The 230,648-nt window shown below is 42.0% G+C and overlaps 8 protein-coding genes and 2 long non-coding RNA genes across 19 annotated transcripts in view; 5 read left to right on the plus strand and 5 right to left on the minus strand.

Annotated features, from left to right (window-relative positions):
* Window positions 1-1,057: 1,057 nt before the first annotated feature.
* RBM23 (RNA binding motif protein 23) lies at window positions 1,058-30,058 on the minus strand. 5 transcript variants are annotated; one of them, XM_086870834.1, is made up of 16 exons: window positions 29,976-30,058; window positions 29,395-29,490; window positions 29,188-29,262; window positions 28,053-28,100; window positions 26,804-26,853; window positions 26,164-26,211; window positions 23,643-23,777; window positions 22,274-22,324; window positions 19,960-20,077; window positions 17,436-17,588; window positions 13,233-13,370; window positions 10,676-10,741; window positions 6,901-7,141; window positions 3,838-3,936; window positions 2,230-2,303; window positions 1,058-1,358 (listed from the first exon to the last, which is right to left on the minus strand). In XM_086870834.1, the coding sequence occupies exons 2-15, from the start codon at window positions 29,428-29,430 to the stop codon at window positions 2,230-2,232; spliced, it is 1,332 nt and encodes a 443-aa protein (XP_086726960.1). In that variant the 5' UTR covers window positions 29,431-29,490; window positions 29,976-30,058; the 3' UTR covers window positions 1,058-1,358. The 5 variants fall into 5 exon arrangements, with proteins under 5 accessions (XP_086726960.1, XP_086726958.1, XP_086726956.1 ...); XM_086870832.1 differs by lacking the exons at window positions 1,058-1,358; window positions 2,230-2,303; window positions 3,838-3,936 and having other exon boundaries at window positions 6,637-7,141; window positions 26,164-26,208; window positions 26,804-26,850; XM_086870830.1 differs by lacking the exons at window positions 1,058-1,358; window positions 2,230-2,303; window positions 3,838-3,936 and having other exon boundaries at window positions 6,637-7,141; window positions 26,804-26,850.
* LOC147647811 (uncharacterized) lies at window positions 4,891-6,388 on the plus strand. The gene is made up of 3 exons (XR_015281361.1): window positions 4,891-4,960; window positions 5,908-5,960; window positions 6,365-6,388. It is a non-coding gene; the product is annotated as an uncharacterized LOC147647811 (long non-coding RNA).
* Window positions 30,059-33,133: 3,075 nt separating the features above from the next.
* On the minus strand, window positions 33,134-72,403 carry PRMT5 (protein arginine methyltransferase 5). Of its 2 annotated transcripts, none has more exons than XM_086870844.1 (17): window positions 72,254-72,403; window positions 69,328-69,446; window positions 66,307-66,392; window positions 65,021-65,155; window positions 63,834-63,937; window positions 61,358-61,407; window positions 58,428-58,591; window positions 56,101-56,262; window positions 53,642-53,719; window positions 51,254-51,312; window positions 46,711-46,833; window positions 42,663-42,838; window positions 40,229-40,338; window positions 38,923-39,016; window positions 37,916-38,032; window positions 35,357-35,421; window positions 33,134-33,364 (listed from the first exon to the last, which is right to left on the minus strand). In XM_086870844.1, the coding sequence occupies exons 1-17, from the start codon at window positions 72,358-72,360 to the stop codon at window positions 33,212-33,214; spliced, it is 1,902 nt and encodes a 633-aa protein (XP_086726970.1). In that variant the 5' UTR covers window positions 72,361-72,403; the 3' UTR covers window positions 33,134-33,211. The 2 variants fall into 2 exon arrangements, with proteins under 2 accessions (XP_086726970.1, XP_086726971.1); XM_086870845.1 differs by having other exon boundaries at window positions 33,134-33,361; window positions 72,254-72,396.
* Window positions 72,404-72,881: 478 nt separating this feature from the next.
* On the minus strand, window positions 72,882-85,982 carry HAUS4 (HAUS augmin like complex subunit 4). 3 transcript variants are annotated; one of them, XM_086870847.1, is made up of 9 exons: window positions 85,922-85,982; window positions 84,782-84,865; window positions 84,518-84,651; window positions 81,326-81,430; window positions 79,294-79,399; window positions 76,465-77,142; window positions 74,214-74,338; window positions 74,044-74,112; window positions 72,882-73,104 (listed from the first exon to the last, which is right to left on the minus strand). In XM_086870847.1, the coding sequence occupies exons 5-9, from the start codon at window positions 79,318-79,320 to the stop codon at window positions 72,921-72,923; spliced, it is 1,083 nt and encodes a 360-aa protein (XP_086726973.1). In that variant the 5' UTR covers window positions 79,321-79,399; window positions 81,326-81,430; window positions 84,518-84,651; window positions 84,782-84,865; window positions 85,922-85,982; the 3' UTR covers window positions 72,882-72,920. The 3 variants fall into 3 exon arrangements, with proteins under 3 accessions (XP_086726973.1, XP_086726972.1, XP_086726974.1); XM_086870846.1 differs by having other exon boundaries at window positions 79,294-79,380; window positions 85,922-85,978; XM_086870848.1 differs by lacking the exon at window positions 76,465-77,142 and having other exon boundaries at window positions 79,294-79,380; window positions 85,922-85,966.
* Window positions 85,983-87,122: 1,140 nt separating this feature from the next.
* Window positions 87,123-122,967, plus strand: MMP14 (matrix metallopeptidase 14). Its single transcript, XM_086870850.1, has 10 exons — window positions 87,123-87,406; window positions 99,126-99,274; window positions 100,436-100,558; window positions 101,498-101,808; window positions 106,262-106,423; window positions 109,281-109,423; window positions 115,121-115,259; window positions 116,580-116,730; window positions 119,011-119,123; window positions 120,915-122,967. Exons 1-10 carry the CDS (start codon window positions 87,332-87,334, stop codon window positions 121,235-121,237), a joined length of 1,689 nt encoding a protein of 562 aa, XP_086726976.1. The 5' UTR covers window positions 87,123-87,331; the 3' UTR covers window positions 121,238-122,967.
* LOC147647814 (uncharacterized) lies at window positions 104,646-105,788 on the plus strand. Its single transcript, XR_015281362.1, has 2 exons — window positions 104,646-104,679; window positions 105,644-105,788. It is a non-coding gene; the product is annotated as an uncharacterized LOC147647814 (long non-coding RNA).
* Window positions 122,968-123,857: 890 nt separating the features above from the next.
* Window positions 123,858-128,598, minus strand: MRPL52 (mitochondrial ribosomal protein L52). Of its 2 annotated transcripts, none has more exons than XM_086870852.1 (6): window positions 128,543-128,598; window positions 128,254-128,323; window positions 126,956-127,023; window positions 126,121-126,185; window positions 124,932-125,012; window positions 123,858-123,954 (listed from the first exon to the last, which is right to left on the minus strand). In XM_086870852.1, the coding sequence occupies exons 1-5, from the start codon at window positions 128,568-128,570 to the stop codon at window positions 124,938-124,940; spliced, it is 306 nt and encodes a 101-aa protein (XP_086726978.1). In that variant the 5' UTR covers window positions 128,571-128,598; the 3' UTR covers window positions 123,858-123,954; window positions 124,932-124,937. The 2 variants fall into 2 exon arrangements, with proteins under 2 accessions (XP_086726978.1, XP_086726977.1); XM_086870851.1 differs by having other exon boundaries at window positions 126,956-127,036.
* Window positions 128,599-129,164: 566 nt separating this feature from the next.
* On the minus strand, window positions 129,165-147,498 carry OXA1L (OXA1L mitochondrial inner membrane insertase). Of its 2 annotated transcripts, none has more exons than XR_015281343.1 (10): window positions 147,393-147,498; window positions 147,219-147,302; window positions 145,103-145,301; window positions 141,127-141,270; window positions 139,595-139,680; window positions 136,713-136,877; window positions 134,483-134,587; window positions 133,576-133,753; window positions 129,433-129,543; window positions 129,165-129,334 (listed from the first exon to the last, which is right to left on the minus strand). XR_015281343.1 is itself a non-coding variant. In XM_086870699.1 (10 exons), the coding sequence occupies exons 1-10, from the start codon at window positions 147,447-147,449 to the stop codon at window positions 129,228-129,230; spliced, it is 1,206 nt and encodes a 401-aa protein (XP_086726825.1). In that variant the 5' UTR covers window positions 147,450-147,498; the 3' UTR covers window positions 129,165-129,227. The 2 variants fall into 2 exon arrangements, 1 of the variants encoding a protein (XP_086726825.1); XM_086870699.1 differs by having other exon boundaries at window positions 129,433-129,513.
* A 263-nt stretch (window positions 147,499-147,761) lies between these two features.
* RNF31 (ring finger protein 31) lies at window positions 147,762-208,556 on the plus strand. Its single transcript, XM_086870853.1, has 21 exons — window positions 147,762-147,807; window positions 148,459-148,506; window positions 150,643-150,795; window positions 162,493-162,651; window positions 167,520-167,675; window positions 169,116-169,169; window positions 170,189-170,240; window positions 173,515-173,621; window positions 175,950-176,384; window positions 180,809-181,081; window positions 182,754-182,936; window positions 185,200-185,430; window positions 186,856-187,029; window positions 188,458-188,556; window positions 189,807-189,896; window positions 192,667-192,775; window positions 195,920-196,038; window positions 198,202-198,315; window positions 199,396-199,453; window positions 202,502-202,598; window positions 207,038-208,556. The coding sequence occupies exons 2-21, from the start codon at window positions 148,462-148,464 to the stop codon at window positions 207,273-207,275; spliced, it is 2,946 nt and encodes a 981-aa protein (XP_086726979.1). The 5' UTR covers window positions 147,762-147,807; window positions 148,459-148,461; the 3' UTR covers window positions 207,276-208,556.
* A 3,741-nt stretch (window positions 208,557-212,297) lies between these two features.
* The window catches only part of REC8 (REC8 meiotic recombination protein), a 47,387-nt gene continuing 29,036 nt past the window's right edge, over window positions 212,298-230,648 (plus strand). The window contains exons 1-4 of the mRNA XM_086870672.1: window positions 212,298-213,039; window positions 217,516-217,584; window positions 223,809-223,963; window positions 225,513-225,591. Coding sequence (XP_086726798.1) covers window positions 212,984-213,039; window positions 217,516-217,584; window positions 223,809-223,963; window positions 225,513-225,591 — 359 coding nt within the window. The 5' untranslated portion in view covers window positions 212,298-212,983. The remainder of the gene's footprint in view (window positions 213,040-217,515; window positions 217,585-223,808; window positions 223,964-225,512; window positions 225,592-230,648) is intronic.

Below are 230,648 nucleotides of genomic sequence, written 5' to 3' on the forward strand. Positions count from 1 at the left end.
AGTTCAATCCCAGTCCATCCCAGTCCATCCCAGTTCAATCCCAGTCCATCCCAGTTCATCCCAGTCCATCCCAGTTCATCCCAGTTCAATCCCAGTTCAATCCCAGTTCATCCCAGTTCAATCCCAGTTCAATCCCAGTTCAATCCCAGTTCAATCCCAGTTCAGCCCAGTTCAATCCCAGTCCATCCCAGTTCATCCCAGTTCATCCCAGTTCATCCCAGTCCATCCCAGTTCCATCCCAGTCCATCCCAGTTCATCCCAGTTCAATCCCAGTCCATCCCAGTCCATCCCAGTTCATCCCAGTTCAATCCCAGTCCATCCCAGTCCATCCCAGTTCAATCCCAGTCCATCCCAGTTCATCCCAGTTCAATCCCAGTCCATCCCAGTTCAATCCCAGTTCAATCCCAGTTCAATCCCAGTCCATCCCAGTTCAATCCCAGTTCAATCCCAGTTCAATCCCAGTTCATCCCAGTCCATCCCAGTCCATCCCAGTTCAATCCCAGTTCAATCCCAGTTCAATCCCAGTTCATCCCAGTTCAATCCCAGTTCAATCCCAGTTCAATCCCAGTTCATCCCAGTTCATCCCAGTTCAATCCCAGTTCATCCCAGTTCAATCCCAGTCCATCCCAGTCCATCCCAGTTCATCCCAGTTCAATCCCAGTCCATCCCAGTTCAATCCCAGTCCATCCCAGTCCATCCCAGTTCATCCCAGTCCATCCCAGTTCAATCCCAGTTCATCCCAGTTCATCCCAGTTCAATCCCAGTTCATCCCAGTTCAGCCCAGTTCATCCCAGTTCAATCCCAGTCCATCCCAGTTCATCCCAGTTCATCCCAGTTCAATCCCAGTCCATCCCAGTTCAATCCCAGTTCAATCCCAGTTCAATCCCAGTCCATCCCAGTCCATCCCAGTTCAATCCCAGTTCATCCCAGTTCAATCCCAGTTCATCCCAGTCCATCCCAGTTCAATCCCAGTTCATCCCAGTTCAATCCCAGTCCATCCCAGTCCATCCCAGTCCCTCCCAGTCCAAACCAGTACAAACCAGTCCCGACGCCGAAATTTGTGAATTTTTATTTTTTTTATTTTTTTTTTTTATTTTTTATTTTTCCGATTCCCAAAAAAAAAAAAAAAAAAAAAAAAAAAATTCCCAAAAAATCCAAAAAATTCCCAAAAATTCCCCAAAATTCCAACCCCGGGAGGGGGCGGGGCCGAGGACAGGGGGGGGGCGGAGCCGAGGATGATGAGGCCACGCCCCCTTTTCCCGCCCAAAAAAACCGGGGGGGAGGAGCCTGGAGAAGGGGAAAAGGGGGCGTGGCTTGAAAAAGGGCGGGAAAAGGAAAAGGGGGCGGAGCCAAAAAATCTCACCTGGAAAAGAGAAAAGGGGGAGGGGTTAGAGAGGAACTGGCCTGAACTGGTTTATACTGGTTTATACTGGTTTATACTGGTCTGAACTGGTTTATACTGGTTTAGACTGGTTTAGACTGGTTTATACTGGTTTAAACTGGGTTATACTGGTTTAGACTGGTTTATACTGGTTTATACTGGTTTAGACTGGTTTAGACTGGTTTATACTGGTTTATACTGGTTTAGACTGGTTTAGACTGGTTTATACTGGTTTAAACTGGTTTATACTGGTTTGAACTGGTTTATACTGGTTTAGACTGGTTTATACTGGTTTAGACTGGTTTATACTGGTTTAAACTGGTCCATACTGGTCTGAACTGGTCTGAACTGGTTTAAACTGGTTTATACTGGTCCATACTGGTTTATACTGGTCTGAACTGTTTTTTACTGGCCTGAACTGGTTTATACTGGTCTAAACTGGTTTTTTCTGGTCTGAACTGGTTTAGACTGGTCTATACTGGTTTATACTGGTTTAGACTGGTTTATACTGGTCTAAACTGGTTTGTCCTGGTCTGAACTGGTTTGAACTGGTTTATACTGGTCCATACTGGTCCATACTGGTTTGTACTGGTTTATACTGGTCTGAACTGGTCCATACTGGTCTATACCGGTTTATACTGGTTTGTACCGGTTTATACTGGTTTTTACTGGTTTATACTGGTTTAGACTGGTTTAAACTGGTCTATACTGGTCCATACTGGTCTATACTGGTCCATACTGGTTTAAACTGGTTTATACTGGTTTGAACTGGTTTATACTGGTTCATACTGGTCCATACTGGTTTAAACTGGTTTATACTGGTTTATACTGGTCCGTACTGGTGTCACTCACATGGTTTGGGGCGAGAACAGCCCGGACAGGCTCAGACACTGCGACGCCAAATTGAGGGCGGGGCTCAGGGCTGGGGGAGGGGCGAGAGAGAGAGGGGGGAGGGGTCAGGGGGGGGAGGGGTCAGGGGGGGATCCCGGAATTGCCAGAAATTCCCGGAATTCCCCCCAAAAATTCCCACCAAAAAATTCCCAGAAATTCCAAAAAAATTCCCAAAAAATTCCCAGAAAATTCCCCAAAAATTCCCAGAAAATTCCCCCAAAATTCCCAAAAAATTCCACCCCAAATTCCCCCAAATATCCCAAAAATTTCCTCAAATTTCCACAAAATTTCCCCAAATTTCCCCCCAAAATTCCCCCAAAATTCCCAAATTCCCCCCAAAATTCCCAAATTTCTCCCAAAATCCCCCAAATTCCCCCAAAATTCCCCAAATTTCCACAAATTTCCCCTAAAATTCCCAAATTTCCCCCAAAATTCCCAAATTCCCCCCAAAATTCCCAAATATCTCCCAAAATCCCCCAAATTTCCCCCAAAATTCCCGCAAATTTCCCCCAGAATTCCCAAATTTCCCCCAAATTCCCCCAATTTTAACCAATTCCTCCCAAATTCCCCCCAAAATTCCCCAAATTTCCCCCAAATTCCCCCAATTTTAACCAATTCCTCCCAAATTCCCCCCAAAATTCCCCAAATTTCCCCCAAATTCCCCCAATTTTAACCAATTCCTCCCAAATTCCCCCCAAAATTCCCCAAATTCCCCAAAATTCCCCCAATTTTAACAAATTCCTCCCAAAATTCTCCCAAAGTTCCCCCAAAATTCCCCCATTTTTTCCCCAAAATTCCCAATTTTACCCCCAAATTTCCTCCAAAATTCCCAAATTTACCCCCCAATTTTTCCCCAAAATTCCCGAATTTCCCCAGAATCCCAAATTTTTCCCAAAATTCCAATTTTTTCCCCCAAAATTCCGATTTTTTCCCCCAAAATCCCCCAATTTTAACCAATTCCTCCCAAATTCCCCCCAAAATTCCCCAAATTTTCCCCAAAATTCCCATAATTCCCCCCAAAATTCCCCAAAATTCTCTGAAATTCCCCCAAATTCCCTCAAAATCCCCTCCAAAATTCCCAAAATTCCCAGATTTCCCCCAAAATTCCCCAAATTTCCCCCAATTCCCCCCAAAACTCCCAAAATTCCTCCAAAATCCCCAGAATTTCCCCCAAAATTTTCCCAATTTTAACAAATTCCCCACAAAATTCCCCCCAAAATTTTCCCCAAAATTCCCCGAATTTCCCCCAAAATTCCCCGAAATTCCCGGATTTCCCCTCGAAATTCCCAAATTTCCCCCCAAAATTCCCAAATTTTCCCCAAAATTCCCCGAAATTCCCGGATTTCCCCCCCAAATCCCCAAATTTCCCAAATTTCCCCCAAATTCCCCCCAAAATCCCCAAATTTCCCCAAAATTCCCCCCAGAATTCCCAGATTTCCCACCCAAAATTCCCAAATTCCCCCAAATTTCCCCCCAGAATTCCCGGATTTTCCCCAAATTCCCAGATTTTCCCGAAAATCCCCGGATTTTCCCGGAATTCCCGGATTTCCCCCCAATTCCGGTACCGGTCAGCGCCGCCGGGTTCAGCCCCCCCAGGGGGGTCAGGGCCCCGTTCAGCTGCTGCAGCGCGGCCTGGGCGGGGGCGGGGAGCTGCAGCCCCGAACCTGACCCAAAAACACCCAAAATTAACCCAAAATCACCCCAAAATCGAAATCAGCGACGTCAGAAACCCCAAAAACCCCAAAATCCCCCAAATTGAGCCCAAAATTGGCCCCGTTCAGCTGCTGCAGCGCGGCCTGGGCGGGGGCGGGGAGCTGCAGCCCCGAACCTGACCCAAAAACACCCAAAATTAACCCAAAAACACCCAAAATCAACCCAAAATCAACCCAAAAACACCCAAAATCAGCCCGAAATCGGAATCAGCGAGGTCAGAAACCCCAAAAACACGAAAATTAACCCAAAAACCCCAAAATTAACCCAAAACCACCCAAAATCAACCCAAAATCGGAATCAGAGACCCCAAAAACACCAAAATTCCCCAAAATCCCACAAATTGAGCCCAAAATTGGAGTCAGAGACATCAAAAATCCCAAAATTGCCCCAAAAATCAGAATCAGAGACCCCAAAAACACCAAAATTCCCCAAATTGAGCCCAAAATTGGAATCAGAGACCCCAAAAACACCAAAATTCCCAAATTGAGCCCAAAATTGGCTCAAAATCGACCCAAAATCGGAATCAGAAACCCCAAAAAACCCAAAAAAGCCCCAAAACACCCAAAATTAACCCAAAATTAACCCTGAATTAACCCAAAAACACCCAAAATCACCCCAAAATCGGAATCAGTGACGTCAGAAACCCCAAAAACACCAAAATCCCCCAAACTGAGCCCAAAATTGGCTCAAAATCGACCCAAAATCGGAATCAGACACCAAAAACTATCAAAAACCCCCGAAAAAGCCCCAAAAACACCAAATTAACCCAAAATCACCCCAAAATCTGAATCAGCGACGTCAGAAACCCCAAAAACACCAAAATCCCCCAAACTGAGCCCAAAATTGGGGTCGGAGACACCAAAAACACCCAAAAACTTCACCTGGGAGCTCCAAAACCCTCCAGGTGTCCCCAGGTGTCCCCAGGTGTGTCCCAGCTGTGTCACCTGTCCCCAGGTGTGTCCAAAACCCCTCCAGGTGTGTCCACACCTATCTCAGGTGTCCCCAGGTGTCACTCAAACCCCTCCAAATCCTCTCCAGGTGTCCCCAGGTGTCCCCAGGTGTCCCAGGTGTGTCCCCAGGTCAGGTTTTGGTGTCCCCAGGTGTCCCCAGGTGAGCTCAGGTGAGCCCCAGGTGTCACTCAAACCCCTCCAGGTGTGTCCCAGGTATCCCCAGGTGTGTCCTCAGGTGTGTCAGCTGTCCCCAGGTGTGTCTCAGGTGAGGTTTTGGTGTCCCCAGGTGTGTCTCAGGTAACCCCAGGTGTGTCCCAGGTGTCACTCAAACCCCTCCAGGTGTCCCCAGGTGTGTCCAGGTGTGTCCCCAGGTGTGTCACCTGTCCCCAGGTGTCCCCAGGTGAACTCAGGTGAGCCCCAGGTGTCACTCAAACCCCTCCAGGTGTGTCCCCAGGTGTCCCCAGGTGTCCCCAGGTGTGTCCCAGGTGAACTCAGGTGAGCTCAGGTGTATCTCAGGTGTGCCCAGGTGTGTCCAGGTGTGTCCCAGGTGTGTCACCTGTCCCCAGGTGTCCCCAGGTGCGCCCCGCCCTCACCTTCCGCCAGCTTGGCCATCAGCTGCAGCCTCCCCGCGGCCGTGCCCAGCTCGGGCTCCTCCCCGCAGGTGAGGGCGTGGCCGGGCGTGGCTCAAACCCCTCCAGGTGTCCCCAGGTGTGTCCCAGGTGTGTCCCAGGTGTCACTCAAACCCCTCCAGGTGTGTCCCAGGTGTGTCTCAGGTGTGCCCAGGTGTATCCAAGTGTCACTCAAACCCCTCCAGGTGTGCCCAGGTGTGTCCCAGGTGTCCCCAGGTGTGTCCCAGGTGTATCTCAGGTGTGTCCCAGGTGTCCCCAGGTGTGTCCCAGGTGAGGTTTTGGTGTCCCCAGGTGTCCCCAGGTGTCCCCAGGTGTGTCCCCAGACCCCCCAGGTGTGTCCCAGGTGTCCCCAGGTGAGCTCAGGTGTATCTCAGGTGTGTCCCCAGGTGTCCCCAGGTGTCCCCAGGTGTGTCCCCAAACCCCCCCAGGTGTCCCCAGGTGCGCCCCGCCCTCACCTTCCGCCAGCTTGGCCATCAGCTGCAGCCTCCCCGCGGCCGTGCCCAGCTCGGGCTCCTCCCCGCAGGTGAGGGCGTGGCCGGGCGTGGCTCAAACCCCTCCAGGTGTGCCCAGGTGTGTCCCAGGTGTCACTCAAACCCCTCCAGGTGTCCCCAGGTGTGTCCCCAGGTGTCCCCACGTGTCCCCAGGTGTATCCAGGTGTCACTCAATCCCCTCCAGGTGTGTCCAGGTGAGCTCAGGTGACCTCCGGTGTCACTCAAACCCCTCCAAATCCTCTCCAGGTGTCCCCAGGTGTGTCCCACACCTATCTCAGGTGTCCCCAGGTGTCCCCAGGTGTGTCCCAGGTGTATCTCAGGTGTCCCCAGGTGTCCCCAGGTGAGCTCAGGTGAGTCCCAGGTGTCACTCAAACCCCTCCAGGTGTCCCCAGGTGTCCCCAGGTGTCCCCAGGTGTGTCCCAGGTGAGGTTTTGGTGTCCCCAGGTGTCCCCAGGTGTCCCCAGCTGTATCTCAGGTGTATCTCAGGTGTCCCCAGGTGTGTCTCAGGTGAGGTTTTGGTGTCCCCAGGTGTGTCCCAGGTGTCCCCAGGTGTGTCCCAGGTGAGCTCAGGTGAGCTCAGGTGTGTCCCCAGGTGTGTCCAGGTGTGTCTCAGGTGAGGTTTTGGTGTCCCCAGGTGTCCCCAGGTGTCCCCAGGTGTCCCCAGGTGAGCTCAGGTGAGCTCAGGTGTATCTCAGGTGTGTCTCAGGTGTCCCCAGGTGTCCCCAGGTGTGTCCCAGGTGAACTCAGGTGAGCTCAGGTGTATCTCAGGTGTGCCCAGGTGTGTCCAGGTGTGTCCCAGGTGTGTCACCTGTCCCCAGGTGTCCCCAGGTGCGCCCCGCCCTCACCTTCCGCCAGCTTGGCCATCAGCTGCAGCCTCCCCGCGGCCGTGCCCAGCTCGGGCTCCTCCCCGCAGGTGAGGGCGTGGCCGGGCGTGGCCGCGGGGGCGGGGCCGGGCCCCTCGGGGAAGGCGACGTCGGCGGAGCCGTCGGGGCGCTCGCTCACCTGGCCCACGCGCATCGGCCGCCCGGCCAGCTCGAAGCCGTTCAGCTGCTCCAGGGCGCGCCGGGCGCACTCCGCCTCCGAGAACTGGGGAGAAAAAATGGGAAATTGGGAAAAAACGGGAATTTTTAAAAAAAAAATGGGAAAAAACGGGGAAAAAATGGATTTTTTATGAATTTTTTTTGATTTTTTTTGGATTTTTTTGGGTTTTTAAATGGTTTTGTGTCATGTAAATACAAGGAAACATGATTTTTGGGGAAAAAAAGAGAAAAAATGGCGATTTTTGGGGAAAAAATGGATTTTTTATGATTTTTTTTCGATTTTTTTTGGATTTTTTATGAATTTTTTTGGGTTTTTTACAAAATTTTTTGGGGTTTTTAAATGGTTTTGTGTCATGTAAATACAAGAAAAGATGGTTTTGGGGAAAAAATGGGAGATTTTGGGAAAAAATGTTAAAAAATGGATTTTTTATGTATTTTTTATGATTTTTTTTTGGATTTTTTGTGATTTTTTTTGGGTTTTTTAGGGGATTTTTGGGGTTTTTAAATGGTTTTGTGTCATGTGAGAATGAGAGAAGATGGTTTTGGGGAAAAAATCGACGATCTTGGGAAAAACCAAAAAAAAATGGATTTTTTATGAATTTTTTTGGGATTTTTTTTGATTTTTTAGGAATTTTTTATGATTTTTTTTTGATTTTTTAGAAGATTTTTTGGGGTTTTTAAATGGTTTTGGGTCATGTGAGAACAAGAAAAGATGGTTTTGGGGAAAAATGGGAAAAAATGGGGATTTTTGGGGAAAAAACGGATTTTTTATGATTTTTTTACGATTTTTTTTCGATTTTTTTTCGATTTTTTTTGGATTTTTTATGAATTTTTTTGGGTTTTTTACAAAATTTTTTGGGGTTTTTAAATGGTTTTGGGTCATGTGAGGAAGAGAGAAGATGATTTCGGGGAGATAATCGACGATTTTGGGAAAAAATGGAATTTTTGAGGAAAAAACGGATTTTTGATGATTTTTTTTGGATTTTTTTTGGATTTTTTATGAATTTTTTATGATTTTTTTGGGTTTTTTTTATGAATTTTTTTGGGGTTTTTTGCAGAATTTTTTGGAGTTTTTAAATGGTTTTGTGTCATGTAAGTAAAAGAAAAGATGATTTTGGGGAGAAAATCGACGATTTTGGGAAAAAATGGGAAAAAAAATGGAATTTTTAGCGAAAAACCGAGATTTTTTGGTGAAAAATGAGATTTTTTTAGGGGAAAAAATGGGAAAAAATGGGGATTATTTTAAGGAAAAATTGAGGATTTTTTGGCAAAAAATGAGGATTTTTTTAAGAAAAATTGGGGTTTTTTTCGTGAAAAATGTGAATTTTTGAGAATAAAATGGAATTTTTTTACTTAAAAAATGGGGATTTTTAGCAAAAAAACCCAGGATTTTTTAGTCAAAAAATGTTGATTTTTTTGAGGTTAAAAATGAGGATTTTGGAATGAAAAATGGGGATTTTTTTAGTGCTAAAATTGGTGTTTTTGGGGGTTTGTTTTTGGGGTGTTTTTGGGGTTTTTGGGAAGGCAATGGGGTCCCATCGGCCCCCCCGGGCAGCTCGAAGCCGTTCAGCTGCTCCAGGGCGCGCCGGGCGCGCTCCGCCTCCGAGAACTGGGGGGAAAAACACCAAATTTGGGATTTTTTTAAAAAAAAATGGGGATTTTTGGTGAAAAAATGGATTTTTTATGGATTTTTTTTGATTTTTTTTGGATTTTTTTTGGATTTTTTTTGGACTTTTTTTGGATTTTTTTGGGTTTTTAAATGCTTTTGTGTCATGTAAATACAAGGAAAGATGATTTTTGGGGAAAAGAAGAGAAAAATGGTGATTTTTGGGGAAAAACGGATTTTTTATGATTTTTTTATGATTTTTTGGGATTTTTTGTGATTTTTTTTGGGTTTTTTATGAATTTTTATGGGGTTTTTAGGAATTTTTGTGGTTTTTTTAAATGGTTTCGTGTCATGTGAGAATGAGAGAAAATGGTTTTGGGGAAAAACGGGAGAAAATGGGGATTTTGGGGAAAAAACGGATTTTTTATGATTTTTTTATGATTTTTTTTGGATTTTTTTTCGATTTTTTTTGGATTTTTTATGATTTTTTTGGGGTTTTTTACAAAATTTTTTGGGGTTTTTAAATGGTTTTGGGTCATGTAAATACAAGAGAAGATGGTTTTGGGGAAAAAATCGGAGATTTTGGGAAAAAATGTTAAAAAATGGATTTTTTATGTATTTTTTATGATTTTTTTTGGATTTTTTTGGATTTTTTTCGGATTTTTTTTGGATTTTTTGCGATTTTTTAGGGGATTTTTTGGGGCTTTTAAATGGTTTTGTGTCATGTGAGAATGAGAGAAGATGGTTTTGGGGAAAAAATCGACGATCTTGGGAAAAACCAAAAAAAAATGGATTTTTTATGAATTTTTTTGGGATTTTTTTTGATTTTTTAGGAATTTTTTATGATTTTTTTTTGATTTTTTAGGGGATTTTTTGGGGTTTTTAAATGGTTTTGGGTCATGTGAGAACAAGAAAAGATGGTTTTGGGGAAAAATGGGAAAAAATGGGGATTTTTGGGGAAAAAATGGATTTCTTAGGAATTTTTTTTGATTTTTTTTTTATTTTTTTTGGATTTTTTTTGATTTTTTTTGGATTTTTTGTGATTTTTTTGGGGTTTTTTACAGAATTTTTTGGGGTTTTTAAATGGTTTTGTGTCATGTGAGTAAAAGAAAATATGATTTTGGGGAGAAAATCGACGATTTTGGGAAAAAATGGGAAAAAAATGGAATTTTTAGCGAAAAACCGAGATTTTTTGGTGAAAAATGAGATTTTTTTAGGGGAAAAAATGGGAAAAAATGGGGATTATTTTAAGGAAAAATTGAGGATTTTTTAAGAAAAAATTGAGATTTTTTTAAAGAAAAATTGGGGTTTTTTGAGGGAAAAATGTGAATTTTTGAGAATAAAATGGAATTTTTTTACTTAAAAAATGAGGATTTTTTGCGAAAAACCCAGGATTTTTTAGTCAAAAAATGTTGATTTTTTTGAGGTTAAAAATGAGGATTTTGGAACGAAAAAATTGGGATTTTTTCCTGATAAAATTGGGATTTTTTACGGTTTTTATGGATTTTTTTTTTTGGTGAAAAAACAGAATTTTTGTGGGATTTTTTTTGGGAAGAAATGGAATTATTTGGGGAAAAAAAGTGATTTTTTTTGGGAAAAAATCCAATTTTTTTGAGGGAAAAATGGACTTTTAGAGAAAAAATGGATTTTTCCCATTTTCCCCCTTTTTTTTCTCATTTTTTTTCCTTTTTTTTTTCATTTTTTTTCCCTTTTTTTTCCTGTTTTTTCCCCCATTTATTCCCTTTTTTCCATTTTTCCCATTTTTTGTGTTTTTCACCCCATTTTCCCCCCCTTGATGACGTCACTCACATCAATAATTCAAATTTTTTCCTGTTTTTTCCCCATTTTTTGCCCGTTTTTCCTCGTTTTTTCCCCGTTTTTTTGGGGATTTTTTCCCCTTTTTTTCCCTTTTTTGATTTTTCCCGTTTTTTGCGTTTTTCACCCCGTTTTTCCCCCCCCGATGACGTCACTCACGGTGATGAAGCCGTAGCCCTTGGACTGCCCGGTCTCGGGGTCGCGCATCAGGACGATGCTGTCAATCTGGAAATCACCCAAAATCACCCAAAATCACCCCAAAATCACCCAAAATCACCCAAAAACAACCAAAATCACCACAAAATCACCCAAAAACACCCAAAATCAACCCAAAAACACCAAAAATCATCAAAATTCACCCAAAATCACCCAAAATCATCCAAAAACACCCAAAATGACCCAAAATCACCAAAAATCAACAAAAATCACCCAAATTCATCAAAAATCACCCAGAATGCCCCAAAACCACCCAAAATGACCCAAAACCACCAAAAATCCCCCCAAAATCACCCCAAATCACCAAAAATCACCCAAAACCACCCAAATTCACCCAGAATCACCCAAATTCACCCGAAAATGACCAAAAATGACCAAAAATCAACAAAAATCACCCCAAATTCACCCAAAAGGACCCAAAATCACCCGAAATCACCCAGAATGACCCAAATCCACCCAAAATTCATCAAAATGACCCAAAATGACCCAAGTAGACCCAAAATTGACCCCAAATCCCCCAAATTTGACCAAAATCCACCAAAATCCGCCCGAAATTCCCATTTTTAACCCCAAAATTCCCATTTTTAACCCCAAAATCCCCAAATCTCCCTTTTTTCTCCCGTTTTTTCCCAAAATCCCCGTTTTTAACCCCAAAAATCCCCATTTTTAACCCTTTCTTTTCCCCATGTTCTTCTATAATTTCCCCATTTTTTCACGGATTTTCCCCAAATTTCCACCGATTTTCCCCAAATTTTCACTGATTTTCACCAAATTTCACCATTTTTAACCAAAATCCCCATTTTTCCCCCCAAAATCCCCATTTTTAACCCCAAAATCCCCACTTTTATATCAAAAATCCCCATTTCTACCCTTAACTCCGCCATTTATCCACTGATTTTCCCCAAATTTTCACCCCCATTTTCCCCAAAATCCCCATTTTTTGCCCCAAAACCCCAAAATTTACCCCAAAATTTCCACTTTTATACCAAAAATCCCCACTCTTATATCAAAAATCCCCATTTTTGCCCTTAACTCCGCCATTTTTCCACCGATTTTCCCCAAATTTTCACTGATTTTCCCCAAATTTCACCTTTTTTAACCCAAATCCCCATTTTTCCCCCCAAAATCCCCATTTTTAACCCCAAAATTCCCACTTTTATATCAAAAATCCCCATTTTTAACCCTTTCTTCCCCATTTTTGCCCTTAACTCCGCCATTTTTCCACCGATTTTCCCCATTTTTTCACCGATTTTCCCCAAATTTTCACCGATTTTCCCCAAATTTTCACTGATTTTCCCCAAATTTCACTATTTTTAACCAAAATCCCCATTTTTAACCTCAAAACCCCCACTTTTATATCAAAAATCCCCATTTTTCCCCTTAACTCCGCCATTTTTTCACCGATTTTCCCCAAATTTTCACCGTTCCCCCCCAAATTTTCACCATTTTCCCAAAATCCCCCTTTTTCACCCCAAAATCCCCATTTTTCACCCCAAAACCCCAAATTTCACCCCAAAAATCCCCATTTTTACATCAAAAATCCCCATTTTTAACCCTTTCTTCCCCATTTTTAACCCTTTGTTATCCATTTTTGCCCTTAACTCCGCCATTTTTTGCTCGATTTTCCCCAAATTTTCACCGATTTTCCCCAAATTTTCACTGATTTTCCCCAAATTTCACCATTTGTAACCAAAATCCCTCTTTTTCCCCCCAAAATTCCCATTTTTAACCCCAAAATCCCCACTCTTATATCAAAAAATCCCCATTTTTGCCCTTAACTCCGCCACTTTTTGCTCGATTTTCCCCATTTTTTCACCGTTCTCCCCCCAATTTTCACTGATTTTCACCAAATTTCACCATTTTTAACCAAAATCCCCATTTTTCCCCCCAAAATCCCCATTTTTAACCCCAAAAATCCCCATTTTTAACCCTTTCTTCCCCATTTTTAACCCTTTCTTCCCCATTTTTGCCCCTAACTCCGCCATTTTTCCACCGATTTTCCCCATTTTTTCACCGTTCTCCCCATTTTTTCACCGTTCCCCCCCAAATCTTCACCCCCATTTTCCCAAAATCCCCCTTTTTCGCCCCAAAATCCCAAATTTCCCCCAAAATTTTCATTTTTAACCCCAAAATCCCCACTCTTATATCAAAAATCCCCATTTTTAACCCTTTCTTCCCCATTTTTGTCCCTAACTCCGCCATTTTTTCACCGATTTTCCCCAAATTTTCACCCCCATTTTCCCCAAAATCCCCATTTTTTGCCCCAAAACCCCAAATTTCCCCCCAAAATCCCCATTTTTAACCCCAAAATCCCCATTTTTAACCCCAAAATTCCCACTCTTATATCAAAAATCCCCATTTTTGCCCTTAACTCCGCCATTTTTCCACCGATTTTCCCCATTTTTTCACCGATTTTCCCCATTTTTTCACCGTTCCCCCCCAAATTTTCCCCCCCATTTTCCCAAAATCCCCATTTTTCGCCCCGAAACGCCCTCCCCACCTTCCCGAAGGGCTCGAAGATGCCCCTGAGCATCTCCTTGGTGATGTTGCAGTGCAGGGAGCCGACGTAGAGCCGCAAGGGGCCTCCCGAGCCCTTCTGCAGGGGCGCCGCCATGGCCGCCAGGCGGTTCTTCTCCGCCTGCGGGGGAGGGGACAGGTGGGCGCAGGTGAGGGGGGGGGAGGGGACAGGTGAGGGGGGAGGGGAGGGGAAAGGGGGAAAAAAAAACGGGGAGAAACGGTGAAGAAATGGTGAAAATCGGGCGAAAAATGGCTGAAATATGCAGGAAAATGGTGAAAATTGACCCAAAAATGGCTGAAATTGACCCAAAAGTGGGCAAAATTTGACCCAAAATTGACCCAGAATTGACCCAGAATTGACCCAAAAACTACCTGAAATTGAACCAAAATTCACCCAAAAATGACCAAAATCGGCCCAAAAATGACCAAAATTGACCCAAAAATGATCGAAATTGACTCAAAAATGACCAAAATTGACCCAAAATTTGACCCAAAATTGACCCAAAAACTACCCAAAATTGAACTAAAATCGACCCAAAAATGAGCAAAATCGACCCAAAAATGACCGAAATTGGCCCAAAAATGACCAAAATTGACCCAAAATCGACCCAAAAATGGCCAAAATTTGACCCAAAATTGACTCAAAAATTACCCAAAATTGACCTAAAATTTGACCCAAAAATGGCCAAAATCCACCCAAAAATGACCAAAATTGACTCAAAAATGACCAAAATTGACCCAAAATCCAGCCCAGGTGAGCTCAGGTGGGCGCAGGTGAGGGGGGGGGGGAGGGGACAGGTGAGGGGGGAGGGGAGGAAAAGGGGGAAAAAAAAATGGGGAGAAACGGTGAAGAAATGGTGAAAATCGGGCGAAAAATGGCTGAGTTAGACCCAAAAATGGCTGAAATTGACCCAAAATTTGACCCAAAATTCACCCAAAATTGACCCAGAACTGACCCAAAAACTACCCAAAATTGAACTAAAATCGACGCAAAAATGACCAAAATCGACCCAAAAATGATCGAAATCGGCCCAAAAATGACCAAAATTGACCCAAAATCGACCCAAAAATGGCCAAAATTTGACCCAAAATTGAGCCAAAATCGACCCAAAAATTACCCAAAATTGACTCAAAATCAACCCAAAAATGACCAAAATTTGAGCCAAAAATGACCAAAAATGACCCAAAAATGACCAAAATTGACCCAAAAATGGCCAAAATCCACCCAAAAATGACCAAAATTGACTCAAAAATGACCAAAAATGGCCCAAAAATGACCAGAATTGACTCAAAAATGACCAAAATTGACCCAAAATTTGATCCAGAATTCACCCAAAATTGACCCGAAAATGACCCAAAATTGACCCAAAAATTAACGAAATTGACTCAGAAATGGCTGAAATCAACCCAAAAACGACCAAAATCGACCCAAAAATGGCCAGAATTGACCTAAAATGGCTCAAAGTGACCCCAAAATGGCTGAAATTGACCCAAAATGCAGCCCAGGTGAGCTCAGGTGGGCGCAGGTGAGGGGGGGGGGAGGGGACAGGTGAGGGGGGAGGGGAGGGAAAGGGGGAAAAAAAAATGGGGAGAAACGGTGAAGAAATGGTGAAAATCGGGTGAAAAATGGCTGAAATATGCAGGAAAATGGTAAAAAATGACCCGAAAATGGCTGAAATTGACCCAAAATTTGACCCAAAATCGACCCAAAATTGACCCAAAAATGACCAAAATTTGAGCCAAAAATGACCAAAATTGACCCAAAATTTGACCCAAAATTCACCCAAAATTGACCCAAAAATTACCTGAAATTGAACCAAAATTCACCCAAAAATGACCAAAATTGGCCCAAAAATGACCAAAATTGACCCAAAAATGATCGAAATTGACTCAAAAATGACCAAAATTGACCCAAAATTTGACCCAAAATTGACCCAAAATTGACCCAAAATTGACCCAAAAATGGCCAAAATTTGACCCAAAAATGACCCAAAATCGACCCAAAAATTACCCAAAATTGACTCAAAATCAACCCAAAAATGACCAAAATTTGAGCCAAAAATGACCAAAATCAGCCCAAAAATGACCAAAATTGACCCAAAATTTGACCCAAAAATGACCCAAAATCGACCCAAAAATGATCGAAATTGACCAAGAAATGACCAAAATCGACCCAAAAATGGCCAGAATTGACCTAAAATGGCTCAAAGTGACTCAAAAATGACCAAAATTGACCCAAAATGCAGCCCAGGTGAGCTCAGGTGGGCGCAGGTGAGGGGGGGGGGGAGGGGACAGGTGAGGGGGGAGGGGAGGAAAAGGGGGAAAAAAAAACGGGGAGAAACGGTGAAGAAATGGTGAAAATCGGGCGAAAAATGGCTGAGTTAGACCCAAAAATGGTGAAAATTGACCCAAAAGTGGCTGAAATTGACCAAAATTTGACTCAGAATAGACAAAAAAATTACCCAAAATTCACCCAAAATTTGACCCAAAAATGACCAAAATCGGCCCAAAAATGACCAAAATTGACCCAAAAATGACCAAAATTGACCCAAAATTTGACCCAAAATTCACCCAAAATCGACCCAGAACTGACCCAAAAACTACCCAAAATTGAACTAAAATCGACGCAAAAATGACCAAAATCGACCCAAAAATGATCGAAATCGGCCCAAAAATGACCAAAATTTGACCCAAAATTGACCCAAAAACTACTCGAAATTGAACTAAAATCGACCCAAAAATGAGCAAAATCGACCCAAAAATGACCGAAATTGGCCCAAAAATGACCAAAATTGACCCAAAATCGACCCAAAAATGGCCAAAATTTGACCCAAAATTGAGCCAAAATCGACCCAAAAATTACCCAAAATTGACTCAAAATCAACCCAAAAATGACCAAAATTTGAGCCAAAAATGACCCAAAAATGACCAAAATCGGCCCAAAAATGACCAAAATTGACCCAAAATTGACCCAGAAATTACCTGAAATTGACCCAAAATTTTACCCAAAAATGACCAAAATCAACCCGAAAATGATCAAAATTTGATCCAAAAATGACCAAAAATGACCCAAAAATGACCAGAATTGACCCAAAAATGACCCAAAATCGACCCAAAAATGGCCAAAATTGACCCAAAGTTTGACCCAAAATCGACCCAAAATTGACCCAAAATTTGACCCAAAAATGTTAAAAAACGCTCGGGAAGGTCCTGGAAGCTCCATAAAAATTCCTAAAAAATTCCCCCAAAAAATTGAAAAAAATTCCAAAAAATTCCTAAAAAATTCCCAAAAAATTCCCAAAAATTCCCCAAAATCCCAGAAAATTCCCCAAAATCCCAGAAAATTCCCAAAAATTCCGTGGAATCTTTTAAAGGTCCTGAAAGGTCACAAAAACACCCAAAAAGCAACGGAAAGGTCCTGAAAGCTGCATAAAAAAACCTCTGAAACACCCCGAAAAAATTTAAAAAAAATCAGAAAAATTCCCAAAAATCCCCAAAATTCCCTGGAATCTTTTAAAGGTCTTGAAAGGTCACAAAAACACCCAAAAACCAACTAAAAGGTCCTGAAAGCTGCAAAAAAAAAACGCTTTAAAAAATGATAAAAATCCCCAAATTATCAGAAAAAAATCGGGAAAATTCCCAAAAAATTCCCCAAAATTCCCAGGAATCCTCTAAAAGTCCCGAAAGGTCAGAAAAACACCTCAGAAACACTTGGAAAGGTCCTCAAAGCTGCATAATAAAAAGCTAAAAAACCCCCCAAAAATCAAAAAAAATTCCGAAAAAAATGGGGAAAATTCCCAGAAAATTCCCAAAAATTCCCCAAAATCCCAAATCATCCCTGGAATCTTTTAAAGGTCCTGAAAGATCAAAAAAAGGCCTCAAAATAATTACAGCAGTCCTGGAAGATGCATAAAAAAAATGCTAAAAAACCTCCGAAAAAAACGCAAAAAAAATCTGAAAAAAATCGGGAAAATTCCCAAAAAATTCCCAAAAATTCCCAGGAATTCTCTAAAGGTCCTGAAAGGTCAGAGAAACACCCAAAAAGCAATGAAAAGGTCCTGAAAGCTGCAAAAAAAAATCTAAAAAAATCCCAAAAAAATCCAAAAAAAATCCAAAAAAAATCAGAAAAAAATGGGGAAAATTCCAGGAAAATTCCCGGAATTCCCAGAAGGTTCCAGAAGCTCACCTGGGACGCCTGGACGATGATGGGCACCCCCAGGAGGCGCTGGCCCGTCAGGCCGATGGCCAAGGGCACCGATTGGATCTCGCAGAATTCCACGTAGGCGATGCCTTTGGAACGTCGGGAATTCCGGTCCGAGATGATCCGGACGTCCCGGACCTGGGAAAAGGGGAAAAAACAGGGATGGGAAAAGGTGGGGATTTTTTGGGATTTTTTTGGGGTTTTTTTGGGGGTTTTTGGGATTTTTTGGGGATTTTTTGGGATTTTTTTTTGATTTTTTGGGGATTATTTGGGATTTTTTGGGGATTTTTTGGGGATTTTTTAAGGAAATTTTTGGGATTTTTTTTTGAGATTTTTTAGGGAATTTTTTGGGGAATTTTTGGGGATTTTTGGGGATTTTTTGGGGATTTTTTTGGATTTTTTGGGGATTTTTTTTGGATTTTTTGGGGAGTTTTTGGGATTTTTTAAGGAATTTTTTGGGGTTTTTTTGTTTTTTGGGAATTTTTTGTCATTTTTTGGGATTTTTTGGGGGGATTTTTTGGGGATTTTTTTGGATTCTTTTGGATTTTTGGGGGGATTTTTTGGGGACTTTTTGGGATTTTTTAAGGAATTTTTTGGGATTTTTTGGGATTTTTTTTTGATTTTTTGGGGATTTTTTGGGGATTTTTTGGGATTTTTTTAGGGAATTTTTTTTGGATTTTTTGGGATTTTTTTGGGATTTTTTTGGGATTTTTTGGGGATTTTTTGGGATTTTTTGGGATTTTTTGGGAATTTTTGAGGGATTTTTTGGGGATTTTTTGGGGAATTTTTAAGGAATTTTTTGGGATTTTTTTGGGATTTTTTTGGATTTTTGGGAATTTTTTGGGATTTTTGGGGGTTTTTTTTGGATTTTTTGGGATTTTTTTAGGGAATTTTTTTGGGAATTTTTTGGGATTGTTTGGGGATTTTTTTGGATTTTTTGGGGATTTTTTTGGGATTTTTTAAGGAATTTTTTGGGATTTTTTTGGGATTTTTTGGGATTTTTTTAGGGAATTTTTTGGGGAATTTTTTGGGAATTTTTGGGGATTTTTTGGGGATTTTTTTGGGAATTTTTGGGGATTTTTTGGGGATTTTTTGGGAATTTTTGGGGATTTTTGGGGGATTTTTTGGGGATTTTTGGGGGATTTTTTGGGGATTTTTGGGGATTTTTTTGGGGATTTTTGGGGATTTTTTGGGGATTTTTTGGGATTTTTTTTTATTTTTTTAGGGAATTTTTTTGGGAATTTTTGGGGATTTTTGGGGATTTTTTTGGGAATTTTTGGGGATTTTTTTGGGAATTTTTGGGGATATTTTTGATTTTTTAAGGAATTTTTTTGGATTTTTTTTGGATTATTATGGGGATTATTTTTGGATTTTTTTGGGATTTTTTTCAGAATTTTTGGGGATTTTTGGGGGATTTTTGGGGGGTTTTGGGGGGTTTTTGGGGAGTTTTTTGGGATTTTTTGGGGGGTTTTTTGGGATTTTTTTGGGGTGTTTTGGGAATTTTTAGGAATTTTCGGGGAATTTTTTTAGGGATTTTTTGGGGGTTTTTAGGGATTTCTGCGGGATTTTTAAAGGGATTTTTGGGAATTTTTTTTGGGATTTTTTGGCAATTTTTAGGAACTTTTTTGGGGATTTTTTAAGGATTTTTGGGGGTTTTTTTTGATTTTTGGGGTTTTTTTTGATTTTTCCTGAATTTTCCCTGAATTTTTCTGGAATTTCCTGGGGATTTTTCCAGAATTTTCCCTGAATTTTCCCGGGATTTTCCCAGAATTTTCCCAGGATTTTCCCAGAATTTTCCCGGGATATTTTCCAGAATTTCCTGGGGATTTTTTCCAGAATTTTCCCTGAATTTTCCCGGGATTTTCCCTGAATTTTTCCAGAATTTCCTGGGGATTTTTCCAGAATTTTCCCTGAATTTTCCCGGGATTTTCCCAGAATTTTCCCAGGATTTTCCCAGAATTTTCCCGGGATATTTTCCAGAATTTCCTGGGGATTTTTTCCAGAATTTTCCCTGATTTTTCCGGGGATTTTTCCCTGAATTTTCCTTGAATTTTCTGGGGATTTTTCTGGAACTTTCCCTGAATTTTCCCGGGATTTTCCCTGAATTTTCCCAGAACTTTCCCTGAATTTTCCCTGAATTTTTCCGGAATTTCCTGGGGATTTTCCGAGAATTTTCCCGGAATTTTTCTGGAATTTTCTGGGGACTTTTCCTGGGGACTTTCCCAGGATTTTTCCCAGAATTTTCCCTGAATTTTCCCTGAATTTTTCCGGAATTTCCTGGGGATTTTCCGAGAATTTTCCCGGAATTTTTCTGGAATTTTCTGGGGACTTTTCCTGGGGACTTTCCCAGGATTTTTCCCAGAATTTTCCCTGAATTTTCCCTGAATTTTTCCGGAATTTTCTGGGGACTTTTCCCGGATTTTTCCCGGAATTTTCCCGGAATTTTCCCGGAATTTTCCCGCTGTTTCCCGCTGTTTTCCCGGGGATTTTCCGGAACGTTCCGCCGCACCTTTCCGACGGCGGAGAAGAAATCCTCGAGGTCGCGGGGCCGGATGCGGGCGGCCAGCTGCATGCAGAAAACCGTCCTGGCGTCCCTCTCCTCGGGGCTCAGCGACCCCAGCGGCTCCCTGGGAAACGGGGAGGGGCGGAATTCCCAAAAATTCCCGAAATTCCCGGAATTCCCAAAAAAAATCCCGCGAGAAAAGGCCCAAAAACGACAAAAATGGACCCAAAATTGACCCGAAATTGACTAAAATTGAGCAAAATGGACCCAAAATGAATCAAAAAATTCCCTGGGGAAGGGGGGGAGAGGAATTCCCAAAAATTCCCGAAATTTCCGGAATTCCCAAAAAAATCCCGCGAGAAAAGGCCCAAAATTGACAAAAATAGCCCCAAAATTGACCCCAAATTGACTAAAATTGAGCAAAATGGACCCAAAATGAATCAAAAAATTCCCTGGGGAAGGGGGGGAGAGGAATTCCCAAAAATTCCCGAAATTTCCGGAATTCCCAAAAAAATCCCGCGAGAAAAGGCCCAAAATTGACAAAAATAGCCCCAAAATTGACCCCAAATTGACTAAAATTGAGCAAAATGGACCCAAAATGAATCCAAAAGTTCCCTGGGAAAGGTGGAAGAGGCTCCTGGGACGGAATTCCCAAAAAATCCCAAAATTCCCGGAATTCCCCAAAAAAATCCCGCGAGAAAAGACCCAAAAATGACAAAAATAGCACCAAAAATGACCAAAATTGACCAAAATTGAGCAAAATGGACCCAAAATGAATCCAAAAGTTCCCTGGGAAAGGTGGAAGAGGCTCCTGGGACGGAATTCCCAAAAATTCCCAAAATTCCCACGGAATTCCCAAAAAATCCCGCAGGAAAAGGCCCAAAAACGACAAAAATGGACCCAAAAATGACCAAAATTGACTCGAAATTGACCAGAATTGAGCAAAATGGACCCAAAATGAATCCAAAAATTCCCTGGGAAAAAGGGGGAGAGGAATTCCCAAGAATTCCCAAAATTCCCGGAATTCCCAAAAAAAATCCCGCGAGAAAAGGCCCAAAAATGACAAAAATAGCACCAAAAATGACCAAAATTGACCAAAATTGAGCAAAATGGACCCAAAATGAGCCCAAAAATTCCCTGGGAAACGGGGGGGGAGAGGAATTCCCAAAAATTCCCGGAATTCCCAAAAAAAATCCCGCGAGAAAAGACCCAAAATCGACAAAAATGGCCCCAAAAATGACCCGAAATTGACTCGAAATTGACCTGAAATTGACTAAAATGGACCCAAAATGAACCCAAAAATTCCCTGGGAAAAGGGGGGGGGGCGGAATTCCCAAAAATTCCCAAAATTCCCGGAATTCCCAAAAAAAATCCCGCGAGAAAAGACCCAAAATCGACAAAAACAGTCCCAAAATCGCAGTTTTTCCTCCCAAAAAATCCCCATTTTTTCCCCTTCTTTTTCACCTAAAATTCCCATTTTTTTCCCAGAATTCCCCGTTTTTCCCCATTTTTTCCCAAAATTCCCATTTTTCCCCATTTTCCCCCAAAATTCCCGATTTTTTTCCCAATTTTCCCTCAATTTTTCCCATTTCTTTCCCCATTTTTCCCCCAAAATTCCCATTTTTCCCCCAAAAAACCTCAATTTTTCCAATTTTTCCTGTTTTTTTTCCCAGAATTCCCATTTTTTCCCATTTTTTCTCAAAATTCCCATTTTTTCCCTAAAATCCCCATTTTTTCCCGATTTTTTCCCCTTTTTTGTCCCATTTTCCCCGTTTTCCACCCCATATTTCTCCTGTTTTTTTCCTGGAATTCTCATTTTTTCCCATTTTCCCCACTTTTCCCCATTTTTTTCCCAATTTTTTCCCCTAAAATCCCCATTTTTTCCCCCAGAATTCCCATTTTTTCTCATTTTCCCCATTTTTTCCCTATTTTTTTCCCCAGAATTCCCGGGTTTTCCCCCTTTTTTTCCCAAAATTCCCATTTTTTCCCCATTTTTCCCCAGAATTCACGGTTTTTTCCCCATTTTTTTCCCGTTTTTTTCCCCAAAATTCCCATTTTTTCCCATTTTCCCTGTTTTCCACCGCATTTTTCCCCCGTTTTTTCCCAGAATTCCCGGTTTTTCCCCCGTTTTTTCCCCGTTTTTTCCCAAACTTCCCATTTTTTCCCTGTTTTTTCCCAGAATTCACTGTTTTTTCCCCATTTTTTTCCCATTTTTTCCCAGAATTCCCGGTTTTTTCCCCATTTTTTCCCATTTTCCCCGTTTTTTCCCCCGTTTTTTCCCGTTTTCCCGGTTTTTCCCCCCGTTTCTCTGCCCCCTCACCTCCCGGGGCTCTCCCGGTACAGGGGGCTCTTGCTGTGCCCGAAACGGCGCCTGCGGAACCGGAATCCCCCGTTACCATCCCCAACCCGGAAATTCCCGCCAAAACACACGGAAATTCCCGCCAAAACCCACCCGGAGTTCCCGCCAAAACCCACGGAAATTCCCGCCAAAACCAGCCCCCGGAGTTCCCGCCAAAACCCCCGGAAATTCCCGCCAAAACCCACGGAAATTCCCGCCAAAACCCACGGAAATTCCCGCCAAAACCCACGGAAATTCCCGCCAAAACCCACGGAAATTCCCGCCAAAACCCACGGAAATTCCCGCCAAAACCAACCCCCGGAGTTCCCGCCAGAATCCCCGGAGTTCCCGCCAAAATCCCAGGAGTTCCCGCCAAAACCAACCCCCGTAATTCCCGCCAAAACCCCCAGAGTTCCCGCCAAAATTCCTGGAATTCCCGCGAAAACCAACCTCCGGAATTCCCGCCAAAACCGACGGAATTCCCGCCAAAACAAACCCCCGGATTTCCCGCCAAAACCCCCGGAGTTCCCGCCAAAACCAAGCCCCGGAATTTCCCGCCAAAACCCACCCTGGGGATTCCCGCCAGAATCCCCGGAGTTCCCGCCAAAACCCACAGAATTCCCGCCAAAACAAACCCCTGGAGTTCCCGCCAAAATCGCCGGATTTCCTGCCAGGAATGAGGGCCGGCATTTCGGGGTCAGAATTCCAGGATTTTGGGTCGGAATCCGGGGATTTTGGGCAATTCCGTGCTGGAACTCCGGGATTTTGAGCAGAAATTCCCAAATTTGGGGCTGGAATTCCCGGATTTGGGCCGAAATTCCGGGATTTTGGTCAATTTCGCAGCAGAATTCCCAAATTTGGGCCGGAATCCGGGGATTTTGGCGGGAAATCTGGGGATTTTGGCGGGAAATCCTGGATCTTGGCGGGAAATCCTGGATCTTGGCGGGAGATCCTGGATTTTGGCGGGAATCCCGGGATTTTGGCGGGAATCCCGGGATTTTCAGCCGAAATTCCGGGATTTTGGTGGAAAATCCCGGATTTGGGATGGAATTCCGGGATTTTGAGCCAGAATCCCAGGATTTTGGCGTGTAATCCAGAGATTTTGGCGGGAAATCCTGGATTTTGGCGGGAAATTCTGGGATTTTGGCGGGAAATTCCGGGAATTTTGGCGGGAAATCCGCGGATTTTGAGCGGGAATGCCGGGATTTGGGGCCGTTCCCGCCGGGAATCCCGTGTTGTTTTTCCCGGGAATCCCGTGGTGTTTTTCCCGGGAATCCCGTGGTGTTTTTCCCGGGAATCCCGTGTTGTTTTTCCCGGGAATCCCGTGGTGTTTTCCCCCCCCCTCCCCCACCTGGCCCTCTCCTCGCGGCTCCGCCGTTCCCGGCTCCGGCTCCTCCGGCGCTCCCGGCTCCGGCTCCGGTGGCGGCTCCGGCGCTCCCGGCTGCGGCTCCGGCGGCGCCGATCCCGCTCCCGGTCCCGGCTCCGGCTGCAGGGAAATCCACGGGGAATTCCCAGGAAATTCCCCCCAAAATTCCCAGGAAATTCCCAAAAAATTCCCAAAAAATTCCCAAAAAATTAAAAAAAAAATTCCCAAAAAATTCCCAGGAAATTCCCCCAAAATTCCCAAAAAATTCCCCCCAAAAAATCCCCCAAAGTTCCCAGAAAATTCCCAGAAAATTCCCAGAAAATTCCCCCAAAATTCCCAAAAAATCTCCCCAAAATTCCCAGAAAATTCCAAAAAAATTCCCAAAAAATTCCTCCAAAATTCCCACAAAATTCCAAAAAAATTCCCTGAAAATTCCCAGAAAATCCCCATGAAATTCCCAAAAACTCCCCAGGAAATTCCCCCAAAATTCCCAAAAAATTTCCACAAAATTCCAAGAAAATTTAAAAAAAAATCCCAGGAAATTCCCCCCAAAATTCCCCCAAAATTGCCAGAAAATTCCCCCAAAATTCCTAAAAAATTCCCAGCAAATTCCCAAGAAATTCCCTGAAAATTCAAAAAATATCCCAGAAAATTCCCAAAAAACTCCCCCAAAATTCCCAGAAAATTCCTAAAAAACGTCCAGGAAAATTAAAAAAAAATACCTAAAAAATTCCTAAAAGATTCCCAGAAAGTTCCAAAAATTCCCTGAAAATTCCCAGAAAAATTTCCCCAAAATTAAAAAAAAAAAACAACCCGAAAATTCCCCCCAAAATTCCCAGAAAATTCCTGAAAAAAAATTCCTAAAAAATTCCAGAAAAATTCACAGAAAATTCCTGGAAAATCCCCCCAAAATTCCCAGAGAATTTCCCCAAAAAAATTCCTAATAAATTTCCAGGAGAAAAAATTTCCCCCAAAATTCCCAAATTTCCCCCCAAAATCCCCAAATTTCCCCAGAATTCCCAAATTTCCCCCAAAATTTCCCAGATTTTCCCCCAAAATTCCCAAATTTTCTCCCAAAATTCCCAGATTTCCCCCGAATTTCCCCCAAATTTCCCCCAGAATTCCCGAATTTCCCCCCAAAATCCCCAAATTTCCCCCAGAATTCCCAAATTTCCCCCAAAATTCCCAAAATTTCCCCCAAAATTCCCAAAATTTCCCCCAAAATTCCCAAATTTCCCCCAAAATTCCCGAATTTCCCCCAAAATTCCCAAATTTTCCCCCAAAATTCCCCCAAAATTCCCGAATTTCCCCCAAAATTCCCAAATTTCCCCCCAAAATTCCCCCAGAATTCCCAAAATTCCCCCAGAATTCCCGAATTTCCCCCAGAATTCCCAAATTTCCCCAGAATTCCCCCCAAAAATCCCCAAATTTCCCCCAAAAATTCCCAAAATTCCCCCAAAAATCCCCAAATTTCCCCCAAAAATTCCCAAAATTCCCCCAAAAATCCCCAAATTTCCCCCAAAATTCCCAAATTTTCCCCAAAAATTCCCGAATTTCCCCCAAAATTCCCAAAATTTCCCCCAAAATCCCCAAATTTCCCCCCAAAATCCCCTAATTTCCCCCAAAATTCCCAAATTTCCCCCCAGAATTCCCAAATTTTCTCCCAAAATTCCCAGATTTCCCCCGAATTTCCCCCAAATTTCCCCCAGAATTCCCAAATTTCCCCCAGAATTCCCAAATTTCCCCCAGAATTCCCGAATTTCCTCCCAAAATTCCCAAATTTCCCCCCCAAATTCCCAAATTTCCCCCAAAATTCCCAAATTTCCCCCCAAAATTCCCAAAATTTCCCCCAAAATTCCCGAATTTCCCCCAAATTCCCCAAATTTCCCCCCAAAATTCCCAAATTTTCCCCAAAAATTCCCGAATTTCCCCCAAAATTCCCAAATTTCCCCCAAAATTCCCAAATTTCCCCCAAAATTCCCAAATTTCCCCCCAAAATTTCCCAGATTTTCCCCCAAAATTCCCAAATTTCCCCCCAAAATTCCCGAATTTCCCCCAAAATTCCCAAATTTCCCCCCCAAATTCCCAGATTTCCCCCAGAATTCCCGAATTTCCCCCCAAAACTCCCAAAATTTCCCCCAAAATCCCCAAATTCCCTCCAAAATTCCCAAATTTCCCCCAAAATTCCCAAATTTCCCCCAGAATTCCCAAATTTCCCCAGAATTCCCGAATTTCCTCCCAAAATTCCAAAATTTCCCCCAAAATTCCCCCAGAATTCCCAAATTTCCCCCAGAATTCCCAATTTTCCCCCAAAATTCCCAAATTTCCCAAAAAATTTCCCAAATTTCCCCCAAAATTCCCGAATTTCCCCCAAAATCCCACGAATTTCCCCCAAAATTCCCAAATTTCCCCCAAAAATCCCCAAATTTTCCCCAAAATTCCCCCAGAATTCCCGAATTTCCCCCAGAATTCCCAGATTTCCCCCAGAATTCCCGAATTTCCCCACCTGTGTCTGTGCTCGCGGCTCCGGCTCCGGCTCCGCTTCTTCCGGCTGCTGAAACCCCGGAAAATTCCGGAAAATTCCGGGAAAATTCCGGGAAAAATCCCTCGAAATCCCCAAATTCCCACCCCAGATTCCCAAAATCTGGGAATTCCCACCCGAAATCCGGGAATTGTGAATCAGAATCCCAAAATTCCGACCCAAATTCCCAAAAAATCCCGGAATTCTGAGCCAAAATCCCGGAATTTTCACCCAAAATCCCCCAAAAACTTGGAATTCCGACCCAAATTCCAAAAAATCCCGGAATTCCGTCCCAAAATCCAGGGATTTTCACCCCAAATCTGGGAATTTTCACCCAAAATCCCCCAAAATCCAGGGATTTTCACCCAAAATCTGGGAACTTTTACCCAAAATCTTGGAATTCTGAGCCAAATTCCCAAAAAAACCCGAAATTCTGACCCGAAATCTTGGAATTCCCACCCAAAATCCCCCAAAATCCCGGAATTCTGACCCAAAATCCGGGAACTTTCACCCAAAATCCGGGAATTTTCACCCAAAATCTGGGAATTCTGAGCCAAAATGCCCCAAAATCCTGGAATTCCGGCCCAGAATTCCCCGAATTCCCGGAATTCCGGGATTTCCTCACCTGCTCCCGCTCTCCTTCTTGGGCTCCTTCGGCTCCTCCGGCGGCGCCTGCTGCAAAATTCCCGGGAAATTCCCAAAAACATTCCCGGAAAATTCCCAAAAATTCCTCCAAAATTCCCAAAAATTCCCTAAAAATTCCCAAAGAATTCCCCAAAAAATTCCAAAAAAATTCCCTAAAAATTTCCCCAAAATTCCCAAAAATTCCCCCAAAAATTCCCCAAAAAGTCCCAAAAAATCAAAAAAAAATTCCCCCCAAATTCAAAAAAAATTCCCAGAAATTTCCCCAAAAATTCCCAAAATTTCCCTAAAAAATCCCCAAAAAATTCCCCCCAAAATTCCCTAAAAATTGCCCAAAAATCCCCCCAAAATTCCTCTCAAATTCCCAAAATTTCCCCCCAAAAATCCCAAAAATTCCCCCAAAATTTCCCAAAGAATTCCCAAAAAAATTCCCAGAAAATTCCAAAAAAATCCCCCCAAAATTTCCCCCAAAAAATCCCAAAAATTCCCTAAAAATTCCCCCAAAAATACCAAAAATTCCCCAAAAATTCCCCCCAAAAATCCCCCCAAAATGCCCAGTATTCCCAAAATTCCCAAGAATTTCCCAGAATTCCTCAAAATTCTCTCCCAGAAATCCCAAAAAATTCCCGAGAAATTCCCAAAATTCCCCCAAAATCCCAAAATTCCCACCCCAAATTCCCAGAATTCCCCAAATTCCCCGGAAATCCCCGAAATTCCTCGAAATTCCCACCCAGAAATTCCCAAAAAATTCCCAAAATCCCCCCAAAATAATCCCAAAAAATTCCCCCCAAATTCCCAAGAAATTCCAAAAAAAATCCACAAAAAATTCCCCAAAAATTCCAAAAAAATTCCCAGAAATTTCCCCCCAAAATTCCCGAAAATTCCCAGAATCCCCCAAATTCCCACCCAGAAATCCCAAAAAATCCCCAAGAAATTCCCAAAATTCCCCAAAAATCCCAAAATTCCCCCAAAATTCCCAGAATCCCCCAGAATTCCCAGGAATTTCCCAGAATTCCCCAAATTCCCACCCAGAATTCCCAGAATTCCCAGGAAATTCCAAAAAATTCCTAAAAAATTCCAAAAAAATCCCAAAATTCCCCCCAAAAATCCAAAAAAAAATCCCAAAAAATTCCCAAAATTCCCAGAATTCCCAAAACTCCCCAAATTCCCAGAATTCCCCAAATTCCCACCCAGAATTCCCAGAATTCCCAGGAAATTCCCGGAATTCCCACCTGGGCCGGGGCCGGCTCCGCTGGGGCCTTGGAAGGGCCGGGCTGGGCCTGGAAAAATGGGGAAAAAACGGGGAAATTTGGGAAAATTGGGGAAAAAATGGGGAAATTTGGGGAAAAACGGGAAAATTTGGGAAAATTGGGGAAAAAATGGGAAAAATGGGGGAAAAACGGGAAAATTTGGGAAAATTGGAGGCAAAAATGGGGAAAAATGGGGAAAAAATGGGGAAATTTGGGGGAAATTGGGGAAAATAATGGGGAAAAATGGGGAAATTTTAGGGAAAAATGGGGAAATTTGAGAAAATTGGAGGCAAAAATGGGGAAATTTGGGAAAATTGGGAAAAAAAATGGGAAAAATGGGGAAATTTTAGAGGAAAATGGAGGAAAATTGAGAAAATTTGGGAAAATTGGAACAAAAAATGGACAAAATTGGGAAAAACGAAGCCAAAAATTGGTGAAAAAAATGGGAAAATTGGGAAAAATGGAACAAAAATTGGGGAAAAATGGGAAAATTGGGAAAAATGGAGCCAAAAATGGGGAAAAAATGGGAAAAATTGGGAAAAATGGAACAAAAATTGGGAAAATTGGGAAAAACTGAGTCAAAAATTGGGAAAAAATGGGAAAAATTGGGAAAAAACGGAACAAAAATGAGGAAAATTGGGAAAAATGGAACAAAAAATGGGGAAAATTGGGGAAAATGGAACAAAAAATGGGAAAAATTGGGAAAAATGGAACAAAAAATGGGAAAATTGGGAAAAATTGAGTCAAAAATTGGGGAAAAATGGGAAAAATTGGGAAAAAACAGAAGAAAAATGAGGAAAATTGGGAAAAATGGAGCCAAAAATTGGGAAAAAATGGGAAAAATTTGGAATAATGGAGCTAAAAATTGGGAAAACTGGAAAACTTTGGGGGAAAATGGAACAAAAATGAGGAAAATTGGGAAAAATTGAGTCAAAAATTGGGAAAAAAATGGGAAAAAATTGGGAAAATTGGGTGAAATTGACCCAAAATTGTGAATTTTGGGTGGAAACGGAGCCAAACCGAGGGGAAAAAAGGGAAAAAAGGGGAAAAGCCATTCCCAGAATTCCCAGAATTCCCGGAATTCCCGGAATTCCCGGAATTCCCGGAATTCCCTCACCTCCTCCTTCTTGTAGGGCGCCTCCAGCATGGCCTCGATGACGATGTCGAAGTCGTCTGACGTCATCGCGTCGGCCTGGCGGGAAATTGATTTTGGAGGGAAAAAAAAGGGCGGGAAAAGTTTAAAATTCCGGGATTTTATTTTATTTTATTTTATTTTGTTTTATTTTATTTTATTTTATTGGGAATTTTTTTGGCGCTCGCTCACCGGGTCCGGCAGAGTTTTGGATCCCCCCGATTCCATCCCGGGGATTTTTTTTTGGGGGGGGGGGAAAACCCCCGGAATCCGGGAATTCCTTTTTTCCTGCGGTGGTGACGTCACAATGTGGGGGAAAAAAACACAAAGGTGACGTCATCGAAATGACGTCACTACCCCACTGAACCCTTTTAGCCACGCCCCCTCCTATTGCCGGCAATGGCGCACAAACCACGCCCCCTCCCCGCTGCCGTCAACGACGTGCAGGCCACGCCCCCTCAGCGAAGCCACGCCCCCTCCCATTGCCGGCAATGTTACTCAAGCCACGCCCCCTCAGCGAAGCGACGCCCCTTCCTATTGTGGGCAGCGGCGCCTAAGCCACGCCCCCTCCCCTAAGCCACGCCCCCTCTCCCCCCCTCCCCTCACGGCTTTGGCGCCCCCTGGCGGCGCCGCCCTCACGGCTCCGTTTCCCGCCCTTCCCCCCCCCCCCCGTTAAATCCCCACCCCTCCCCCTTCTCCGCTTCTCCGCCGCTCCCCCCGCCCGGAGTGACGTCACGCCTGACGTCATATCGCGACAGCGCTGCCGATCTTACCGGCCCCCCCTGAACCCCGAAGCGGCGGCGGCGGCGGCGGCGGCGGCGGCCCCGGACGCGGCGGCAAAGATGGCGGCGGCCTCCAGAACCTTCCCCCCCCCTCCTCCTTCGCCCTGCCCGCGGCGCTCGCCCCGCCCACTTCGCGCTCCTATTGGCTGCGGCGCGGCGTTGCCGCCTCGCTATTGGTCGGGGGTTTTGTCCGTCAAAGCTCGGCGGCGCTGATTGGTCGCTGAGCCTCCAAGTGTCGGAGCGGCTGATTGGTGGATGAGACGCGCGTTGTGATTGGCTGAGAGAGGCGAAAGGGGCGAGCCCCGCCCCTTCCCGCTGCGCCGTCGTCATGGCAACGCGGCCTAGCGCGGCCTGCGGAGCCTGAGCTCGAGTAAGGAGGAACCGCGGCGTCCAAAAACTCGGGAATAAAATGGGAATTTTGGGAATAAAATCCTGGAAATGGGATTAAAAAGCGCTGAGGGAAGCGCGGGGGGCGGCGAGGGGCGGCAGGGAGGGATTTGAAACGCTTAAAACGACGCGGTTTAAAAAGAGAGGGACAACAAAGCTAAAATAAATCCAAATATTCCCTAAATTCTGCCCTCGGTCAAAATTCCCAAAGTTTTATCGGATATTCCTCATTTCTCCCGATTTTTCTGCTTTGGAGGCAAAGGGGGCTCAGTTTGAGGGGATTTGGGTTTAAAATCCTCAATATTGGAGCCAATTCGCCTCAAATTGATCAAAAAATTGGAACAAATTCCTTCAAATTCACCTCAAATTGGGATTTTTGGGGATTTTTCCAGAGTTTTTTTTGGGATTTCTTTGTTTTTTTGGGTTTTTTTGTGATTTGGGGGTTTTTTTCTGAGTTTTTTTAATTTTAATTTTGATTTTTGGGGGTTTTTTTTACTGAATTTTTTATAGTTTTGATTTTTGAGTTTTTTTTCCTGAATTTTTTATAATTTTAATTTTAATTTTTGAAGGTTTTTTTTTAAAGGATTTTTTTTGGAGATTTTTCCGGGAATTTTTTGGGAATTTTTATGGGAATTTAGGGAGGTTTTAAAGAGGTTTTTTGTGTGATTTTTTTCTATTTTCTTTTTTAAGTTTAAAAAGTTTTTTTAGCAGATTTTACTTTTATTTCCAAAGATTTATTTGGAATTTTTTAAATTTTTTTTTTTTCGATTTTCCTTGGAGATTTTTTGGGAATTTTTCCCGATTTTTCTCTGATTTTTAAATTAATTTTCCCGGATATTTTCCGACATTTCCCCGTTTTTATTTCATTTTTTTATTCCATTTTTAAATTTTTTAAGAATTTTCCTGGATCTGCCCAAATTTTCCCAGAATTTTCCCCGTTTTTCTCCAAAATTCCTTAAACTCACCCCAAATTTTCCCAGATTTTATTCCAAAATTCCCATTTTTCTTTAATTTAACCCAAAAATTCCAATTTTTATCCTCATAAATTCCAAAAAAATTCCCATTTTTGGGAAAATTTTTCCGTTTTCCCCCCAAAACTTCTCCCTTTTACCCCCAAAAATTCCATTTTCTCCCCAAAATTCCCCAAATTTTTCCCGTTTTCCCCAAAAATTTTCCCCATTTTTCCCCTTTTTTTCCAATTTTCCTCCCAAAATTCCATTTTTTTCCACTAAAATTCTACTTTTTCCCCCCAAAATTCCACTTTTTACCTCCAAATTCCCCTCAAAATTCCCAGATTTTCTCTGAAATCCCCGGATTTTCCCCCAAAATGCCATTTTTTCCCTCAAAATTCACCTTTTTTTCCCCCCAAAATTCCGTTTCCCCCCCAAAATTCCCAAATTTTCCCCCAAAATCCCCAAATTTCTCCCCAAAATTCCCAATTTTTCCCCAAAATCCCATTTTTCCCCCCCAAAAAATTCCCAATTTTCCCCAAAATTCCCAATTTTTCCCCAAATTCCCAAGTTTTTCCCCAAAACCCATTTTTTTCCCCAAAAAATTCCCATTTTTTCATCCAAAATCTCAAATTTTTCCTCCAAAATTCCCGATTTTTTCCAAAATCCCCGTTTTTGTTCCCCAAAATTCCCAAATTTCCCCCCAAATTCCCAAATTTTCCCCCAATTTTTCCCCCAAAATTCCCAAATTCCCCCCAAAATTCCCAATTTTCCCCAGCTTTCCCCCCAAAATCCCAAATTTCTCCCAAAATTCCCAAATTCCCCCCAAAATCCCCAAATTTCCCCCCCAAATTCCCATTTTTCCCCCAAAATCCCAAATTTTTCCCCAAAATTCCCATTTTCCCCCGATTTTTCCCCAAAATTCTTTTTTTTCCGCCCAAATTTCTAAATTTTTCCCCCAAAAATTTCCAAATTTCCCCCAAAAGTCCCAAATTTTCCCCCCAAAATCCCCAAATTCCCCCCAAAATCCCCTTTTTTCCCCCCAAAATCTCAAATTTTTCCTTTCAAATTCCCAATTTTTCCCAAAATCCCTGTTTTTCTCCCCAAAATCCAAATTTTTCGCCCAAAATCACCAAATTCCCCCCAAAATTCCCAAATTCGCCCCATAATCCCAAATTTCCCCCCAAAATTCCCAATTTTTCACCAAAATTCCCATTTTTCCCCCCCAAAATCCCCAAATTTCCCCCCAAAATCCCCAAATTTCCCCCAAAATCCCCAAATTCCTCCCAAAATCCCCAAATTTTCCCCCAAAATCCCCAAATTTCTCACAAAATCCCCAAATTTCCCCCCCAAATTCCCATTTTTCCCCAAAATCCCCAAATTCCTCCCAAAATCCCCAAATTTCCCCCCCAAATTCCCATTTTTCCCCAAAAATCCAAAATTTCCCCCCAAAATTCCCATTTTCCCCCATTTTTCCCCAAAATCCCCATTTTTCCCCCCAAAATCCCCAAATTTTCCCCTAAAATTCCCAAATTTTCCCCCAAAATTCCCAAATTTCCCCCCAAAATTCCCATTTTTCTCCAAAAATCCCAAATTTTTCCCCAGTTTTTCCCCAAAATCCCCTTTTTTCACCCCAAAATCCCCATTTTTTTCCCAAAATCCCCAAATTTTTCTCCCAAAATTCCCATTTTTTCCCAAAATCCCCATTTTTTTCACCAAAATTCCCAAATTCCCCCCAAAATTTCCATTTTCCCCCATTTTCCCCAAAATCCCCCTTTTTCCCCCCAAAATAAACCACTCCGGACTCTCCGCGGGGGTGGGGGGCGGGGCCGTGCTTTATTCCGTCGCGTGTGACGTCACGGGGGGGGAGGGGTCACGTGACCTCCCCGCTCACAGCCCGATGGTGTAGGAGCGGCCGCTGGGGTTGTGGAGGGCGGAGCAAGCCGGTGACGTCACCGCCCACTCGTACCAGACCTTGCTGGGCGTGGCCACGCGCCAGAACGCCACCGACACTTCCTGCCCCGCCCGCACCGGCACCGGCTGCTGTTGGGGGGAGGGGAGAAAGGGGCGTGGTCAGCGCGGACACGCCCACCGAGACGGCCGACGATGGGCGAGGGCGTGGCCACGCCCACCAAGATGGCGGCTGGTGGTCATAGGTTTGGCCATGCCCACCAAGATGGCTGACGATGGTTGAGGGTGTGGCCACGCCCACCAAGATGGCCACCAGGGGAAATTAACATGGCCACGCCCACCAAGACGGCTGACGATGGTTAAGGGCGTGGCCACGCCCACCAAGATGGCGGCTGGTGGTCACAGGTTTGGCCACGCCCACCAAGATGGCTGACAGTGGTTAAGGGAGTGGCCACGCCCACCAAGATGGCGGCTGGTGGTCATAGGTTTGGCCACGCCCACCAAGGTGGCTGACGATGGTTGAGTGGCCACGCCCACCAAAATGGCCGATGATGGTTGAGGGTGTGGCCACGCCCACCAAGATGGCCACCAGGGGAAATTAATATGGTCACGCCCATCAAGATGGCCGCCTGGGGAAATTAACATGGCCACGCCCACCAAGATGGCTGACGATGGTTAAGGGCGTGGCCACGCCCACCAAGATGACGGCTGGTGGTCATAGGTTTGGTCACGCCTACCAAGATGGCTGACGATGGTTGAGGGAGTGGCCACGCCCACCAAGATGGCCACCAGGGGAAATTAACATGGCCACGCCCACCAAGATGGCCACCAGGGGAAATTAACATGGCCACGCCCACCAAGATGGCCACCAGGGGAAATTAATATGGCCACGCCCACCAAAATGGCTGATGACGGCTGAGGGCGTAGCCATGCCCAGCAAGATGGCCGACGATGGTTAAGGGTGTGGCCACGCCCACCAAGATGGCCACCAGGGGAAATTAATATGGTCACGCCCATCAAGATGGCCGCCTGGGGAAATTAACATGGCCACGCCCACCAAGATAGCCACCAAGGGAAATTAACATGGCCACACCCACCAAGATGGCTGACGATGGTTAAGGGCGTGGCCACACCCACCAAGATGACGGCTGGTGGTCATAGGTTTGGTCACGCCCACCAAGATGGCTGACGATGGTTAAGGGAGTGGCCACGCCCACCAAGATGGCGGCTGGTGGTCATAGGTTTGGCCACGCCCACCAAGGTGGCATACGATGGTAAAAAAAGTGGCCACGCCCACCAAGATGGCAACCAGGGGAAATTAACATGGCCACGCCCACCAAAATGGCCGACGATGGCTGACGGTGTGGCCACGCCCACAAAGATGGCTGACGATGTTTAAGGTTGTGGCCACGCCCACCAAGATGGCCACCAATGGTTTGTGAGGGTGGCCACGCCCACCAAGATGGACAACAATGGTTAAGGGCGTGGCCACACCCACCAAGATCGCCGCCAGGGGAAATTAACATGGCCACGCCCACCAAAGATGGCGGCCAGGGTAGATTTGCATAGCCACACCCCCAAAATGGCCGCCAACGCTTCGCGTAGGTGGCCACGCCCACCCGTAACCCCTGCGGGTTAATTTGCATAAACCACACCCACCAAGGGTTAATTTGCATGGCCACGCCCACCGCCCCGCCCACCATTTTCCAAGATGGCCGCCGATGACGTCATCAATTCGGTTTTTTCCCCTTTTCTCCCCCAAATTTTGGCGGATTTTTCCCGAATTTTTTTTGTTTTTCCCGGGAATTTTTGGTCTTTTTCCCCCTCTGGAATTTTTTTGGGATTTTTGGTTCGGTTCCATCCCAAAATTTTTTTTTTGGGAATTTTTTTTTTTATATTTTTGCCCCAAATCCTTTAAAATTCCCCCAATTTTTCCCCAATTTTCCAGGAATTTTTTTTTTTGGGAATTCCATCAAAACTCCCCTTTTTTATTCTTAAAAAAAACCCCAAAATTCCCAAAAAAACTCCCAAAAACCCCAAAAATTCCCAATTTTTTTTCATTTCCTCCTCAAATTTTCCCCTTTTTTCCCAAAATTCCCATTTTTCCGCGCCTTCCCGACTCACCTTGATCGGGAAAAAAATGGGAAACCAGGAGAACAATCCCGGCGAATGCGTCTCGGGTCGGATGCCTGGAAATTCCCAGAAAAACTCCCAAAAAATTCCCAAAAAAATTCCCAAAAAAATTCCCAAAATTCCCAAGGTTATCCCGAATTTTTCACGATTTTTTCCCCAATTTTCCCCATTTTTTCCCATTTTTTTTCACATTTTTAATAATTTTTTCCTAGTTTTTCTCCACATTTTTCTCCGATTTTTTCTCCAATTTTTCCCTATTTTTTTCCCCATTTTTCCTCAATTTCCCCCAATTTTTCCCGATTTTTTCCCATTTTTTTCCCCATTTTTTCCCCAATTTTCCCGATTTTTTTCCCATTTTTTTCCCCATTTTTAGTAATTTTTTCCTATTTTTTTCCACTTTTTTCCCTGATTTTTCTCCAATTTTTCCCCATTTTTTTCCCTATTTTTTTCCCCATTTTTCCCCAATTTTCCCCCATTTTTCCCCCATTTTTTCCCCAATTTTTCCCCCCATTTTCCCCATTATTTTTTCCCCATTATTTCCCCACATTTTCCCCTCATTTTTCCCCAAAATTTCCCCAATTTTCCCCCAATTTTTCCCCATTTTTTGCCCATTATTTCCCCCCATTTTTCCCCATTTTTTCCCAATTTTCCCCCATTTTTATTCAAATTTTTCCCCATTTTATTCCATTTTTTCCCCCCATTTTTTGCCCAATTTTTCCCCATTTTTCCCCTTTTTTTTGCTCATTTTTTCCCCAATTTTTCCCCAATTTTTCCCCCCATTTTTCCCATTATTTTCCCCCATTTTCCCCAATTTTTCCCCATTTTTCCCCCATTTTTTCCCCAATTTTCACCCAATTTTCCCCCAATTTTCACCAATTTTCCCCATTTTTTCCCCAATTTTTCCCAATTTCCCCCCGTTTTCCCCCATTTTTCCCCATTTTTCCCCCAATTTTTCCCCATTTTTCCCCAATTTCCCCCAATTTTTCCCCATTTTTACCCTTTTTTTTCCCCATTTTTCCCTCCAATTTTCCCCCATTTTTCCCCCAATTTTTCCCCAATTTTCCCCCATTTTTCCCCATTTTTCCCCCATTTTCCCCCAATATTCCCCCCATTTTTCCCCCAATTTTTCCCCATTTTTCCCCCCTGTTTTCCCCCATTTTTTCCCAATTTTCCCCCGTTTTTCCCGCACTCAGGGTGAATTTTTCCCCAATTTCCCCCTGTTTTTCCCAATTTCCCCCCATTTTTCCCCAATTTTCCCCATTTTTCCCCAATTTTCCCCATTTTTCCCCATTTTTTACCCAATTTCACCCATTTTTCCCCCAATTTTCCCCCAGTTTTCCCCATTTTTCCCCAATTTTCCCCATTTTTTTCCAATATCCCCCCGTTTCCCCCCGTTTTTCCCAATTTCCCCCATTTTTCCCCATTTTTCCCCATTTTTTCCCAATTTCCCCATTTTTCCCCCCGTTTTTCCCGCACTCAGGGTGAATTTTCCCCCATTTTTTCCCAATTTCCCCATTTTTCCCCAATTTCCCCATTTTTTCCCCGTTTTCCCGCACTCAGGGTGAATTTTTCCCCAATTTCCCCCATTTTTTCCCCATTTTTCCCCCATTTTTTCCCAATTTCCCCCATTTTTTCCCAATTTCCCCATTTTCCCCCCGTTTTCCCGCACTCAGGGTGAATTTTCCCCCATTTTTTCCCAATTTTCCCCCGTTTTTCCCAATTTTTCCCCCATTTTTTCCCCATTTTTCCCCCAATTTTTCCCCATTTTTCCACTTTTTTTTCTCATTTTTTCCCCATTTTTTCCCCAATTTTTCCCCCAATTTTTCCCATTATTTCCCCCAATTTTTCCCAATTTACCCACATTTTTCCCCCCCAATTTTCCACATTTTCCCCCCCATTTTCCCCCCAATTTCCCCCAGTTTTTCCCCATTTTTCCCCCCGTTTTTCCCGCACTCAGGGTGAAGTTTTCCCCAATTTCCCCCATTTTTCCCAATTTTCCCATTTTTCCCCCGTTTTCCCCGCACTCAGGGTGAATTTTTCCCCAATTTTTCCCAATTTCCCCATTTTTCCCCCAATTTTTCTCCATTTTTCCCCCATTTTTTCCCCAATTTTCCTCCAATTTTTCCCCATTTTTCCCCTTTTTTTTGCTCATTTTTTCCCCAATTTTCCCCCAATTTTTCCCCCAATTTTTCCCATTATTTCCCCCAATTTTTCCCAATTTCCCCCCATTTTTCCCCCCCAATTTTCCCAATTTCCCCCCATTTTTCCCCCCCAATTTTCCCCGTTTTTTCCCATTTTTCCCCCCATTTTCCCGCACTCAGGGTGAATTTTTCCCCAATTTTCCCCATTTTTTCCCAATTTTCCCCATTTTTCCCCCCGTTTTTCCCGCACTCAGGGTGAATTTCCCCCATTTTTTCCCAATTTTCCCCATTTTTTCCCCATTTTTCCCCCCGTTTTTCCCGCACTCAGGGTGAATTTTTCCCCAATTTTTTCCCCAATTTTCCCCATTTTTTCCCAATTTCCCCATTTTTCCCCCCGTTTTTCCCGCACTCAGCGTGACGTCGCCGTAGAGCCGCGTCTCGAAGTATCCGGCGAATCCGTGCAGCACCGTCCCCACCTCCACCCGCCAGCTCAGCTCCGTGTAGCGGCTGTTATCCGGAGAAACTTCTGGAAAAAACCCCCAAAAAAACCCCAAAACACCCTCAAAAAAAATCCCCCTTTTTTTCCACCCAAATTCGGATTTTTCCGCATTTTTTCCCATTTTTTTGTGGTTTTTAATTTGAATTTTATCGGTAAATTTATCTCGATTTTCAGCCAAATTCCTGATATTTTTCACGGATTTTTTTTCCCCGTTTTTTTCCCATTTTTTCCCAAATTTTCCCCCTTTTTTTCCCAATTTTCCCCGGATTTTTCCCAATTTTTTCCCAAATTTTTCCCCATTTTTCCTCCAATTTTTCCCAGATTTTTCCCCAATTTTACCCCCAATTTTTCCCCAATTTTTCCCAGATTTTTCCCAGATTTTTCCCCAATTTTTACAGGATTTTTTCCCAAATTTTTCCCCATTTTTTCCCAATTTTTCTCAAATTTTCCCCGGATTTTTCCCCAACTTTCCCCCATTTTTCCCCGTTTTTCCCCTTTTTTTCTCAAATTTTCCCCCATTTTTTCCCAATTTTTCCTGATTTTTTTTCCATTTTTTCCTGGATTTTTCCCACTTTTTTTCCCAAATTCATCCCAATTTTTCCCCAGGTTTTTTTCACATTTTTTCCCAAATTTTTTCGGGATTTTTCCCCCATTTTTTCCCAATTTTCCCTGGATTTTTCCCCAATTTTTCCCAATTTTCCCCCCATTTTTCCCAGATTTTCCCCCCATTTTTCCTGGATTTTTCCCCAATTTTTCCCCAATTTTTCCCAGATTTTTCCCCCAATTTTTCCCAGATTTTTCCCAGATTTTTCCCCCATTTTTCCGGGATTTTTCCCCAATTTTTTCCCCAATTTTCCCCCAATTTTTCCCCATTTTTCCCCATTTATTTCCCGCCGTTTTTCCGGAACTTTCCTCACCGGGATTGGGATGCCGGAAGCTGAAGCAGGGAAGGGGCGGAGCCACCTGATGGAAATTGTGGAGCCTCACCACGTAGGGGGTCTCAAACTGAGCCTGCAAAATCCCCAAAATCCCCCAAAATTCCCAAAAATTCCTCCACTCCCAATCCCAAATTCCCCATTTCCCATTTTCCCAGCAATTTTCCCATTTTTCCCTGATTTTTTCCCATTTTTTTCCCTGATTTTTCCCCATATTTCCCATCGATTTTCCCATTTTTCCCTGATTTTTCCCATTTTCCCCTGATTTTTCCCATCATTTTTCCCATTTTTCCCATCATTTTTCCCATTTTTCCCTGATTTTTCCCCATTTTTCCCTCATTTTTCCCATTTTTCCCTCATTTTTCCCTTTTTTCCATCAATTTTCCCATTTTCCCTGATTTTTTCCCATTTTTCCCTGATTTTTTCCCATTTTTCCGATTTTTCCCATTTTTCCCTCCAAATTCCCACCAAAAAATTCCCCAAAATTGCAATTTTTTTCCCCAATTTTTTCCCCATTTTTTCCCCCAAAATTCCCAAATTTTCCCCCCAAAATTTCCCAAAATTCTCTTCTTTTTCCCTCATTTTCCCCAAAAAAATTTTAAAAAATTCCCCAAAAAATCCAAAAAAATTCCAAAAAATCCCAGAAATTCCCAAAATCCAAAAAAATCCCCAAAAATCCCCCAAAAATGCAAAAAAGTTCCAAAAAAATTCTCCAAAAAAATCCCCAAAAAATTTCAAAAAAATCCCAAAAAATCTCAAAAAATCCCAAAAAAATCCCAAAAAAATCCCCAAAAAATCCCCCAAAAATCCCCAAAAAATCCCCCCAAAATCCCCCAAAAAATCCCCCAAAAAATCCCCCAAAAATCCAAAAAAATCCCCAAAAAAATCCCCAAAAAAATCCCCAAAAAATCCCCCAAAAATTCCCAAAAATCCCAAAAAAATCCCCCCAAAAAATCCCAAAAAGTCCCCAAAAAATCCCAAAAAATCCCCAAAAAATCCCAAAAAATCCCCCAAAAATTCCCCAAAAAATCCCAAAAAAACCCAAAAAAAATCCCCAAAAAAATCCAAAAAAAATCCCCAAAAAATCCCCAAAAAATTCCCAAAAAACCCCAAAAAAAACCCCAAAAAACCCCCAAAAAATCCCCAAAAAACCCCAAAAAAACCCCAAAAAATCCCAAAAAAATCCCAAAAAAATCCCCCAAAAAATTCCCCAACCTCCCCCCATCCCCCCCCCGCATTTTTCCCGCCCGGAATTCCCGGAATTCCCGTTCTTTTTCCCGGGATTCACCTCGGGGTGCCGGTCGTGCTCGCGGCAGCCTCGCACTTCGTTGTAGAGCTTGGAGGAGGAGACGGGAGCCAGGAAGGAGGTGTAGGATTGGGGGATGGAAACTCCGTCCTCTGCCATTCCCAGAGGGAAAAATTCCCAAAATTCCACAGAATTCCACAAAATTCCCAAAATTCCACAAAATTCCCGCGGTTTCCCAACCAAAATCCACTTTTTTTCCCCCAAAAATCCCATTTTTTACCCCCAAAATTCCGTTTTTTCCCCAAAAATTCCCATTTTTTTCCCCCAAAAATTTCGTTTTTACCCCCCAAAATTCCCATTTTTTTCCCACCCAAAATCCCAGAAAATTCCCCCCAAAATTTCGGTTTTCCCACCCAAAATCCCCTTTTTTTTCCCCAAAAATTCCCATTTTTTCCACACCCAAAATCCCAGATTTTCCCCACAAAATTCCCATTTTTCCCACCCAAAATTCCCATTTTTCCCACCAAAATTCCCATTTTTTTCTCCCAAAAATTCCCATTTTTCTTCACCCAAAATTCCCATTTTTTTCCCGTCCAAAATTCCCATTTTTCACACCCCAAAATCCCAGATTTTCCCCCCAAAAATCCCATTTTTTTACCCTCAAAATTCCCATTTTTCCCACCCCAAATCCCCTTTTTTCCCCAAAAAATTCCATTTTTCCCACCCAAAATCCGCGTTTTTTCCCCCAAAATTCCCATTTTTTTCCCCAAAAATTCCCATTTTTACCCCCAAAATTCCCATTTTTTCCCTCAAAAATTCCCATTTTTTTCCCCAAAAATTCCCATTTTTTTCCCCCAAAAATTTCGTTTTTACGCCCCAAAAATTCCCATTTTTTTCCCATCCAAAATTCCCATTTTTCCCACCCCGAAATCCCATTTTTTTCCGCAAAAAATTCCATTTTTCCCACCCAAAATTCCCGTTTTTCCCCCCAAAATTCCCATTTTTTTACCATCCAAAATTCCCATTTTTCCCCCCAAAAATTCCCCTTTTTCCCCCCCAAAATTCCCATTTTTTCCACTCCCAAAATCCCTGGTTTTCCCCCCAAAATTCCAATTTTTTTCCCACCCAAAATTCCCATTTTTCTCACCCTGAAATTCCCAGTTGTTTCCCCCAAAAATTCCCATTTTTCCCACCCAAAATCCCAATTTTTTTCCCCCAAAATTCCCATTTTTTTCCCCCCAAAATTCCCATTTTTTTCCCCCAAAATTCCCATTTTTCTCACCCCAAAATCCCAGGTTTTTTCCCCAAAAATTCCCATTTTTTCCCCATTTTTTCTCCAATTTCCTCCGGATTTTTTTCCCCAGAATCCCCAAATTTTTCCCCATTTTTCCCCAATTTTTCCCCATTTTTTCCCAATTTTTCCCCATTTTATTCCCAATTTATTCCCATTTTTTCCCCAATTTTTATCCAATTTTTCCCCATTTTTTCTCCGATTTTCCCTGGGTTTTTTCCCCCAAAATCCCCAAATTTTTCCCCATTTTTCCCCACTTTATTCCCATTTTATTTCCATTTTTCCCCCATTTTTCCCCATTTTTTCCCCATTTTTTCCCCGATTTTCCCCGGGTTTTTTTCCCCCGAATCCCCAATTTTTTCCCCCAGAATTCCCAGATTTTCCCGGATTTTTCCGGAATTTTCTCCCACCTTTCAGGCACCCCCGTGCCCCATCCAGGCACTCTGGGGACAGCTCCTGATCCCATTATTCCCCATTTTTCCCCAATTTTTCCCCAATTTCTCCCCATTTTTTCCCCATTTTTTCCCCAATTTTTTCCCCATTTTTCCCCATTTTTTCCCCATTTTATTTCCATTTTTTCCCCATTTTTTCCCAATTTTTCCCCAATTTTTCCCCATTTTTCCCCAATTTTTTCCCCCATTTTTCCCCCATTTTTTCCCCATTTTTCCCCCATTTTTTCCCCATTTTTTCCCCATTTTATTCCCATTTTTACCCATTTTTTCCCCAATTTTTCCCCATTTTTCCCCCATTTTTTCCCCATTTTTTCCCCAATTTTCCCCCCATTTTTACCCAATTTTTTTCCCGTTTTTCCCAATTTTTTTCCTCATTTTTCCCCAATTTTTCCCCAATTTTCCCCCATTTTCCCCCATTTTTTCCCCATTTTATTTCCATTTTTTCCCCATTTTTCCCCATTTTTTCCCCCATTTTTTCTCCGATTTTCCCCGGGTTTTTTTCCCCAAAATCCCCAAATTTTCCCCCAGATTTCCAAAATTTTTCCCCATTTTTCCCCATTTTATTCCCATTTTTTCCCCATTTTATTCCCATTTTTCCCCCATTTTTCCCATTTTTTCCCCATTTTTTCCCCGATTTTCCCCGGGTTTTTTTCCCCACAATTCCCAAGAATTCCTGGATTTTTCCCAGATTTTTTCCAGATTTTCCCGGATTTTTTCCGGAACTTTCTCCCACCTTTCAGGCACCCCCGGGCCCCATCCAGGCACTCCGGGCTCAGCTCGTTGTCCCCGAAGGATCCCAGCAGCTCCGACACCACCAGATCCGCCGGCTCCGGCGCCGCCCAGCCCCGCATGTCCCGCGCCACCACCGACACCTGCGAGCCCCACTCCTCCCACTGGCAGTTCTCCAGCCTGCAATTAGCGCTAATTAGCGCTAATTAGCTCATTAATAATCATTAATAACCCCCAGAGCAATCGCGGGTTAAATCCGATAAGGGATCAATGAGTTATCGGTGATCAATAACACTCCCCGCTCCCTCCAGTGCCATTTTCCTGCTCTTAAAAAGTCTTAATTTGTTCATTAATGGCACTAATTAGCCGTAATTAGCATTAATTAGCTCCTTAGTAATCATTAATAACCCCCCGGAGCGATCGCGGGTTCAATCCGATAAGGGATCGATAAATTATCGGTGATCAATAACCCTCCCTGATCCCCCCAGTGCCATTTTCCTGCTCTTAAACAGCCTTAATTGGCCTTAATTAGGCCATTAATGGCCCTAATTAGCCGTAATTAGCATTAATTAACTCGTTAATAATCATTAATAACCCCCAGAGCAATCGCGGGTTCATTCTGATAAGGGATCGATAAATTATTGGTGATCAATAACCCTCCCTGATCCCCCCAATGTCATTTTCCTGCTCTTAATTAGCCTTAATTAGCCTTGATTGGTTCATTAATGGCCCTAATTAGCCGTAATTAGCATTAATTAACTCGTTAATAATCATTAATAACCCCCAGAGCAATCGCGGGTTCATTCTGATAAGGGATCAATGAGTTATTGGTGATCAATAACCCTCCCTGATCCCCCCAGTGCCATTTTTCTGCTCTTAATTAGCCTTAATTACCCTTACTTAGTTCATTAATGGCCCTAATTAGCCGTAATTAGCGCTAATTAGCTCCTTAATAATCATTAATAACCCCCCGGAGCGATCGCGGGTTCAATCCGATAAGGGATCGATAAATTATCGGTGATCAATAACCCTCCCTGATCCCCCCAGTGGGAATTTCCACTCTTAATTAGCCTTAATTAGCCTTGATTAGGCCATTAATGGCCCTAATTAGCATTAATTAGCTCGTTAATAATCATTAATAATCCCCAGAGCAATCGCGGGTTAAATCCGATAAGGGATCGATGAGTTATCGGTGATCAATAACCCTCCCCGCTCCCTCCAGTGGGAATTTCCACTCTTAATTAGCCTTAATTAGCCTTGATTAGGTCATTAGTGGCCCTAATTAGCCGTAATTAGCTCCTTAATAATGATTAATAACCCCCCGGAGTAATCGCGGGTTCAATCCGATAAGGGATCGATAAATTATTGGTGATCAATAACCCTCCCTGATCCCCCCAGTGTCATTTTTCTGCTCTTAATTAGCCTTAATTAGCCTTGATTAGGTCATTAATGGCCCTAATTAGACGTAATTAGCACTGATTAGCTCCTTAATAATCATTAATTACCCCCCGGAGCAATCGCGGGTTCAATCCGATAAGGGATCGATAAATTATCGGTGATCAATAACCATCCCTGATCCCCCCAGTGCCATTTTTCTGCTCTTAATTAGCCTTAATTAGCCTTGATTAGGTCATTAATAGCCGTAATTAGCACTGATTAGCTCATTAATAAACCTTAATAAGCCCCCGATCGATTAATAACTCTCTAATCAATAGCGGGTTAAATCCGATAAGGGATCGATAAATTATCGGTGATCAATAACCCTCCCTGGTGATCAATAACCCTCCCTGATCCCCCCAGTGCCATTTTCCTGCTCTTAAAAAGCCTTAATTAGTTCATTAATGGCCCTAATTAGCATTAATTAGCATTAATTAGCTCCTTAATAATCATTAATAACCCCCTGGAGCGATCGCGGGTTAAATCCGATAAGGGATCAATGAGTTATTGGTGATCAATAACCCTCCCTGATCCCCCCAGTGCCATTTTCCTGCTCTTAATAAGCCTTAATTCCTTCATTAATGGCCCTAATTAGCCATAATTAGCATTAATTAGCTCCTTAATAATCATTAATAACTCCCGGAGCCATCGCGGGTTCAATCCGATAAGGGATCGATAAATTATCGGTGATCAATAACCCTCCCCGCTCCCCCCAATGCCATTTTCCTGTCCTTAATAAGCCTTAATTACCCTTAATTAGTTCATTAATGGCCCTAATTAGCATTAATTAGCATTAATTAGCTCCTTAATAATGATTAATAACCCCCCGGAGCCATCGCGGGTTCAATCCGATAAGGGATCAATAAATTATTGGTGATCAATAACCCTCCCCACTCCCCCCAATGCCATTTTCCTGTCCTTAATAAGCCTTAATTACCCTTAATTAGTTCATTAATGGCCCTAATTAGCCATAATTAGCATTAATTAGCTCATTAATAATCATTAATAACCCCCCGGAGCGATCGCGGGTTAAATCCGATAAGGGATCAATGAGTTATCGGTGATCAATAACCCTCCCTGATCCCCCCAGTGGGAATTTCCACTCTTAATTAACCTTAATTAGGCCATTAATTAGCCTTAATTAGCCTTAATTAGTTCATTAATGGCCCTAATTAGCCGTAATTAGGTCATTAATGGCCTTAATTAGCCTTAATTAGCCTTGATTAGCTGTAATTAGCTCATTAATGGCCTTAATTAGCCGTAGTTAAATGGATTATTGATGGGTTATTGTTCAGTTATTGATCAGTTATTGATGGGTTATTGATGGGTTATTGATTGGTTATTGAAGGGTTATTGATCGGTTATCAATGGGTTATTGATCGGTTATTGATGGGCTATTGATCGGTTATTGATCGGTTATTGATCGGTTATTGATCGGTTATTGATTGGTTATTGGTGGGTTATTGATGGGTTATTGATTGGTTATCGATCAATTGCTATGGATGGGTTATTGATCAGTTATTGATCGGTTATTGATCGGTTATTGATGGGTTATCAATGGGTTATCAATCAATCGCTATGGATGGGTTATTGATGGGTTATTGATGGGTTATTGATTGGTTATTGATGGGTTGTTGATGGGTTATCGATCAATCGCTATGGATGGCTTATTGATCGGTTATTGATCGGCTATTGATGGGTTATTGATGGGTTATTGGTGGGTTATTGATGGGTTATCAATGGGTTATCGATCAATCGCTATGGATGGGTTATTGATCGGTTATTGATCGGTTATTGATCGGTTATTGATGGGTTATCAATGGGTTACCGATCAATTGCTATGGATGGGTTATGGATGGGTTATTGATCACCACGGATGGGTTATCGATGGGTTATTGATGGGTTATTGATCACCACCGATGGGTTATCGATGGGTTATTGATCAATCGCTATGGATGGGTTATGGATGGGTTATTGATCACCACCGATGGGTTATCGATGGGTTATCGATCGCTATCGATGGGTTATCGATTGGTTATGGATGGGTTATGGATGGGTTATTGATCAATCGCTATGGATGGGTTATGGATGGGTTATCGATGGGTTATGGATGGGTTATTGATCACCACCGATGGATTATCGATGGGTTATTGATCGCTATCGATGGGTTATCGATGGGTTATCGATCGGCACTCACGTGACGACGGCGTTGGGGTTTGATGGGTTATGGATGGGTTATGGATGAGTTATTGATCACTATTGATGTGTTATCGATGGGTTATCGATGGGTTATCGATGGGTTATTGATCGGCACTCACGTGACGACGGCGTTGGGGTTTGATGGGTTATGGATGGGTTATTGATCATTATTGATGGGTTATGGATGGGTTATTGATCAATCGCTATGGATGGGTTATGGATGGGTTATTGATCACCACCGATGGGTTATCGATGGGTTATCGATCGGCACTCACGTGACGACGGCGTTGGGGTTTGATGGGTTATGGATGGGTTATGGATGGGTTATTGATCACTATGGACGGGTTATCGAAGGGTTATTGATGCTATCGATGGGTTATCGATGGGTTATCGATGGGTTATCGATCGGCACTCACGTGACGACGGCGTTGGGGTTTTTCTCCACGGCGTACAGACGCAGCCGCGCCCCGGCCTGGCGAGCGGCTCGGAGCGCCGCGGCCACCAGCGGCCCCCGGCCCGCGCCCAGCACCATCACCACCCTGAGAACAGCCAAAAACACCCTCAAAACACCCAAAAACACCCGAAAACACCCCAAAAACACCCCGAAATCACCCAAAATCACCCCAATTCACCCCAAAATCACCATCACCACCCTGAGAACAGCTGGAAACAGCCGAAATCACCCCAAAATCACCCCAAAACAGCCCGAAAACACCCCAAAACAGCCCAAAACAGTCCAAAAACACCCGAAAACACCCCAAAATCACCCCAAAACACCCCAAAACACCCCAAAAGCACCATCACCACCCTGAGAACAGCCGGAAACAGCCGAAATCACCCCAAAAACACCCAAAAACAGCCCAAAACAGCCCAAAAACAGCAAAAAACACCCAAAAACACCCCAAAACAGCCCAAAAACACCCCAAATCACCCCAAAATCACCCAAAACCAGCCAGAAACACCCCAAAAACACCCTCAAAACACCCAAAAACACCCGAAAACACCCGAAAAACACCCCAAAACAGCCCAAAAACACCATCACCACCCTGAGAACAGCCGGAAACAGCCGAAATCACCCCAAAAACACCCGAAAACACCCAAAAACACCCGAAAACACCCAAAATCACCCCAAAAACACCATCACCACCCTGAGAACAGCCGGAAACAGCCGAAATCACCCCAAAATCACCCAAAAACACCCAAAACAGCCCAAAAACACCCAAAAACACCACAAAACAGCCCAAAAACACCCGAAAACACCCCAAAAACAACCCAAAACCAGCCCAAAAACAGCCAAAAACACCCCAAAAACACCCAAAAACACCCCAAAACAGCCAAAACAGCCAAAACAGCCCAAAAACACCCTCAAAACACCCAAAAACCACTCAGAAATCACCCCAAAATCACCCAAAAACAGCCCAAAACCACCCAAAACCAGCCAGAAACACCCCAAAAACACCCTCAAAACACCAAAGAACACCCGAAAACACCCCAAAAACACCCCGAAAGCACCCAGAAACACCCCAAAACACCCCAAAAACACCCAAAAACACCCGAAATCACCCCAAATCACCCCAAAATCACCCGAAAACACCCCAAAATCACCCAAAAACACCCAAAATCACCCAAAATCACCCAGAATGACCCAAAATCACCCCGAAATCCGCTCCGGGAACCCCAAAAAACCCCAAAATCAACCCAAAATAACCCAAAATCACCCAAAAACACCCGAAATTACCCAAATCACCCCAAAACCAGCCCAAATTCACCCAAAACCACCCCGAAATCCGCTCTGGGAACCCCAAAAATCACCCAAAAACACCCAAAAACACCCAAATTCACCCCAAAATCACCCAAATGTCCCCCCCCAAAACAAGGATTTTTGGGGACTTTGGGCTGTTTTGGGTGGGATTTTCTGGGAATTCTGGAACGTTCCAGGCGGATTTTTGGGGATTCCGGGATATTTGGGATGGCTTTTTGGGAATTCCGGGGGTTTCGAGCTGTTTTTGGGTCGAATTCCTGGAATTTTGGGGCAAATATTTGGGATTTGGGGTCAATTTCGAGGTGATTTTTGGGGACTTTGGGCTGTTTTGGGTGGGATTTTCTGGGAATTCTGGAACGTTCCAGGCGGATTTTTGGGAATTCCGGGATATTTGGGATGGGTTTTTGGGAATTCCGGGGGTTTCGAGCTGATTTTGGGTCGAATTCCCGGGATTTTGGGGCGAATTTTTTGGATTTTGGGTCAATTTTTGAGGTGATTTTTGGGGACTTTGGGCTGTTTTGGGTGGGATTTTCTGGGAATTCTGGAACGTTCCAGGCGGATTTTTGGGAATTCCGGGATATTTGGGATGGGTTTTCGGGAATTCCGGGGGTTTCGAGCTGATTTTGGGTCGAATTCCCGGGATTTTGGGGCGAGTATTTGGGATTTTGGGTCAATTTTGAGGGGATTTTTGGGGACTTTGGGCTGTTTTGGGTGGGATTTTCTGGGAATTCTGGAACGTTCCAGGCGGATTTTGGGGAATTCTGGGATATTTGGGATGGGTTTTTGGGAATTCCGGGGGTTTCGAGCTGTTTTTGGGTCGAATTCCCGGGATTTTGGGCCCGTTTTGGGGCGAATTTTTGGGATTTTGGGTCAATTTTGAGGGGATTTTTGGGGAGTTTGGGCTGTTTTGGGTGGGATTTTCTGGGAATTCTGGAACGTTCCGGGCGGATTTTTGAGAATTCCGGGATATTTGGGATGGGTTTTTGGGAATTCCGGGGGTTTCCAGGCGATTTTGGGTCAAATTCCTGGGATTTTGGGCCCGTTGTGGGGCGAATTTGAGGGATTTTGAGTCAATTTTCGAGGGGATTTTTGGGGAGTTTGGGCTGTTTTGGGTGGGATTTTCTGGGAATTCTGGAACGTTCCGGGCGGATTTTTGGGAATTCCGGGATATTTGGGATGGGTTTTTGGGAATTCCGGGGGTTTCGAGCTGATTTTGGGTCGAATTCCTGGGATTTTGGGGCCGTTTTGGGGCGAATTTGAGGGATTTTGGGTCAATTTTTGAGGGGATTTTTGGGGACTTTGGGCTGTTTTGGGTGGGATTTTCTGGGAATTCTGGAACGTTCCAGGCGGATTTTTGGGGATTCCGGGATATTTGGGATGGCTTTTTGGGAATTCCGGGGGTTTCGAGGCGATTTTGGGTCGAATTCCTGGAATTTTGGGGCAAATATTTGGGATTTGGGGTCAATTTCGAGGTGATTTTTGGGGACTTTGGGCTGTTTTGGGTGGGATTTTCTGGGAATTCTGGAACGTTCCAGGCGGATTTTTGGGAATTCCGGGATATTTGGGATGGGTTTTTGGGAATTCCGGGGGTTTCGAGCTGATTTTGGGTCGAATTCCCGGGATTTTGGGGCGAATTTTTTGGATTTTGGGTCAATTTTTGAGGTGATTTTTGGGGACTTTGGGCTGTTTTGGGTGGGATTTTCTGGGAATTCTGGAACGTTCCAGGCGGATTTTTGGGAATTCCGGGATATTTGGGATGGGTTTTCGGGAATTCCGGGGGTTTCGAGCTGATTTTGGGTCGAATTCCCGGGATTTTGGGGCGAGTATTTGGGATTTTGGGTCAATTTTGAGGGGATTTTTGGGGACTTTGGGCTGTTTTGGGTGGGATTTTCTGGGAATTCTGGAACGTTCCAGGCGGATTTTGGGGAATTCTGGGATATTTGGGATGGGTTTTTGGGAATTCCGGGGGTTTCGAGCTGTTTTTGGGTCGAATTCCCGGGATTTTGGGCCCGTTTTGGGGCGAATTTTTGGGATTTTGGGTCAATTTTGAGGGGATTTTTGGGGAGTTTGGGCTGTTTTGGGTGGGATTTTCTGGGAATTCTGGAACGTTCCGGGCGGATTTTTGAGAATTCCGGGATATTTGGGATGGGTTTTTGGGAATTCCGGGGGTTTCCAGGCGATTTTGGGTCAAATTCCTGGGATTTTGGGCCCGTTGTGGGGCGAATTTGAGGGATTTTGAGTCAATTTTCGAGGGGATTTTTGGGGAGTTTGGGCTGTTTTGGGTGGGATTTTCTGGGAATTCTGGAACGTTCCGGGCGGATTTTTGGGAATTCCGGGATATTTGGGATGGGTTTTTGGGAATTCCGGGGGTTTCGAGCTGATTTTGGGTCGAATTCCTGGGATTTTGGGGCCGTTTTGGGGCGAATTTGAGGGATTTTGGGTCAATTTTTGAGGGGATTTTTGGGGACTTTGGGCTGTTTTGGGTGGGATTTTCTGGGAATTCTGGAACGTTCCAGGCGGATTTTTGGGGATTCCGGGATATTTGGGATGGCTTTTTGGGAATTCCGGGGGTTTCGAGGCGATTTTGGGTCGAATTCCTGGAATTTTGGGGCAAATATTTGGGATTTGGGGTCAATTTCGAGGTGATTTTTGGGGACTTTGGGCTGTTTTGGGTGGGATTTTCTGGGAATTCTGGAACGTTCCAGGCGGATTTTTGGGAATTCCGGGATATTTGGGATGGGTTTTTGGGAATTCCGGGGGTTTCGAGCTGATTTTGGGTCGAATTCCCGGGATTTTGGGGCGAATTTTTTGGATTTTGGGTCAATTTTTGAGGTGATTTTTGGGGACTTTGGGCTGTTTTGGGTGGGATTTTCTGGGAATTCTGGAACGTTCCAGGCGGATTTTTGGGAATTCCGGGATATTTGGGATGGGTTTTCGGGAATTCCGGGGGTTTCGAGCTGATTTTGGGTCGAATTCCCGGGATTTTGGGGCGAGTATTTGGGATTTTGGGTCAATTTTGAGGTGATTTTTGGGGACTTTGGGCGGTTTTGGGTGGGATTTTCTGGGAATTCTGGAACGTTCCGGGCGGATTTTTGGGAATTCCGGGATATTTGGGATGGGTTTTTGGGAATTCCGGGGGTTTCCAGGCGATTTTGGGTGGATTTTGGGGTGAATTCCGGGGATTTTGGGGCACTCACTGCACGTTCGTCTCTCGCTCCCCTTCAGGGACCCGGTCCTGGAGACACTTGTAAATGGCCTGGAGAATATGCAAATTTATGCAAATTTATGCAAATTAGAGACAAACCACACCCACCATACCCTTTAATCAACCTGTCAGCCTTAATTACCGGAGCGGCCATGCAAATTAAGGCTCAAATCACTCTGGAAACATGCAAATTAAGGGGCTGAATATGCAAAATGCAGTGTGGTATGCAAAGGAGGGCGTGGATATGCAAATTAGGCTGGTTTTTAATTGGGTTGTGTTAATTTTCATGCAAATCGCATCGATTCTGATGCCCAATCAACAGTTAATTAATAAGCTCCTAATTAAGTATTACATGCAAAAGTAATTAATTAATAGCCACAATTAAATGTTTACATAATTCTTAATTTTATGCAAATTAGGTGATGCTGAAAGAAAGTTGATTTATGCAAATGAAGCTGCTAGTACAGCTCAATACTGTAAATTAATTAAGCTAATTAACATGCAAATCTGACAATAAAAATAATTTGCATAAAGCGCCCAACAATGCTAATTATACAAATCCCAGAATAACTCCGTGTATGCAAATTAGGAAACAATTTATGCAAATCACAGCATGATTTGCCTAATTTAATAATGTATTCACGATGCAATCGTACTTATGCAAATCACTGATTTAATTAATGCACATGCTATGCAAATTTGCAAATAACTTACGCATATCATTGGGCACTTTATGCAAATTACCGAGAATTCCATGCAAATTAATGCAAATTACTAGATACTATTTTATTGACCACATTATGCAAATCAGCTGCTGATTCATGCAAATTCCCCATCGCTTTATGCAAATCTATGCAGATTAGGGCGCCAGCCGATAACCCACAGGGGTGGTGTTTGTATGCAAATGAGATGCAAATTGCAAACCCTTTTGACTGATATATGTGGGCGTGTAAATAAACAGGAAATTGGATGCAAATGAGATGCAAATGAGGAAAAGCTTCTGAGCGGCATGTGGGCGTGCCAATGGATGGTAATTGTATGTAAATGAGATGCAAATGAGATGTAAATGTAAAACCGCTTCTGCGCGGCTTGTGGGCGTGCCAATGGGATAAGAATTGTATGTAAATGAGATGCAAATGAGATGTAAATGTCAAAACACTTTTGAGCGGCATGTGGGCGGGCTAATGAGATGGGAGTTACATGCAAATGATATGCAAATGAGATATAAATGAGAAAAAGCTTCTGAGCGGTGTGTGGGTGTGTCCATAGGATGAAAATTTGGATTTAAATGAGATTCAAATGAGATGTAAATGTGGAAACGCTTTTGAGCAGCGTGTGGGCGTGCCAATGGGATGGGAATTACATGTAAATGATATGCAAATGAGATATAAATGAGAAAACGCTTCTGAGCGGCGTGTGGGCGTGACAAAGGGATGGAAATTTAGATTTAAATGAGATGCAAATGAGATGCAAACGTGGAAACACTTTTGAGCGTCACGTGGGCGGGCTAATGGATTGGTAATTATATGTAAATGATATGCAAATGAGACATAAATGAGAAAACGCTTCTGAGTAGAGTGTGGGCGTGCCAAAGGGATGGGAAATTTGATGCAAATGAGATGCAAATGAGATGCAAACATGGAAACACATCTGAGCAGTGTGTGGGCGTGACAAAGGGATGAAAATTTGGATTTAAATGAGATGCAAATGAGATGTAAATGTGGAAACGCTTTTGAGCAGCGTGTGGGCGTGCCAATGGGATGGGAATTACATGTAAATGATATGCAAATGAGATATAAATGAGAAAACGCTTCTGAGCGGCGTGTGGGCGTGACAAAGGGATGGAAATTTAGATTTAAATGAGATGCAAATGAGATGCAAACTTGGAAACACTTTTGAGCGTCACGTGGGCGGGCTAATGGATTGGTAATTATATGTAAATGATATGCAAATGAGACATAAATGAGAAAACGCTTCTGAGTAGAGTGTGGGCGTGCCAAAGGGATGGGAAATTTGATGCAAATGAGATGCAAATGAGATGCAAACATGGAAACACATCTGAGCAGTGTGTGGGCGTGACAAAGGGATGAAAATTTGGATTTAAATGAGATGCAAATGAGATGTAAATGTGGAAACGCTTTTGAGCGGCGTGTGGGCGTGCCAATGGGATGGGAATTACATGTAAATGATATGCAAATGAGATATAAATGAAAAAACGCTTCTGAGCGGTGTGTGGGTGTGTCCATAGGATGAAAATTTGGATTTAAATGAGATGCAAATGAGATGTAAATGTGAAAACACTTCTGAGCAGTGTGTGGGCGGGCTAATGGAATGGGAATTGGATGCAGATGAGATGCAAATGAGATGCAAATGAGCTGACCTGCTGGTACTGGCAGTACTTGATGGGATCCTTCTCGAAGACCTCGTAGGTTTGGGATTCCAGGTTGTCCATCAGGGGCTGCGGAATTCCCGGGAAAAAATCCGGGATTTTCACCCAAAATTCCCGGGATTTTCACCCAAAATTCCAGGAAAATTTCTGGGATTTTCACCCAAAATTCCACAAAAAATTCCCGGGATTTTCACCCAAAATTCCATGAAAATTCCTGGGATTTTCACCCAAAATTCCCGGGATTTTCACCCAAAATTCCCGGGATTTTCACCCAAAATTCCCGGGATTTTCACCCAAAATTCCACAAAAAATTCCTGGGATTTTCACCCAAAATTCCCGGGATTTTCACCCAAAATTCCCGGGATTTTCACCCAAAATTCCCGGGATTTTCACCCAAAATTCCACAAAAAATTCCCGGGATTTTCACCCAAAATTCCACAAAAAATTCCCGGGATTTTCACCCAAAATTCCCGGGATTTTCACCCAAAATTCCCGGGATTTTCACCCGAAATTCCCGGGATTTTCACCCAAAATTCCCCAAAATTCCCGGGATTTTCACCCAAAATTCCACAAAAAATTCCCGGGATTTTCACCCAAAATTCCATGAAAAATTCCCGGGATTTTCACCCAAAATTCCCGGGATTTTCACCCAAAATTCCCCAGAAATTCCCGGGATTTTCACCCAAAATTCCACAGAAATTCTGGGGATTTTCACCCAAAATTCCACCAAAATTCCCGGGATTTTCACCCAAAATTCCCCAAAATTCCCGGGATTTTCACCCAAAATTCCACAGAAATTCACAGGATTTTCACCCAAAATTCCCGGGATTTTCACCCAAAATTCCCGGGATTTTCACCCAAAATTCCACCAAAATTCCCGGGATTTTCACCCAAAATTCCCGGGATTTTCACCCAAAATTCCAGGAAAATTCCCGGGATTTTCACCCAAAATTCCACAAAAATTCCCGGGATTTTCACCCGAAATTCCCGGGATTTTCACCCAAAATTCCCCAAAATCCCCGGGATTTTCACCCAAAATTCCCGGAATTTTCACCCAAAATTCCACCAAAATTCCTGGGATTTTCACCCAAAATTCCACAAAAATTCCCGGGATTTTCACCCAAAATTCCACGAAAATCTCCGGGATTTTCACCCAAAATTCCCGGGATTTTCACCCAAAATTCCAGGAAAATTCCCGGGATTTTCACCCGAAATTCCACAAAAATTCCCATTTTTTTTGTCAGAATTCAGCCAAAAATTCCCGATTTTTACATAAAAATTCCCAATTTTTCCCTCAAAATTCCTGAACTGGGATTGAACTGGGATGAACTGGGATTGAACTGGGATTGAACTGGGATGAACTGGGATTGAACTGGGATGGACTGGGATGAACTGGGATGGACTGGGATTGAACTGGGATTGAACTGGGATTGAACTGGGATTGAACTGGGATGAACTGGGATTGAACTGGGATTGAACTGGGATTGAACTGGGATTGAACTGGGATTGAACTGGGAGGTCACTGGGCTGAACTGGGCTGAACTGGGCTGAACTGGGCTGAACTGGGAGCCCACCTGCAGCGGGCTCTGCAGGTAATCCTCGTAGCCACACTGGGATTGAACTGGGATTGAACTGGGATTGAACTGGGATTGAACTGGGAGGTCACTGGGCTGAACTGGGCTGAACTGGGCCGAACTGGGCTGAACTGGGAGCCCACCTGCAGCGGGCTCTGCAGGTAATCCTCGTAGCCGCACTGGGATTGAACTGGGATGAACTGGGATTGAACTGGGATTGAACTGGGATTGAACTGGGCTGAACTGGGATTGAACTGGGATTGAACTGGGAGGTCACTGGGCTGAACTGGGATTGAACTGGGATTGAACTGGGATTGAACTGGGCTGAACTGGGCTGAACTGGGCTGAACTGGGCTGAACTGGGAGCCCACCTGCAGCGGGCTCTGCAGGTAATCCTCGTAGCCACACTGGGATTGAACTGGGATTGAACTGGGATTGAACTGGGATTGAACTGGGATTGAACTGGGATTGAACTGGGCTGAACTGGGCTGAACTGGGCCGAACTGGGCCGAACTGGGCTGAACTGGGAGCCCACCTGCAGCGGGCTCTGCAGGTAATCCTCGTAGCCACACTGGGCTGAACTGGGATGAACTGGGATTGAACTGGGATTGAACTGGGATTGAACTGGGATTGAACTGGGATTGAACTGGGATTGAACTGGGATTGAACTGGGATGGAACTGGGCTGAACTGGGATGGACTAGGCTGAACTGGGAGCCCACCTGCAACGGGCTCTGCAGGTAATCCTCGTAGCCACACTGGGATTGAACTGGGATTGAACTGGGATTGAACTGGGATTGAACTGGGATTGAACTGGGATTGAACTGGGAGGTCACTGGGCTGAACTGGGCCAAACTGGGCTGAACTGGGAGCCCACCTGCAGCGGGCTCTGCAGGTAATCCTCGTAGCCGCGGGCGTACAGCTCGTAGGCCGAGGGCGGGGGCCGGTGCTGGCCCAGGTGCTCCAGGTACTGCAGGTACGCGGCCAGGGGGCGTCCGCCGTGCCGGGGGGCTCCCTGCACGATGATCTGCACGTCCAGCTGTGGGGGAAACCAGTATGAACCAGTATGAACCAGTATGAACCAGTATAAACCAGTATAAACCAGTATGGGATTTTTTTCCCTGTTTTTTTCCCCTTTTTTTCCCCATTTTTTGCTGGTTTTGGTGCTCCCAGTTTGGTCTCCTACAGAGTTCAGGGAGGGAATCCCAGTATAAACCAGTATAAACCAGTATAAACCAGTATAAACCAGTATGAACCAGTATAAACCAGTATGGGATTTTTTTCCCTTTTTTTTCCCATTTTTTTCCCCATTTTTTTCCCATTTTTTTGTGATTTTTCCCCATTTTTTGCTGGTTTTGGTGCTCCCAGTTTGGTTTCCTGACAGAATTCGGAGAGGAAATCCCAGTATAAACCAGTATAAACCAGTATAAACCAGTATAAACCAGTATGGGCTTTTTTTCCTCTTTTTTTCCCATTTTTTTCCCATTTTTTTGTGATTTTTTCCCCATTTTTTGCTGGTTTTGGTGCTCCCAGTTTGGTCTCCTTCAGAGTTCAGGGAGGGAATCCCAGTATAACCCAGTATAACCCAGTATAAACCAGTATAAACCAGTATAAACCAGTATGGGCTTTTTTCCCTGTTTTTTTCCCGTTTTTTTTTCCATTTTTTCCCATTTTTTCCCATTTTTTTGTGATTTTTCCCCATTTTTTGATGGTTTTGGTGCTCCCAGTTTGGTCTCCCGACAGAATTCAGGGAGGGAATCCCAGTATAAACCAGTATAAACCAGTATAAACCAGTATAAACCAGTATGGAATTTTTTTCCCCATTTTTTTCCCTTTTTTTTGTGATTTTTCCCCATTTTTTGCTGGTTTTGGTGCTCCCAGTTTGGTCTCCTGGCAGAATTCGGAGAGGAAATCCCAGTATAAACCAGTATAAACCAGTACAAACCAGTATAAACCAGTATGGGCTTTTTATCCCCTTTTTTTCCCCTTTTTTTCCCATTTTTTCCCATTTTTTCCAATTTTTTTCCCATTTTTTGTGATTTTTCCCCATTTTTTGATGGTTTTGGTGCTCCCAGTTTGGTCTCCTGACAGAATTCAGGGAGAGAATCCCAGTATAAACCAGTATAAACCAGTATAAACCAGTATAAACCAGTATAAACCAGTATAAACCAGTATGGGATTTTTTTCCCCTTTTTTTCCCATTTTTTCCCATTTTTTTGTGATTTTTCCCCATTTTTTGATGGTTTTGGTGCTCCCAGTTTGGTCTCCTGACAGAGTTCAGGGATGGAATCCCAGTATAAACCAGTATAAACCAGTACAAACCAGTTTAAACCAGTCTAAACCAGTATAAACCAGTATAAACCAGTATGGGATTTTTTTCCCCTTTTTTTCCCCATTTTTTTCCCATTTTTTTGTGATTTTTCCCCATTTTTTGCTGGTTTTGGTGGTCCCACTTTTGTTTCCTTCAGAGTTCAGGGAGAGAATCCCAGTATAAACCAGTATAAACCAGTATAAACCAGTATAAACCAGTATAAACCAGTATACACCAGTATGGGATTTTTTTCCCCTTTTTATCCCCTTTTTTTCCCATTTTTTCCAATTTTTTCCCCATTTTTTTGTGATTTTTCCCCATTTTTTGATGGTTTTGGTGCTCCCAGTTTGGTTTCCCGGCAGAGTTCAGGGAGACAATCCCAGTATAAACCAGTATAAACCAGTATAAACCAGTACAAACCAGTATAAACCAGTATGGGATTTTTTCCCCTTTTTTTCCCATTTTTTTCCCCATTTTTTCCCATTTTTTTGTGATTTTTCCCATTTTTTGATGGTTTTGATGGTCCCAGTTTGGTCTCCTTCAGAGTTCAGGGAGGGGAATCCCAGTATAAACCAGTATAAACCAGTACAAACCAGTATAAACCAGTATAAACCAGTATAAACCAGTATAAACCAGTCTAAACCAGTATAAACCAGTATAAACCAGTCCAAACCAGTCTAAACCAGTATAAACCAGTATAAACCAGTATAAACCAGTATAAACCAGTACAAACCAGTAACCCCAACCCCCACATTAAATCACTTTTAACCCTTTCTGTGCTGTTTTGAACCCCATTTTTGCCATTTTTCACTCGTTTTTCCCCGTTTTTTCGCCCTCCCGCCCCTCCCAGTATAAACCAGTCCAAACCAGTATAAACCAGTCCAAACCAGTACCTTGAGCAGCTGTCCCAGCAGGCGCTGGTGGCCCCGGCCCAGCACTGGGAATCCTTTCTTGTTGGTGAGGAAGAGGCGGGTGGGGAGCAGCACGGCCCGCACCGGCTCCCCCAGCCAGCGCGCCAGGGCGGGGCCAGACGGCAGGTCCGGGCCCAGTTCCAGGGCTGGAAAACCAGTATAAACCAGTATAAACCAGTATAAACCAGTATGGACCAGTATAAACCAGTATAGCCCCATATAACCCATTATAGACCAGTATAAACCAGTATAAACCAGCCAGGGCGGGGCCAGACGGCAGATCCGGGCCCAGTTCCAGGGCTGGAAAACCAGTATGGACCAGTATAAACCAGTATAAACCAGTATGGACCAGTATAAACCAGTATGGACCAGTACAAACCAGTACAAACCAGTATAAACCAGTATAGCCCCATATAACCCATTATAGACCAGTATAAACCAGTATAAACCAGTATAGACCAGCCAGGGCGGGGCCAGACGGCAGGTCCGGGCCCAGTTCCAGGGCTGGAAAACCAGTATGGACCAGTATGGACCAGTATGGACCAGTATGGACCAGTATAAACCAGTATGGACCAGTATAGCCCCATATAACCCATTATAGACCAGTATAAACCAGTATAAACCAGTATAAACCAGTATAAACCAGCCAGGGCGGGGCCCGACGGCAAATCCGGGCCCAGTTCCAGAGCTGGAAAACCAGTATGGACCAGTATAAACCAGTATAAACCAGTATGGACCAGTATAAACCAGTATAGCCCCATATAACCCATTATAGACCAGTATAAACCAGTATAAACCAGTATAAACCAGTATAAACCAGTATAAACCAGTATAAACCAGTATAAACCAGCCAGGGCGGGGCCAGACGGCAAATCCGGGCCCAGTTCCAGGGCTGGAAAACCAGTACGGACAAGTATAAACCAGTATAAACCAGTATGGACCAGTATAAACCAGTATGGACCAGTACAAACCAGTACAAACCAGTATAAACCAGTATAGCCCCATATAACCCATTATAGACCAGTATAAACCAGTATAAACCAGTATAAACCAGCCAGGGCGGGGCCAGACGGCAAATCCGGGCCCAGTTCCAGGGCTGGAAAACCAGTATAAACCAGTATAAACCAGTATAAACCAGTATAACCCAGTATAACCCAGTATAAACCAGTTCAAACCAGTATGGACCAGTATGGACCAGTATGGACCACCCAGGGTGGGGTCAGATGCCCCGCCCTATCTCCCTTGGCCCCACCCCTTCCCCCTTTAACCCCGCCCCTTTCCCCTTTAGCCCCACCCCTTTTTCTTTAACCCCACCCATTTCCCTTTAACCCCACCCCTTTCCCCTTTAGCCCCACCCCTTTCCCTTTAACCCCGCCCCTTTCCCTTTAACCCCACCCATTTCAAATTAGCCCCACCCCTTTCCCCTTTAGCCCTGCCCATTTCCCTTTAACCCCGCCCCTTTCCCTTTAACGCCACTTCTTTGTCTTTAACCCCACCCCTTTCCCTTTAGCCACACCCCTTTCCTTTTAACCCCACCCCTTCCCCTTTAACCCCGCCCCTTTCCCTTTAACCCCGCCCCTTTCCCTTTAGCCACGCCCATTTCCCTTTAATCCCACCCCTTTCCTTTTAACCCCGCCCCTTTCCCTTTAACCCCGCCCCTTCTCTTTAACCCCACCCCTTTCCCCTTTAGCCCCGCCCATTTCCCTCTAGATCCGCCCCTTTCCCTTTAACCCCGCCCCTTTCTCTTTAACCCCACCCCTTTCCCCTTTAACCCAGCCACTTTCCCTTTAACTCAGCCCATTTTCCTTTAAACCCGCCCCTTTCTCTTTAATCCCACCCCTTTCCCTTTAACCCCGCCCCTTTCCCTTTAACCCCACCCCTTTCCTTTTAACCCCGCCCCTTTCCCTTTAACCCCGCCCCTTCTCTTTAACCCCACCCCTTTCCCCTTTAGCCCCGCCCATTTCCCTTTAGATCCGCCCCTTTCCCTTTAACCCCGCCCCTTTCTCTTTAACCCCGCCCCTTTCCCCTTTAGCCCCACCCATTTCCCTTTAACCCGGCCCCTTTCCCTTTAACTCCGCCCATTTTACTTTAACCCCGCCCCTTTCCTTTAACCCCGCCCCTTTCCCTTTAACCCCACCCCTTTCCCTTTAACCCCGCCCATTTCTCTTTAATCCTGCTCATTTCCCTTTAACCCCACCCCTTTCCCCTGGCCCCGCCCCTTTTTCTTTACCCCACCCATTTCCCTTTAACCACGCCCCTTTCCCCTTTAGCCCCACCCCTTTCCCTTTAACCCCACCCATTTCCCTTTAACCCAGCCCCTTTCCCTTTAACCCCACCCCTTTCCCTTTAACCCTGCCCCTTTCTCTGGCCCCACCCCTTTCCCCTGGCCCCACCCATTTTTCTTTAATCCCGCCCCTTTCCCTGGCCCCACCCCTTTCCCCTGGCCCCGCCCCTTTCCCTTTAACCCCACCCATTTCCCTTTAACCCCGCCCCTTTCTCCTTTAGCCCCACCCCTTTCCTTTTAACCCCGCCCCTTTCCCTTTAACCCCGCCCCTTCTCTTTAACCCCACCCCTTTCCCCTTTAGCCCCACCCATTTCCCTTTAACCCCACCCCTTTCCTTTTAACCCTGCCCCTTTCCCTTTAACCCCGCCCCTTCTCTTTAACCCCACCCCTTTCCTTTTAGCCCCACCCCTTTCCCCTTAAACTCCGCCCCTTTCCCCTCTGGCCCCGCCCCTTTCCCTGGCCCCGCCCCTTTCCCTTTAACGCCACTTTCTCTTTAACCCCACCCCTTTCCCCTTTAACCCCACCCTTTTCCCTTTGGCCCCACCCCTTTTCCCTGGCCCCGCCCCTTTTCCCTTTGGCCCCGCCCTTTCCCCTGGCCCCGCCCCTTTCCCCTGGCCCCGCCCCTCACCGAGCGCCAGCCTCTTGTTGTAATCCAGGAGAGTGCGGAAGTTGTGCCACCTGCAAAAGGGGGAGGGGCTATGCAAATTAACACACAAATCCCGGGAAAAATTCCAAAAATTCCCCAAACCCCGCACGGGGACGGCCCCGCCCCCAAATCCCCGAAATTTCCCTTTTTTACCCCAAAAAAAAATCCCAAAATTCCCCAAAAATTCCCAAAATTCCCCCCAAAAATTCCCCATTTTTTACCCCAAAAATAAATTCCCCAAATTCCCCAAAAATTCCCAAAATTCCTCCCAAAAATTCCCATTTTTTACCCCAAAAAAAATCCCAAAATTCCCCAAAAATTCCCGAAATTCCCCGAACCCCGCACGGGGACGGCCCCGCCCCCAAATCCCCGAAATTTCCCTTTTTTACCCAAAAAAAAAATCCCAAAATTCCCCAAAAATTCCCAAAATTCCCCCCTAAAAATTCCCATTTTTTACCCCTAAAAAAATCCCAAAATTCCCAAAAAATTCCCAAATTCCCCCCAAAAATTCCCCATTTTTACCCCCCAAAAAAATTCCCAAAATTCCCCAAAAATTCCCCCCAAAAATTCCCCAATTTTTACCCCAAAAAAATAAATCCCAAAATTCCCCAAAAATTCCCAAAATTCCCCAAACCCCGCACGGGGACGGCCCCGCCCCCAAATCCCCGAAAATTCCCTTTTTAACCCCCAAAAAAATCCAAAAATTCCCCAAAAATTCCCAAATTCCCCCCAAAAATTCCAATTTTTCCCCAAAAATTCCCAAATTTCCCCCCAAAAAATCCCATTTTTTTACCTCAAAATTCCAATTTTTTCCCCAAAAATTCCCAAATTTCCCCCCAAAAATTCCCAAGTTTCCCCCAAAAATTCCATTTTTTTCCCAAAATTCCCAAACTTCCCCCCAAAAATTCCAATTTTTTACCCCACAATTCCAATTTTTTCCCAAAATTCCCAAATTTCCTCCTAAAAATTCCCAAATTTCCCCCAAAAATTCCATTTTTTACCCCAAAATTCCAATTTTTTCCCAAAATTCCCGAACTTCCCCCCAAAAATTCCCATTTTTTACCCCAGAACTCCTGGATTTTTCCCAGAATTCCCATTTTTTCCCAAAATTCCCCTAAAATTCCAATTTCTTCCCCAAAATTCCCAAATTTTCACCAAAATTTCCCCGAAACTCCCCATTTTTCCCCCAGAATTCCCAGATTTTTCCCAGAATTCCCCATTTTTCCCGCCAAAACTTCCATTTTTTTCCCCAAAATTCCCATTTTTCCCCAAAAAATCCCCCAAAAATCCCAAATTTTCCCCCAAAATTCCCAAATTTTCCCCCAAAATCCCCATTTATCCCCCAAATTTCACCTAAAATTCCCATATTTTTCCCCAAAAATTCCCATTTTTCCCAAAATTTGACCTAAAATTCCCAATTCTTTTCCCAAAATCCCCAATTTTTCCCCAAAATTCCCATTTTAACCCCAAAAATCCCCAATTTTCCCCCAAAATTCCCAATTTTTTCCCCAAAAATTCCCATTTTTCCCCAAAAACTCCCAGATTTTTCCCACAATTCCCCACTTTTCCCCCAAATCCCCATTTTTTTTCCCAAAATTCCCATTTTTCACCCCAAATTCCCAAAATTTTCCCCCAAAATTTGACCAAAACTCCCATTTTTAACCTGAAAATTCCCAGATTTTTCCCAAAACTCCCAATTTTAACCCTAAAAATTCGCTGATTTTCCCCCAAAATTCCCATTTTTCCCCCAAAATTTCACCAAAATTCCCATTTTTTCCCCCAAAATTCCCAAATTTCCCCCCAAAAATTCCCATTTTTCCCCAGAATTCCCCATTTTTTTTCCCCACAATTCCCGGTTTTTCCGCCGGCTGTTCCGGAAGGTTCCACCCCTCCCCCCCCCCGGCTGTTCCAGAAGGTTCCGCCCCTCCCCTCCCCTCCCGGCTGTTCCGGAAGGTTCCGCCCCTCCCCCAGTCCCTCCCCCCCCGGCTGTTCCGGAAGGTTCCACCCCTCCCCCCCCGGCTGTTCCAGAAGGTTCCGCCCCTCCCCTCCCCCCCCGGCTGTTCCAGAAGGTTCCGCCCCTCCCCTCCCCTCCCGGCTGTTCCGGAAGGCTCCGCCCCTCCCCCAGCCCCTCCCCCTGCCCCTCCCCTCCCCGGCTGTTCCGGAAGGTTCCGCCCCTCCCCCCTCCCCCCCGGCTGTTCCGGAAGGTTCCGCCCCTCCCCCAGCCCCTCCCCCCGGGCTGTTCCGGAAGGTTCCACCCCTCCCCCCCTCGGCTGTTCCGGAAGGTTCCGCCCCTCCCCCTCCCCTCCCCCCCCGGGCTGTTCCGGAAGGTTCCGCCCCTCCCCTCCCCCCCGGCTGTTCCGGAAGGTTCCGCCCCTCCCCCAGCCCCTCCCCCAGCCCCTCCCCCAGCCCCTCCCCCCCCGGCTGTTCCGGAAGGTTCCGCCCCTCCCCCCTCTCTCACCATTCCCAGGTGTTCCCCTCGTCCCCTCCCCCCGGCGCCTCCTCGTTCCCGATGACGTCATCGCGGGAATCTTCCGGAGCCACCAGCGGCACCTGCACCCAGAACTGAGCCCGGGACACCAGTAAGGACCAGTATAGACCAGTATAAACCAGTATGGACCAGTATAAACCAGTATAAACCAGTATGGACCAGTATAAACCAGTATAAACCAGTACGGACCAGTATGGACCAGTATAAACCAGTATAAACCAGTATGGACCAGTATGGACCAGTACAAACCAGTATGGACCAGTATGGACCGGTATAAACCAGTATGGACCAGTACGGACCAGTATAAACCAGTAACTGCATTTCCCGCCATTTTCCTTCCATTTTTTCACCGATTTTCACTGTTTTTCCCCCATTTTTCCCCATTTCTCCCCCTCCCACTCCCCTCCCAGTATAAACCAGTACAAACCAGTAACCCCAACACTATTTCCCCCCATTTTTAACCCTTTATTTACCATTTTTAACCCTTTCTTTCCCATTTTTCCCCCTATTTTCCCCATTTTTCCCCCTATTTCCCTCATTTTTTCCCCGTTTTTTCCCCGTTTCTCCCCATTTCTCCCCCTCCCAGTACAAACCAGTACAAACCAGTAACCCCAACCCCCATTTCCCGCCATTTTTAACCCTTTCTTCCCCATTTTTCCCCTATTTTCCCCATTTTTTCACCGATTTTCCCCATTTTTTCCCCATTTTTCCCCGTTTTTCCCCCATTTCTCCCCCTCCCAGTCCAAACCAGTACAAACCAGTATAAACCAGTAACCCCAAACCCCATTTTCCCCCTTTTTTAACCCTTTATTCCCCATTTTTAACCCTTTATTTACCATATTTCCCCATTTTTCCCCCTATTTTCCCCATTTTTTCACCGATTTCCCCCGTTTTTTCGCCGTTTCTCCCCATTTCTCCCCTTCCCAGTCCCTCCCAGTCCCTCCCACTATAAACCAGTACAAACCAGTAACCCCAACCCCCATTTCCCCCCATTTTTAACCCTTTATTCCCCATTTTTCCCCCTATTTTCCCCATTTTCCCCCCTATTTTCCCCATTTTTTCACCGATTTTCACCATTTTTTCACCGTTTTTCCCCGTTTTTTCCCCATTTCTCCCCCTCCCAGCCCCTCCCAGTCCCTCCCAGTCCGTCCCAGCACCTGTGTGGCGTGGTGGCCGCTGTGCAGGTGGGCGCTCAGCCCCCGGGCCAGGTTGGGGTTGTGCCCCCCCCGCAGCGGCACCAGGTGAGCGGCCAGGCCCAGGTAAGCGCCGAAATCCAGCTCCTGACGCAGGGCCTGGAAGGGTTAAAAATGTCCCCAAATTGTCCCAGATTTATCCCAAAAAATTCCTGAGATTCCCAAAAAAATCCCAAAAAAAATTCCCCAAAAATCGGGGGAAATTTGGGGGAAAAATGGGGAAAAATGGGGAAAAAATTGGAGTAAAATATTAAAAAAAATGCGGGTTTTGAAGACCAAAATTGTCACAAATTTATCCCAAATTTATCCCAAATTTATCACAAAATTGTCACAAATTTTCCCCAAATTTATCCCAAAAAATTCCCAAAATCCCAAAAAAAATCGGGGGAAATTTGGGGGAAAAATGGGAAAAAAATGGGGAAAAAATGGGAAAAAATGGGGAAAAAATGGGGATTTTGGAGAGCAAAATTGTCACAAATTTATCCCAAATTTATCCCAAATTTATCCCAAAAAATTCCTGAAATTAAAAAAAAAAATCCAAAAAAAAATTGTGGGAAATTTGGGGGAAAAAGGGGGAAAAATGGGGAAAAAATGGGAAAAAAATGGGGAAAAATGGGAAAAAATTGGGAAAAAAATGGGAAAAAAAAGGGGATTTTGGAGAGCAAAACTGTCACAAATTTATCCCAAAATTATCCCAAATTAATCCCAAAAAAATCCTGAAATTCCCAAAAAAAATTCCCCCAAAAAATCGGGGGAAATTTGGGGGAAAAAGGGGGAAAAAATGGGAAAAAAATGGGAAAAAAATGGGGATTTTGGAGAGCAAAATTGTCACAAATTTATCTCAAATTTATCCCAAATTTATCCCAAAAAATTCCTGAAATTCCCAAAAAAAATCCCCCAAAAAATCGGGGGAAATTTGGGGGAAAAACAGCAAAAAATGGGAAAAAAATTGGTGTAAAATATTCAAAAAATGAAAGTTTTGGAGACCAAAATTCCCCCAAAATCATCCCAAAATCCCTGAGAAAAAAAAAATTCATCCAATTCTGACCCCAAATCCTTTAAAATTCACCCCAAAATTCCAGGAGGAGAAATTCCGGAATTTTCACGAAAATTCCCAAAAAAAACCCAAAAACCCCAAAATTCAACGAAATCGCCCCAAAATTCCCAAATTTCCTTGGAATCTTTGAGGATTCCCCCCCAGAATTCCTGAAAATTCCGGATTTTTCCATGAATTTTCCCGTTTTTTTTACTTTTTGGGAGTTTTTCCGGACGTGTTCCAGCGGCGAATCCGGGCGGATCCAGGGCGAGAGTTTCCCCACGATCAGGGTGTTCCAGTCTGAGCCAAAATCCCGGGGTTTGCACCCAAAATTCGGAGAATTCACCCCGAAATTCGGGAAGTTCGGCCCCGAATTCATCAAAATCGACCCCAAATTCATCAAAATCGCCCAAATTTACCCCAAAAAACCCAAATTTTGACCCAAAATTCATCAAATTCACCCCAAAATTGACAAAAATCGCCCAAATTTACCCCAAAAACCCCAAAATTCACCAAAATCCCAAAAATTTCACCCAAAATTCACCAAAATCCACCCAAAATTCATCAAAATCGCCCAAATTTACCCCAAAAACCCCAAATTTTGACCCAAAATTCATCAAATTCAATCCAAAATTGACAAAAATCACCCAAATTTACCCCAAAATTCCCCAAAATCCCAAAAAATTCACCCAAAATTCGCCAAAATCCACCCAAAATTCACCAAAATCGACCCAAATTCATCAAAATCGCCCAAATTTACCCCAAAATCCCCAAAATTGAACTCAAAATTAACAAAAATCAGCAAATTCACCCCAAAATTCACCAAAATCCCACAAATTCACCCCAAAACTCAGAAAGTTTGACCCCAAATTCATCAAAATCGCCCAAATTTACCCCAAAATCCCCAAAATTCAACCCAAAATTAATGAAAATCACCAAATTCACCCCAAAATTGACAAAAATTGCCCGAATTTACCCCAAAAACCCCAAATTTAACCCAGAATTCATCAAATTCAACCCAAAATTGACAAAAAAAACCAAATTTACCCCAAAATTCCCCAAAATCCCAAAAATTTCACCCAAAATTCGCCAAATTCACCCCAAATTCATCAAAATCACCCCAAAATCCCCTCCCAGTCCAAACCAGTCCAAACCAGTATAAACCAGTATAAACCAGTATAAACCAGTACAAAGCAGTACAAACCAGTAACCCCAAATCCAAACTTTTCCCTATTTTTCCCCAATTTTTCCCCCATTTTTCCCATTTTTAACCCATTTTTCCCCATTTCTCCCCCTCCCAGTCCCTCCCAGTATAAACCAGTACAAACCAGTATAAACCAGCCCTATTTTCCCCATTTTTTCCCCAATTTTAACCCTTTTTTCCCTATTTTTTAACCTATTTTTCCCCCTTTTTCCCCCATTTTTTCCCTTTTTGTCCCCATTTTCCCCCTCCCAGTACAAACCAGTATAAACCAGTATAAACCAGTGACCCCAAACCCCATTTTCCCCCTTTTTTCCCCCATTTTTCCCATTTTTCACCCATTTTTCCCCATTTTTTCCCATTTTTAACCCTTTCTTCCCCGTTTTTACCCCATTTTTCCCCCTCCCAGTCCCTCCCAATATAAACCAGTATAACCCAGTATAAACCAGTACAAACCAGTAACCCCAACCCCCATTTCCCGCCATTTTTAACCCTTTCTTCCCCATTTTTTCCCATTTTTTCCCATTTTTCCCCCATTTTTCCCCCTCCCAGTCCCTTCCCAGTCCCCTCCCAGTCCCTTCCCAGTCCCCTCCCAGTATAAACCAGTATAACCCAGTAACCCCAAACCCCATTTCCCCCATTTTTCCCCCATTTTTCCCATTTTTAACCCTTTTTTCCCCAATTTTTTCCCCATTTTTCCCCCATTTTTCCCCCTCCCAGTCCCTCCCAGTATAAACCAGTACAAACCAGTATAAACCAGTAACCCCAACCCCATTTCCCGCCATTTTTAACCCTTTATTCCCCATTTTTAACCCTTTCTTTACCACTTTTTCCCCATTTTCCCCCTTTTTTCCCCCATTTTTTCCCATTTTTCCCATTTTTCCCCATTTCTCCCCCTCCCAGTCCCCTCCCAGTCCCTCCCAATCCAAACCAGTATAAACCAGTAACCCCAACCCCCATTTCCCGGCATTTTTAACCCTTTCTTCCCCATTTTTTTCCCCATTTTTTCCCATTTTTTCCCATTTTTCCCCCATTTTTCCCCCTCCCAGTCCCCTCCCAGTCCCTCCCAGTCCCTCCCAGTACAAACCAGTATAAACCAGTACAAACCAGTAACCCCAAATCCCCTTTTTCCCCCATTTCCCCCCATTTTCCCCCTTTTTTCCCCCATTTTTCCCATTTTTAACCCTTTTTTAACTATTTTTTCCCTTTTTTTCCCCATTTTTCACCCATTTTTCCCCATTTTTCCCCCTCCCAGTCCCTCCCAGTACAAACCAGTACAAACCAGTAACCCCAACCCCCATTTCCCGCCATTTTTAACCCTTTATTCCCCATTTTTAACCCTTTATTTACCATTTTTAACCCTTTATTTACCATTTTTTCCCCATTTTTTCCCCATTTTTCCCCCTCCCAGTCCCTCCCAGTCCCTCCCAGTCCAAACCAGTATAAACCAGTATAAACCAGTATAAACCAGTAACCCCAAACCCCATTTCCCCCATTTTTAACCCTTTCCTCCCCATTTTTAACTCTTTATTCCCCATTTTCCCCATTTTTTCCATTTTTTCCCATTTTTTCCCCATTTTTCCCCCTCCCAGTCCCTTCCCAGTTCCTCCCAGTCCAAACCAGTATAAACCAGTATAAACCAGTATAAACCAGTAACCCCAACCCCCATTTCCCGCCATTTTTAACCCTTTCCTCCCCATTTTTAACCCATTATTTACCATTTTTAACCCTTTCTTCCCCATTTTTTTCCCCATTTTTTCCCATTTTTCCCCATTTTTTCCCCATTTTTTCCCCTCCCAGTCCCTCCCAGTATAAACCAGTACAAACCAGTAACCCCAACCCCCATTTCTGCCATTTTTAACCCTTTATTCCCCATTTTTAACCCTTTATTTACCATTTTTAACCCTTTATTTACCATTTTTAACCCTTTCTTCCCCATTTTTTCCCCCATTTTTTCCCGTTTTTCCCCATTTTTCCCCCATTTTTCCCCCTCCCAGTATAAACCAGTATAAACCAGTATAAACCAGTCCAGACCTCGTCCTGCCAGCACCAGGTCCGAGCGGGTTTGGGGCCCGGGCCGGTCCCGCGCCGGAGCCGCCGAGAATTCCCGGCGGTGCCGAGGGTGGAACAGCGGGATGCACAGGAAATCGAACCTGGGGGACACCGGTTCGGACTGGTTTGGACTGGGAAGGACTGGTTTATACTGGGAGGGGCTGGGAGGGGGAGAAATGGGGGAAAAATGGGGAAAATCGGTGAAAAAAATGGGGAAAAATGGGAAAAAATGGGGAAGAAAGGGTTAAAAATGGTAAATAAAGGGTTAAAAATGGGAAAGAAAGGGTTAAAAATGGCGGAAATGGGGGCTGGGGTTACTGGTTTATACTGGTTTGGACTGGTTTATACTGGGATGGACTGGGAGGGAACTGGTTTGTACTGGGAGGGACTGGGAGGGGGAGAAATGGGGGAAAAATGGGGAAAATGGTGAAAAAATGGGGAAAAATGGGGGGAAAATGGGGAAAATAGGGGGAAAAATGGGGGAAATATGGGAAAGAAAGGGTTAAAAATGGCAGAAATGGGGGCTGGGGTTACTGGTTTGTACTGGTTTGTACTGGGAGGGACTGGGAGGGGGAGAAATGGGGGAAAAACGGTGAAAAAATGGGGAAAATGGTGAAAAAATGGGGAAAATAGGGGGAAAAATGGGAAAAATATGGGGAAAAATGGGGAGGAAAGGGTTAAAAATGGGGAAAAATGGCGGGAAATGAGGGTAGGGGTTACTGGTTTGTACTGGTTTGTACTGGGAGGGACTGGGAGGGGAAAAATGGGGAGAAACGGGGAAAAAATGGTTAAAATAGGTCAAAAAATGGGAAAAAATGGGATTAAATGGTAAATAAAGGGTTAAAAATGGGGAGGAAAGGGTTAAAAATGGCGGGAAATGGGGTCTGGGGTTACTGGTTTGTACTGGGAGGGACTGGGATCAAACTGGGAGGGGCTGGGAGGGGGAAAAATGGGGGAAAAACGGGTTAAAAATGGGGAAAAATGGGGGTTGGGGTTACTGGTTTGTACTGGTTTATACTGGGATGAACTGGGATTGAACTGGGAATGAACTGGGAGGGAACTGGGAAGGGAAATTTGGGAATTCTGAAGAAATTTTGGGGATCCTGAGGGGAATTTGGGATCCCTGAGAGGAATTTGGGGATCCTGAGGGGAATTTGGGGATCCCTGAGGGGAATTTGGGGATCCTGAGAGGAATTTGGGGATCCCTGAGGGAATTTGGGGTCCCTGAGTGGAAATTTGGGGATCCTGAGGGGAATTTGGGGATCCCTGAGGGGAATTTGGGGATCCTGAGGGAATTTGGGGATCCCTGAGGGGAATTTTGGGGATCCTGATGGGAATTTGGGGATCCCTGAGGGGAATTTGGGGATCCTGAGGGGAATTTGGGGATCCCTGAGGGGAATTTGGGATCCCTGAGGGGAATTTGGGGATCCTGAGGGAATTTGGGGATCCCTGAGGGGAATTTGGGGATCCCTGAGGGGAATTTTGGGGATCCTGAGGGGAATTTGGGGATCCCTGAGGGGAATTTGGGGATCCTGAGGGGAATTTGGGGATCCTGAGGGGGAATTTGGGGTCCCTGAGGGGAATTTGGGGATCCCTGAGGGGAATTTGGGAATCCCTGAGGGGAATTTGGGGATCCCAGAGGGGAATTTGGGGTCCCTGAGGGGAATTTTGGGATCCCTGAGGGGAATTTGGGGATCCCTGAGGGGAATTTGGGGATCCTGAGGGGAATTTTGGGGATCCTGAGGGGAATTTGGGGATCCCTGAGGGGAATTTGGGATCCCTGAGGGGAATTTGGGATCCCTGAAGGAGTTTGGGGATCCCTGAGGGGAATTTGGGGATCCTGAGGGGAATTTGGGATCCCTGAGGGGAATTTGGGGATCCCTGAGGGGAATTTTGGGGATCCTGAGGGAATTTGGGGATCCCTGAGGGGAATTTGGGGATCCTGATGGGAATTTGGGGATCCCTGAGGGGAATTTGGGGATCCTGAGGGAATTTGGGATCCCTGAGGGGAATTTGGGGATCCTGAGGGGAATTTGGGGATCCCTGAGGGGAATTTGGGGATCCTGAGGGGAATTTGGGGTCCCTGAGGGGAATTTGGGGATCCCTGAGGGGAATTTTGGGGATCCTGAGGGAATTTGGGGATCCCTGAGGGGAATTTGGGGATCCTGAGGGGAATTTGGGGATCCCTGAGGGGAATTTGGGGATCCTGAGGGAATTTGGGATCCCTGAGGGGAATTTGGGAATCCTGAGGGGAATTTGGGGATCCTGAGGGAATTTGGGGATCCCTGAGGGGAATTTGGGATCCCTGAGGGAATTTGGGGATCCCTGAGGGGAATTTGGGGATCCTGAGGGGAATTTGGGGATCCCTGAGGGGAATTTGGGAATCCTGAGGGGAATTTGGGGATCCTGAGGGAATTTGGGGATCCCTGAGGGGAATTTGGGGATCCCTGAGGGGAATTTGGGAATCCTGAGGGGAATTTGGGAATTCTGGAAGGAATCTGGGAATTCCTGAAGGGATTTGGGGGTTCCCGAGGGGAATTTTGGGGTCCCTGAGTGGAAATTTGGGGATCCTGAGGAGATTTGGGGATCCCTGAGGGGATTTAAGGGTTCCTGAGGGGAATCTGGGAATCCTGAGGGGAATCTGGGGATCCCTGAGGGGAATTTGGGAATCCCGGAAGGAATTCGGGAATCCCTGAGAGGAATTTTGGGAATCCCTGAGGGAATTTGGGATCCCAGAGAGGAATTTGGGAATCCCTGAGGGGAATTTGGGAATCCCTGAGGGAGCCCCGCGATTCCCGCCGGAGCTCCGATCCCTCCCCAGCGCCACGCGGGGGATCCCGGGGAGGATTTTCGGGGCCTTTCCCGAGGGTTTTTTTTTTTGGGGAACGTCGGGAATTCCCGCTCTCACCCCTGCCTGGCCACGGCTCCCAGCGCTCCCGCCACCTCCGGGACGCAGCTCAGGTCGCGGCCTGAGGAGACCCGAGCGGCGCCCGCCGCTCCCGGCCCCGCCGCCATCGCTGCTCCTCTGCTCCCGCCCCCTCCGTGAGGCGCCGGCCAATCCGCGCGGAGCCCGCCCTCCATTAAGCCAATGGGGAGCCGAGAAACAGCTGTCAATCAAACCGGAGGAGCCGCGAGCCAATGGGAGAGCGCGGAGAGGCGTCAATCACGGAAAGGGGAGCCAATGAGAGCGCGGGGGTGGCTGCCAATCAAAGCGGCGGCGGGAAGATTAAACCCACCCCCTCTCAGGAGCGAGAGCCAATAGGAGGGCGGGATCGGCTGTCAATCAACGCGGAGAGCGATGAGCACGCCCACCAGCGCCGCTGAGCCAATCACAGCGCTCAGCCGGCTGTCATTCACCCCCAGAGGGGCGTGGCCTGCCTCAGACCGCCAACCAATAGGAGCTCGCTGTCATTTACCCCCCCCAAGGCCCCGCCCACTTTTCCACCTGTCAATCATTTCCCAGCATTCCCAGGCGGATTTTGGCGGGAATTTCGGGAGCTGTCAATCATCCCATATAAGGAAAGAGGAGACGGAAGTGGGCGGTGCCGGCAATATTTTAATGAGCGGCGGTGACGTCACGGGGGCGGGGGGCGGAGCTGGCGCAGGGCCCAGCGCTTCCGGTCGCTTTCCCGCCGGATCCGCCCCAATTCCAGCGCCAGATCCCGGAATTCCGGGCCCAGCCCCCGCAGCGCCGCAAGCTCCGCCCCCAAGATGGCGGCCTGCGCCTCGGCCGCGCGGCGCCGCTCCGAGAGACCCGCCCTGCAAAAGGGGAGAGGGGGCGGGGTTATGCTAATGAGGGGTGGGGGTGGGGTCATGGCAATCAGGGGCGGGGTTATGCTAATGAGGTGCATTGCTGAGGTGGGGTTATCGCAATCAGGGGCGGGGTTATGCTAATGAGGTGGATGGGTGAGGCAGGGTTATGCTAATGAAGACTACTGATGGGGTGGGGTTATGGTAATTAGGGGTGGAGTTATGCTAATGAGGCAGGAGTGGGCGGGGCAGGGTTATGGTAATCAGTTGAGTGTTTATGCTAATGAGGCATTACTTATGCTAATTAGGGGCGTGGCTACAGTGATGAGACCGTGGCTATGCTAATGAGGGGGCGTGGCTATCACTCATGTTATGCTAATGAGGGCACAGCTATGGCGGTGGCGGTTCATTATGCTAATGAGGGGGTGTGGCTATGGCTGAGGGTGGGTTATGCTAATGATGGCATTATGCTAATGAGTCATGAATAGTGTGATGAGCTGTGATATGCTAATGAGTCGTGTGGCTATGCTAATGAGGGGGCATTCCCTCAGCGCTATGCTAATGAGAGGGGTGTGCTATCTCTATGCTAATGAGGATGGGCGTGCCCTCATCTCTATGCAAATGAGGATGGGCATGCCCTCTTTGCTATGCAAATGAGGATGGGCGTGCCCTCATCTCTATGCTAATGAGGGTGGGCGTGCCCTCTTTGCTATGCTAATGAGGATGGGCGTGCCCTCCTTGCTATGCTAATGAGGATGGGCACGCCCTCATCGCTATGCTAATGAGGGGGCTGCCATCGCTCTATGCTAATTAGAGGGGCATGCCCCCTCGCTATGCTAATGAGGGGGCCGCAATCGCTATATGCTAATTAGAGGGGCGTGCCCCCTCGCTCTGCTAATGAGTGGGCGTGTCCCCGCTATGCTAATGAGGGCGGGCGTGTCCTCTCACCTGATTCGCCGGTGCGCCTCGATGGTGGGGGCGGGGTAACTGTCCAATAGGATGCGCAGCTCCTCCAGCCTGATGAATATTAATGAGCGGGTTCGGTACGTAAACGCTACGTACGGTTGGGCATGTAGATATGTAGATTAGATGCAAATGAGGCCACGCCCCCTCCTGACCTGCTCTTGAGCAGCACGGCCCCGCCCTTGGCCAGCAGGTAAAGGCCACGCCCCCGGTCCAGGTGAGCCTGGAGGGAGCCCAGGGAGCTCAGGTGGGACAGGTGAGCCAGGGAGCGGCCCAGCACCTGGGGAGGAGACCAGAACAGACCAGTATGGACCAGTATGGACCAGTATAAACCAGTACGGACCAGTATGGACCAGTATAAACCAGTATGGACCAGTATGGACCAGTATGGACCAGTATGGACCAGTATGGACCAGTATGGACCGGTATGGACCAGAACAAACCAGAATAAACCAGTATAAACCAGTATGGACCAGTATGGACCAGTATGGACCAGTATGGACCAGTATGGACCAGAACAAACCAGAATAAACCAGTATAAACCAGTATGGACCAGTATGGACCAGTATAAACTGGTAACCCCAAATCCCCATTTTTAACCCTTTATTTTCCCCTTTTCACTGCCCCAAAATCCCCCAAAACCACCCCAAAATCCCCTCCCAGTACAAACCAGTACAAACCAGTCCAAACCAGTAACCCCAACCCCCATTTCCCCCCATTTTTAACCCTTTCTTCCCCATTTTTAACCCTTTATTTACCATTTTTTCACCGACTTTTCTCATTTTTCCCCCATTTTTTCCCGTTTTTCCCCCAATTTCCCCCTCCCAGCCCCTCCCAGTCCCTCCCAGTCCCTCCCAGTACAAACCAGTAACCCCAACCCCATTTCCTGCCATTTTTAACCCTTTATTCCCCATTTTTAACCCTTTATTTACCATTTTTAACCCTTTCTTCCCCATTTTCCCACCATTTTTTCCCATTTTTTCACCAATTTTCCCCATTTTTTCCCCGTTTTTTCCCGTTTTCCCCCGGTTTTCCCCCAATTTCCCCCTCACCAGTCCCTCCCAGTACAAACCAGTACAAACCAGTAACCCCAACCCCCATTTCCCCCCATTTTTAACCCTTTCTTTGCCATTTTCCCGCCGTTTTTTCCCATTTTTTCCCTGATTTTCCCCATTTTTTCCCCATTTTTTCACCGTTTTTTCCCGTTTTTCCCCCAATTTCACCTCCCAGTCCCTCCCAGTATAAACCAGTACAAACCAGTAACCCCAAACCCCATTTCCCGCCATTTTTAACCCTTTCCTCCCCATTTTTAACCCTTTCTTTCCCATTTTTAACCATTTTTTCCTGTTTTTTCCCCATTTTTTTCCCGTTTTCCCCCGTTTTTCCCCCAATTTCCCCCTCCCAGTCCAAACCAGTATAAACCAGTCCAAGCCAGTAACCCCAACCCCCATTTCCCCCCATTTTTAACCCTTTATTTACCATTTTTAACCCTTTATTTGCCATTTTCCCACCATTTTTTCCCATTTTTTCACCGATTTTCCCCATTTTTTCCCCATTTTTTCACCGTTTTTTCCCGTTTTTCCCCCATTTTTCCCCCTCCCAGTCCAAACCAGTACAAACCAGTACAAACCAGTAACCCCAAACCCCACTTCCCCCATTTTTAACCCTTTAGTCCCTGTTTTTAACCCTTTATTTACCATTTTTTCCCCATTTTTAACCCTTTCTTCCCCATTTTTTCACTGATTTTCCCCATTTTTTTCCCGTTTTCCCCCGTTTTTCCCCCAAATTTCCCCCTCCCAGCCCCTCCCAGTCCCTCCCAGTACAAACCAGTACAAACCAGTAACCCCAACCCCCATTTCCCCCATTTTTAACCCTTTCTTCCCCATTTTTAACCCTTTATTCCCCATTTTTAACCCTTTCTTCCCCATTTTTAACCCTTTATTCCCCATTTTTCCCCCATTTTTTCCCGTTTTCCCCCGTTTTTCCCCCAATTTCCCCCTCCCAGTCCCTCCCAGTACAAACCAGTATAAACCAGTAACCCCAGCCCCCATTTCCCGCCATTTTTAACCCTTTATTCCCCATTTTTAACCCTTTCTTTGCCATTTTTTCCCAGATTTTTCACAAATTTTCCCATTTTTTTCCCAAATTTCTCTGGTTTTCCCCCATTTTTCCCCTCCCAGTCCAAACCAGTCCAAACCAGTACAAACCAGTAACCCCAACCCCCATTTCCCCCCATTTTTAACCTTTTATTCCCCATTTTTAACCCTTTCTTCGCCATTTTTTCCCCCTTTTTTCCCCATTTTTTCACCGATTTTTTCCCATTTTTTTCCCGTTTCCCCCCGTTTTTCCCCCAAATTTCCCCCTCCCAGCCCCTCCCAGTATAAACCAGTATAAACCAGTCCAAACCTGGGGGTATTCCCAGCCCGTCCTCTCCAGCTTTTCCCGCAGCCGCCGCTGCCGGAGCCGCTCCCGCTCCAGGAGCCGCCCCAGATTGGGGAGAATTCCGGGGATTTCGGGAAAAATTCCAAGAATTTCGGGGTTTTCGGGAATTCCGGGGGAAATTCCGGGAATTTCGGGAATTTTGGGGGGAATTTGGGTGATTTCGGGTGGATTTTGGGTGATTTTGGGTGGAATTTGTTGAATTTTGGGCGGATTTTGGGTGATTTTGGGTGGATTTTGGTTGATTTCGGGTGGATTTTGGGTGATTTTGGGCGGATTTTGGGTGATTTTGGGCGGATTTTGGGTGATTTTGGGTGCATTTTGGGCGATTTTGGGTGGATTTTGTTGAATTTCGGGTGGATTTTGGTTGATTTTGGGCGGAATTTGGGTAATTTCAGGTCGATTTTGGGTGATTTTGGGCGGATTTTGGGTGATTTTGGGTGGATTTTGGGTGATTTTGGGTGGATTTTGGGTGATTTCAGGATGATTTTGGGTGATTTTGGGCGGATTTTGGGTGATTTTGGGGTTTTTTGGGGGGATTTTGGGGGTTTTGGGGGGTCCCAGCAGGAAATTCCGGAGCTCTTCCCGTTTTTCCCGCAGGCGCCGCTGGAGCTCCGGGAGGAGGCGGGGGAGGAGCCGGGGGGGCTGCGGGAAATGAGGGAAAAAACGGGGATTTTGGGAAAAAAAGGGAATTTTGGGGGAAATTTGGGGATTTTGGGAAAAATTTGGGGATTTTGGGGGAAAATTTGGGAATTTTGGGGGGATTTGGGGAAAATTTGGGGGAAATTTGGGGAAATTTGGGGATTTTGGGGGGAGATTTTGGGAATTTTGGGGGAATTTTGTGAAAAATTTGGGAATTTTGGGGGAAATTTGGGGATTTTGGGGGAAATTTGGGGATTTTGGGGGGATTTGGGGGGAAATTTGGGGATTTTGGGGAGAAATTCAGGGATTTTGGGGGGAAAGTTTGGGAATTTTGGGGAAAATTTGGGGATTTTTGGGGAAAATTTGGGGGAATTTTGGGGAAAATTTGGGGGAATTTTGGGGAAATTTGGGGAAATTTGGGGAAAATTTGGGGGAATTTTGGGGAAATTTGGGAATTCTGGGGGGATTATGGGCTGAATTTTGGGGTGAATTCAGGAGATTTTGGGGCGCATTTTGAGGTGAATTTTGGGTGCATTTTGGGGTGAATTCAGGGAATTTTGGGGTGAATTTTGGGGTGAATTCAGGGGATTTTGGGGTGAATTCAGGGGATTTTGGGGTGAATTTTGGGGTGAATTCAGGAGATTTTGGGGTGAATTTTGGGGTGAATTTTTTGGATTTTGGGGTGAATTTTGGGGCGCATTTTGGGGTGAATTCAGGAGATTTTGGGGCGCATTTTGGGGTGAATTTTGGGTGAATTTTGGGGTGAATTCAGGGGATTTTGGGGCGCATTTTGGGGTGAATTCAGGGGATTTTGGGGCGCATTTTGGGGTGAATTCAGGGGATTTTGGGGTGAATTTTGGGGTGAATTCAGGAGATTTTGGGGCGCATTTTGGGGTGAATTCAGGAGATTTTGGGGTGAATTTTGGGCTGAATTTTGGGGTGAATTCAGGGGATTTTGGGGTGAATTTTGGGGTGAATTTTTGGAAATTTTGGGGTGAATTTTGGGGTGAATTCAGGGGATTTTGGAGTGAATTTGGGATGAATTTTGGGGTGAATTCAGGGGATTTTGGGGCAAATTTTGGGGTGAATTCAGGGGATTTTGGGATGAATTTTGGGTGAATTTTGGGGTGAATTCAGGGGATTTTGGGGTGAATTTTGGGGTGAATTTTGGGGTGAATTCAGGGGATTTTGGGGTGAATTTTGGGGTGAATTCAGGGGATTTTGGGGTGAATTCAGGAGATTTTGGGGTGCATTTTGGGATGAATTTGGGGTGCATTTTGGGGTGAATTCAGGGGATTTTGGGGTAAATTTTGGGGTGAATTTTGGGGTGAATTTTGGGGTGAATTTGGGGCACATTTTGGGGTGAATTCGGGGGATTTTGGGATGAATTTGGGGTGAATTTTGGGGTGAATTCAGGAGATTTTGGGATGAATTTGGGGTGAATTTTGGGGTGAATTCAGGGGATTTCGGGGCACATTTTGGGGTGAATTCAGGAGATTTTGGGGCACATTTTGGGGTGAATTGGGGGGATTTTGGGGCACATTTTGGGGTGAATTCAGGGGATTTTGGGGTGAATTCAGGAGATTTTGGGTGAATTTTGGGCTGAATTTTGGGGTGAATCCAGGGGATTTTGGGCTGAATTTAGGGGTGAATTTTGGGGTGAGTTCAGGGGATTTTGGGGCGCATTTTGGGGTGAATTTTTTGGATTTTGGGGTGAATTTTGGGGTGCATTTTGGGGTGAATTCAGGGAATTTTGGGGTGCATTTTGGGGTGAATTCAGGGAATTTTGGGGTGAATTTTGGGGTGAATTCAGGGGATTTTGGGTGAATTTTGGGGTGAATTCGGGGGATTTTGGGGTGAATTTTGGGGTGAATTCGGGGGATTTTGGGGTGAATTTTGGGCTGAATTTTGGGGTGAATTCAGGGGATTTTGGGGCACATTTTGGGATGAATTGGGGGGATTTTGGGGTGAATTTTGGGGTGAATTCAGGGGATTTTGGGCTGAATTTGGGATGAATTTTGGGTGAATTCAGGGGTGAATTCAGGGGATTTTGGGGTGAATTTGGGGCACATTTTGGGGTGAATTCAGGGGACTTTGGGATGAATTTTGGGGCACATTTTGGGGTGAATTGGGGGGATTTCGGGGCTGTCTCACCTGAGGGGGGGGCAGCAGCCCGGCCATCTCGGGGGGGCCCCGGCGCACCTGGGCCCAGGTGAGCTCCTGCTCCACGGCCCGCAGCAGCTGGAAAACATTCCGGAACCTTCCGGGAATTCCGGGCACTTGGGGCAGTTCGGGGAGGGGATTTCCAGGGAAAACTGAGGGGGATCTTTGGGGAATTTTTGGGAATTTTTTTGGGAATTTTTGGGAATTTTTGGGGATTTTTTGGGATTTTTTTGGGAATTTTGAGGGATTTTTTTGGGAATTTTTGGGAATTTTTTGGGGATTTTTTGGGGAATTTTTGGGAATTTTTTTGGGATATTTGTAGAGGATTTTGGGGAATTTTTTGGGAATTTTTTTGGGATTTTTTGAGGGAATTTAGAGGGAATTTTTAGGGAATTTTTGAGGAAATTTTGGGAATTTTTGGGAATTTTTTGGGAATTTTTTGTGAATTTTTGAGAGAATTTTTAGAGGATTTTGGGGAATTTTTTGGGAATTTTTTGGGAATTTTTGGGAATTTTTGAGGGAATTTTGGGGGAATTTTTGGGAATTTTTGGGGGAATTTTTGGGAATTTTTGGGAATTTTTTGGGGAATTTTGGGGGAATTTTTGGGAATTTTTGAGGGAATTTTTAGAGGATTTTGGGGAATTTTTTAGGAATTTTTTAGGAATTTTTGGGGAATTTTTGGGAATTTTTTGGGGAATTTTTGGGAATTTTTGAGGGAATTTTGGGGGAATTTTTTGGGAATTTTTGAGAGAATTTTTAGAGGATTTTGGGGAATTTTTTGGGATTTTTTTGGGAATCTTTTGGGGAATTTTTGGGAATTTTTGAGGGAATTTTTAGAGGATTTTAGGGAATTTTTTGGGAATTTTTGGGGGATTTTTTGGGAATTTTTAAGGGAATTTTTGAGGGAATTTTTGGGTATTTTTGAGATAATTTTGTGGGGAATTTTTGGGAATTTTTGAGGGAATTTTTGAGGGAATTTTGAGAGAATTTTGAGGGAATTTTGGGGGAATTTTTGGGAATTTTTGAGGGAATTTTTAGAGGAATTTTTGGGAATTTGGGAGGAATTTTGGGGGGAATTTTGGGGAATTTTTGAGGGATTTTTTAAAGGATTTTGGGAGGATTTTTTGGGAATTTTTTGGGGAATTTTTTGGGAATTTTTGTGGGAATTTTTGAGGGAATTTTGAGGGAATTTTGGGAGGATTTTTTGGGGGATTTTGGGAGGATTTTTTAGGGAATTTTGGGGGGATTTTGGGGGGATTTTTGGGGGGATTTTTTAGGGATTTTGGGAGGATTTTTTAAGGATTTTGGGGGGATTTTGAGAGGATTTTTTGGGGGATTTTGGGAGGATTTTTTGGGGATTTTGAGGGAATTTTGGGAGGATTTTTTGGGGGATTTTTTAGGGAATTTTGGGGGGATTTTGGGGGATTTTTTGGGGGATTTTGGGGGGATTTTTTGGGGGATTTTGGGGGGATTTTGGGGGGATTTTGGGAGGATTTTTTGGGGGATCTGGGGGGATTTTTTGGGAACTTTTGAGGGAATTTTTGAGGGAATTTTGGGAGGCTTTTTAAGGATTTTGGGGGGATTTTTGGAGGATTTTTTAGGGATTTTGAGGGAATTTTGGGAGATTTTTTGGGGGATTTTGAGGGAATTTTGGGGGAATTTTTTGGGAACTTTTGGGGGGATTTTGGGGGGATTTTTTTGGGGATTTTGGGGGGATTTTTTGGGGGAATTTTGAGAGGATTTTTTAGGGGATTTTGGGAGGATTTTTTTGGGATTTTGAGGGAATTTTGGGAGGATTTTTTGGGAATTTTTGAGGGAATTTTGGGAGGATTTTTTGGGAATTTTTGAGGGAATTTTGGGGGGATTTTGGGAGGATTTTTTGGGGATTTTGAGGGAATTTTGGGAGGATTTTTTGGGGATTTTGGGGGGATTTTTTTGGGGATTTTGGGAGGATTTTTTTGGGGATTTTGAGGGAATTTTGGGAGGATTTTTTGGGGGATTTTTGGGGGATTTTGGGACTCACAGAAGGCTCCAAATCTCGGGGGTCCCGGATCAGCTCCCCCAAAATCCTCCAGAGCAGCTCCAGGCGCAGCCAAAGCGCCCGGGCCCGGCACAGGGACACCTCGGCCTGGGGGGACCCAAAAAACACAAAATTCACCCCAAAATCCGACCCAGGGACCCCAAAAACCCCAAAATCCAACCCAAAAACCCAAACCAGGGACCCCAAAAACCCCAAAAATCCAACCCAGGAACCCCAAAAACCCCAAAATCCAACCCAAAATCCAAACCAGGGACCCAAAAACCCCAAAAATCCCAAAATTCAGCCCAGAAACCCCAAAATCCAACCCAAAAACCCCAAAATCCAAACCAGGGACCCAAAAACCCAGAAATCCAACCCAGAAATCCCCAAAAACCCCAAAATCCAACCCAAAAACCCCAAAATCCAACCCAGGGAACCCAAAAGCCCCAAAATCCAACCCCAAAACCCCAAAAATCCAATCCAGGGACCCAAAAACCCCAAAAATCCCAAAATTCACCCCAAAAACCCCAAAATCCAACCCAAAAACTCCAAACATCACCCCAAAACCACCAAAATCCGACCCAGGAACCCAAAAACCCCAAAAATCCAACCCAAAAAAACCCAAAATTCACCCCAAAACCACCAAAATCCAACCCAGGGACCCCAAAAACCCCAAAAATCCCAAAATTCACCCTAAAAACCCCAAAAACCAAACCAAAAACCCCAAAATTCACCCCAAAACCACCAAAATCCAACCCAGGGAACCCAAAAACCCCAAAAATCCCAAAATTCACCCCAGAAACCCCGAAAATCCAAACCAGGAACGCCAAAAACCCCAAAATCCAACCCAAAAACCCCAAAATTCACCCCAAAACCACCAAAATCCAACCCAGGGACCCCAAAAACCCCAAAAATCCAAACCAGGAACCCCAACAACCCCAAAATCCAACCCAAAAAACCCCAAAAATCACCCCAAAACCACCAAAATCTGACCCAGGAACCCAAAAACCCCAAAAATGACCAAAAAAAACCCCAAAACCCCCAAAATCCAACCCAAAAACCCCAAAATCCAACCCAGGGACCCCAAAATCCAACCCAAAATCCAACCCAGGGACCCCAAAAACCCCAAAAATCCAACCCAGGGACCCCAAAAACCCCAAAATCCAACCCAAAAACCCCAAAAATCCAAACCAGGAACCCAAAAACCCCAAAATCCAACCCAAAAACCCCAAAATCCAACCCAAAAACCCCAAAATCCAACCCAGGGACCCCAAAAACCCCAAAAATCCAAACCAGGGACCCCAAAAACCCCAAAATCCAACCCAAAAAACCCCAAAATCCAACCCAAAATCCAACCCAGGAACCCAAAATCCCCAAAAATCCAAACCAGGAACCCCAAAAACCCCAAAATCCAACCCAAAAAACCCCAAAAATCACCCCAAAACCACCAAAATCTGACCCAGGAACCCAAAAACCCCAAAAATGACCAAAAAAAAACCCCAAAACCCCCAAAATCCAACCCAAAAACCCCAAAATCCAACCCAGGGACCCCAAAACCCCCAAAATCCAACCCAAAATCCAACCCAGGGACCCCAAAAACCCCAAAAATCCAACCCAGGGACCCCAAAAACCCCAAAATCCAACCCAAAAACTCCAAAAATCAACCCAAAAACCCCAAAAATCCAAAAATCCAAACCAGGGACCCAAAAACCCCAAAATCCAACCCAAAAACTCCAAAAATCAACCCAAAAACCCCAAAAATCCAACCCAGGGACCCCAAAAAACCCAGAAATCCAAACCAGGGACCCCAAAGACCCCAAAAACCCCAAAATTCACCCCAAAAACCCCGAAAATCCAAACCAGGAACCCCCAAAACCCCAAAAATCCAAAGCAGGAACCCAAAAACCCCAAAAATCCCAAAATTCACCCCAGAAACCCCAAAAATCCAACCCAGGAACCCCAAAAACCCCAAAAATCCAACCCAGGAGCCCCAAAAACCCCAAAATTCACCCCAAAAACCCCAAAAATCCAACTCAGGGACCCCAAAATTCACCCCAAACCCCAAAATCCAACCCAAAATCCCCAAAATCCCCAAAATCCAACCCAAAAAACCCAAAATCTTGGAAATTTAAAGGAATTTTGGGCTGAAATTTGGGGAAAAAAGGGAAATTTGAGAGGAATTTTGGAAGAATTTGGGGAAAAATTGGGAATTTTGGGGTAAAATCCAAGAAAATTGGGAATTTTGGGGTAAAATCCAGGAAAATTGGGAATTTTTGGGGTAAAATCCAGGAAAATTGGGAATTTTGGGGTAAAATCCAGGAAAATTGGGAATTTTGGGGTAAAATCCAGGAAAATTGGGAATTTTGGGGGTAAAATTTGGGAAAATTGGGAATTTTGGGGTAAAATCCTGGAAAATTGGGAATTTTGGGGTAAAATCCTGGAAAATTGGGAATTTTGGGGTAAAATCCTGGAAAATTGGGAATTTTGGGGGTAAAATCCAGGAAAATTGGGAATTTTGGGGTAAAATCCTGGAAAATTGGGAATTTTTGGGGTAAAATCCGGGAAAATTGGGAATTTTGGGGGTAAAATTCAGGAAAATTGGGGATTTTGGGGGTAAAATCCGGGAAAATTGGGAATTTTGGGGTAAAATCCGGGAAAATTGGGAATTTTGGGGTAAAATCCAGGAAAATTGGGAATTTTGGGGGTAAAATCCAGGAAAATTGGGAATTTTGGGGGGAAATTCCGGGAAAATTGGGAATTTTGGGGGTAAAATCCAGGAAAATTGGGAATTTTGGGGTAAAATCCGGGAAAATTGGGAATTTTGGGGTAAAATCCGGGAAAATTGGGAATTTTGGGGGTAAAATTTGGGAAAACTGGGAGTTTTGGGGGTAAAATCTGGGAAAATTGGGAATTTTGGGGGTAAAACTGGGAAAATTGGGGATTTTGGGGGTAAAATCCATGAAAATTTGGAACATTTTGGGGAATTTTGGAATAATTTGGGCCTAAAACCCCTGAAAAAAGTGAATTTTTTGGGGAAAAAACCCCAAAAATCCCGAGTTAAAAATCAGGGGGAAAAAAAAAAATTAAAATTTTTAAAAAATGGGAATTTTTGTAGAATTCCTCACCCGGGTCTGGTCCCAAAATTCCCAAAATTCCCAGATTTTTTTTTTTTTTTGGGGAATTTTCTTCCCTCACCTGGCGCAGCTCCTTCTGTAGCGGGGGGCTCAGCCCATCCCCCCCCAGCAGCCCCCCCAAATCCCGGAGCAGCCGGGCCAGCCCCGGGTTGGCTCCCAGCTCCTGGGGGGTGGCGGAATTTGGGGCTTCTTCCTCTGTTTTAATTAACAAAAAAACCAAAAATATTAATTAATTAAAATTTTGGGGGTTTTAAAGGTTTTTTTTTAATTTTTTTAGGGGTTTTTTTGGTGTTTATTTTAATTTTTTGGGGTTTTTTTTTCTTACCTGGAGGCAGAGGGAGGTTCAAGGGAAGCCCCAGAGACATCGGGGGAATTTTTTGGGGACACCCCAAAAAAAATAAAAGGGTACCTGGGGAGGTCAAAATTTTATTGAGGAACCCCGAAATTAAATCGGGGAACCCCAAAATTAAATCGGGGAACCCCAAAATTAAATCAAGGAAGACCAAAATTAAATCAAGGAAGACCAAAATTAAATCAAGGAAGGACAAAATTAAATCAGGGATGGACAAAATTAAACCAGGGAAACCCAAATCCCCACCAGGACCCCCCAAAAATCCCTCAGGACTCCCTAAAATCTCCTCAGGACCCCTCAAATCCCCCTCAGGGACCCCAAATCCTCCTCATGACCCCCAAAAACCCCACAGGACCCCCCCAAAACTCCACAGGGACCTCAAAATCTCCACCAGGACCCCCTAAGTCCCTCAGGACCCCCCCGAATTCCCCTCAAGGATCTCCCCAAACCCCCTCAAGACCCCCCAAAACCCCACAGGGATCCCCCAAAATCCCTCAGGACCCCCTAAGTCCCTCAGGACCCCCCCGAATTCCCCTCAAGGATCTCCCCAAACCCCCTCAGGGCCCCCAAAAACCCCACAGGGACTCCAAAATCCCCACCGGGACCCCCCAATCCCCCTCAAGGACCCCCCTAAAACCCCTCAGAACCCCAAAATCCCAACCAGGACCCCCCAAATCCCCCTCAATGACCCCCCTAAAACCCCTCAGAACCCCAAAATCCCCACCAGGACTCCCCAAATCCCCCTCAAGGACCCCCCTAAAACCCCTCAGAACCCCAAAATCCCCACCGGGACCCCCCAAATCCCCCTCAATGACCCCCCTAAAACCCCTCAGAACCCCAAAATCCCCACCGGGACCCCCCCAAATCCCCCTCAAGGACCCCCCTAAAACCCCTCAGAACCCCTAAAACCCCTCAGGCACCGCGGAGCCCCCCCCCACCTCCCGGCCCTCCCTCAGAACCGCCCCCCGAGCCCCCCTAAACCCGTGGATTTCCCCCCAAAAAACCCGCCCAAAAAAAGCGCCCAAAAATCCGCCAGAAGCTCTCGGGAGCCTTTTCCGGCTCTTTTCCAGCATTCCCGGCCCCGTTTTCCCCATTTTTTCCCCCAAAATTCACCCGCGCCCCCCCGGGAGCCGCTTTCCCCCTCACGGCTTTCCCGCCGCGCCCGGCCACGCCCCCCCGCCGCGCCAGCCAATGGCAGCACGGGGCGGGAAAAGGACTGACCAATGGGAGCGCTGGGCGGGAAAACGCGGCTGCCAATCATAGCGCGAAGAGGTGGGGACAACGCGGTGAGTGACAGCGGAAATAACCAATGGAATGGCGGGAACGGGATAAGGCGACCAATGGGAAGTGAGTGGGCGGGACAAAGTATGCCCAGTTCCTCCCAGGGCCGCGTCCCGACCCCTAAAGGCTCCCAGTACAAACCAGTACGGAGAAGCGGCGACTTGGACGGGACTGGGAGGGAGTTTGGGTCTCACTGGGATGAACTGGGATGAACTGGGATGAACTGGGACGAACTGGGAAGGGGCGGAGCCTTCTAGCCGCGGGTGGGCACCATCGGGAGCGGCCTTAAAGCGGCAACGGCGCCTCTTAAAGGGGCAACGCCTTCTTAAAGGGGCAACAGCCTCTTAAAGGGGCAACGGCCTCTTAAAGGGGCAACGCCTTCTTAAAGGGGCAACGGCTTCTTAAAGGGGCAACGGCCCCTTAAAACGGCAACGTCCCCTTAAAACGGCAACGGCGCCTTAAAAGGGCAACGAGGCCCCTCCCCTTTAAGCCCCGCCCAACTTCTGGGTTCAATTAGCGTGGCCACGCCCCCTCCCGGTCTTTAATTAGCGCCACAAACGAATTCCCAAAAATACCCCGGGAGGGCCCCTCCCCCCCTCCCCCGACCATTTCCTTCCCGGGGAATCCCAAAAGTTTGGGGTTTTTTTTCCCGCCATTTCCCCCCAAAAAAATGAACAAATCTCCCCTCCCCCGCTCCTCAAAATAGCGGGAAAAATAATTCCCAACGTTTTGGCGGGACACCCGTTAAAAATTCCCTAAATTTTGGCTTTTTTCCCGCTTTTTTGGGGGGGGGGGTGGATGGATGACGTCACCGGCGGGTGACTCCGCTGAGTCAGCTGATCCGAGGGAAAAACGGGGGTGGGGGGAGGGGCTGACCACATCCTGCCCCTCCCCCCAGCCTCCCAGACCATCCCAAAAAAATCCTCCAAACCTCAAAAAAAAATAATAAAAAAAAAAATTGGGTTATAATAAATAAAGTCATTAATTAAAGGGGGTTTCCCGCCTTTTTTCCGGGGTCCTCCCGCCCGCCAGGGGGCGCCAACACCCGCGGCCTCCCCTCAGCGGATCCGCCTCAGGAAAAAAACCCCAAAAAACCCCGAAAAAAACCCAAAAATTCCCGTTTTTTTTTAACTTTTTCCACTCCCCCTCAAGCCCCTCCTCTCCCCCCGCCTCTTCCCGAGGTTTTTTTTTGGTTTTTTTTTTGGGAATTGTTATTTTTCCAAGCCCGAAGGATCCCCGGAGATGCTCCCGGCGCTGTTGATTTTTTGGGGGGTCCTGACCCCACCCTGCGCCCCCCAGCCTCGATTCTCGCCCGAGGTGAGACCCCCCCGACCCCTCCCCGAATTTGGGGACCCCTCCCAAAAGATTCGGCGTGGTCGAAAACCCCAGAAAAAGCGAAAATTCGGGGTTTTTAACCCAAAAAATGCGGGGTTTCCGGGGGGTTTAACCCCCAAAAATGGCGGATTTTCAAGGGGTTTAACGCTAAAAAAAAACAAATTTCGGGGGTTTTGACCCAAAAAAAGCGGGATTTCGGGGGGTTTATTCCAGAAAAAGTGTAAATTCGGGGGGTTTAAGTATAAAAAACCAAAAATTCGGGGGTTTTAACCCCAAAAAAACCCCGAAATTCCGGGGTTTTAACCCAAAAAAAGCGGAATTTCGGGGGGTTTAAACCCAAAAAACCCCGAATTTCGGGCGTTTTAACCCAAAAAAACCCGAAATTCGGGGGTTTTAACCCCAAAAAACCCCAAAATTCGGGCGTTTTAACCCAAAAAAACCCGAAATTCGGGGATTTTAACCCAAAAAATCCCGGGATTCCAGCGGTTTATCCCCCAAAAAAAGTGGAATTTTGGAGGTTTTAACCCAAAAAACCCCCAAATTTCGGGGGTTTTAAACCCAAAAAACCCAAATCTCGGAGGTTTTAACCCAAAAAATCCCCAAATTCCAGCGGTTTATCCCCAAAAAAAGCGGAATTTTTGCGGTTTTAACCCAAAAAAAGCGGAATTTTTGCGGTTTTAACCCAAATAAAGCGGAATTTCTGTGGTTTTAACCCAAAAAAAGCGGAATTTCTGCGGTTTTAACCCAAAAAAAGCGGGATTTTTGCGGTTTTAACCCAAAAAAAGCGGAATTTCGGGTTCTTTTATCCCAAAAATCCCCAAAATTCTGGCGGTTTTTAACCCAAAAATCCCCAAATTTCGGGTTTTTAACCCAAAAATCCCCAAATTTCGGGTTTTTAACCCAAAAATCCCCAAATTTTACCTCAGGTTTGGGGCAGAAAACTCCAAATTTTGGGTTGAAATCTTCAAATTTTGGCTCAAAACCCCTGAATTTTGGCTCCAAATCCCCAAATTCTGACCCGGAACCCCCAAAATTGCTCAGAAATCCCCAAATTTTGGGTTGAAATCTCCAAATTTTGGCTCAAAACCCCCAAATTTCCACGCGGGACCCCCCAAAATCCCCAAATTTTGGGTTGAAATTCCCAAATTTTTGCCCAAAACCCCCAAATTTGGGCTGAAATCTTCAAATTTTGACCCCAAACCTCCAAATTTTGACCCAAAATCCCCAAATTTTGGCTCAAAATCCCCAAATTTCCACCCGGCACTCCCCAAAATGTCCAAATTTTGGGCTGAAATCCCCAAATTTTGACTCAAAACCCCAAAATTTTGGCTCAAAACCCCCAAATTTTAACTCAAAATCCCCAAATTTTGACTCAAAACCCCCAAATTTTGACCCAAAACCCCCAAATTTCGACCCAAAATCCCCAAATTTTGACCCAAAATTCCCAAATTTTGACCCAAAACCCCCAAATTTTGACCCAAAATCCCCAAATTTCCACTCAGGACCCCCCAAAATGCCCAAATTTTGGGCTGAAATCCCCAAATTTTGGGCTGAAACCCCCAAAAATCCCCAAATTTTGAGTCAAAATCCCCAATTTTCGACCCAAAACCCCCAAATTTTGACCCAAAACCCCCAAATTTTAACTCAAAATCCCCAAATTTCGACCCAAAACCCCCAAATTTTGACCCAAAACCCCCAAATTTTGACCCAAAATCCCCAAATTTCCACTCAGGACCCCCCAAAATCCCCAAATTTTGGCTTCAAACCCCAAAATTTTGGCTCAAAACCCCCAAATTTTAACTCAAAATCCCCAAATTTTGGCTCAAAATCCCCAAATTTCCACCCAGGATCCCCCAAAATCCCCAATTTTCGACACAAAACCCCCAAATTTTGACCCAAAACCCCCAAATTTTGGGCTGAAATCCTCCAATTTTGGCTCAAAACCCCCAAATTTTCCCTCGGAACCCCCAAAAATCCCCAAATTTTGACCCAAAATCCCCAAATTTCCACTCAAAATCCCCAAATTTCCACCCGGGACCCCCCCAAATCCCCAAATTTTGGGCTGAAATCCCCAAATTTTGGGCTGAAACCCCCAAAAATCCCCAAATTTTGGCTCAAAACCCCCAAAAATCCCCAAATTTTGAGTCAAAATCCCCAAATTTTGACCCAAAACCCCCAATTTTTGACCCAAAACCCCCAAATTTTGACCCAAAATCCCCAAATTTTCCCTCGGAACCCCCCAAAATCCCCAAATTTTGGGCTGAAATCCCCAAATTTTGGGCTGAAACCCCCAAAAATCCCCAAATTTTGAGTCAAAATCCCCAATTTTCGACCCAAAACCCCCAAATTTTGACCCAAAACCCCCAAATTTTAACTCAAAATCCCCAAATTTCGATCCAAAACCCCCAAATTTTGACCCAAAACCCCCAAATTTTGACCCAAAATCCCCAAATTTCCACTCAGGACCCCCCAAAATCCCCAAATTTTGGCTTCAAACCCCAAAATTTTGGCTCAAAACCCCCAAATTTTAACTCAAAATCCCCAAATTTTGGCTCAAAATCCCCAAATTTCCACCCAGGATCCCCCAAAATCCCCAATTTTCGACACAAAACCCCCAAATTTTGACCCAAAATCCCCAAATTTTGGGTTGAAATCCTCCAATTTTGGCTCAAAACCCCCAAATTTTCCCTCGGAACCCCCAAAAATCCCCAAATTTTGGGCTGAAATCCCCAAAATTTGACTCAAAACCCCAAAATTTTGACCCAAAACCCCCAAATTTCGACCCCAAACCCCCAAATTTCCACCCAGGACCCCCCAAAATCCCCAATTTTCGACACAAAACCCCCAAATTTTGACCCAAAATCCCCAAATTTTGGGCTGAAATCCTCCAATTTTGGCTCAAAACCCCCAAATTTTCCCTCGGAACCCCCAAAAATCCCCAAATTTTGACCCAAAATCCCCAAATTTCCACTCAAAATCCCCAAATTTCCACCCGGGACCCCCCCAAATCCCCAAATTTTGGGCTGAAATCCCCAAATTTTGGGCTGAAACCCCCAAAAATCCCCAAATTTTGGCTCAAAACCCCCAAATTTCGACCCAAAATCCCCAAATTTTGACCCAAAATCCCCAAATTTTGACCCAAAACCCCCTAATTTTGACCCAAAATCCCCAAATTTCCACTCAGGACCCCCCAAAATCCCCAAATTTCGACCCAAAATCCCCAAATTTTGACCCAAAACCCCCAAATTTTGACCCAAAACCCCCAAATTTCGCCTCCAAACCCCCAAATTTCGACCCAAAACCCCCAAATTTTGGCTCAAAACCCCCAAATTTTGACCCAAAATCCCCAAATTTCCACCCAAAATCCCCGATCCCAAAAAACTTTTCCGGGATTTCCCCTCCCCCCCCGCCACGTCTCCCTCCCGCCCCTCCCCCACCCTTTTTATTTTAATTTTCCCTTTTTTCCTCTTTTTTTCCTCATTTTTTTTGGAGTTTTTTTTTAAAAAACTTTTCGGGAATTTCCGCTTTTTTTCCCCCAAAAAAAATTCCCAAAAAAAAAACCCCGGGGTGGGGGAGGGGCGAGACGTGGCCGTTCCTTCCCCTCCCCCACCCCCCTTTTTTTCCCCGTTTTTTTATCAATTTTACCGAAATTCTCGGGTTTTTCCCCAAATTTTTTAGCGGGAAAAATTCAAAATAAAAAATGGGGGGGAAGGGAGGGTGGGGGAGGGGCGGGCCAGGCGGAAATTTGAGGGAAAAAAGAGGGAAAAAATTGAAATTTTTTTGATTTTAAAAAATGTAAAAAGGGGGAAATGATGGGGGAGGGGGGGAGGGGAAATTCCAGCGGGGAGGGTCCCGAAAACACCGGAATTCAACCCCAAAAAATCCCCAAATTTACCTAAAATTTACCCAAAATTAACCCCAAAATTCACCCTAAAAAACCCGGAATTCAACCCAAAAAAATCCTTAAATTTACCCCAAAAAAATCCCAAAATTCACCCCAAAATTCACCCAAAATTTACCCAAAATTAACCCAAAAATAACCCCAAAAAATCCCAAAATTCACCCTAAAAAAAATCCCAAAATTCACCCTAAAAAACCCAAAAATAACCCCAAAAAATCCCAAAATTCACCCAAAAAAACCCCAAAATTTAACGAAAAAAATCCCAAAATTCACCCAAAATTCACCCAAAATTAACCCAAAATTTACCCCAAAAAACCCCAAAATTCACCCAAAATTCACCCAAAATTAACCCAAAATTTACCCCAAAAAACCCCGAAATTCACCCAAAAAAATCCCCAAATTCACCCCCAAAAATCCCAAAATTCACCAAAAAAAATCCCAAAATTAACCCAAAATTCACCAAAAAAACCCCAAAATTCACCCCAAAAAATCCCCGAATTTACCCAAAATTAACCCCAAAATTAACCCAAAATTCACCCAAAATTAACCCCAAAATTCACCCTAAAAAACCCCAAAATTCACCCCAAAAAACCCCAAAGTTTACGAAAAAAGTCCCAAAATTAACCCAAAATTAACCCAAAATTAACCCAAAATTCACCCCAAAAAATCCCCAAATTTACCCAAAATTTACCCAAAATTAACCCAAAGTTCACCCAAAAATCACTCAAAATTCACCCCAAAAAACCCCAAAATTTAACCAAAAAAATCCCAAAATTCACCCAAAATTCACCCAAAATTTACCCCAAAAAACCCCGAAATTCACCCAAAAAAACCCCAAAATTCACCCCCAAAAATCCCAAAATTTACCCAAAAAAATCCCAAAATTAACCCAAAATTAACCCCAAAATTAACCCTAAAAAACCCCGGAATTCATCCCGAAAAAATCCCAAAATTAACCCAAAATTCACCCAAAAAAATCCCAAAATTCACCCCAAAATTCACCCTAAAAAACCCCGGAATTCATCCCGAAAAAACCCCAAAATTCACCCCAAAAAAAACCGAAATTCACCCCAAATTCACCCAAAATTCACTCAAAAAAACCCCAAAATTCACCCAAAATTCACCAAAAAAAACCCCCAAAATTCACCCCAAAAAATCCCAAAATTAACCAAAAAAATCCCAAAATTCACCCAAAATTCACCCAAAATTAACCCTAAAAAACCCTGGGATTCATCCCGAAAAAATCCCAAAATTTACCCCAAATTCACCCAAAATTCACTCAAAAAAACCCCAAAATTCACCCCAAAAAACACCTAAAAAAACCCCCCAAAAAACTAAAAAAAGCCTAAAATCACCCGAAAAACAGCCAAAAAACACCCAAAAAACATCCAAAAAACAACCAAAAAATCTGCCTAAAAACACCCAAAAAGCTGCCAAAAAACAGCCAAAAAAAGCCGAAAAAACAACCAAAAAATACCCGAAAAACACAAAAAAAAGTGCTAAAAAACAGCCTAAAAACAGCCAAAAAACAGGCAAAAAACACCTAAAAAACACCCAAAAAAAAGGTAAAAAAAAGCCTAAAAACACCTGAAAATAGCCCAAAAAACACCCAAAAAACAGCCCAAAAAATACCCAAAATACAGCCAAAAAAACACCTAAAAAACACCAAAAAAAAGGTAAAAAAAAGCCTAAAAACACCCGAAAAACAGCCAAAAAACAGCCAAAAAAACACCTGAAAAATGCACAAAAAACACCCGAAAAACAGCCAAAAAACACCCCAAAAAACACATAAAAAAATGCACAAAAAACAGCCCAAAACAGCCAAAAAACAGCCCAAAAAACACCCCAAAAAATTCCAAAAAAACACCCCAAAACAGCCTAAAAACAGCCAAAAAACACCTGAAAAATACCAAAAAACCACCCCAAAAAACACCTAAAAAATGCACTAAAAACACCCTAAAAACAGCCAAAAAACACCCCAAAAAATAGCTAAAAAATGCACAAAAACAGCTAAAAAACACCCCCAAAAATATCTAAAAAAATGCACAAAAAACACCCCAAAACACCCAAAAAACTCCCAAAAAACACCCCAAAAAACACCCAAAAAGCACCTAAAAAACAGCCAAAAAACACCCAAAAACACCCTAAAAACACCCAAAAAACTCCCAAAAAACGGCCAAAAAACACCCAAAAACACCCTAAAAAACAGCCAAAAACCACCCCAAAAAATCCAAAAAAATTCGTAAAAAATCCCCAAAAAAACCCCAAAAAAATTCCCAAAAAATGGAAAAAATCCCCAAAAAATTCCCCCAAAATCCCAAAAAAATCCCCAAAAAAATCCTCCAAAAATTCCAAAAAAATCCAAAAAAAATCCCCAAAAATCCCCAAGAAATCTCCAAAAAAAATTCCAAAAAAAATCCCCAAAAAATCCCAAAAAAAATCCCCCAAAAATTCGTAAAAAATCCCCAAAAAATCCCCAAAAATCCTAAAAAATTCCAAAAAAATCCCCAAAAAATCCCATAAAATTCCAAAAAAAATCCCCAAAAAATCACAAAAAAATCAGAAAAAAATCCCAAAAAAATCCCAAAAAATCCAAAAAAAATCCCAAAAAATCCCAAAAAAATCCCAAAAAATTCCAAAAAAATTCGTAAAAAATCCCAAAAAAATCCCCAAAAAATCCCAAAAATTTCCCAAAAAAATCCCCAAAATTCCCCAATATCCCAATTTCCAGGCGTGGCTGCAGCAGTTCGGGTACCTGCCCCCCGGGGACCTGCGGGCGGGGACAGGGGACAAAAAACACCCCAAAAATCCCCAAAAAAATCCAAAAAAATCCCAAAAAAATTCCAAAAAAATCACAAAAAAATCACAAAAAATCACAAAAAAATCTCAAAAAAATCCCAAAAAAATCTCAAAAAAATCACAAAAAATCACAAAAAAATCTCAAAAAAATCACAAAAAAATCCCCAAAAAAATCCCAAAAATTCCCAAAAAAATCCAAAAAAATCCCCAAAAAATCCCCAAAAAATTTCAAAAAAATCCCCAAAAAATCCCAAAAAAATCCCAAAAAATCCCAAAAAAATCCCAAAAAATCCCCAAAAAATCCCCAAAAAAATCCCAAAAAAATCCCAAAAATTCCCCAATGTCCCAATTTTTAGGCGTGGCTGCAGCAGTACGGGTACCTGCCCCCCGGGGACCTGCCCCAAAAAACACCCCAAAAATCACCAAAAAAATCCCCAAAAATCACCAAAAAATCACCAAAAAATCCCCAAAAATCTCAAAAAAATTCGTAAAAAATCCCAAAAAAATCCCAAAAAAGTCCCAAAAAAATTCCCCAAAAAATCCCCAAAACATCCCCAAAAAATCCCAAAAAAATCCCAAAAAAATCCAAAAAATTCCCAAAAAATCCCCCAAAAATTCGTAAAAAATCCCAAAAAAATCCCCAAAAAAATCCAAAAAAATCCCAAAACTCTACATAAAACACCAAAAAAATCCCGAAAAATCCAAAAACAATCCCCAAAAAATCCCCAAAAAATCCTCAAAAAATCCCCAAAAAATCCCCAACAAATCCCAAAAAAATTCCCATAAAAATCCCCAAAAATCCCCAAAAAATCCCAAAAAAATCCTAAAAAATTCCAAAAAAAATCCCAAAAAATCCCCAAAAAATTCACAAAAAATCCCCCCAAAAATCCCAAAAATTCCAAAAAAAATCCCCCAAAAATCCCCAAAAATTCCAAAAAAAATCCCAAAAAAATCCAAAAAAATTCACAAAAAAATCACAAAAAAATCCCAAAAAATCCCAAAAAAATCCCCAAAAAATCCCAAAAAATTCCCCAATATCCCAATTTTTAGGCGTGGCTGCAGCAGTTCGGGTACCTGCCCCCCGGGGACCTGCGGGCGGGGACAGGGGACAAAAAACACCCCAAAAATCCCCAAAAAAATCCCCAAAAATCTCCAAAAAATCCCCAAAAATCCCCAAAAAAATCCAAAAAAAAATCCAAAAAAAATCCCCAAAAAATCACAAAAAAATCCAAAAAAATTCACCAAAAAATCCCCAAAAAATTTCAAAAAAATCCCCAAAATATCCCAAAAAAATCCCAAAAAAATCCCAAAAAAATCGCAAAAAAATCCCAAAAAATCCCAAAAAATCCCAAAAAAATCAAAAAAAAATCAAAAAAAATCCCCAAAAAATCCCCAAAAAATTTCAAAAAAATCCCCAAAAAATCGCAAAAAAATCCCAAAAAATCCAAAAAAAATCACCAAAAAATCCCAAAAAATCCCAAAAAATCCCAAAAAAATCCCAAAAAAATCCAAAAAAATCCCCAAAAAATCCCCAAAATTCCCCAAAAAATCCCCAAAAAATCCAAAAAAAATCCCAAAAAATTCCCAAAAAAATCCCAAAAAATCCCCAAAAAATCCCCAAAAAATCCCAAAAAAATCCCAAAAAATTCGTAAAAAAATTCCCAAAAAAATCTCAAAAAAATCCCAAAAAAATCCCAAAAAAATCCCAAAAAATCCCCAAAAAATCCCAAAAAAATCCCCAAAAAATCCCAAAAAAATCCCAAAAATTCCCAAAAAATCCCCAAAAAATCCCCAAAAATTCCCCAATATCCCAATTTCCAGGCGTGGCTGCAGCAGTTCGGGTACCTGCCCCCCGGGGACCTGCGGGCGGGGACAGGGGACAAAAAACACCCCAAAAATCCCTAATAAAATCCCCCAAAAAATCCCAAAAAAAATCCCAAAAAAATCCCCAAAAAATCCCAAAAAATCCCAAAAAAATCCCCAAAAAATCCCAAAAAATCCCCCAAAAATCCCAAAAAAATCCCAAAAAATTCCAAAAAAATCCCCAAAAAATCCCCCAAAAAATCCAAAAAAAATCCCAAAAAATCCCAAAAAAATCCCAAAAAATCCCCAAAAAAATCCCCAAAAAATCCCAAAAAATCCCCAAAAAATCTCAAAAAAATCCCCAAAAAATCCCAAAAAAATCTCAAAAAAATCCCAAAAAAATCCCAAAAAAATCACAAAAAAATCACAAAAAAATCCCCAAAAAATCACAAAAAATTCGTAAAAAATCCAAAAAAAATCCTAAAAAATTCAAAAAAAAATCCCCAAAAAATCCCCCAAAAATCCCAAAAAAATTCCCTAAAATTCCCCAATATCCCAATTTTCAGGCGTGGCTGCAGCAGTTCGGGTACCTGCCCCCCGGGGACCTGCGGGCGGGGACAGGGGACAAAAAACACCCCAAAAATCCCCAAAAATTCCAAAAAAAACCCCCAAAAAAATCCCAAAAAAAATCCCCAAAAAATCCCGAAAAATCCCCCAAAAAATTCGTAAAAAATCCCCAAAAAAATCCCCAAAAAATCCCCAAAAAATCCAAAAAAAATCCCGAAAAATTCCCAAAAAAATCCCAAAAAAATCCAAAAAAAATCCCGAAAAATTCCCAAAAAAATCCCCAAAAATCCCCAAAAAATCCCAAAAAAATCCCCAAAAAATAAAAAAAAATCCCCAAAAATCCCCCAAAAATCCCCAAAAACTCCCCAAAAATCTCCAAAAAATTCGTAAAAAATCCCCAAAAAATCCAAAAAAAGTCCCAAAAAAATTCCCCAAAAAATCCCCAAAACATCCCCAAAAAATCCCAAAAAATTCCAAAAAAATCCAAAAAAAATCCCCAAAAAATTCACAAAAAATCCCCAAAAAATCCCAAAAAATCCCCAAAAAATCCAAAAAAATCCCCAAAAAATCCAAATAAATCCCAAAAAAATTCCCATAAAAATCCCCAAAAATCCCCAAAAAATCCCAAAAAATCCTAAAAAATTCCAAAAAAAATCCCCAAAATATCCAAAAAAATTCCAAAAAAATCCCCAAAAAATCCCAAAAAATTCCAAAAAAATCCCCAAAATATCCCAAAAAATTCCAAAAAAATCACAAAAAAATCCCAAAAAAATCCCAAAAAATTCCAAAAAAATCCAAAAAAAATCCCAAAAAAATCCCAAAAAAATCCCAAAAAAATAAAAAAAAAATCCCCAAAAATCCCCCAAAAATCCCCAAAAAATCCCCAAAAATCTCCAAAAAATTCGTAAAAAATCCCCCAAAAATCCCAAAAAAATCCCAAAAAAATCCAAAAAAATCCCCAAAAAATCCCCAAAATTCCTCAAAAAATCGCAAAAAAATCCAAAAAAAATCCCAAAAAATCCCCAAAAAATCCCAAAAAATCCCCAAAAAATCCCCAAAAAATCCCAAAAAAATCCCAAAAAATTCGTTAAAAAATTCCCAAAAAAATCCCAAAAAATCCCAAAAAAATCCCAAAAAAATCCCAAAAAAATCCCAAAAAATTCGTAAAAAAATCCCCAAAAAATCCCAAAAAAATCCCAAAAAAATCCCCAAAATTCCAAAAAATTCCCCAAATGTCCCCAATTTTCAGGCGTGGCTGCAGCAGTTCGGGTACCTGCCCCCCGGGGACCTGCGGGCGGGGACAGGGGACAAAAAACACCCCAAAAATCACCAAAAAAATCCAAAAAAAATCCCAAAAAAATCACAAAAAAATCACCAAAAAATCACAAAAAAAACCACAAAAAATCCAAAAAAATCCAAAAAAAATCCAAAAAAAATCCAAAAAAATTCCAAAAAAATCCCCAAAAAATCCCAAAAAATTCCAAAAAAATCCCCAAAATATCCCAAAAAATTCCAAAAAAATCACAAAAAAATCCCCCAAAAATTCACAAAAAATCCCCCAAAAATCCCAACAAATCCCAAAAAAATTCCCATAAAAATCCCCAAAAATCCCCAAAAAATCCCAAAAAAATCCTAAAAAATTCCAAAAAAAATCCCAAAAAATCCCCAAAAAATTCACAAAAAATCCCCCCAAAAATCCCAAAAATTCCAAAAAAAATCCCCCAAAAATCCCCAAAAATTCCAAAAAAAATCCCCAAAAAATCCAAAAAAATTCACAAAAAAATCACAAAAAAATCCCAAAAAATCCCAAAAAAATCCCCAAAAAATCCCAAAAAATTCCCCAATATCCCAATTTTTAGGCGTGGCTGCAGCAGTTCGGGTACCTGCCCCCCGGGGACCTGCGGGCGGGGACAGGGGACAAAAAACACCCCAAAAATCCCCAAAAAAATCCAAAAAAATCCCAAAAAAATTCCAAAAAAATCACAAAAAAATCACAAAAAATCACAAAAAAATCTCAAAAAAATCACAAAAAAATCCCCAAAAATCCCCAAAAAAATCCCAAAAAAATCCCAAAAAATCACAAAAAAATCCAAAAAAATTCACCAAAAAATACCCAAAAAATTTCAAAAAAATCCCCAAAAAATCCCCCAAAAATTTCAAAAAAATCCCCAAAAAATCGCAAAAAAATCCAAAAAAATCCAAAAAAAATCCAAAAAAAATCCAAAAAAAATCCCCAAAAAATCGCAAAAAAATCCCAAAAAAATCCCCAAAATATCCCAAAAAATTCCAAAAAAATCACAAAAAAATCCCCCAAAAATTCACAAAAAATCCCCCAAAAATCCCAAAAAATCCCCAAAAAATTCCCATAAAAATCCCCAAAAATCCCCAAAAAATCCCAAAAAATCCTAAAAAATTCCAAAAAAAATCCCAAAAAATCCCAAAAAAATTCACAAAAAATCCCCCCAAAAATCCCAAAAATTCCAAAAAAAATCCCCCAAAAATCCCCAAAAATTCCAAAAAAAATCCCAAAAAATTCCAAAAAAATTCGTAAAAAATCCCAAAAAAATCCCAAAAAATCCCCAAAAAATCCCAAAAAAATCCCAAAAATTCCCCAATGTCCCCAATTTTCAGGCGTGGCTGCAGCAGTACGGGTACCTGCCCCCCGGGGACCTGCGGGCGGGCGCCCGTCCGGCTCCGGCGTCGCTGGCGGCGGCGTTGGCGGCCATGCAGCGATTCTACGGATTGCGCGTCACCGGCACCGCCGACCCCGACACCGTGCGGTGAGACAAAGCACTGGGGGGATTTTGGGGGGTTTAGGGGGTTTGGGGGGGTTTGGAGATTTTTGGGGATTTTTGGGAATTTTTGGGATTTTTTTGGGATTTTTGGGGATTTTTTGGGGATTTTTTGGGGATTTTTTGGGGATTTTTGGGGATTTTTTTGGGATTTTTTTTGGGAATTTTTGGGGGATTTTTGGGGGATTTTTGGGGGATTTTTTTGGGATTTTTTGGGGATTTTTTTGGGATTTTTTGGGGATTTTTGGGAATTTTTTTGGGATTTTTTAGGGATTTTTTGGGAATTTTTGGGATTTTTTTGGGAATTTTTGGGCATTTTTTTGGGAATTTTTGGGGGATTTTTTGGGGATTTTTGGGGATTTTTTGGGGATTTTTTGGGAATTTTTGGGGAATTTTTGGGGGATTTTGGAGATTTTTTGGGGGATTTTTTGGGGGGATTTTTGGGAATTTTTTGGGATTTTTGGGAATTTTTGTGGAATTTTGGGGGGATTTTTTGGGGATTTTTTGGGGGGATTTTTGGGGAATTTTTGGGGATTTTTTGGGAATTTTTTGGGGAATTTTTTTGGGATTTTTTGGGATTTTGGGGCATTTTTGGGGGACTTTTGGGGAATTTTCTTTTTATTTTTTGGGGATTTTTCGGGGAATTTTGGGGAATTTTTTTGGGGAATTTTTTGGGATTTTTGGGGATTTTTGGGGGATTTTTTATACTGGTCCATACTGGTTTATAGTGGTTTAAACTGGTTTATACTGGTTTATACTGGTTTAGACTGGTTTATACTGGTTTATACTGGTTTATACTGGTTTATACTGGTCCATACTGGTCCATACTGGTTTATACCGGTCCGTACCGGTCCATACTGGTTTATACTGGTCCATACTGGTTTATACTGGTTTAAACTGGTTTATACTGGTCCATACTGGTCCATACTGGTCCATACTGGTTTATACTGGTTTATACCGGTCCATACTGGTTTATACTGGTTTATACTGGTTTAAACTGGTTTATACTGGTTTATACTGGTTTATACTGGTTTATACTGGTCTGAACTGGTTTATACCGGTCCATACTGGTTTATACTGGTTTATACCGGTCCATACTGGTTTAAACTGGTTTATACTGGTTTATACTGGTCTGTACCGGTCCCACAGGGCCATGCTGAGGCCCCGCTGCGGGGTCCCCGATAAGTTCGGGGCGCAGGTGAAGGCTCAGGTGCGGCGGCGCCGATTCGCCCTGCAGGGCCTGCGCTGGGAGCAGCCCGAGATCACCTACAGGTGAGGGGGGGACACACCTGGGGACACACCTGGGACAGGTGAGACACACCTGAGGACACCTGAGACACACCTGGGGACACCTGGGGACACCAAAACCACACCTGAGACACACCTGGGGACACCTGGGGACACCTGGGGACACCAGAACCTCACCTGAGACACACCTGGGGACACCTGGGGGTTACCTGAGGACACCTGGAGGGGTTTGGGGTCACACCTGGGGACACACCTGGGGTCACACCTGAGCTCACCTGTCCCCACCTGTCCCCTCCCCCCTGCAGCATCCAGAACTACACCCCCAAGGTGGGCGAGGCCGCCACCTGGGCCGCCATCCGCCGCGCCTTCCAGGTGTGGTCCTGGGGACACCTGGGGACACCTGGGACACACCTGGGGACACCTGAGACACACCTGGGGACACCAAAACCATACCTGGGACACACCTGGGGGTTATTGTGACACACCTGGGGACACCTGGGGACACCTGAGACACACCTGAGACACACCTGGGGACACCTGGGGGTTATTGAGACACACCTGGGGACACCTGAGACACACCTGGGGTTACCTGAGACACACCTGGGGTCACACCTGGGGACAGGTGAGGGGACAGGTGACACACCTGTCCCCTCCCCCCCCCCCGCAGCATCCAGAACTACACCCCCAAGGTGGGCGAGGCCGCCACCTGGGCCGCCATCCGCCGCGCCTTCCAGGTGTGGTCCTGGGGACACCTGGGGACACCTGGGGACACCTGGGGACACCTGAGACACCTGGGGACACCTGAGACACACCTGGGGACACCTGGGACACACCTGGACACACCTGGGGACACCTGGGGGTTATTGAGACACACCTGGGGGTTACCTGAGGACACCTGGAGGGGTTTGGGGTCACACCTGGGGTCACACCTGAGCTCACCTGTCCCCTCCCCCCCCCCCGCAGCATCCAGAACTACACCCCCAAGGTGGGCGAGGCCGCCACCTGGGCCGCCATCCGCCGCGCCTTCCAGGTGTGGTCGTCGGCGGCGCCCGCCCTGCGCTTCCGGGAGGTTCCGTACGGGCAGATCCGCGCCGGGGCGGCGCCGGGCGCCGACATCATGGTGCTGTTCGCCGAGGGCTTCCACGGCGACTCGGCGCCCTTCGACGGCCCCGGCGGCTTCCTGGCCCACGCCTTCTTCCCCGGGCCACACATCGGAGGGGACACGCACTTCGACGGCGCCGAGCCATGGACGCACCGCGGCGACGACCTGAGCGGTGAGCTGACAGGACCTGGGGGTGCTCTGAGCTGACAGGACCTGGATATGGGGCTGACAGGACCTGGATATGGGGCTGACAGGACCTGGGGGTGCTCTGAGCTGACAGGACCTGGGGGGAGCTGACAGGACCTGGGAACTGAGGTTTAAGCTGACAGGACCTGGGGGCAAGGATTGAGCTGCCAGGACCTGGTTCTGGTCATTTGGGTTGAGTTTGGAGCTGCCAGGACCTGGGAACTGAGGTTTGAGCTGCCAGGACCTGGGGGTGCTCTGAGCTGCCAGGACCTGGATATGGGGCTGACAGGACCTGGGAGCAAGGATTGAGCTGACAGGACCTGGGGGCAAGGATTGAGCTGACAGGACCTGGGTATGGAGCTGACAGGACCTGGGAGTGCTCTGAGCTGCCAGGACCTGGATATGGGGCTGACAGGACCTGGGAACTGAGGTTTGAGCTGACAGGACCTGGGAACTGAGGTTTGAGCTGACAGGACCTGGATATGGGGCTGACAGGACCTGGGGGGAGCTGACAGGACCTGCCGAGAGCTGACAGGACCTGGGGGCAAGGATTGAGCTGACAGGACCTGGTTCTGGTCATTTGGGTCGAGTTTGGAACTGACAGGACCTGGGGGTGCTCTGAGCTGCCAGGACCTGGATATGGGGCTGACAGGACCTGGGAACTGAGGTTTGAGCTGCCAGGACCTGGGAGCAGGGTTTGAGCTGACAGGACCTGGTTCTGGTCATTTGGATTGAGTTTGGAGCTGCCAGGACCTGGATATGGGAATTGGGGATTGGGAATGGAGGTTTGAGCTGCCAGGACCTTCTTCCCCGGGCCACACATCGGAGGGGACACGCACTGCGAGGGGGCGGAGCCATGGACGCACCGCGGCGACGACCTGAGCGGTGAGCTGACAGGACCTGGGGGCAAGGATTGAGCTGACAGGACCTGGATTTGGGGCTGACAGGACCTGGGGGGAGCTGACAGGACCTGGGGGTGCTCTGAGCTGACAGGACCTGGGGACAAGGATTGAGCTGACAGGACCTGGTTCTGGTCATTTGGGTTGAGTTTGGAACTGACAGGACCTGGGGGTGCTCTGAGCTGACAGGACCTGGATATGGGGCTGACAGGACCTGGGAACTGAGGTTTGAGCTGCCAGGACCTGGATATGGGGCTGACAGGACCTGGGGGCAAGGATTGAGCTGACAGGACCTGGATATGGAGCTGACAGGACCTGGGGGTGCTCTGAGCTGACAGGACCTGGGGGGTGCTCTGGGCTGACAGGACCTGGGAACTGAGGTTTGAGCTGCCAGGACCTGGGAACTGAGGTTTGAGCTGACAGGACCTGGGAACTGAGGTTTGAGCTGACAGGACCTGGGAACTGAGGTTTGAGCTGACAGGACGTGGTTCTGGTCATTTGGGTTGAGTTTGGAGCTGACAGGACCTGGGGGCAAGGATTGAGCTGACAGGACCTGGATATGGGGCTGACAGGACCTGGGAGTGCTCTGAGCTGACAGGACCTGGGAACTGAGGTTTGAGCTGCCAGGACCTGGGAACTGAGGTTTGAGCTGACAGGACCTGGGGGGAGCTGACAGGATCTGGGAACTGAGGTTTGAGCTGACAGGACCTGGGAACTGAGGTTTGAGCTGACAGGACCTGGATATGGGGCTGACAGGACCTGCCGGGAGCTGACAGGACCTGGGGGTGCTCTGAGCTGACAGGACCTGGGAACTGAGGTTTGAGCTGCCAGGACCTGGGGGTGCTCTGAGCTGACAGGACCTGTCTGGGAGCTGACAGGACCTGGGGGTGCTCTGAGCTGACAGGACCTGGATATGGGGCTGACAGGACCTGGGGGTGCTCTGAGCTGCCAGGACCTGGATATGGGGCTGACAGGACCTGGGAACTGAGGTTTGAGCTGACAGGACCTGGGAACTGAGGTTTGAGCTGACAGGACCTGGATATGGGGCTGACAGGACCTGGGGGCAAGGATTGAGCTGACAGGACCTGGGAGTGCTCTGCGCTGTCAGGACCTGGATATGGGGCTGACAGGACCTGGGGGTGCTCTGAGCTGACAGGACCTGCCGAGAGCTGACAGGACCTGGGGGCAAGGATTGAGCTGACAGGACCTGGATTTGGGGCTGACAGGACCTGCCAAGAGCTGACAGGACCTGGGGGTGCTCTGAGCTGACAGGACCTGCCAAGAGCTGACAGGACCTGGGGGTGCTCTGAGCTGACAGGACCTGGGAACTGAGGTTTGAGCTGACAGGACCTGGATATGGGGCTGACAGGACCTGGGAACTGAGGTTTGAGCTGACAGGACCTGGGAACTGAGGATTGAGCTGACAGGACCTGGTTCTGGTCATTTGAGTTGAGTTTGGAGGTGACAGGACCTGGGAACTGAGGTTTGAGCTGCCAGGACCTGGGGGTGCTCTGAGCTGCCAGGACCTGGATATGGGGCTGACAGGACCTGGGAGCAAGGATTGAGCTGACAGGACCTGGGGGCAAGGATTGAGCTGACAGGACCTGGGAGCAGGGTTTGAGCTGACAGGACCTGGGAGCAGGGTTTGAGCTGACAGGACCTGGTTCTGGTCATTTGGATTGAGTTTGGAGCTGCCAGGACCTGGATATGGGAATTGGGATTGGGGATTGAGGTTTGAGCTGCCAGGACCTGGGAACTGAGGTTTGAGCTGCCAGGACCTGGATATGGGAATTGGGATTGGGAATGGGGGTTTGAGCTGCCAGGACCTGGATATGGGAATTGGGGATTGGGAATGGAGGTTTGAGCTGACAGGACCTTCTTCCCCGGGCCACACATCGGAGGGGACACGCACTGCGAGGGGGCGGAGCCATGGACGCACCGCGGCGACGACCTGAGCGGTGAGCTGACAGGACCTGGGGGCAAGGATTGAGCTGACAGGACCTGGGGGTGCTCTGAGCTGACAGGACCTGGGGGTGCTCTGAGCTGACAGGACCTGGGAACTGAGGTTTGAGCTGCCAGGACCTGGATATGGGGCTGACAGGACCTGGGAACTGAGGTTTGAGCTGACAGGACCTGGGGGTGCTCTGAGCTGACAGGACCTGGGAGCAAGGATTGAGCTGACAGGACCTGGTTCTGGTCATTTGGGTTGAGTTTGGAGCTGCCAGGACCTGGGAACTGAGGTTTGAGCTGCCAGGACCTGGGGGCAAGGTTTGAGGTGCCAGGACCTTGAAAGCTTTCCTTTGATCTTCCATGACCTGCCATGACCTTCCATGACCTTCCACGCCCTTCCATTGACCTTCCATGACCTTCCATTGACCTTCCATGACCTTCCATGACCTTCCATGGCCTTCCATGACCTTCCATGACCTTCCATGACCTTCCATTGACCTTCCATGACCTTCCATGACCTTCCACGCCCTTCCATGACCTTCCATGACTTTCCATGACTTTCCAGGACCTTCCATGACCTTCTGTGACCTTCCATTGATCTCAAAGACTTTCCACGCCCTTCCAGGACCTTCCATTGACCTTCCATGACCTTCCATGACCTTCCATGATCTTCCATGACCTTCCACGCCCTTCCATGGCCTTCCATGACCTTCCATTGACCTTTCATTGATCTTCCATGACCTTCCATGGCCTTCCATGACCTTCCATGACCTTCCGTGACCTTCCGTGACCTTCCGTGACCTTCCATGACCTTCCACGCCCTTCCATGACCTTCCATTGAATTTCCATGACCTTCCATGACCTTCCATGACCTTCCACGCCCTTCCAGGACCTTCCATGACCTTCCATGACCTTCCATTGACCTTCCATGACCTTCCATGACCTTCCATGACCTTCCATTGAAAACAAAAGCATTTCCATTGACCTTCCATGACCTTCCATGACCTTCCATGACCTTCCATGACCTTCCATTGAATTTCCATGACCTTCCACGCCCTTCCATGGCCTTCCATGACCTTCCATGACCTTCCATGACCTTCCATTGACCTTTCATTGACCTTCCATGACCTTCCATGACCTTCCATTGACCTTCCATGACCTTCCACGCCCTTCCATGACCTCCCATTGACCTTCCAGGACCTTCCATTGATCTCAAAGCATTTCCATTGACCTTCCATGACCTTCCATGACCTTCTATGACCTTCCATTGACTTTCCACGCCCTTCCAGGACCTTCCATGACCTTCCATTGACTTTCATTGACCTTCCATGACTTTCCATGACCTTCCATGACCTTCCATTGAAGACAAAAGCATTTCCATTGACCTTCCATGACCTTCCATGACCTTCCATGACCTTCCATGACCTTCCATTGACCTTCCATGACCTTCCATTGATCTCAAAGCATTTCCATTGACCTTCCATGACCTTCCATGACCTTCCATGACCTTCCACGCCCTCCCCCGCCCTCCCCCGCCCCGCCCCGCCCCCCGTCCCCGCCCCCGCTGACCTTCCAGGACCCGTTTCCCAGGCAACGACCTGTTCCTGGTGGCGGTTCACGAGCTGGGCCACGCCCTGGGCCTGGAACATTCCAGCGACCCCTCGGCCATCATGGCGCCCTTCTACCAATGGATGGACACCGAGGACTTCCGGCTGCCCGACGACGACCGGCGCGGCATCCAGCAGCTCTACGGTCAGACGGAACCTTCCGGAAAATTCCGGGAAATTCCGGGAATCCCGGGAATTGTGGGAATTGGGTGAAAATTGGGCGAAAATTGGGCGAAAATTGGACAAAAATTGGCCCAAAATTGGACCAAATTTGGCTCAAATTCCCCATCCAGCAGCTCTACGGTGCGACGGAACCTTCCAAAAAATTCCGGGAAATTCTGGGAATTGTGGGAATTGGGTGAAAATTGGGTGAAAATTGGGTGAAAATTGGGTGAAAATTGGACAAAAATTGATCAAAAATTGATCAAAATTGGCTCAAAATTGCCTCCAAATTGGACAAAAATTGGCCCAAAATTGGACAAAAATTGACCCAAAATTGATCAAAAATTGACCAAAAATTGACCCAAAATTGGCTCAAATTTGGCCCAATTTGGACAAAAATTGACCCAGAATTGGCCCAAAATTGGCCCAAAATTGATGAAAAATTGACCCAAAATTGACCCAAATTGGACAAAAATTGACCCAAAATTGACCCAAAATTGACCCAAATTGGACTAAATTTTGACAAAAATTGACCCAAATTTGGTCAAAAATTGATCCAAAATTGGACAAAAATTGGCTCAAATTGGACAAAAATTGGCCCAAAATTGGCTCAAATTGGACCAAAATTGGACAAAAAGTGACGCAAAATTGACCGAAAATTGTCTCAAATTGACCCAAAATTGGCCTAAAATTGATCAAAAATTGGCCCAAAATTGGCTCCAAATTGGACAAAAATTGACGCAAAATTGACCCAAAATTGGCTCAAATTGGACAAAAATTGGCTCAAAATTGATCAAAAATTGACCCAAAATTGGCCCAAAATTGGCTCAAATTGGACCAAATTTGGACAAAAATTGATCAAAAATTGACCCAAAATTGGCTCAAATTGGCCCAAAATTGACCCAAAATTGGCTCAAAATTGGACAAAAATTGACACAAAATTGACCCTAAATTTGGACCAAAATTGACCCGAATTTGGCCCAAAATTGGACAAAAATTGGCTCAAATTGGACCAAATTTGGACAAAAATTGACCCAAAATTGGCTCAAAATTGCCTCCAAATTGGACAAAAATTGGCCCAGAATTGGACAAAAATTGACCCAAAATTGATCAAAAATTGACCAAAAATTGACCCAAAATTGGCTCAAATTGGACCAAATTTGGACAAAAATTGACCCAAAATTGATCAAAAATTGACCCAAAATTGACCCAAATTGGACAAAAATTGGCCCAAAATTGGCCCAAAATTGATCAAAAATTGACCCAAATTTGGCTCAAATTCCCCATGCAGCAGCTCTACGGTCAGACGGAACCTTCCGGAAAATTCCGGGAATCCCGGGAATTGGGTGAAAATTAAGTGAAAATTGGGCGAAAATTGGGCGAAAATTGGGTGAAAATTGGACAAAAATTGGACAAAAATTGGCCCAAAATTGATAAAAAATTGACCAAAAATTGGCCCAAAATTGGCCCAGAATTGACCCAAAATTGGCTCCAAATTGGACAAAAATTGGCCCAAAATTGGACAAAAATTGACCCAAAATTGCACAAAAAAATTCCCCCAAAATTCCCCCAAAAATCCCCAAAAATTCCCCAAAAATTCCCCAAAAATCCACCAAAATTCCCAAAAAATTCCCAAAAAATTCCCAAAAAATTCCCCAAAAATTCCCAAAAAATTCCCCAAAAATTCCCAAAAAATTCCCCAAAAATTCCCAAAAAATTCCCCAAAAATTCCCAAAAAATTCCCCAAAAATTCCCCCCAAAATTGCCCAAAATCCCAAAAAAATTCCCCCAAAATTCCCAAAAAATTCCCAAAATTCCCAAAAAATTCCCAAAAAATTCCCTCAAAATCACCCCAAAATCCCCAAAAAATCCCCCAAAATTCCCTCAAAATTCCCAAAAATTCCCCAAAAATTCCTAAAAAAATCCCCAAAAATTCCCAAAAAAATCCCAAAAAATTCCCCAAAAATTTCCCCAAAATTCCCAAAAAATCCCCCCAAAAATTCCCCAAAAATTCCTCAAAAATTCCCAAAAAATTCCTAAAAAAATCCCTAAAAATTCCCAAAAATTCCCCAAAAAATCCCCAAAAACCCCCCAAAAATTCCCCAAAAATCCCCCAAAAATCCACCAAAATTCCCAAAAAATTCCCAAAAAATTCCCTAAAATCCCAAAAAAATTCCCCCAAAATTCCCCAAAAATTCCTCAGAAATTCCCTAAAATCCCCAAAAAATTCCCCAAAAATTCCTCAAAAATTCCTAAAAAATTCCCAAAAAATTCCCAAAAAATCCCCCCAAAATTCCCCAAAAATTCCCCAAAAATTCCCTCAAAATCCCCCCAAAAATTGCCCCAAAAATTCCCCAAAAATTCCCCAAAAATTCCCAAAAAATCCCCCAAAAATTCCCCAAAAATTCCTCAAAAATTCCCAAAAAATTCCTAAAAAAATCCCAAAAAATTCCTAAAAAAATCCCAAAAAATTCCTAAAAAAATCCCAAAAAATTCCCTCAAAATCCCCTCAAAATCCCCCAAAAATTCCCCAAAAATTCCCTAAAATCCCCAAAAAATTCCCCAAAAAATCCCCCAAAAATTCCCCAAAAATTCCTAAAAAATCCCCCAAAAATCCACCAAAATTCCCAAAAAATCCCCCAAAAATTCCCCAAAAATTCCTCAAAAATTCCCAAAAAATTCCTAAAAAAATCCCAAAAAATTCCTAAAAAAATTCCCAAAAAATCCCTCAAAACCCCCCCAAAAATTGCCCCAAAATCCCCCTAAAATCCCCCCCAAAAATCCCCATTTTTTTCCCGCTTTTCCTGATTTTTTTTTTCCCCTCCCTCCTTTTTCCCCAGGCTCCTCCTCCGGCCCCACCCGCCCCTCCCCCACCCCTCGGACCCCTCCCCTCCCCCCCCCGGGCCCCCCCTACGGCCCCCGGATCTGCGACGGCGACTTCGACACGGTGGCCATGCTCCGGGGGGAGATGTTCGTCTTCAAGGTGGGAATTCCAGGAGATCCATCCCAAAAAAAATCCGGGAATTTTCCGGAATTTTCCGGAATTTTTTTCCCAATTTTCCCCCAATTTTTTCCCAATTTTTCCCCATTTTTCCCCAATTTTCCCCCATTTTATTTCAATTTTTCCCCAATTTTCCCCCAATTTTTCCCCATTTTATTTCAATATTTCCCCATTTTTTCCCCATTTTTTCCCCATTTTTTCCCCAAATTTTCCCCATTTTTTCCCCATTTTATTTCAATTTTTTCCCCAATTTTCCCCCAATTTCCCCCAATTTTTCCCCAATTTTTTCCCAATTTTCCCCCAATTTTTCCCCAATTTTCCCCAATTTTTCCCCAATTTTTCCCCAATTTTCCCCCATTTTTTCCCAATTTTCCCCCAATTTTTCCCCATTTTTTCCCCATTTTTTCCCCATTTTTTCCCCAAATTTTCCCCATTTTTTCCCCATTTTATTTCCATTTTTCCCCATTTTTTCCCCATTTTTTCCCCATTTTTTACCCATTTTTTCCCCATTTTTCCCCCAATTTTCCCCCAAATTTTCCCCATTTTATTTAAATTTTTTCCCCATTTTTTCCCCAATTTTCCCCCAATTTTTCCCCAATTTTTCCCCATTTTTTCCTTATTTTTCCCCATTTTTTCCCCATTTTTTCCCCAAATTTTCCCCAATTTTCCCCCAATTTTCCCCCCATTTTTCCCAAATTTTTCCCCAATTTTTCCCCATTTTTTCCCCAATTTTTCCCCATTTTTTCCCCAATTTTCCCCCAAATTTCCCCAAATTTTTCCCCAATTTTTTCCCATTTTATTTCAATTTTTTCCCCAATTTTCCCCCAATTTCCCCCAATTTTTCCCCAATTTTTTCCCAATTTTCCCCCAATTTTTCCCCAATTTTCCCCAATTTTTCCCCAATTTTTCCCCAATTTTCCCCCATTTTTTCCCAATTTTCCCCCAATTTTTCCCCATTTTTTCCCAATTTTTTCCCCATTTTTTCCCCAAATTTTCCCCATTTTTCCCCCATTTTATTTCCATTTTTTCCCCATTTTTTCCCCATTTTTTCCCCATTTTTCCCCCAATTTTCCCCCAATTTTTTCCCATTTTATTTCAATTTTTCCCCCATTTTTTCCCCAATTTTCCCCATTTTTCCCCCATTTTTTCCCCGTTTTTCCCCATTTTTTCCCCAATTTTCCCCCAATTTTTTCCCATTTTATTTCATTTTTTCCCCGTTTTTTCCCCATTTTTCCCCAATCTTTCCCGTTTTTCCCGTTGCCAGGAGCGCTGGTTCTGGCGGCTCCGGGGGGGCCGGCTCATGCCGGGGTCCCCCCTCCCCATCGGTCACTTCACTTTTTACCCATTTCCCCCTTTTTTAACCCATTTTTATTCCCCAGTTTTATTTCCCATTTTTCCCCATTTTTCCCCCATTTTTTCCCCATTTTTCCCCCATTTTTTCCCCAATTTTTCCCCATTTTTTCCCATTTTTTCCCCAATTTTCCCCCAAATTTTCCCCTTTTTTCCCCAATTTTTCCCCATTTTATTTCCATTTTTCCCCCAATTTTCCCCCAATTTTTCCCTATTTTATTTCAATTTTTCCCCCAATTTTTCCCCATTTTTCCCCCAATTTTTCCCCAATTTTCCCCCACTTTTTCCCCATTTTATTTCCATTTTTCCCCCAATTTTTCCCCGTTTTTTCCCCATTTTTCCCCAATTTTTCCCCATTTTTTCCCCATTTTATTTCAATTTTTCCCCCAAATTTTCCCCAATTTTTCCCCAATTTTCCCCATTTTATTTCAATTTTTTCCCCAAATTTTCCCCCATTTTTTCCCCGTTTTTTCCCCATTTTTCCCCCAATTTTTCCCCATTTTTTCCCCATTTTTCCCCCAATTTTCCCCCAATTTTTCCCCAATTTTCCCCCAAATTTTCCCCATTTTATTTCAATTTTTCCCCATTTTTCCCCCATTTTTCCCCAATTTTTCCCCAATTTTCCCCCAATTTTTCCCCATTTTATTTCAATTTTTTCCACATTTTTCCCCCATTTTTTCCCCATTTTTTTCCCCATTTTTTCCCCAATTTTTCCCCAATTTTTCCCCATTTTCCCCCAATTTTTCCCCAATTTTTCCCCATTTTTTCCCCAATTTTCCCCCAATTTTCCCCCAATTTTCCCCAATTTTCCCCCAATTTTTCCCCAATTTTCCCCCATTTTTCTCCCAATTTTCCCCCATTTTTTCCCCATTTTATTTCAATTTTTCCCCCAATTTTTCCCCAATTTTTCCCCAATTTTCCCCCATTTTTTCCCCATTTTTTCCCCGTTTTTCCCCCAATTTTCCCCCAATTTTTTCCCATTTTATTTCAATTTTTTTCCCCATTTTTCCCCAATCTTTCCCGTTTTTCCCGTTGCCAGGAGCGCTGGTTCTGGCGGCTCCGGGGGGGCCGGCTCATGCCGGGGTCCCCCCTCCCCATCGGTCACTTCACTTTTTACCCATTTCCCCCTTTTTTAACCCATTCTTATTCCCCATTTTATTCCCCAATTTTCCCCCAATTTTTCCCCTTTTTTCCCCATTTTTCCCCATTTTTTCCCCATTTTTCCCCAATTTTTCCCCATTTTTCCCCAATTTTTCCCCAATTTTTCCCCAATTTTTCCCCATTTTATTTCAATTTTTTCCCCATTTTTTCCCCAATTTTCCCCCATTTTTTCCCCAATTTTCCCCAATTTCCCCCAATTTTTCCCCAATTTTTCCCCATTTTTTCCCCATTTTATTTCAATTTTTTCCCCATTTTTTCCCCAATTTTTTCCCCATTTTATTTCAATTTTTTCCCCAATTTTTCCCCAATTTTCCCCCAATTTTTCCCCAATTTTCCCCCAATTTTTCCCCAATTTTTCCCCATTTTTGCCCAATTTTTCCCCATTTTTGCCCAATTTTTCCCCATTTTATTTCAATTTTTTCCCCAATTTTTCCCCAATTTTTTCCCCAATTTTTCCCCAATTTTCCCCCAATTTTTCCCCAATTTTTTCCCCATTTTCCCCCCATTTTTCCCCCAATTTTCCCCCATTTTTCTCCCAATTTTCCCCCATTTTTTCCCCATTTTATTTCAATTTTTTCCCCAATTTTCCCCATTTTTCCCCCAATTTTCCCCCAAATTTTCCCCATTTTTTCCCCCAATTTTTCCCCAATTTTCCCCCAATTTTTCCCCAATTTTCCCCCAATTTTTTCCCCATTTTCCCCCATTTTTTCCCCATTTTTCCCCTGTCTCATCCCGGATTTTTCCCGTTTTTCCCGTTGCCAGGAGCGCTGGTTCTGGCGGCTCCGGGGGGGCCGGCTCATGCCGGGGTCCCCCCTCCCCATCGGTCACTTCACTTTTTACCCATTTCCCCCTTTTTTAACCCATTTTTATTCCCCAGTTTTATTCCCCATTTTTCCCCCAATTTTTCCCCAATTTTTCCCCATTTTATTTCAATTTTTTCCACATTTTTCCCCCATTTTTTCCCCATTTTTTTCCCCATTTTTTCCCCAATTTTTCCCCATTTTTTCCCCATTTTTTCCCCAATTTTTCCCCATTTTTTCCCCAATTTTTCCCCATTTTTCCCTATTTTTCCCCCAATTTTTCCCCAATTTTCCCCCAATTTTTCCCCAATTTTATTTCCATTTTTTCCCCAATTTTCCCCCAATTTTTCCCCAATTTTATTTCCATTTTTTCCCCAATTTTCCCCCCATTTTCCCCAATTTTTCCCCAATTTTTCCCCATTTTATTTCAATTTTTTCCCCAAATTTTCCCCATTATTTCCCCATTTTTCCCCAATTTTCCCCCATTTTATTTCAATTTTTTCCTCATTTTCTCCCCATGTTTTCCCCATTTTTCCCCATTTTATTTCAATTTTTCCCCAATTTTTCCCCATTTTCCCCCATTTTTCCCCCAATTTTTCCCCAATTTTTCACCATTTTTTCCCCAATTTTTCCCCAATTTTCCCCATTTTTCCCCAATTTTTCCCCATTTTTTCCCCAAATTTTCCCCCAATTTTATTTCAATTTTTTCCCCATTTTTCCCCAATTTTTCCCCATTTTATTTCAATTTTTTCCCCAAATTTTCCCCATTTTTTCCCCAATTTTCCCCCAATTTTTCCCCATTATTTCCCCATTATTTCTCCATTTTTTCCCCATTTTATTTCAATTTTTCCCCCAATTTTTCCCCATTTTTCCCCATTTTTTCCCCGTTTTTTCCCCATTTTTCCCCATTTTTCCCCCAATTTTCCCCCAATTTTTCCCCAATTTTATTTCCATTTTTTCTCCAATTTTCCCCCCATTTTTCCCAATTTTTCCCCAATTTTTTCCCTAATTTTTCCCCAATTTTCCCCCAATTTTTCCCCATTTTATTTCAATATTTCCCCATTTTTCCCCAATTTTCCCCCATTTTTTCCCAATTTTTTCCCCAATTTTTCCCCATTTTCCCCCAATTTTTCCCCATTTTATTTCAATTTTTTCCCCAAATTTTCCCATTTCTTCCCCAATTTTTCCCCAATTTCCCCCCGTTTTTTCCCCAATTTTTCCCCAATTTTCCCCCAATTTTCCCCCAATTTTCCCCCATTTTTTCCCCATTATTTCCCCATTTTTTCCCCATTTTATTTCAATTTTTCCCCCAATTTTTCCTCGTTTTTTCCCCATTTTTCCCCAATTTTTCCCCAATTTTTTTTCCTTTTTTCCCCATTTTTTCCCCAATTTTTCCCCATTTTTTCCCCAATTTTCCCCCAAATTTTCCCCCATTTTTCCCCATTTTATTTCAATTTTTTCCCCAAATTTTCCCCATTTTTTCCCCAATTTTCCCCCATTTTTTCCCCATTTTTCCCCCAATTTTTCCCCAAATTTTCCCCATTTTTTCCCCGATTTTTCCCCAATCTTTCCCGTTTTTCCCGTTGCCAGGAGCGCTGGTTCTGGCGGCTCCGGGGGGGCCGGCTCATGCCGGGGTCCCCCCTCCCCATCGGTCACTTCACTTTTTACCCATTTCCCCCTTTCTTAACCCATTTTTATTCCCCATTTTTATTCCCCATTTTTATTCCCCATTTTTCCCCAATTTTTCCCCATTTAATTTCAATTTTTTCCATATTTTTTCCCCATTTTTTCCCCATTTTTCCCCATTTTTCCCCCAATTTTTCCTCCGTTTTTTCCCCAATTTTTCCCCAATTTTTCCCCAATTTTTCCCCAAATTTTCCCCAATTTTTCCCCAATTTTCCCCCAATTTTTTCCCCAATTTTCCCCCATTTTTTCCCCATTTTATTTCAATTTTTTCCCCAATTTTCCCCATTTTTCCCCCAATTTTTCCCCAATTTTTTCCCATTTTATTTCAATTTTTCCCCCAATTTTTCCCCATTTTTTCCCCATTTTTCCCCATTTTTTCCCCATTTTTTTCCCCAATTTTCCCCAATTTCACCCCAATTTTTCCCCATTTTTTTCCCCATTTTTTCCCCATTTTTCCCCATTTTTCCCCAATTTTTCCCCAATTTTTCCCCAATTTCACCCCAATTTTTCCCCATTTTTTTCCCCATTTTTTCCCCATTTTTTCCCCATTTTTCCCCAATTTTCCCCCAATTTTTCCCCATTTTTTCCCCATTTTTCCCCAATTTTCCCCCAATTTTTCCCCATTTTTTCCCCATTTTTCCCCTGTCTCATCCCGGATTTTTCCCGTTTTTCCCGTTGCCAGGAGCGCTGGTTCTGGCGGCTCCGGGGGGGCCGGCTCATGCCGGGGTCCCCCCTCCCCATCGGTCACTTCTGGCCGGGGCTCCCCCCCAGCATCGACGCCGCCTACGAGAGGAGCGACGGCAAATTCGTCTTCTTCAAAGGTGGGGGGACAAATTCCGGAACATTCCGGGCAATTCCCGGGGCTTTCTTGGCTTTTATTGGGGTTTTATTGGGATTTTATTGGGATTTATTGGCTTTTATTGGGATTTTATTGGGATTTATAGGGATTTTATTGGATTTTATTGGCTTTTATTGGGATTTATTGGGATTTTATTGGGATTTATTGGGATTTATTGGCATTTTATTGGCTTTTATTGGGATTTTATTGGAATTTATTGGGATTTATTGGGATTTATTGGGGTTTAATTGGATTTTATTGCGATTTTCTTGGATTTTATTGGGATTTATTGGCTTTTATTCGGATTTTATTGGCTTTTATTGGGATTTTATTTGGGTTTAATTGGATTTTATTGGGTTTTATTGGATTTTATTGGGATTTATTGGGATTTTATTGGGTTTTATTGGGATTTATTGGGATTTATTGGGATTTATTGGGATTTTATTGGGATTTATTGGGGTTTTATTGGGGTTTATTGGGATTTTATTGGGTTTTATTGGGGTTTATTGGGATTTTATTGAGATTTTATTGGGTTCTATTGGCTTTTATTGGGATTTATTTGGATTTATTGGGATTTATTGGGGTTTATTTGGATTTTATTGAGATTTATTGGGATTTATTGAGGTTTTATTTGGTTTATTGGGTTTTATTGGGATTTATTGGGTTTTTATTGGCTTTTATTGGGATTTTATTGGGTTGTATTGGGATTTATTGGGATTTTGGGTCAATTTTGGGTCAATTTCGGTTGAATTTTGGGCCAATTTTGTGCCAATTTTGGGTAAATTTTGGGTAAAATTCGGTTGAATTTTGGGCCAATTTTGGGCGAATTTTGGGTGAATTTCTTGTGAATTTTGGGTGAATTTCGGGTGAATTTTGGGTGAATTTCGGGCCAATTTTGAGTGAATTTTGGGTGAAATTTGGGTGAAATTTGGTTGAATTTTGGGCCAATTTTGGGCCAATTTCGGGTGAATTTCAGGTGAATTCTGGGTGAATTTTGGGTGAATTTTGGGTGAATGTTGGGCCAATTTTGGGTGAATTTCGGTTGAATTTTGGGCCAATTTCAGGCAAATTTTGGGTGAATTTTGGCACATTTCGGGTGAATTTCTTGTGAATTTTGGGCCAATTTTGGGTGAATTTTGGGCCAATTTCAGGCAAATTTTGGGTGAATTTTGGTTGAATTTTGCGCCAATTCCGCGCGAATTTCCTGTCAATTTCCCATCAATCCCCATCAATTTCCCCTGACATTTTCCCCCCTTTCCCCTCTGTTTTTTGCCCGATTCCGCCTCTTTTCGCCCCAATCCAGGCTCCCGGCACTGGCTCTTCCAGGAGGGGCTCCTGGCCCCCGGCTACCCCCGGCCCCTGGCCGAGCTCGGCCGCGGCGTCCCCGGCGACCGGCTGGACGCCGCGCTGCTCTGGCTGCCCAGCGGACACACCTACCTCTTCCGGGGGGACAAGTGCGTCCTCGGGAACCTTCCGGAACCTTCCGAGACCTTCCGGGACCTTCTGGGAATTTTTGGGAATTTTTGGGAATTTTTCTCCTTCATTTTTGGGGTTTTCTATGCATCTGCCAGGACCTGTCTGGGCTCTTTTGGTATTTTCTGGGCTTGTTTGCGACTTTCTGTGGCTTTTCTTTGACCTTCCAGGACCTTCTCTGAACCTTCCGGGACCTTCTAGGAATTTCTGGGAATTTCTGGGAATTTTTCTCCCTCGTTTTTGGGGTTTTCTATGCATCTGCCAGGACCTGTCTTGCATTTTTTTGGGCTTTCTGGGCCTTTTTGGGACTTTCTGTGGCTTTTTTCTGACCTTCCAGGACCTTCTCTGAACCTTCCGGGACCTTCTGGAACCTTCTGGGAATTTCTGGGAATTTTTGGGAATTTTTCTCCCTCGTTTTTGGGGTTTTCTATGCATCTGCCAGGACCTGTCTGGGCTCTATTGGGATTTTCTGGGCTTTTTCTTCACCTTCTAGAAGCTTCTCTGAACCTTCCAGGACCTTCCGGGACCTTCTGGGAATTTTTGGGAATTTTTCTCCCTCGTTTTTGGGGTTTTCTATGCATCTGCCAGGACCTGTCATGCATTTTTTTGGGTTTTCTGGGCCTTTCTGTGGCTTTTTTCTGACCTTCCAGGACTTTCTCTGAACCTTCCGGAACCTTTTGGGACCTTCCGGGACCTTCTATGAATTTCTGGGAATTTTTGGGAATTTTTGGGAATTTTTCTCCCTCGTTTTTGGGGTTTTCTATGCATCTGCCAGGACCTGTCTGGGCTCTATTGGGATTTTCTGGGCTTTTTCTTCACCTTCTAGAAGCTTCACTGAACCTTCCAGGACCTTCTATGAACCATCTGGGACCTTCCATCAATTTCTGGGAATTTCTGGGAATTTTTGGGAATTTTTCTCCCTCATTTTTGGGGTTTTCTATGCATCTGCCAGGACCTGTCTGGGCTCTATTGGGATTTTCTGGGACCTTCTGTGGCTTTTCTTTGACTTTCCAGTACCTTCTCTGAACCTTCCAGGACCTTCTAGGACCTTCCAGGACCTTCTGGGAATTTCTGGGAATTTTTGGGAATTTTTCTCCCTCGTTTTTGGGGTTTTCTATGCATCTGCCAGGACCTGTCTGGACTTCTATGGGATTTTCTGGGCTTTTTCTTCACCTTCTAGAAGCTTCTCTGAACCTTCCAGGACCTTCCGGGACCTTCTGGGAATTTTTGGGAATTTTTCTCCCTCGTTTTTGGGGTTTTCTATGCATCTGCCAGGACCTGTCATGCATTTTTTTGGGTTTTCTGGGCCTTTCTTGGCTTTTTTCTGACCTTCCAGGACTTTCTCTGAACCTTCCGGAACCTTTTGGGACCTTCCGGGACCTTCTATGAATTTCTGGGAATTTTTGGGAATTTTTGGGAATTTTTCTCCCTCGTTTTTGGGGTTTTCTATGCATCTGCCAGGACCTGTCTTACCTTATTGGAGACTTCTCTGGGTTTTTTTGGGACTTTCTGGCTCTTTCTTCACCTTCTAGAAGCTTCTCTGAACCTTCCAGGACCTTCTGGGACCTTCTGGCAATTTCTGGGAATTTCTGGGAATTTCTGGGAATTTCTGGGAATTTTTGGGAATTTTTCTCCCTTGTTTTTGGGGTTTTCTATGCATCTGCCAGGACCTGTCTGGGCTCTTTTTGGGACTTTCTGGGCTTTTTTGGGACCTTCCAGAACCTTCTCTGAACCTTTCAGGACCCCAAAATGCCCCCAAATCCCCCAAAATCCACAAATTTCTTCCCCAAATCCCCCAAAATCCCCAATTTTCCCCCCAAATTCCCCCAAAATTCCCAAATTTCACCCAAATCCCCCAAATTTCCCCCAAAATCCCCAAATTCCCCCCAAAATCCCCAAATTTCCCCCCCAAAATCCCCAAATTTCCTCCAAAATCCCCAAAATTTCCTCCCAAATTCCCCAAATCTCCCCCCAAATCCCCAAATTTCCCCCAAATCCCCCAAATTTCCCCCCCAAATCCCCCAAATTCCTCCCAAAATCCCCAAATTTCCCCCCCAAATCTCCAAATTCCCCCCAAATTCCCCAAATTTCCTCCAAATCCCCCAAATTTCCCCCCAAAATTCCCAATTTTCCTCCAAAATCCCCGAATTTCCCCCCAAAATCCCCAAAACTTTCTCCAAATTTTCTCCAAAACCCCCAAATTTTCCCCCCCAAACCCCCCCAACCCCCCCCTCGTTTTCCCCTCCCCTCCCCCCCCCCAGGTATTACCGCTTCAACGAGGCCCTGGGGGCCGTGGACCCCGAGTACCCCAAGAGCATCGAGGTCTGGGGGGTCCCCCCCGGCCCCCGCGGCGCCTTCATGGGCCCCGACGAAGGTGAGAGCTGCCGGGATCCATTCCCCCGCCCCCTTCCACCCCGGGATTCCCGCCGAAACCGCCGCGTTTCCCGCCAAAACCGCCGCGTTTCCCGCCAAAATCGAAATTCCCGCCGAAATCGGAGAAGTTCCCGCCGAAATCGGCGCGTTTCCCGCCAAAATCGAAATTCCCGCCGAAATCGGAGAAGTTCCCGGCAAAATCGGCGGATTTCCCGCCCAAATCAGAGAAATTCCCGCCAAAATCGGCGGATTTCCCGCCAAAATCGAAATTCCCGCCAAAATCGGAGAAGTTCCCGCCATAATCGGCGGGGTTTCCCGCTGAAATCGGGCGCGTTTCCCGGCAAAATTGAAATTCCCGCCGAAATCGGCCGAACTCCCGCCGGAATGGGAATAAGCGCCGAAATCTGCGGCTTTTTCCCGCCAAAATAGGGATTCCCGCCAAAATCGGCTGGATTCCCCGCCAAAATTGAAATTCCCGGCAAAATCGGCGGATTTTCCCGCCAAAATCGGTGGAATTCCCACCCAAATCGACATTCCCGCCAAAATCGGCGGATTTCCCGCCCAAATCAGAGAATTTCCCGCCAAAATTGGTGGATTTCTCACCAAAATCGGTGAATTTCCCACCAAAATCGGCAGGTTTCCCGCCGAAATTGAAATTCCCACCAAAATCGGCGGATTTCCCGCCAAAATTGAAATTCCCGCCAAAATCGGCGGATTTCCCGCCAAAACTGAAATTCCCGCCAAAATCGGGTCCCCCCGGGGCAGCAGGGGGCGCTGTGGGGGGGTTGGGATGGGGGAGGGGAAGGGGGCGGGGCCCTCCCAGTTTGTCCCAGTCTAAACCAGTCCAAACCAGTCTAAACCAGTCTAAACCAGTATAAAGCAGTCTAAACCAGTCTAAACCAGTATAACCCAGTCTAAACCAGTATAAACCAGTATAAACCAGTCTAACCCAGTATAAACCAGTCTAAACCAGTCTAAACCAGTATAAACCAGTATAAACCAGTCCAAACCATTCCAAACCAGTATAAACCAGTCTAAACCAGTCCAAACCAGTCTAAACCAGTCTAAACCAGTATAAACCAGTATAAACCAGTTCAAACCAGTCTAAACCAGTATAAACCAGTATAAACCAGTATAAACCATTATAAACCAGTATAAACCAGTATAAACCAGTCCCTCCCAGTTTAACCCAGTCCAAACCAGTCTGAACCAGTCTAAACCAGTATAAACCAGTATAAACCAGTCCAAACCAGTCTAAACCAGTCTAAACCAGTATAAACCAGTCTAAACCAGTATAAACCAGTATAAACCAGTATAAACCAGTCTAAACCAGTATAAACCAGTATAAACCAGTATAAACCAGTATAAACCAGTCCAAACCAGTATAAACCAGTCTAAACCAGTATAAACCAGTACAAACCAGTTTAAACCAGTATAAACCAGTATAAACCGGTATAAACCAGTCTAAACCAGTCTAAACCAGTATAAACCAGTATAAACCAGTCCAAACCAGTATAAACCAGTATAAACCAGTATAAACCAGTCCAAACCAGTATAAACCAGTATAAACCAGTCTAAACCAGTCTAAACCAGTATAACCCAGTATAAACCAGTATAAACCAGTATAAACCAGTTCAAAATAGTCCAAACCAGTATAAACCAGTATAAACCAGTATAAACCAGTATAAACCAGTATAAACCAGTTCAAACCAGTATAAACCAGTATAAACCAGTGTAAACCAGTATAAACCAGTCTAAACCAGTCTAACCCAGTCTCCCCTCCCCCCCCCAGCCTACACCTATTTTTACCGCTCCCACCTCTACTGGAAATTCGATAACTCCGCCCTCCGGCCCCTCCCCGGATACCCCAAATCCGCCCTCCGCGATTGGCTGGGCTGCCCCGCCCAGGCCCCGCCCACCGCCCCGCCCCCGGGCGGCGACGGCGACGTCATCGTCATCGCGGTGGGGGCGGGGCCGGGGGCGGTGGCGGCGCCGCTGGCGCTGCTGGGCGTGGCCGGGGCGGCGCTGGGCGTGGCGGCGGCGCTGTGCCGCCGAGGGGGCGGGGCCAACGCTCACCTGCGCAGGTGCCAGCGCTCGCTGCTGCCCAGGGTGTAGGGGGGCGGGGCCTCATTTGCATGGGCACGCCCGCTCGGCGTGGACGCGCGAGGTTTTGCGTGGACACGCCCCCCTCTGATTCCCTTGGGCACGCCCACTTGGGGTGGACACGCCCCCCTCTGACTCCATTGGACACGCCCCCCTCTGACTCCATTGGACACGCCCACTTTGCATGGACACACCCACTTGGCGTGGACACGCCCCCTGCTGACTACATTGGACACGCCCACTTTCGACTGGATGCCTAATTTGCATGGACACGCCCCCCTCTGACTCCCTTGGGCACGCCCACTTGGGGTGGACACGCCCCCTTCTGACTCCATTGGACACGCCCACTTTCGACTGGATTCCTAATTTGCATGGACACGCCCCCATCTGACTCCATTGGACACGCCCACTTTGCATGGACACGCCTACTTCCGACTGGATGCCTGATTTGCGTGGACACGCCCCCTCTGCCATCGGACACGCCCACTTGGTGTGGACACGCCCACTTGGTGTGGACACGCCCCCTCTGACTCCATTGGACACGCCCACTTTGCATGGACACGCCCACTTTGACTTGCCTGGACGCACCTCATTTGCATGGACACGCCCACCTGACTCCATTGGACACGCCCACTTTGCATGGACACACCCACTTTCGACTGTCTGGACGCCTAATTTGCATGGACACGCCCCCTGTAACTCGTTTGGATACACCCACTCTGACGTGAGTGGTCACACCTCATTTGCATGGACACGCCCACTTCGATCTGCCTGGACATGCCTAATTTGCATGGACACGCCCTCTGACTTAATTGGACGCACCTCATTTGCATGGACACGCCCACTTCGACCTGCCTGGACGCACCTCATTTGCATGGACACGCCCGCCAGACTCCATTGGACACGCCCACTTTGCATGGACACGCCCACTTTGACCTGTCTTGGCACCTAATTTGCATGGACACGCCCACCTTCCATGGACGTGCCCCCTGACTCCATTGGACACGCCCACTTTGCTTGGACACGCCCCATTGGCCTGTGTGGACACACCCAATTTGCATAGACACACCCCTGACTCGATTGGATACTCCTAATTTGCATAAACACGCCCATTTTCACCTGCCTGGACACACCTAATTTGCATGGACACACCCACTTTGCATGGGGACATCTAATTTGCATGGACACGCCCCTATACTATTGGACACACCCACTCTGCATAGACACGCCCCTTTGACCTGACTGTACACACCTAATTTGCATAGACACGCCCCACAGACTAGACTGGGCAGCCCTAATTTGCATGGCCACGCCCCCGCCTTTAACCCCGCCCCCTCCTCCGCCAGCTGAGCCAGTCTCGCCTGGCCCCGCCCCCTCCCCACCTGACCACGCCCACTGCAGGCCACGCCCCCTCCTCCCCCATTGATGGTGCTGCGGGCCGGGCCCCGCCCCCAATCGGGTTATGCAAATGAGGGGGGGCGTGGTCGGGATTTTTTTTTTATTATTATTATTTTGATTTTTTTTCCGGGAATTTTTTTTTTTTTTTTTAATTTTAATTTTTTTTTTAATTGTTTTTTTTTTTTATTTTTTTTTTGGGAATTCCGGGGGGCGGTCCCGGGGGTGGGGGAGGGGCGGGATCCCCTCCCCCTTTTCCCAAAAAAAATTCCCAAATTTTTTTTTTAATTTTTTTTTAATTTTTTTTTTAATTTCTTTTTTTTTTTTTTTTTTCCCGCGGGACGGGGGAGGGGCAAAGCGGGTGGGGGGGGGGAGGGGCCGAGCTTGGCCCCGCCCCCCCTCAAACGGGGAGGAGGGAGGGGGCGGGGCTTAATAATTAATTAATTGTGATTAATAAAGGAGAAAGAAACGGATTGGGCTGGGCTCATTTGCATATCGCTGCGGTCGCGCCCCCCTCATTAGCATATTGAAATAGAGGGCTTTGATTAGGAGAATCCATAGGCCACGCCCCTCATTAGCATAATGAGACCAACATTGCTATGGCCACGCAGATCTCATTAGCATAACGATAATTACCGTGGACACGCCCCCTCATTAGCATAGCGATATTTTAATTAGCGTGGCCATGCTCATTAGCATAACGCCACCCTATCTCCATAGCCACGCCCCTCATTAGCATAATTAGACTATCATCATTATGGCCACACCCCTCATTAGCATAGCGTGTCATAGCCCCACCCCCTCATTAGCATATTAGGGAGTCATCACTGTGGTTACGCCCCTCATTAGCATAACACACCCACTGTGAATATAGCCACGCCCCTCATTAGCATAATGCAACCAGCATCACCATGGCGACGCACATCTCATTAGCATAAACAGTAAATTATGTGGCCACGCCCCCTCATTTGCATAGCGATACCCTCATCAGCATGGCCGCACTCATTAGCATAACCCCTCCCTGTTTCTATAGCCACGCCCCTCATTAGCATAGTTGGACTCTCCTCACTATGGTCACTCCCCCTCATTAGCATAACGCGAGGCATTCCTGTGGCCACGCCCCTCATTAGCATAACACTGAGCCCCGCCATGGCCACGCCCCCTCATTTGCATTGCAGGGACCCCCCCTCACCGTGGCCACGCCCCTAATTAGCATAATGAATTCTTATGGAACCAGTCCAAACCACCCCAACCTTTATTGGCCTTTCCTTATAAGGGAAAAGGGGCGGGGCCAGCGCTGGGCGGAGCCTCCGGAGGGGGCGGGGCCGGATCGCCTGTGGGAAAAACCAGTAAAAACCAGTGTAAACCAGTTTAAACCAGTAAAAACCAGTCCAAACCAGTTTAAACGAGTTCAAACCAGTTTAAACCAGTCCAAACCGGTTAAAACCAGTTCAAACCAGTTCAAACCAGTTCAAACCAGTAACCGCCGTTTCCCGCCATTTTTAACCCTTTTTTTTGCCATTTTTAACCCAAATTTCGCCGTTTTTTCACCAATTTTCCCCATTTTTCCCCTCCCAGTATAAACCAGTACAAACCAGTAACCCCAACCCCCATTTCCCGCCATTTTTAACCCTTTATTCCCCATTTTTAACCCCTTATTTACCATTTTTAACCCTTTATTTACCATTTTTAACCCATTTTTTGCCTTTTTTTCACCGTTTTTTCCCCATTTTTTCCCCTCCCAGTATAAACCAGTACAAACCAGTGACCCCAGCCCCCATTTCCCGCCATTTTTAACCCTTTCTTCCCCATTTTTAACCCTTTATTTACCATTTTTAACCCTTTCCTTGCCATTTTTAACCCGTTTTTTGCCCTTTTTTCACCGTTTTAACCCGATTTCCCTCTCCCAGTCCCTCCCAGTCCTTCCCAGTCCCTCCCAGTACAAACCAGCAACCCCAGACCCCATTTCCCGCCATTTTTAACCCTTTCCTCCCCATTTTTAACCCTTTATTTACCATTTTTAACCCTTTATTTACCATTTTTAACCCTTTCTTTCCCATTTTTTCCCATTTTTCCCCCATTTTTCCCCCTCCCAGTCCCTCCCAGTACAAACCAGTATAAACCAGTAACCCCAGACCCCATTTCCCGCCATTTTTAACCCTTTATTTACCATTTTTAGCCCTTTATTTACCATTTTTAACCCTTTTTTTGCCGTTTTTTCACCGATTTTCCCCGTTTTTTCCCCCTCCCAGTCCCTCCCAGTCCAAACCAGTGACTCCACCCCCCCCCCGGCCCCTCCCACTGGGCTCACCTCTCCTTACTGGTTTGTACTGGGAGCCTTCGGGGTTCCCTTGGCGGCCTCCAGGGAGCGGCTGAGAGCCAGGGCCCGGCACTGGTGGGAACTGGGAGTTACTGGTTTGGACTGGTTTGGACTGGTTTATACTGGTTTAGACTGGTTTGGACTGGGAGGGGATTTTTTTTTTAGCGGGAGTTTTTTTTGGGGAATTTTTTTGGGTTTTTTTGAGATTTTTTGGGGATTTTTTGGGGGATTTTTTGGGAATTTTTGGGGATTTTTTCTTTAATTTTTGGGGATTTTTTTTTGATTTTTTGGGAATTTTTTGGGGCATTTTCGGGAATTTTTTGGGGGATTTTTTTTGGATTTTTTGGGGATTTTTTAGGATTTTTTTGTCATTTTTTTTTATTTTTTAGGGGATTTTTTGGGGATTTTTGGGGATTTTTTTTGTGATTTTTTTGGGGATTTTTGAGGAATTTTTTTGGGGCATTTTTGTGAAATTTTTGGGATTTGTTCTTGGGGATTTTTTTTAGGGATTTTTTTGGGGGATTTTTTGAGAATTTTTCTGGGATTTTTTTGAGACTTTTTTGGGAAATTTTTGGGGTTTTTTTTTTAATTTTTTGGGGCATTTTCGGGAAATTTGTTGGGGATTTTTTTTGATTTTTTTGGGGTTTTTTTTTGGATTTTTTTTAATTTTTTGGGAATTTTTTGGGGCATTTTCGGGAATTTTTTGGGGGATTTTTTTTTTATTTTTGGGGAATTTTTTGGGAATTTTTGGGGATTTTTTTTGAATTTTTTGGGAATTTTTGGGGATATTTAGAGAATTTTTTGGGGATATTTTGGGGGATTTTTTGGGAATTTTTGGGGATTTTTTTTTAATTTTTTGGGGATTTTTTTTTAATTTTTTGGGAATTTTTTGGGGCATTTTCGGGAATTTTTTTAGAATTTCTGGGAACTTTTTAGGGAATTTTTTGGGAACTTTTTTGGGAATTTTCTGGGAATTTTTTTGGGGAGAATTTTTTGGGGATTTTTTTTTTTTTGAGGAATTTTTAGGAATTTTCGGGATATTTTTTTGGGGGGGAATTTTTTTTTTTTTTTTTTTTTTTTTATTATTTTTTTCAGGCAATTTTGGGTCCAAACCACCCCAAACCGCCCCGAACCGCCCCGAACCGCCCCGATCCGGTCCGATCCGGTTTTGGTCACTCACCGCCAGCTCTCGCTGCTCCCGGAGCCGCCGCAGCTGCCCCCGCCAGGGGGGGGAGGGGCGCCCGTCTGCAGACGTGGGGAAGGGGGAGGGGCCGGATCCGCATCCCAGAATTCCCCAAAATCCCCAAAATCCCCCTTTTTATCCCCAAAAATTCCCGGTTTTCCCCGCCAAATTCCCCCTTTTTCCCGCCAAAATTCCTTCTTTTTCCCGCCAAAATTCCCGTTTTCCCGCCAAAATCCCCGTTTTCCCGCCAAATTCACCCTTTTTCCCGCCAAATTCCCCCCTTTTCCCGCCAAAATTCCCCGCTTCATTCCCCAAAAATTCCCCAATTCCCCCCCGCCACCCAAAATTCCCAAATTTCCCCCCAAAAATTTCCCCCCCAAAATTCCAGGATTTCTCCCCAAATTCCTGATTTTTTTTTCCCCCGCCCCCAAAATCCCCAAATTTCCCCCAAAATTCCCGATTTTCCCTCAAAACTCCCCCAAATTTTCCCAAAATCCCCCAAATTTCACCCAAAATTCTCGAATTTTCCCCCAAATTTTCCAAATTTCCCCCAAATTCCCCCAAAATCCCAATTTTTCACCCAAATCTCCCGAAAATCCCCCAAAATTCCCATTTTTCCCCCCAAATTCCCCAAATTTTCCCAAAACTCCCCAAATTTCCCCCAAAATTCTCGAATTTTCCCCCAAATTCTCCCAATTTTTCCAAGAATCCCCCAAATTTCCCCCAAAATTCCCATGTTTTCCCCCAAAAATCCCCAAATTTTCCCCAAACTCCCCAAATTTTCCCAAAATCCCCCGAATTTCCCCCAAAATTCCCGTTTTTTTCCCGTTACCTGCGAAGCTCCAATCCGGGAGGTCCCGGAGGGGGCCGGGCCCAGAGGGGCTCGGGGAGAGCCCAAAACTGCCAAAAAAACCTTAAAATTTGGGAATTTCACCCCAAAATCCAGCTGGGAATCCAAAATTCCCAAAAAACCACAAAATTTCCCCAAAAAAACCCCAAAATTTGGGAAAAAAATCCCAAAATTTTGAGGAATAAACCCCAAAATTTGGGGGAAAAAAAGGGGGAAAATCTGAATTAATTTGACTCAAAATTCCCCGATTTTGACCCAAATTTGAGCCAAATTTTCCCGGGAATCCCGAATTTTAGGGAAAATCCCCCAAAGTTTTGGGAATTTTCACGATTTGGGGGGAAAAAGAATTAAAATTTAAGGGGAAATCCCAAAATTTTCACGAAAATCCAGGAAATTCCACCCAAAATGCGTTCAGGATTTCAAAATTCAGGGAAAAATCACAAATTTTGGGGAAAATCCTGGAATTTTGGGGAAAACCTCAAAATTCCGCCCCAAATTCCCAAAATCCCGGGAAAATCTCCCCAAATTCACCCAAAAATGTCAAAATTTTTCCCAAAATTCCGGGGAAAATCCCAAATTTTGGGAAAAAAGCCGAAATCCTGGGAAAACCCCGAAATTTCACCCAATATTCAAAAATTCAGGGAAAAAAGCCCAAAATTTCAGGAAAATCCCACAAAATTCTCTCAGAATTTATCCAGGGTTTCCCAAATCCAGGGAAAAATCGCAAATTTTGGGAAAAAAACCCAAAATCCTGGGAAAAGCCCCAAAATTCCACCCAAAATCCAGGGAAAAATCACAAAATTTAAGGAAAAAACACAAAATTTTAGGAAAAAACCTCAAAATTTAAGGAAAAACCTCAAAATCTGAAGAAAATCCCCCGAAATTCCCTCAAAATCCATCCAGGATCCCCCAAATCCAGGGAAAACTCCCAAATTTTGGGAAAAAACCCAAAATCCTGGGAAAAACCCCAAAATTTGCACCGAAATCCAGAAATTTCCACCAAAATCCAGGGAAAAATCCCAAATTTAAGGGAAAACCCCAAAATTTCAGGGAAAAGCCCCAAAATTCCCTCAAAATCACAAAATTCCACCCAAAATTCAGGAAAATCCCCAAAATTGAAGGAAAAAATCCCAAAATCCAAGAAAAAGCCCGGAATTTCCCGCCAAATCCCTTCAGATTTCCCGCCAAAATGCAAAGAAAAAGCCCCCTCTTCTTTAATTTCCCGCCAATTCCCCTCAGGAGGCCCCGCCCTTCAGCGAGGCCACGCCCCCTTCACTGACCTCTCACGCCATTGGCCAATGCGCTGCGGGGGGCGGGGCAAGGGGCGGAGCGATCGCGCCTGAGATTCGGCTGGAGGGGGAGGGGCGGAAACGTCAATCAAACCCCGTCCCCTCAGCGAGGCCACGCCCGCTTTTCCCGCAAACCACGCCGTTTCTCGCGGCTTATCGCGATAAAACCGCGCCGAACCGCGATAGAACCGCCGAGGCCGCGCCCACAGACCCCTCCCCCCCTTTAATCAGCGCCCCCCGCCCCTCCCCCACCCTCCGGAGAACCCCCCCGAGGCCGCACCGAGCCGGAGAGCCCTGCGCGCCGCCATCTTGGAGGCGGACGGAAGTGACGTCAGCGCGCACGGCTGAGGGGGGGAGGCGGAAGTACCGCGGTGGCCGCCATGTTGTACGGAAAGAGCCGGGGGAACGCGCGGCGCCATTTTGGAGGTGATGTGGTGCGGAGGGTGAGGGGCGCCGCCATCTTGTACGGAAGGCGGGAAAACCGGGGATGAAAAGGGAATTTTACGCGACTTTAACTCGATTTTAACTCGATTTTAACTCGAATTTATCGCGAATTTGGGATTATTTTGAAGCCGGGACGCAGCGATCGCTGCCCTCCGCCATCTTGTACGGCAAAACCACCCCAATTTCATCGCTGCGCATGCGCGGCCGCCATTCTGTACGGCAAAGCGCGCGCCGCCATCTTGTACGGTAAAACCACCCCGAGTTCATCTCTGCGCATGCGCGGCCGCCATTTTGTACGGCATAACGCACGCCGCCATCTTGTACGGCAAAAACAGCGCGGTTTCTTCTTTGCGCATGCGCGGTCGCCTCAGCGCCCGCCGCCATTTTGTTACAGCAACCCCCATCGGCCACACCGCCCCAAACCCCGCCGAATTTCGCCGTTTTTTCCCCAAAAAAAGTCAGGTTTTTTATTTTTTTATTTTCCGCGCGGTTTTTATTTTTATTTTTATTGCCTCCCTCCGTCATCCCAAAGTGTTTTTCCAGGGTCTTTTCGGGGTTTCTGAGGGCGCGGCCGGGGCGGTGGAGGGCGGGGGGAGGGGGTTTTTGGCGAAGGTTTGTCGGAGCGGGCCTGGAAAATGAATGAAAAAATTAAAAATGAAGGAATTAAGTTCGGGGTGGGGTCCGGGGTGGTTTTTGGGGTGTTTTTTTTGGGGGGTTTTTGGTCACCTTTGGCGGCGAGGTCGAGGTGGTTCTTGAGGCGCCAACGGCGCTGCTCGGCCTCGTGCGTGGCCTGGGCCTCGCGCCACTCTGGGGAGTCGGGGAGACCCGAAAATCAGTCTGGGACCCCCAAAATCGGGTCAGGGACCCCCAAAATCGGGTCCGGGGACCCCGAAAATGGGTTGGGGGAGCCCGGAAATGGGTTGGGGGGTGTTGAAATGAGGCAAAAGGAGGCAAATTTAGGCCAAAGTGAGAGAAAATCGGCCCAGAATGAGCCAAATTCAGCCCAAATTGAAATAAAATGACCCGAAAATGACCCAAATTCAGCCCAAAATGACCCAAATTCAGCCCCAAGTGATGCAAAATAGCCCAAAATGAGAAAAAATAGTCCCAAAATGACCCAAAATGACCCAAAGTAACCAAAATCCTGCACAAAATGAGCTGAAAATGTCCCAAAAATGACCCAAATTAACCCAAATTCAACCCAAATTCAGCCCAAAATTAAATAAAATGACCCAAAATAACCCAAATTCAACCCAAATTACCCCAAATTCAGCCCAAAATGGGATAAAATAGCCCCAAAATGACCCAAAATGACCCAAATTTAACCCAAAATGAGATAAAATGACCCCAAAATGACCCAAAATGACCCAAATTCAGCCCAAAATGAGATAAAATAGCCCCAAAATGACCCAAATTCAACCCAAAAGGAGCCAAATTACCCAAAATTATCCAAAATGACCCAAATTCAGCCCAAAATGGGATAAAACAGCCCCAAAATGACCCAGAATGACCCAAATTCAGCTCAAAATGAGATAAAATAGCCCCAAAATGACCCAAATTAAGCCCAAAAATGACCCAAAATGTCCCAAAATGACCCAAAAAGCTCCAAACTTAACCCAAAATGAGATAAAATAGCCCCAAAATGACCCAGAATGACCCAAATTCATCCCAAATTACCCAAAATGTCCGAAATTCAACCCAAAATGAGATAAAGTAGACACAAAATGTCCCAAAATAGCCCAAATTCGACCAAAAATGAGCTGAAAACGTCCCAAAATGACCCAAATTCTGCCCAAAATGACCAAAAAGCTCCAAAATAGCCCAAAATGAGATAAAATAACCCCAAAATGACCCAAAATTACCCGAATTCAACCCAAATTACCCAAAATGACCCAAATTCAGCCCAAAATGAGATAAAATAGCCCCAAAATGTCTCAAAATAGCCCAAATTCAACCCAAAATGAGCTGAAAACGTCCCAAAATGACCCAAATTCAACCCAAATTACCCCAAATTCAGCCCAAAATGAGACAAATGGCCCCAAAATGACCCAAAATGACCCAAATTCAGCCCAAAATGACCCAAAATGACCCAAAAAGCTCCAAATTTAACCCAAAATGAGATAAAATAGCCCCAAAATCACCCAAAATGACCCAAATTTGACCCAAAATGAGCTGGAAAAGTCCCAAAATGACCCAAATTCAACCCAAAATGAGATAAAATAGCCCCAAAATGACACAAAAACGCCCAAATTTAACCCAAAATGAAATAAAATAACCCCAAAATGACCCAAAATGACCCAAATTCAGCCCAAAATGACCCAAAATTGCTCCAAAATGACCCAAAAAGCTCCAAATTTAACCCAAAATGAGATAAAATAGCCCCAAAATGACCCAGAATGACCCAAATTCAACCCAAAATGACCCAAATTACCCAAAAATATCCAAAATAACCCAAAATCAGCCCAAAATGAGATAAAATGGCCCCAAAATGTCCCAAAATTACCCAAATTCAGCCCAAAATGACCCAAAATTGCTCCGAAATGACCCAAAAAGCTCCAAATTTAACCCAAAATGAGATAAAATAACCCCAAAATCACCCAAAAATGACCCAAAATATCCCAAATTTGACTCAAAATGACCCAAATTCTGCCCAAATTGAAATAAAACTGCCCCAAAATGACCCAAAATGACCCAAATTCAACCCAAAAGGACCCAAATTACCCAAAATTATCCAAAATGACCCAAATTCAGCCCAAAATGACCCAAAATGTCCCAAAATCCACCAAAAATTCCCCCAGAAAATTCCCAAAAAATCCCAAAAATTCCACAAAATTTTTTTCCCAATTTTCCCCCCAAAATTCCTCCAAAAAATTCCCCAAAATTTCCCCAAAATTTTCCCCCAAATTTTCCCAAAAATCCCCGAATTTCCCCCAAATTTCCCCCCCAAAATTGCAGAAAATTCCCAAAAAAATTCCCAAAAAAATCCCCAAAAAATCCCAAAAAAATCCCAAAAAATTCCAGAAAATTCCCCCCAAAAATTCCCAAAAATTCCCAAAATTCCCTGAAATTTTCTCCCAAATTTTCCCTCCCAAAATTCCCAAATTTTCCCCCCAAATTTTCACAAAAATCCCCGAATTTCCCCCAAAATTCCCCCCGAAAAATCCCAAAAGAAATCCCCCCAAAAATTCCAGAAAATTCCCAAGAAATTCCCCCCAAAAAATCCCAAAAAAATCCCAAAAATCCCCAAAATTTTTTCCCAAATTTCCCTCCCAAAATTCCCAAATTTTCCCCCAAATTTTCCCAAAAATCCCCGAATTTCCCCCAAAATTCCCCCAAAAAATTCCCAAAAAAATCCCCAAAAAATTCCCAAAAAATCCCCAAAAAATCCCAAAAAAATCCCAAAATTCCCTGAAATTTTCTCCCAAATTTTCCCTCCCAAAATTCCCAAATTTTCCCCCCAAATTTTCCCAAAAATCCCCGAATTTCCCCCCAAATTCCCCCAAAAAATTCCCAAAAAAATTCCCAAAAAATTCCCAAAAAATCCCCCAAAAATTCCAGAAAATTCCCAAAAAATCCCCAAAATTTTCTCCCAAATTTTCCCGCAAAATTCCCAAATTTTCCCCCAAAATTCCCAATTTTTCCCCCCAAATTTTCCCAAAAATCCCCGAATTTCCCCCAAAATCCCCCCAAAAATTCCCAAAAAAATCCCCAAAAATTCCAGAAAATTCCCCAAAATTCCCCCAAATTTTCTCCCAAATTTTCCCCCCCAAATTCCCGAATTTTCCCCCCAAATTTTCCCCAAAATCCCCCAAAAAATTCCCAAAAAAATCCCCAAAAATTCCAGAAAATTCCCCATAAACTCCCCAAAAAAAACCCCAAAAAATCCCAAAATCCCCCCAAAAATTCCCAAAAAAATCCAAAAAAATCCCCAAAAATTCCCCGAAATTTTCTCCCAAATTTTCCTCCCAAAATTCCCAAATTTTTCCCCCAAATTTTCCCAAAAATCCCCGAATTTCCCCCAAAATTCCCCCAAAAAATTCCCAAAAAAATCCCCCAAAAATTCCCAAAAAATTCCCAAAAAATTCCCAAAATTCCCCAAAATTTTCTCCCAAATTTTCCCCCCAAAATTCTCAAATTTTCCCCCAAATTTTCCCAAAAATCCCCGAATTTCCCCCAAATTTCCCCCCAAAATTCCAGAAAATTCCCCCCAAAATTCCCAAAAAATTCCCCAAAAAATCCCAAAATCCGCCAAAAAATTCCCCAAAAAATTCCCCAAAAAATTCCACAAAAAATCCCAAAAATTCCCAAAATTCCCCGAAATTTTCTCCTAAATTTTCCCAAAAATCCCCGAATTTCCCCCAAAATTCCCCCAAAAAATCCCAAAAGAAATCCCCCAAAATTCCAGAAAATTCCCAAAAAATTCCCAAAATTCCCTGAAATTTTCTCCCAAATTTTCCCTCCCAAAATTCCCAAATTTTCCCCCAAATTTTCCCAAAAATCCCCGAATTTCCCCCAAAATTCCCCCCAAAAAATTCCCAAAAAAATCCCCCAAAAATTCCCAAAAAATCCCCCAAAATTCCCCAAAAAATCCCAAAAAATTCCCAAAATTCCCTGAAATTTTCTCCCAAATTTTCCCTCCCAAAATTCCCAAATTTTCCCCCAAATTTTCCCAAAAATCCCCGAATTTCCCCCAAAATTCCCCCAAAAAATCCCCAAAAAAATCCCCAAAAATTCCCCAAAAAATCCCAAAAAATTCCCAAAATTCCCCAAAATTTTCTCCCAAATTTTTCCCCCAAAATTCCCAAATTTTCCCCCAAATTTTCCCAAAAACCCCCGAATTTCCCCCATTTTTTTCTGCTTTTTCCCCACCTTTCTTCAGCTGCTGCAGAATTCCCGCCTTGGCCCGGGGGGCGGGGCCGGTGGGCGGAGCCGGGGGCGTGGCCAGGGGCGGGGCCACACCCAATTTGGCCCGGAGGGCGGGGACTCGCAGCAGCCCCGTCTGCAATAGGCTGAAGCCGTTGGACGTCAGCCAATAGGTGAAGACGGCCTGGGAAGAGCAGCCAATCAGAAGCGAGGACACGCCCACGGGGGGGCGGGGCCTCGCGGCGAACCCGGAATTATCGAACCAGGAAGTGGCAAACCCGGAAGTGACCCCGGAAGTGTCAAACCAGGAAGTGTCGAACCAGGAAGTGATGAACCCGGAAGTGTAAAACCAGGAAGTGAGACCGGAAGTCATAAACCCGGAAGTGGCAAACCCGGAAGTGGATTTCGGGGGGAATTCCCGGGATTTTGGGGGTGGAAGACAAGGGCGGGAATACCAAGAGCAGAGGCCACGCCCATTTTCAGAGGCCACGCCCACTTGGGGGATATTAACGGATGTTTAAAGTTGCCACGCCCTTTAAGGTTTGACCACGCCCCTCTTAAAAAGACCACAACCCACTTGAAAGTGGCCACGCCCCCTTTAAAGTGGCCACGCCCCTTTTTAAACGGACCACAGGCTCATTTAGAATGGCCACGCCCCCTTTAAGGGAAGACACGCCCCTCTTAAAGTGACCATGCCAACATTTAATGTGGCCACGCCCCCTTTTAAAGTGGCCACACCCCTTTTAAAGTGGCCACGCCCCATTTTGAAATGGCCACGCCCTTTTAAAGCGACCACGCCCACGCTTAAAGGGACAGAACCCCATTTAAAGAGGCCACACCCCCTTTTAAAGCGACCACGCCCCATTTTTCAATGGCCACGCCCCCTTTTGAAGAGGCCCCGCCCCCGACTCACGGTGGGGAAGTGGATGATGAAGGGCAGGAAGACGAGGGGGAGGAACCTCAGGATTTGACGGACAGGCCCCGCCCCCGGCGCGGCCACGCCCGTCTCGGCCCCCAGCTGCGGAGAAATGCAAATCAGCCGCGCCCCTCATTTGCATAAAGGGGCCCCGCCCCCTTTTGGCTGTTTAATTTCTATTAAAACCAAAAAAAGCGCCAAATTTCAAACCGAAATTTGCATTTTTTACGCAAATTCTTAATTTTGATGCTGAAGGACTTGGCCACGCCCACTTTAAGCCACGCCCACCCCCTCCAAAATCCCAATTTTCCATCAAAATTCCCATTTTTTGGGACAAAATTCCCATTTTTTATCAAAATCCTCATTTTTTTAATCTCAAAATTCCTCTTCCCACCCCAAAATTCCCATTTTTTACCCCAAAATTCCCATTTTTCCCTGAAAAGTTTCAGTTTTTCCCCAAAATTCCCATTTTTTTCCCAAAATTCCCATTTTCCCTGAAAAATTTCAGTTTTTCCCCATAATTCCCATTTTTTTCCCAAAAACCTGGCATTTTTCCCCAAAAAAATCCCATTTCTTTTATCAGAAACTACTGATTTTACCCCCAAAACTCCCGGTTTTAACCAAAAAAATCCCATTTTCTACCAAAATCTCAATTTTTTTGGACAAAAATCAGATTTTTTTATCAAAATCCTCATTTTTTACCTCTCAAAATTCCCTTTCCCGACCCAAAATTCCCATTTTTTATCCAAAAATCATCATTTTTACCCAAAAATTTCTCATTTTCCCTACCCAAAACTCTATTTTTTGCCAGAAAAATCCCATTTTTTCCCCCCAAAAATCCCATTTTTTCCCCAAAAAATCCATTTTTTCACCTAAAATCTTCTTTTCCCAAATCCCCATTTTTCCCCTAAAAAAACCCCAAATTTTTCCCTTTAAAATCCAAATTTTCACTCGAAAATCCCCATTTTTTGCCATAAAAATCCCATTTTTTCACCAAAAAATTCCAATTTTTATCCAAAAATTTCCATTTTTTCCCCCAAAAAATTCCGTTTTTTCTCCAATCTCATTTTCCCTAAAAATTCAATTTTTCCCTCTAAAATCCCCATTTTTCCCCCATAAAATCCCCATTTTTTGCCATAAAAACTCCATTTTTTCACCTAAAAATTCCATTTTTTCACCTAAAAAAATCCCATTCTTTTCCCCAAAATTCCATTTTTTTCCCCTAAAAACTTTTTTCCCCAATGCAAATATTTTCCTTCTCCAGAATCCCCATTTTTCCCCCTAAAATCCCCATTTTTTGGCCATAAAAATTCCAATTTTTTTGCGTAAAAACCTCATTTTTTTCACCCAAATATTCCATTTTTTTCACCTAAAAACTTAAATTTTTCCCCCCAAAAATCCATTTTTTTCCCCTAAAATCTCTTTCTACTAAATCCCAATTTTTCCCTTTAAAAATCCAAATTTTTCCCTCTAAAATCCCCATTTTTTGCCATAAAAACTTCATTTTTTCACCTAAAAACTCCGTTTTTACACCTAAAAATCCCAATTTTTCCCCAATTTTATTTTCCTCTAAAATCCCCATTTTTCCCCCATAAAAATCCCCATTTTTTGCCATAAAAACCCCATTTTTTCACCTAAAAACTCCTTTTTTTCACCTAAAAACTCCATTTTTCCTCCTAAAATCTCTTTTTACCAATTCCCGTTTTTCCCACCTAAAAAATCCAATTTTTCCCTCTAAAATCCCCATTTTTTGCCATAAAAACTTAATTTTTTTGTCATAAAAACCCCATTTTTTCACCTAAAACTCCATTTTTTCACCTAAAAATTCCATTTTTCCCCCCAAATTTCTTTTTTACCAATTCCCCATTTTTCCTCCTAAAAAATCCAATTTTTCCCTCTAAAATTCTCATTTTTCCCCCCTAAAATTAACATTTTTTGCCATAAAAACTCCATTTTTTCACCTAAAAACCCCATTTTTTCGCCTAAAAACTCCATTTTTTCACCTAAAAATCCCATTTTTTCCCCAAATTTTTTTTTACCAATTCCCCATTTTTCCTCCTAAAAAATCCCCATTTTTCCCCAATAAAATCCCCATTTTTTGCCATAAAATCCCCATTTTTTCACCTAAAAACTCCATTTTTTCACCTAAAAACTCCATTTTTTCACCTAAAAATTCCATTTTTTTTCCCAAAATCCTCGTTTTTTCCCCCAAATCCTCTCCTCTCACCTCCAGGACGAGCCAGGTGGAGGCAGTGACCAGCACGGGCAGCACGTACAGGGGGTCGGGGGCCGCCAAATTGGGGAACCAAGCCATCCCCCCCTGCAGGAACCACGGCACCGGCGCCGCCGCCATCCCCTGCAGGGCCAGGAAAAAAGAGACAAAAAGGGGGGTCTGGGAGACCCCCCAAAATTTAGGGAAAAATCCCCAAAATTTGGGGAATTTTGGGGGATTTTTTACGATTTTTTTAAAATTTTTTCTGATTTTTTTCTGATTTTTTTTTGATTTTTTTCTGATTTTTTTGGCTTTTTTTTTTGATTTTTAAGGGATTTTATTTGGATTTTCGAGGGATTTATTGAGTCTGGGGGACCCCCCAAAATTAGGGAAAAATCCCCAAAATTTGGGGAATTTTGGGGGATTTTTTACGATTTTTTTTAGATTTTTTTTCTGATTTTTTTCGGATTTTTTTCTGATTTTTTTGGCCATTTTTTTTGATTTTTAAGGGATTTTATTTGGATTTTTGAGGGATTTATTGGGTCTGGAATCCCCCAAATTTAGGGAAAAATCCCCAAAATTTGGGGAATTTTGGGGGATTTTTCCCATTTTTTTTAGATTTTTTTACTGATTTTTTTTCCGATTTTTTTCTGATTTTTTTTGCCGTTTTTCCTTGATTTTTAAGGGATTTTATTCGGATTTTTGAGGGATTTATTGGGTCTGGAATCCCCCAAATTTAGGGAAAAATCCACAAAAATTTGGGAATTTTTGGGAATTTTTCCCAATTTTTTTGGAATTTTTCTTATTTTTTTTCTGATTTTTTTGGGGGGTTTTTCCTGATTTTTTTGCCGTTTTTTCCTTGATTTTTAAGGGATTTTATTTGAATTTTCGAGGGATTTATTGGGGTCTGGAATCCCCAAAAAATCAGGGGAAAATCCACATAAATTTGGGAATTTTTGGGAATTTTTCCCAATTTTTTTGGAATTTTTCTTATTTTTTTTCTGATTTTTTTGGGGGGTTTTTCCTGATTTTTTTGCCGTTTTTTCCTTAATTTTTAAGGGATTTTATTTGGATTTCCGAGGGATTTATTGGGTCTGGAATCCCCCAAATTTAGGGAAAAATCCCCAAAATTTGGGGAATTTTGGGGAATTTTTCACAATTTTTTTTGATTTTTTTTCTGATTTTTTTCTGATTTTTTTCTGATTTTTTTCTGATTTTTTTGGCCGTTTTTTTTATTTTTAAGGGATTTTATTTGGATTTTCGAGGGATTTATTGGGTCTGGAATCCCCCAAATTTAGGGAAAAATCCCCAAAATTTGGGGAATTTTTGGGGATTTTTCACAATTTTTTTGGATTTTTTTTCTGATTTTTTTCTGATTTTTTTCTGATTTTTTTGGCCGTTTTTCCTTGATTTTTAAGGGATTTTATTTGGATTTTTGAGGGATTTATTGGGTCTGGAATCCCCCAAATTTAGGGAAAATTCGCCAAAATTTTGGGAATTTTTGGGGATTTTTCACAATTTTTTTAAATTTTTTTCTGATTTTTTTCTGATTTTTTTGGCCGTTTTTCCTTGATTTTTAAGGGATTTTATTCGAATTTTTGAGGGATTTATGGGGTCTGGAATCCCCCAAATTTAGGGAAAAATCCCCAAAATTTTGGGAATTTTGGGGAATTTTTCACAATTTTTTTGGATTTTTTTTTTATTTTTTTCTGATTTTTTTGGCCTTTTTTTTTGACTTTTTAAGGGATTTTATTTGAATTTTTGAGGGATTTCTTGGGTCTAGAATCCCCCAAATTTAGGGAAAAATCCCCAAAATTTTGGGGAATTTTGGGGAATTTTTCACAATTTTTTTTGATTTTTTTTCTGATTTTTTTCTGATTTTTTTGCCGTTTTTTCCTTGATTTTTAAGGGATTTTATTTGGATTTTCGAAGGATTTATGGGGTCTGGAATCCCCCAAAAATGAGGGAAGAATCCACAAAAACTTGGGAATTTTTAGGAATTTTTCCCAATTTTTTTGGATTTTTTTTCTGATTTTTTTCTGATATTTTTGGCCTTTTTTTTTGATTTTTAAGGGATTTTATTTGAATTTTCGAGGGATTTATTGGGTCTGGAATCCCCCAAAAATCAGGGAAGAATCCACAAAAATTTGGGAATTTTTGGGGATTTTTGTTTGTTTTTTGCGACAATTCCCAGATTTTTTTGGGTTAATTCCCAGATTTTTTGGGTTAATTCCCAGATTTTTTTGGTTAATTCCCAATTTTTTGGGGGGTTAATTCCCAGATTTTTTGGTTTAATTCCCAGATTTTTTGGGTTAATTCCCAGATTTTTTTTGGTTAATTCCCAGATTTTTTTGGGGAAAATTCCCAGATTTTTTTGAGATTATTCCCGAATTTTTTCTCCCTAAATTCCCCGGTTTTTTGGGTTAATTCCCAAATTTTTTTGCGTTAATTCCCAGATTTTTTTTGGGTTAATTCTCAGATTTTTTGGGGACAATTCCCAGATTTTTTCAGGATTATTCCCGAATTTTTTCTCCCTAAATTCCCAAATTTTTTTTGGGTTAATTCCCAGATTTTTTAGGTTAAATCCCAAATTTTTTTGGGGTTAATTCCCAAATTTTTTTGCGTTAAATCCCAGATTTTTTGGGTTAATTCCCAGAATTTTTTGGGGACAATTCCCAGATTTTTTCGGGACAATTCCGAGATTTTTTCTCCCTAAATTCCCCAATTTTTTGGGTTAATTCCCAGATTTTTTTTATTTAATTCCCACATTTTTCAGGTAAATTCCCCAATATTTTCGGGGTTAATTTTCAGGACAATTCCCTGATTTTTTGTAGCAATTCCCGAATTTTTTGGGACGATTCCCGAAATATTTTTGGGGGTTTTTTTTTGATCCAAACCTGCACGAGGGGCACCAGGAAACCCCGGAGCGGATTCACGTCGTGGCGCCGCTGGTACGACACCAGCTCCGAGTAAGCCACGGCCACTGAGGGGTTAAAAAAAGGGGCGTGGTCAGCCGGGAGGGGCGTGGCCAGCAAGCCACGCCCACCCCGGACCGGCCACGCCCACAAAAAAAATTGGGGGGAAAAGTCAAAAAGGGTAAAAAAAACAACGGAAGTTAAAATGGGGTGAGGTCCCTTTAAGAAGAAGCCACGCCCACCCCGCTCCATATATGGAATAAATCAAGAGGTGAGGCCACGCCCCTTCTGGGCCAAGCCACGCCCACTAAAGTTGATTTTAAAAACACCAAAAATGGTAAAAAATGAACAGAAATTAAAATGGGGTGAGGTCCCTTTAAGAAGAAGCCACGCCCACCCCGTTCCATAGATGGAATAAATCAATAGGCGAGGCCACGCCCCTTCTGGGCCAAGCCACGCCCACTAAAGTTGATTTAAAAAACACCAAAAATGGTAAAAAAATAACAGAAATTAAAATGGGGTGAGGTCCCTTTAAGAAGAAGCCACGCCCACCCCGTTCCATATATGGAATAAATCAATAGGTGAGGCCACGCCCCTTTTCTGGCCAAGCCACGCCCACAAAAAATGTCTAAAAAACCTTAAAAATTATTTAAAAATAACAAAAATTAAAATGAGGTGAGGTCCCTTTAAGAAGAAACCACGCCCACCCCATTCCATATATGGAATAAATCAATAGCTGAGGCCACGCCCCTTCTTATGGAGCCACGCCCACAAAAAATGGGGGGAAAAAACCTCAAAAAAGGTTAAAAAAGCAACAAAAATTAAAATGGGGTGCGGTCCCTTTAAGAACAAGCCACGCCCACTCCATGCCCATATATGGAACAGGCAAAGCCCCTCCCACTCTGAGTTAAGCCACGCCCCCAAACCGCACCCAGTTTTAAAGCCACGCCCCCTTTCCCACCTTTTCATCCAGTTTTTGGGGCCTTTTTCCCGCCAAATTTGGAGCCACGCCCACAAACCTTTAAACCACGCCCACAACTTTAAGCCACGCCCACATACAGCTAAGCCACGCCCACTTATTGCCATTTTTAGCCATTTTAACTCCGTTTTTTGGCCTTTTTTCACCCAAATTTCGCCCTAAAGCCCCAAAACTTCCCAGAATTGACCCAAATCCATGGCCACGCCCCCTTAGGCCACACCCACTCAGGCCACGCCCACGTCCCTTAAGCCACGCCCCCTATTTTCTATTTTCAGCCAATTTAACCCCATTTTTTTGCCTTTTTTCACCCAAATTTCGCCCCCAAGGTCCCAAAACTTTAAGGAATAGACCCAAGTGTAAATCCACGCCCCCTTAGGCCACACCCACTCAGACCACGCCCACATCCCTTAAGCCACGCCCACTGAATCTCATTTTTAGCCATTTTAACCCCGTTTTTTCGCCTTTTTTCACCCAAATTTCGCCCCCAAGGTCCCAAAACTTGGCGGAATTGACCCAAATTGAAAGCCACGCCCACCCTGGTTGGCGTCGGCGCCGCGGCGCGCCTCGGCCAGGCGCTGGGAGAGGCGCTGGAGCTGGGGGAGGTGGCGGGAGAGACGGGCGGCCTCGCGCTGGCCCCGCAGCACCAGGGGCAGCAGGAGGAGGCGGGCCCCCACCGTGCCTGGAAGAGAAAACAAAAAGAGAAGGAAATTTGGGGTGAAATCGTGGGATTTTGGGGAAAAAAGGAAAAAAAACGGTGAAAAACGGTGAAAAAACGGCGAAATTCGGGTGAAAAGTGCGGGAATTATGGCCAAAATTAAAGTTTTTTGCTCAAATTTAGACCAAAAATCGGCATTTTTAGCCCCAGAATTAAATTTTAGGATGGAATTGTGAAATTTTGACTAAAAAAGAAAAAAAATTTGACAAAAAATGGTGAAAAAACGGAGGAATTTGGGTAAAAAATGTAACAGCTACTCTGAAAATTCACTTTTTTTTTCAGATTAGGTCCAAAAATTGTCATTTTTAACCCAAAATCCTACTTTAGGATGAAATTGTGGGATTTTGGGTAAAATAGAAAAAAAATCGGACAAAAAATGGTGAAAAAATGGCGAAATTCGGGTGAAAAATGCAGGAATTATGGCCAAAATTAAGGTTTTTTGCTCAATTTTAGACCAAAAATCGGCATTTTTTACCTAAAATTAAATTTAAGGATGAAATTCTGGGATTTTGGGTAAAAAGGAAAAAATCCGGTGAAAAAACGGCGGAATTTCCGTAAAAAATGAAAGAATTATGGCCGGAATTAAAGTTTTTTGCTCAATTTTGGACGAAAAATTGGCAATTTTTTACCCAAAATTAAATTTTACAATAAAATTCTGGGATTTTGGGTAAAAAACTAAAAAATCCGGTGAAAAACGGTGAAAAAAAGACAAAATTTGGGTTAAAAATGTGGGAGTTACGGTAAAAATTACATTTTTTTGCTCAATTTTAGACCAAATATCGGCATTTTTGACCCAAAATTAAATTTTAGGATGAAATTCTGGGATTTTGGGGAAAAAGGAAAAAATCCGGTGAAAAAACGGCGGAATTTGGGTAAAAAATGAAAGGATTATGGCCAAAATTAAAGTTTTTTGCTCAATTTTAGACCAAAAATCGGCATTTTTTGACCCGAAATTAAATTTTAGGATGAAATTCTGGGATTTTGGGGAAAAAGGAAAAAATCCGGTGAAAAACGGAGAAAAAAAAGCAAAATTTGGGTAAAAAATGTGGGAGTTATGGTAAAAATTACATTTTTTTGCTCAAATTTAGACCAAAAATCGGCATTTTTTGACCCAAAATTAAATTTTGGGATGAAATTCTGGGATTTTGGGTAAATAGGAAAAAATCCGGTGAAAAAACGGCGGAATTTGGGTAAAAAATGTGGCAATTATGGCCAAAATTAAAGTTTTTTGCTCAATTTTAGACCAAAAATCAGCATTTTTTGACCTAAAATTAAATTTTAAAATAAAATTCTGGGATTTTGGGTAAAAAACTAAAAAATCTGGTGAAAAGCGGAGAAAAAAAGGCAAAATTTGGGTAAAAAATGTGGGAATTATGGTAAAAATTACATTTTTTTGCTCAAATTTAGACCAAAAATCGGCATTTTTAGCCCCAGAATTAAATTTTCAGATGAAATTCTGGGATTTTGGGGAAAAAGGAAAAAATCCGGTGAAAAAACAGCGGAATTTGGGTAAAAAATGAGAGGATTAAGGACAAAATTAAATTTTTTGCTCAAATTCAGACCAAAAATCGGCATTTTTAGCCCCAGAATTAAATTTTAGGATGAAATTCTGGGATTTTGGGGAAAAAGGAAAAAAATCTGACAAAAAAACGGAGAAAAAACGAAGGAATTTGAGTAAAAAATATAAGAGCTACCCTCAAAATTTTTCCCAAAAAAATCCCAATTTTTTCCCAAAAAATCCCAAATTTTCTCCCAAAAATCCAAATTTTCTCCCGACAATCCAAATTTTTTCCCCAAAATCCCATTTTTCCCCCCAAAATCCCAATTTTCCTCCAAAAACCCCATTTTTTTCCCCCAAAATCCCAATTTTCCTCCAAAAACCCCATTTTTTCCCCCCAAAAATCCCAATTTTTCCCCAAAAAATCCCATTTTTCCCCCAAAATCCCCATTTTTCCCGCAAAAATCCCATTTTTTCCCCAAAAATCCCAATTTTTTCTCCCAAAATCCCAATTTTTCCCCAAAAAAATCCAGATTTCTTCTCAAAAAACCCCATTTTTTCCCCAAAAATCCCAATTTTTCTCCCAAAAATCCCATTTTTTCCCCAAAAAATCCCATTTTTTTCCCCAAAAAACCCCATTTTTCCCCGCAAAACCCCAATTTTTCCCCAAAAATCCCCATTTTTTCCCCAAAAATCCCAATTTTTCCCCAAAAAATCCCATTTTTTCCCCAAAAAATCCCAATTTTTCCCCCAAAAAATCCCAAATTTTCACCCAAAAACCCCAATTTTTTCCCCAAAAATCCCATTTTTTTCCCAAAAACCCCATATTTTCTCCCAAAAAATCCCAATTTTTCTCCCAAAAATCCCAATTTTCCCCCCAAAAATCCCCATTTTCCCCCCAAAAATCCCCATTTTTCCCCCAAAATCCCATTTTCCCCCCAAAGCCCATTTTTTCCCCAAATGCCCGTTTCTGGCCCCAAAAGCCCCCGTTTCCCCCCACCTGCGGCGATGGCCCCCCAGCAGGGCAGCCCCAGCTCCAGGTGCAGCCATTCCAGAAGGTTCTGGATCATTCCCACGGGCGTGGCCCCGCCCAGCCCCAGCTCCTCCCAAATTCCCCCCAAAACCTCCCCAAACCCCTCCCGACTGCAGCCAAAAAATCCCCATTTCACCCCAAAAACGCTGCCCGACAAAAATCCCCCCTTGGCACCAAAAAACCCCCGTTTGCCCCCAAAAACCCCGCCTTTCACCCCAAAATCCAAAGCTTTGCCCCAAAAATCCCCCTTTTTTCAGCAAAAAATCCACATTTTCTACCCAAAATTCACATTTTTTCACCAAAATTTCCATTTTTTCATCAAAAATTTCCATTTTTTCCCCAAAATTTCCATTTTTTCCCCAAAATTCCCACTTTTTCCCCAAAAATCCCCATTTTTTCATCAAAATTTCCATTTTTTCCCCAAAAATCCCAATTTTCTACCCAAAATTCCCATTTTTTCATCAAAAAATCCCAATTTTCTACCCAAAATTTCCATTTTTTCACCAAAAAATCCCATTTTTTCCCCAAAATTCCCATTTTTTCCCCAAAAATCCCATTTTTTCACCAAAATTCCCATTTTTTCACCAAAATTTCCATTTTTTTCCCAAAAAATTTCAATTTTTCCCCAAAAACCCTCAAATGAGCAGTAAAAAATCTCAATTTTTTCCCAAAAATCCCCATTTTTTCCCCAAAAAAAAAAAATCCCATTTTTTTCCCAAAAATCCCCAATTTTTCCCAAAAAAAATCCCAATTTTCTCCCCAAAAAATCCAATTTTTTCCCCCAAAAATCCCGTTTTTACCCCAAAAATTTAATTTTTCCCCCAAATAATCACTAAAAAATCTCAATTTTTTTTCCCAAAAATCCCCATTTTTTTCCCAAAAAAATCCAAATTTTTTCTCAAAAAACCCCAATATTCTCCCCAAAAATCCCAATTTTTTTCTCCCAAAAAATCACAAATTTTCACCCAAAAACCCCAATTTTTCCCCCAAAAATCCCAAATTTTTCCCCCAAAAATCCCAATTTTTTCCCCCAAAAATCCCATTTTTCTTTTCTAAAAAAAATACCATTTTTTCTACCAAAAAATCCCAATTTTTTCCCCCAAAAAATCCCAATTTTTTCCCCAAAAATCCCAATTTTTTTCCCCAAAAATCCCAATTTTCCCCCAAAAATCCCAATTTTCCCCCCAAAATCCCATTTTCCCCCCAAAGCCCATTTTTTCCCCAAATGCCCGTTTCTGGCCCCAAAAGCCCCCGTTTCCCCCCACCTGCGGCGATGGCCCCCCAGCAGGGCAGCCCCAGCTCCAGGTGCAGCCATTCCAGAAGGTTCTGGATCATTCCCACGGCCGTGGCCCCTCCCAGCCCCAGATCCTCCAAATTCGGGGTTTTTCCCCCAAATTCCGGCGTTTCTGGGAGGGCGGGGGGGGGAGGGGAAGGGGAGGGGGGAGGGGAAGGGAGGGGGAGGGGCTGGGGGGAAAAAAAACGGGGTTAAAACGAGGAAATTTGGGAATTTTATCGAGTTTTGTTATCAAAATTATTAAATTAAAATTATTTTTTATTTATATATATATATTATGATTTTATTATTTACATAAATGCATAGATTTATAAAATTTGTATATATTTATACAAATAAATATAAATATATTTAATAAAAAAAGAAATAAATTTATATTATAAATTAATTAATTAATTTATAAATTAAATATTTATATTTTATAAAAATATAAAGATTTTTATATATTTATAATATATAAATTTAAAATATAAATACAAAAAGTCACATATAAACCATATTAAAATAACATTTAAATAAAGTATTATAATAATTATAATAAATTGTAATAATATAATTCTTAAAACAATTATTTTTTATAAATTAATTATTATTATTTAAGTATTGAATTATTTAAATATTAAATTATTATAATTAACTACTATATAAATAATATATTATTATAAAATTATATATTCATATATTTTATATTTATTTTATATTTATTTTGTATTTACTCACAATAAAAACTATTATTAATAAAATTACCACCTTTTTTAAAAAATTTGAGTTTTCAGGGTGGAAAAATCAAACTGGAGCCAGGAACTCCTCGATTTTACCAAAATCCCCAAAGTTTGGCCCAAAAAAACCCCAAATTTGGGATTAAAAATCAAATTTGAGACCAAAATCCCCAAATTTCGCCCAAAAAAAACCCAAATTTGAGGCAAAAAATCAAATTTCACCCCAAAATTTTACCAAAATCCTGAAAATTTGACCCAAAAAGCTCCAAAAATTGAGTTTAATTCCAAAATTGAACCAAAATCCCAAAAGTTTGACCCAAAAAAACCAAAATATGACCCCAAAACCCCAAAATTTGACCCAAAAACCCCAAATTTTGAACCCCAGAACCCCAAATTTAACCAAAACCCCCAAAAATTGATCCCAAAATCCCAAATTTTGACCTCAAAACCCCAAATTTTGACCCCAAACTCCCCAAATTTCACCAAAACTACCAAAATTTGACCCAAAAATTCCAATGTGACCCCAAAACCCCCGGATTTTCCCTCAAATTTCCACAAAAAAACCCAAATTTTTGACTCCAAAATCCCAAATTTTGACCCCAAACCCCGAAATTTTGACCCCAAAACCCCAAATTTTGACCCAAAACCCCCCAAATTTAACCAAAACCACCAAAATTTGACCCAAAAATTCCAACGTGACCCCAAAACCGCCCGATTTTCCCTCAAATTTCCACAAAAAAACCCAAATTTTTGACTCCAAAATCCCAAATTTTGACCAAAACCTGAACAATTTTAACCCCCAAAACGCCAAATTTTGACCCCAAACCCCCCAAATTTCACCAAAACCCCCAAAATTTGACCCAAAAATTCCGATGTGACCCCAAAACCGCCCGATTTTCCCTCAAATTTCCACAAAAAAACCAAAAATAGCCAAAATTTAACCCCAGACGCCAAATTTCCCCTCAGGACCTCAAAACCCGCCCAAAACCCGCCCAATTTTAACCCCCAAAACCCCAAATTTTGACCCCAAACCTCCAAATTTAACCAAAACCCCGAAAATTTGACCCAAAAATTCCAACGTGACCCCAAAACCCCCGGATTTTCCCTCAAATTTCCACAAAAAAAACAAAAAGAGCCAAAATTTAACTCCAGACCCCAAATTTCCCCTCAGGACCTCAAAACCCGCCCAAAACCCGCCCAATTTTAACCCCCAAAACGCCAAATTTTGACCCCAAACCCCCCAAATTTAACCAAAACCCCTAAAATTTGACCCAAAAATTCCAACGTGACCCCAAAACCGCCCGATTTTCCCTCAAATTTCCACAAAAAACCAAAAAATACCCCAAAATTTCCCCTTTAAATCCTCACCTGCTCTCCCGCGCTCGCCACTCCCCTCACGGCCGGGCCCAACCCGGGGGCGCCTCCGCAGCTCCAAAGGGGACCCCGAAACCTCTTCCCAAAAAAAACACCGGGATACGCGATGACGTCAAAACCGTTTTGACGTCATAACATTCCCGAAAAATTTTCCCGCTCCCGGTTTACCTGAATTGTGAGGGCGCGGAGCAGCGGCCGCAGCCGCGGGGTCGCCGCCGCCATCATGGCGGCCTGAGGGATGAGGGGAAGATGGGCGGGGCTTAGGCGGCGATGAGGGGGCGCGGCCCGCCGAAAGCGACGCATCTGATTGGTCGGTTTGGAAAGGCGGGAAGCGCCATTTTGCTGAAGGGCTGCCCTTAGAAGGGCGTGACCAACGGGGAGAGAGGCGGGAAAAGAATCAGCCAATAGGAGCCCGGATTGAGCTGGCGCATGCGCACTATAAAAGAAAGAGGGCGGACGCCATCTTAAGTGAGGGCGGGAGTGAGGGAATGACGTCACAGAGCGGGAAGCCACGCCCAGTTTCTTCCCCCCCTCGCTCCCCTCAGGACGCGCCGCCATTTTGGATCCGCCGCCGCTCCCTGAGGTAAAAACGGGGGGGGGCGACCCCGCCTCAAATTTGGGAGGGTTGTAAAAACTCCAAAATCCTCTAAAACACCCCAAAAATCCTCCCGAACTTTGTGGGGGGTGAAGGGGCGCCTCACCCTCGAATTCACCTGAAGACCATCCCCACCCCCCCTCAAAAATCTCTTTAATTTGGGCCCCCCCCAGGTCCTTAAAACAGCTCCGGATTCCCCTAAAAACGCCCCAAAAGTTCTCGGAAAACTTCACAAATTTTGCGGTTAACGGGGTGGAAACCCGTCCTAAATTTGGGGGGGATAAAGAGGTTTTAAGACACCCCCAAACATCGCCGAAATCGCCTCAAATTTTGGGGGGATTCAGGGGCTTCAGAGCGTGGAAATATCCTTCAAATTTGGTCTCAAAATCCCTTCAAATTTGGGGTTTTTAAAAGGTTCCGAAGTCTGCAAAAAACTTTAAAATTAGGGGTTCAAAGAAGCTTAAAAAAACCAAACTGAAATCAAACAAATTTGGCTGAAATCGCCCCAAAAATCTTCCTAAATCGCTCTAAATCCAATTTTGGGCGAGTCTCAGACTTTCGGATCCTTCCTAAAATCCTTAAAATTCTCTGTAAAGTCAGAAAATTTCCCCCAGTTTTGGTTTTTTTTCTCCTCCTCAGGTGATGTCAGACCCACCCAAAACCCCCCCAGATTTGGGGTCTCTTAAGGTGAGCTCTCCTCAAACCCCCCAAATCCCACAAATTTCACCTAAAAAACTTTAAATCTCCCATCCTAAAAATATTTGAAGTTTCCCAGATCCCAAAATTCCCCCGAATTTCACCCTCAAAGTTCGTCAAACCCTCAAAATTTGCACAAAATTCCCCCAAATCCACCCAAAATTCGCCCAAATTCCCCAAAATTCTCCCTCAAATCCCCCCAAATTCCCTAAATTTCCACAGATTTCCCCAAATTAACCCTAAAATCCCCAAATTTTCCCAAATTTCTCCCTCAAATCCTCCCAGATTCCCTAAATCCCCCAATTTCCCCAAATTTCACCCTCAAAGTTCATCAAACTCTCAAAATTCCCCAAAATTCACCCAAAATTCCCCCCAAATCCCCCCAAATTCCCTTAAATTCCCCCTAATTTCCCCTAAAATTCCCAAATTTATCCCAAATTTTCCCAATTTCTCAAATCTCCCCAAAATTCCCCCGAAATTCCCCTAAATCCCCCAATCTTTTCCCAAACCCTCCTAGAATCCCCAAATTTCCCCCAAATTCCCAATTTCCTCAAAAATTCCCAAATTTCTCCCAAAATCCCCAGATTTCCCCCAAAATTTCCCAATTTTCCCCAAAAATTCCCAGATTTTTCCCTAAAATCCCCAATTTTTCCCCCTAAAATCCCCAATTTTCCCCCAAATTTCTCCAAAATCCCCATTTTCCCCCCAAAATTCCCCAATTTTCACCCAGAATTCCCCAGATTTCCCCCAAATTTCCCAATTTTCCCCAAAAATTCCCAGATTTTTCCCCAAATTCCCCAATTTTTCCCCTAAAATCCCCAATTTTCCCCCAAATTTCTCCAAAACTGCGAGATTTTTCCCCAAAATCCCCAATTTTCCCCCAAAAATCCCCAATTTTCCTCCAAAATTCCCAGATTTTTCCCCAAAATCTCCAATTTTTTTCAAAATTCCCCAATTTTTCCTCCTAAAATCCCCAATTTTCCCCCAAATTTCTCCAAAATCGCCAGATTTTTCCCCAAAATCCCCAATTTTCCCCAAAAATTCCAGATTTTTCCACAAAATTTCCCAATTTTTCCCCCTAAAATCCCCAATTTCCCTCCAAAATTTCCCCAAAATCCCCAATTTTCCCCAAAATCCCCAAATTTCCCCAGAAATTCTCCAATTTTCCCCCCAAAATCCCCGAATTTCCCCAAATCCCCAAATTTTCCCCCTAAAATCCCCAATTTTCCCCCAAATTTCCCCAAAATCCCCAATTTTCCCCCCAAAATTCCCAGATTTTTCCCCAAAATCCCCAAATTTCCCCAAAAATTCCCCAATTTACCCCAAAAATTCCCAGATTTTCCCCCAAAATCCCCAAATTTCCCCAAAAATTCCCCAATTTACCCCAAAAATTCCCAAATTTTCCCCCTAAATCCCCAAATTTTCCCCTAAAATCCCCAGATTTTCCCCCAAATTTCTCCAAAATTCCCCAAATTTCCCCCCAAAATTCCCCAAATTTCTCCAAAATTCCCCAGATTTTCCCCAAAAATCCCAATTTTCCCCCCAAAATTCCCCAATTTCCCCCAAAATCCCCAAATTTCCCCAAAAATTCCCCAATTTCCTCCAAAAAATCCCAGATTTTTCCCCAAAAATCCCCAATTTTTTCTCAAAATTCCCCAAATTTCCCCCAAATTCCCCAATTTTTCCCCCTAAAATCCCCAATTTTCCCCCAAATTTCCCCAAAATCCCCAATTTTCCCCCAAAAATTCCCAGATTTTTCCCCAAAATCCCCAAATTTCCCCAAAAATTCCCCAATTTACCCCAAAAAATCCCAAATTTTCCCCCAAAATCCCCAAATTTCCCCCCTAAATCCCCAAATTTCCCCCTAAAATCCCAAATTTTCCCCCAAATTTCTCCAAAATTCCCCAAATTTCCCCCTAAAATCCCAAATTTTCCCCCAAAATCCCCAAATTTCCCCCCAAAATTCCCAAATTTCCCCCAAAATTCCCCAATTTTTTCTCAAAATTCCCCAATTTTTCCCCCTAAAATCCCCATTTTTCCCCCAAATTTCTCCAAAATTCCCCAAATTTCCCCCAAAATCCCCAATTTTCCCCACCCCCATTCCCATTTCCCCCCTGTCCCCCCCAGGAGCTGCGGAAGGTTCTGGAAGCTTCCCTGAGGCTGCGGCCGGCGCCGGCCGAGCCCCCGGAGCTGCTCCGGCTGCTGCGGCTGCCGCTGCCCCCCCACAGGAAACTCGCCCTCATCCCGGGGACACAAATCCTCAGGGAAAACCTGGCCTGGGTGAGTCGGGAAATTGGGGACATTTGGGGCATTTTGGGGATTTTTTGGGAATTTTTGGGATTTTTTTTGGATTTTTTTGGGATTTTTTTTTATTTTTTTTCGATTTTTTTTCGATTTTTTTCGAATTTTTTTTCGATTTTTTTTCGAATTTTTTTGAGATTTTTTGTGGATTTTTTTGTGATTTTTTTGAGATTTTATTCTGATTTTTTGGTGATTTTTTAGGAATTTTTTAGGAATTTTTTGGGATTTTTTGAGGATTTTTTGTGATTTTTTTGTGATTTTTTAGAGATTTTTTAGGGATTTTTTAGAGATTTTTTTAGGGATTTTTTGGTGATTTTTTGGTGATTTTTTGGTGATTTTTTGGTGATTTTTTGGGGTTTTTTGTGAATTTTTTAGGAATTTTTTGGGATTTTTTTAGGAATTTTTTGGGATTTTTTGAGGATTTTTTGTGATTTTTTTGTGATTTTTTAGAGATTTTTTTAGGGATTTTTTGGGTTTTTTTGTGAATTTTTTGTGAATTTTTTGTGAATTTTTTGGGGATTTTTTTCAGATTTTTTTTAGGGTTTTTTTGGATTTTTTGGGGATTTTTTGGGGAACTTTTTGGGATTTTTTGGGATTTTTTTAGGAATTTTTTAGGGATTTTTTGGGATTATTTTGGGATTATTTTGGGGTTATTTTGGGATTATTTTGGGATTATTTTGGGGTTATTTTGGGTTTATTTTGGGTTTATTTTGGGATTATTTTGGGGTTATTTTGGGGTTATTTTGGGATTATTTTGGGGTTATTTTGGGGTTATTTTGGGGTTATTTTGGGGCTATTTTGGGGTTATTTTGGGGTTATTTTGGGGTTATTTTGGGATTATTTTGGGATTATTTTGGGGTTATTTTGGGGTTATTTTGGGGGGTTTTGGAGCCCCCGGAGCTGCTCCGGCTGCTGCGGCTGCCGCTGCCCCCCCACAGGAAACTCGCCCTCATCCCGGGGACACAAATCCTCAGGGAAAACCTGGCCTGGGTGAGTCGGGATCCTTGGGAATTCCGGGAATTTGGGGCAATTTTGGGGGATTTTTTGGGGATTTTTTTCGATTTTTTTTTGATTTTTTTCGGATTTTTTTTCGATTTTTTTCGATTTTTTTTCGATTTTTTTTGGATTTTTTTGTGATTTTTTTTCGAATTTTTTGGGATTTTTTGGTGATATTTTTGTGATTTTATTCTGATTTTTTGGTGATTTTTTAGGAATTTTTTGGGATTTTTTGGTGATTTTTTGGTGATTTTTTGGTGATTTTTTGGTGATTTTTTGTGAACTTTTTAGGAATTTTTTGGGATTTTTTGAGGATTTTTTTGTGATTTTTTGGTGATTTTTTGGTGATTTTTTGTGAATTTTTTAGGAATTTTTTGGGATTTTTTGAGGATTTTTTGTGATTTTTTTTGTGATTTTTTAGAGATTTTCTTAGGGATTTTTTGTGATTTTTTTGTGAATTTTTTGGGGTTTTCTGTGAATTTTTTTGGATTTTTTGGGATTTTTTTCAGATTTTTTTTAGGTTTTTTTTGGATTTTTTGGGGAACTTTTTGTGATTTTTTGGGAATTTTTTTAGGAATTTTTTAGGAATTTTTTTGTGATTTTTTGGGGTTATTTTGGGGTTATTTTGGGGTTATTTTGGGGTTATTTTGGGATTATTTTGGGATTTTTTGGGGTTATTTTGGGGTTATTTTGGGGTTATTTTGGGGTTATTTTGGGATTATTTTGGGATTATTTTGGGGTTATTTTGGGGTTATTTTGGGGTTATTTTGGGGTTATTTTGGGATTATTTTGGGGTTATTTTGGGATTATTTTGGGGTTATTTTGGGATTATTTTGGGGTTATTTTGGGATTATTTTGGGGTTATTTTGGGGTTATTTTGGGGTTATTTTGGGGTTATTTTGGGGTTATTTTGGGATTATTTTGGGATTATTTTGGGGTTATTTTGGGGCTATTTTGGGGGGTTTTGGAGCCCCCGGAGCTGCTCCGGCTGCTGCGGCTGCCGCTGCCCCCCCACAGGAAACTCGCCCTCATCCCGGGGACACAAATCCTCAGGGAAAACCTGGCCTGGGTGAGTCGGGAAATTGGGGACATTTGGGGCTTTTGGGGGATTTTGGGGGATTTTTTTGGGATTTTTTTTGGAATTTTTTGGGGATTTTTTTCGATTTTTTTTGGATTTTTTTTGGATTTTTTGTGGATTTTTTTGTGATTTTTTTTGTGATTTTATTCTGATTTTTTGGTGTTTTTTTAGGAATTTTTTGGGATTTTTTGGGATTTTTTGGTGATTTTTTGGTGATTTTTTTGTGAATTTTTTAGGAATTTTTTGGGATTTTTTGAGGATTTTTTGTGATTTTTTTGTGATTTTTTAGAGATTTTTTAGGGATTTTTTAGAGATTTTTTTAGGGATTTTTTGGGATTTTTTGAGGATTTTTTGTGATTTTTTTGGGGATTTTTTAGAGATTTTTTGTGATTTTTTTGTGATTTTTTGGTGATTTTTTGGTGATTTTTTGGTGATTTTTTGTGAATTTTTTAGGAAATTTTTGGGATTTTTTTAGGAATTTTTTGGGATTTTTTTGAGGATTTTTTGTGATTTTGTTGTGATTTTTTAGAGATTTTTTTAGGGATTTTTTGGGGTTTTTTGTGAAATTTTTGTGAATTTTTTGTGAATTTTTTGGGATTTTTTTAGGGATTTTTTTGTGATTTTTTTAGGTTTTTTTTTGATTTTTTGGGAATTTTTTTGTGATTTTTTGTGATTTTTTGGGGTTATTTTGGGGTTATTTTGGGGTTATTTTGGGATTATTTTGGGGTTATTTTGGGGTTATTTTGGGGTTATTTTGGGGTTATTTTGGGGTTATTTTGGGGTTATTTTGGGGTTATTTTGGGATTATTTTGGGGTTATTTTGGGGTTATTTTGGGGTTATTTTGGGGTTATTTTGGGATTATTTTGGGATTATTTTGGGGTTATTTTGGGGTTATTTTGGGGCTATTTTGGGGTTATTTTGGGGTTATTTTGGGATTATTTTGGGATTATTTTGGGGTTATTTTGGGGTTATTTTGGGGTTATTTTGGGGCTATTTTGGGGTTATTTTGGGATTATTTTGGGGTTATTTTGGGATTATTTTGGGATTATTTTGGGATTATTTTGGGGTTATTTTGGGGTTATTTTGGGGTTATTTTGGGGCTATTTTGGGGTTATTTTGGGGGGTTTTGGAGCCCCCGGAGCTGCTCCGGCTGCTGCGGCTGCCGCTGCCCCCCCACAGGAAACTCGCCCTCATCCCGGGGACACAAATCCTCAGGGAAAACCTGGCCTGGGTGAGTCGGGAAATTGGGGACATTTGGGGCTTTTGGGGGATTTTGGGGGAATTTTTTGGAATTTTTTTGGGATTTTTTTCGAATTTTTTTCGATTTTTTTTCGATTTTTTTCGGATTTTTTTTCGATTTTTTTCGAATTTTTTTTCGGATTTTTTTCGATTTTTTTTTTTATATTTTTTGGATTTTTTTTCGATTTTTTTTCTGATTTTTTGTGGATTTTTTTGTGATTTTTTTGAGATTTTATTCTGATTTTTTGGTGATTTTTTAGGAATTTTTTGGGATTTTTTGGTGATTTTTTGGTGATTTTTTTGTGAATTTTTTAGGAATTTTTTGGGATTTTTTGAGGATTTTTTGTGATTTTTTTGGGGATTTTTTGGTGATTTTTTTGTGAATTTTTTAGGAATTTTTTGGGATTTTTTGAGGATTTTTTGTGATTTTTTTGTGATTTTTTTTCAGATTTTTTTAGGGATTTTTTGGGGTTTTTTGGTGATTTTTTTGTGAATTTTTTAGGAATTTTTTGGGATTTTTTGAGGATTTTTTGTGATTTTTTTGTGATTTTTTAGAGATTTTTTAGGGATTTTTTAGAGATTTTTTTAGGGATTTTTCGGGATTTTTTGAGGATTTTTTGTGATTTTTTTGGGGATTTTTTAGAGATTTTTTGGGATTTTTTTGTGATTTTTTGGTGATTTTTTGGTGATTTTTTGGTGATTTTTTGGTGATTTTTTGTGAATTTTTTAGGAATTTTTTGTGAATTTTTTAGGAATTTTTTGGGATTTTTTGAGGATTTTTTGTGATTTTTTTGTGATTTTTTAGAGATTTTTTTAGGGATTTTTTGGGTTTTTTTGTGAATTTTTTGTGAATTTTTTGGGGTTTTTTGGGATTTTTTTCAGATTTTTTTTAGGGTTTTTTTGGATTTTTTGGGGATTTTTTGTGATTTTTTGGGATTATTTTGGGGTTATTTTGGGATTATTTTGGGGTTATTTTGGGATTATTTTGGGGTTATTTTGGGGTTATTTTGGGGCTATTTTGGGATTATTTTGGGATTATTTTGGGGTTATTTTGGGGCTATTTTGGGGTTATTTTGGGGTTATTTTGGGGTTATTTTGGGATTATTTTGGGGTTATTTTGGGGTTATTTTGGGGTTATTTTGGGGTTATTTTGGGGTTATTTTGGGGTTATTTTGGGGTTATTTTGGGGTTATTTTGGGGTTATTTTGGGATTATTTTGGGGTTATTTTGGGGTTATTTTGGGATTATTTTGGGGTTATTTTGGGGTTATTTTGGGGTTATTTTGGGGTTATTTTGGGGGGTTTTGGAGCCCCCGGAGCTGCTCCGGCTGCTGCGGCTGCCGCTGCCCCCCCACAGGAAACTCGCCCTCATCCCGGGGACACAAATCCTCAGGGAAAACCTGGCCTGGGTGAGTCGGGATCCTTGGGAATTCCGGGAATTTGGGGCAATTTTGGGGGATTTTTTGGGGATTTTTTTCGATTTTTTTTTTATTTTTTTCGGATTTTTTTTCGATTTTTTTCGATTTTTTTTCGATTTTTTTTGGATTTTTTTGTGATTTTTTTTCGAATTTTTTGGGATTTTTTTGTGATTTTTTTGTGATTTTATTCTGATTTTTTGGTGATTTTTTGTGAATTTTTTAGGAATTTTTCGGGATTTTTTGAGGATTTTTTGTGATTTTTTTGTGATTTTTTGGTGATTTTTTGGTGATTTTTTTCTGAATTTTTTAGGAATTTTTTGGGATGTTTTGAGGATTTTTTGTGATTTTTTTGGGGATTTTCGGTGATTTTTTGGTGATTTTTTAGGAATTTTTTAGGAATTTTTTGAGATTTTTTGAGGATTTTTTGTGATTTTTTAGAGATTTTTTAGGTTTTTTTTGGGAATTTTTTGGGAAATTTTGGGGATTTTTTGTGATTTTTTGAGATTTTTTGGTGATTTTTTGGGGGGATTTTTTGGGGCTTTTTGGGAATTTTTGGGGATTTTTTGGGATTTTTTGAGGATTGATGAAAAAAAAACAGTTTGGATCTATGGGGCAGAACAGGATCTATAGGGCAGGATTTGGGATCTATGGGGCAGGATCTATGGGGCAGGATCAGATCTATGGGGCAGGGACAGGATCTATAGGGCAGGACTCATCTATAGGGCAGGATCAGATCTATGGGGCAGGATCTATGGGGCAGAGCTCAGATCTATGGGGCAGGGACAGGATCTATGGGGCAGGATCAGATCTGTGGGGCAGGATTCAGATCTATGGGGCAGGGTTGAGATCTATAGGACAGAACCAGATCTATGGGGCAGAGCTGGATCTATAGAGTAGGATTTGGGATCTATGGGGCAGGATCTATGGGGCAGAACTCAGATCTATGGGGCAGGAACTGGGATCAATGGGGCCAAACCAAATCTATGGGGCAGATCTGGATCAATGGGGCAGAATTCTGATCTATAGGGCAGAGTTTCAAGATCTATGGGGCAGGAATTCAGGATCTATGGGGCAGAGTTTGGGATCTATGGGGCAGAGTTTCCGGATCTATGGGGCAGGATTTGGGATCTATGGGGCAGGGTTGAGATCTATAGGACAGAACCAGATCTATGGGGCAGAGCTGGATCTATGGGGCAGGATTTGGTTTCTCTGGGGCAGGATCTATGGGGCAGGAATTCAGGATCTATGGGGCAGAGTTCAAATCTATGGGGCAGGATTTGGGATCTATGGGGCAGGATCTATGGGGCAGAGCTCAGATCTATGGGGCAGGGACAGGATCTATGGGGCATACTTCAGATCTATGGGGCAGGATCAGGATCTATGGGGCACAGTTTGGATCTGTGGGGCAGGAATGCAGGATCTATGGGGCAGAGTTCAAATCTATGGGGCAGAGTTTGGGACCTATGGGGCAGGATCAGATCTATGGGGCAAAGCTGGATCTATGGGGCAAGGATGAAATCTGTGGGGCAGGAATTTAGGATCTATGGGGCAGAGTTTCAGGATCGATGGGGCAGGATTTGGGATCTATGGGGCAGGGTTGAGATCTATAGGACAGAACCAGATCTATGGGGCAGAGCTGGATCTATGGGGCAGGACTTGGTTTGTCTGGGGCAGGATCTATGGGGCAGGAATTCAGGATCTATGGGGCAGAGTTCAAATCTATGGGGCAGGATTTGGGATCTATGGGGCAGGATTTGGAATCTATGGGGCAGGGGTGGGATCTATGGGGTGGGATTCAGATCTATGGGGCAGGGACAGGATCTATGGGGCACAGTTCAGATCTATGGGGCAGGATCAGATCTGTGGGGCAGGATCAGATCTATGGGTCACGGTTTCCGATCGATGGGGCAGATTGAGATCTTTGGGGCAGGATTTGGGATCTATGGGGCAGAGTTCTGATCTATGGGGCAGGACTTGGGATCTATGGGGCAGGATCAGATCTATGGGGCAGGGACAGGATCTATGGGTCAGGATTGGGGATCTATGGGGTAGAACAGGATCTATGGGGCAGTGTTGAGATCTATGAGCAGGATCAGATCTATGGGGCAGGATTTGGGATCTGTGGGGCAGGATCAGATCTATGGGGCACAGTTCGGATCTATGGGGCAGGATTTGGGATCTATGGGGCAGGGATGGGATTTATGGGTCACGGTCTCAGATCTATGGGGCAGGATCAGATCTATGGGGCAGGATTTGGGATCTATGGGGCAGAACGCCAATCTATGGGGCAGGATCAGATCTATGGGGCAGGGACAGGATCTATGGGGCAGGATTTGGGATCTATGGGGCAGCCCCACCTCCACCTCGCTGGGCGGCTCCGGGGGCGGCTCCGTGGGGCGGGGGAGGGGCCGGACCAGACGAGTCCAAAGGCGCCGAAGCTCCGGGGCCTGCAGAGCTGGGGGGAAACTGAGGCACGTGTGGGGCTGGGGGAAACTGAGGCACGTGTGGGGCTGGGGGGAAACTGAGGCACGTGTGGGGCTGGGGGAAACTGAGGCACATGTGGGGCTGGCAGGGAAACTGAGGCACGTGTGGGGCAGGGGGAAACTGAGGCACGTGTGGGGCTGGGGGGAAACTGAGGCACATCTGGGGCTGGGGGGAGCTGAGGCACGTGAGGGGCTGGGATCTATAGGGCAGAAAAGGAAACTGAGGCACGTGTGGGGCCGGGAATGTGTGGGGCTGGAAGGGAAACTGAGGCACGTGTGGGGCAGGGGATGTGTGGGGCAGGATCTATGGAGCAGGATCTATGGGACAAGGAATGTGTGGGGCTGGGAGGGAAACTGAGGCACCTATGGGGCAGGATCTGTAGGGCAGGTTCTGTGGGGCTGGGAATGTGTGGGGCAGGATCTGTGGGGCTGGGAGGGAAACTGAGGCACGTGTGGGGCAGGAATGTGTGGGGCGGGATTTCAGGATCTATGGGGCAGCCCCCGATCTATGGGGCAGGATTGGGGACCCGTGGGGCTCTCACGGTGACAGGGCGTCCCCAGCAGCTCGTTCGGGGTCCGGCGCAGGGTGTGGGGCAGAGGCACCGGCTCCTGTGGGGCAGAAACAAATCTATGGGGCAGAGCTGGATCTATGGGGCAGGATCAGATCTATGGGGCAGAGCTCAGATCTATGGGGCAGAGCTCAGATCTATGGGGCAGGATCAGATCTATGGGGCAGAACAGGATCTATGGGGCAGAGCTCAGATCTATGGGGCAGGAGTTCAGATCTATGGGCCAGAGCTCAGATCTATGGGGCAGAGCTCAGATCTATGGGGCAGGAGTTCAGATCTATGGGGCAGAGCTCAGATCTATGGGGCAGAGCTGGATGTATGGGGCAGGATCAGATCTATGGGGCAGAGCTCGGATCTATGGGGCAGAGCTCGGATCTATGGGGCAGGAATTCAGGATCTATGGGTCAGAACCGGATCTATGGGGCAGGATCAGATCCATGGGGCAGGAACTGAATCTATGGGGCAGAGCTCAAATCTATGGGGCAGAGATGGGATCTATGGGGCAGAAATTCAGGATCTACGGGGCAACCCCAAATCTATGGGGCAGGAATTTGGGATTTATTGGACTAAATTGGATCTATGGGGCAGGATTCAGGATCTATGGAGTGAAACTGAATTTATGGGGCAGAGCTGAATCCATGGGGCAGAGTTCAAATCTATGGGGCAGAAACTCAGATCTATGGGGCAGGACTGAATCTATGGGGCAGCAATTTGGGATCTATGGGGCAGGATCAGATCTATGGGGCAGGGATTCAGGATCTATGGGGCAGGGACAGGATCTATGGGGCAAAACTCCGATCTATGGGGCAAGATCAGGATCTATGGGGCAGAGCTGGATCTATAGGGCAGGAATTGGGACCTATGGGGCAAAACCGAATCTATGGGGCAGAATTAGGAATCTATGGGGCAGGAATTCAGGATCTATGGGGCAGAGATGGGATCTATGGGGCAGGGATGGGATCTATGGGGCAGGGATGAGATCTATGGGGCAGAAACTTGGGATCTATGGGGCAGGGACAGGATCTATGGGGCAGGAATTCAAGATCTATGGGGCAGGAATTCAGGATCTATGGGGCAGAGCCTGATCTATGGGGCAGGAAATTCCCGGAACCCCCCAGAACATTCCAGAACCCCCCCGGAAGTTTCCAGAATTCCCAGAACCCCCTGGAAGTTCCCGGAAGTTTCCAGACCCCCCCGGAAGTTTCCAGACCCCCCCCCGGAAGTTTCCAGACCCCCCCCCAGAAGTTTCCAGACCCCCCCCAGAAGTTTCCAGGCCCCCCCCGGAAGTTTCCAGACCCCCCCAGAAGTTTCCAGGCCCCCCCCCGGAAGTTTCCAGACCCCCCACAGAAGTTTCCAGACCTCCCCCAGAAGTTTCCAGACCCCCCCCGGAAGTTTCCAGACCCCCCCGGAAGTTTCCAGACCCCCCCCGGAAGTTTCCAGACCCCCCCGGAAGTTTCCAGACCCCCCCCCGGAAGTTTCCAGAACCCCCCGGAAGTTTCCAGAACCCCCCAGAAGTTTCCAGACCCCCCCCAGAAGTTTCCAGGCCCCCCCCTGGAAGTTTCTAGGCCCCCCCCCCCGGAAGTTTCCAGAACCCCCCGGAAGTTCCCAGAATTCCCGGCAATTCCCGGCAGTTTCCGGCAGTTTCCGGCAGTTGTGATTATTTTGGATTTTTTTTGGATTTTTTTTGGGATTATTTGGGATTTTCAGGGTCAAATTTTTTGGGGATTTTTTGGGAATGTTTTGGGATTATTTTGTGATTATTTTGTGAATTTTTGGGATTTTTTTTTGATTATTTTGTGATTATTTTAGGATTATTTTGGGATTTTTTTGTGAATTTTTTTTGATTTTTTTCTGATTTTTTTGGGGATTTTTTTGGTGAATTTTTTGATATTTTTTTGTGATTTTTTTGTGAATTTTTTTAGGATCTTTTCTGAATTTTTTGTGAATTTTTTGTGATTTTTTTGTGAATTTTTTGTGATTTTTTTGCGAATTTTTTGGGGATTTTTTTTGTGATTTTTTTGTGAATTTTTTCTGATTTTTTTGTGATTATTTTGTGAATTTTTTGGGATTATTTTGGGATTATTTTGGGATTATTTGGGTTTATTTTGCGTTTATTTTGTGATTATTTTGTGATTTTTTTGTGAATTTTTTGCAAATTTTTTGCGAATTTTTTGCGAATTTTTTTGGGATTTTTTGTGAATTTTTTTGGGATTTTTTGTGAATTTTTCCTGATTATTTTGTGGATTTTTTGGGATTATTTTGTGATTTTTTTGTGATTTTTTCGTGAATTTTTTGTGAATTTTTTGTGAATTTTTTGCGAATTTTTTGCGAATTTTTTGTGAATTTTTTGCGATTTTTTTGTGATTATTCTGGGATTTTTTTGTGATTTTTTTTGAGTTTTTTTGTGATTTTTTTGTGATTTTTTTGCGATTTTTTTTGTGAATTTTTTGCGAATTTTTTTGGGATTTTCTGTGAATTTTTTGTTATTATTTTTGGTGTCTAATTCCCATTTTTCCCATTGTTTTCCTGTTATTCCATAGGATCCCCATGGTCCCCCGCGGGGCCTGGCCTCTCTCCGCAGGGCTCTGGGGCATTGCAGGGATTATTGGGAAATTATTTTTGGGATTATTTTGGGATTATTTTGGGATTTTTTGGGGATTTTTTTGGGATTATTTTGGGATTTTTTTGGGATTTTTTTGTGATTTTTTTGGGATTTTTTTATGATTTTTTTGGGATTTTTTGGGGATTTTTTTTGATTATTTTTGTGAATTTTTTGGGGATTTTTTGTGAATTTTTTTGATTATTTTGGGATTTTTTGGGATTATTTTGGGATTATTTTGGGATTATTTTGGGATTATTTGGGGATTATTTTGGGTTTATTTTGGCATTTTTTGTGATTATTTTGGGATTATTTTGTGATTATTTTGTGAATTTTTGGGATTTTTTTGTGATTATTTTGGGATTATTTTGGGATTTTTTTGTGAATTTTTTGTGATTTTTTCTGATTTTTTTGGGATTATTTTGTGATTTTTTTGTGAATTTTTTGTGATTTTTTGTGAATTTTTTTAGGATCTTTTGTGAATTTTTTGTGATTTTTATGATTTTTTTGTGAATTTTTTGTGATTTTTTTTGTGAATTTTTTGTGAATTTTTTGCGAATTTTTTGCGAATTTTTCCTGATTATTTTGTGATTATTTTGTGATTATTCTGGGATTTTTTTGAGATTTTTTTTGGAGTTTTTTGTGATTTTTTTGGGATTTTTTTGTGACTTTTTTGGGGATTTTTTGTGAATTTTTTGTGAATTTTCTGAGATTTTTTTGCGAATTTTTTGTGAATTTTTTGTGATTGTTTTGTGAATTTTTCGTGATTATTTTGGGATTATTTTGGGATTATTTTGGGATTATTTGGGTTTATTTTGGGTTTATTTTGTGATTATTTTGTGATTATTTTGTGATTTTTTTGTGAATTTTTTGTGAATTTTTTGTGAATTTTTTGCGAGTTTTTTTTTGATTTTTTGTGAATTTTTTGTGATTATTTTGGGATTATTTGGGTTTATTTTGGGTTTATTTTGTGATTATTTTGTGATTATTTTGTGATTTTTTTGTGAATTTTTTGTGAATTTTTTGCGAATTTTTTGCGAATTTTTTTGGGATTTTTTGTGAATTTTTCCTGATTATTTTGTGATTATTTGGGATTATTTTGTGATTATTTTGGGGTTATTTTGTGATTATTTTGGCATTATTTTGGCATTATTTTCTGAATTTTTTGCCAATTTTTTGCGAATTTTTTGGGGTTTTTTTTGCGAATTTTTTGCGAATTTTTTTGGGATTTTTTGTGAATTTTTTGGGATTATTTTCCCCCTCTAATTCCCATTTTTTCTCTCATTTTCCCCAGGATCCCCATGGTCCCCCGCGGGGCCTGGCCTCTCTCCGCCGGGCTCTGCACATCCTGGAGAAATACGCCCGGAACCTTCTAGGCCCCCGCAGACCCCCCCACTGGAGAGAGGTTCGCTTCGGGAACCCGGTCTACAGATCCGCCCTCGCCCACATCCAGGTCACAATTCCCAAAATTCCCAACATTCCCAACATTCCCAGAAAAAATCCCGGTTTTCCAGAATAAAACCCATTTTTTTTAGTGAAAAAACGGCGTTTTTCGGGTAAAAATCGCATTTTTTTTAACAAAAATCGCATTTTTTCACCCCAAAAAATCGACTTTTTCCCCCCCAAACTCCTATTTTTTCTCCCCAAAAATTCCAATTTTTTTCCCCAAAAATTCCCGTTTTTTTCCCCAAAAATTCCAATTTTTTCCCCAAAAATTCCCATTTTTTTACCCCAAAATTTCCAATTTTTTCCCCCAAAATTTCCAATTTTTTTCCCCAAAAATTCCATTTTTTCTCCCCAAAAATTCCCATTTTTTCCCCAAAAATGCCATTTTTCTTCCAAAAAAACCCATTTTTTTCCCCCAAAAAATCCCCATTTTTCCCCCAAAAATCCCCATTTTTTCCTTGAAAAATTCCAATTTTTTCCCCCAAAACTTCCCAAATTTTTTCCCCAAAATCCCCATTTTTTTCCCAAAAAATTCCAATTTTTTTCCCCCAAAATTCCCAATTTTTTCCCCAAAAATCCCCAATTTTTCCTTGAAAAATCCCCATTTTTTACCCCAAAAATCCCCATTTTTTGCTCCAAAAATTTCCCATTTTCCCCCCAAAATTCTAATTTTTCTCCCCAAAATTTCCCATTTTTTCTCCCAAAATCCCATTTTTTTCCCCAAAATTCACCTTTTTTCCCCAGAAAATCCCCATTTTTTCCCCAAAATTTCCCATTTTTTCTCCGTAAAATTCTCTTTTTTTTCCCCAAAAAATCCCCATTTTTTCTCCCTAAAATCCCATTTTTTTCCCCAAAAATCCCCATTTCATCCCCAAAAATCCCCATTTTTTCCCTTAAAAATCCCAATTTTTTCCCCAAAACCCAAATTTTTTTCCCCAAAAATTCCCATTTTTCCCCTCCTATCCCCGGTCTCTTCGGGACCCCGGTCTGCAGATCCGCCCTCGCCCACATCCAGGTCACAATTCCCAAAATTCCCAAAATTCCCCAAATTCCAAACATTCCCAGGAAAAATCCCGGTTTTTTTAGCGAAAAAACGGCGTTTTTCGGGTAAAAATCGCATTTTTTTTACCAAAAATCGCGTTTTTTTCAGCAAAAAAATCGAGTTTTTTCTCCCCCAAACTCCTATTTTTTCTCCCCAAAGAATCCCATCTTTTGCCCCCAAAATTCCCACTTTTTCCCCAAAAATCCCCATTTTGTTCCCAAATTTTCCCAAATTTTTTCCCCAAAATCCCCATTTTTTCCCCAAAATTTCCCATTTTTTACCCCAAAATTCACCTTTTTTTCCCCCCAAAAAATTCCCAATTTTTTCCCCAAAAATCCCCATTTTATTCCCAAATTTTCCCATTTTTTTCCCCAAAAATTCCAAATTTTTCCCCTTAAAAATTCCATTTTTTCCCCAAAAAATCCCATTTTTTTCCCCAAAAATTCCCGTTTTTTTCCCAAAATTCCTGTTTTTTCCCCCAAAATTTCCAATTTTTTTCCCCAAAAATTCCATTTTTTCTCCCCAAAAATTCCCATTTTTTCCCTTAAAAATCCCATTTTTCTTCCAAAAAAATCCCAATTTTTTTCCCCAAAATTTCTCAAATTTTTCCCCAAAATCCCCATTTTTTCCCCTAAAAATTCCCAATTTTTTCCCCCAAAAATTCCCAACTTTTTCCCCAAAATTCCCATTTTTCCCCCCAAAAATCCCATTTTTCCCCTCCTATCCCCGGTCTCTTCGGGACCCCGGTCTGCAGATCCGCCCTCGCCCACATCCAGGTCACAATTCCCAAAATTCCCAAAATTCCCCAAAATTCCCCAAAATTCCCAACATTCCCACATTCCCAGGAAAAATCCCCATTTTTTTTGGTGAAAAAACGGCGTTTTTCGGGTAAAAATCGCATTTTTTTTACCAAAAATCCCAGTTTTTTCACCCTAAAAAATCGAGTTTTTTCCCCCCAAAAATTCCCATGTTTTCTCCCCAAAATTTCCCCATTTTTTTCCCCAAAAATCCCCATTTTTTTCCCCAAAATTCCAATTTTTACGTGACAAAATTCCCATTTTTTCCCCCCCAAAAATCCCAATTTCATCCCCAAAAATTCCAATTTTTTTCCCCCAAAAATTCCCAATTTTTTCCCCCAAATTTCCCATTTTTTCCCCCAAAATTTCCCATTTTTCTCCCAAAAATTCACATTTTTTCCCCCAAAAATCCCAATTTTTTCCCAAAAAATCCCCAATTTTTTCCCAAAACCCAAATTTTTCTCCCAAAAATCCCCTTTTTTCCCCTTAAAAATCCCCATTTTTTTCCCCTTAAAAATCCCAATTTTTTTCCCCAAAAATTCCCAATTTTTTCCCCAAAATCCAAATTTTTTTACCGCAAAAATTCACATTTTTTTCCCCCAAAATTCCAATTTTTTCCCCAAAAATTTCCCATTTTTTTACCAAAAATCCCCATTTTTTGCCCCAAAAAATTCCCATTTTTTCCCCAAAATTTCCCCAATTTTTCTCCCAAAAATTTCCCATTTTTTCCTTGAAAATTTCCCATTTTTTTCCCCAAAAATCCCCATTTTTTCTCCCTAAAATACCATTTTTTGCCCCAAAAAATTCCCATTTTTTCTCCCCAAAATCCCCATTTTTTTCCCCAAAAATCCCCATTTTTTCCAAAAAATTCCCCGTTTTTTCCCCAAAAATCCCCATTTTTTTCCCCAAAAATCCCCATTTTTTCCCTTAAAAATCCCAATTTTTCTCCCCAAAAAATCCCATTTTTTTCCCCCAAAATTCCAATTTTTTCCCCAAAAATTTCCCATTTTTTCCCCAAAAATTCCCCATATTTTTCCCCAAAATTCCCATTTTTTCTCCCAAAAAATCCCCATTTTTTCCCCAAAAATTCCAATTTTTCTCCCCAAAATTCACATTTTTTCCCCAAAAAATCCCCAATTTCATCTCCAAAAATTCCCATTTTTTCCCCCCAAAATTCCAGTTTTTCTTCCCAAAAAATCCCATTTTTTTCCCCTTAAAAATTCCCACTTTTTTTCCAAAAATCCCCATTTTTCTTCCAAAAAAATCCCCTTTTTTTCCCCAACATTTCCCATTTTTTCCCCAAAAATTCCCAATTTTTTCCCCAAAACCCAAATTTTTTTACCCCAAAAAATCCCATTTTTTGCCCCAAAAATTCCCATTTTTTTCCCCAAAATCCCCATTTTTTTCCCAAAAAAATCCAATTTTTTTCCCCAAAATTCACCTTCTTTTCCCCCCAATTTTCCCATTTTTTCTCCCAAAAATCCCAATTTTTTTTCCCTTAAAAATCCCCATTTTCTTACCTAAAACCCCCATTTTTTCACCGATTTTCCCCATTTTTCCCCATTTTTCCCCCTCCCAGTCCCTCCCAGTATAAACCAGTCCAAACCAGTGACCCCAGCCCCCATTTCCCGCCATTTTTAACCCTTTATTTGCCATTTTTTCCCCATTTTTTCCCATTTTTTCCCGTTTTTCCCCCATTTTTCCCCCTCCCAGTCCCTCCCAGTCCCTCCCAGTATAAACCAGTGACCCCAACCCCCATTTCCCCACGTTTTTAACCCTTTCCTCCCCATTTTTAACCCTTTATTTACCATTTTTTCCCCATTTTTTGCCCTATTTTCCCCCGTTTTTCCCCCATTTCTCCCCCTCCCAGTCCCTCCCAGTCCAAACCAGTACAAACCAGTAACCCCAACCCCCATTTCCCGCCATTTTTAACCCTTTATTCCCCATTTTAACCCTTTATTCACCATTTTTACCATTTTTTGCCCGATTTTTCCCATTTTTTCACCGTTTTCCCCCGTTTTCCCCCATTTCTCCCCCTCCCAGTCCAAACCAGTACAAACCAGTAACCCCAACCCCATTTTCCCCCTTTTTTAACCCATTTTTAACCCCTTTTTTGCCTTTTTTAACCCTTTATTCCCCATTTTTAACCCTTTATTTACCCTATTTTCCCCATTTTTTCACCGATTTTCCCATTTTTCCCCTCCCAGTCCCTCCCAGTACAAACCAGTATAAACCAGTAACCCCAACCCCCATTTCCCGCCATTTTTAACCCTTTCCTCCCCAGTTTTAACCCATTTTTAACCCTTTCTTTGCCATATTTTCCCCATTTTTTCCCATATTTTCCCCATTTTTTCACCGATTTCCCCCATTTTTCCCCATTTCCCCCGTTTTTCCCCCATTTCTCCCCCTCCCAGTCCCTCCCAGTCCAAACCAGTCCAAACCAGTAACCCCAACCCCATTTTCCCCCTTTTTTAACCCATTTTTAACCCTTTATTCCCCATTTTTAACCCTTTATTTACCATATTTTCCCCATTTTTTGCCCTATTTTCCTCGTTTTTTCACCGATTTTCCCCATTTTTTCCCGTTTTTCCCCCATTTCTCCCCCTCCCAGCCCCTCCCAGTATAAACCAGTACAAACCAGTAACCCCAACCCCCATTTCCCGCCATTTTTAACCCTTTATTTACCATTTTTAACCCTTTATTTACCATTTTTAACCCTTTATTTACCATTTTTTCCCCATTTTTTCCCATATTTTCCCCATTTTTTCCCTGTTTTTCCCCATTTCTCCCCCTCCCAGTCCCTCCCAGTCCCTCCCAGTCCAAACCAGTAACCCCAGATCCCATTTCCCGCCATTTTTAACCCTTTCTTCCCCACTTTTAACCCTTTATTTACCATTTTTAACCCTTTATTTACCATATTTTCCCCATTTTTTGCCCTATTTTCCCCATTTTTTCCCCGTTTTTCCCCCATTTCTCCCCCTCCCAGCCCCTCCCAGTATAAACCAGTAACTCCCAGTACCCCCCCCACCCCCGCAGGGAGGCCGGGCCGTGCTGAAGCTGCTGGGCTACACCCAGGAGTCGGGGGAGGGGCTTAGCTTCCCGGCCCCGCCCACCGAGCCCCGCCCCCAGCTCGTGGCCGCCGTCACCGCCGACGTCATGCTGCTGCGGGCCGAGCTGGAGCTGCTGGAGCTGGTGCGGACTGGTTTGGACTGGTTTATACTGGGAGGGACTGGGAGGGACTGGGAGGGGGAAAACGGGGAAAAAATGGGAAAAAACGGGGAAAAACGGTGAAAAAATGAGGAAAATCGGTGAAAAAATGGGGAAAAAAGGGTAAATAAAGGGTTAAAAATGGGGAGGAAAGGGTTAAAAATGGCGGGAAATGGGGGTTGGGGTTACTGGTTTGTACTGGTTTGGACTGGGAGGGGCTGGGAGGGGGAGAAATGGGGAAAAAACGGTGAAAAAATGGGAAAAATCGGTCAAAAAATGGGGAAATAATGGTAAATAAAGGGTTAAAAATGGTAAATAAAGGGTTAAAAATGGGGGAAATGGGGGTTGGAGTTACTGGTTTGTACTGGTTTGGACTGGTTTGGACTGGGACGGACTGGGAGGGACTGGGAGGGGAATAATGGGGAAAAAACGGGGAAAATCGGTGAAAAAATGGGGGAAAATCGGTCAAAAAATGGGGAAATAATGGTAAATAAAGGGTTAAAAATGGTAAATAAAGGGTTAAAATGGGGAATAAAGGGTTAAAAATGGCGGGAAATGGGGGTTGGAGTTACTGGTTTGTACTGGGAGGGACTGGGAGGGGGAGAAATGGGGAAAAAATGGGGAAAATGGGTGAAAAAATGGGGAAAATAGGGGGAAAAATGGGGAAAAAATGGTAAATAAAGGGTTAAAAATGGTAAATAAAGGGTTAAAAATGGGGGAAAATGGGTTAAAAATGGGGAGGAAAGGGTTAAAAATGGGGGAAATGGGGGTTGGGGTTACTGGTTTGTACTGGTTTGGACTGGGAGGGACTGGGAAGGGGAAAAATGGGGAGAAATGGGGAAAAAACGGGGAAAATTGGTGAAAAAATGGGAAAAATAGATCAAAAAATGATAAAAAAGGGGTTAAAAATGGTAAATAAAGGGTTAAAAAAGGTAAATAAAGGGTTAAAAATGGCGGGAAATGGGGTCTGGGGTTACTGGTTTGTACTGGGTTATACTGGTTTATACTGGGAGGGACTGGGAGGGACTGGGAGGGGGAGAAATGGGGAAAAAATGGGGGAAAATGGTGAAAATTGGTGAAAAAATGGGAAAAATAGGGGGAAAAATGGCAAAAAAAGGGTTAAAAATGGCAAAGAAAGGGTTAAAAATGGTGAATAAAGGGTTAAAAATGGCGGAAATGAGGTCTGGGGTTACTGGTTTATACTGGTTTGTACTGGGAGGGACTGGGAGGGGAAAAATGGGGAGAAATGGGGAAAAAACGGGAAAAATCGGTGAAAAAATGGGAAAAATAGGGGGAAAAATGGCAAAAAAAGGGTTAAAAATGGTAAATAAAGGGTTAAAACTGGTTTAAACTGGTTCATACTGGTTTGAACTGGTTTATACTGGTTTATACTGGTGAGCTCTGACCTCTCCCCTCCCCCCACAGAACCAGCACCCCAACCCCCATTTCTTCACCCAGATCTTACTGGGAGAGGAGGAGGTGAGACTGGTTTATACTGGTTTATACTGGTTTATACTGGTTTATACTGGTTTGGACTGGTTTATACTGGTTTATACTGGTTTATACTGGTTTGGACTGGTTTATACTGGTTTATACTGGTTTGGACTGGTTTATACTGGTTTATACTGGTTTATACTGGTTTATACTGGTTTGGACTGGTTTATACTGGTTTATACTGGTTTATACTGGTTTGGACTGGTTTATACTGGTTTATACTGGTTTATACTGGTTTATACTGGTTTGGACTGGTTTGGACTGGTTTATACTGGTTTATACTGGTTTATACTGGTTTATACTGGTTTATACTGGTTTATACTGGTTTGGACTGGTTTGGACTGGTTTATACTGGTTTATACTGGTTTATACTGGTTTATACTGGTTTGGACTGGTTTATACTGGTTTATACTGGTTTATACTGGTTTGGACTGGTTTATACTGGTTTATACTGGTTTATACTGGTTTATACTGGTTTGGACTGGTTTGGACTGGTTTATACTGGTTTATACTGGTTTATACTGGTTTATACTGGTTTGGACTGGTTTATACTGGTTTATACTGGTTTATACTGGTTTATACTGGTTTATACTGGTTTATACTGGTTTGGACTGGTTTGGACTGGTTTATACTGGTTTATACTGGTTTATACTGGTTTATACTGGTTTGGACTGGTTTGAACTCGTTTATACTGGTTTATACTGGTTTATACTGGGTTATACTGGTTTGGACTGGTTTATACTGGTTTGAACTGGTTTGAACTGGTTTATACTGGTTTATACTGGTTTATACTGGTCCATACTGGTTTATACTGGTTTGAACTCGTTTATACTGGTTTATACTGGTTTATACTGGTTTGGACTGGTTTGGACTGGTTTATACTGGTTTATACTGGTTTATACTGGTTTATACTGGTTTGGACTGGTTTATACTGGTTTATACTGGTTTATACTGCTTTGGACTGGTTTATACTGGTTTATACTGGTCCATACTGGTTTGTTCAGTGCCCGCTGGTGTCCGATGCTCTCCCCGCCCCCTCCGAGGAGCCCCCGGCCGGTAAAAAATGGGAATTTTGGGGAAAAAATGGGAATTTTGGGGGAATTTTGAGGAATTTTGGGGTGAATTTTTGGGAATTTTAAGGGGAATTTGGGGAATTTGTGAATTTTGTGAATTTTGGGGATTTTGGGGGGAATTTTGGGGAATTTTGGGGGGAAATTTGTGAATTTTGGGGAATTTTGGGGGAATTTTGGGATTTTGGGGGTGAATTTTTTGGGGAATTTTGGGGAATTTTGGGAATTTTGGGTGGAAATTTGTGTATTTTGGGGATTTCGGGAATTTTGTGGGAATTTTGAGGAATTTTGGGGGGAATTTTGGGAATTTTGAGGGGAATTTGGGGAATTTGGGGATTTTGGGGGGAATTTTGTGAATTTTGGGGATTTTGGGGATTTTGGGCTTTTTTTTGGGAATTTTGGGGTGAATTTTGGGGATTTTGGGAATTTTGGGGGGAATTTGGGGGAATTTTGTGAATTTTGGGTGGAAATTTTTGAATTTCGAGAATTTTGAGGGGAATTTGGGGAATTTTGGGTGGAAATTTGTGAATTTTGTGGGGAATTTTGAGGTGGAAATTTGTGAATTTTGTGAATTTTGGGGATTTTGAGGGGTGAATTTTTTTGGGGGGGAATTTTGTGGGAATTTTGGGGATTTTGGGAACTCTTGGCAATTTTTTCGGGAATTTTGGGAATTTTGTGGGGAATTTTGTGAATTTTGGGATTTTGGGGGGAAATTTGTGAATTTTGGGGAATTTTGGGGGGAATTTGGGGAATTTTGAGGGGAATTCTGGGAATTTTGGGGGGAATTTTGGGGATTTTGTGAATTTTGGGGGAAACTTCTGAATTTTGGGGATTTTGGCTGGAATTTTGTGAATTTCGGGAATTTTGAGGTGAATTTGGGGGAATTTTGGGGTGAATTTTGGGGTGAATTTTGGGTGGAAATTTGTGAATTTTGGGTGGAAATTTGTGAATTTTGTGAATTTTGGGGGGAATTTTGTGGAATTTTGTGAATTTTGGGGATTTTGGGGGGAAATTTGTGAATTTTGGGGAATTTTGGGGGGAATTTGGGAATTTCGAGGTGAATTTTGTGGAACTTTGTGAATTTGGGGAATTTTGGGGTGAATTTTGGGGGGAATTTTGGGTGGAAATTTGTGAATTTTGGGTGGAAATTTGTGAATTTTGTGAATTTTGGGGGGAATTTTGTGGAATTTTGTGAATTTTGGGGATTTTGGGGTGAATTTTGTGGATTTTGGGGGGAATTTTGGGGTGGAAATTTGTGAATTTTGTGGGGAATTTTGAGGTGGAAATTTGTGAATTTTGTGGAATTTTGGGAATTTTGGGGATTTTGGGGTGAATTTTGTGGATTTTGGGGGGAATTTGGGGAATTTTGGGGTGAATTTTGTGGAATTTTGTGAATTTTGGGGATTTTGGGGGGAAATTTGTGAATTTTGGGGAATTTTGGGGGGAATTTGGGAATTTTGAGGTGGAAATTTGTGAATTTTGTGGATTTTGGGGTGAATTTTGTGGAATTTTGTGAATTTTGGGAATTTTGGGGTGAATTTTGTGGATTTTGGGGGGAATTTTGGGGTGAATTTTGTGAATTTTGTGGGGAATTTTGAGGTGGAAATTTGTGAATTTTGTGGAATTTTGGGAATTTTGTGGATTTTGGGGGGAATTTTGGGGTGAATTTTGTGAATTTTGTTGTGAATTTGGGGAAATTTGTGAATTTTGTGAATTTTGGGGTGAATTTTGTGGAATTTTGTGAATTTTGGGGATTTTGGGGTGAATTTTGTGGATTTTGGGGGGAATTTTGGGTGGAAATTTGTGAATTTTGGGTGGAAATTTGTGAATTTTGTGAATTTTGGGGTGAATTTTGGGGTGAATTTTGTGAATTTTGGGGATTTTGGGGTGAATTTTGTGGATTTTGGGGGGAATTTGGGGAAATTTGTGAATTTTGTGGAACTTTGGGAATTTTGGGGGGAATTTTGGGGTGAATTTTGTGAATTTTGTGGGGAATTTTGAGGTGGAAATTTGTGAATTTTGTGGAATTTTGGGAATTTTGGGGATTTTGGGGGGAAATTTGTGAATTTTGGGGAATTTTGGGGGGAATTTTGGGGGGAATTTTGGGTGGAAATTTGTGAATTTTGGGTGGAAATTTGTGAATTTTGTGAATTTTGGGGTGAATTTTGTGGAATTTTGTGAATTTTGGGGATTTTGGGGTGAATTTTGTGGATTTTGGGGGGAATTTTGGGGTGGAAATTTGTGAATTTTGTGGGGAATTTTGAGGTGGAAATTTGTGAATTTTGTGGAATTTTGGGAATTTTGGGGATTTTGGGGTGAATTTTGTGGATTTTGGGAATTTTGGGGTGAATTTTGTGAATTTTGTGGGGAATTTGGGGAAATTTGTGAATTTTGTGGGATTTTGTGAATTTTGGGGGGAATTTTGGGGTGAATTTTGTGAATTTTGAGGGGAATTTTGAGGTGGAAATTTGTGAATTTTGTGGAATTTTGGGAATTTTGGGAATTTTGTGGGGAATTTTGAGGTGGAAATTTGTGAATTTTGTGGAATTTTGTGAATTTTGGGGTGAATTTCGGGAATTTCGAGGTGAATTTTGTGGAAATTTGTGAATTTCGGGAATTTTGGGGTGAATTTTGGGGGGAATTTTGGGTGGAAATTTGTGAATTTTGGGTGGAATTTTGTGAATTTTGGGAATTTTGGGGTGAATTTTGTGAATTTTGTGGGGAATTTTGGGGTGAATTTTGTGGATTTTGGGGGGAATTTTGGGGTGAATTTTGTGAATTTTGGGGGGAATTTTGAGGTGGAAATTTGTGAATTTTGTGGAATTTTGTGAATTTTGGGGATTTTGGGGGGAAATTTGTGAATTTTGGGGAATTTTGGGGGGAAATTTGTGAATTTTGGGTGGAAATTTGTGAATTTTGTGAATTTTGGGGTGAATTTTGTGGAATTTTGTGAATTTTGGGGATTTTGGGGTGAATTTTGTGGATTTTGGGGGGAATTTTGGGGTGAATTTTGTGAATTTTGAGGGGAATTTGGGGAAATTTGTGAATTTTGTGGGAATTTTGTGGATTTTGGGGGGAATTTTGGGGTGAATTTTGTGAATTTTGTGGGGAATTTTGAGGTGGAAATTTGTGAATTTTGTGGAATTTTGGGAATTTTGGGGGGAATTTTGGGGTGAATTTTGTGAATTTTGAGGGGAATTTGGGGAAATTTGTGAATTTTGTGGAACTTTGGGAATTTTGGGGATCCCCCTCCCCCGCAGGCGCCGGCGGGGATTTTTGGGAATGCCGGAGCTGCACCTTCCGGAACCCCTCCCCCCACGTTCTGTGCCAGGCCTGCGAGAGACCCCGGCTGGCACGGAGACCCGCGGTGGGGAAAAAACGGGGAGAAAAACGGGGATTTTGGGAAAAAACGGGGAAAAAATGGGAATTTCGGGGGAAAAATGGAAATTCTGGGGGAAAAAATGGGGATTTGGGAAAAAAAATGGGAATTTTGGGGGAAAAAATCTGAATTTTAGGGGGAAAAATGGGATTTTTTTGGGAAAAAATGGGAATTCTGGGAAAAAATTGGGAATTTTTGGGGTAAAAATGGGGATTTTGGGAAAAAAACCGGGGATTTTGGGAAATAAAATGGGAATTCTGGGGGGAAAAATGGGGATTTTTGGAGAAAAAATGGGGATTTTTGTGGATAAATGGGGATTTTTGGGGGGAAAACGGGGATTTTTTGAAAAAAAATGGGAATTCTGGGGGAAAAATGGGAATTCTGGGGGAAAAAATGGGGATTTTGGAAAAAAAAATGGGGCTTTTTAGGGAAAAATGGGGATTTTTGGGGAAAAAAATGGGAATTTTGGGAAAAAAACCCTGAATTTTAAGGGGAAAAATGGGATTTTTTTGGGAAAAAATGGGATTTTTGGGGAAAAACGGGGATTCTGGAAAAAAAACGGGGAAAAACGAGAATTCTGGGGGAAAAATTGGGGATTTTTGGAAAAAAAATGGGAATTTTGGGGAAAAAAATCTGAATTTTAGGGGGAAAAATGGGATTTTTTTGGGAAAAAATGGGGATTTTTGGGAAAAAATTGGGGTTTTTTGGGAAAAAATTGGGGATTTTAGGGGGAAAAATGGGAATTTTGGGGGAAAAAATGGGGATTTTGGAAAAAAAACAGGGATTTTTGGGGGAAAAATGGAGATTTTAGGGGGAAAATAATGGGGATTTTTGGGGAAAAAAACGGGGATTTTTGGAAAAAAAATGGGAGATTTTGGGAAAAAAAATCTGAATTTTAGGGGGAAAAATGGGATTTTTTTGGAAAAAATGGGGATTTTTGGGGGAAAAATGGGGATTTTTGTGGAAAAATGGGGTTTTTGCGGAAAAAATGGGAATTTTTTGGGGAAAAATTGGGATTTTTGGAAAAAAAATGGGGATTTTTGGGAAAAAAATGGGGATTTTTTGGGGGAAAAATGGAAATTTTTGGGAAAAAATGGGAATTCTGGGGGAAAAATTCTGAATTTTAGGGGGAAAAATTGGGATTTTTGGAAGAAAAATGGTGATTCTGGGGGGAAAATTGGGAATTCTGGGGAAAAAAATGGGAATTCTGGGAAAAAAACTGGGAAAAATGAGAATTTTGGGTGAAAAAATGGGGACTTTTGGGAAAAAAATGGGGATTTTTGGGGAAAAATGGGGTTCTGGGGGAAAAAATGGGAATTTTTGGAAAAAAAACGGGGATTTTTGGGGAAAAATGGGGATTTTGGGAAAAAAAATGGAAATTCTGGGGGGAAAAATGGGAATTCTGGGAATAAAAACGGGGAAAAAACGGGAATTTGGGGAAAAAACGGGGAAAAACGGGAATTTTGGGGGAAAAAATGGGGATTTTTGGAAGAAAAATGGGAATTTTGGGAAAAAAAATCTGAATTTTAGGGGGAAAAATGGGATTTTTTTGGAAAAAATGGGAATTCTGGGAAAAAATTGGGAATTTTGGGGGGAAAAATGGGGATTTTTGGGGAAAAACGGGATTTTTAGAGAAAAAATGGGAATTTTTTGGACAAAAATGAGGTTTTTGGGAAAAAAATGGGGATTTTTTTGGGAAAAATGGGAATTTTAGGGGAAAATGGGGATTTGAGGGGGAAAAATCTGAGTTTTTGGGGAAAAAATGGAAATTTTGGGAAAAAACAGGAATTGGGGGAAAAAACCGGGAGTTTTGAAAAAAAAATTGGGAATTTTTGGCAAAAAATCTGAATTTTAGAGGGAAAAATCTGAGGTTTTGCGGAAAAATGGGAATTTTGGGGAGAAAATGGGAATTTTGGGGGAAAAAATCGGAATTTTGGTGGAAAAAATGGGAATTTTACGGTGGAAAAATCAGTTTTGGGGGAAAAATGGGAATTCTGAGGGGAAAAAATGGAGATTTTGGGAAAAAAATGGTGAGTTTTAGGAAAAACGGGGAATTTTGGGGGAAAAAATGGGGAATTTGGGATAAAATGGAGAATTTTAGGGGGAAAAACGGGAATTTGGGATAAAATCCGGGAATTTTACGGGAAAATTTGGGAGTTTTGGGGTAAAATTGGGAATTTTAAAGGAAAAAACGGGGATTTTAGGGGGAAAAATGGGAATTTTGAGAAAAAATTGGGAATTTTGGGGGAAAATGGGGAATTTTGGGGGAAAATTGGGAATTTTTGGGATCTGACTTTGGTTTATTTTGGGATCCAGGAGAGCCCCTCCCCCCCCCAGGCCTGGCCCTGCCCCCGCTGCACTTTCCTCAACCCAGGCCCCGCCCCCCGCTGTGACGTCTGCGGCTCTGACCCCGCCCACGCCGCTGACGTCATCGCCGGGACGGCCACGCCCACTCCCGGCGAAAATCCCGTCACTTCCGGGTCTGAAAACGCCACTTCCGGTTGTGGCCCCGCCCCTTCCGGTGAGGCCGCGATCGCTTCCGGGTGTGGCTCCGCCCCTTCTGATGCAGATCAAGGCACTTCCGGGTCTGGCTCCGCCTCTTCCGGTGTGGTCGCGACAACTTCCGGGTGTGGCTCCGCCTCTTCCGGTGTGGATCGAGGCGCTTCCTGTTTAGGCCCCGCCCCCTCCCGTGATGCTTTGCGGCAGCGGAAGTTGCTGGAAGACGGGCGGCGCCTGGTGGAGCTCGTGAGGGTGAGGAGGGAGGCGGGAATTGCCGGAACGTTCCGGAATTTTCCGGGAATTTCGGGAATTTCGGGAGGAATTTGAGGGAAAATTGGGGAATTTTGGGGAATTCCGGAATTTTCCGGGAATTTTTGGGGTAAAAATTGGGAAATTTGGGGATTTTGGGGGAATTTTGAGGATTTTTGAGGGAATTTTGGGGAATTCCAGGATTTTTATTGGAATTTCTGGGGGATTTTTTGGGATTTTTTGGGAATTTTTTTGGGAATTTTTTGGAAATTTTTGGGGAAATTTTTTGGGGGATTTTTGGGAATTTTTTGGGAATTTTTGGGATTTTTTTGGGAATTTTTGGGGGGGATTTTTGGGAATTTTTGGGAATTTTTGGGGAATTTTTTGGATTTTTTTTTGTGGGAAATTTTGGGGATTTTTATTGGAATTTCTGGGGAATTTCGAAGAATTTCAGAATTTTGTGGGAATTTTCCGGGAATTTTTGGGTAAAAATTGGGAAATTTGGGGATTTTGGAGAATTTTGGGGGTTTTTGAGGGAATTTTGGTGAATTCCAGGATTTTTATTGGAATTTTTGGGGGATTTTTGGGAATTTTTGGGGAAATTTTTTGGGGATTTTTTTTTGGATTTTGGGAGAATTTTTGGGTTTTTTTGGGGATTTTGGGGATTTTTGGGGGATTTTTTGGGATTTTTTGGGAATTTTTTGGGAATTTTTTGGGAATTTTGGGGGATTTTTTGGGGAATTTTTTGGGGATTTTTTGGGAGGATTTTGGGAGAATTTTTGGAAATTTTTTTTGTGGAAATTTTTGGTGAATTCCAGGATTTTTATTGGAATTTTTTTGGCAATTTTTGGGAATTTTATTGGAATTTTTGTGGAATTTGAGGGTTTTTTTGGGGGGAATTTTGGAGGATTCCAGGGATTTTAACGAATTCCGGGTTTTCTTTCGGAATTTCTGTGGAATTCTGATGAATTTGGAGAATTTTTGGGGGATTTTTTGTGGAATTTGGGGATTTTTGTGGGAATTTCAGTGAATTTTAAGGGAATATTTGGGAAATTTTTGGGAATTTTTGGGAAAAATCGCGGAATTTTGGGATTTTTTTCTGGAACTTTGAGGATTTCGGGAATTTTTTATCCCAAAAAATTCTCAAAATTTTGATTATTCACCCCAAAATCCAAAAATTCCCATTTTTTTATCCCAAAAATTCCCAAAATTTTAATTTTTATACCAAAAAAATTCCCCAAATTCCGATTTTTCATCCCAAAAAATTCCCAAAATTCCCATTTTTAAACCAAAAAATTCCCAAAATTTCATTTTTTATCTCTAAAAATTCCCAAAATTATGATTTTTCACCCCAAAATGCAAAAATTCTCGTTTTTCAACCCAAAAATTTCCAAAATTTTGATTTTCACCAAGAAATTCCCAAAATTCCCATTTTTTCATCCCAAAAATTCCCAAAATTCCAATTTTTATACCAAAAAAATTCCCGAATTCTCATTTTTATCCCATAAAATTCCCCAAATTTTGATTTTTATCCCAAAAAATCCCAAAATTTTGATTATTCATCCGAAATTCCCCAAATTCTCATTTTTCATCCCAAAAATTTCCAAAAATTCTGATTTTTATCCCCAAAAATTCCCAACATTCCCGTTTTAATCCCAAAAAATTCCAAAATTCACATTTTTAATCCAAAAAAATCCCCAAAATTTCAATTTTTATCCCAAAAAGTCCAAAATTCACATTTTTAATCAAAAAAATCCTCAAAATTTCAATTTTTATCCCAAAAAATTCCAAAACTCACATTTTTAAGCTCAAAAAATCCCCAAAATTTCCATTTTTATCTGAAAAAATCCAAAATTCACATTTTTAAGCTAAAAAAATCCCCAAAATTTCAATTTTAATCCCAAAAAAATCCAAAATTCACATTTTTAATCAAAAAAAATCCCCAAAATTTCAATTTTTATCCCAAAAAAATCCAAAATCCTCATTTTTAATCCAAAAAAATCCTCAAAATTTCAATTTTTATCCCAAAAAAATCCAAAATTCACATTTTTAAGCTCAAAAAATCCCCAAAATTTCCATTTTTATCCCAAAAAGTCCAAAATTCACATTTTTAATCTCAAAAAATCCTAAAAATTTCAATTTTTATCTCAAAAAATTCCAGAATTCACATTTTTAATCCAAAAAATTCTTAAAATTCCCGATTTTCATCCCAAAAAATTCCCAAAATTCCGATTTTCTTCCCGAAAATTCCCAAAATTCTGATTTTTCATCCGAAATTCCCCAAATTCTCATTTTTCATCCCAAAAATTTCCAAAAATTCTGATTTTTATCCCAAAAAATTCCCAATATTCCCGTTTTAATCCCAAAAAATTCCAAAATTCACATTTTTAATCAAAAAAAATCCCCAAAATTTCAATTTTTATCCCAAAAATTCCAAAACTCACATTTTTAATTCAAAAAAATCCCCAAAATTTCAATTTTTATCCCCAAAAAATTCCAAAATTCAAATTTTTAATCCAAAAAATTCTTAAAATTTCAATTTTTATCTCAGAAAATTCCAAAACTCACATTTTTAATTCAAAAAAATCCCCAAAATTTCAATTTTTATCCCAAAAAAATCCAAAATTCACATTTTTAATCTGAAAAAATCCCCGAAATTTCAATTTTTATCCCAAAAAATTCCAAAATTCACATTTTTAATCAAAAAAAAATCCTCAAAATTTCAGTTTTTATCCCAAAAAAATCCAAAATTCACATTTTTAATCCAAAAAATTCCCAGAATTTCAATTTTTATCCCAAAAAATTCCAAAATTCACATTTTTAATCCCAAAAAATCCCCAAAATTTCAATTTTTATCCCAAAAAATTCCAAAATTCACATTTTTAATCCGAAAAAATCCTCAAGATTTCAATTTTTATCCCAAAAATTCCAAAACTCACGTTTTTAATCCCAAAAAATCCCCAGGATTTCAATTTTTATCCCAAAAAGTCCAAAATTCACATTTTTAATCTGAAAAAAATCCTCAAAATTTCAATTTTTATCCCAAAAAATTCCAAAATTCACATTTTTAATCAAAAAAAATCCTCAAAATTTCAGTTTTTATCCCAAAAAAATACAAAATTTACATTTTTAATCCAAAAAGATCCTCAAAATTTCCATTTTTATCCCAAAAAAATCCGAAATTCACATTTTTAATCCAAAAAAATCCCCAAGATTTCAATTTTTATCCCAAAAAATTCCAAAATTCACATTTTTAATTCAAAAAAATCCCCAAAACTTCAATTTTTATCCCAAAAATATCTAAAATTCACATTTTTAATCCAAAAAAATCCCCAAAATTTCAATTTTTATCCCAAAAAATTCCGAAACTCGCATTTTTAAGCTCAAAAAATCCCCAAAATTTCAATTTTTATCCCCAAAAATTCCAAAATTCACATTTTTAATCCAAAAAATTCTTAAAATCCTTGATTTTTATCCCAAAAAATTCCCAAAATTCAGATTTTCTTCCCGAAAATTCCCAAAATTCTGATTTTTCATCCGAAATCCCCAAATTCTCATTTTTCATCCCAAAAATTTCCAAAAATTCTGATTTTTATCCCAAAAAATTCCCAATATTCCCGTTTTAATCCCAAAAAATTCAAAAATTCACAGTTTTAATCAAAAAAAATCCCCAAAATTTCAATTTTAATCCCAAAAAAATCCAAAATTCACATTTTTAATCAAAAAAAATCCCCAAAATTTCAATTTTTATCCCAAAAAGTCCAAAATTCACATTTTTAATCCCAAAAAATCCTCAAAATTTCAACTTTTATCCCAAAAAGTTCCAAAATTCACATTTTTAATCCCAAAGAATCCCCAAAATTTCAATTTTTATCCCAAAAATATCCAAAATTCACATTTTTAATCCCAAAAAATCCCCAAAATTTCAATTTTTATCCCAAAAAATTCCAAAACTCAAATTTTTAATCCAAAACGTTCTTAAAATTTCAATTTTTATCCCCAAAAAATTCCAAAATTCACATTTTTAATCCAAAAAATTCTTAAAATTTCAATTTTTATCTCAGAAAATTCCAAAACTCACATTTTTAATTCAAAAAAATCCCCAAAATTTCAATTTTTATCCCAAAAAAATCCAAAATTCACATTTTTAATCCAAAAAAATCCCCAAAATTTCAATTTTTATCCCAAAAAAATCCAAAATTCACATTTTAATCCCAAAAAATCCCCAAAATTTCAATTTTTATCCCAAAAAGTCCAAAATTCACATTTTTAATCCCAAAGAATCCCCAAAATTTCAATTTTTATCCCAAAAATATCCAAAATTCACATTTTTAATCCAAAAATTCCCAAAATTCCCATTTTTCACCCCAAAATTCCTGGAACCCCTTCAATTCAATTTTCCCGGGAATTTTTCCCGCCTTTTCCAGGCCGCCCAATCCCAGGGTCTCCCCCCGGAATCTCTGGGCCCCTCCCCCCTCTCGGAAATTCCGGAAGCTTCCGACGCCGATTCCCGGATCCGGCGCTTCCGGAGCCGCCTCGGCCCCGCCCTCAAAGCCCTGCAGGAGGCGGAGCCAGACCCGGAAGTGGGCGGGGCTTCCGTTGGAGGATTCTCATTGGTCGAAGCTGCATGGGCGTGGCTGGAGGGGGAGGGGCAGCCGGAGCGGGCGCGGCGCGCTCTGATTGGCCGGAGGAAGCAGCAGGTGAGAGGGGGAGGGGCTGGAATTGGGTTCAAAATGGCGGAATTCGGGTTCAAAATGGCGGAATTTGGGTTCAAAATGGCGGAAATTTGGTTCAAAATGGCGGAATTTCGGTTCAAAATGGCGGAATTTGGGGGTGGAGCTTAAGATTTCAATTCAAAATGGCGGAAAATGGGTTCAAAATGGCGGATTTTGGGTTCAAAATGGCGGAATTTGGGGGTGGAGCTTAAGATTTCAATTCAAAATGGCGGAAAATGGGTTCAAAATGGCGGAAATTTGGGTTCAAAATGGCGGAAATTTGGTTCAAAATGGCGGATTTGGGTTCAAAATGGCGGAATTTGGGGGTGGAGCTTAAGATTTCAATTCAAAATGGCGGAAAATGGGTTCAAAATGGCGGAAATTTAAGTACAAAATGGCGGATTTGGGGTTCAAAATGGCGGATTTGGGGTTCAAAATGGTGGAATTCGGGGGCGGGGCTTGAGATTTCAATTCAAAATGGCGGAAATCAAATAAAAAATGGTGGAATTTGGTTCAAAATGGCGGAAATTGGGGCGTGGCTTCAAAACCTGGGTTCAAAATGGCGGAATTTGGGGGCGTGGCTTCAAAATGTGGCTTCAAAATGGCGAAATGTGGTTTCAAATTGGCGGGAATTGGATTCAAAATGGCGGGAAACGGGGTCAAAATGGCGGAAATTCTATTCAAAATGGCGGATTTTGGGTTCAAAATGGCGGGAATTCTATTCAAAATGGCGGATTTTGGGTTCAAAATGGCGGATTTGGGTTCAAAATGGCGGAATTTAGGGGTGGGGCTTGAGATTTCAATTCAAAATGGTGGAAAATGGGTTCAAAATGGCGGATTTGGGGTAGAAAATGGCGGAAATTCTATTCAAAATGGCGGATTTTGGGTCCAAAATGGCGGAACTCGGGGGCGGAGCCTGAAAATTGAAATTCAAAATGGCGGAATTCGGGTTCAAAATGGCGGGAAATGGGGATTTACTGGTTTATACTGGTTTATACTGGTCCATACTGGTCCATACTGGTTTGTACTGGTCCATACTGGTCCATACTGGTCCATACTGGTTTGTACTGGTTTATACTGGTCCATACTGGTCCATACTGGTCCATACCGGTCCATACTGGTCCATACTGGTCCATACTGGTCCATACTGGTTTATACTGGTTTATACTGGTCCATACTGGTTTATACTGGTTTATACTGGTCCATACTGGTTTATACTGGTCCATACTGGTCCATACTGGTCCATACTGGTCCATACTGGTCCATACTGGTCCATACTGGTCCATACTGGTTTATACTGGTCCATACTGGTCCATACTGGTCCATACTGGTTTATACTGGTCCATACTGGTCCATACTGGTCCATACTGGTTTATACTGGTTTATACTGGTTTATACTGGTCCATACTGGTTTATACTGGTCAATACTGGTCCATACTGGTTTATACTGGTCCATACTGGTCCATACTGGTCCATACTGGTCCATACTGGTCCATACTGGTTTATACTGGTTTATACTGGTCCATACTGGTTTATACTGGTTTATACTGGTCCATACTGGTTTATACTGGTCCATACTGGTCCATACTGGTTTATACTGGTCCATACTGGTCCATACTGGTCCATACTGGTCCATACTGGTCCGTACTGGTCCCAGCTGGCGCTCCTGTCCCGCCTGGGCTTTCCGGAAGTCTCTGCGGCGGCGCCGGCGCTGCGACGTCACGGCGGCGACCAATGGGAGGCGCTGAAGGAGCTGCAGAGGGGGAAGCTCCGCCCCTTCCTCTTACGTCACTTCCGGGGGGAGGAGCCAGGGCTGGACTTCAACCAGGCCGACCAGCAGGTAACTGGGTTATACTGGTTTGTACTGGTTTATACTGGTTTAGACTGGTTTAGACTGGTTTATACTGGTTTATACTGGTCTATACTGGTTTATACTGGTTTATACTGGTCCATACTGGTTTGGGGTTTCTGGATGGGACTGGGAGGGGTTCGGGATTACTGGTTTATACTGGTTTATACTGGTTTATACTGGTTTATACTGGTTTATACTGGTTTAAACTGGTTTAAACTGGTTTATAATGGTTTATATGCGTTATACTATTCCATACTGGTTTATACTGGTTTATACTGGTCCATACTGGTTTATACTGGTTTATACTGGTTTATACTGGTTTGGGGTTACTGGATGGGACTGGGAGGGGTTCGGGATTACTGGTTTATACTGGTTTATACTGGTTTATAGTGGTTTATAGTGGTTTATAGTGGTTTATATGCGTTATACTGGTCTATACTGGTTTATACTGGTCTGAACTGGTTTATACTGGTTTTGCAGGCCCTCCTCCGTCAGATCCTGGCCACTCTGCCCGTGGCCAGCTGGGGCCGGGCGTGGCTGGTGGCCGGGCTGGGCCGGGAGCTGGGCCTGGTTTATACTGGTTTATACTGGTTTATACTGGTTTATACTGGTTTATACTGGTTTAGAGTGGTTTATACTGGTTTATACTGGTTTATACTGGTTTATACTGGTTTATACTGGTTTGGGGTTACTGGAAGGGACTGGGAGGGGTTCGGGATTACTGGTTTAAACTGGTTTAGAGTGGTTTATACTGGTCTATACTGGTTTATACTGGTTTATACTGGTTTATACTGGTTTATACTGGTTTATACTGGTTTATACTGGTTTAGAGTGGTTTATACTGGTTTATACTGGTTTATACTGGTTTGGGGTTTCTGGATGGGACTGGGAGGGGTTCGGGATTACTGGTTTAAACTGGTTTATACTGGTTTATAGTGGTTTATACTGGTTTATACTGGTTTATACTGGTTTATACTGGTTTATACTGGTTTATACTGGTTTATACTGGTTTGGGGTTACTGGAAGGGACTGGGAGGGGTTCGGGATTACTGGTTTAAACTGGTTTATACTGGTTTATAGTGGTTTATACTGGTTTATACTGGTTTATACTGGTTTATAGTGGTTTATACTGGTTTATACTGGTTTATACTGGTTTATACTGGTTTATACTGGTTTGGGGTTTCTGGATGGGACTGGGAGGGGTTCGGGATTACTGGTTTAAACTGGTTTATACTGGTTTAAACTGGTTTAAACTGGTTTATAATGGTTTATATGCGTTATACTATTCCATACTGGTTTATACTGGTTTATACTGGTTTTTAGTGGTTTATAGTGGTTTAAACTGGTTTATAGTGGTTTATATGCGTTATACTATTCCATACTGGTCTATACTGGTTTATACTGGTCTATACTGGTTTATACTGGTTTGGGGTTTCTGGATGGGACTGGGAGGGGTTCAGGATTACTGGTTTATACTGGTTTATAGTGATTTAAACTGGTTTATAGTGGTTTATATGCATTATACTATTCCATACTGGTTTATACTGGTCTGAACTGGTTTATACTGGTTTATACTGGTTTATACTGGTTTTCCAGGCCCTCCTCCGTCAGATCCTGGCCACTCTGCCCGTGGCCAGCTGGGGCCGGGCGTGGCTGGTGGCCGGGCTGGGCCGGGAGCTGGGCCTGGTTTATACTGGTTTATACTGGTCTATACTGGTTTATACTGGTTTATACTGGTTTATACTGGTCTATACTGGTTTATACTGGTTTATACTGGTCCATACTGGTTTGGGGTTTCTGGATGGGACTGGGAGGGGTTCGGGATTACTGGTTTATACTGGTTTATACTGGTTTATAGTGGTTTATACTGGTTTATACTGGTTTATACTGGTTTATACTGGTTTATACTGGTCTATACTGGTTTATACTGGTTTAAACTGGTTTATACTGGTTTAAACTGGTTTAAACTGGTTTATAATGGTTTATATGCGTTATACTATTCCATACTGGTTTATACTGGTTTAAACTGGTTTATACTGGTTTATACTGGTTTAGACTGGTTTAGACTGGTTTAGACTGGTTTAGACTGGTTTGGGGTTTCTGGATGGGACTGGGAGGAGTTCGGGATTACTGGTTTATAGTGGTTTATAGTGGTTTATACTGGTTTATAGTGGTTTATAGTGGTTTATAGTGGTTTATATGCGTTATACTGGTTTATACTGGTTTATACTGGTTTATACTGGTTTTGCAGGCCCTCCTCCGTCAGATCCTGGCCACTCTGCCCGTGGCCAGCTGGGGCCGGGCGTGGCTGGTGGCCGGGCTGGGCCGGGAGCTGGGCCTGGGCCGCTCGGACTCTCCCAGTTTGGATCCTTTACTGGTTGAACTGGTGGAGGCGGTGGGGGCGTGTCCGGACCGGGCGGCGCTGCGGCGGCGGCTGCGCTGCGAGTGCGCCCTGTGCGGCTGGGGGCTGCCACGGCAACTGGTTTGTACTGGTTTATACTGGTTTGTACTGGTTTATACTGGGAGGGGACTGGGAGGGGGAAAAATGGGGAAAAAATTGGGGAAAAATGGTTAAAAATGGTAAATAAAGGGTTAAAAATGGGGAGGAAAGGGTTAAAAATGGCGGAAATGGGGATCTGGGGTTACTGGTTTGTACTGGTTTGTACTGGGAGGGACTGGGAGGGACTGGGAGGGGGAAAAATGGGGAAAAAAAGGTAAATAAAGGGTTAAAAATGGTAAATAAAGGGTTAAAAATGGTAAAGAAAAGGTTAAAAATGGTAAATAAAGGGTTAAAAATGGTGGGAAATGGGGTTTCGGGTTACTGGTTTGTACTGGTTTGTACTGGGAGGGACTGGGAGGGGCTGGGGGGGAACTGGTTTATACTGGTTTATACTGGGAGGGGGAAAAATGGGGTTAAAAATGGTAAATAAAGGGTTAAAAATGGGGGAAAATAGGTTAAAAATGGGGAAGAAAGGGTTAAAAATGGCGGAAATGGGGATCTGGGGTTACTGGTTTATACTGGTTTGTACTGGGAGGGACTGGGAGGGGAAAAATGGGGGAAAATGGGAAAAAAAATGGGGAAAAAATGGGAAAAATTGGGGAAAAAATGGGAAAAAAATAGCAAAAAATTGCAAAAAAAATGGGAATAAATCCCATACTGGTTTGAACTGGTTTGAACTGGTTTGTACTGGGATTTCCTCTCTGAATTATACCAGGAAATGAAACTGGGAGCACCAAAAATGGGGAAAATTGGGAAAAAATGGGAAAAAAATGGGAAAAAAATGGGGAAAAATCCCAGACTGGTTTATACTGGTTTGAACTGGTTTATACTGGGATTTTCTCTCCGAATTCTGCCAGGAAATGAAACTGGGAGCACTAAAAATGGGGAAAAAATGGGAAAAAATGGGAAAAAAATGGGAAAAAAATTGCAAAAAAATGGGAAAAAAATGCAAAAAAAATGGGGAAAAAACAGGGAAAAAAATCCAAAAAAATTGCAAAAAAAATGGGAATAAATCCATACTGGTTTATACTGGTTTGTACTGGTTTATACTGGGATTTCCTCTCTGAATTATACCAGGAAATGAAACTGGGAGCACCAAAAATGGGAAAAAAATGGGAAAAAAATGGGAAAAAAATGGGAAAAAAATAGGAAAAAATTGCAAAAAAATGGGAAAAAAATGGGAAAAAATCCATACTGGTTTATACTGGTTTATACTGGGATTTCCTCTCTGAATTATGCCAGGAAACGAAACTGGGAGCACCATAAATGGGGAAAAAATGGGAAAAAAAGGGAAAAAAATGGGAAAAAATGGGAAAAAAATGGGAAAAAAATCCAAAAAAATAGGAAAAAAATTGGAATAAATCCATACTGGTTTGAACTGGTTTATACTGGTTTATACTGGTGCAGATGCAGTGGCTGCCCGGCTGCTCGTGCCCGCTGTGCCCCGAGTGTTTCCGGCTGCATTTCACGGTGGGGCTGCGCGAGAGGGGCGTGGGGGCCCTGGGCTGCCCCAGCTGCGGCCGGCCCGACCTCAGGGACGAGGCCCAGCGCCTCTGCTACTGGTCCACGCTGGAGCCCGCGGTACTGGTTTATACTGGTTTATACTGGGAGGGGGAGAAATGGGGAGAAACGGTGAAAAAATGGTGAAAATCGGTGAAAAAATGGGGAAAATATGGCAACGAAAGGGTTAAAAATGGGGAATAAAGGGTTAAAAATGGGGGAAATGGTTGGGGTTACTGGTTTGTACTGGTTTATACTGGGAGGGGCTGGGAGGGGGAGAAATGGGGAAAAATGGTGAAAAAATGGTGAAAATCGGTGAAAAAATGGGGAAAAAATGGTAAATAAAGGGTTAAAAATGGGGAATAAAGGGTTAAAAATGGCGGGAAATGGGGGTTGGGGTTACTGGTTTGTACTGGTTTATACTGGGAGGGGCTGGGAGGGGGAAAAATGGGGAAAAAATGGGAAAAATCGGTGAAAAAATGGGGAAAAAATGGTAAATAAAGGGTTAAAAGTGGTAAATAAAGGGTTAAAAATGGGGAAGAAAGGGTTAAAAAGGGGGAAATGGGGGTTGGGGTTACTGGTTTGTACTGGGAGGGACTGGGAGGGGGAGAAATGGGGAAAAAAGGGGAAAAAATGGGGAAAATTGGTGAAAAAATGGCAAAGAAAGGGTTAGAAGTGGGGAATAAAGGGTTAAAAATGGGGAGGAAAGGGTTAAAAATGGCGGGAAATGGGGGCTGGGGTTACTGGTTTGTACTGGCTTATACTGGTTTGGACTGGTTTGTACTGGGAGGGACTGGGAGGGAGAAAAATGGGAGAAAAATGGGGAAAAACGGTGAAAAAATGGGGAAAATTGGGTTAAAAATGGGGAATAAAGGGTTAAAAATGGGGAAGAAAGGGTTAAAAATGGGGGAAATGGTTGGGGTTACTGGTTTGTACTGGTTTATACTGGGAGGGACTGGGAGGGGGAGAAATGGGGAGAAACGGTGAAAAAATGGTGAAAAACGGTGAAAAAACGGGAAAAATATGGGGAAAAATGGGGAAAATATGGCAAAGAAAGGGTTAAAAATGGTAAATAAAGGGTTAAAAATGGGGAATAAAGGGTTAAAAATGGCGGGAAATGGGGGTTGGGGTTACTGGTTTGTACTGGTTTGTACTGGGAGGGACTGGGAGGGACTGGGAGGGGTTTGGGGGGAAAAAAAAACGGGGAAAATCGGTGAAAAAATGGGGAAAATCGGTGAAAAAATGGGAAAAATATGGGGAAAAATGGGGGAAATATGGCAAAGAAAGGGTTAAAAATGGGGAATAAAGGGTTAAAAAGGGGGAAATGGGGGTTGGGGTTACTGGTTTGTACTGGGAGGGACTGGGAGGGGTTTGGGGGAAAAAAACCGGGGGAAATCGGTGAAAAAATGGCAAAAAAAACGGTTAAAAATGGGAAATAAAGGGTTAAAAATGGCTTATACTGGTTTGAACTGGTTTATACTGGTTTATACTGGTTTGTACTGGGCGCAGCTGCGGCGCTGCCTGGACCCCGACACCTTCGGCCTGGTGACCCGGAAACTGGCGGAGCTGGAGCTGCTGAGAGACCCCCAGTTCCTGTGGTGCCCCCACGTACTGGTTTATACTGGTTTATACTGGTTTATACTGGTTTATACTGGTTTATACTGGTTTGGACTGGTTTATACTGGTTTATACTGGTTTAGACTGGTTTGGACTGGTTTGGACTGGTTTATACTGGTTTATACTGGTTTAGACTGGTTTATACTGGTTTAGACTGGTTTAGACTGGTTTAGACTGGTTTGGACTGGTTTGGACTGGTTTAGACTGGTTTGGACTGGTTTAGACTGGTTTAGACTGGTTTAGACTGGTTTGGACTGGTTTATACTGGTTTAGACTGGTTTAGACTGGTTTAGACTGGTTTAGACTGGTTTGGACTGGTTTATACTGGTTTAGACTGGTTTATACTGGTTTATACTGGTTTATACTGGTTTAGACTGGTTTAGACTGGTTTGGGCTCTGGGGTTACTGGTTTGAACTGGATTGAACTGGGATGGGGATTTGGGGTTACTGGGATGGACTGGGATGGACTGGGATTGAACTGGGATTGAACTGGGATGAACTGGGATTGAACTGGGATGAACTGGGATGGACTGGGATGAACTGGGATGAACTGGGATTGAACTGGGATGAACTGGGATGGACTGGGATGAACTGGGATTGAACTGGGATGAACTGGGATGGACTGGGATTGAACTGGGATTGAACTGGGATGAACTGGGATTGAACTGGGATTGAACTGGGATTGAACTGGGATTGAACTGGGATGGACTGGGATTGAACTGGGATGAACTGGGATTGAACTGGGATGAACTGGGATGAACTGGGATGAACTGGGATTGAACTGGGATGGACTGGGATGAACTGGGATGGACTGGGATGAACTGGGATTGAACTGGGATTGAACTGGGATGAACTGGGATGGACTGGGATGAACTGGGATGAACTGGGATGGACTGGGATGAACTGGGATGAACTGGGATTGAACTGGGATGGACTGGGATTGAACTGGGATTGAACTGGGATGAACTGGGATTGAACTGGGATGAACTGGGATGAACTGGGATGGACTGGGATTGAACTGGGATTGAACTGGGATTGAACTGGGATTGAACTGGGATGAACTGGGATGGGATTTTCCCCTTACTGGTTTATACTGGTTTGACCCCCGAGCCCCTCCCAGTCCAAACCAGTCCAAACCAGTATAAACCAATCCAAACCAGTCCAAACCAGTCCAAACCAGCCCAAACCACTCCAAACCAGTCCAAACCAGTATAAACCAGTAACTCCCAGTTTGTTCCCAGTGCTCCTTTGGCTTCATCTTCGAGGCCGAGCGGGGCCCGGCCCGGTGTCCCCAGTGCCAGCAGAGCTGCTGTCCCCGCTGCCAGCTGCCGGTACTGGTTTATACTGGTTTATACTGGTTTATACTGGTTTATACTGGGAGGGACTGGGAGGGGCCCCAGGGAATTTTTTGGGATTTTTTTGGGATTTTTTTGGATTTTTTTTGGGTTTTTTTGGGGGAAAAATGGGGGGAAAATGGGGGAAATTGATGGATTTTTATACTGGTTTATACTGGTTTATACTGGTTTATACTGGTTTATACTGGGAGGGGCCCCAGGGAATTTTTTGGGAATTTTTTGGGAATTTTTTGGGATTTTTTTGGGATTTTTTTGGGGTTTTTTTGGGGGAAAAATGGGGGAAATTCATGGATTTTTATACTGGTTTAGACTGGTTTATACTGGTTTATACTGGTTTATACTGGTTTATACTGGTTTGGACTGGTTTTGGGGGGTTTTTCTTACTGGTTTTTACTGGTTTGGACTGGGAGGGGATTTGGGGATTTTTTGGGATTTTTTGGGGATTTTTGGGGAATTTTTGGGGGAATTTGGGGGAATTTTTGGGGAATTTTTTTGGAATTTTTGGGGAATTTTTGGGGAATTTTTGAGGATTTTTTTGTGGAATTTTTGGAATTTTTTGAGGATTTTTTGGGCCAAATTTTGGGGATTTTGGGACAATTTTTGGGGAATTTTTTTTGAATTATTTTGAATTTTTTGGGGAATTTTTCTTGATTTTTTTGGGGATTTTTTGGGATTTTTTGGGGATTTTTTGGCCGAATTTTTTTGGGGTTTTTTTTATAATTCCTGCATTAATTTTTGGGTCGAATTTCTGCGATTTTGGGTCAGTTTTTAACCCTTTCCTCCCCGCAGTGGCAGCCCCAGCACGGCTCCATGTCCTGCTCCCAATTCCGGGCCTGGAGTTCAATTTTGGGTCAAAAAATGGGGATTTTTGGGTCAAAAAATGGGGAAAAAATGGGGATTTTTGGGGTTTTTTTGGGGGGAATTTTTGGGACAAATTTGGGGGATTTTGGGAAAATTTTGGGGGAATTTTTTTTGAATTTTTTTGGGATTTTTTTTGAATTTTTGGGGAATTTTTTGGGATTTTTTGGGGATTTTGGGGCCGAATTTTGGGGATTTTGGGACAAATTTTTGGGGGAATTTTTTTGGGATTTTTTTTTTAATTTTTGAGGATTTTTTGGGCCAATTTTTGGGATTTTTGGGGGGAATTTTTGGGCCAAATTTGGGGGATTTTGGGACAATTTTTGGGGAATTTTTTGGGATTTTTTTTTGAATTTTTTGGGGTTTTTTTGGGGAATTTTTTGGGATTTTTTTGGGGATTTTGGGGTCGAATTTTTTGGGATTTTTTTTGAATTTTTGAGGATTTTTTTTTGGAATTTTTGGGATTTTTGGGGGAATTTTTGGGCCAAATTTGGGGGATTTTGGGACAATTTTTGGGGAATTTTTTTTGAATTATTTTGAATTTTTTGGGGAATTTTTCTTGATTTTTTTGGGATTTTTTTGGGATTTTTTTGGGATTTTTTTGCCGAATTTTTTTGGGATTTTTTCCTAATTTTGGGATGAATTTTTGGGTTGAATTTCTGCAATTTTGGGTCAATTTTAACCCTTTCTTTGCCCTCCCAGTGGCAGCCCCAGCACGGCTCCATGTCCTGCTCCCAATTCCGGGCCTGGAGTTCAATTTTGGGTCAAAAAATGGGGATTTTTGGGGCAAAAAATGGGGATTTTTGGGTCAAAAAATGGGGAAAAAATGGGGATTTTTGGGGTTTTTTGGGGGGAATTTTTGGGACAAATTTGGGGGATTTTGGGACAATTTTGGGGAATTTTTTGGGATTTTTTTTTAATTTTTTGGGGTTTTTTTGGGGGGGATTTTTGGGGATTTTGGGGCCGAATTTTGGGGATTTTGGGACAAATTTTTTAGGGAATTTTTTGGGATTTTTTTGGGATTTTTGAGGATTTTTTTGTGGAATTTTTGGAATTTTTGGGGGAATTTTTGGGCCAAATTTTGGGGATTTTGGGCCAATTTTTGGGGGGATTTTGGGGAATTTTTTGGGGAATTTTTCTGAATTTTTGGGGGTTTTTTTTGGGATTTTTTGGGATTTTTTGGGGATTTTTTTGCCGAATTTTTTGGGGTTTTTTTCCTAATTTTGGGATGAATTTTTGGGTTGAATTTCTGCAATTTTGGGTCAATTTTAACCCTTTCTTTGCCCTCCCAGTGGCAGCCCCAGCACGGCTCCATGTCCTGCTCCCAATTCCGGGCCTGGAGTTCAATTTTGGGTCAAAAAATGGGGATTTTTGGGTCAAAAAATGGGGAAAAAATGGGGAAAAATGGGGAAAAAATGGGGATTTTTGGGGTTTTTTATGGGGAATTTTTGGGACAAATTTGGGGATTTTGGGACAATTTTTGGGGAATTTTTTGGGATTTTTTTTCGAATTTTTGGGTTTTTTTGGGGGGATTTTTTAGGATTTTTTTGGGGATTTTGGGGCCGAATTTTGGGGATTTTGGGACAAATTTTTGGGGGAATTTTTGGGGATTTTTTTTGAATTTTTGAGGATTTTTTTTTGGAATTTTTGGGATTTTTGGGGGAATTTTTGGGCCAAATTTTGGGGATTTTGGGCCAATTTTTGGGGGAATTTTGGGGAATTTTTGGGGAATTTTTCTGAATTTTTGGGGGTTTTTTTTGGGATTTTTTGGGATTTTTTGGGGATTTTTTTGCCGATTTTTTTGGGGTTTTTTTCCTAATTTTGGGATGAATTTTTGGGTTGAATTTCTGCAATTTTGGGTCAGTTTTTAACCCTTTCCTCCCCGCAGTGGCAGCCCCAGCACGGCTCCATGTCCTGCTCCCAATTCCGGGCCTGGATTCGTTCCCGGGAGCCGCCCCCGACCGGGCTGGGGGCGTTCCTGGGGGACCCCGGAGTCGGTGAGGGGGGAAAAAATGGGGTGAAAAACGGGGATTTTGGGAAAAAACGGGAATTGGGGGAAAAAATGGGGATTTTTGGTGGAAAAATGGGGATTTTTGGTGAAAAAATGGGGATTTTAGGGCAAAAAATGGGGATTTTATGGGGAAAAATGTGAAATTTTTTGGGAAAATGGAGATTTCTTTTGGGTGGAAAAATGGGATTTTGGTAAAAAATGGGAATTGGGGAAAAATGGGAATTTTTGGGAAAAAATAGGGATTTTTTGGGAAAAAATGGGGATTTTATGGGGAAAAAATGGGGATTTTATGGGGAAAATTTGGATTTTTTTTGGGAAAATGGAGATTTTTTTTTGGGTGGAAAAATGGGGATTTTGGTAAAAATGGAAATTGGGGAAAAAATGGGAATTTTTGGTGAAAAAATGGGGATTTTTGGTGGAAAAATGGGGATTTTAGGGGGAAAAAATGGGGATTTTTGGTGGAAAAATGAATTTTTTTGGGAATTAAATTGGGATTTTGGGTGGAAAAATTCAGGATTTTTTTTGGGTGGAAAAAATGGGATTTTGGTAAAAAATGGGAATTGGGGAAAAAATGGGGATTTTTGGTGAAAAAATGGGGATTTTACAAGCTAAAAATCAAATTTTTTGGGAAAAATGAGGATTTTGGGTGGCAAAATTCAGGATTTTGGGTTGAAAAAATGAGATTTTGGGTAAAAATATAAATTTGGGGGAAAATGGGGATTTTTGGGGAAAAAAATGGGGATTTTTGGTGGAAAAATGGGGATTTTAGGGCAAAAAATGGGGATTTTATGGGGAAAAATGTGAAATTTTTTGGGAAAATGGAGATTTTTTTTTGGGTGGAAAAATGGGGATTTTGGTAAAAAACGGGAATTGGGGAAAAATGGGAATTTTTGGGGAAAAATGGGGATTTTTGGTGAAAAAATGGGGATTTTATGGGGAAAAATGGGGATTTTGGAGGGAAAATTGGGATTTTTTTTGGGTGGAAAAACGGGGATTTTGGTAAAAAATGGAAATTGGGGGAAAATGGGGATTTTTAGGAAAAAAAATGGGGATTTTTGGTGAAAAAATGGGGATTTTTGGTGGAAAAATGGGGATTTTAGGGCAAAAAATGGGGATTTTATGGGGGAAAATGGGGATTTTTTTTGGGTGGAAAAATGGGGATTTTGGGAAAAAATGGGAATTGGGGAAAAAATGGGGATTTTTGGTGAAAAAATGGGGATTTTAAGTGGAAAAATGAATTTTTTTGGGAATTAAATTGGGATTTTGGGTGGAAAAATTCAGGATTTTGGGTTGAAAAAATGAGATTTTGGTAAAAAATGGGAATTGGGGAAAAAATGGGGATTTTTGGTGAAAAAATGGGGATTTTAGGGCAAAAAATGGGGATTTTATGGGGAAAATTTGGATTTTTTTGGGAAAATTTGGATTTTTTTGGGAAAATTGGGATTTTTTTTGGATGGAAAAATGGGGATTTTGGTAAAAAATGGAAATTGGGGAAAAAATGGGAATTTTGGGGAAAAAAATGGGGATTTTAGGGCAAAAAATGTGAATTTTAGAAGGAAAAATGTGAATTTTTGGGAAATAAATTGGGATTTTGGGTGGAAAAATTCAGGATTTTGGGTGGAAAAAATGAGATTTTGGGAAAATTGGGGATTTGGAGTAAAAATGGGGATTTTTGGTGAAAAAAAATGGGGATTTTAGAGAGAAAAAAGTGAATTTTTGGGGGAAAAAAATTGGGATTTTGGGTCAATTTCGGTGATTTTGGGTCATTTTGTGTCAATTTTTCCATTTCTGGGCTGATTTTGGGTCAATTTTGTTGGATTTTGGGTGATTTTGGGTCAACTTTAGCTAATTCTGGGTCGTTCTTTCCATTTTTGGGCTGATTTTGGGTGGATTTGATAATTTTTTGGGTCAATTTTGGTGGATTTTGGGTCCATTTCAGCGGTTTTTGGGTCGTTTTTGGTGGTTTTTGGGTGGATTTTGGTGGATTTTGGGTGATTTTGGGTCAATTTCAGCGGTTTTTGGGTCAATTTTGGTGCTTTTTGGGTCATTTTGGGTCAATTTTTCCATTTCTGGGCTGATTTTGGGTGGATTTTGGGTGTTTTTGGGTCAATTTTAGTGGGTTTTGGGTCAATTTTGGGTAATTTTGGGTGAATTTTTCCATATTTGGGCTGATTTTGGTTGATTTTGGGTCAATTTCAGCGGTTTTTGGGTCAATTTTGGTATTTTTTGGGTGGATTTTGGGTGATTTTGGGTCAATTTTGATATTTTTTGTGTCAATTTTTCCATTTTTGGGCAGATTTTGGGTGAATTTGGGTGGTTTTGGGTCAATTTTTCTATTTCTGGGTTGATTTTGGGTCAATTTTTGTGGTTTTTGGGTCAATTTTGGTGTTTTTTGTGTCAATTTTTGCATTTCTGGGTTGATTTTGGGTTGATTTTGGGTCGATTTTGGTGGATTTTGGGTCTATTTCAGGGGTTTTGGATCAATTTTGGTGTTTTTTGGGTAGATTTTGGCTGATTTTGGGTCAATTTTGGGTCATTTTGGGTCAATTTTGGTGTTTTTTGGGTGATTTTGGGTAATTTTAGTACTTTTTGGGTGATTTTGGGTCAATTTTTGTGGATTTTGGGTCAATTTTGGTGGTTTTTGGGTCAATTTTTCCATTTCTGGGCTGATTTTGGGTGGATTTTGTAGGATTTTGGGTAATTTCGGGTCAATTTTGGCTAATTCTGGGTCGTTCTTTCCATTCCCGCGCTGATTTTGGGTGGATTTTGGTGTTTTTTGGGTGATTTGGGGTGGATTTTGGTGTTTTTTGGCTAATTTTGGGTCAATTTTGGTGGTTTTGGGTCAATTTTTCCATTCCCGCACTGATTTTGGGTGGATTTTGGGTGATTTTGGGTCAATTTCAGTGATTTTGAGTCAATTTTGGGTCAATATTTCCATTTCTGGGCTGATTTTGGGTCAATTTTGGTGTTTTTTGGGTGATTTTGGGTCAATTTTCGGTAATTTTTCCATTTCTGGGCTGATTTTGGGTGGATTTTGGGTGATTTGGGGTGGATTTTTGTGGTTTTTGTGTCAATTTTTCCATTCCCGCGCTGATTTTGGGCTGATTTCGCTGTTTTTTGGGTGTCCCAGAGTGCCCCCGCTGCGGGCAGCGCTTCGCCCTGGCCCGGGGGGGCTGTTTGCATTTCCAGTGCTCCCAGTGCCGGCACCACTTCTGCTCCGGCTGCGGCGCCCAGTTCCACCAGCCCGGGGTGAGCCGGGCACTGGGAGGGGCTGGGAGGGGGAGAAATGGGGAAAAAACGGGGAAAAACGGGAAAAAACGGTGAAAAAATGGTGAAAATTGGTGAAAAAATGGCAAAGAAAGGGTTAAAAATGGTAAATAAAGGGTTAAAAATGGCGGGAAATTTGGGTCAAATTTTGGGTGAATTTCTCTCAATTTTGGGTGAATTTTTGGTCAATTTTGGGCCAAATTTTGGGTGAATTTCCCTCAATTTTGGGCCAAATTTTGGGTGAATTTTTCCCAATTTTGGGTCAAATTGGGGTCAATTTTTGGGTGAATTTCTCTCAATTTTGGGCCAAATTTTGGGTGAATTTGGCTCAATTTTGGGTCAATTTCTCTCAATTTTGGGCCAATTTTGGTTCAAAAATTGGGGGAATTTCACTCAATTTTATCTCAATTTTGTGCCAAATTTTGGGTGAATTTCTCCCAATTTTGGGTCAAATTTTGGGTGAATTTCCTCTCAATTTTGGGTCAATTTTGGGCCAAATTTTGGTCAAATTTCTCTCAATTTTGGGCCGACTTTTGGGTGAATTTCCCTCAATTTTGGGCCAATTTTATCTCAATTTTCTGCCAAATTTTGGGTCAATTTTGGGTCAATTTTGGGCCAAATTTTGGGTCAATTTCTCTCAATTTTGTGCCAAATTTTGGGTGAATTTCTCTCAATTTTGTGCCAAATTTTAGGTGAATTTTGCTCAATTTTGGGTGAATTTCTTGCAATTTTTGGTCGATTTTGGCTCAATTTTGGGCCCAATTTTGGGTCAATTTCCCTCAATTTTTGGTCAATTTTGGGCCAATTTTTGGGTGAATTTCTCTCAATTTTTGGTCGATTTTGGGTGAATTTCACTCAATTTTATCTCAATTTTCTGCCAAATTTTGGGTGAATTTCTCTCAATTTTGGGTCAAATTTGGGTCAAATTTTGGGTGAATTTGGCTCAATTTTGGGTCAATTTTTGGTCAATTTCTCTCAATTTTGGGTCAATTTTGGGTGAATTTCTCTCAATTTTGGGTCAAACTTTGGGTGAATTTCCCTCAATTTTGGGTGAATTTCCCTCAATTTTGGGTGAATTTTGGGCCAATTTTTGGGTGAATTTCTCTCAATTTTGGGTCAAACTTTGGGTCAATTTCTCTCAATTTTGTGTCATTTTTTGGGTGAATTTCCCTCAATTTTATCTCAATTTTCTGCCAAATTTTGGGTGAATTTGGCTCAATTTTATCTCAATTTTTTCTCAATTTTGTGCCAAATTTTGGGTCAAATTTCTCTCAATTTTGTGTCATTTTTTGGGTGAATTTCCTCTCAATTTTGGGTCAATTTTGGGTCAATTTTGGGTCAAATTTTAGGTGAATTTCCCTCAATTTTGGGTCAAATTTGGGTCAATTTTGGGGCAAAAATTGGGGGAATTTCACTCAATTTTTTCTCAATTTTGTGCCAAGTTTCGGGTGAATTTCTCCCAATTTGGGTGAATTTCAGGTGAATTTCTCTCAATTTTGGGCCAAATTTTGGGAGAATTTCCCTCAATTTTGGGCCAATTTTATCTCAATTTTCTGCCAAATTTTGGGTGAATTTGGCTCAATTTTGTTCAATTTTTGGTCAAATTTATTTGCAATTTTGTGTCAAATTTTGGGTGAATTTCCTCTCAATTTTGGGTCAATTTTGGGTCAAATTTTGGGTCAATTTCTCTCAATTTTGGGCCAAATTTTGGGTGAATTTCGGGTGAATTTCGGGTGAATTCCTCTCAATTTTGGGTCAATTTTGGGTGAATTTCTCTCAATTTTGGGTCAAATTTTAGGTGAATTTCGCTCAATTTTGGGCCAAATTTTGGGTGAATTTCTCTCAATTTTGGGTCAATTTTGGGTCAAATTTCGGGTCAATTTCTCCCAATTTTGGGTCAATTTTGGGTCAAATTTCTCTCAATTTTGTGTCATTTTTTGGGTGAATTTCCCTCAATTTTGGGTCAATTTTGGGTCAATTTTGGGCCAAATTTCGGGTGAATTCCTCCCAATTTTCCCTCAATTTCACTCAATTTTTTTCCCCTTTTTTCCCCGTTTTTTTTTTCCCCCTCCCCCTTTGCCCCTCCCCCACCCCCCCCTCCCCTCCCCCACCCCCCCGCCCCTCCCCCACCCCCCCAAATTGCAGAGCTGCCCCTCCCCCCAGTGCCCTTTGGGGGGGTCCCTGCACGGGCACCACCCCCGGGATTGCCTCTTCTACCTGCGGGACTGGGCCCCGCCCCGCCTGCAGCAGCTGCTCAGGGTGAGCCCCAAACTGGTTTGTACTGGTTTGGGCTGGGAGGGGGAGAAATGGGGGAAAAACGGGGAAAAACGGTGAAAAAATGGTGAAAATTGGTCAAAAAATGGGGGAAATATGGGGAAAAAATGGCAAAGAAAGGGTTAAAAATGGGGAAGAAAGGGTTAAAAATGGGGGAAATGGGGGTTGGGGTCACTGGTTTATACTGGTTTGGACTGGGAGGGGCTGGGAGGGGGAGAAATGGGGGAAAAACGGGGAAAAAATGGGGAAAATCGGAGAAAAAATGGGGAAAAAATGGCAAAGAAAGGGTTAAAAATGGTAAATAATGGGTTAAAATTGGGGAATAAAAGGTTAAAAATGGGGAGGAAAGGGTTAAAAATGGCGGAAATGGGGTCTGGGGTTACTGGTTTGTACTGGTTTGGACTGGGAGGGGGAGAAATGGGGGAAAAACGGGGAAAAATGGGGAAAAAATGGGGAAAATCGGTGAAAAAATGGCAAAGAAAGGGTTAAAAATGGTAAATAAAGGGTTAAAAATGGGGAGGAAAGGGTTAAAAATGGCGGGAAATGGGGTTGGGGTTACTGGTTTGTGCTGGTTTGTACTGGTTAGGACTGGGAGGGGCTGGGAGGGGGAGAAATGGGGAAAAAACGGGGAAAAACGGTGAAAAAATGGTGAAAATCGGTGAAAAAATGGGGAAAATATGGTAAAGAAAGGGTTAAAAATGGGTTAAAATTGGGGAAGAAAGGGTTAAAAATGGGGAATAAAGGGTTAAAAATGGCGGGAAATGGGGTCTGGGGTTACTGGTTTGTACTGGGAGGGACTGGGAGGGGCTGGGAGGGGCTGGGAGGGGGAGAAATGGGGGAAAAACGGTGAAAATCGGTGAAAAAATGGGGAAAATATGGGGAAAAATGGCAAAGAAAGGGTTAAAAATGGGGAATAAAGGGTTAAAAATGGGGAGGAAAGGGTTAAAAATGGCGGGAAATGGGGGTTGGGGTTACTGGTTTATACTGGTTTGAACCGGTTTGAACTGGTTTGAACTGGTTTGTTCTGGTTTGTTCTGGTTTGTTCTGGTTTCTCTCCCGCCCCAGGCCGGGAACGTTGAGTTCGAGACGGAGCCGCCCCCTGAGGCCCCGCCCAACCCCACTGGTTTGTACTGGTTTGGACTGGTTTGGACTGGTTTGGACTGGTTTGTACTGGTTTAAACTGGTATGGACTGGAACAGCCCCAAATTCCCAATTTTCCCCCCAAATTCCCCTAAATACCCCTAAAATTCCGGTTTTTCCGCATTTTTCCCCGTTTTCCCGTGTTTTCTCCCCATTTTTCCCCGTTTTTCCCCATTTTCCCCCATTTTCTCCTGTTTTCTTGTGTTTTCTCCCCGTTTTTCCCCATTTTCCCGTGTTTTCTCCCCATTTTTCCCCTGAATTCCCCATTTTTCCCCGTTTTTTCCCGTTTTCTGGTGTTTTCTCCCCGTTTCTCCCCATTTTCCCGTGTTTTTTTCCCGTTTTCCCGTGTTTTTTTCCCGTTTCTCCCCATTTTTCTCCCATTTTTCCCATTTTCCCGGTGTTTTCCCGTGTTTTCCCCCCGTTTTTTCCCGTTTTTTTACGTTTTCCCGTGTTTTCCCCCCGTTTTTCCCCGTTTTTCCCCATTTTTCCCCTCGTTTTTCCCGTTTTCCGGTGTTTTCTCCCCATTTTTCCCCATTTTTCCCCATTTTTTTCCCGTTTTCCCCCTGTTTTCTCCCATTTTTTCCCATTTTCCTGTGTTTTCTCCCCATTTCTCCCCGTTTTTCCCCGTTTTCCCCCCATTTTTCCCCATTTTTCCCGTTTTCCCGTGTTTTCCCCCCGTTTTTCCCCTGAATTCCCCATTTTCCCCATTTTTCCCCTTTTCCCCCATTTTTCACCCCAATTTTTCCCGTTTTCCCCCGTTTTCCCCCCGTTTCTTCCCATTTTCCCGTGTTTTCACCCCATTTTTCCCCATTTCTCACCGTTTCCCCCCGTTTTCCCCCCATTTTTTCCCGTTTTCCCTATTTTTCACCCCGTTTTTCCCCATTTTCCCCCATTTTTCCCCATTTTTCCCCATTTTTTCCCGTTTTCTGGTGTTTTCCCCCCGTTTTTTCCCGTTTTCCCGTGTTTTCTCCCCATTTTTCCCCGTTTTTCCCCATTTTTCCATTTTTCCCTGTTTTCCCCCCATTTTTCCCCATTTTCCCGTGTTTTCCCCCCGTTTTCACCCTGAATTCCCCGTTTTTCCCATTTTTCTCCCCATTTTTTCCCGTTTCCCCCCGTTTTTTCCCGTTTTTCCCCATTTCCCGGTGTTTTCACCCCGTTTTTCCCATTTCCCCCCATTTTCCCCCCGTTTTTCCCGTTTTCCGGTGTTTTCTCCCCATTTTTCCCCATTTTTCCCCATTTTCCCCCCGTTTTTTCCCGTTTCCCCCCGTTTTCCTCCCGTTTTTCCCCTGAATTCCCCATTTTTCCCCCCATTTTTCCCGTTTCCCGCTGTTTTCCCCCCGTTTTTCCCCGTTTTCCCGTGTTTTCACCCCATTTTTCCCCCCGTTTCCCGGTGTTTTCCCCCCGTTTTTCCCCTGAATTCCCCATTTCCCCCCATTTTTTCCCGTTTTCCCCGTTTTCCCCCCGTTTTTCCCGTTTTCCCCCCGTTTTTCCCCATTCTTTCCCCCATTTTTTCCCCATTTTTCCCATTTTTCCCCGTTTTCCCCTGTTTTCACCCCATTTTTCCCCTGAATTCCCCATTTTTCCCCTCGTTTTTCCCGTTTTCCCGTGTTTTCCCCCCATTTTCCCCTGTTTTCCCCATTTTCTCCCCGTTTTTCCCCATTTTTCCCCATTTTTCTCCCCATTTTTTCCCGTTTCCCCCCGTTCTCCCCCGTTTTCCCCCCGTTTTTTCCCGTTTTTCCCCATTTTTCCCATTTTCCCCCCATTTCCCCCCGTTTTTCCCCATTTTTCCCCATTTTTCCCCCCGTTTTTTCCTGTTTCCCGGCGTTTTCCCCCCGTTTTCCCCCTGAATTCCCCATTTTCCCCATTTCCCCCCCTTTTTCCCCATTTTTCCCCCCGTTTTTTCCCGTTTCCCGGTGTTTTCCCCCCATTTCTCCCCATTTTTCACCCCATTTTTCCCCGTTTTCCTGTGTTTTCCCCCCGTTTTTCCCCTGAATTCCCCATTTTTCCCCCTGTTTTTTCCCGTTTCCCGGTGTTTTCCCCCCGTTTTTTCCCGTTTTTTTACGTTTTCCCGTGTTTTCCCCCCATTTTTCCCCATTTCCCCCCGTTTTCCCCCCATTTCTCCCCATTTTTTCCCGTTTTCCCGTGTTTTCACCCCGTTTTTCCCCATTTCCCGCTGTTTTCCCCCCGTTTTCCCCGTTTTCCCCCCGTTTTCCCCCCGGTTTCCCTGTTTTCCCATTTTTCTCCCGTTTTTTCCCGTTTCCCGCTGTTTTCCCCCCGTTTTTCCCCTGAATTCTCCATTTCCCCCCATTTTTCCCGTTTCCTCCCGTTTTCCCCCCGTTTCTCCCCTGAATTCCCCGTTTTCCCGTGTTTTCCCCCATTTTTCCCCTTTTTTTCCCCGTTTTCCCCCATTTCTCCCCGTTTCTCCCTATTTTTTCCCGTTTTCCCGGTGTTTTCCCCCCGTTTCCCCCTGAATTCCCCGTTTTTCCCATTTTTCCCCCCGTTTTTTCCCGTTTTCCCGTGTTTTCCCCCCGTTTTTTCCCCGTTTCCCCCCATTTTTTCCCGTTTTCCCGGTGTTTTCCCCCCGTTTTTCCCCTGAATTCCCCATTTTCCCCATTTCCCCCCCTTTTTCCCCATTTTTCCCCCCGTTTTTTCCCGTTTCCCGCTGTTTTCCCCCCATTTCTCCCCATTTCACCCCATTTTTCCCCGTTTTCCTGTGTTTTCCCCCCGTTTTTCCCCTGAATTCCCCATTTTTCCCCCTGTTTTTTCCCGTTTCCCGGTGTTTTCCCCCCGTTTTTTCCCGTTTTTTTACGTTTTCCCGTGTTTTCCCCCCATTTTTCCCCATTTCCCCCCGTTTTCCCCCCATTTCTCCCCATTTTTTCCCGTTTTCCCGTGTTTTCACCCCGTTTTTCCCCATTTCCCGCTGTTTTCCCCCCGTTTTCCCCGTTTTCCCCCCGTTTTCCCCCCGGTTTCCCGTTTTCCCATTTTTCCCCCCGTTTTTTCCCGTTTCCCCCCGTTTTCCCCCCGTTTCCAGGGCGCTGCCCGGTGCCGGAGCAGAAGGCGCTCGGGGCCGCGTTCCGGGACGAGCCCTGCGGGAAGGAGACGGAGCCGGGGCACGCCGGGCTCTGCCGGTCGGTATCCAAGGGAATTCCCGGAATTCTGGGGGGTCTGGGGATTTTGGGGGGATTTGGGGCAATTTGGGATTTTTTTGGGGAATTTTGGGATTTTTTTGGAATTTTTTGGAATTTTTTCGGGATTTTTTGGGGATTTTATTGGGATTTTTTGGGGAATTTTTGGGAATTTTTTGAGATTTTTTTGGGTTTTTTTGGGGATTTTTTTGGGGATTTTTTGGAATTTTTTTGGGATTTTTTTGGGATTTTTTTTGGTTTTTTTTGGATTTTTTTTTATTTTTTGGGGATTTTTTTTTGGATTTTTTTGGGGAATTTATGAGAATTTTTTGGGATTTTTTGGGGATTTTTTGGGAATTTTTTGGGGATTTTTTGGGGAATTTTCAGGATTTTTTTGGATTTTTTTGGGATTTTTTTTGGATTTTTTGGGGAATTTTTGGGATTTTTTAGGATTTTGTAGGGAATTTTTTGGGATTTTTTTGGGATTTTTTTAGGAATTTTTTGGGATTTTTTGGGATTCTTTTTAGGATTTTTTTGGATTTTTTTTTTGATTTTTTTTGAGACTTTTTGGGATTTTTTTGGGATTTTTTTTGATTTTTTTCTTGATTTTTTCAGTATTTCTTTTTTATTTTTTTGGGGAATTTTTGGGATTTTTTGGGGATTTTTTTTAGGATTTTTTGGGATTTTTTGGGGATTTTTTTGGGATTCTTTGGGATTTTTTTTCAAATTTTTTGGGATGTCTTTGGATTTTTTGGGAAGGAGACGGAGCCGGGACACGCCGGGCTCTGCCGGTCGGTATCCAGGGGAATTCCCGGAATTCCCAAAATTCTGGGATGGGTCTGGGGGATTTGGGGAATTTTGGGGAATTTTGGGAATTTTTTGGGATTTTTTTGGATTTTTTTTGGAATTTTTTTTGGATTTTTTTGGGGGTTTTTTTGAATTTTTTAGGGAATTTTTGGGGATTTTTTTTTATTTTTTCGGGGTTTTTTTTGGGATTTTTTGGGGAATTTTTGGGGAAGTTTTGGAATTTTTTTGGGATTTTTTTGGGTTTTTTTGGGGATTTTTTTGGGATTTTTTTGGAATTTTTTGGGAATTTTTGGGGATTTTTTAGGACTTTTTGGAAGGAATTTTTGGGATTTTTTGGGATTTTTTTTTTATTTTTTTGGGAATTTTTGGGGGAATTTTTGGGATTTTTTTTAGGATTTTTTGCGGATTTTTTTGGGATTTTTTGGGATTTTTTGGGATTTTTTTCGATTTTTTTGGGGAATTTTTGGAGATTTTTTGGGATTTTTCTGGAATTTTTGGGGATTTTTTTGGGGGATTTTTTTGGGATTTTTTTTTTTGGATTTTATTTAGGATTTTTTTTGATTTTTTGGGGGTTTTTTTGGAATTTTTTGGGAGGGAAACAGAGCCGGGACACGCCGGGCTCTGTCGGTTGGTATCCAGGGGAATTCCCGAAATTCTGAGGAGGTTTGGGGGATTTTGAGGAATTTTTGGGATTTTTGGGGAATTTTTTTGGATTTTTGGGGATTTTTTTGGGGGAATTTTTGGGAATTTTTTGAGATTTTTTTGGGAATTTTTGGGACTTTTTTTGGATTTTTTATTTTTTTTAGGATTTTTTGGGGAATTTTTTGGGGGATTTTTTGGGGATTTTTGGGAATTTTTTGGATTTTTTGGGGATTTTTTGGGGGAAAATTTTGGGACTATTTTGGAATTTTTTGGGATTTTTTGGGGATTTTTTGGGGGGAATTTTTGGAAGTTTTTGATGAATTTTTTGAGAGTTTTGGGGGGATTTTTTGGGATTTTTTTTAAGATTTTTTTGGGATTTTTTGGTTTTTTTTTTAATTTTTAGGTCAATTTTGGGGGAATTTTTTGGGATTTTTTTGGGGAATTTTTTGGCTTTTTTGGGATTTTTTGGGGTTTTTTGGGGAATTTTTTGGGGAATTTTTGGGATTTTTTTGGAAATTTTTAGGGATTTTTTGGGGATTTTTGGGGATTTTTTTGGGGTTTTTTTGGGGGATTTTTTTGGGATTTTTTGGGAAGGAGACGGAGCCGGGGCACGCCGGGCTCTGCCGGTCGGTACCCACGGAATTCCCAGAATTCCCAAAATTCTGGGGGGTCTGGGGATTTTGGGGGGATTTGGGGAATTTTGGGATTTTTTTGGAATTTTTTGGGATTTTTTGGGGATTTTTTTTGATTTTTTTGGGATTTTTTAGGATTTTTTTGGGAATTTTTTGGGATTTTTTTTGGATTTTTTTGGTATTTTTTTTATATTTTGGGGATTTTTTTTTGGATTTTTTTGGGGAATTTATGAGAATTTTTTGGGATTTTTTGGGGATTTTTTGGGGATTTTTTGGGGGATTTTTTTGGGATTTTTTGGGATTTTTTTGGGATTTTTTGGGGAATTTTTGGGGAATTTTTGGGATTTTTTTGGGATTTTTTAGGATTTTGTAGGGAATTTTTTGGGATTTTTTTGGGATTTTTTTGGGATTTTTTGGGATTTTTTCTTGATTTTTTTAGGGATTTTTTTGGGGAATTTATGAGATTTTTTGGGGATTTTTTTGAGATTTTTTTGGGATTTTTTTGGGTTTTTTTGGGAATTTTTTGGATTTTTTTGAGATTTTTTGGGGGGAATTTTTGGGACTATTTTGGAATTTTTTGGGATTTTTTGGGAATTTTTTGGGGGGGAATTTTTGGAGGTTTTTGATGAATTTTTTGAGATTTTTGGGGGGATTTTTTGGAATTTTTTTTAAGATTTTTTTGGGATTTTTTGGTTATTTTTTTTTTAACTTTTAGGTCAATTTTGGGGGAATTTTTTGGGGTTTTTTTGGGGAATTTTTTGGCTTTTTTGGGATTTTTTTGGGATTTTTTTTGGGATTTTTGGGGAATTTTTTGGGATTTTTTTTGGGGAATTTTGGGGATTTTTTTTTAATTTTTAGGTCAATTTTGGGGGAAATTTTTGGGGATTTTTTGGGATTTTTTTGGGGAATTTTGGGAACTTTTGGGGGAGTTTTGGGGGTTTTTGGGATTTTGGGGGGAAATTTTTGGGGAATTTTTTTGGGGAATTTCTGGGATTTTTCGGGAATTTTTTTGGGAATTTCTGGGATTTTCGGGAATTTTTTTGGGGAATTTCTGGGATTTTTTGGGATTTTTTTTGGGAATTTCTGGGATTTTTTTTTTATTTTTTTGGGGAATTTCTGGGATTTTTCGGGAATTTTTTTGGGGAATTTCTGGGATTTTTCGGGATTTTTTTTTGGGAATTTCTGGGATTTTTTGGGATTTTTTTTTGGGAATTTCTGGGATTTTTCGGGATTTTTTTTTGGGAATTTCTGGGATTTTTCGGGATTTTTTTTTGGGAATTTCTGGGATTTTCGGGAATTTTTTTGGGGAATTTCTGGGATTTTTCGGGAATTTTTTTGGGGGGAATTTCTGGGATTTTTCGGGATTTTTTTTGGGGGAATTTCTGGGATTTTTCGGGATTTTTTTTTGGGAATTTCTGGGATTTTTCAGGAATTTTTTGGGGGGGAATTTCTGGGATTTTTTTTTATTTTTTTTTGGGAATTTCTGGGATTTTTGGGGAATTTTTTTGGGGAATTTCTGGGATTTTTCAGGAATTTTTTTGGGGGAATTTCTGGGATTTTTTTTTATTTTTTTTTGGGAATTTCTGGGATTTTCGGGAATTTTTTTGGGGAATTTCTGGGATATTTCGGGAATTTTTTTGGGGAATTTCTGGGATTTTTGGGAATTTTTTTGGGGGGAATTTCTGGGAATTTTGGGAATTTTTTTGGGGGGAATTTCTGGAATTTTTTTTTATTTTTTTTTGGGAATTTCTGGGATTTTCGGGAATTTTTTTGGGGAATTTCTGGGATTTTTTTTTATTTTTTTGGGGAATTTCTGGGATTTTTCGGGAATTTTTTTGGGGAATTTCTGGGATTTTTCGGGATTTTTTTTTGGGAATTTCTGGGATTTTTCAGGAATTTTTTTGGGGGAATTTCTGGGATTTTTTTTTATTTTTTTTTGGAATTTCTGGGATTTTTGGGAATTTTTTTGGGGGGAATTTCTGGAATTTTTTTTATTTTTTTTTGGGAATTTCTGGGAATTTTTGGGAATTTTTTTGGGGGAATTTCTGGGATTTTTTGGGGATTTTTTTTGGGGGAATTTCTGGGATTTTCAGGATTTTTTTTGGGGGGAATTTCTGGGATTTTTTGGGAATTTTTTTGGGGAATTTCTGGGATTTTCGGGAATTTTTTTTGGGAATTTCTGGGATTTTTCGGGATTTTTTTGGGGGGAATTTTGGGGATTTTTTTGGGATTTTTTTTGGAATTTCTGGGATTTTTCGGGATTTTTTTGGGGGGAATTTCTGGGATTTATTCTTTCACATTTTATGAATTTTTTTTCACAATTTTTTTGGGTTAAATTCCTGCGTTTTCCGTCCATTCCAGCTCCCATTACACCGAGTACCTCGTCAGCCTCATCAACCGCCACGGCCTTGACCCCGCCCCCTTCTACCAGGGGGCGGAGCTTGAGGCCGCCGCCCAACGGCACCTCCCGGCCGGAAGTGGGCGGGGCTTACCCGGGGAAAGCCCCGCCCACCGCGAGCAGCGCCTGCGCCGCCTGCTGGCCACCGAGGCGCCCGTCAGGCCACGCCCACCCGCGCCCGGGCCACGCCCCCTATGCTAATGAGATCGCGGCCGTGACCATATATGGGGGAAATGGCCTTATATGGAAATGGGGGCGGTTTGGGGGGGATTTTGGGGGGGTTTTGGGGGGTTTTGGGGATTTTTGGGAGGTTTTGGGGATTTTTGGGATTTTTTTGGAATTTTTGGGAATTTTTTGGGAATTTTTCGGGATTTTTTGGGGAATTTTTTTTGGATTTTTTGGTGATTTTTTGGGGAATTTTTAGGGATTTTTTGGGGAATTTTTTTTAAATTTTTGGGAATTTTTTTTGGGAATTTTTAGGGATTTTTGGGGGAGTTTTTTGAGGATTTTTTTTGGAATTTTTAAAGGATTTTTTGGGAATTTTCTGGGGATTTTTTGGGGAATTTTTAGGGATTTTTGGGGGATTTTTTTGAGGATTTTTTGGGAATTTTTTTGGGAATTTTTTTCAAATTTTTGGGAATTTTTGGGGGATTTTTTTGAGGATTTTTTGGGGATTTTTTAAGGATTTTTTGGGAATTTTTGGGGGAGTTTTTGGGAATTTTTTTGGAGATTTTTTGGGATTTTTTGGGGATTTTTTTGGAGTTTTTTGCGAAATTTTGGGTGATTTTTTTGGGGGGATTTTTTTTTGGAATTTATGGGAATTTTTGGGGAATTTTTGCGAAATTTTTTGGGGATTTTCTTTGAATTTTCTGAAATTTTGGGGGGAATTTTTGGGGATTTTCTGAGAATTTTGGGGGAATTTTTTTGACAATTTTTGAGGATTTTTTTAGGATTTTTTTGGGAATTTTTGGGGATTTTTTGGGAATTTTCGGGATTTATGGGAATTTTTGGGTGAATATGTGTTATTTTTGGGGAATTTTTAGGGATTTTTAGGGATTTTTTGGGGAATTTTTTGAGAATTTTTGGAGAATTTTTGGAGATTTTTTTGGAATTTTTTGGAAAATTTTGGGGAATTTTTTGGGGAATTTTTAGGAATTTTTTGAGAATTTTTTTGGGAATTTTTGGGATTTTTTTAGGATTTTTTGGGATTTTTTTGGTTCATTTTTGGTGTTTTTTGATTCCCTGCTGGGGGCGGAGCTTCCCATCAGGCCACACCCCCAGGAGGGCGTGGCCAAGCCACGCATGCAAATTAACTCACCATATATGGAACAAATCACCATAAAAGGGAATGAGGGGGCGGGGCCAGCACAATTTATGCAAATAAAATTTGTAAAAGCGATTAATTAGCGTTGATTAATTGTGGGGTTTTTTTTTGGCAAGAAATAAAGTTTACGGTGTGGGCCACGCCCAGATTTATGCAAATGAGGTTTGGTCACTCTGTTGAGGCACGCCCTTTATGGTAATGAGGGTCAAAATATAAAATTTAGAGCCCCAAAATCCACAAAATTCACCCCAAAATCCACCCGGGAACCCCAAAATTCCTTAAATTCACCCCAAAATCCCTGAAATTTTCACAAAAAATCCCCAAATTCCCTCAGAAATTCCTCAATTTTTCCCCAAAATCCCCCAAATTCACCCCAAAATCCCTGAAATTTTCCCCAAAATTCACCCCAAAATGCCCCAAATTCACCCCAAAATCCACCCGGAAACCCCAAAATTTACAAAATTGACCCCAAAATCTCCAATTTCTCCCCAAAATCCCTCACAAAAATCCTCAAATTCCCACAGAAATCCCTCAAATTTTCACCAAAGTCCACAAAATTCACCCCAAAATTCCTGAAATTCACCCCAAAATCTCCAAATTCTCCCCAAAATCCCTGAAATTCACCCCAAAATCTCCAAATTCTCCCCAAAATCCCTCAAAAAAAATCAAAATTCCCACAGAAATCCCTCAAATTTTCCCCAAAATCCACAAAATTCACCCCAAAATCCACCCGGAAACCCCCAAATTCCTCAAATTCACCCCAAAATTCCTCACAAAAATCCTCAAATTCCCACAGAAATTCCTTAATTCTCCTCAAAAATTCCTCAAATTCACCCCAAAATCCCTGAAATTTTCCCCAAAATCCACAAAATTCACCCCAAAATCCACCCGGGAACCCCAAAATTCACGAAATTCACCCCAAAATCTCCAATTTCTCCCCAAAATCCCTCAAAAAAATCCTCAAATTCCCACAGAAATTCCTCAAATTTTCACCAAAATCCCAGAAATTCACCCCAAAATCCACCCGGGAACCCCAAAATTCACAAAATTCACCCCAAAATCCCTCAAATTTCCTCAAAAATCCCTCAAATTTTGCACAAAAACCACCGAAATTCACCCCAAAATCCACCCGGGAACCCCAAAATTCCTCAAAGTTCCACAAAAAATCCTCAAATTCCCACAGAAATTCCTTAATTCTCCTCAAAAATTCCTCAAATTCACCCCAAAATCCCTGAAATTTTCCCCAAAATTCACAAAATTCACCCCAAAATTCACCCTCAAATCCCTCAATTTTTTCAGCAAAAAATCCTCCAAATTCACCTCAAAATCCACCCGGGACCCCCCAAATTCCTCAAATTTTCCCAAAATCCCCGAAATTCCACCCAAAATCCACCCGGGAACCCCAAAATTTCTGAAATTTCCACAAAAATCCCTCAAGTTTTCCCCAAAATTTCTCAAATTTTCCCCAAAATCCTCCCAGGAACCCCAAAATTCCTCAAATTCCCACAAAAATCTCTCCAATTTCTCCCCAAAATCCCCCAAATTCACCCCAAAACCCACCCGGGAACCCCAAAATTTCCTCATTTTTTCAAAAAAATCGCTCAAATTTTTCCCAAAATCCCCGAAATTCTCCCCAAAATCCTCCCGGGACCCCTCAAACCTTCCCCGGTTCGCTCCGGCCGCCATTTTCCCTCCCCTTCTCCCCTCACGGACGCCGCGCTCTGATTGGCCGCACGCCGTGAGGCACCCGCCGCTCCCATTGGCTCAGCGTTTCCCGCCCTTTCCAAACCCCTCTCTGATTGGTTAAAGCCTGTCGCCGGGGTGAGAGCCGCGCGCTGATTGGCTAGCCGGGAAAAAGGCGGGCAAAAACAGGGCGGGCTCTCCTGAGGCGGCCTGCGCGGTGATTGGCTGAAAGACGGGAGAGGGGGCGTGGCTACCGAGGTGATTAAAGGGGCGGCGCGGCGCCCTGAGGCTCAGTCCGGAGGTGGCGGCGGTCGAGGCGCGGCGGCTCCAAGGGCGGTTTAATCGAGTCCTTTCTTCATTTAATTAATTTAATTAACCTCATTAATTTACTTAATTAGCTGCGGGGAGCTCAATTAAGGCGCTAATTGGCGCCGCTGAGGGCGATTCGAGGCTATTTTGGGTTTTAAACGAGGAAATCCGGGTGGGGGAAAAGTTGAAAGATCTTTTTAATTTTTGTTTTCCAGAATTTAATCCGTTAATTAACTTAATTACCTTAATCGTTCAATTCGTTTAATCGCGGCGTTTTTTGCCGCTTTTTTTTTTTTTTCTGGAGGGGTTTCCGGTTTTTAATTAATTTTCTTAAATTTATTAATTAATTTACTATAAATACATATAAATTTATTAAGCAATTAAAATAATTTTAGCGCTAAAATCTCATTTTAAACCCATTTTTTACCTTGAATTTCTTCAAATCGCCTCAGGTTTATTCGATTTTAAGCGATTTTTCCCCTCATATTTATTGAGTTATTAATTAATTAGCGTTAAATTATTTAATATATTTTTATTAAATTATTTATTCCTGCTAAAATTTATTCGTTTTTTGGGGAAGTTTTGGAGTTTTTATCCTGTTTCATATTTAAATAATTACAATTTTTTAAATAATTCAAATATTTCAAATTATTTAAATTATTTATTAACTCCGTTGTAGTTTAGCCGAGTTGCTAATATTTAATTAATATTTCTATTTAATTATTACTAATATTTAATTAGTATTAAATTTATTGCTAATATTTAATAAGAGTTTAATTAATATTTATTAATATTTATTAATATTTTGTCAGATTCGGCAAATTTTAATTAAATTTTGAGGAGTTTCGGGTCCTTTTTTAGGGTGAAAAATTCCCTTTTTAAGCATTAATTAAAAATCTATTTATAAAATAATTATTAAATATTTAAAGTTTGTATTAAAGGCTTAAATTATTTAATATTTATTAATTATTCAATTAAATTATTATTACATTAAATTAAAAAAATTTGTTTAAGTTTTAGGGATTTTTTTGAGGCGTTTTTCCCCTTTTTATTCCCCTTAGTAATTAAAAAAAAATCCCTTTTAATTAATTAATATTTAATTAATCGTTTAATCTTTATTAAATTATTGATTTATTAAAGGATTTGGGGTTTTTAATTGTTTAATCTCGGGGCTATAAATTTATTTAGTTTTAATTTTAATTAATTATTATTTTGGATAATTGAAATTTTATATCTTTTAATTTTAGATCATTTTAATTTTAATTAATTAAATTAATTTAATTAATTCTCATTTTAGATTGTTTTAATTTATATGATTTTAATCTTATTTATTTTTGAATCATTTTAAGTTTAGAACATTCGAATTTTTATCATTTTAATTTCAGATTTTTTTCAATTTAAATTATTTTAATTGTTGATAATTTTAATTTTGAATCATTTTAATTTTAATTCGTTTTAATTTTATATCGTTTTAATTTTAATTAATTTTACTTTTATATCGTTTACATTCTATATAATTTTAATTTTAGATCACTTTAATTGTAGATAATTTGAATTTCAGAATTAATTTCAAATAATTTTAATTGGAAGTCATTTTAATTTTAGATAATTTTACATTTAGGGAATCTTAATTAACTTTAATCACTTTATTAAATCATTCTTACAATATTGAATAATAATAAAATTCTTAATATTAAATTAAATTCAATTAAAATTAATTAATTAAAATTTAATTTTGTATTAAATTATAATTTAACACCGTTTTAATTTAACTTTAAATTTAAGAATCGATTAAATCATTAAATTAATTTAAAAATTAATTAAATTATTTTTAATTTAATCTCATTTTAACTCCAAAAACATAATTATTAATTTTAATAATTGTAATAATTCTAATAATTAGCAACTAAAATAGATATAATAATTTTTAATTTTATTTTATTCATTTTAATAATTTTTATTTAAATATTTTTGTGAGTTTATTTAGATAATTAATTATAACTAATAATATATAAGCTAATATATTAATATTAATGTATTAATTGACATTAATATAATTAATTTTGATATATTAATTAATATAATAAATTAATAAATATAATATTAAATAATATTATAAATATAAATAATATTAAATTAAATAAAATTATTATTTTAATATAATCTATACTAATTTATTAATTAAATTTAATATTGCTATAACTATCATTCAGGATTAAATATTATTTATTAAAATTAATTACAATTAATAATTAATAAATTTAATAATTATTATTTCATAACACCAAATTTTATTCACATTTTTGGCCGTTTTTGGTTCATTTCTCCCCCTCCAAACTTCATTTTTTTAATATCAAATTTAAATACATCGAAACGCCTGTTAATTTATGCAAATTTATGCAAATTATATTTAAAACGAGTTAATTTTTAGGGTTTTTTCAAGCGGATTTTCCCTTTTTTTTACCCAAAATCGCCTCTTTTTGCCCCAAAAAATTGGGATTTTTTCCCCAAAATAATTTAAAATAGTTCAGATTTATGTAAATTTATGTAAATTTATGTAAATTTATTCAAATTTGGCGGGAGAGGTTCCAGAATGTTCTACTACCCCGAGGTTCTGCGGCGTCGCAGCGGCTGCTTCGGGACCATCTGGTGAGAGATTTGGGGAGAAATCCGGGGGTTTTGGGAAAAATGGGGAAATTGAATTTATTGGGGGAAAAAATGGGGAAAAATTGGGGAAAAATTTGGGATAAAAATGGGGAAATTTGGGAAAAAAATTGGGGAAAAATTTGGGGAAAAAATGGGGAAAAAATGGCAAAAAACGGGGAAATTTTTGGGGAAAAAATTGGGAAAAAATTTGGAAAAAATTGGGGAAATTTTGGGAAAAATTGGGGAAAATAGGGGAAAAAATTGGGAAAATTTGGACAAAATTGGGGAGAAAAATTTGGAAAAAATTGAGAAAATTTGGGAAAAATTGGGGAAAAATTGGGGAAAAATTTGGGATAAAAATAGGGAAAAATTGGACAAAATTGGGAAAAAATGGGGGAAAAAAAGGGAAAAATTTGGGGAAAAATTGGGTAAATTTTGGGGAAATTTGGGGAAAATTGGGGAAAAAATTGGAGAAAATTTTGGGGGAAAAATAGGAAAAAAGTTGGGGAAAAAATGGGGGAAAATTGGGGAAAATTTTGGGGAAAATTTTGGGGAAAAATGGGGAAAAATTGAGAAAATTTGGGAAATAAATGGGAAAAAATTGGGGGAATTTGGGAAAAATGGGGGAAAAATTTGGGGAAAATTTGGGATAAAAATGGGGAAAATTGGGAAAAAATTGGGAAAAATTTGGGGGGAAAATTGAGAAATTTTGGGGAAAAATATGGAAAAAATTGGGGAAAAATTGAGGAAATTTGGGAAAAAAATGGGGAAAAATTGGGATAAAATTGGGGAAAAATGGGGAAAAAAATTGGGATAAAAATGGGGAAAATTTGGTCAAAATTGGGGAAAAAATGGGAAAAAATTAAATTAATTTGGGGAAAAAATTGGGAAAAAATTGGAGAAAATGAAATTAATTTGGGAAAAATCTGGGACAAATTTGGGGAAAAATGGGGAAAAAAATGGGGAAAAAATGGGTAAAAATTGGGGAAAAAATGAGGGAATTTGGGAAAAAAATGGGGAAAAAAATGGGGAAAAAATGGGGAAATTTGGGGAAAATTTGGGAAAAAATGGGGAAAAAAACCAGAAAAAATTTGGGAAAAAATGGAGGAAAAATTGGGGGAAAAATGGGAAAAATTTGGGGAAAAATGGGAAAAAAATTGGGGAAAAAATTGGGGAAAAATTAAATTAATTTGGGGAAAAAAAGGGGAAAAATGGGGAAAAATTGGGAAAAAAATGGGAAAAAATTGGAGAAAATTTTGGGGAAAAATGGGGAAAAATTGGAAAAAATTGGGGAAATTTGGGGGAAAATTGGGGAAAAAAAATGGGGGAAATTGGGGAAAATTAGGGAAAAAAATAGGAAAAAATTGAATTAATTTGGGGAAAAAATGGGAAAAATTGGGGAAAAAATGGGAAAAAATTAAAGTAATTTGGGGAAAAAATGGGGAAAAATTGGGGAAATTTGGGGAAAATTTGGGAAAAAATGGGGAAAAAATTGGGGGAAATTTGGGGAAAAATTGGGGGGAAAAATGGGGAAAAAATTGGGAAAAAATTGGAAAATAAATGGGAAAAAAATTGGGGAAAAAAGGGAAAAAACCAGGAAAATTGGGAAAAAAATTGGGGGAAAATTTTGGGAAAAATTTGGGAAAAAATGGGAAAAATTGGGGAGAAAATGGGGGAAATTTTGGGGAAAAATGGGGAAAAATTAAATTAATTTGGGGTAAAAATTGGGGAAAAATTGGGGAAAAATTGGAGAAATTTGGGGAAAAATTGGGGAAGAAATGGGAAAAAATTGGGGAAATTTGGGAAAAAATGGGGGAAAAACCAGAAAAAATTTGGGAAAAATTGGAAAATAAATGGGAAAAATTGGGGAAAAATTAAATTAATTTGGGAAAAAAATTTGAGAAAAAATTGGGGAAAATTTGGGAAAAATTGGGGAAAATTTGGGAAAAAATTGGGAAAAATTGGGGAAAAAAATGGGTAAAAATTTGGGAAAATTGGGAAAAAACCAGAAAAAATTTGGAAAAAATTGGGAGAAAAATGGGGAAAATTTGGGTAAAAATGTGGAAAAAATTGGAGAAATTTTGGGGAAAATTGGGGAAAAATTGGGAAAATTTGGGAAAAAAATGGGGAAAAATGGCAAAAATTGGGGAAAATTTTGGGTAAAATTGGGGAAATTTTGGGGAAAAAATGGGGAAAAATTGGGGAAAAATTGGGAAAATTTGAGAAAATTTGGGAAAAAAGTTGGGGGAAAATTGGAGAAAATTGGGAAAAATTGGAGAAATTTGGGGAAAAAATTGGGGAAAATTAAATTAATTTGGGAAAAAAAATTGGGGAAAAATTGGGGGAAAAAATCGGGAAAATTTGGACAAAATTGGGGAAAAAATGGGAAAAAATTGGAGAAAATTTTGGGGAAAATTGGGAAAAAATTGGGAAAAATTTGGGGAAAAATTGGGGGGAAAAATGGGAAAAAATTGGGAAAAAATTGGAAAAGAAATGGGAAAAAAATTGGGGAAAAATTAAATTAATTTGGGAAAAAAATTGGGAAAAATTTGGGATAAATTTGGGAAAAATTTGGGATAAATCCAGGGGAATTTTGGGTCATTTTCAAGAGATTTTGGTGATTTTGGGTCAATTTTTGATGATTTTGGGTCAATTTTTGGCGATTTTGGGATCAATTTGTGGTGATTTTGGGTCAATTTTTGGTGATTTTGGGACATTTTAATTGATTTGGGTTCGTTTTGATGAAACCTGGAAGGTTTTGGGTTCATTTTGGGCGTTTTGGAGGAAATTTGGGTGAATTTAAGGTGATTTTATTCGTTTTTGGTGAATTTTGGGGGGTTTGGGTTAATTTTGAGTCATTTTGGGTCGTTTTGGGTCAATTTTATTTTGGTTCATTTTGGGTGGATTTTGGTTCATTTCGGGTCAATTTTTGTTCATTTTGGGTCATTTTGGGTCAATTTTGGTTCATTTTGGGTCGATTTTGGTCAATTTTTGATCATTTTGGGTCAATTTTGGTTCATTTTGGGTCAATTTTGGTTCATTTTGATCAATTTTGGCTCATTTTGGGTCAATTTTTGTTCATTTTGGTCAATTTTGGTTCATTTTGGGTGGATTTTGGTTCATTTTGGGTCAATTTTCGTTCATTTTGGGTCAATTTTTGTTTATTTTGGTCAATTTCGGTTCATTTTGGGTCAATTTTGGTTCATTTTGGCTCATTTTGGGTCAATTTTGGTCAATTTTGCTTCATTTTGGGTCAATTTTGGTTCATTTTGGGTCAATTTTGGTCAATTTTGGTTCATTTTGGGTCGATTTTGGGTCATTTTTGGTCAATTTTGGGTCATTTTTGGTCAATTTTGGTTCATTTTTGGTCAATTTTGGTTCATTTTGGGTCGATTTTGGCTCATTTTGGGTCAATTTTGGGTCATTTTGGGTCAATTTTGGTTCATTTTGGGTCAATTTTGGGTCATTTTAGGTGGATTTTGGCTCATTTTGGTTCATTTTGGGTGGATTTTGGCTCATTTTGGGTCAATTTTGGCTCATTTTGGGTCAATTTTGGTTCATTTTGATCAATTTTGGTTCATTTTGGGTCAATTTTGGCTCATTTTGGGTCAATTTTGGTTCATTTTGGGTCAATTTTGAGTCATTTTTGGTCAATTTTGGGTCAATTTTGGTCAATTTTGGCTCATTTTGGGTCAATTTTCGTTCATTTTTGGTCAATTTTGGTTCATTTTTGGTCGATTTTTGTTCATTTTGGGTCAATTTTGGTTCATTTTGGGTCAATTTTGGTTCATTTTGGTCAATCTTGGGTCAATTTTGGTCAATTTTGGGTCATTTTTGGTCAATTTTGGCTCATTTTGGGTCAATTTTGGTTCATTTTGGGTCAATTTTGGCTCATTTTGGGTCAATTTTGGCTCATTTTGGTCAATTTTGGCTCATTTTGGGTGGATTTTGGTTCATTTTGGGTCAATTTTGGTTCATTTTAGGTCAATTTTGGTTCATTTTGGGCCAATTTAGGTTCATTTTGGGTGGATTTTGGTTCATTTTGGTCAATTTTGGTTCATTTTGGGTCAATTTTGGCTCATTTTGGGTCAATTTTGGTTCATTTTTGGTCAATTTTGGTTCATTTTGGTCAATTTTGGTTCATTTTGGGTGGATTTTGGTTCATTTTGGGTCAATTTTGGGGCAATTTTGCTTCATTTTGGGGCAATTTTGGTTCATTTTGGGTCAATTTTGGTTCATTTTGGGTGGATTTTGGTTCATTTTGGGTGGATTTTTGTTCATTTTTGGTTCATTTCCATTCATTTTTAGCAGATTTTGATCCACTTTTGGTCCAATTTTTGTTCATTTTTGATGAATTTTGAGCCGATTTTGGCTGATTTTCCTCAGATTTTAAATCATTTCAAATTCTGGGTGGTTTTGGGTTCGTTTTTCCCAAATTTTGGTGAATTTTGGGTGAATTTTGTGCTTTTTTTTCCCCAGGTTGGCGGCCACCTGCCACACCCGCCTGCTCCGTCGCGAATATTTGGGCGTGGACGTGCCCAGAACCTGGTAAGGACCCAAAAAACCCCGATTTCACCCCAAAAATCTTCAATTTCACCCCCAAAAACCCCAAAATCGCCTCAAAATACCCCAAAATCCCCTCAGAAAACTTTAAAAAATATAAAAAATCTAAAAATCAAAATGGCGGCCTGAGGGGAACCCCTGAATTTATCCATAAAAAAAACCCAAAATTGCCCCAAAATCCCTCAAAATCGCCCCAAAATCATCGATTTCACCCCAAAAATCTTTAATTTCACCCCAAAAAACCCCAAAATCGCCTCAAAAAAACCCAAAATCCCCTCAGAAAACTTTAAAAAATATAAAAGATCTAAAATTCAAAATGGCGGCCTGAGGGGAATCCCTGAATTTATCCCTAAAAACACCAAAAATGGCCCAAAATCCCTCAAAATCACCCCAAAATCATCGATTTCACCCCAAAAATCTTCAATTTCACCCCAAAAAACCCCAAAATCGCCTCAAAAAACCCCAAAATCCCCTCAGAAAACTTTAAAAAATATAAAAAATCTAAAATTCAAAATGGCGGCCTGAGGGGAATCCCTGACTTTATCCCTAAAAACACCAAAAATGGCCCAAAATCCCTCAAAATCACCCCAAAATCATCGATTTCACCCCAAAAATCTTTAATTTCACCCTAAAAAACCCAAAATCGCCTCAAAAAACCCCAAAATCCCCTCAGGAAACTTTAAAAAATATAAAAAATCTAAAATTCAAAATGGCGACCTGAGGGAAATCATCAAATTCATCCTTAAAAAAAACCTAAAAATGGCCCAAAATCCCTCAAAATCGCCCCAAAATCATCGATTTCACCCCAAAAATCTTCAATTTCACCTCAAAAAACCCCAAAATCGCCTCAAAAAAACCCAAAATCCCCTCAGAAAACTTTAAAAAATATAAAAAATCTAAAATTCAAAATGGCGGCCTGAGGGGAACCCCTGAATTTATCCCTAAAAACCCCAAAATTGCCCCAAAATCCCTCAAAATCGCCCCAAAATCATCGAATTCTTTTGAAAATCTTCAATTTCACCCCAAAAAACCCCAAAATCGCCCCAAAAAACCCCAAAATCCCCTCAGAAAACTTTAAAAAATATAAAAAATCTAAAATTCAAAATGGCGGCCTGAGGGGAATCCTCAAATTCATCCTTATAAAAACCCAAAAATGCCCCAAAATCGCCCCAAAATCGCCCCAAAATCATCGATTTCACCCCAAAAATCTTCAATTTCAGCCCAAAAAACCCAAAATCGCCTCAAAAAACCCCAAAATCCCCTCAGAAAAGTTTAAAAAATATAAAAAATCTAAAATTCAAAATGGCGGCCTGAGGGGAATCCTCAAATTCATCCTTATAAAAACCTAAAAATGCCCCAAAATCCCTCAAAATCGCCCCAAAATCATCGATTTCACCCCAAAAATCTTTAATTTCACCCTAAAAAAACCCCAAAATCGCCTCAAAAAACCCCAAAATCCCCTCAGAAAACTTTAAAAAATATTAAAAATCTAAAATTCAAAATGGCGGCCTGAGGGGAATCCTCAAATTCATCCTTAAAAAAACCCAAAAATGCCCCAAAATCCCCCAAAATCGCCCAAAAATCATCGAATTCTTTTGAAAATCTTCAATTTCACACCAAAAAACCCCAAAATCGCCTCAAAAAAACCCAAAATCCCCTCAGGAAACTTTAAAAAATATAAAAAATCTAAAATTCAAAATGGCGGCCTGAGGGGAATCCCTGAATTTATCCCTAAAAAAACCCAAAATTGCCCCAAAATCCCTCAAAATCGCCCCAAAATCATCGAATTATTTTGAAAATCTTTAATTTCACCCCAAAAACCCCCAAAATCGCCTCAAAAAACCCCAAAATCCCCTCAGAAAACTTTAAAAAATATTAAAAATCTAAAATTTAAAATGGCGGCCTGAGGGGAATCCCTGAATTTATCCCTAAAAACACCAAAAATGGCCCAAAATCCCTCAAAATCATCGATTTCACCCCAAAAATCTTCAATTTCACCCCAAAAAACCCTAAAATCGCCTCAAAAAACCCTAAAATCCTCTCAGAAAACTTTAAAAAATATAAAAAATCTAAAATTCAAAATGGCGGCCTGAGGGGAATCCTCAAATTCATCCTTAGAAAAAACCTAAAATGCCCCAAAATCCCTCAAAATCACCCCAAAATCATCAATTTCACCCCAAAAATCTTTAATTTCACCCCAAAAAACCCCAAAATCGCCTCAAAAAACCCCAAAATCCCCTCAGAAAACTTTAAAAAATATAAAAAATCTAAAAATCAAAATGGCGGCCTGAGGGAAACCCGTGAATTTATCCATAAAAAAACCAAAAATGGCCCAAAATCCCTCAAAATCGCCACAAAATCATCAATTTCACCCCAAAAATCTTTAATTTCATCCCAAAAAAACCCAAAATCGCCTCAAAAAACCCCAAAATCCCCTCAGAAAACTTTAAAAAATATAAAAAATCTAAAATTCAAAATGGCGGCCTGAGGGGAACCCCTGAATTTATCCCCAAAAACCCCAAAAATGGCCCAAAATCCCTCAAAATCACCCCAAAATCATCGATTTCACCCCAAAAATCTTTAATTTCATCCCAAAAAACCCCAAAATCGCCTCAAAAAACCCCAAAATCTTCTCAGGAAACTTTAAAAAATATAAAAAATCTAAAATTCAAAATGGCGGCCTGAGGGGAATCCTCAAATTCATCCTTAGAAAAAACCTAAAATGCCCCAAAATCCCTCAAAATCACCCCAAAATCATCAATTTCACCCCAAAAATCTTTAATTTCACCCCAAAAAACCCCAAAATCGCCTCAAAAAACCCCAAAATCCCCTCAGGAAACTTTAAAAAATATAAAAAATCTAAAATTCCAAATGGCGGCCTGAGGGGGATCCCTGAATTTATCCCTAAAAACACCAAAATTGCCCCAAAATCATCGATTTCACCCCAAAAATCTTTAATTTCCCCCCCAAAAAACCCCAAAATCACCTCAAAAAACCCCAAAATCCCCTCAGAAAACTTTAAAAAATATAAAAAATCTAAAAATCAAAATGGCGGCCTGAGGGAAACCCGTGAATTTATCCATAAAAAAAACCAAAATTGCCCCAAAATCCCTCAAAATCGCCCCAAAATCATTGAATTCTTTTGAAAATCTTTAATTTCACCCCAAAAAACCCCAAAATCGCCTCAAAAAACCCCAAAATCCCCTCAGGAAACTTTAAAAAATATAAAAAATCTAAAATTCAAAATGGCGGCCTGAGGGAAACCCCTGAATTTATCCCTAAAAACACCAAAAATGGCCCAAAATCCCTCAAAATCACCCCAAAATCGTCGATTTCACCCCAAAAATCTTCAATTTCACCCCAAAAAACCCCAAAATCGCCTCAGAAAACTTTAAAAAATATAAAAAATATAAAATTCAAAATGGCGGCCTGAGGGGAATCCTCAAATTCATCCTTAAAAAAAACCTAAAAATACCCCAAAATCCCTCAAAATCGCCCCAAAATCATCGATTTCACCCCAAAAATCTTCAATTTCACCCCAAAAAACCCCAAAATCGCCTCAAAAAACCCCAAAATCCCCTCAGAAAACTTTAAAAAATATTAAAAATCTAAAATTCCAAATGGCGGCCTGAGGGGAATCCCTGAATTTATCCCTAAAAACACCAAAAATGCCCCAAAATCCCTCAAAATCGCCCCAAAATCATCGATTTCTACTGAAAATCTTCATTTTCACCTCAAAAAAGCTTCCAAAACCACAAAAATCTTCGAAAAAAAGCAAATTTTATTAAAAATACCTTAGAAATTCAAAATGGCGGCCTGAGGGGAAACTCCAAATTTATCCCTAAAAAACCTCAAAAAATCCCCAAATTACATCAAAAAACCCCAAAATCTTTCTCAAAACCACCCAAAAACCCCAAATTCACCCCAAAAAAACTTAATTTCACCCCCAAAAATCAAAATTTTATCGTAAAACCCCAAAAAGCCCAAATTTTACCTCAAAAACCCCAAATTTCACCCCAAAAAACCCAAATTTCACCCTAAAAATCCCCAAATTTCACCCCAAAAAACCCCAAAAACCCCAAATTTCACCTTAAAAAATCCCAAATTTCACCCCAAAAAACCCCCAAATTTCTCCTTAAAACCCCAAAATCCCCCAATTTCACCCCAAAATCCCCAAATTTCACCCAAAAATCCCCAAATTTCACCCCAAACACCCCCAAATTTCACCTTAAAACCCCAAAATCCCCCAATTTCACCTCAAAATCCCCCAATTTTACCTCAAAAACCCCTCAAAAAAACCTAATTTCACCCCAAAAAAACTCAAATTTCACCCAAAAAACCCCAAATTTCACCCAAAAAATGCCAATTTCACCCCAAAGAAACCACAAAAAACCCCAATTACAACCCAAAAAACCCCAAATTTCACCCCAAAAACCCCAAAATTTCACCTCAAAACCCCAAAATCCCCCAATTTCACCCCAAAATCCCCCAATTTTACCTCAAAAACCCCTCAAAAAAACCCAATTTCACCCCAAAAAAACTCAAATTTCACCTTAAAACCCCAAAAAACCAAAACCTCCGAATTTTACCCCAATTTCACCCACAAAAAAAACCCAAAATCCCCCAAATTTTACCTGAAAAAATCCCTCAAAAAAACTCAATTTCACCGCCAAAAAATCCCAATTTCACCCCAAAAACCCCAAATTTCACCCCAAAAACCCCAAATTTCACCCAAAAAACCCCAAAAAACTCAAATTTCACCTTAAAAAATCCCAAATTTCACCCAAAAAACCCCAAATTTCACCTCAAAACCCCAAAATCCCCCAATTTCACCCCAAAACCCCCAAATTTCACCCAAAAAACCCCAAATTTCACCTTAAAACCCCAAAATCCCCCAATTTCACCCCAAAATCCCCAAATTTCACCCCAAAAACCCCCAAATTTCACCTTAAAACCCCAAAACCCCCAAATTTCACCTCAAAATCCCCAAATTTCACCCCAAAAACCCCCAAATTTCACCTTAAAACCCCAAAAACCCCCAAATTTCACCTTAAAAAATCCCAAATTTCACCTTAAAACCCCAAAATCCCCCAATTTCACCCCAAAATCCCCCAATTTCACCCCAAAAACCCCAAATTTTGCCCAAAATCCCCAAATTTCACCCCAAAAACCCCAAATTTCACCCCAAAAAACCCCAAAATCCCCCAATTTCCCCTCAAAAACCCGTCCAAAAAACGCCAATTTCACCCCAAAGAAACCCCAAAAAACCCAAATTTCACCTTAAAAAATCCCAAATTTCACCCAAAAACCCCAAATTTCACCTTAAAACCCCAAAATCCCCCAATTTCACCCCAAAATCCCCAAATTTCACCCCAAAAAACCCAAATTTCACCCCAAAAAACCCAAATTTCACCCCAAAATCCCCCAATTTCACCCAAAAAACCCCAAAATCCCCCAATTTCACCCCAAAATCCCCCAATTTCACCCAAAAAACCCCAAAATCCCCCAATTTCACCCCAAAATCCCCCAATTTCACCCAAAAAACCCCAAAATCCCCCAATTTCACCCCAAAATCCCCCAATTTCACCCAAAAACCCCCAAATTTCACCCCAAAATCCCCAAATTTCACCCCAAAAAACCCCAAAATCCCCCAATTTCCCCTCAAAAACCCGTCCAAAAAATGCCAATTTCACCCCAAAGAAACCCCAAAAACCCCAAATTTCACCTTAAAAAATCCCAAATTTCACCTTAAAAAACCCCAAATTTCACCCCAAAATCCCCCAATTTCACCCCAAAAAACCCCAAAATCCCCCAATTTCACCCCAAAATCCCCCAATTTCACCCAAAACACCCCAAATTTCACCCCAAAAACCCCAAAACCCCCCGATTTTACCTCAAAAACCCGTCCAAAAAATGCCAATTTCACCCCAAAGAAACCCCAAAAAACCCAAATTTCACCCCAAAATCCCCAAATTTCACCCCAAAAACCCCAAATTTCGCCTCAAAACCCCAAAATCCCCCAATTTCACCCCAAAATCCCCAAATTTCACCCCAAAAGCCCCCAATTTCACCCCAAAATCCCCCAATTTCACCCCAAAAATCCCAAATTTCACCCAAAAAACCCCAAAACCCCCCGATTTTACCTCAAAATTCCTCTCTCCCTCTCCGCTCCCCTCACGGTTTCCCGCTCTTTCCTTGGCCCCGCCCAGCGCCGCCGTCACCTCGTTCGTGATTGGCCGAGGCGGCTGGGAGGTGCCGCCCCCTCCCGCCGGGGCCCCGCCCCCTCGCTGCTCGCTCTATTTGGGGGCGTTGCTGCAGCTCGGTCTCGCGAGAGTTTACGGCCGGCAATGCCTCAGCTTGCTCGGTGAGGGGGCGGGGTTATGCTAATGAGGGGGGCGGGGCTTGGCGGCGAGCGGCGCCTGAGGGGGGGGGGGGAGAAAATGGCGGGAAAGGCGCGGGGGGGGGGGGGGAATTGGGGATTTTGGGGTGAAATTTGGGGATTTTGGGCAAAATTTGAGGTAAAATTGGGATTTTTGGGTAAAATTTGGAGTTTTTGGGGTGAAATTTGAGGTAAAATTTGGGGTTTTTGGTCAAAATTTTGTTGTTTTGGGGTAAAATTTGAGGTAAATTTGGGGATTTTGGGCAAAATTTGAGGTAAAATTTTGGGGTTTTGGGTCGAAATTTGGGGATTTTGGGCAAAATTTGAGGTAAAATTTGGGATTTTGGGGCAAAATTTGGGGTTTTCAAGTGAAATTTGAGGTAAAATTTGGGGGTTTCGGGTAAAATTTTGGCGCTTTTGGGCAAAATTTGGGATTTTTGGGTAAAATTTGGGGTTTTTGGGGTAAAATTTGGGGATTTTGGGCAAAATTTGGGGGTTTTGGGGGAAAATTTGAGGTAAAATTTGGGAATTTGAGGCGAAATTTGCGGTTTTTGGGAAAAATTTGAGGTAAAATTTTGGGGTTTTGGGTAAAATTTTGGGGTTTTGGGGCGAAATTTGGGAGTTTTGGGTTAAAATTTGAGGTTTTTGGGGTAAAATTTGAGGTAAAATTTTGGGGTTTTGGGGCGAAATTTGGGGTTTTGGTTCAAAATTTGAGGTTTTTGGGTCAAAATTTGGGGTTTTTGGGTGAAATTTGGGAGATTTTGGGGAAAATTTGGTTGTTTTGGGGTAAAATTTGAGGTAAAATTGGGGTTTTTGGGATGAAATTTGGGGGTTTTGGGCAAAATTTGAGGTAAAATTTGGGGTTTTGGGTAAAATTTGGGGTTTTTTGGGATAAAATTTGGGAATTTTGGGGTAAAATTGGGGTTTTTGGGCAAAATTTGGGGGTTTTGGGGAGAAATTCGGGGTTTTGGGGATAAAATTTGAGGTTTTTGGGTTAAAATTTGGGGTTTTTGGGGGAAGTTTTGAGATTTTTGGGCAAAATTTGTGGTAAAATTTGGGATTTTTGGGTAAAATTTGGAGTTTTTGGGGTAAAATTTGATTTAAAATTTGGGATTTTGAGGCAAAATTTGGGGTTTTTGGGTGAAATTTGGGGTTTTGGGGTTAAATTTGGGGATTTTGGGTCAAAATTTGGGGGTTTTTGGGCAAAATTTGGGGTTTTTGGGCAAAATTTGAGGTAAAATTTGGGATTTTGGGGCAAAATTTGGGGATTTTGGGGAGGTTTGGGGGAAAATTTGAGATTTTGGGGGGAAATTTTGGGGATTTTGGGAGAAAATTTGGATTTTTTGGGGAGAAAATTTGAATTTTTTGGGGAAAATTTGAATTTTTTGGGGGAAAATTTGAATTTTTTGGGTGAAAATGGGGGAATTTTGGGAAAAGTTTGGATTTTGGGGGATTTTGGGGTGAAATTTTTGGTTTTTTTGGCGAATTTGGGGTTTTGGGGTTGGATTTTGGGGTTTTTTGGGGTTTTTTGCAGAGGAAGTTTCGATGATTTTGGAGCGGCTGCACCGAGCTCGGCGGCCCCCGGTGGAGATCGACATCAGCCCCCCCAGGAGGTGCCAAAATCGCCCAAATTCACCCCAAAATTCAGCCAGAAACCACCCAAAATCGGCCCAAAAATGGCACAAAAATCCACAGAAAAATCAGAGAAAAATTGACAAAAAATCGCACAAAAATCACCCAAAATTAACCCAAAAATCACCAAAAAATGGCCCAAAAATCATCCAAATTCACCCCAAAAATCGCCCAAAAATGGCCCAAAAATCACCCAAAAATCGCCCAAAAATCACCAAAAAATTGCCAAAAAGTTGCCCAAAAATGGCACAAAAATCCCCCAAAATTTACCCAAAAATCCCCCAAATTTAACCCAAAAATCACCAAAAAATGGCCCAAAAATCACCCAAAATTAACCCAAAAATGGCCCAAAAATCACCCAAAATTAACCCAAAAATCACCAAAAAATGACCCAAATTCTCCCCAAAAATCAGCCAAAAATCATCCAAAAATTGCCAAAAAATGGCCCAAAAATGGCCTCAAAAATCACCCAAAATCAGCCCAAAAATCACCCAAATTCACCTCAAATTCACCCCAAAATTCAGCCAGAAACCTCCCAAAATGAGCCCAAAAATGGCACAAAAATCCACAGAAAAATCAGAGAAAAATTGACAAAAAATCGCACAAAAATCACCAAAATTTAACCCAAAAATGACCCAAAAATGGCCCAAAAATTGCCCAAAAATGGCACAAAAATCATCCAAATTCACCCCAAAAATCACCAAAAAATGGCCCAAAAATCACCCAAAAATCACCCAAAAGTGGCCCAAAAATCACCCAAAAATCACCAAAAAATGGCCCAAAAATCCCCCAAAAATTGCCCAAAAATGGCACAAAAATCACCCAAATTCACCCCAAAAATCACCAAAAAATGGCCCAAAAATCCCCCAAAAATTGCCCAAAAATGGCACAAAAATCACCCAAATTTAACCCAAAAATCACCAAAAAATGGCACAAAAATGGCACAAAAATCACCCAAAAATCACCAAAAAATGACCCAAAATCACCCAAAAATCACCCAAAAATTGCCAAAAAATGACCAAAAAATGGCCCAAAAATCACCCAAAATCAACCCAAAAATCACCCAAAAATAGCCAAACATTGCCAAAAAATCGCCCAAAAATCACCCAAAAATCATCCAAAAATGGCACAAAAATCATCCAAAATCAGCCCAAAAATCACCAAAAAATGGCACAAAAATCAGCCCAAAATTCACCCAAAAATCACCAAAAAATGGCCCAAATTCACCCCAAAAATCATCCAAAAATTGCCAAAAAATCACCAAAAAATGGCCCAAAAATCACCCAAAAATCACCAAAAAATCACCCAAAAATGGCACAAAAATCACCCAAAAATTGCCAAAAAATGACCCAAATTCACCCCAAAAATCAGCCAAAATTAACCCAAAAATCACCCAAAAATCATCAAAAAATCACCCAAAAATTCACCCAAAAATGAACCAAAAATTACCCAAAATCAGCCCAAAAATCACCCAAAAATCATCAAAAAATCACCCAAAAATCCCCCAAATTTAACCCAAAAATCATCCAAAAATCACCCAAAAATTGCCAAAAAATCACCAAAAAATGGCCCAAAAATCACCCAAAATTAACCCAAAAATTACCTAAAAATGACCCAAATTCACCCCAAAAATCACCCAAAATCAGCCCAAAAATGGCACAAAAATCACCCAAAATTAGCCCAAAAATCACCAAAAAATGGCCCAAAAATCACCCAAAAATCCCCCAAATTTAACCCAAAAATCACCAAAAAATGGCCCAAAAATGGCCCAAAAATCACCCAAATTCACCCCAAAAATCACCCAAAAATTGCCCAAAAATGGCCCAAAAATCCCCCAAAAATCACCCAAATTCACCCCAAAAATCACCAAAAAATGGCCCAAAAATCCCCCAAAAATTGCCCAAAAATGGCCCAAAAATCACCCAAATTTAACCCAAAAATCACCAAAAAATGGCACAAAAATGGCCCAAAAATCACCAAAAAATCACCAAAAAATGACCCAAAATCACCCAAAAATCAACCAAAATTAACCCAAAAATTACCTAAATATGACCCAAATTCACCCCAAAAATCAGCCAAAAATCAGCCAAAAATCACCCAAAAATGAACCAAAAATCACCGAAATTCACCCCAAAAATGGCCCAAAAATCACCCCAAAATCAGCCAAAAATGCCTCAAATTCACCCCAAAAATCACCCAAAATTCACCCAAAAATCACCCAAAAATTACCTAAAAATGACCCAAATTCACCCCAAAAATCATCCAAAATCAGCCCAAAAATTGCCAAAAAATGGCACAAAAATGGCCCAAAAATCACCCAAAATTAACCCAAAAATCACCAAAAAATGGCCCAAAAATCACCCAAAAATCAGCCAAAAATGACCAAAAAATGGCCCAAAAATCACCCCAAATTCTCCCCAAAAATCATCCAAAATCAGCCCAAAAATCACCAAAAAATGGCACAAAAATGGCCCAAAAATCACCCAAAATTAACCCAAAAATCACCAAAAAATTGCCAAAAAGTTGCCCAAAAATGGCACAAAAATCACCCAAAAATTGCCCAAAAAATGGCACAAAAATCACCCAAAATTCACCCAAAAATCACCAAAAAATCACCCAAAACTCAGCCAAAAATTGTCAAAAAATGGCACAAAAGTGGCCCAAAAATCACCCAAAATTAACCCAAAATTCACCCAAAAATGGCCAAAAAAAACCCCAAAACCACCCAAAAATGACTCAAATTTACCCCAAAAATCACCCAAAATTTTTCCCCATTTTTTCCCCATTTTTTCCTGTTTTTTTCCCCAATTTTTCCCAAATTTATCCCCTTTTTTTTCCAAATTTTTTCTCAATTTTTCCCCAATTTTTCCAAATTTTTCCCCAATTTTTCCCCATTTTTTCCCAATTTTTCCCCATTTTTTCCCCAATTTTTCCCCAATTTTTCCCCATTTTTTCCCAATTTTTCCCCATTTTTTCCTGTTTTTTTCCCCATTTTTTCCCCAATTTTACCCCAATTTTTCCCCAATTTTTTCCCCATTTTTTCCCCCATTTTTTCCCAATTTTCCCCAATTTTTCCCTTATTTTTTCCCCAATTTTCCCCCATTTTTTCCCTATTTTTCCCCCATTTTTTGAGGTTTTTTCCCCAATTTTTCCCCAATTTTTCCCAATTTTTTCCCCATTTTTCCCCCAATTTTTCCCCCAATTTTTCCCCAATTTTCCCCCATTTTTTCCCCCATTTTTTCCCAATTTCCCCCTTTCTCACCCCATTTTTCCAGCTCCCTGCTGCTCCCCGATTCCCGCTCTCTCATGGCTCAGCTTTTACCCCAATTTTCCCCCAATTTTCCCCAATTTTTTCCCCAATTTTCCCCAATTTTTCCCCATTTTTTCCAAATTTTTTCCCAATTTTTTCTCAATTTTTTCTCAATTTTTCCCCATTTTTTCCCCAATTTTTCCCCAATTTTCCCCATTTTTTCCCCATTTTATCCCAATTTTTCCCAATTTTTTCTCAATTTTTTCTCAATTTTTTCCCCAATTTTTCTCCAATTTTTCTCCATTTTTTCCCAAATTTTCCCAATTTTTCCCCATTTTTTCCCCAATTTATCCCCATTTTTTCCCCATTTTTTCCCCATTTTTCCCCCATTTTTTCCCCAATTTTTCCCCAATTTTTCCCCATTTTTTCCCCATTTTTTCCCCATTTTTTTCCCCAATTTTTCCCCAATTTTCCCCCAATTTTTCCCCATTTTTTCCCCATTTTTTCCCCAATTTTATCTCAATTTTTCCCCAATTTTTCCCCATTTTTTCTCCATTTTTTCCCAAATTTTCCCAATTTATCCCCAATTTTTTCCCTATTTTTTCCCCAATTTTTTCCCAATTTTTTCTCAATTTTTTCTCAATCTTTTCCCAAATTTTTCCCCAATTTTTCCCCAATTTTTCCCCAATTTTTCCCCAATTTTTTCCCATTTTTTCCCCAATTTTTCCCCAATTTTTCCCCAATTTTTTCCCAATTTTTTCTCAATTTTTTCTCAATTTTTTCCCCAATTTTTCCCCAATTTTTCCCCATGTTTTCCCAATTTTTTCCTAAATTTTTCCCCATTTTTTCCCCAATTTTCCCCCAATTTTTCCTGAATTTTATCCCAATTTTTCCCCAATTTTCCCCCAATTTTCCCCCATTTTTTCCCCATTTTCCCCCAATTTTTCCCCAATTTTCCCCATTTTTTTCCCCAATTTTTCCCCAATTTTTTCCCAATTTTTCCCCAATTTTTCCCCATTTTTTCCCCATTTTTTCCCCAATTTTTCCCCAATTTTTCCCCAATTTTTTCCCCATTTTATCCCAATTTTTCCCAATTTTTTCTCAATTTTTTCTCAATTTTTTCCCCAATTTTTCTCCAATTTTTCCCCAATTTTTTCCCAAATTTTCCCAATTTTTCCCCATTTTTTCCCCATTTTTTCCCCAATTTTTTCTCCATTTTTTCCCATTTTTTCCCCAATTTTTTTCCAATTTTTCCCCAATTTTTCCCATTTTTCCCCCATTTTTTGAGGTTTTTTCTCCAATTTTCCCCCATTTTTTCCCCAATTTTTCCCCATTTTTCCCCCATTTTTCCCCATTTTTCCCCAATTTTTCCCCATTTTTTCCCCAATTTTTCCCCATTTTTTCCCCAATTTTTCCCCATTTTTTCCCCAATTTTTCCCCAATTTTCCCCAATTTTTCCCCAATTTTTCCCCAATTTTTCCCCAATTTTTCCCCAATTTTTTCCCCAATTTTTCCCATTTTTTCCCCAATTTTTCCCCATTTTTTCCCCAATTTTTCCCCATTTTTTCCCCAATTTTTCCCCAATTTTCCCCAATTTTTCCCCAATTTTTCCCCAATTTTTCCCCAATTTTTCCCCAATTTTTTCCCCATTTTTTCCCCAATTTTTCCCCAATTTTTCCCTAATTTTACCCCAATTTTTCCCCAATTTTTCCCAATTTTTCCCAATTTTTCCCCAATTTTTCCCAATTTTTCCCCATTTTTTTCCCATTTTTTCCCCATTTTTTTCCC

Source organism: Cyanistes caeruleus, chromosome 33 (genome assembly GCF_971803275.1).
Source record: "Cyanistes caeruleus chromosome 33, bCyaCae1.hap1.1, whole genome shotgun sequence".
NCBI classification, from domain to species: domain Eukaryota; kingdom Metazoa; phylum Chordata; class Aves; order Passeriformes; family Paridae; genus Cyanistes; species Cyanistes caeruleus.

What these genes read in the sequence shown, in the direction of transcription:
- RBM23 (XM_086870834.1), bottom strand. Translation starts at nt 29,430, where the DNA reads ATGGAATCGGGGGGATCCAAAACTCTGCCGGACCCG. An exon ending in AGCCGCGAGGAGAGGGCCAG is followed by an intron (nt 22,325 to 23,642) that starts GTGGGGGAGGGG and finishes CCGGTTCCGCAG; the next exon opens with GCGCCGTTTCGGGCACAGCA. An exon ending in AGGGCTACGGCTTCATCACC is followed by an intron (nt 7,142 to 10,675) that starts GTGAGTGACGTC and finishes TTTTCTCCCCAG; the next exon opens with TTCTCGGAGGCGGAGTGCGC.
- PRMT5 (XM_086870844.1), bottom strand. Translation starts at nt 72,360, where the DNA reads ATGGCGGCGGGGCCGGGAGCGGCGGGCGCCGCTCGGGTCTCCTCAGGC. An exon ending in TCCGGAAAAACTCCCAAAAA is followed by an intron (nt 65,156 to 66,306) that starts GTAAAAAAAACG and finishes TAACCCTTCCAG; the next exon opens with GCCCTGCGTCAGGAGCTGGA. An exon ending in TGCTGGGACAGCTGCTCAAG is followed by an intron (nt 56,263 to 58,427) that starts GTACTGGTTTGG and finishes TTTCCCCCACAG; the next exon opens with CTGGACGTGCAGATCATCGT.
- HAUS4 (XM_086870846.1), bottom strand. Translation starts at nt 84,821, where the DNA reads ATGTCTCTGGGGCTTCCCTTGAACCTCCCTCTGCCTCCAG. An exon ending in GCCGTGCTGCTCAAGAGCAG is followed by an intron (nt 74,113 to 74,213) that starts GTCAGGAGGGGG and finishes AATATTCATCAG; the next exon opens with GCTGGAGGAGCTGCGCATCC. An exon ending in GAGGCGCACCGGCGAATCAG is followed by an intron (nt 73,105 to 74,043) that starts GTGAGAGGACAC and finishes CCCCTTTTGCAG; the next exon opens with GGCGGGTCTCTCGGAGCGGC.
- MMP14 (XM_086870850.1), top strand. Translation starts at nt 87,332, where the DNA reads ATGCTCCCGGCGCTGTTGATTTTTTGGGGGGTCCTGACCCCACCCTGC. An exon ending in CAAATTCGTCTTCTTCAAAG is followed by an intron (nt 115,260 to 116,579) that starts GTGGGGGGACAA and finishes GCCCCAATCCAG; the next exon opens with GCTCCCGGCACTGGCTCTTC. An exon ending in CTTCATGGGCCCCGACGAAG is followed by an intron (nt 119,124 to 120,914) that starts GTGAGAGCTGCC and finishes TCCCCCCCCCAG; the next exon opens with CCTACACCTATTTTTACCGC.
- MRPL52 (XM_086870851.1), bottom strand. Translation starts at nt 128,570, where the DNA reads ATGGCGGCGCGCAGGGCTCTCCGGCTCG. An exon ending in GCGCAGGGCTCTCCGGCTCG is followed by an intron (nt 128,324 to 128,542) that starts GTGCGGCCTCGG and finishes CTCCCCCTCCAG; the next exon opens with CCGAATCTCAGGCGCGATCG. An exon ending in ATTGGCCAATGGCGTGAGAG is followed by an intron (nt 127,037 to 128,253) that starts GTCAGTGAAGGG and finishes CCAAATTTTAAG; the next exon opens with GTTTTTTTGGCAGTTTTGGG.
- OXA1L (XM_086870699.1), bottom strand. Translation starts at nt 147,449, where the DNA reads ATGATGGCGGCGGCGACCCCGCGGCTGCGGCCGCTGCTCCGCGCCCTC. An exon ending in TGGCGAGCGCGGGAGAGCAG is followed by an intron (nt 145,302 to 147,218) that starts GTGAGGATTTAA and finishes TTTTCCCCCCAG; the next exon opens with CCCCTCCCCCTCCCTTCCCC. An exon ending in TCCTGGTGCCCCTCGTGCAG is followed by an intron (nt 136,878 to 139,594) that starts GTTTGGATCAAA and finishes GGGGTCTCCCAG; the next exon opens with ACCCCCCTTTTTGTCTCTTT.
- RNF31 (XM_086870853.1), top strand. Translation starts at nt 148,462, where the DNA reads ATGTCAGACCCACCCAAAACCCCCCCAGATTTGGGGTCTCTTAAG. An exon ending in CCGCCCTCGCCCACATCCAG is followed by an intron (nt 162,652 to 167,519) that starts GTCACAATTCCC and finishes CCACCCCCGCAG; the next exon opens with GGAGGCCGGGCCGTGCTGAA. An exon ending in CTCCGAGGAGCCCCCGGCCG is followed by an intron (nt 170,241 to 173,514) that starts GTAAAAAATGGG and finishes CCTCCCCCGCAG; the next exon opens with GCGCCGGCGGGGATTTTTGG.